Source organism: Neoarius graeffei, chromosome 11, assembly GCF_027579695.1.
Source record: "Neoarius graeffei isolate fNeoGra1 chromosome 11, fNeoGra1.pri, whole genome shotgun sequence".
Taxonomy (NCBI): domain Eukaryota; kingdom Metazoa; phylum Chordata; class Actinopteri; order Siluriformes; family Ariidae; genus Neoarius; species Neoarius graeffei.
Genome location: NC_083579.1, coordinates 45,385,124 through 45,631,653, shown reverse-complemented (window position 1 = coordinate 45,631,653; position 246,530 = coordinate 45,385,124). Strand labels below are relative to the sequence as shown.

Sequence of the window (246,530 nt, the reverse complement as noted above, 5' to 3'; positions counted from 1 at the left end):
TAAGCTGCCCATGCCACACGCACTAATGCAACCCCATACCATCAGAGATGTAGGCTTCTGAACTGAGCGCTGATAACAACTCGGGTCGTCCTTCTCCTCTTTAGTCCGAATGACACGGCGTCCCTGATTTCCATAAAGAACTTCAAATTTTGATTCGTCTGACCACAGAACAGTTTTCCACTTTGCCACAGTCCATTTTAAATGAGCCTTGGCCCAGAGAAGACGTCTGCGCTTCTGGATCATGTTTAGATACGGCTTCTTCTTTGAACTATAGAGTTTTAGCTGGCAACGGCGGATGGCACGCTGAATTGTGTTCACAGATAATGTTCTCTGGAAATATTCCTGAGCCCATTTTGTGATTTCCAATACAGAAGCATGCCTGTATGTGATGCAGTGCCGTCTAAGGGCCCGAAGATCACGGGCACCCAGTATGGTTTTCCGGCCTTGACTCTGACGCACAGAGATTCTTCCAGATTCTCTGAATCTTTTGATGATATTATGCACTGTAGATGATGATATGTTCAAACTCTTTGCAATTTTACACTGTTGAACTCCTTTCTGATATTGCTCCACTATTTGTCGGCGCAGAATTAGGGGGATTGGTGATCCTCTTCCCATCTTTACTTCTGAGAGCTGCTGCCACTCCAAGATGCTCTTTTTATACCCAGTCATGTTAATGACCTATTGCCAATTGACCTAATGAGTTGCAATTTGGTCCTCCAGCTGTTCCTTTTTTGTACCTTTAACTTTTCCAGCCTCTTATTGCCCCTGTCCCAACTTTTTTGAGATGTGTTGCTGTCATGAAATTTCAAATGAGCCAATATTTGGCATGAAATTTCAAAATGTCTCACTTTCGACATTTGATATGTTGTCTATGTTCTATTGTGAAAACAATATCAGTTTTTGAGATTTGTAAATTATTGCATTCCATTTTTATTTACAATTTGTACTTTGTCCCAACTTTTTTGGAATCGGGGTTGTAATTATATGTAAGGTGAGAGACATCTGGGACATTTCATTAGTCCCCCCCCAAGTCTATTCCTGAATATAGTGAGTAGAATAAATGACTCTGATATCTGTGAAAAGGCATTGGTGTGATCAGTTTTCTTTTAAGTAGTTATGTAACAGAACAACAGCTGGTTAGTAACACCTTCGTATGTGTAATAAATAACGTTAAGTTCAGTCTCACCGACTTAGATTAGTTGTATTTCATAGTTAACATTGTTTGTTTAACTGTGGCGTTTCTGGTGCTAGCAGCCTTAAGATGGAACAGTGAAAACCATTTTAAAAAATTATTTACACTTGAAAAATAGATGCAGTAGCTAAACTTCAGAGAAAAACAGGATCTTGCATAATTATTCACCTCCCCCTCCTTGAACATTTTTGCGTGGAGCTGTGTGGTGTCTGGGATGTCCTGTAAACATTTTCTCCCATCTGAAGCAGAGCATTTTTTAAGGATTTTCCACTAGGAGACCAACTGGTCTGGGCAATACAATCACAGGCCCCAGAGTCCATGCGGCTGCACCGCTGCGGCATATTCTGTGATGCAAAATGGTTCACCAATCACCATACAGACAAACACACTACAGTGACTACACAGCTATCAAGAGCAATTACCAAGCACAAATGTTATGTCAAAGACACTCAAAGTTACACAGTAATGACATCGGATTCTGACATCAGCCATCTCTGTAACCAAATTTTAGTTTTGTTTTTCTTAACCAACATGATCTTGTGTGTATATCTTATAACATAGATCTTCGTTTTCCTTGTTAAATGTATACTTACATGGTACTTGGTTAATTAATTGCAACTGATTGAACCAAATGATAAGACATAACTTGGTTTAAAATTTGGTCTCCCAGTGAAGCTGGTTTGGCATTGACTAGGAGACCAAATCTGGCCACTGGGAGACCATTTGATCTCCCAGTAACTATGTTAAAAAATGCTCCGAGAAGCGCGGATCTCTCCGACTCCTCCTCCAGCTCCTTCCAAGCTACCATTGACTTCTTGGTTGCATCTCTGACTAATCCCATCTTTACACTGACTTTCAAAGGACAATAAAGTTTGAGATACTTTTTCAGAACTTCATCCTTGGTCTTCATAACGGTGTTTGTTGAGGTATGTTCTGTAAAACTCTGGTGGATTTATACTGAGTAGGGCTGTGCGATGTCCCCTTAATTGGCATCGACGATGTTTACAGTGCAAACATCGTGATGGACGATCATATCGTGGGCGGGCGGGGGGGATTTTAATACCACGTTATTAAATATATTATTATTATTATGGGCGGCACGGTGGTGTAGTGGTTAGCGCTGTCGCCTCACAGCAAGAAGGTCCTGGGTTCGAGCCCCGTGGCCGGCGAGGGCCTTTCTGTGCGGAGTTTGCATGTTCTCCCCGTGTCCGCGTGGGTTTCCTCCGGGTGCTCCGGTTTCCCCCACAGTCCAAAGACATGCAGGTTAGGTTAACTGGTGACTCTAAATTGACCGTAGGTGTGAGTGTGAGTGTGAATGGTTGTCTGTGTCTATGTGTCAGCCCTGTGATGACCTGGCGACTTGTCCAGGGTGTACCCCGCCTTTCACCCGTAGTCAGCTGGGATAGGCTCCAGCTTGCCTGCGACCCTGTAGAACAGGATAAAGCGGCTAGAGATGATATGAGATTAGATTATTATTATTATTATTATTATTATTAAAAGTATTAGATACTCATCCGAGGCTTTGGCACGTAAAGAAAAAAAAGCGCTAGGTGATGTGGAATATTTGGCCTTGATAACGGATATGTGGTCCAGCTGCAACATGATGCCCTATATGTCAGCCACGGGCGCAGATAGAGGAGGGGACGGGGGGATTCGTCCCACCCAGATTTAAATTCACCTCGTTCGGTCCCCCCCACTTATAGGGAGGAAAAAACGTCTATGCTGTCTTATTTCTTTGCATAAGGCAAACCTCAGGGAAAAATCAAAAGACTAATTACCATTCGGTTTATTGAGGTGCACAGCAGTACATACATAGCTGCACCTGCGCAGACTGCACAGGTTGCGAGCTCGAGCTTGGTTGCTATGGTTACAAGTTTGACAGGCATATCGGGGACAGCGCCTCCTAGTTCAGGACCCCAACACGGCATGATGAAGGGTGCCAAAAGGCAGAAAACGATTGCATCGTTTTTTCAAAAAAAAAAAAACAACTGTAAGTAAACTGTGCCTTACTTTATCATATCACCTTGCAATTTTTTGATAGTCTGTTCAAAGTAATGTCGTAGTGAAAGTAAAATCGTACGGAGTAGAGATGCCTTTCTGGTCGCCTCCTTCTTTCGGTGGTAGCCTGTAGATACAGTGCTCAGAAGGCAGTTTTAATGTTTAATCTGGCGTTCCCTGCCATAATTTCAGCGAGCATATTGTTTCATAAGGAAACTTTGCGAAGAGTTGTTGACTGACTGCCGCTCATGCAACACACAGGCATAGTTACACTCTAAAAAATAATGGGGCCAGTACCGGTTCTTCAGGGCGATGCCATAGAAGAACCTTTTTCAGGGCTTCAAAGAACCGTTCATGCAACAGTTCTTTTAAAGAACCATTTAAACCATTTGTTTGAGCAGTGAAGACAGATTTGTGTAAACATAGCCTATGTGCATTGACCAGCAAATGGTAAGAGAATGCCAGGATCTGAAGAACCATTTCCAATGTGAAGAACCTTTCGCATAATGTAATGGTTCATCACAGAGTTTTGACTCTCCATGGAACCATCCAGAGATTTGAAGAACCACTGAAGCACCTTTATTTTTTAGAGTGTAGAAAGTCAGGATGCACTGGTTTACACTTTACACACACACACGTAGCCCAGCCTCTCGCTATGTTTAACAGTTGGAACTTAGCAGTTTTAAAACTAGTTTTGCAATTTCTGTGTGTGATGATAATGTGTAAACTTTGGATTTCCATAGGCTATGTTAAAATGTTATCATTGTCCTGGCTTGCAGGTAGTTCCTGGTGATGGCAGTGAGGGAGGTGAAATAACATGTATATACACTACCGTTCAAAAGTTTGGGGTCACCCAGACAATTTTGTGTTTTCCATGAAAAGTCACACTTTTATTTCCCACCATAAGTTGTAAAATGAATAGAAAATATAGTCAAGACATTTTTCTGGCCATTTTGAGCATTTAATCGACCCCACAAATGTGATGCTCCAGAAACTCAATCTGCTCAAAGGAAGGTCAGTTTTATAGCTTCTCTAAAGAGCTCAACTGTTTTCAGCTGTGCTAACATGATTGTACAAGGGTTTTCTAATCATCCATTAGCCTTCTGAGGCAATGAGCAAACACATTGTACCATTAGAACACTGGAGTGAGAGTTGCTGGAAATGGGCCTCTATACACCTATGGAGATATTGCACCAAAAACCAGACATTTGCAGCTAGAATAGTCATTTACCACATTAGCAATGTATAGAGTGGATTTCTGATTAGTTTAAAGTGATCTTCATTGAAAAGAACAGTGCTTTTCTTTCAAAAATAAGGACATTTCAAAGTGACCCCAAACTTTTGAACGGTAGTATATATATACACACACACACACATATATACACAAAATGGAATCATTTGCTGACAACTCAGTCCCCCCCCAGTTCAAAAATCCTATCTGCGCCCCTGATGTCAGCTACCGTACATTATGTGGACCGAGAGTGGGCAATGCAGTCCAAATGCCTGCAGACGAGTTTCATGCCAGAGACACATTCAGCGGACAATTTAGAAGACGCATTGCGCGACACTTGCCGAATGGAAAACAGAGGAGAAAAAGATCGCCTGCATAACAACGGGGCGAATATTGTCACAGCGTTCAGGCAATTGAAATGGCCGTGGTTAAGTTGTTTTGGGCACAATTTGAACCTGGCCATAACCAACTCGCTTGCGCAGCAGAGGGCCAGTACAGACCGAGCGTTTGGAGTTTGCCGAGCAGTCAACACTGCGTTTGCGCACAGCTGGCTTCGGAGAAATGAGCTGCGCAAAGCGCAGGTGGAAATGAACCTCCCCGAGCACTCACTGATCACGGCAAGATATTCATCTGCTCTAACAATGAAAGACTAGTATTCAAACTATGAGAAGAAACTACACTTAAGCTATTACTCATTGTTTATTTACACCATATCGATTGAAGATGCGTTTCGGCCTTTAGTGCGCACTTGAATGCGCTAATTTTTCCAATTTATTAGTGTTTGAATTATTGCACCAGCTTTTAAAATCATGATTTAATATTGTTTTTTTTTACTGTCTTTACATTTATCAGAATCACCTTCATTCTTCCCTTTGGTTTGACATTATGGCTTAGAGTGGACCATTTTGTGTCTGAAAGTAGGCCTATTTACCAGATTAAAGTTATTTGACTTCTGCCGAAGTCTGCGCTTCACTGCCGTTTGATAAGGTGCAATATTTCCCGACTGAAGTCGTTAATAGTGGCTATTTGTTTGAACAACATGACAAATTTTACATTAAAAGTATAGTGTAGGCTAAAAAATGAAGTCAAAATTTATTATTAGTAGCATACTGTATTTGTGTAATTCCATGTTATGTTCACTAGCACGTCCCTGCACCATAGCCTACGTGAACAAGCGGTAATAGGATATTACTTTATAATGATTTATATAATTATGTATTTATATATAATTATATGTTATATATTTATATATTAAACAAAACTAACTAACTAAACTAACAAAAAACTAACTTTTTAGGTTAAATAGGCCCAGATGATACCGTATATGCATGTTTATGACAGGAGGGGGCGTGGTATCACAATGGTGGCTCTCCATCGTGATGGATGACCACCATCGTCGATGGACGATGGCATCGTCTATCGGCACAGCCCTAATACTGAGCTCACATGACACTACTTGCACAGAGATGGACTCCATTCAACTAGTGCGACTTCTGATGGCTAATCAGTTTAGAGGATGCACAGCAAACAGGAGGTGAATACTTATGCAACTTTATTTACAAATAGTTTTGCAAACTATACAGATTTCTTACACTTCAGTATTATGGTTTATGTTGTGTAGATTTATGATTGTATAATCCCAATTAAATCCATTTCAGCTCCAGGTTGTTACATCACACCTCCTGGAAGTGCGAAGATTCAGCGACACTGATTTTATCCAAAACACAAAGCACGTCCAGCTAAGGAAATAACCACTGTCTATTTTGTATAGAGCTTTGCTTACTGAATTAAAATTTTTTTGACAATCGCTAATGTAAAGCTACTCTGTGGCTGGAATAACATGAGGAGACAAGAACTCTAATGAGCATTACACATTCCTCTGATTCAGTGAGCTGAACAACACTCGAGTCTTGGCTAGCGTTGTGTTTAATTTATTTATCATTTCATCGTTCCTTTACGAACAGCAGCATGATTGTCATTTTGTTGGTGGCGAGTTAGAAGCCAAAAATCATGTCTCAATTCATTATGGGATCTTTAGCTCCAAATTATTTGATGAATGATCATTTGAGTACGGATAAAGAAAAAGTGACATGTTTTAGGTTTAGATAAAAACTGCTCTACATGACGGAGATACCGTTGAGCAAGGCATCTAACCCCCTACAACTGCTCGTGCGCTGTAGCGTGGGTGCTCACTGCTTCGGGTACGTGCATGTCCATGTCCACCGGGTTAAACACAGAGCCTAATTTACCCTCGAAAACTAATAAAAATGTGCAACACCCACCAAAGGGGGGGGGGGGGGGGGACCAACCCCACACCCACCCACCCACCCACCCACCGCTTGGTTTCCATTTTCTTCTCCTTTAAAAGGACACACACAGTGAAGCCTATAATTTTCTATATCCTAAAATTTACGAAGGCCTTGTCTGTTTAGTGCTAATTTATGCTGAGCTTTGCCACGCACACTCAAATTCAAACTAGCATATGAACACGTAGCATATCACCTCGTTATAAATACTACGAGAGCACCTCATATTTTCTCAAGGCCGCGTTTGCTTGGTAAACAGTATTACATCCACATCTTACATAATAAAAACAGTATTACATCCACCTCTAATTCATTCTTTAATTCCTTTTGTCACAATAAAAATAACAACTAACAAAGACTTCATTTGGATTATATTATGTACAGATGCAAACAAAATAATCAGTTCAACTCCTTCACCTCAAAATTGGCTCTTGTTCCAACCCCAGGAATGCAGAAAAACATGGGCCTATTGCTCATTGACTTTTCTGAGGTACAGAAGTGACTACAAACTTATTAGCAGAAAATATGAGACAGATCAGTTGCTTAAGTTCATCATTATAATCAATCATAACCCCTCAGTAGGAGCATTAGTTGTTCAAAAAGTGCACAAGATCCACTGCCTGGAAGATCAGCAAATGCACACCAGTCCTTAAAACCTGTAGAGAGGAGGAGTGAAGAAATCTGACAGACAAGATGTTTCTTATTCCAGAGCATCATTCCTCATGCTCTTGTTGAATGTGTGGTTATGGTCCCTGAGGGGGTTTGTTGAGTGTGTCTTATTGTGTGTGCACTTTTGCACACCAGTCCATGTCACTGTAAGCAGGTCATGTACACATTTCTGTCATTCACGGTGCCTCACTCGGTAACCTTCATATCTCTGAACGCGAAAACTCACAAAGTCAACATTGCAGGCCTAACTAGATGTGCAGTAGACAAAGCCAACAATATTCTTGCATAAAAAATAAATAAAATATTCTCAAAAAGAAAAAAAAAAAGCATTAAAATTTACATCACAGCATTATGCCTAATTCACCAACTGCTTATAGAACTGGAGACTAACTCAGATCAGAACCTCAGTGTGGGAACAGGGCTCAGATATGTGAGGAACAGACAATAAATGGCACTCACAGTCTTCTGGCCGACACGGAGGCGGAGTATTATTCACATCAAGTGTAAATCTATGTGCCATAATGTTCGGTACAGCTATGTCTTTTCACCCATATTCTGAAATAAACATGTACCCTGGAGTACCAACCTCTTCACCATACTGGACGTCATGATGGTTTAGCTCAGCACCTTTAGACTTCATTTCTGTTTCTGATGATGCTCTAATGTGGTCATACACCCTTTGCAAATCCACACAGCTTTTCACAGAGCTCCTCGAGTGCTCTACTCAATTATTTTAATATAAAACATAGGGGGGGAAAGTAAGACATTATGCACAATTTAAAAAAATAAATAAGGAATCCCCCCCCAATGATCAAAAACTACGAACTGGGATTCATGGATGCGGATGTAATGCCATTTCAGCATTATTACATGCATCGTCTGATTTTATACCACAGCACTGTTCATTTCTCAAATCAGAATTTGTGGATGCGTTTTCTTTATAGCAGCTCCGACAGTAATGTCCAGCTGTAACATAAACGACACGTTTAGATCACTGCACTAGTTCTCATATATACTGTGACCGATTCTAGAGTAACGGCTCATACACACGGATCTGCATAATGGACGTTTCACGTAGTAATAAACGGAATTTAAAAAACAATAAAAGGGTCGTTATTTAACAAAGAAATTTGTATAGTGAAGTTTTCATTTGGAAGAATTGAAAAGGAGCGGATTCCACCCTTTCCCCAGAATCCAGTTCGGTTTTTTTTTTTTTTTTAAATCATGTGACCGCTATTCTGGTAGCTTTCTGTGCATTAAAACCTCTGCAAATTCACTGGTACTGATCCATTCAAAGTGTTTTCCATCCCAAACATTTTCTTCATCCATGCGTCTCGTGAAAGATTTGAACAGAACATGCCCGATATTTTCTTTCCTTCGTGACCATCCACAAGACGTCTGAAGCCCGTTCCGGTCAATTACAACAGAATAACCATATGAAAACGGAACGGCCCGGTCGAAAGAATTCCAAATGTAACTACTTTGGTAAAATATCTTCAAATTTCACGTTACAATTTATGATCTAGGCGGCACGGTGGTGTAGTGGTTAGCACTGTCGCCTCACAGCAAGAAGGTCCGGGTTCGAGCCCCGTGGCCGGCGAGGGCCTTTCTTTGCGGAGTTTGCATGTTCTCCCCGTGTCCGCGTGGGTTTCCTCCGGGTGCTCCGGTTTCCCCCACAGTCCAAAGACATGCAGGTTAGGTTAACTGGTGACTCTAAATTGACCGTAGGTGTGAATGTGAGTGTGGATGGTTGTCTGTGTCTATGTGTCAGCCCTGTGATGACCTGGCGACTTGTCCAGGGTGTACCCTGCCTTTCGCCCGTAGTCAGCTGGGATAGGCTCCAGCTTGCCTGCGACCTTGTCGAACAAGATAAAGCGGCTACAGATAATGAGATGAGAATTTACGATCTATGGCTTAAGATTGTTTTTGAAATATCTACAGATGTGAAAATGGCGAGGCGTTACTTTGCGCAGAGGCTTCTGGGAAGGGTGGCGCGCTCCTTTAAGTAACGTTTACAGAATGAGTCAAGCATCAGAGCTTTGTAACGGTCAGTGAATTTTGCGTCGCGGGAAAAGTTGCGTCGAACAAGTCTGCGCTTTCCTGTTTCACCGTGGGTTTTTTTCCTCATTATTAAATTCAAAAGAAAGAAAAAAGGAGGCTGATGAGGGAACGATTATAGTTGCTGAGTGAGAGCAGGAACTAATTTGTTTCACGGATGATCCGTGACATGTAATCAAACTACATCTGGATTTAAAAATAGTGCAAAAAAGTGTCATTCATTAATAAATTAAAACACCTTGGTACATGACTGTGGTGCGAGAGGAATCACTATGGAATGTGCCGTTGGACGAAAATAATCCTAGAACTGCACACCACATTGTGTTTTATCCCCTACTTCATTCCTTGTAATGTGATCGAGCGGATTTCATTCCGATTTAATGATCCCAATAATTGGAAAAATATTCTACACAAATACATCGTTTTGATTCATTTTTAAAAAGCAACCTGTAGCTGAGTGCTACAAACCTGTAACTGCCTTTCATCAGTGGTTGTCCTTGGAAGTCGACGGCTTTGCTGGGTCACAGCCTCCAGCTTGTTCCTCAGTGTCACACCCTACCAGTGTGTGATTAGCTTAACTTTAGCTTCATCCTTTACCAAATGCATAATGAAGCTTGACTATGCAGTATTACAGCAGCTGCGTGGAAGGAGCAGTTCTACATTTCAAAGAAAATGCCTGAGCAGGTATTGAGGCCCAAATACAAGCAGGGTAGAAGAGCCTGTAGAGAAAAACTTTCCATTAGTAGAAATCAAACATTTCCGTAATGGGTATCGAAACTGCAGTTTGAAAAGATCCACATTTGGAGGATTTTACAGTGGTGCGTTTTAAATATGGCTGTCAGGATCATCGTCTGCCCCTGAGAGACTGGATTACTGGATTAAACACAGCACAATGTTGCTTCAGAATAGAAAATGTTGTGCACCAGGGCCATGGAAAGAAAGTTACACGGAAAGAACGTCTCTGCTTTGGTGTCATGTTCTCACACTTGCTGCATGACATGATGGTAGAGCAAGCACAAGAGTGGTGGAAACAGAAAGTCATCCAACCAGAGTCAGATGTAGTAAAGCTAGCAGGATGGCTTTGTGCTTTCATGTGTAATCTTAAAAAAAATGTGTGAACATGACATTTCACAGACCACACCATGTTTATGTTACAACAAAAATCATACAATGGCTATAAAGAACCTGAATAAAACCAAGTAGTTTACATATTAAGTACAGTCTTTGAGGTTGTAACCTTAGCAAGTGACACTGTAAAGCTAGAACAGGACTCTCTCCAAGACTGTCCGAGACTCCCACAGTACAGAGAGTGGAGGAAGAGTTTCATATGGCTCTGATCACAGTCTCAGATTCAGGCTGCAGAACAATGCAAGGGGAGCAGCAGCAGTCCAAGAGGTATTTGGAAAAAAAAAAAAAAAAAGGAGGGGGGGAAAAAAAAAAAAGAAGGAAAAAAAAAATCAATACTTGTCCATGAGTGCGAGTCTGGTGTGTGTCTGGCTGAACTGAGGCTTCCTCAGCTTCACTGCCTCAGACATTCAGAAGACTGAAGAGGTGGATCGAGACTCTGGAAATTATTTTCCTTTCCAAGAGCAGCTCATCTCTCTGTTGTGGAGAGAACAGACAAGCACAGAGATCAAAAGCATGGCCCATAAATCAGACTAATATAAGGAAAAAGTGGAAGTTAGGAAGAATGTAGTCTCAGCTTCAGATGCTTTTCACATAAACAAGGTGTCTCATATCCTTGATTCACTTTTCTGGCAATTCGAGATACAGAATCTTGAACGTTACAATCCGATTAGCTATCCACACTCCAGTGAAGGGGCAGTTCTAGGCATAGGCAGCTAAGGTAGTTGGCTAGGGTGCAACATGCAGTGGGTGGGGGCGCCAACTGGGCACAACCCACCCCTTAAGACTACAAATAACACGCATTAATACTTATTACGAGTGAGATGATGAGAGACAGTGGGAGAATGCACCAGTTGACAGTTCACTGCACGTGTTGAAAATTTCTACTGGTCTGTTTGTACTTATGAAAAAAAACCCACAGCCATCATTGGTGCAGTTTAGAAGAAAGGAGACAAAAGTTCAGAGTTATGTTCTCCGATTTTAGTCATTTGAAACATAGTGCACCAAGTTAGCTAACTAGCCAAGCTAGAACTACACGAAGTACAGCCAAACGTAGCAGCTAAGCTTCCTAGCCGTTTTGCAGCTCCATCATTAAGGCTGTATTATTAATTCAGCATCAAATGTCATCACTAATCCATCATAAGTTTTGGAAAGTAGGCCAATTTGAGATGCTACATCATATCTGTACATTTTTTTTGGGGGGGGGGGGCAGTGTGAATTTTGTTTAGTTTATGCAAATGATGAGGAAAGTGTTCTCAAAGAACAATGAGGAACACTGGAGTCTGAGATTTAATTTTTGAAAAGGAAGACGTTAAAATGCACATTCTGGACCAATTTCATTTTTTTTTTTAATATGAAACTATGTCCCTTTACACACTCATCCAGAAGGGTAATTTTGCACAAGGCCATCTGTCTACAGCAGAAAAAAATAAAATAACAAAACACGTCTGGAAAAATCCCAAGGGAGTCTGGAGCCAGATTCGTGACGTTACCTGCGGAAGCGCCAGCAGGCTGCGAGAGCTTTGCACGGTTTCAGTGCACAGCCTGTGTAGACCAAGCACTCCCATTTCTCTCTCATTGTCCGGTCTTTTGGGAAACGATGAGTACTAATCCCATCAAGATTGGTGTTGCTACACCGTCCTACGATACATCTGTTAACCATTTTAATAATTACGCGATAACGTTAAAGAAATTTGCAGAAAACCACCAGGTCGTTTTCTCATAAACAAACCAGCACTGACGTAGGATTCAGAAGGAGGCGTCCCGCAGATGACGTCACGAAAATCAATGTTTGCCGGGAAATCCAAATGCCAAGTTTTTTCAGAGGCGGACCAATTCGCCTCAAATGGCTTGATTTCAACTGAATTTTTCTGGTATTGCGCAAGGTAAAAAAAATTTGCAGAGAATGCAGAATGTTACAGATATTTGACCAAAGTTTAATACAAAGTAGGAGAATTACATTGATCTCGCTCCTGAATTTACCCGTGATATGCACTTTAAGTAAATTTACTTTTTAAAAAGTGCCATTTTCACCTGGCTGAGATGAAGATATAAAGTCAGACATACACATTTATTATATCCACATTCACTGGATATGAGCAAATCACGTGCACTAACTACTTGGCTATCAACTTCTAGAACATGAGCAGAGAAAAACAAAAAATGACAAAAGCATTTTGCTGAACCAACTGAGGACGAAATAAAAACTCTAAACACAAAATATGGAATGAAAGTATTTGATGGTAAGAACGTGTCTATTTTTTCAACAACAAAAAAAAACACTCCATTTCTAAAAACCCAGTGAATGTGGATAGAATAAAAAAACAGTTATTCCACTCAATTTTGTTGCACATGGCTTATAGCCAACTCGGCGCTACGTGCCTCATTGGCCATCAGCTCATGTACAACTCGATTCCATGGAATAACTTATATATTCAACTCGGACAGTTATTCTTACCTTTCCATAGCCAAGGTCTCCTACATTTACACAGTTCATTCAGATAATCTCTTCACAATAGCTCCTTAATCGCCAAAGCAGGATGAGACACGGTGCATCTGCTACTCCTCTCCTTAAAAGTTGTCCCAACTCCATTTTGGCGCAGTCACAGTACACAAGACTAAGTACCCAGCTGAATTATTGAGGAGATCTCAGTTGCATCCCTTGGTAATTCCAGTGACATGAAATGCTAGCAGTTTATCTTGAAGTTCACGTCTTCTCTTCACGGACTTGTACTCTTTAATGGGGGCAAGGTCTCCTTTAAGGGTATTCCCCCCCTTCAGTCTCCAAAAATGACTCCAGGAATAAATCTGCAATTAATCGCTGTCCAGTATGGCCCTTATAATATACCACTGTTTCTCCTCAAGGGAAAAAACAATAGAAAATGTTCTTTAAAAAAAGGGGGGGGGGGGTTTCCTATTTGCTCTTAATGTATAAATAATAATATACACAACTCATTAAAACGAAGATAAACCTTTTCATACATGATCTTCTGATACAATGACTTGTGCTTCTAATAAAAGGGAAAGGGGAAAAACAAAAACTCTAAAAAGAAGCAGCAGAATTTTTGCAGGGGGATGCGCTGTGTTAAAGGAACGGCATGTCTTTTAAAAACTGTTCTCTATCTGCCCTTTGGAGAGGCCTCACCGCTGTTGGACAGAGGCTCTTCCAGCTCATCTTCCTCAAAGCCATGAAATGTAGAAGTGTCGCTCTCGGAGCTCGTACCAAACAGCTCCTCTGCTCCAGTGAAAGGCTTCTCCTCCTTCGCTTCATCAGGTCCACCTGACAAAATACATCACAATGTTCCATTCAACTGCTTATCGGACTTTATACAAGCAAAGCTTTCTGTTTTTGGTGCAATTATCAGATTGCTTTTAACATTTGTTAGCAATTATCCTAGCTACACAGCAGCGAAGACATCTTTAAAGGAACAGTCCACCGTACTTCCATAATGAAATATGCTCTTATCTGAATTGAGACGAGCTGCTCCGTACCTCTCCGAGCTTTGCGCGACCTCCCAGTCAGTCAGACGCAGTCAGACGCTCTGTCACTCCTGTTAGCAATGTAGCTAGGCTCAGCATGGCCAATGGTATTTTTTGGGGCTGTAGTTAGATGCGACCAAACTCTTCCGCGTTTTTCCTGTTTACATAGGTTTATATGACCAGTGATATGAAACAAGTTCAGTTACACAAATTAAAACGTGGCGATTTTCTATGCTATGGAAAGTCCGCACTATAATGACAGGCGTACTAACACCTTCTGCGCACTTCGGCAGCACATTGATATGGAGCTCAGATATCAATGCGCTGCCGAAGCGCGCAGAAGGTGTTAGTACGTCTGTCATTATAGTGCGGACTTTCCATAGCATAGAAAATCGCCACGTTTCAATTTGTGTAACTGAACTTGTTTCATGTCACTGGTCATATAAACCTATGTAAACAGGAAAAACGCGGAAGAGTTTGGTCGCATCTAACTACAGCCCCAAAAAATACCATTGGCCATACTGAGCCTAGCTACATTGCTAACAGGAGTGACCGCGCGTCTGACTGCGTCTGACTGACTGGGAGGTCGCGCAAAGCTCGGATAGGTACGGAGCAGCTCGTCTCAATTCAGATAAGAGCATATTTCATTATGGAAGTACGGTGGACTGTTCCTTTAAGGAGTATTAATGCAAGCAAACCAGCTGGATCCTGTTCATTTGAAGAAGATTTACACAAGCTGATCAGTACTAAAGTGCTGAAAATAAAGCCTAAGTGATAACACAAGAATGACAATATAACCAACACAATTTGATAGGTATACAGCAGGACAGGATGGTTGAGTGATTAAGTTTTTCCCCAGGCTTGTAGTACTCGAGTCCGACTCGTGCCCTAATTTTAAGGACTCGTGACTTGGCTTGGACTTGAGCGGTGATGACTCGGACTTGTAAATTGGAGACGAGGACTCTGATTTTTTTTTTTCTTTATTTTTTGTAACATGCCATTATAATTTGGCAGAAGATATTTATATCTACATTAATTTTTGTACTAATTTCGTGCAAGAGTGTCACACCTGCGCGTGCCAAGCGGACCCTCACGCGCGCACCGTAAACGACTCGCACCTGCACAAGATTAGGGCGCAATCAGCACGCCTACATAAAAACTGTGAACACACAATTTGCGAAGTATTGAGTCGCGTTGCTGACACATTACCAAACCTTCTTTCCTTGTTTGGTTTCCTGATCCCTGGTTTCCTGTTTCTCGTCTTTGATTCTGCCGAGTCTACGATAGCCTGTTTGTGCCTCGCTCGACCTATTGCCTGTTTCACCGTTTTACGATTTTGCCTGCCATTCTGGATTGTTTATCTGTCTTCACTTGTATTAATAAACACAGCTTCTGCACTTACATCTGTCTCCCAACCATCTCTGACAGAATACTTCGCACTCCCTGACAAAGAGGAGCACATTCACCTGGTCATACGTCATATTCAGGAACAGACTAACGTTAATGGCGCTAAAACAGCCACTGTCAAATGGCGCGGTTGGAGTCGACTCGAAATTTTCTTTAATGACTTGGACTTGAACACTGGGGACCCCAGACTGGACTCGGACTTGAGGTTTAGTGACTCAACTACAACACTGCATTTTCCAGATAGCTTGGGGTTTAATCGATTAGCCAGTAGGACAGGCGTCGTCATACTGATCATCCAGATGAATGCTGAATATAGACATGGTAATCTGTTCTGTTGGCTAATCAATCAGATGGTCTAAATGAGCTCAGTACTCAATCTGCTCCAAAATATTTTTTATATATATATATATATATATATATATATATATATATATATATATATGTGAGTGATTCCACGCTTATGGGTACTGAAATGGGAACATGAACTTATTCACCTAAAACCATTTCTTTTTTTACCATCAGGTCACAAAACATGTAATCTTTAATGAATGATATGTTAAAAGATAACTTTAATTTTCTGAGATGTAATAAAAACATATTTATATGCCAAAGTCAAGCCTATGAGTTCCAAAATGATGTCTGTTACATTACTTCTGTTACGATTGTCCATCTCGCGTCTGTTACAAATTAATTACAATCTAGCTCTATACCATGTTAATCTTACTGAAAGAATGTGTATGTTTATTCTACTACACATGTTTATTAATTATATTTGCTAAAACATCACCTTCCTATGTTTCAAAAAGTAATTCTATATTGTTAAAATTGAGAATATATACGTCCACAACACTTCTGTTACGTTCTGACTTTGGCATATAAATATGTTTTTATTACATCTCAGAAAATTAAAGTTATCTTTTAACATATCATTCATTAAAGATTACATGTTTTGTGACCTGATGGTAAAAAAAAGAAATGGTTTTAGGTGAGTTTTTAAAAATAAGTTCATGTCCCCATTTCAGTACCCATAAGCGTGGAATCACTCATATCTAAAAATTTTTATATATTTTTTTAAACGATTGAAACTGAGAAAATCAGCAACCCTGATGTGGTGAGGAATACTAATCACAAGATGCTTATTTCATTTTATTTAAAATGTCAAGTTCCACCATCTTTCTCCTACAGTAATGATATGTCACTAGGGTGCTTTTTTTCCGCCTAACAGACATTTCTACCAAAAAAAAAAAAAAGCATACGAATATTCATTTCTAGATGAGGAGGTGTGCAAAACCGGTCTATTTAAATATTCAAAATGAACTCATCTCATTTCATTATCTGTAGCCGCTTTATCCTGTTCTACAGGGTCGCAGGCAAGCTGGAGCCTATCCCAGCTGACTACGGGCGAAAGGCGGGGTACACCCTGGACAAGTCGCCAGGTCATCACAGGGCTGACACATAGACACAGACAACCATTCACACTCACATTCACACCTACGCTCAATTTAGAGTCACCAGTTAACCTAACCTGCATGTCTTTGGACTGTGGGGGAAACCGGAGCACCCAGAGGAAACCCACGCGGACACGGGGAGAACATGCAAACTCCACACAGAAAGGCCCTCGCCGGCCACGGGGCCCGAACCCGGACCCTTTTGCTGTGAGGAGACAGCGCTAACCACTACACCACCGTGCCGCCCTCAAAATGAACTAATTCTAGAAAATGATACCATTTAATAAACACACAGTACTTTGCAAAACTCTTAAACACCTTTTTTTTTTTTTTTTAGTCTAAGCTTTGTTATATACTTATTTGATGACTTCTACATTGTCAAGTCAGTCCAAAAACTTTTTAGATTTCCAAACAAGTAATTCTGTACTGGAAAACTAATGACACAGAGGAAAAAAAAAAGTTTGCATGTCAGTAAAGAAAGCAGCATATTATGCAAGAGACCACTTTTCAAAAAAAAAAAGTGTCCAGAAGAACTGTGGCTGGTTCTGTAAGATGCTCAGTAAAACCTACAGCTCATTTCCTTATCAAACTGCACCTCAGACTACTATTTTTTTTAAAGCAAAGCGTTGTCTTATACCAAATATTGACTTTTCATTTATTACTGTTTACTACTCTATAGTTTTTTTTTAATGTATAAATATTTAATTTCATTTTCTGAAGGCATCTTTGCACGTGCCCAAGACTTCGCACAGTATTGTGCAAAATACAACATGAGCATGATATGAAATGAAGCACGTGTGTGTACCACATCTACACTGTATCTAACAGCAGACGTGGAGAAGCACAAAAATACACGTTTAAAGCAGAAATACTTCAAGAACTGAGGAGATCTGGGATGGAAACTGAAGCACAAAGAAATCAGCCAAGTATCAAGACCGTACCTAAGAGAATGCACTTGGAGCATTTGTCATCTTTCAGTTTGGAGTCTGAATGTACTTGACAGACTTTGCAGAAATTGTTCAGCGTATGAGCTTCATCTGGACTCTTCTGATCTGAGAATAGGACACAGAACAGAGAGAGTAAGAAAAATAAGCACTGCTCAAATAACACCACCGTTACAACTAACGGTTAGATTTTCAGTTGTAATTGCTTAGACATGATTCCATTCATCTACAAGGATTCATTCATGTCTGGAAAGCAAAGTAAATTTCTTACGTTTGCGACTGTGAGGACGGTGATTGATGGCTGGAGACTGTGATGGCTCTGGGTCTCTGGCTTGAGGTCCCTCCTTATCTGCAATGTGGCTATGGCCATAGTGGTAGCTTAAGCCAGTGCGATTCCTGTAGCGTTTCCCACAGACTGAAAAATAAAGATGACTGATTAAGTAGGCGGCGCAATCACAAAATCCTTACAGCATGCAAAACCTGTGGGCGACTTTTAGAAAACTGAGACACTGACTCTCCTGTGGATGGTCCAAGTCTTGGTCTAACATACGAGTTGTTCGTAAAATATGCAAAAAATATGACTAAAACTGGCATATTAACAAGGAATACAGAAAGGCAATCTTTTCACTTCCTAATCCTATTTGAGTCCAAAGCAGACAAAAATCCATATACCTGAAGCTGCAGTTTTTGAGTTATGCTTTTGTTTGTATCTGTCTGAAACAGAGAAGACACAAAGCAAAAAGAGACAAAAAAAAAGAAAGAAAGAAAGAAAGAACAAACATAAGCAAGGGTTACTCAGAAAGGTGGCACAGTTAAGCCTGAGAACCTAATCTGCCTTCTGGGGTAACTGACAGGTAAAGTACATCCTGAGCAAAACCCTGCGAGTCCAGTTAAACAAACCAAAACTTGTTTTGCTGAAATTTTGTAAAGCAGACCGCAGGGCTCCAGTGCGCTTTTCAAATCACACAATGTGTTTTTAGAATTTTAGCAGTACAAGTTACTTACTTTCACAGATATATGGCTTATCTTGGTCATCATGGTCTGTCCTCCGGCGTCCTGAGCCTCGACCCTGCAAAGAGACAGGTAAATAACCTTCGCTCCATGCTTAGAACCTATCTGTGCAATGCATTTAAAGTCACGTCTGATTAAAGGCAGGGTCGGCAGTTTATTTTATTCTCTTTACATCCCAACAGCAATGACTCGAATCCTCGGACAATAAAAAGAAAAACCATCCATCTATGACAGTCGCGGGGCTGTAAAAAACCTGTCCAATCATTCCATTCGGTCCCAGTGAAAGTGACTGGATGGCCCACCTGCTTATGGTGTGAAACTCGAGTCTTCCACAAAACTAGGCAGACATATTGCAAAAGCTAGCGAGCTTGTTGATGGCTGTGAATATTTAAAGAAATAGCCATGTCTGTTGTTTACGTTCATTATGATAAATGTTCGGTGCTTTCTTGCATGCAAATGAGGTGTCCAGAAACTTTTGCCCATATAGTGGATATATGCCTAAAATGGCACTCCGTTAAGGGTTGTTTTACAATCAGGGTACAAAGTTTGTGTCACAGGGGTCCAAAATTCAAATTGATTCAAACTGGTTCTTGTACCAGTTTTTAAGTGAAGGACAAGTTAAAGAACAGATTTCAGGTAATTTTTTGACGCGTGTATGGTGGTTTTGTGTAATCTGCTATAGGATAAAGAAGATTAAGTGTAGCTTTAAGCAGGGCTGGGAGAAACAAATGAAGTGATTCTCGGAGAGGACTACTTTTTTTTGACAATTCAGAATCCACTACTTCCATAGTGCTTTTAAATATAAGGCTGTAAGCTTTGTGTTAGTTGTCTCTAATATTTATGTCCCAATATCTTGACCACATTTTAGGATGAAAATAATCATTTTAGATATGTTATTTTATATTGAAAAATTAGCTGTCTCAGAGAGGACTTTTTTTTGACACAATTACATACTAATTTGATCAGAATAGTCTGAAAACTTACCGGCATTCAACATTAAAACTTAACTATGTTTCCAATGATATGGAACCAAATATTTGTTTTATGGTATAAAGCAGACCTGGGCATTTTACGGCCCGCGGGCCGCATCCGGCCCTTTGGTTCATTCTGACCGGCCCGCGTAAGGTTAATTGGAAATTACAAAATAAACGTATTTTCTAATTTTACCTCATGCATGGACTGAATGTGCATTGCTTTTATTTTGAAGTTGTGTTCAACAAAAACGCAATGCGCGCGACATGAACATGACATGAAATCCCACGAAACCTAATCCCGCGATAACTACTTCCGTAATTTGTCCAGACCAACCACAAACTTGTACGTCATCCTTCAAACAGTCCAGCCAATCACATAGTGTGACATCACCAGCAGGCGCCGGAGCCCGAGCCGATCTGTAGATCTGATACCTACACCGAATGGACTGATGATCATCTGTCAGCTGTGCTTCGCATCTCCACCTCAGACATTCAACCTGACTTTGATGCACTCGTTAAAGACCAACAGAGACTAGATTTCTCTCACTGAACAAATAAAAAACACCAAATGAGGTGATTAGACTACAAATGTGGGCATCATTATTATAATATGATGTATCTTGCTTGATATTTGGAGTAGAAAGACAATATCGTGATGTCTTTATTGTGTTTTGGGGTGAATGTGACTGGAAAAAAAAAAAAAAAAGTACAAACGTTCACATTTTGTTAACCATTGTTTTGGGAAATTTGATTCAATAAATGACATTTTTTGTAAGGCAACCTCGTTTTTTCCCCATACTCTTACCAGTCTTAGCAGCTTGTAAAAACAATGTTATTTACTGCTTTATATAAAGAAATACAATTAATATTATGCAGAATTTAGTTCAGCCTTATGGTCCGGCCCTCCACAAAATTTTGTTTCTCATGTGGCCCCATGGAAAAAATAATTGCCCACCCCTGGTATAAAGAATGATTTAAGTGCAGCCCTTTTGGAGCTACCTTTGATCAAAAAAGCACTTTTTCTAAATGACACGAGTAATTTTGCTAAATATGACATATTGCCATACATTCACCAAAAATAACGTTAATCACCAAATTTTTTTTTGCATGGTAAATAGAGCTATTACAGGGCTACAATAAACAACCAAGTTTATTTAGTCAAGCCTTTTGATATTGAAGATAATAAGTGTTAAATGTGATTTTTAGCTTGCGTACCCTGATTGTAAAACAACCCTTAATTAAACTGGACACGTACAAATGTATTTGTAAATTGTTTATATGAGCATTTACACAAGAAGTTTGGTATTCATGAAAATCCTGTAAATTTGGGGGTGTTCAAATAGTGTATGTAAATTTACGTATAAGGCGACTAACTAATGTAAACCTCAACCTGATTGACTTCAAATCAGAGTTTGCATAGATTAATGCACTTTTCTATACAGAACATACTGTCCACTTTAAATTTCTTTTACAGCATTTAGCTGGGACACATTTCAAGCCTATTCTTAGCCCATGTTTACATTAGACCGTATCAGCGGATCATCAGATTAACGTTTTTAAAACGATTAGTGTGCATACAGCAACACCAATACACGATTTGCGTGCACACAGCAACGCCAATACACGGATACGCTCGGCTCCGCAGGCATCCTGCGCTCCAAATCACTCCGCCCTGAACAGCGAGTGCCCTCTGGAGGGTGCGCACTCCGGCCCTGCGCAGCTCACAGAGCGCGCGAGTGAAGCACACGAGCAGTGATTCGGGACTGAGCCGCTGTGTGTGTGATCCCAGCGCACATCACTTACCACTTGCAAGTGGAAGGATGGCAAGCCTAAAGACAATCATAACTACACAATGGGCAGTATTTGCATCAGTATTTGCAGTATTTTCATACTTTTATACTCTTGAATGAAAGGTGATACAAGGCGGAAGTCCGCGCCGTTTTTCAGCAGTCGCGTCACATGACCAACGCCAGCGAATCAGGAAGGTGGATGTCACAGTGACGTTGTCCAATGACGACGCCAGGTAGAGCTCAGCACAGCGTATCCGCGTATCTCAATGTTTACAGAGCACCAGAGCTGACACGATCTGGATTGAATACGTGGACGCTGGCGGATTCCCGTTTCCCGGCGGTTTAATGTAAACGGACAGTGCATCCGCGAAGAAAACGAGACAGATACAGTCTAATGTAAACTTGGCCTTAGTCTTGAGACTTACTCTATAAAATAAAGTGATAATTCATAGTAATGTGCTCAGTCAAACACCTTGGGTTTTTTCCCTTCCCCCCCTTAAAGCACTCCGAAATCTTCCAACACTGAACTCCATATTTCTCCAGAAATGTTTCAAGTCATAAATATCCCCATACATGCCCAAGCCAAGTCAACCACAGTGCTCGGTCCCATTCAGCTATATCGAGAGCCCTCACTTGCTATTTTGGATGTCGAAAGAGTGCAAATTTGATCCAAAAACATCAACCAGGCTGCAACGGAATTCAAGTTGTGTCTCTTATTCCCACTGCGGTCGTCAGGGATATTATCATAACAGATCGATAGAGGAGCTTCAGTGTACTGTGTATAGCAGCGTGTAGCCTTTTGGCTTCATGAATAAATCAGAAAGGAGTCACTCACTCTGCCTTTTCCCCGGTGTTTCCTTTTTGGTATGTCCACTTCAAAGTCTTCATCGTCATGGTAACCATCTTCGTTGGCGTCAGCCTCCAAAACTCTCTGTAATTGAAAATGAGGGGAGTCAGAGCAAAAGAGTGGGGGAGAGAAAGTGCAGGATAGGGAGTGAGACACATGGGATTTATATCAAACAAATAAGCAAATATGGATTGTATTTATTTTTAAGCAGGATATTCATAATGGTTTTATATGGAAGTGACTAGCTGATACATAGCACTACTTAATAAATCATGAAAGAGGTCAGCCATATACCACAGAGTAATCGACACTAAACACTTGCACACCATGGAACAACTGAGCTACAATACAATTGTTCCTCACATTTTTTTCCTCCCCATGCTGCCATTAGCTGGTGTGTTATTCAGCGAATAGCAATTTAAAGTGCATATCATGGGTAAATTCAGGAGCAAGATCAATGTAATTCTCCTATTTTATATTAAACTTTGGTCAAATATCTGTAACATTCTCTGCAATTTGTTTCCCTTGCGCAATACCAGAAAAATTCAGTTGAAATCAAGCCATTTGAGGCGAATTGGTCCGCCTCTGAAAAAACTTGGCAATTAGATTTCCCGGCAAACATTGATTTTCGTGACGTCATCTGCGGGACGCCTCCCTCTGAATCCTACATCAGCGCTGGTTTGTTTATGAGAAAACGACCTGGTGGTTTTCTGCAAATTTCTTCAACGTTATCACGCAATTATTAAAATGGTTAACAGATGTATCGTAGGAGGGTGTAGCAGCACCAATCTTGATGGGATTAGTACTCATTGTTTCCCAAAAGACCGGACAATGAGAGAGAAATGGGAGCGCTTGGTCTACACAGGCTGTGCACTGAAACTGTGCAAAGCTCTCGCAGCCTGCTGGCGCTTCCGCAGATAGCATCACGAATCTGGCTCCAGACTCCCTTGGGATTTTTCCAGACGCGTTTTTTTTTTTTCTGCTGTAGACAGATGGCCTTGTGCAAAATTACCCTTCTGGATGAGTGTGTAAAGGGATATACTTGCATATAAAAAAACAAAAATTGGTCCAGAATATGCACTTTAAGGCCAATTTATGCTGACAACCCAGTCCTCGCAGATGGCATCGCAGATAGCGTCTGCGTAGCCCCCCCTCCTTCGCAGACGCTCTGCGCGCACCTCCCAAAAATTGTGACCACCGCAGAAGCCTCGCAGACAGCGTCACAGACAAGAGGGCTCTGATTGGTCCACTCTACATCCGCTGTACACGCACTTCCGCTTCCCTACTTTCCCGGTTTGGTTTGTTTTCACGACCGCCATTTTTAAAAACACGAGCGAAGATAGATCAGCACGAAGAGTGGTTGATCGAGGAAATGAGGAAGTACGTACATCTATACGACTCCAGTTCTAGTCATTATAAGTAACCGGAGGATAAACACTCCACTAACCACACCCACCAACTACTCCTAGCGATTTCACGCCCCCTTGCGTTGTAGCGGTGAATAACATCGCGCACGCCTATTACTCCCCGCTCAATGATAAATTACAACTGTCTGCGAAAAGCTATCTGCGAAAGCCTTGTCGCAAGAGCATGCAGAGGCCCTTAAGCATCATCTCTAATAAAGATGGTGAAGTCAGCAGTGCTGCTTATAAAAAAGGATGGTGGTCGAGTGATTTTCACCATTGACATGTCAACAGTCCGGTGATTAACTCAGTAGGGAGGTGTTTGTAGAAAGAGTCAAAAGCAAAGAACTAAAAAGCTTCTTTCCCAGCAGGGAAAGAGAAAAAAAAAAGTAGTGAAAATGGTTCATCCTTCTCTACAGGGGTTGTTAGATATGGCGTCTAAAAGCAGCTGCTCACCTGAATCTCCAGCAGGTCCTCGTCTCTGGTGCTGTTCCTCTTGTCCAAGCTGTCCCCTCTCAGCAAAGCCTCCAGCGTAGTGCTTGGTGTAGGCAAAGTATCTTTAGCCGTCAGGCCGTTATCTATAAAAATGGAAACAACCATTTAGTGTGTACACACACACACACAAAAAAAAAAATAATAATAATAATAAAATAAATAAAATAAAAAAAGGGAAAGTGTCGAAATAGTCTCAGTCAACAAAAATGTTTGTAAAAAGTTGCTTGTCTGAAATGGTCCCATGTCCGCTATAGCAGAGCTCGGACAGTAGCCTGGAAAATTGCTGGTAATTATTTAAGCAATATCTGTCCGTCAAGCCACCACAAATAATACTGAACGTTTTCTTGAAAGCCAATAAAACCCTTTTTACTGTCAACAGCAAAACTCTCTTCTTTCAGTGAAAAGCAGTTTACATTTTTCCCTCCCTGGTTCTCATTAACTAATGTTCTTTCAAACATTTCTGCTGCAATTTTTACCAGATGCTGAATTGCATAACAGCAGCAGACTCCTGCTCATCCTTCTACACACATGTGCTCCCAGCCAGTGGGTCAAATTCTTTGACTAGGTGCAAATTAGTGCAAGCCACCCTAATTGTTTACGAAATCAATCACAAAAACATGGAGGTTTTTCAAACATCCAGCTGTGAGACAGACAGAGAGAGAGACAGAGAGCGCTTGATTTCACAGTTTGAAGATTAAACCAGCGCAAGTCATATGGGATAATGAGTGTCCCCTATAATTTACCTATATTTAGACCGTAGAGGTGAAGGCTTGAATCCATGGAAGTGTGTAACCTCCTCTTCTTTCTCCAGCATCGGGCAGGGTATGTATACATCTGGCCAGCTGCCAAACCTGAACACACAACCAACCACCACGAAACACACACAAGCAGGCAATAATTAAATAATTCCAGCTTACTGGTTTCAAATGACTTTTAGAAACCAGGCTGCCTTCCCTGTACAATAAACTGTACAAGATAGATAATGTTTTCTAGTGAGGCAAAAGACAAATACTTAGGCTACATCCACACGACAACGGCAACGAGATTTTATTAAACAACAAAAAAATAATAATATTGCGTCCACATGGGCAATGGATCAGTAAAATATCAGGTACATATGGCAACGCAACACTTGCTGAAAACGATGCAATACACATGCCACACCTCTACGTGCGCTGTAAGACGGTCCCATCGGAGACACCAGAACAATAGAAGAAGTAAGACGCATGCACATAAACCCCTTCTTCTATCCAGCATGAAGCACTCACAGGAACAAACACACAACAACAAGATGGCTGCGACTACGCGAGGAAATCGTGCCTTCTGTGTGTACAAATTAGTTTTATTAGTGTGCATAGTTTTATATAACTTAATTTTCTTATTGTGTGAACATTTTGAAAAGCATTTTTATATAACTTTTTATATTGTGTGTGAACATTTTGAAAAGCAGTCTTATCCAATAAAAAAAAAAAAAGAAATTCAAGAAATGGTTCAGTTACTTGTTTATTTAAAAGAAAAGCTGTATACAAAAGTGAATGCAATGCAGTGGTTCATACAAAACAGCGAGAGTGCTGCTTGTTCTAGTCATGTGGTTGTGACGTCATCGTAAACAAATCCGTTCTACTCATCCAGACGACTTCGCAATGGCGCCGTTGCCAGATTTTTCCACTCTAGAACCCGTTCTCAAAAAATATCGTTTTGGGGCACCCGAAACGCCGGTGCCATGTGGACGCCAGGCCGAAACGATAAACAATTTTATCAGATTCACCTGAATCCGTTGCCGCGTGGACAGGGCCCTAGGTTGGGGTAGGATGGGGTGGGGGGAACCATTTGGAATCGCCAGGATTTCTGATTTAATAACTCATTAAAAAAAACGTCTTCTGATCTTGACTTTATCCAAGTCATAATAATAGACAAAACACATTCTGCCCAATCTATTAAAAAAAAAATCGTACTTTCAATGTCCCTACTGAAAATACTGCTTAACCATTCAAAGTCCAGGCTGGAAAGGTATGTCAGCTATTGTATACAATAACTGCTAGAAATCCCTTCAACAGCAGTAACGTCCAACAAAGATTTTCCGTAACTGCTGATCAGACTTGCACAATGGTGAGGAAGAATTTTAGACCATTCCTCTCGACAAAACGGTTTCAGTTCATCAGTATTTCTGGCATGCCTTTCCTGAACACTCTTCAGGTCATTTCATTCATCTCAACGTCAGATCTCTCGCTTGGCCATTCCAAAACGCACGGTACACATTTTCAATAATGTTCTGTCATTTATGCATCTTCTAATTTCTATTAAGCTTGAAACGATGGACGACTTCTCTGACATTCTGCTACAAGTCTGCTGTCTTTCTTGATAAAATTTAGATTTATACTCCTATCGTTCCTTCAAAAGGGTGGCACATGATGTTCCTGCCTCACAGCTCCAGAGTCCAGTTCAAGGAATTTTAAAGGACATTCTCAAAGTAATTACTGCAGTAATCCTTGTTCACAAATTAGTCAACAAAGATATTTATTTCACTCATACAGATCACAGTTTTACAAAATGTGTAACTGCTCATGTTTCCCAACATATTACATGACTGAATTTGTGTTATAAGATGGTTTGCTACCTATCCAACAGACTGTCAGTTCTCCAAGAAGTGATCATGCCTCTTGTTTCAGTGGAGAAACGTCTTCAACATTATAACAGACTTAGGTGGGGTTTACATTAGACCGTATCAGCGGATCATCAGATTAACGTTTTTAAAACGATTAGCGTGCACACAGCAATGCCAATACACAGATACGCTCGGCTCCGCAGGCATCCTGCGCTCCAAATCACTCCGCCCTGAACAGCGAGTGCCCTCTGGAGGGTGCGCACTCCGGCCCTGCGCAGCTCACAGAGTGCGCGAGTGAAGCGCACAAGCAGTGATTCGGGACTGAGCCGCTGTGTGTGTGATCTCAGTGCATGTTGGGCATGCGCGTCACTTACCACTTGCAAGTGGAAGGATGGCAAGCCTAAAGGCAATCATAACTACACAATGGGCAGTATTTGCATCAGTATTTGCAGTATTTTCATACTTTTATACTCTTTAATGAAAGGTGATACAAGGCGGAAGTCCGCGCCGTTTTTCAGCAGTCGCATCACATGACCAACGCCAGCGAATCAGGAAGGTGGATGTCACAGTGACACTGTCCAATGATGACGCCAGCTAGAGCTCAGCACAGCGTATCCGCGTATTCTCAATGTTTACACAGCACCGGACCAGACACGATCTGGATTGAATACGTGGAACCTGGCGGATTCCCGTTTCCCGGCGTTTTAATGTAAACGGACAGTACATCCGCGAAGAAAACGAGACAGATACGATCTAATGTAAACTTGGCCTTACTATGTCAAGACATTCAGAACAATCTGGGGTAGGTTTCCCGATAACGTTGCCGTTTAGGGCTAAAGAGCGAGTTGAGAGAGGCTCTGAAGCAACGAACGTCATCTCCGTATGTGGTCTTCCCGAACTCACTCATCAGGAGGAGCCTGAAGAGCAACATTATGAAGAGCTTCTTTGCAATGCACGTCCTCGAGATAGGCATTAGTAGTTGCCAATTCTAATCGATGAGGTCACATGGTGTTCGTTTTTCCACCAAAACAACCCAGTGAAATTAAAAAAAAATTTTTTAAAAAGGGCTTAAAATGTGTTAATGTACTGTATCTTCATTAAGCATTACATATATAATGTGGCAATTAATAGTTGAAACTATTTTACATTTTGGGGCAATTTTTTTTTTATTCCAAGCATTTTTTTTTTATTAAATGAATAAATGTTCACACGAAAGAACGAGCAAATAATAAACTAAATAATTAAGTAAATGTGTTCCCCATGCCCGCTCATTTCACCGTTACTCAAACATACAGTCAGGATTATTAGTGCGCTCGTTCAAGCACACAGCAGCCAAAGGCGAGCACACTATTGTTCTTCCTAAGTTTACTTATTCTGCCTTATTCTGACACGTTTTTTGGATCTACTACTCCTCCTAGGGCATTCAAGATAGAGACACCGTTCCAACTCTGAGACGTCTGGCCTGAAGTGGTGTAGTGTGCTTGTATACAGCTTCTGGATCAACGCGCCCGTTCTCTTGTTCTTGTCATTTTTCTTTTGGTTTTTTCCCCATAGAGAATGAACAGGGTTCATGAATCGAATCATCCTACTCGGACACGCTCCATAGCAGATGCACCAAACCTCATGTGATACTTCAGGCCAACTCCCCCGACACATACATGCAATCGGTTCTGACCCGCACTCATATTTTTCCTTTCTTCTTGCTCATCCCTTTTTCCTCCATCGGCTTGCATTGATTTTTGGCCCCATTGAAAATGAATGGTGTTTCAAGAGAAAAACTTTCACTCTCCATCAATTTTTTTAACCAAGTGACCAAACTTCAAGAAACTTCACTTGATGCCTCAGGCCAAGTCCCTGCACAGATCCATCCCCTCATCTGAGACCTGCACTCGTCTTTTCCTTGGTTTTCACGCATCTCTTTTACCTCCATAGGCTTCCATTGATTTTTGGCCCCATTCAAATGAATGGAGTTTTGCTCAGTAACATTTCACCACACATCTGCCAAACTTCATACGGCACCTCAGGCCAAATCACCATCACACACAGGATATCGGTTCTGACCCGCACTCGTCTTTGTCTTGCCTTTCATCCGTCCATTTTTTCTCCATTTTGCCGCTAATCAATGGAAGCTTGACTGAGTCATTCCTCCCTTCCCCCATAGGTGATGATGCATTTGGCAATGATCTGCTCATTTGAGACTTTGACAGCAAATCAACTTCAACTCAATGGCCACTTTATTAGGAATACTTACACGCACACACGATAGCAATTAGCATATAAGCATTCACGTGTTACCATGCTAGCTGTTAGCATGTTACCCATCACGATATCATGCCTGCTGTTAGCTCGCGAGTTGTGAGCATGTTCACCATTAGCATGTTATCATAAGAGCTGTTGACGTTAGGATTAGCATGGTAGCATGCAGAGTTTGCATGTTTGCTGTTAGCGAGTTCGCCTGAGCATGTTAGCATGTCACCCTCAGGCCCTGTCCACACGGCAACAGATTCAGGTGAATCTGATAAAATTGTTTATCGTTTTGGCCTGGCGTCCACATGGCACCGGCGTTTTGGGTGCCCCAAAACGAAATCTTTTGAGAACGGGTTCCAGAGTGGAAAGATCTGGCAACGTTGCCGTTGCGAAGTCGTCTGGATGAGTAGAACGGATTTGTTTACGATGACGTCACAACCACATGACTGTCAGTGTTTCACGCCGGGTAGAAGTGTAACGAACTCGATGCGAGTTGTCAACAAATCCTATAACTTGGTTCATGAAACGCGCTTACAAAATATTTTCACTGTGAATATTTATTGTGTAATGGTGCAAAGTGAGAGAGAGAGAGAGAGAGAGAGAGAGAGAGAGAGAGAGAGTGTGAGTGTGAGAGAATAGCCCTTAGGGCAGAGTCAATCCCGCCAGCAAAAATAGGGAAAAAAAAGGAGCGATCTCACCTCTTCAGATGTTGGTTTAAGTTCTACAATACATTCCTCAAAAAGGGCGTAGAAGAATAAATTAATCCATCAACGTGTAGCATTCAATTTATTCCGGACCATTAAAGACGCTGCCTTCCGCGTAGAATCATACGTCATCCTCGCCGCCATATTGGATGGGGCAAAGCGGAGAATAAAAGATGCCTCATTCATGTGCTGCATTTAACTGTACCAACAGGTTTACGGTCCAAACGAGATCACATCCCAGATAGCAGAGGGACGTTGAAACGGCGCCGATTCTTGGTCAGAATGGTCGGTTTCCGTCGTAAGTCAGAAAATCAACGCTGAAACGGCGCCGTGAAACGTCGATTTCTCCGCCGTCGGAGAAGGTCGATTTATCACTGTTGAATCACCGTGGGTAAAGGTTGATCTGTCGACCGTCAGAGAAGGTCGAATATACGATGTTGAACCATCGTCACTTTTGCCGGCCAGTTTTCAACATTGGTAGGATGAGCAACTAATTGTTCAGAATATATCTGGCCCGTAGCCAGGGGGGATCGGAGGGTTCGTTCGATCCCCCCCCCGGACACACACGCCCCTCAAGATTACTCAAGATTTATTCATTTGTTCATGTCCGATGAATATACATTGATTCACATTTAAATTTACAATATCAAATCCAGACTAATCAAAAAAGAAAAGTAGACTAAGTGAGGACGAGTTAGGAAAACGGGTTCATTTCTCCTATGTTTATGTTTGCATGTTTTGTTCAGACTGCTTTACACCCCAATCCAGTGGGTGGCGGTAATGCCCCCATTAGACCCCTTTCACTGACGTCACCCGAAACCGGAAGTAAACAAACCCTGCGCCATATTGGAAGACCAACAAACTCGTGATTAGGGGGAAATAACGGCAGCGTGCGGTATGTGAACCCACGAGGCACTTGGTTCATCAAACAACCTACAATGGTAAACTTTTGTGCTGTGTTAGGGTTCTAACAAAGCTGATGGGAAAGGTGAAAAGAAGTCTTTCTACAGAATACCAGCTGCGATTGAGACACAAGCAAACCAAGGAGCTTTCTGCCAGGAGACAGAGAGAGGATTTAGCTGCTTTATGCAGAGCGGATCTGAATACTTCAAGTCTATTTTGTTACTGGTAAGTCACTAGGCTAGAGTGTTGTAGAACATTTTTTTAAACGTCTAAATTAGAAGATTTGAAGTGTGCTCGTGTATTTGGGGGGTACGGGAGTAGGGGGCCAGATGAAGTCCACCTTTGGGGAAAAAAGATCCCCCCCCTCCTGGCTATGGGCCTGAAATTGCCACTGTTTGTCTTATCCTGCTTACACATAGATACGAGTAAATGATACAAGTGATAATAAGTAAATGATAAAAAAAAGAACAAAAACCAGTTTACTTTCTTAACTCAGCAATGGATTTGACCTTCTATCTTTGAAAGTTTTTTTGCAAATAACTTAACATTTCCAAGATGATCATAAATTAATTCTAAGAAGATTGAAAGTGTTACAAAACCTGCATCTTATACCTAACTGGTGGGAATGGTGGTGTTACAACTTATCCTGGTGTTACTTTCATACCCGGTGTCTCATCTCTGTTGTATTGACTTTCATTTCAAGGCATGATATAAAAAAGGGCCAGTACGTATACGTAGCGATATGTCATTGGATGTCCCACGCTGTCCCATAATGCAGTGCGATTACCACTGCTGTTTACTGGATGTCATTTTCGTTATATACCTGGGTGCACGTGAAACTCCCACACCACTCGGTTGGATCGCGACTCTCTTGTGGATCGGCCTGCTGTTACGCTTGGACCATTGAAACAACATTGAGAAAAACACTGGACCACGCTACGTTTTCATTCATCCCTGGACATCTGGTACGTACCATTATTCAGTCACTATTAATAAAGGGAATTTCGAATGCAATTTCAAGCAGTTTAAGAAGTTATGATGAACTTCAGTCATATCACGCGTTGGAGAAATTTCCCTCAACTAGTATCCATTTGAAACAACAACAACAACGCAGATGCATTATTCAATCGAAAAACGAGTCGAAGTAGTTGTCTTGTTGGAGTGAAAACTTAGCGTTGGTGTGAAAACTTAGCGTTTAAATCGAGCATGTAGGCCTAGGTCGCATGTCGTTTTGAGCTGACCTGTTCTTTTGTGTAGCCTCATTATTGTCTCATTATTGTCTTCATGCTACATTTTATTCTATCAGGTGTCTACCTTAGCCCTTTGTGGAGGAACCGACGTAGGGGTCACAGTGAGGCGGATGCTGCGTAGCCTCCTGGTCAACAGCTTGGCCAGCCAATTTAACTGGGCTGGAAAGGGGGAAAAAACTGCGTTTAAGGACACCAAGATCCATGATGTCCTGTTTGGTAGGTTATGCATGTGCACAAAGCTGTAAAAGAGGGTAAAATAGTAAGCTGTCGCAAGTACTTGCACACTACTTCTAAACGTTCTTTGATAACTCCTTCACTAACTGTAACATTACGATTGTAACGACAACAACAAACATATTGTGAAAGATGCAAAGGATTAAGAAACTCACCAGGCGCCTTACTCAGAAAAAGCAGGTGTCCAAGTCCAGGGAGGCTGACTGAGTGACGAACGGCCCGGTAGTGGCATTTCTATTTCCGCTTTGTGTCAATGGGGAAATTAAATTTTTTTTTTTTTAAATCCCGTTTAAATGGTCACAAGATTCACATCTATGGTTTCTGATTTTTACATACATTTTCTGTACTAGTACCATTACTTGCCACCTACCACTAGAGTGTGACGTGCATAGTCTTAACAACTCAAACTTTAACAATTATCACCATGCAAAGTCTCAGTGTTGTTTTGTTCTTTTTCTTTCAGACGCTCTACAAAAGCAGCTGCCGGGGAGCACACACGCTACTTTTAGTGACGCAATCAAGAAGTGGCTTAAGTATGCGCCAGAGAGAGAGGGAGGGGTGAGGAGACGTGAGGTAGGGTGGCATTTAGAAACCCATAGCCTACTGCTGACTTTCTTTATCAATGCTGCATCAAATAAATTTTGGTTATGTTTTTCTGTTTCCATGTACAGGTGTCTGCGCCGCAGGAGAAATAGGCCACAATTATAAATTATAAATAAATCACAAAATGTTTCTAAGAACTTGTTCAAGTGTGTTCTGTTCCTTATAAATATGTTAAAAGTTATGCCTCATTAGATAGCTTGACAAACATTAGGAGAGGTGCATTGTTGCATGCATTTTTATATCCTGTTGTACATAAAACAGGACGGAGCCTACGCACATTGATATAAATTAAGTTTCACTTTCATGGTTGAAGTATGCATGTGTGTTTTCATCCTAGGCAAGAGCCCCGATGCTTTATTGTTAGCTAGTTTAATTTAGCCTGTTTTGCTTAATTTGTAGCCTTCCTGTTGTACATAAAACAGGAAGTAAAGTTGGATGAATCATCGCCGAAAATTAAACTATAAATCGACCGAAATCCGTAGTCGAATAAAGGGTGAAAGGGGGTCTATTCTCTGTCGGCCACCATCCACTTTTCAACGTCGTTTCAACGCAAACTCGTATGAGCAAAGCGGTGTTGAATCAACGCCGGTGATCCACGATGATTCGACGGCGTATGGTCGAAGAACATGCCGATGATTCCCCGTCGAATCAACGCCCTTTTGCTATCTGGGATGGGATTACCTTTCACAGGTGAGACTGGAAAAATACTTTTTATTGTATTTGGTCATTATAATGCAATTTTACGAACAGATTTTTCTGACTTTGTGGCTAATATGAAGTCTCGCGCATAACAGTTTATGCGCATGCGTCCTTACTTCTTCTATTGTTCTGGTGTCTCCGATGGGACCGTCTTACAGCGCACCTAGAGGTGTGGCATGTGTATTGCATCGTTTTCAGCAAGCGTTGCGTTGCCATATGGACCTGATATTTTACTGATCCGTTGCCCATGTGGACGCGATATTTTTTTTAATAACATCTCGTTGCCGTTGTCGTGTGGATGTAGCCTCAGTGTGTTAGCATGCTAAAAGTTAACATACTAGCCATTAGCATGTTAGCTGTTAACATGATAGCTGTCAACATATTAGCCTTAAAGTGTTAGAATTTTAACAAATAGCATGTTAATCATTAACGTTAGAATGCTAACTGTTAGTATGTTATCTATTAGCATGTTAACATTTACATGTGAACATGCTAGATTTTAGCATGTTAGTATGCTAACTGTTAGCATGTTAATATGCTAACTGTTAGCATGTTAGCTTTTAGCATGCTAGCATGATAGCTGTTCTGCTACAGCTCAGCAAGCGCACTCTGCATTTCCACAGAGAAAATGCAGTCTAGTTTCAACTGTTATCCACAATGCCAAGCTGGCAATGTTCTCCCTTGTGTGTGTGTGTGTGTGCGCGCGCGCACACGCAGAGAGAGAGAGAGAGAGAGAGAGGTTTTGATCTGTCTCTACCTAAGGAGGTTGAATTGAGATATAGAATATACACTCATGCAAAAACCACTCATGCGAACTGGGTAGGTTTCCCTAGAACGTTTATATAAAAGATAAATTCAACCTCCTTAGGTAGACAGATCAAAACCCCTCTCCACACACACAAAGTGTTACAGATGCAGAAATGTGTCTCATTTATGACACTAAATTAGATAAAATCGGCTAACCTAATGGAGTTAAATTTAATGACAATGTGGCGATATCAATGCGACATTCCGACATCCATACATAATTCCAGAACATATTGAAATATATTCATGTTTTACGTGTATTTACTTAATAATTAACTCAACGTACAAGAAAAATAATTGAACACTGGCAGCAGATTCAACACCAGTTTCCCCCGCTGACTGGGAGAGTCCCTCGGGGGCGTACGCGCATTCGACCGTGAGCGAGTCGCTCTTTGTTTTGAAGGAGTGATCCGGGTCTCTTGAAAATTCAGAGCAAACTAAAAGGACCACTTTGGCTACGATGTTGTTCGGGAAAACCACATTAGCTTGACGATGGATCTTAGGAGATACCGAGAGACACTCTTGGCCTTAAGAGGCTTTCAGGAAACCCACCCTTGGATGATTGAGGACCCCTTCACGGACATACAGGTCGAAAACAACTGTCCAAGACACAAGACTGAACATGCAAGGCCAAAAAGGAGATCCTATTTCTCATCCTGTTAAATCTCACCTGGTCCACGATGATGACGTTCCATCCAGATGTAGCAGTTGTTCTGGGCGACACCGGTTTGAGAATCGAGGAAGGGCAGGCGGACGCTGCGCTCGGCACACAGACGAGCATTATAGCTGCGACAGTGCTCGATGGCTTCTCTGTAAAACTGGTCACCCAGCCTGAAAGAACATAAAACATAACTGCAGTTTTATTTCTGGTGCGTTTTAGCTGTTCTACAAAGCCAACGCAGAATTCCATCTGTGTCGAGTACTGGATTCAAGTGCAACCAGCAAGTAACCTGCAATACTGAAACCAGTTACGAAAGGAAGGATTCATTATATGATTCAAAAACATAAGCCATCTGTTATGTTAATTTATTTTAATGAAAACCAGTTTTATAGCGGTACCAATTAGCCTTTAATCTAGTAAAATGAGATACTTGAGTAGTTTGCAATGCAAAACACTGCAGGAACAATGTATGAAAAGACAAGTACAAGCTGCCAACGTAGCATGAAAGGCAAAATAAGACCGTTGGGAAGACTGAAATTCAAAAAGACAAAAAACACCAAGTTTGTGGAATGCGATAATGAAAGACAGTCATGTTTAACATTCAGCTTGCGCCCTTGCTTACTGAGCTAATGGTTTCAACAGTAAATGTCATTACTGGAAATGAATATGAACCTCTGGAATAATGACCTCTTTAAAAGAGGATAATAGGAGTCAGCGTGTCCCAGTTAAGCTGCACACATTTGATTAGACCCACCGTCCCTGCCGTTAGAAACAAAACACGGACAGCATATTGGCGCAAATGTGGATCATTAGGATCCAAGCATAATGATCCCCAACTACAATTATGGTTAAGGATCTAATAATGTGAGTATTGGTATTTATGCAAGTACTAGTATTCAATAAACATTTTCATCATGAGTAACTGCTTTATTCTGGTCAGAGTCAAAGTAGGAATACACCACGGAGGGGCCATCAGCCATCAGACCATTGCAAGGCATCAAGCGCGTGCGCAAACACACACACACACACACACACACACTCTCTCTCTCTCACACATCCAGGCATCCATTGCCGCTTTTCCACTACAAACGCGGCTGAGTCGGGCCGAGTTGGGCTGAGTCGAGCTGAGCGGGGCTGTTGGAGTTGCATTTCGACTACAACCGCGCTGAACCGTGCTGGCTGGAAGTGGGTGGACACATTGGGTGGAGTTAGCGAAAGTGGGTGGATGTCAGGTGATGTCGTTAAGCAGCGCAAACAGTGACATCAGTGAGCTTTTAAGCGGTAGTCTCACGACCCGAATAGTAAACAATAAACATGGAGGACATGGAGTCGTTAGTGTTGCTGGTCTTGGTGCTGTGGCTTGTTGTCACCGACAACGCGGACAGATACTGGCAAGAGCGTATAGATGAGGCGAGGCGCATAAGGCTTCAGAAATTCTCGTAATTCGTAATTCTTCTTCTTCCGGGTTTACGGTGTTTACAGATCCCAGCGTGCTCGCAGGGCGTGTGTGGGCATGTGAGGACACTCCTCCTCACCAATCAGTGCACAGGGAAGTGTCTGCTCATGCCCCCAGCCTCACTCGGCTCGGTTTGGCTCGCTTCAGCCCCACTCCAAAACGGTGCGAGTTTTAGGGGCTAAGCAGGGCTGAAGCGAGCTGAGTCGTGCTGGTTTTTGGTAGTCGAAACGCGAGCCGTGTCGGGCTGAAGTGAGCTGAAAAAGGGTAGTGGAAAAGGGCCACATGTCAACCTTTGGTCAATCAAACCTGTATAACCAACCTCCAAAATCCGTATTTCCCTTATAAAATCCTTATAAGATGCAAATTAAAATAAATTTACCTAAAATTTGAATGATAATTAACAATGATATATCCAAGTTACTTTTTATTCAATATTAATAACAATAAACCTTCAGAAGGAATACAAAGCTCCAATGTTTGACAAAAACACAAAGCGTCACTCTAATGTTCTGAATTGTACTCCATGACAGCTTTTTTAGCGCTCTGCATGTCACAGCAAGTGTCTGTGTTGATCTTGCCGGAGTGCCCATTCAGAATCTTTTCAGTCGCTAGTGAAAGTCGCTCAGGTGGAAATACGCTTTTCAAACAAAATGTTACTTCCCGGTTGGCGGGATTCTCGCACTGCGGTGTGCGCATGATCAGAAGTGGAACGAAGTCTCGCTACCACAAGATAACGCGCGATTTCATAAGACTCTTTATTGGCTGTTTGTGCTTTCTGTGGTGTACAGTACGTTCGTAAATGTTATGCGCTCTTATCATCGTGGGAATTGATTATAGCTCTAAATAAATATTGAAGTTTTTTTTTAAAGAATCCGTATTTTATTTGTACGCCCGTATACTACGTTTATTGAATCAAATCCGTATAAAATACGGACAGTCCGTATAGGTTAACATGTATGTCCAGGGGAAAGTTAGAGTTGCCAAATCCACTTACTGACACGTTTTTAGGAGATGGGAGGAAACCGGAGAACTTGAAGGGAACCCATACAGACATGTGTAGAACACATGAAACTCCAGAAAGACAGTAACCCAAGCTCAGGATCGAAATCAGGGACGCAAGAGCTGTGAGGCTGCAATGCTACCTGGTTTCCATAAATGTGTTGGATATTAACTGACAACACAGATCTTGTACGTGAGAATAAGAAATTTTTCCAAAAACAAGCCACAAAAAACACCCTGAGGCTTATCAATTGCTAACCGGATGTCAGTATCAGATCATTACAGTTATTTCACTGATCTCTGCAAACAATGTCAGCATGCTGCAAAAATGCAAGCTTTACAACTCAGGAAACCATTTATTAGAAAAACTGTTGGGCATAAATTCTTGCTTTAGTTGCAAATTCACCAAATATCACAGTCAATTCCTGACCAAGTGAATTTTAGCCTAATGAGTCAGTTCAACTCCACACTGATTAATATGAAAACAAGGACAAGGGGGGGGGGGGGGAATATATATATGTACATACACACACACAATATATATATATATATATATATATATATATATATATATATATATATATATATATATATATATATATATATACATACATACACACATATATATATATATATATATACACACACACACATACATACACACATACATATATACACATACATACACACACACACACACACACACCTCAAAAAATTTGAATATTGTGAGAAAGTTCAATATTTTCCATCAGTTATTTAAGAAAGTGAAAATGTTATATATTATAGACTCATTACACATAAACCAAAATGTTTCAAGCATTTTTCTATTTTAATTTTAACATGTATGGCATACAGTACAAAAACCCATCTCAAAATATTAGAATATTTCATTTCGAGTTTGAGTAAAACAGTATGAACACCGTGTATCTCTCGGTCTAGTTCAGTACACACAACCACAATCATGGGGAAGACTGCTGACTTGACTGTTGTCCAGAAGATGGTCACTGATGCCCTCCACAAGGAGGGTAAGCCACAAAAGGTCATTGCTGAAAAGGGTGGCTGGAAAAGGTGCACAAGCAACAGGGATGGCCGCAGTTTTGAAAGGATTGTCAAGAAAAGTTGATTCAAGAACTTGGGAGAGCTTCACAAGGAGTGGACTGAGGCTGGTGTCAGTGTATCAAGACCCATCACGAACAGACATCTTCAAGAAAGGGGATACGACTTTCGCATTCCTAATATCAAGCTACTCCTGAGCCAGAGACAATGTCAGAAGAGTCTTATCTGGGCCAAGGAGAGAAAGAAATGGACTGTTGCTCAGTGGTCCAAAGTCCTCTTTTCAGATGAAAGTACATTTTGCATTTAATTTGGAAATCACGGTTCTAGAGTCTGGAGGAAGAGTGGAGAGGCACAGAATCCAAAGTGTTTGAAGCCCAGTGTGAAGTTTCCACAGTCTGTGATGATTTGGGGTGCCATGTCATCTGCTGGTGTTGGTCCACTGTATTTTATCAAGTCCAAAGTCAACACAGCCATCTACCAGGAGATTTTAGAGCACTTCATGCTTCCATCTGCTGACGAGCTTTTTGGAGATGCTGATTTCCTTTTCCAGCAGGACTTGGCACCTACCCACAGTGCCAAAACTACTACCAAATGGTTTGCTGACCATGATATGTTTGTTTGGCCAGCCAACTTGCCTGACCTGAACCCCATAGAGAACCTATGAGGTATTGTCAAGAGGAAGATGAGAAACACCCGACCCAAAAATACAGATACGCTGAAGGCCACTATCAAAGCAACCTGGGCTTCAATAACACCTCAGCAGTGCCACAGACTGATCACCTCCATGCCACACCACATTGATACAGTAATTCATGGTAAAGGAGCCCCAACCAAGTATTGAATGTATAAATTAATATACTTTTCAGAAGTTGGACATTTCTGTATTGTAAATCCTTTTTTTGATTGATCTTAGGGAATATTCTAATAATTTGAGATACTGGAGTTCTGATTTCCATGAGCTATAAGCCATAATCATCAAAATTCAAACAAAAAAGGCTTTAAATATTTCACTTTACATGTAATGAATATAGAATATATGAAAGTTTACCTTTTTGAATTAAATTATATGAAAAAAAAAAACTTTCATGGTATTCTAATATTTTTTGAGATGCAGTATATATATATATATATATATATATATATATATATATATATATATATATATATATATATATATATCTTGAAAGGAGAGTTCACCTGGTGTTTTGAGTTTGAATATCTCATAACTGTCTTCTGTGAAGGATTTTTTTTTCTTGCGTTTGCGTCATAAGCTTCTGGATGCCTTACTTTATTCATCCCGAATGAAATTATCTATCAGTCAATCAAAGCTGATGCAAGCATCCATGACCAGGAGTCCAAGAGGGGGCATAATAGGCCGTGCTGTCTGTGCGGGAAGGAGCAACAGCACAACACTAGTCAATCATGGAGCTCTGTGAGGTGACGGTTTTGTAAGTGGGCAGTTGACATCTCCATGCATGATCAACTGTGAGGCTGCATGAGCAGCAGTTTTCAGCAAAAAAAAAAAAAAAAAAAAAACCCCTCATACACTCACTCACACACACAGCAGTGTCTCACAGGAAGCATGTGTGAACACTCGCTCTACCTGGCTTGCAGATCTTGCATCTCTGCTGTCACAGAGACGAGATATGAACTGGTAATGACCAAACTGGGTGAAAAGTAAAGTGTTGCAAGGTGGTCACAGGTGCGAAGAACAGAAATATAACTTCATGTTATGTCAAGACACAAAACGGTACCAAGTAGACCGTAAAGACCTATTTATATCTTTCGAAGTTAAATTCTTGTGGCCATACATGGTTTAGCAGAGTCCATATGTGAACACACTATAGTGTTCAAATTATAAAACTTGACACTCAAGTCTTAATCATAAAACAGTAGATGACTTCACTTTGATACTACAGACTTAAAACTCAAAATAAAATCAAAAGATCCTTTCAACACACACACGACTATTATACTGCCGTGTATGAGTAATAATTTACAATCTCACTAACCGGTGTTGCCCAGGAGGAGGAGGAGAGTCTGGTTTTGAATCTGGTTTCTCTCGTGTCATTGCAGGGAGTTTTTCCTTTTCCATTGTTGCCTCTAGCTTGGCTTGTTCATTAGAGACCAATTTAAATCTACACTCACCGGCCACTTTATTAGGAACACCCATCCACCTGCTGTTTTATGCCGTTATCTAATCAGCCGACCCCTTGGCAGCAGCACAATGCGTGAACTCATGCAGATACAAATCAAGAGCTTCAGTTAATGTTCACTTCAAATATCAGAATGGGAAAAAGTGTGATCTCTGTGACTTTCACCGTGTGTGGCGTGGGTGCTGGTGCCAGATGGACTGGTTTGAGTATTTGAAACCTTTATTTTGAACGTGTGAACAGTAGAATCAAAGCAAAACCAACTAAAATAACCATAAATCATAGAAAAATTATATACACACACGCTTTATACTGTATATAAGGGTGCATCAAAAATGAAAAGTTCCTCCGATCATGATGCATTTTTGTTTTTATGTTCCTTTTGGTAAGAAAACACACTGGGTGAAATATTTTGACAAAATTCAAAAGTTTAATGGTGGCACCAGGAGCTCAAAGTTATAGAAAAAGCTGCTATTTTATGACAAAATTTCAATCACTTTTCATGAAACATTATGGCACCTTATAGAGTATACCAAATATCTTATACACATTTTAATACATATTCTAAATATATTATTAAGCACAGCACGGGCGATTGCTCTAAGACAACGAGGGAGGCTCAGCCTCCTCTAAAAATGACGAACATCATGTAGGATGAATTGCGCTAGGCTTATGTTATAGCCGACCTTATAACATTGCTATTTCAGATCCAGAATCATAGAAATATATGTGCTCAACCCACTACAGTGCGAAATCATTCCCTTATAAACTTTCCCCAGTTCGCCTAATGTGCACGCAAGTTTTTCCCCCTCGTGACAGCGCGATGCAGCCCAGCCTCAGTGCACTTCAATGGCATTTGGGAGCTCTGCGCTTTTCAATATCAAAATGGAAGACGATTATTGGACAAATACTGCGAAAACGCCCGCCCACGGACTCCCAGCCTCACAGTGGGAGGGACATGGCAAAGCTTTCCGCGAGGAGACTGGTGATTGGTGAAAGCGGACGGATATTTTCTTTGATTGACAGCTCGTTTCAACTATAGACAGGCAGCGGTGAATTTCAGTTCAGTCCCATGCAGATTCGCAAGTGCTGTGGTGTATTGTAAGAGATCAGCTTACATTTCGATTTCATTCATTACATACGGTTTCTACCAGCTTTAGTTTGTATATATTTTCATTGTAAATATAGTGTTGTCAAGTTTGCTATCTTAGTTCCAGAAATTTTGTTTATTTGAGTGACTGAACTTGAGGGGGCTAGTCAGCTAGCAAGAAAGCTGCGCACGGATGCCAAGCATTGCTGATTTAATTTTGGCGAAGCCATTTGCCAGTCTTCCGTTCGAGGAAAAAATAAAAATTAAAGAGCAGGGTAGACCAACGCCTCAAATTGACTTGGTGAAAAAGGTAGGGAATAATACTCATTCCTTTCAGCTCTCCTGGTACAAGAAAGTGAATTGGCTAACAGCAAGTGACCCACATCAACAACAGTAAATAGGCTACTTTAGTAGTATGTCATGGATGGACCAAAAATATAGAATCTATTTAAAATGTTTATGCTGAGTATATTATATTGGAATATATATTTCTCTGGATATGAATTAAACACAGCTACAATTTGGAAAACATTTTTAAACAAAAACACAGCCGAGAGCATTTCACACTACAGACCTGGATTAAAAGTGAAGGGTTATCAAAATTGTCAATAAAACATTTCTCAGTCAAAATAAGTAAAATATAGGGAAAGTGTCATTGAATGAAATGTGTGGCACCCAGCTCTATGTTTGGCTCCCCAAGGTCAGCGCTTGTGCCTATTCCAGAACACTCTGCTGTTACTGCTGAGGTTCCTGACAAAGAGCTGCTTTCAATAACGATCAATTTTTAAACATGCCACAATTTTAAAATATAAAATGTTAAAATATACCCCCCCCCAACACCACCATCATGTATATTGGACAGTAGGCTAATGGGCCAAAAGAACCTGTTATTTCACAGTTTGTGACGCTGCCAACAATCAGCCAGATCAGAGGCAAGAGTATGGGCAAAACTGATGTGTTTTTTCTTTTAAAATCTGGAAATATCATAACCGACCAGCCTCCCGTTTGAAAGACTACCAGCCGCCACTGAAGCACATTGAGTTTTAGCTGTTCATTGAATCATTGTTCAACTACTTTTAAACAATACAAATGTATTATGAATCACATTAATGCTTCTCAATCCCTTGCAAAGGTTCTTAACATGATCTCTGGCTCACAAGAAATCAATAAATGGAGTCCAACATTGTGATTCAAACCTTACGCGAAAACATAAAATAAGCGGTTTTTGGCAAAAAAAAAATGAACCTCATGGTGCCACCATTAGACTTTTGAATATGGTCAAAAAACTTTACAGGATGTCTTTATTGGTGAAAAGAAACCCAAACAAAAATGCATCAGATTTTATGAAAGTGAGGGCAACTGATGCACCCTAAAATTATTTATTTATATTTATATTTATATATATATATATATATATATATATATATATATATATATATATATATATATATATACACACACACACACAGTAGGAAGAAGTAAAAACTTATTAATTCCTACCCCCACTCTATTTCCATAATACTAAAAATGATACTAATAATAAAAATAACAAAACACCATGACATCAAAATATATATCAGTATAATAATAATAAAACCACATCAGTACTTCTCAGTATGATACTAATTGATCATAATAGTACAAATAACCAAAACAATTAATAATAATAAATAACAGAGCGGCAAGCCCCATCCTGAGAACATCCAGATTCCCCCTCAAGCCCCTTCCTCCCAGTATTTTGTAAAAATCATTTGTTTGTATTTGTTTTTAAACTGCTTGATGTTTGGACATTGTTTCAGCTCCACATTCAGTCTGTTCCTGTTTCTGAAATCGAGTATTTCACAAACTGCTGATCTCCTGGGGTTTTCACACACAGCAGTCTCTAGAGTTTACACAGAATGGTGCGAAAAACAAAAAACATCGAGTGAGCGACAGATCTGTTGGTGGAAACACCTTGTTGATAAGAGAGGTCAGAGGGAAATGGCCAGATTGGTTCGAGCTGCCAGGAAGGATATAGCAACTCATATAATCACTCTTTACAATCGTGGTGAGCAGAAAAGCATCTCAGCAAGCAACAGCAGAAGACCACATTGGGTTCCACTGCTGCAGCCAAGAACAGGAATCTTACAATCAAGAACAAGTTCCTATTAAAGTGGCCGGTGAGTACGTCTGGATTCTATAAAACTGCTTTGTGAAAATGTCCATTGTTAAAAAGATACTAAACTGCCCAAGTTCCATGCTAGCGTGGCTTTAATAAAGAAGTCTAGGAGTAAACGCTGTAGCTGTAGTCTTGTGAGACTTGAGCCATTCTCCTATCGAGTCACTCATCACTGACAACAGCATCATTTGTGGCGATATGGCTGGGGCTTTAAATAAACCTAATGTGTTATTATGTGGTATTAGCTCTATACTCTATGCTCTGTGCTAGAACAGTTGGCCTGAGAACACATCGCAAGTCCTTTTCTTATTGCTGGGTTTCAGTCACATGACTTTTCTTAGCGGTTTTATCGGAAGTGAAATAGCTGGTGGTCTAAACGGCTGCCGTAGCGCAAACAACTAGCGATAACTTATCAGAGTATGCTCGTAATCTAGAAGCCACTGCTCGCTTTAGATATATTCAGAAGATCGCTATGTGCAGTGGAATCGACCCCAACAGTCTGGGAAAGAAGGATTTGTCATACGATCTCGAAAACGACCCTTCAGTCGAGTTCCCCGACATCTCGAACTATCTGGTGTCGCAGACATCCTTCTACACCGCAAAACAGATGAACGTGTGGAAGAGTATAGAGGCTTACAACTTTTTTGTATGTGGCTGGGTAAAGGACCTCGCTATCAAGCCGCTGCCGAATGAATCCTGTATCGTTTTTGCCCGTGTAAGTATTTTTTTAAAGCTTTTCGTTTGCGTCTTTACAACGAAGCGCTGCAAGTTGAAGTGCAAACAAAATACTTTGCTTGATTCTCACTTGTGTTGGCTCTTAGCTCTCAGGTAAATCATTCACAAAGATCATCAGAAACCCCTTTAAAGACCTGGATCTTAGTTAAACAAGACGGAGAAGAAGTGATCATGGCGCTTTGTAACTGTAGAGCTGGGTAAGAATTTTTTCGTGACCTTTATGCATATGGACTTTGTGAGGAGTAAACAAAGAAACCGCTGGGGACTTTAGTGCTTCGCGACTTTAAAAAAAAAAAAAAAAAAGTTCCATAAAATAACAACACATAGCAAGAAAAGCACTTGGAAAACAGTAAGGATGTAGCTGAGAGGGAGACACAAACCTTTCACCAAGTGATCACCGCAAACTCGAGCAGGCTTCGACTCTGCTCCCTTCGATTTCAGTGAGAGGCTCAAAAGCCACCTTTCTCGTCGTCTTTTTGTGAAATCCTGTGTTCGTTCAGCCTTTATTAGTTCACGGGGAACCCTGAAGAAACTTTTAATCAGTTTCATCGATTCGAACAACCTAAAACACAAGCGTAAGGCATTTTTCATGCGAGTAATGCACCTTCTCCGTACACATGCTTTGTCAACTGAGCTTTGGTAGACCACCAGCTAAAAGTTTCGAATAATTAATGAGGCGGACGTGACGTCACGTGAAACCCAGCATCGCTTGTGGCGATACGGTTGGGGCTTTAAATAAACCTAATGAGTTAGTAGCTATGCTAGAACAGTAGGCCTGATCAAATAAGAAAAGGACTCGCAATGTGTTGTTTAAGTCTCCGTTCATGTTTCTCTTCAGCAGCACCGTCAAGAGGAGGAAGACTTCAAAGCAAAAAACGTTTTGCTGCTTCACTCCAAAACTCAGACAGCAGGCGGTTAAGGTTTGTATACGATACGAAATAGACCGGCGGCACGGTGGTGTAGTGGTTAGCACTGTCGCCTCGCAGCAAGAAGGTCCGGGTTTGAGCCCCGTGGCCGGCGAGGGCCTTTCTGTGCGGAGTTTGCATGTTCTCCCCATGTCCGCGTGGGTTTCCTCCGGGTGCTCCGGTTTCCCCCACAGTCCAAAGACATGCAGGTTAGGTTAACTGGTGACTCTAAATTGAGCGTAGGTGTGAATGTGAGTGTGAATGGTTGTCTGTGTCTATGTGTCAGCCCTGTGATGACCTGGCGACTTGTCCAGGGTGTACCCCGCCTTTCGCCCATAGTCAGCTGGGATAGGCTCCAGCTTGCCTGCGGCCCTGTAGAACAGGATAAAGCGGCTACAGATAATGAGATGAGACAAAATAGACGAAAAGGAAAACACGCATATTCCGAAAAACACCACAGTTTATTTTTGTTGACCTCGAAAATCTTGCAAAAACAAAATTACAGATGAAAACCCGTTTACAAATGCGGTCAACAACAAGACGATTAGCCCTGTAACAAAATGAAAATTTTCATTTCAGCAAATTTTAATTTTTTTTCATTTCCGTTTCCGGTTGAGAGTACGTCGTGCGCGTTATGGCTGCCGCTTCTCACCGAAGCTTCTTTATTTTATTTTATTTCTTTTTCCTGTGTGTTTGTGTAGTTTGATGTTTGAGTGTGATGTAGCTCCGGACCTAGTTTGGGTGTCGGTTCCCTCCAGGCCTTGGTTCGCCGTGGGCGATGCTTGCGCTCCCAGCTATGGACTGCAGTGAGCTCGTTGCTCATTTTACATCATGGTTGTCCAGCGCTCTGCGCTTTAACGCTTGGCGTGATGTTCCGAGCGATGTTGCTCGGTGGCGTCGCGGCGGCTGTGCAGGAGGTTTGGGACACACCAGCGCTCTGCGTGCCGGAGCTTCTGTGCTCGCTTTGTGGATCCCTGGTGTGGTGTTGAGCGATGTTGCTGACGGCGTCGCGGCGGCGGTGCTGGAGATGTGGGACTTGTTTTCGTGCGCCTTTTGGTGGGACTGTGGCTGCTACACCACGGGAATTACATCCTGACCCCTACTTGGTGGACTTTTTACTTTATTTATTTATTTTCCTTTGTTTATAATTGTAAAGTGTCCTTGGGTTTTTTGAAAGGCGCTATATAAATTTAACTTATTATTATTATTAAATTGTTGACAAATTATGAAGAACTGAATTGAGGAAAATTGAAAGTAAAAAAAAAAAAATACTTGCCAAAAATAAATAAATAAATAAATAAATATACAAAAAAAAGAAAATCACAAACCATGAACATAATAAAAACACTTCTGCTTGGACAGCTGTGCAGTTTTACTGCAAACAGCCCTCTCCTCCTCATCCTAAAGATGTTGAGAGGGCTGTGATCCAAGGACGGTATAAGCCACTGAACAAAAATATTCACCAGCATGTTACTGAAACAAAACGTCATGTACGGTGAACATTCATATGAAAAAAAAAAAACCACAAGGGTGTCTTGTACCATGGTGAACAATCATACCGAAATTGTCTATCTGGGCGTTGAAAGCTGCAGGCATACACGCAAGCGACAATAAAACAGAAAGAAAAAAAAAAAAAGTTGACATTCATCAGTGGATATTGGGACACGAACACATGCCAGAAACAACAGCCATCACTTCAGATCTCTTCCATCAGCATGGTCCAAAAGGCTCGATCTGATCAGGCAACTTTTCTCAGTCCTCAAGAGTATAGTTTTGATGCTCATACGCAGAGAACGGACACTTTCTTGTTCTTACCGTACCTCATGGGGTTTTAGCTCTTATAGTCCAACCAAGACAATTAAAGCTGCAGAAACCTGCAAGCTGAGTTACTAACAGGACTTCTGCAGAATTGCCTCCATCTAAAGAGAGAGTACATCAGGTCATTTTTACAGGCTTTGCCTTAAAGAACATGCCTAAAGGTGCAAAATACAGGGTAGATGCACTTTGCACTAGCAGTACGATTTCCAAAGCCTGAAGGGGAGCTCTAGGAAAGGCCATGGTGTGTGAAAGTTAATACGACCAATCGGTGGAAAGCCTGTTTCTATCAGTTAAAGACAAAATACCATTTATTTAACGATGATCTGGCATCAAATATCTGATACAAACAGCTCCTCTGAAAAGGCTTTTATTCACATATACTGTACTTTAATCACATAACTCACTCTTGTCGACACGGATTTACTTTAGCTCATCATCATATGTTGAACATTTCATGATGCAGCTCATTGCCTTTAAATTAGCGTTGCATTTCCTGTTCCAGGAGTCTCGGAGATCCAAACTCGCTGCAGCTATCGAGAACAAAATGGCACATGGGTCATTCCATGTCAATTCACACAAATGCCCAAAACCTCCCCAGTGACACCTCTTCAATTTGCCTTATTTTTATTTTCTTCGTGCCTCATGATGTCAAATGAAAGAATCCAAAATTTTAGCTTCCTAGCTCGAACGTTTTTTTGAGTTATGGCCCTTCAAAGTTTGGGTGCCACGCCCACTTTTGGGGTCTGGGAATTGCACACTTAATTTGCAAGCATTTTTGGAGGCCCATATTTTTTGTTCTAAGGGGGATATAGACCTGTAAATTGCTATATCTATGTATTCTGGCCCTGTCTATCTGATTCCATGTGCCCACATAGCCAACTAATGGCCTGAAGTAGGGCGTACCAAACGGTAATTTTGTCCTGAAGCCATATTTGGGGCCCTCCTGTAGCCCCACCAAACCTCTGAGTGCCCTGAAACTCTCTAAGTACACAGTAGAGTTCCCAAATATGATGATAAATCAGTTTAAACCCTATCAACACAAAAACTTTCCAAGATATGGACCCCTGAAATGTCAAAAAATGTCATAAAAAAAAAAGAATCCACTTTTAAGGGGTTAATATCTATAAAGTTAGTAAACTTGTGCTATTTTTAGGTGCAGAATCAGATAGACAGGGCCAGAATACATAGATATAGCAATTTACAGGTCTATATCCCCCTTAGAACAAAAGATATGAGCCTCCAAAAATGCTTGCAAATTAAGTGTGCAATTCCCGGACCCCAAAAGTGGGCGTGGCACCCAAACTTTGAAGGGCCAAAATTCAAAAACCGTTCCAGCTAGGAAGCTAAAATTTTGGATTCTTTCTTTTGACATCATAAGGCACTAATAAAATAAATATCAGGCAAATTGAAGAGGTGTCACTGGGGAGGGTGTGTGAATTGACATGGAATGACCCACATGCAAAACCGCTCGTTTAAAGCTAGACGGCCTTTCGGTTTCATAAAATCTGTGAAATTTAGTTCGCTCTGAAATTTGGTCATTGTGATGTGTTTTATTTCTACAGTATCTCAAAAACAGGCCATTCTGTGGCTGGGAAGTTATTTAATTTGAGATTCCCGAGCAAATAATGGGCATGAAATCGCTCACTTCGTGCAGTCAAGCAGACGGAGGAAGTCCGTGCACGCATGCGCAGGGTTACCTTCTTCATTTGGGTTTTACAGCAGCTGGCATCCACAGTATTGCATTACCACCATCTACAGGTTTACTTTGACCGTGCACTGACAGTTCCATCATTCTGTCGCTAAACGAACAGCTGATCGCCGATATTTATTAGTCTGGTCCTGCGTTTCCTTTCCTTCGCAACATAACGTCTCTTCTTCTCACTTTCCGTTACTGTAGTCGGTCTTTCATGTTTCATTCGCATCCTCCATTTTCCTCTCCGGTTTCAAATTTGTATCCCACAATGCCTTGCGTGAACGGGGAAAGCCCACCACGTGATGCATGACCTAGTACCTTGAATTGGGTCACGGCGAAGCAGGAAAAGACAGCGGAGAATTTAGGGCCACGTGGCACCAAATTCATTAATTGTTCTATTTTTAAACTAATAAAATTGGAAGGCTGTGATTCGAATTCGGTAGCTTTCGGTCCACTGAACAAAAATAATTGGGCGGCTGGGAAAATTATTTTTATGACCCACACTTGAAAAATCTGAAAGGGAGTCTAGCTTTAAATCTTGCGCAAAGTCGGCTGCGTAAACATGATCGGACATCCCCCGCATCCCACCATGAACTGGGAGCACGATTTATACGACTGCGATCACAAAATCCGTACTCGTTATTCAAGATCTTAGTTAATCAGAGTCAGCAGTGCTTGGGTGTATTGAGTGCTTCCTGCAAGGCAAGTTTATTTATATAGCGCATTTCATACACAGTGGCAGTTCAATGTGCTTTAGACAGGTAAAGGCAAAACAGTAAACAATAGAAAATAAAATTACATAAAATAAAGGGGGAAGAAGAGAGAAAAAAAAATAAGAAGAATTAAAGTGCCATTCCACCATTGATTTTTTTGGCATAAAATACAATATATTTTATGACAACATGACTAGACAGAGAAATTTTTTAGCTTCAAAATGATATATCAACCATAATTTTTTGACGACAAGTATATTAATTTTGCGACCAAAAAGTCACCTACCCTTTTAATTTCCACGCGGTAGTGAAACGTGATGTCATCGGCAGGTTCCCCTTCTTGTGTACCACGTCACGTGTAACGTGGCACAGATTATCAGCAATGGCGGATAGAACGCGATTGTCAGCTTCGGAAAAGAAGCGAAGGAAAATAGCAAGTGATGCCCAAAGGAGACGGTCGATGGTGAATATCGGCACAGCAATCGACAAGTGGAAATCGCGTTCTATCCACCATTGCTGATAATCTGTGCTGTACACAAGAAGGGGAACCTGCCGATGACATCACGTTTCACTACCGCGCGGAAATTAAAAGGGTAGGTGACTTTGGTCGCAAAATTAATATACTTGTCGTTGTCAAAAAATTATGTTTGATATATCATTTTGAAGCTAAAAGATTTCTCTGTCTAGTCATGTTGTCATAAAATATATTGTATTTTATGCCAAAGAATACATCCAATGGTGGAATGGCACTTTAAACAATAGTAGAAATAAAATAATAAAATGAAGTAAAAGTTCAGTAAAAAAAACAGCAGAATAAAATAGAATAAAAGTTAAGTAAAGTTTAAAACATGCAGAGACTGTAAAAGTTAAGTAAAGTTTAAAGCACGTAAAGATGATATTTATCAGAAAGCGTCTGAAAACAGCTTGGTCTTTAGTCTAGATTTGAAGCTGCCAACAGCAGGAGCATTTTTAATGTCCTCTGGCAGTTGGTTCCATAGCTGGACTGCATAGTAGCTAAAAGCTGCTTCACCACACTTTGTTTTAACAACAGGTTTTAACAGTAAATTTTGCTGCTGCGATCTGGTAGATCTGATTGGGTTAGGCCGCTGCAACATATCAGAGAGGTAATTGGGCCCTGTACCATTTAGAGATTTGTACACCAGCAGCAATGCTTTAAAGTCAATTCTGTAGCTTACTGGAAGCCAGTGAAGGGACCTTAGAATTGGAGTAATGTGCTCTGTTCTTTTTGTTTGTGTGAGAACCCTAGCCGCTGCATTTTGAACCAGCTGAAGTCGTTTGTTGGCAGGCCTGTGAAAAGGCCATTGCAGTAATCAACCCTACGAGAGATTTATACCTTGTCCACACTAGGGATTTTGTACCGATATGAAACTACTTTCGTACCACAACACCTGTCCACACTAGCAACTATTGACCCATCCCACGTGACGTCACGACAAATGCGGCTGCCATTTTGGACATGAACTACCAGTAGTCTACCACAGCCAACAACGAGGAACGATGGCGAAGCATCAAAAGGAATATAGCCATCAAAGAAAGTTTTTACTTTCAGCAAGACTTCCATCATGCCATTATATTGTTGTGCACCTGGATGTAGTAACCATCAACACACAAGGCAAGATTTATCATTTTATCGGATCCCGACAGATGCTGACCGACGGAGAAGATGGATGGTCTCTAAAATATTGGCAAAATGATGTTTATTGACATAGCAATCGTGTGTAACGGGAAGCATTTGCATATCCGAAGTGTTGTGTTTACATCAAAGATAAAATAAACCGATATGACAACGACTGCTGCTGCCAGGTTGGGGACACAAACTAGTAGAAAGGAAGTGTGCCAGCAGTGCCAACACACTTCCTTTGTGGTCGATTCTGCTTTAAGGTAAGATGCATTTAATTATTCGTCTGCTGTGGGTTTGGAATCGGTAGCCTGACCGATTCGTTCATGTTTGTGGTGCCATTTGTTTGTTGACGCGTGTTGAAATGGTTGTTGACATGATTTCCAGTGATGCTTTGGTGCTGCTGTGGATCAGATGTGTTGAGTAGCCTGACTGTTTTTTTTTTTCTTGCGTGTGGTATCATTGTTGACGCGAGGTTGTTTTTTGAACATGCCAATGCGGACACGATTTCCCCTGATGAGTTATGACTTCAGACGCGATGCGTGTGTGGAGTCCGTGTGATGTGCGCGTAAGAGAGGCTTCTCATGTGTTTGGAGATCCGCGCTCTGAGACAAGCGCAAGCACCCCCCTCCCCAAGGGAAAAAAAGGGACCCCCCGAAAATATCGGCATAGTTCGAACACTGGGTTGGAGAAAGTAATGGCAAATAGTGAGTGCACAAACCATAGAAGGTAAACTGTACACAGCGCCAGGGCAGTGTGATGGTATGTCTACTTTTAGATTGTGTTAGCTTATCAATGAACACACTCGTCACTCGACGAGTTTCACGTCTTTACGACGGATACTTAAATGTGTGTTAGGTATTATTGTTGCAGTCTAAGCAGTCATTGTAGCAGCTAGATGAGCGAGAACCGAAAGGGTCTGTGCCATAAACCGTTATTTCTTCATGTCCAAAATGGCGGTCGCGTTTACGAAGGTCACGTGAGTGGGAAGGGTCAATACCGGTACTGTAGCGGTATAACTGTATCGGTACGAAACCCACAAATGTATGGGTTTCGTACTGGTACGGTATCGGTACTGTAGCGCGTCGCTGTAGTGTGGACAGATGAAGCGGTTCTGTATCGATACAAACAATGCGCATGCGCAATGAACCATTCCTACGTCTTCCGGGTTATTCATACAATACAATACGCACGTGCTTTCCAGCTGTAAATAAAACGTCAAAATGGCTCAAAACGACCGTGGAGCTACATGGAGCAAAGAAAGGGGGGAGAAAGGGAGAGGGAGGACGAAAGGAGGAAGAGGGGAAAAGGGAGAGAAAGGGAGGGGAAGAGAAGGAAAGAGGGACAAGTGAGATTGGTTTTCTTTGTTTCTTTCTCAACTGCCTCGCGCGTTTTATACGATTCGACTGAATAAATGACCACCAGAAATACAGACTGTACATTGACGACAAAAAGCACACACGTTGTTTCATCCGCCATATTCTCGGAAGGAAGTTACTCGGTAACCACAGAAACATTTCGCGCACGCGCATTTCAACTTCCGTGAAAGAAAACCGCAAACATTTCTCGCTAGTGTGGACAGATGCACTAAACTGTACCGGTATACTTTGTATCGACACAGTTATACCACTATCGTACCGGTATAAGTGTGAACACAGCAGAAGGCATGAGTAAGTTTTTCCAGATCATTTTTTGACACAAGTCCTCTTAGTTTGGAAATGTTTTTAGGTGATAAAACGCCGATTTACTGATTGCTTTCATGTGACTGTCAAAGTTTAACTCGCTGTCAATGAAAACACCAAGCTTTTTAACCATATCTTTTGTTTTAATCCCCTTTGTGTCAAGAATAGTGGTAATCCTGAGTCTTTCATCTTTTTTCCCCCAAATAGAATTACTTCTGTTTTATCTGTGTTCAGCTGAAGAACATTTTGTGACATCCAGTTGTTGATTTGGTCGATACACCGGTAGAGACATTCAAGGGGGGCATAAGGCCAAAAAAAAAAAAAAAAAGTGTGTTTCCAGTAACATGAAATACTAAAATAAGGTCGGTAGGTAGGAAAAAGTTTTTTTTCTTAATTTTTTTTAATTTTGTTCGAAAAAATTAACACAAGTAAACATCTTACAAAATAGTATTATGGCACAGAATCCTTTAATATACCACACATCATAAAATAAAAGTGTTTTAAATCTTTAAACGAAAAAAAAAAAAAAAATGGCGAGAGTTCAAGTTATGATCTACGGAAGCGTATTGCTGCCACACTCAAAAAAAAATTGGCTTAGAATCAAGTAATTACGTGAAAAGATATTGTTAACAAAGTTATCACGTTTTTACAATATATTTATCATGTAATAACATAACGTGATAATTTCGTATCATGAAATTACATGATATTTCATGATATTTTCATGTAATAACGTGAAAACACCTTATCAAGAAATAACATGAAAATAACGTCCTAGGCTAGGCTACTTCCATTAAAAGCAGACGGCCTAGCCTAGCCTACTGTAGAACTTGGGTCGAGCAAAAACACCGAGCAAAAACATGGCTGAATCCTGAATGACTCCTATTTGTATAAATAGGGGACTACATAGGCAGCAAAACAGTTTTTTGGCCTAATCATTAGGTGACAGAGCAAAATAAATTTGGGCGTCATCTGCATAGCAGTGATACAAAATTGAGTTGTTCTTGATAATTTGTCCAAGTGGGAGCATATAAAGGTTGAATAGTAATGGTCCAAGGATCGACCCCTGGGGGACACCACAGGTCAAGGACATTGATGTTGAGGTACAATTTCCCATGGTAACAAAGAAGCTTCTAAGTATGATTTTAACCAATTGATAACTTTACCAGTCAACCCAACCCAGTGTTCAAGTCAGTGGCGGCTGGTAGTCTTTCAAACAGGGGAGGCTGGTCGGTTACGATATTTCCAGATTTTAAAAGAAAAAAGCACATCCATTTTGCCCATACTCTTGCCTCTGATCTGGCTGATTGTTGGCAGGGTCACAAACTGTGAAATAACAGGTTCTTTTGGCCCATTAGCCTACTGTCCAATATACATGATGGTGGTGTTGGGGGGGGGTGTATATTTTAACATTTTATATTTTAAAATTGTGGCATGTTGTTTAAAAATTGATCGTTATTGAAAGCAGCTCTTTGTCAGGAACCTCAGCAGTAACAGCAGAGTGTTCTGGAATAGGCACAAGCACTGACCTTGGGGAGCCAAACAGAGCTGGGTGCCACACATTTCATTCAATGACACTTTCCCTATATTTTACTTATTTTGACTGAGAAATGTTTTATTGACAATTCTGATAACCCTTCACTTTTAATCCAGGTCTGTAGTGTGAAATGCTCTCGGCTGTGTTTTTGTTTAAAAATGTTTTCCAAATTGTAGCTGTGTTTAATTCATATCCAGAGAAATATATATTCCAATATAATATACTCAGCATAAACACTTTAAATAGATTCTATATTTTTGGTCCATCCATGACATACTACTAAAGTAGCCTATTTACTGTTGCTGATGTGGGTCACTTGCTGTTAGCCAATTCACTTTCTCGTACCAGGAGAGCTGAAAGGAACGAGTATTATTCCCTACCTTTTTCACCAAGTCAATTTGAGGCGTTGGTCTACCCTGCTCTTTAATTTTTTCCTCGAAAGGAAGACTGGCAAATGGCTTCGCCAAAATTAAATCAGCAATGCTTGGCATCCATGCGCAGCTTTCCTGCTAGCTGACTAGCCCCCTCAAGTTCAAGTTCAGTCACTCAAACAAAATTTCTGGAACTAAGATAGCAAACTTGACAACACTATATTTACAATGAAAATATATACAAACTAAAAAAGCTGGTAGAAACCGTATGTAATGAATGAAATCGAAATGTAAGCTGATCTCTTACAATACGCCACAGCACTTGCGAATCCGCATGGGACTGAACTGAGATTCACCGCTGCCTGTCTATAGTTGAAACGAGCTGTCAATCAAAGAAAATATCCGGCCGCTTTCACCAATCACCAGTCTCCTCGCGGAAAGCTTTGCCATGTCCCTCCCATGTGAGGCTCGGAGTCCGTGGGCGGGCGTTTTCACAGTATTTGTCCAATAATCGTCTTGCATTTTGAGATTGAAAGCGCAGAGCTCCCAAATGCCACTGAAGTCCACTGAGGCTGGGAGTCCGTGGGCGGGCGTTTTCGCAGTATTTGTCCAATAATCATCTTGCATTTTGATATTGAAAGCGCATAGCTCCCAAATGCCATTGAAGTCCACTGAGGCTGGGCTGCATCGTGCTGTCAGGAGGGGGAAAAACTCACGCACACAAAGTTATAACGGAATGATTTCGCACTGTAGTGGGTTGAGCACATGTATTTCTCTGATTCTGGATCTGAAATAGCAATGTTATAAGGTCGGCTATAACATAAGCCTAGCGCAATTCATCCTACACGATGTTCGTCATTTTTAGAGGAGGCTGAGCCTCCCTCGTTGTCTTAGAGCAATCGCCCGTGGTTCAAGTCGATATAGCAGTATGTTGTGATCAACAGTATCAAAAGCTGCACTGAGGTCCAGTAACACCAGGACCGATTATGCATTCTCCTGCATTCCTCCCCACTCATCTTTAATTGAAAGTGCTGGAGCTTTTCCGAAACCGTGTTCACTTACTTGTGCAAAATGCTCCGATAGCAATACTGTGATGTAAGCCAAGCGTACAGTCACACCAATTTCATGATCAGTGATCAAAGCAAAGGAAAGCTAACTCTGCTCTATGAAAATATCAACAGGAAGTTCTACAATACAAGTAACCCAATAAAATATCTTCGAGCATCTCGCCAGTATAGAGAAGGGCCAAACTGAGCGGACAGAGCAACATCTGCGATGAGGAGTGCGAGGTGATGTGACTTACGCATACCAGCGTTTCCCACACACAGAATTTATTTAGGTGGGGCCGTCAAAGTAGAACTGGCGACCCATTTTAGTAAGCAAGTCTGAAGAATCAGAATGTTCTGTGAGTGATAGATAAATAATAAAAGCAATTTATTTTTTTCGCAGTCCAAATTCTGCGCTCTGATTCGCTGGTGAGCAGGTCCATATCCTGTGATACGGACCCCAGTTACAGACCTCTGGCGACTCGCTCATTCATAACAACAACAAACATTGTAGCAATTTGTGTCAACATTTATTTTCGCATTTCTCAGTATAACAGCATTAATTTTACAGCATGGATAGCGATAACGACAGTGTTCACAGTGAAAGAGAGTTTTACTACCCTGAGGAAGAAGAAATAAAATAACATTTCAGGAGAAAGCTAAAAACCTCTAACTTGCTAACGCCGAGCAAAAACATGGCTGAATCCTGAATGACTCCCATTTGTATAAATAGGGGACTATGCGGCAAAATGTAGTTTTTTCCTGCCATGGAAGCGCACTTGTATACCGAGGAGGAAGCAATTTGCATTACAGCCGTGAATGAGGATTCAAAATAGCATTAAATTTTACAGCATGGATAGCAATAACGACAGTGTTCACAGCGAAAGCGAGTTTTACTACCCTGAGGAAGACAAAATTAAAGAAAGCATTTCAGGAGAAAGCTAAAAACCTCTAACTTGCTAACGCAAGCAAAAACATGGCTGAATCCTGAATGACTCAAGTTTATATAAATAGGGGACTGCATAGGTGGCAAAATGTAGGGTTTTTTTTCCTGCCATGGAAGTGCACTTGTATACCGAGGAGGAAGCCATTTGCATTACAGCCGTGAATGAGGATTCAAAATGGCAGCTCGCCTCGGCTCGGTTTTCCCTTTCGGGTGCTCTCGTTTTCTGTTAGAATTTGGTAAAGAAAAAAATGATATTATTTACCAGCTTAAGGTCGGTCCGTATGCTGAAATACCATGACCTCGGCCTTGAATACTGACCTCGGCCCAGAGGGCCTCGCTCAGTACTTTCAAGACCTCGGTCACGGTATTTCACCATACGGACCTCCCAGCTGGTAAATAACATGGCATCGCTAAAAGGAGCTGTTGTGCTAGAATGATCGGCTAAATTCCCGACTAGATGAGTTTTCATGCTGTAGACATTCAGTATGCACATTACATGTTATTGTCAAAGCTACCATGATAACATGAAGTGACAGAATCCAGTCAGAGCATTCAGCTTTTTAATAGCGCTTTTTTTCCTAGTCTATTTAACTCCTTATTAAAAGGACATTAACGACCTGTGTACATTTAGTCAGTCAGTCAGTCAGTCAGTCAGTCAGTCAGTCAGTCAATGTTCGGGTCAGTAACAGAACTTAAAAGGCCTTTTTTTTTTTAAATCATCAGAAATTGCAGATATAAAATTTAAAAGCAAATTGTGTTTCTTTTCCTTCTTTGTAAATCAATGAAATCGCAAATTAAATAAAAATAAAATTAAAAAGAGAGTACATTTTTCCTGAAACCTGTCATCGTCGCTGAGATATAACATGTGAGATTCACTGAGCAGCGCGAGCAGAACAAATTCCAATCCGCGAGAGCAGAGCAGATTTTGGCACGATCTGAAGTCACACGGAGTTGACCGGTTTTGTGCCGGAAAGTAATGCTAGCGCTTTCCACTGGCTACGACAGGAAGTATATTTCCGACCTGGGGGAAAACACTGCGTAGGCAAAGGAAGCACCAACCGTTTACGAATGTCACATGTTCGAGCACTTCACTTCTGCGAGAACTGAGCACAGAGAAACACATGCGCTCTCTTTCACCATCGTCTAACACACTGGTTCCCAAACTTGGGGTCCTGCTTTATTTACAGATAGGGTCACGAGAAAAATCTCCTCTTTTGTTTCATTCAATTATTGTACAAATTAATATTCAAAAGATCAAAAGACGGGTTGCGTGTGCTAATATTTTGTTGCTGGGAGTCAGACAAGCCACGTTTAAATTAAATACATGCTATATTATTCATTCATTATTTAGCCTAAAAAAAAAGGGGGGAGGGGGAGGGGACAAATTTCCCCATCCATCTACCTCAGCTAACATAGCAATTGAGGTATTTCACCTGACGTCACAGGGTCACGTGACGCCCCGGTGTCCGCCATTTTGAAGGTCAAGCTAGCTAATGTCAACAACATAGTAGCTAGTATGTTACTGTAGCAATGTTTACGTTCAGTCATTTGGATGACTGTTAAAACCTTTCAGTCTCAAGTTTTTCCTTTACTGGATTTACTAGTTTACTGTAATTATGATCCGGCAGCTATTTACACCAGATCCAGTGTAAATAGCTGCCGGAGCACGCTCCGGCTTGCTCCCCCTCAAATTAAGCAGCGCGATCCGGCTTGCTCCCGGAGTGCTCTGGCCGAGGTTCCGGAGCGCGCTCCGGCTTGCTCCCCCTCAAATTAAGCAGCGCGCTCCGGCTTGCTCCCGGAGTGCTCCGGGAGCAAGCCGGAGCGCGCTGCTTAATTTGAGGGGGAGCAAGCCGGAGCGCGCTCCAGCAGCTATTTACACCGGATCCAGTGTAAATAGCTGCCGGATCATAATTACAGTAAACTAGTAAATACAGTAAAGGAAAAACTTGAGACTGAAAGGTTTTAACAGTCATCCAAATGACTGAACGTAAACATTGCTACAGTAACATACTAGCTACTATGTTGTTGACATTAGCTAGTGCTAACAGCTAGCTGCTAGTACACTGCTACAACACAGACACCGACCCTAATAATACAGTTCTTGGTCATTGCCTGGTAACAGCAAATTTATAACGGGCCATGTCTCAACAGACTAAGAAGTTATTTCAATGACATTTAATAACATTTTGTTTATCCTGAGGACTGAAAGTAAATGAAAATGTGAACAAACCTTAGCTGTAATAAGATGGCGACCACCGGCTCCAGGGACGACCCGCTGATGTAGGCATACTACCCAGCCTGACAAAATATTTGTAGGCATCCAAACTCTGATACGCTTTCAGATCAATACCTGTGTATGGCGATGGGTTTTTAACGACATAGTTGTTAATGACAGATCATATGGGCTGAAGTCAGGTAAAGACGAGGGCTTGGTGTACTTCCGTACGTCAGTGAACAATCCTGGTGGAAGCAGGTAAACGTCGTTCTCTAAGCCTGCTAACCTCAATTTTTGCAAATACCTCTCCCTCTGCTCACCCTGTAAATGCCCTACGTCGCTGGATAGTGAAGGTGTTTTCTGCATCTCGCTCCTTTTTCTTTTATGTTTTTCGTTTGTCGCCTTCCTCGCATTCAAACCGATTCGAGCCGTGACGTCCAAAATGGCAGCCTAACGATGCATCATATGACTTGGTCACGTGGGTGAAAAACCTTAATTGTGTCTCCAGTCACATACGTTTGTACTATTCTACACCTTTATTAAGTACCAACATGACCCAGCTTTCCTATCACAGTTAGTGTTTGAATTTTAAAAGCCTCTCATGGAGACGTCAAAGCTACCGAAAGGTCTGTTTTGCGTACTAGTCTTCTGGATTTTCTAGATTAGTAAACACTTCTGAATGCAAGGCCAAAGTTTCCAATTTGAGATTTAGACATCAATCACGTCAACAGCAGAGTTTAACGCCGCGGTGTATAAAATCGCCAAACCTTTTACGGTTCGACTTGGAAGCATGACGAACAGGAATGTTTGGCTTTGATGTGACATCTAGTGGATGTCGCTTTTAAATCTTCCAGATGTACACAAGATACTCCGGCATGGCGTGAAGAACAACGTCGCTCACATTAGCACGGCTTCTGCACACTCGGGAGAAAAAAAAAAAAACACTAAACAATACCATACAGCAAGTATAGACTAGGCTGCTTTGGGTGGAGACGCATCACACCGCTCTGGCCTGGATTACTTTCCGAGAACACACCACCGCTTCCTGCTAGACTGATAAGGACAAGGAAAGACGAGGAATAAACATGCTACGGATATAATAAACTATTCAAATGCTACAGGCCTGGATCATAAATTTGGATATCTTTTTTTTTTTAATAAATAAATGTAGGATGGTCATAGCTTGGGGTTGCAGGAATTTCATGAAACCCCGGTCTATAGTTTACTAGCAAGTCAAGGTGCAATTCACCGCACCTCGTGCTGTTTGTTAAAAGCTACGGATACTTATATACGTAGAAGGTACTTCGAGATGGATGCTCTCACTTTAGGTCAATGTATCTTTATTGAGTTTTTAAGATGTACAAGGTAATCAACATGAAGGATTGAATAAAAAACAGATGAGAAAAAACAAATAGACAAAAAAACGCAAAGAAAAAAAAAAGCCCACTGTATTTTACATAAAAAGAAAATTACTCAGAGTCCAGATTTATTGTCCACTGTTCCACGTGAATACACTGTATTTAAAGAAGAAAAAAAAAAAAGAATTAGGGGACTGCCATATTGCAGGAGACATGTCCATTGATACAAAATAATCCCAAAGTAATTTTACAGGATATAGACAGAGTGCATAATTAAGTATACAAAATGTGTTACGCATTATCTAGGTGCATTGTCAGCTGCTCAACATAGGAAATGAAGGGCTGCCATATAACATGAAACTTGTCCGTTGACCCATTCATTGTGTATCTAATCTTTTCTACCTTAAGGAAAAACATGACATCACAAATCCATCTACCAAATGATGGAGACTTATCATTTTTCCAATTCAAAAGAATGAGGCGCCGTGCTAGAAGTGAGGAGTAGGCAATACAATTTAACAGAGGCTTTTGGAGAGACAGATCTTCTGAGGGTACACCAAAAAGTCCAATAAAAGGGCATGGGTCAATATTTACACCTGAGATATTTGAATATGCTTCAAATATAGAGGCCCAGAATGAAGTAAGACTGGGGGATGCTCTCGCTTTAAAAAGTTCCTCGATAAAGTTGAAATTGTGTGGTCTGTATTTTAATCCAGATCTTCGACAACTTGTTTGAACAGAAAACCTAATAACCGCAAAGTGCTCAGTAACTTTTTTTCTTCTCACAGTCGTGTCTCAGCGACTTAAAATAGCTTGAGGATTAGACTGATGATTAATGGTGACGGTTAGCAGGGTTTTACATGCTGGTGTGTGTGTCACAGAAGTGCACGATGATAGACAGGTTACAGGAGCAGCAGTGGGAATGAACGTGGTGGCTGATTGGGAGGATGTTTGCTGGGAGTGTGTTCGTGTCAACCATTTATTGTGTCACATGTCAGAGTCCAATCTCTCCAAGCTGGAATTACATAAACTTAGTTTGCATGCTGAAGATGCGTGCGTGCTTGCGCTCACGCTCTCTCTCTCACACACACACACACCTTTTCCAACCACAAAACCAATAACTTCCCTTTAACGTTCACTGAACATTGATACTAAATCACCGAGTTGTCTTTTAAAAAAGATTTTACTAAGAAAACAAACAAAAAGGTTAGAATTCAGCCTGCTGATCTGGAGCTGAAGTCACTGACCGCAGAACAAAGTCAGTACCTAATCAGATCAGAAATTGACACGTTCTACTTCGACGCTGGCATCTTTCCCACCAGTGAATTGAGCCTGGGCTGTGAGACTCAGGCTGTCTCTTGAGACCATGCAGGTGCACTTTAGCATTTGAACAGGAAGTCACTTTATCTGCAGCACTGCATACTCAGAGTATCGCATTAAACGACTCCAAAAACACCTCACCAAAACACTAAAAGTTAGGAAAAAAAAAAAAAATCTGAAAAAGAATCCAAATCCTCATGCCAAGATGAGGACGGAGCATGAATTCCAGCGCATGCTGCAGACCACAGTGCACTCGAGCTAAACGGTGCAGCCAGTAATTGTGCTATGACTCAGCAGGGTGTTGAGGCAAAGTCCCTGGTTTCAAACTGACAGCACTAACTGCAGCTCCTGTTCTGAACAGCCTGCAGTTTGAAGACATGCCTCTAATGTTGGACTGAATTCTGTCTAAACACGTGCTGACGACACTGAGTGACTGACTGATACGACCAGCACTCGCATAAAAGCTAAGGTTCTGTGTGTCAGAAAAGCCGTTTGTGTCTCTACTACAGAGCGTTCGTCAGTTGAGGCTGGAAAATTAACCAAAACACACGCACACACACACACAATGGTACTGAGGCGCTTTTCTAACTGGGGCTGGTGTGAACAGAAAGGACGGTTAGATTACACAGGATAGAAAGTGATGCACACGGTTCCGCGTAGCCACAGACCTGAAAACCTTAGTGTGATGGTTTGCTCGAGTCTTTCCAGTAGCCCAAGCCTTTACGCTTTTCACTTCTGCGGTTATTTCTCAAATGTTACAACCACACATCTCACTTAAAAAAATGTGTGTGTGTCAAACCGGACATTCATGAACCAAAAGAGTCAGTGCGTTTACATGCACATCCAAATCGAGCTGCTGTCGGTAATCGAGCTAAGGGTCCCAGCAGGGGTGCCAGAGAAATCCAATCCTACATGCACACAAGGAAATCGAGCTATTGTGTGAGGTACATTGTGCACCTGAGCCACCGGTGGCGCTACACGCCCCATCGTGTTGGTACACTTCCGGTTGTCGTCATGAAGAAGAGCTATTCAAGAGTATAAACAAAGTTATCAGTTCCGTGTTCATAAGAAGAACGACGACGAGGACAGCAACATCGAGATATATATATATTCAACTCATGGCGGCACGGTGGTGTAGTAGTTAGCGCTGTCGCCTCACAGCAAGAAGGTCCGGGTTCGAGCCCCGTGGCCGACGAGGGCCTTTCTGTGCGGAGTTTGCATGTTCTCCCCGTGTCCGCGTGGGTTTCCTCCGGGTGCTCCGGTTTCCCCCACAGTCCAAAGACATGCAGGTTAGGTTAACTGGTGACTCTAAATTGACCGTAGGTGTGAATGTGAGTGTGAATGGTTGTCTGTGTCTATGTGTCAGCCCTGTGATGACCTGGCGACTTGTCCAGGGTGTACCCCGCCTTTCGCCCGTAGTCAGCTGGGATAGGCTCCAGCTTGCCTGCGACCCTGTAGAAGGATAAAGCGGCGAGAGATAATGAGAGGAGATATTCAACTCCTTAAGCTGAATGAGCATGAACTCTATCTCCTCATTGCTCCAGAAGTGCACGTTTCTACTACTGTTGTCATGTCGACCGAGGCTGTTGCGTTTCCCGCTTGTGGTCTCGTCACTCCCGGAAGGGGCAGTGCTGAAGTAAGTAGCTCGATAGGGTTTACATGCACTAAGTAGCTCGGCTACAATTGCTTAATCTAGGTCGCGTAGCTCAATTACGAGAAATCCAGTTCGGTTCGATTTCAGTCGAGCTACGGCAGAAATTCGATTTTCTCTACGTGCACGTAAACGCACTGACTGATGCCTGAGATATCTCATGCTCAGATTTGCTCTTGGTGCGTCCACTTGAACACCTCTCGAAACGCCACCACGGTGGAACTGAAAACCAGACAGACATCATCTACACACACACAGGCGAAATTCATGAACGTGACAATCGGAGCATTTGGAGATGACGGCCCATACGTAACTGCTTGTAAACTCATGAAGGTGCTTTTGTCTTGTGGAGGAGACCTTTGCATTACGCATGCTGAAGCCTTAATTCTATAAAACCTGGTATGAAGCATTCTACAGAGGTTAACAAGCTTACACAGTAAAACGGGACGAACTTCCAGCTTACGCAGGAGCCACTAAATGTGTAATGATAATTCTGTACAGATATTTTCAGAGACAGTGTAAAGCTGCGTTTTGAAAGCTTTATGTTCTAAACGCAACACGTCTGGTTTACTTTCATTTTATTAGCAAACATCACCATGCTGCACGTAGCGCATCAGAGAAATGTCTTCAAGTATCAGGACGCTGCTACCACTGGAAAAGACTCGATGCAAATCGTTCTCATTTCAGTAGAAACTCGCTTCTTTCACTCTCGCATGGTTCCACTTTGACGGCGAACAGGCGCCAAATCGCACATCTTTCTGGACCCTGTGGTTCCTGTTATCTTTATCAGGAGAAACGTTTACTCTGCAGTCCTGAGGTCACCTGATCTCTGCTCCACGGCTCTCGCGCGCTGCCCGGTTATAACTCGCATGTGGGAAATCTGTCTCGATTCCAACGGCATATGCATTTCAGCAGCACGCGTCTTCACTGAATTATGGCCTTTGAGATCCAAAGTCTCATCTCATTATCTCTATCATTATCTCTAGCCGCTTTATCCTTCTACAGGGTCGCAGGCAAGCTGGAGCCTATCCCAGCTGACTACGGGCGAAAGGCGGGGTACACCCTGGACAAGTCGCCAGGTCATCACAGGGCTGACACATAGACACAGACAACCATTCACACTCACATTCACACCTACGGTCAATTTAGAGTCGCCAGTTAACCTAACCTGCATGTCTTTGGACTGTGGGGGAAACCGGAGCACCCGGAGGAAACCCACGCGGACACGGGGAGAACATGCAAACTCCACACAGAAAGGCCCTCGCCGGCCATGGGGCTCGAACCCAGGACCTTCTTGCTGTGAGGCGATAGCGCTAACCACTACACCACCGTGCCGCCCGAGATCCAAAGCAACTGTAAATATTTTTAAAGGTGAATTAAAAGTTAAAAACGTCTATAAAATGGTAAATATAGTTCTAGGTAGTGCAACAGATGGATGAGTAGAAGGTTTCTCTTGAATAGATTGAAGGGGAAAAAAGCTACAAATACAAATGAACATTCATAGGCGAATATGGACTCGCTGGCTTGTAGCAGTAGTTAAAGTCGCGTTAGGAAAGGTAACGCGAGCGCGGCTCTAACAAGCCTCATTGAGCAAAAAAATCAGAATTTGAGCAGGTTAGATTTGCCCATCTTAACAGTTCACTTTCATAATTACAAGTGGTTTGTATCCAACTGTAATTGAACGCATCTGCATGCACACATGGATGCATTCCCTTCCCTCCCCGAATCGTCTGCATCACCACCACAAAAAAAAAACCTTGTTTGTGTGACAACTCATTAAAACTGATGCACTAGTAGCTAATGTATGCAGCACATCTTGTTCTGGAGGACAGCAAACTGCTCATCAGCTGTACGTGATCAGGGCGATTTTTTTTTTTTTTTAAAGAAAGAAAAAAGCCAGATGGCCATCTTTTGCTGGTTTCACAGCTATTATAGCTCTCCTACATTGTTTTGACGAAGACAGCGCTCAGCACATGCGTACCGGCAAAAAGCTACATGAATTCCATTCTGACCGATCTCATTCATGGCCATAAATCGGATGCGTGTCCGATCTAGGACCACATATGAAAGTGACTCAAATCTGATTTGAAGAGATCGAATTTCTGCATCCACACAGCCCTGAAAACATCAGACCTGTGTCACATTAAGGCAAAAATCAGACGAGAGTCACTTCAGCCTGGTAATGTGAATGGAGCCCAAGGGCCAATTTATGCTGACAACCCAGTCCTCGCAGACGGCGTCGCAGATGGCGTCTGCGTAGCCCCCCCCCGCTTCGCAGACGCTCTGCGCGCACCTCCCAAAATTTGTGACCACCGCAGAAGCCTCGCAGACAGCGTCGCAGACAAGAGGGCTCTGATTGGTCCACTCTACATCCGCTGTACACGCACTTCCGCTTCCCTACTTCCTCGGTTTGGTTTGTTTTCACGACCACCATTTTTAAAAACACGAGCGAAGATGGAGCAGCACGAAGAGCGGTTGATCGAGGAAGTACGTACATCTATACGACTCCAGTTCTAGTCATTATAAGGACAGCGGTGTTGAATGACCTGTTGCTCAGTAACCGGAAGATAAACACTCCACTAACCACACCCACCAACTACTCCTAGCGATTTCGCGACTTCGCGCCCCCTTGCGTTGTAGCGGTGAATAACATCGCACACGCCTATTACTCCCCGCTCAACAATAAATTACAACTGTCTGCGAAAAGCTATCTGCGAAAGCCTTGTCGCAAGAGCATGCAGAGGCCTTTACAGTAAGGTAGGTTCGACATTTGAATGATGCCCGCCCATGTTTATTGAAGCTCCGCCCCCAGGATCTACAATAGCCTGTAGAGAAATGTCTATAAAATGATTGATATGGGCAGCACGGTGGTGTAGTGGTTAGCACTGTCGCCTCACGGCAAGAAGGTTCTGGGTTCGAGTCCGGCCTTTCCATGTGGAGTTTGCATGTTGTCCGCGTGGGTTTCCTCCGGGTGCTCCGGTTTCCCCCACAGTCCAAAGACATGCAGGTTAGGTTAACTGGTGACTCTAAATTGACCGTAGGTGTGAATGTGAATGGTTGTCTGTGTCTATGTGTCAGCCCTGTGATGACCTGGCGACTTGTCCAGGGTGTACCCCGCCTTTCGCCCGTAGTCAGCTGGGATAGGCTCCAGCTTGCCTGCGACCCTGTAGAAGGATAAAGCGGCTAGAGATAATGAGATGAGATGATTCACAGGAGGCACATTCAAACCCAAAAACAAACACTCCGGATCAGAAGTCAGCTTTCCAGACGAGTTTTCTCAGTGACTTACTGTATATTATGGCAGAGGTCACAGCTTAATGGAGTTGCTTTTGTGTTCTCTATACCTCTGATGATATTTCTACAAGAATGGATTTAAAAAAAAAAAAAAAAAAGACGATGACTACCGCACCCTTTAAGTGAAAAGTGCTGATTGGATGTCAGTAATACCTTAGGTAGAAAAGATTTTTTCTTTTCCCTGAGGGAACCCTCCCAAAGGGATCAATCAAGTTTTATCTAGTCTAATCTATCTAAAAGGCAGGCAGACAAGCATTGCAGGTATGCATAAATGCTGTCATGCCACGGGTGCCAATTTAAATTTAGCTACTATCGTAAACAGTAGGCTAATAGATGATCAAAATTAAGTTGACCACAATAACAAGCCCACTCGTTTAATTAACCCCTGCCCACTTTTCTCCTTTACCTCAAACTTTGCTGCCCGAGTCTACTCTATGAGGAAGGAAGATGCACGCCTGTACACACGTACGGTACAGCGCAGACTGGAACGACACAGTGAAAGAGAAACACTCACTGTGCCTCTGCCTGGAATGTAACTGAGCCTCATTCTGGCCTATTGTTTGATTAAACCATTTACTGTTTGGTAACACCCTTTCTCAGAACAAGCTGAAGACGAACATACCTGAAGAGAGCTGCTGATTTAACTCAAGTAAACTCTTAGGGACGGGAGACGGGGCGTTCGTAGGCAAATCGGCTAGATGAGAAAAAGAAGCCGTCGTTGACCAAGAATAATCGGCCATTTATCCGCATCGCTGAAACAGCATCAGAATTGGATGAGGCACTTCTAAAATCAATTAAATGAAACATTCAATATGATACACAGGTAACAGACCACAACATAAAGAATAATGAAATAAAGTGGAAACAGCAGCGAATTCTAGCCAAACTCAATCCATTTAGCAACTTGATGCCAAAAAGCCATCCGGCACCCAGGAGCGAAAACACGTCTGATGAAGTCCAGACAGAACCAAGTAGATCAAACTCGAGTCCCAAATGGTTAAACTGACACAATTACACAAAAGAGCTGGCGGGCTCGGGAGAGTGCAACCTCATTATCTCTAGCCACTTTATCCTGTTCTACAGGGTCGCAGGCAAGCTGGAGTCTATCCCAGCTGACTACGGGCGAAAGGCGGGGTACACCCTGGACAAGTCGCCAGGTCATCACAGGGCTGACACATAGACACAGACAACCATTCACTCTCACATTCACACCTACGCTCAATTTAGGTGGGGTTTACATTAGACCGTATCAGCGGATCATCAGATTAACGTTTTTAAAAACGATTAGCGTGCACACAGCAACGCCAATACACGGATATGCTAATCACATGACTAATTCGGCACGCAAGTTGAAATGTGTCAGTGCGGCTCAGTGCTTCCTCCTCAGCGGCTGCGCTCCAAATCACTCCGCCCTGAACAGCGAGTGCCCTCTGGAGGGTGCGCACTTCAGCCCTGCGCAGCTCACAGAGCGCGCGAGTGTAGTGCACGAGCAGTGATTCGGGACTGAGCCGCTGTGCGCAAGTCACTCACCACTTGCAAGTGGAAGGATGGCAAGCCTAAAGACAATCATAACTACACAATGGGCAGTATTTGCATCAGTATTTGCAGTATTTTCATACTTTTATACTCTTTAATGAAAGGTGATACAAGGCGGAAGTCCGTGCCGTTTTTCAGCAGTCGCGTCACATGACCAACGCCAGCGAATCAGGAAGGTGGATGTCACAGTGACACTGTCCAATGAGACGCCAGCTAGAGCTCAGCACAGCGTATCCGCGTATTCTCAATGTTTACACAGCACCGGAGCTGACACGATCTGGATTGAATACGTGGACCCTGGCGGATTCCCGTTTCCCGGCGTTTTAATGTAAACGGACAGTGCATCCACGAAGAAAACGAGACAGATACGATCTAATGTAAACTTGGCTTTAGAGTCACCAGTTAACCTAACCTGCATGTCTTTGGACTGTGGGGGAAACCGGAGCACCCGGAGGAAACCCATGCGGACGCGGGGAGAACATGCAAACTCTGCACAGAAAGGCCCTCGCCGGCCTCGAACCCGGACCTTCTTGCTGTGAGGCGACAGCGCTAACCACTACGCCACCGTGCCGCCGAGAGTGCAACCAAATATTTTAATAAACCACGTTAAAAATAGAGAAATGTCTCTAAATGGTGGTGTTCACATTTATTTGGACCATATTGCCGTTCATGAATAAATAAAAAAAGTAAAAGACGGACAAATTAGATGCATTGCGATGCTCACTTGAACAATTCTGCCTTGTGGCACAAATGATCATAATCAGTCGTTTTGTTAGCTCATGTATAAATCTTTTTACACGCAAGATATCGGATGACAAAGTCAAGATCGTATGGGGAGTAAAAACATCATTGGATCTTAACATTTAAATGTGGATTTTTTTTTTTTTGCTGAAAACATTAAACATATATGCTAGGAACAGGAGATTCATATTCAAGGACAGCTGTAAATGAAAATCCTGGTTCATTATGATTGAGAAAAATGACAAACAAAAAGAGCAGAATGTAGGATTTGGAAATTATTTATTTAAAGCCCACACACACACAAAATCAAGATGCACCAAATTAATAAAGAATCTATTAGTCATTGCACTGTGGTAACCTGAATAAGAAAATAAAAAGTGTACGCTGACTGAAGATTCCCATTTTTAATGCACATAGTGCTTTCATCCAAACAACCGATTTATCTGTTACGTGATCAAGTTCCTTACTCCAGCGCTTCTCATCCTGCTGGTGGCGAGCTGCAACTCCCCAAACATTTTACAACCCCGTCCCTCTGGACTTGTCCTAAATCATACTACAGCCAGCTCCGTTTCTCAGCACAGGGGACGTGACTTCACTGGAAACCTCGTAGCTGTGTGTGATCTACTACTACTGTAAACATGTTACACCGTCACATCTGATTCCACTTCTAGCATGTTCACAACGGCGACGAAACGCGCAGAACACCGCGGCACTGCTACCCTGACTAACTAAACCCAAGCATCTACACTACCGTTCAAAGGTTTGGGGTCACCCAGACAATTTTGTGTTTTCCATGAAAAGTCACTTTTATTTCCCACCATAAGTTGTAAAATGAATAGAAAATATAGTCGAGACATTTTTCTGGCCATTTTGAGCATTTAATCGACCCCACAAATGTGATGCTCCAGAAACTCAATCTGCTCAAAGGAAGGTCAGTTTTATAGCTTCTCTAAAGAGCTCAACTGTTTTCAGCTGTGCTAACATGATTGTACAAGGGTTTTCTAATCATCCATTAGCCTTCTGAGGCAATGAGCAAACACATTGTACCATTAGAACACTGGAGTGAGAGTTGCTGGAAATGGGCCTCTATACACCTATGGAGATATTGCACCGAAAACCAGACATTTGCAGCTAGAATAGTCATTTACCACATTAGCAATGTATAGAGTGCATTTCTGATTAGTTTAAAGTGATCTTCATTGAAAAGAACAGTGCTTTTCTTTCAAAAATAAAGAAATTTCCAAGTGACCCCAAACTTTTGAACGGTAGTGTATCTACTTCCCTATATTTATTGAAGCAACACTGTACACTACAGCTACACTCGTTCATTGTTTTCCCTCAGCACACTGCCTTTCCTCACAGCCACACTCACTTTCAGCTTACTAAAAGACAATGTAGAACATTTTGTGAAAATATCGTCTTCAAACACACAAATTTTTCATATTTTTACCACCAGCTTGTGTGTTTGTTCAATTAATACTGTGAAACTGGGATAGTTTTAGGTTATTTTCACACTGAAAACAACAAACCATAACCACTAATTGATTTTCCAGGTTGTGCTTTAGTGTTTAAGTTTAATAGCCATATCCTTATATCCATCTTATAGTTCAACAGTGTATTTACTGGCACTGAACCAGGATTCATATACGATGTTTATTACACAATGAGAAACACATCGGGGTAGTTCGAAATACAGGACTGAGATAACAAGCTGGGATAGGTGAAGAAAAGCATTTCACCGTTCTTTAACGTAAACTTCACGAGGAAGAAGAACAAAAAATAAAGGCACTGATTGGATGTAAAAACAAGAGTGCTCGGAGAGCACAATATCCCCCACTGGCAACTATGCCATAAGTCTGGTAAAATGCAACTGAATTAAACGACATTGCAAAATGCGTATTACCAACATATAACAAAGAATTCTGTCAAGTTTTGTGAAATTCCTCCAAAAATTGTGAAAGGAGTTGATGTCAGAAAGTGAGCACCCTTCCCGGGATGGACGGACGGGCCAACAGACATCGCCATGACATAATCCCCCTTCAGGCCTTTCAGCCAGCAGGGGATTAAAAAATTATATTATATTTTTATATATATATATATATATATATATATATATATATATATATATATATATTTAGCCTGTGATTGGATAATTACTGCAGTGATTAATGTGTTTCAGCTGGTAGCAATTCTTTTAACCCTAACTGATGCAGTGAGTAGATTCTCCTCTCTTATACCATCATATCGGAAGGTGCATCCTGTGTTTCAGACGGGTCAAATTATCAGCCTGTATCAAGCAAAGAAAACAACTAAGGAAATTGCTGAAAATGACTGGAATGGAGTTAAAACCTGGAAGAATACTGGTGAACGGTCAACTTCACAAAAGAAACGCGGTGGGGGAAAAATAAATATTGAGCGAATATGATCGGAGATTACTTGAACGCTTGGCGAAATCAATTTGGGAAAAGAAGACACAGTCGAACTCATTGCTATGTGTCATAGTAACCCTAACTGATGCAGTGAGTAGATTCTCCCTTCTTATACCATCATATTGGAAGGTGTATCCTGCGTTTCAGACGGGCCAAATTACTGGCCTGTATCAAGTAAAGAAAACAACTAAGGAGATTGCTAAAAATGACTGAAATGGAGTTAAAACCTGGAAGGATACTGGTGAACGGTCAACTTCACAAAAGAAACATGGTGGTGGGGGAAATATTGACAGAATATGATCGGAGATTACTTGAATACTTGGCGAAATCAATTCATGAAAAGAAGACATAGTTGAACTCATTGCTATTGTCATAGTGACCCTAACTGATGCAGTGAGTAGATTCTCCTTTCTTATACCATCATATCGGAAGGTGCATCCTGTGTTTCAGACGGGTCAAATTATCGGCCTGTATCGAGCAAAGAAAACAACTAAGGAGATTGCTGAAAATGACTGGAATGGAGTTAAAACCTAGAAGGATACTGGTGAACAGTCAGCTTCACAAAAGAAACACGGCGGGGGAGATACTAACCGAATATGATCGGAGAGGACTTGAACGCTTGGCGAAATCAATTCGTGAAAAGAACACACAGTCAAACTCATGGCTGCGTGTCATCGTGAAACTAGGAGCATTTCCACATGCACAAGCTGAAGGATTGGGATTAAAACAGCTGTGTGGCCACTTGTTAGCGAGACTAATCAGGAGAAAAGGCTTCAATTTGCTAGGGAGCATAAAAGATTGGACTCTGGAGCAATGGAAAAAGGTCATGCGGTCTGATAAGTCCAGAGTGATGAGGCATCAGGGGAAGTGCAGAAAGTGATGAACTCATCATCAGACATAGTGGTCACTGTACAAGAAGCCTCTGGAGATGAGGGTCATGATCTGGAGTTGCTTCAGTCGATCAGTATACCGTGAAGTCAGCTGACTGCCTGAATGTACCGAGTGTTATTCCTATTTGTCCCTTGGCACAGACATATCCCAGGATAACAATCCCAGACTCAGCCGGAGTGTACAGCTGGGTCTCTGCCCTGCACTCAGCTTCGGCCCTTTATCGGAATGTAAACACTACAAACAAAGAGTACAACAACAGCACTGCAAACAAAAAGCCTGCTCTTTGTGAAGAAATAACACGAAGCACAACGTCGACTCCAAACTAGCCACCTAGTTAGCTTAGCAAGCTAGGAACTTCAATTTAATAGCGTGTTTGCAGTCTGAGCTTTTTATAGTGAGACACCGCATTAGAACACAAACTCAACCGAATATAAAAAACACCTCATTACCGCCATGACACCAGTTTTACTTCACACCTCAGTTCTACCCTGATTTCCCAGGAAAACTGCACTCCGGTCGCTCTTTAAAGCGAGCAAGCCACCACACGGTTGACCAGAAAGTGCTCGCCATTTCTCCAAACACAGCTTATTACAGAAATAAACCCTTTTATTTATATTAATCTAAAACAAACCGACTCGTGACGAAGAAAACAAACCGGAACCGTTCCCAATAAAACCGAGACGAAGTGTTGGACATTTCGGATCAGTACTGTTCCTGCTTTTCACACCAACTCGCAGCGCTTTTAAGAAATAATCCGCTACTTACGCGTTTAAAGGATTCTGAATGACAGCCGCCATTTTGCCCCACTGTAACGGAATAGCAGTGGAGGCAACGCAGATCTGACGGAGAAACCGAGAACAAACGGCCAATCAGAGAGCCGTGTGAGATTTCCAACCAATCATCTGGCGGCACCGGTGGATGAGGCGTGGTCTTTGTGTGTGAGCTGTCAGCCTGAGAACGCCCATGTTTGAAAGGTGTTTTAAAGGGATTTCCTTTGTGCACTGAAACAGGCCAGGAGTGTAAAGTTGATCTCCATGAAGCCCTCTTCAGGTCAGACAACATGACCGCATAAAACCTCTCACGACTACAAACTAAACTCCAGAAATATACATACAAACAGTTTGCCAAAGATTTAATATTTTCTTTTTTGTTGGTGTAGTTTATCCAGTCAACCTAAATGCTGAACTCAAATTGTTTTTATTCACTAGAATTTGCTTCTCCTTATCAAACACAAGCACTTCCTCAGGTAAATCATCCATCCATCCATCCATCCATTATCTGTAGCCGCGAGAGGCGGGGTACACCCTGGACAAGTCGCCAGGTCATCGCAGGGCTGACACATAAACACAGACAACCATTCACACTCATTCACATCTACGCTCAATTTAGAGTCACCAGTTAACCTAACCTGCATGTCTTTGGACTGTAGGGGAAACCGGAGCACCCGGAGGAAACCCACGCGGACACGGGGAGAACATGCAAACTCCACACAGAAAGGCCCTCGTCGGCCGCTGGGCTCGAACCCAGAACCTTCTTGCTGTGAGGCGACAGCGCTAACCACTACACCACCGTGCCGCCCCTCAGGTAAATCAATTGATTTGAATTCTGTTGATATTTATTTTACAAGCCAAGCACCCATGCATAATTATTATCCATCCATCATCTGTAGCTGCTTATTCTGTTCTACAGGGTCGCAGGCAAGCTGGAGCCTATCCCAGCTGACTATGGGTGAGAGGCGGGGTACACCCTGGACAAGTCGCCAGGTCATCACAGGGCTGACACACAGAGACAAACCACCATTCACACTCACATTCACGCCTACGGTCAATTTAGAGTCACCAGTTAACCTAACCTGCATGTCTTTGGACTGTAGGGGAAACCAGAGCACCCGGAGGAAACCCATGTGGACACGGGGAGAACATGCAAACTCCGCACAGAAAGGCCCTCGTCAGCCGCTGGGTTCGAACCCAGAACCTTCTTGCTGTGAGGCGACAGTGCTAACCACTACACCACCGTGCCGCCCCTCAGGTAAATCAATTGATTTGAATTCTGTTGATATTTATTTTACAAGCCAAGCATCCATGCATAATTATTATCCATCCATCATCTGTAGCTGCTTATTCTGTTCTACGGGGTCGCAGGCAAGCTGGAGCCTATCCCAGCTGACTACGGGCGAAAGGCGGGGTACACCCTGGACAAGTCGCCAAGTTATCGCAGGGCTGACACAGAGACACAGACAACCATTCACACTCATTCACACCTACGGTCAATTTAGAGTCACCAGTTAGCCTAACCTGCATGTCTTTGGACTGTGGGGGAAACCAGAGCACCCGGAGAAAACCCACACGGACACGGGGAGAACATGTAAACTCTGCACAGAAAGGCCCTCGCCGGCCACGGGGCTCGAACCTAGGATCTTCTTGCTGTGAGGCGACAGTGCTAACCACTACACCACTGTGCCGCCCCTCAGGTAAATCAATTGATTTGAATTCTGTTGATATTTATTTTACAAGCCAAGCAGTCATGCATAATTATTTATTATGAAATTATTCCCATACAGCACTGTGCAAAAGTCTCAGGCACCCTATTTTAGTGCAAACTTTGTCACAGTTCATGGCCCAAAGATGGCTGAGGTGACATCCTGATGGCTTCCTCCCCAAACAAACCTGCCATCTTAGCTAGACAAAGTCATTTGGCATCCTTTACCAGGGCACCTGTGCCTCTGGGTTTATCCTCTTGCTATGAAATTCTGACCTAGCAATCCAAAAAACACTTCTGAATGCAAGTGCATCAAATACACAGGCCAGGTATGCCTTCAAATGGAAACTTTTTGAATGGTGTGAGCCTCATTGGTTGGATCCAATGTGATGCCCGATTCCCAAGGTATTAACAAGTCTTCATGGACTCTTGGACTGTGACATGTTACCATCTACACCAAAGATCGACCATGAGTGTTGAATCTACCCTTTGTGCTGGAATCCATTAAGGATCCTTTTATGAGTCTTTGCCATGAGTATTTGAATACTGCCTGTTTTTTTTTTTTGCTTGTAATCACGTCATCAGAAAGCATGGGGAAGCTGCATGCTCGAGCAATAAGCTCACCTTGCATGCATTGGCAGATGACTCTTGGGGTTGACCTCAGAGGTTTTGTCCAAGGTCATAATCACCCCAATTTGTAAATCAATGAACTGATTTTGCAGTGTTCCATGAAGGCAAGCATGCAGTGTGTTAATTTTTGAACCTGGTACACATACTATTAGACCGAAAAGCAGCCGTTAGACTGTTCTGTTATGGAGGTAAGAGATTATGAATTGTGTATTCCCCAGAGACCGGCCTACGGGGTGGCGGTTGTCCATCATAGCCAACAGGTGGTCCAGAAGCCTGGCCACCACCATGCTCCCATGCCACTCTACATCGGTCTCATCCTCATGAGCATTATTATAGGTATGCTGGTGCAGGTAGACTATAGTGCTGTTGCCTGGACATCACTGTAGAATCTTCTTTAGGTTCTACATGATTAACATGAGCCCTTTGAGTGAAGTGAGTGTGGCAGTCATATCTGAACACTTTTCCCGCAAGTCCTGGGGTTGGTGCGGAACGGATAACTGGGCAGGTTCCTTGTCATTCGGAACCAGTGCAGATAGTGACTTCACTCTGCAACCTGGATGATAGGACAAATAATGAAGAGGGGGGAAATAAAGGACTGGTGTCAACTGTCTGGAAAGGCCAAGTAAGAGAAAAACAAATCGTACTCTGCTAAACTTCACCTGTCTTACAGTTTGACAGCGATCTGCAACAATAAAATGGACAGTAAATAATTCACTTTATACACTGACACCCTCTCCTACCCAAGTGAAATTAAGTACAGCGGTACTTGAAAGTTTGTGAATCCTTTAGAATTTTCTATAGTTCTGCATAAATATGACCTAAAACAATCAGATTTTCACATAAGTCCTAAAAGTAGAAAAAGAGAACCTAGTTAAACAAATGAGACAAAAATATTATACTTGGTCATTTATTGAGGAAAATAATCCAATATTATATATCTGTAATAATGTTTTATGGACGGATGAGACCAAAATAAAACTTTTTGGTTTAAATGAGAAGCGTTATGTTATGTTTGGAGAAAGGAAAACACTGCATTCCAGCATAAGAACCTTATCCCATCTGTGAAACATGGTGGTGGTAGTATCATGGTTTGGGCCCATTTTGCTGCATCTAGGCCAGGACGGCTTGCCATCATTGATGGAACAATGAATTCTGAATTATACCAGCAAATTCTAAAGGAAAATGTCAGGACATCTGTCCATGAACTGAATCTCAAGAGAAGGTGGGTCATGCAGCAGGACAACAACCCTAAGCACACAAGTTGTTCTACCAAAGAATGGTTAAAGAAGAATAAAGTTAATGTTTTGGAATGGCCAAGTCAAAGTCCTGACCTTAATCCAATCGAAATGTCGTGGAAGGACCTGAAGCGAGCAGTTCATGTGAGGAAACCCACCAACATCCCAGAGTTGAAGCTGTTCTGTACGGAGGAACGGGCTAAAATTCCTCCAGGCTGGTGTGCAGGACTGATCAACAGTTACCGGAAACATTTAGCTGCAGTTATTGCTGCACAAGGGGGTCACACCAGATACTGAAAGCAAAGGTTCACATACTTTTGCCACTCACAGATATGTAATATTGGGTCATTTTCCTCAATAAATAAATGACCAAGTATAATATTTTTGTCTCATTTGTTTAACTGGGTTCTCTTTATCTACTTTTAGGACGTGTGAAAATCTGATGATGTTTTAGATCATATTTATGCAGAAATATAGAAAATTCTAAAGGGTTCATGAACTTTCAAGCACCACTGTATAGCGTCAGGCACCTCATTTACACACGTAGAATGGTAGAACAGAACTGGTCCCTCGTCTGTGGTTAAGTAAGGAATAAGGATGCCAAAATAAATGAACAGATGCTGGTCTTCCAACAAAACGGAGACAGAAGAAAGGGTTTAAACAATATCAGTCCATTAGGACTGGCACTGGCGCCCTTTTACTGAGTGACTTACCATGTGCAGGTGCTACAGCTCCATATTTTACAGGAACCTCTGAGGAAAGGCGTATCTTTTTGGATCTCTCACACAGCAAGCTCACACATTCTTGTTCCCACGTACTTACCAGACCTGATAAACCCTACCTTCCTGGTTAATCCATGATAAAAGTAACACATTGCAAAATTTCAATGGAAATTTAACTGTTGCACAAAAGGAAATGAAATTTAATTTCAAGTCGACCTGAAACCATTGCAACTAGCTGTCTCATAGCGTTCTGGTATAAAGTGAAATTAAATATAATCCAACATCCAAATTGTTACACATTCAATTTTTTTTAACTGCAATTTGTTTATGGTATGGTGGCACAGTGATTTGCACTGTCGCCTGACAGCAAGAAGGTTCTAGGCTCGAACCTCATGACCGACTGAGGCCTTTCTATACGGAGGTTCACATGCTCTCCCCGTGCCTGTGTGGGTTTCCTCCAGGTGCTCCAGTTTCCTCCCAGTCCAAAGAGATGCAGATAATAATAATAATAATAATAATACATTTTATTTATAAGCATCTTTCAAGGTACCCAAGGACACTGAACAGTAAAAAACAAACAAAAGCAGAACAATAAAATAAAATAAGAAATCAATAATAACATTATTAAAAAATCAGAGAGAAAAGGCCACGCTAAAGAGATGTGTTTTAGCTGTTTTTTGAAAGAGGACAGTGTTGAACATTGGCGCAACGCTAGTGGCAGGGCATTCCACAGCTTAGGGCCATTTACACTGAAAGCCCTGTCACCCATAGAGCAGAGCCGAGAGTAAGGGACTGCTAATAGGTGGGCATCTGTGGAGCGAAGATTTAAAGGTAACTGATATGGAGTTAGGAGATTTGATAAATAGGGAGGGGCCAGGTTATGTAGGGATTTGTAAACAAGTAAGATCATTTTGTACTGGATGCGGTATTTGACTGGGAGCCAGTGCAGGTTGTATAGAATAGGAGTGATATGATCCCAGGGCCTGGTGTGAGTGAGTACCCTAGCGGCTGAGTTTTGGACATATTGCAGCCTATTTAGTCGCTTGGCTGGGATGCCATCGAGCAGGGCATTGCAGTAGTCCAGTCTTGAGGTGACAAAAGCATGTATAAGCGTTTCAGCTGCAGATGAAGTCAAGGAGGGACGGAGTTTGGAGAGACTTTTCAGGTGGAAAAAAAAGCTGTTTTAGTGATGCTTTTAATGTGTGAGTCAAAAGAGAGAGTAGAGTCCAGAATAACACCCAAATTTCTTACTTCAACAGTAGTGGAAGTGAAATAACCAGGAATAGATAGCTGTGAGTGCTCCAGTTTTTTCAAGATAGAAGGGGTGGAAATGAGGATGGCTTCTGTTTTGTCTTGATTTAATTTAAGAAAGTTCTGCACCATCCAGTTGTTAACTGCATTTAGACAGTTGACGAGATTGGACGGAGGGAGGGGGTAAGAGGGTTTGGTTTGAATATAAATTTGGGTGTCATCTGCATAACAGTGAAAGTTAAGCCCATAATGCTGTATTATGTGGCCAAGAGGAAGGATGGCTATCACAAATAATAAGGGTCCCAAGACAGAGCCCTGAGGGACACCATGAAGGAGGGGTGATTTAGGGGATCTAAAGTCTCCAATTGACACAAACTGTTCTCTCATGGTAAGATAAGATTTGAACCAGGCTAAAGAAGAACCAGTGATGCCAAGCAGAGTTTCTAAGCGGCTCAATAAAAGATTGTGACATACATTGTCAAAAGCTGCTGTAAGGTCGAGGAGAACAAGTATACTGACATGGCCAGTGTCAGCAGCTAACAGCAAATCATTGACGACCTTGACCAGGGCAGTCTCGGTGCTGTGCATGGCCCTAAACCCAGACTGAAACTTCTCCCAAAGATTATATCGAGTTAAATGCTCTTGGAGCTGATTGGCAACAATACGCTCTAGGACTTTTGCAATGAAGGGAAGATTGGAAATGGGGCGATAATTTTTAAGATCATCAATAGATCAGGTCAACTGGCTACTCCAAATCAGCCAGAAGTATGAATGGTTGTTCGTCTCTGTATCAGCCCTGTGATAGATTGGTGACTCGCCCAGTGTGTACCCCTCCCATCAGCTGGAATTGGCTCCAGCTCACCCACGACCCTGATGGATAAGCAGTATAGGTAATGGAGGCATGTTTTTGGCATAATCTAAATGGAAATACAAGTTTTACTCCATTACGCAACATGCCCAATAACCTGACAAACATTTAAAATGCCCAAAATATTTTTAATGGAATAAATGTCTTTACATGTGAAAGGTTAAGGGAAATATTACAACATGCTACTGCACGTCGGAGATAACAGTTTCCAACAGGAAAGAGGATCCAGTAATGTCTGCAGAGAGGAGGTCAGATTTCAGACAACAGAAAATAAGCTCTATCAGGAGAGCAATCCAAATACGGGGGAGAAACACACTAAGGGAAATGTGACAAATTTACCAAGCACAATAAAAACAATGATTAAACTCCATGAAAACATCTTGCTCTCTTTTCCGGTGCCATTGTTTATAATAAAGATTAAAAAAAAATAAAAATTAGGAGGTGTAAACCACATTTTGTAAATCATAGAAAATGCCACTTTGAGCTATTAATTACTCCTTTAATGAAGTTATTGTGGCATTTTCTCCAACAGATGGCAACATTTCACTTATCCACAAAAGAACAAAATTATTTACAAATCAGTTACACAGCACTCTGCAAAATCTCCCTTGCTTCTACATCTTAAAATGGTTTAATACATCTTAAAATGACTATCCAACAAATAAATACTTTTTTAAAAATAACTTTTCTATTTATGGGGCAATTGTACAAGAGGCTGTTAATTTATTTGTACACAATAAGATATAAATATTTACCTTATGGCACTAACCATCAGTAATACCTTGTCCTGCTTTATAACAAGTACTGTAGGTGATATACAGTAGGTCAAGTTACGCACAAGGCTGTAGATCACATTTGTATCGACCTTTCAAACGTTTCAAAGTGGTCAGTTCAAATAAGACGTGGACCTCGACGCATAATTGAGTATCACCAACCACAGGTACCTCGAAGATGAGCCGATCACCATCTTAACAGTGAAACCGGAGCAAGCAACACATCTGACCGCAGTCAGACTTCACTGCAAGTTTGGCTCTTAGCCAGAAAATAACTGAGGCGACTGTAGTCCTTTGCACATTAATACATCAATCTGAACATCATGTACATCAGTGGAACATCAAAAGCAGGACAGTACCCCTTCTCACAGCCATCAGTAATCAAACAAGTGTCAGTAAACCAGCCAATGGCCACCTACATAGCCAATCATTATGTGAATATATATCTAGTTTAAAATTTTGGTAATTGCCCAAAGTATAGTCCACTGTAACTGTATAGGAATGGCTTCTATAGTGTCTTTAATAAGCAACACTTTCGGTCCCCAAACATCTACTGCTATGGGGTAAATCCACCCGTCTCTTGACGTAAATATCGATTCTCACAGGCGTGAACTGCACAGCATAGCGGACCTGGTCATAGCTTGCTTTGCAATTTTTTCCTCTTTTATCGAATACGTGAATTAACGGTTTATATGCAGTGTTTCATTGCATTATAGAGAGCCAAAGAACAGTGAGGAAGTGAGCAATAAAACAAATTAATGACCCCCCCCAAAAAAAAAAAAAAAAAAGTGTTCTACACTACAGTAGTTCTCTCCTGATGTCAACAATTGAAATAGTTCAGTCAGGTCTGGCACTCAAAGGGGGGGGGCATGCACACCCACCCACCCAGATTTCCAGACAATAGAAACACATGCAGGGTTCTCATCATGACTAAAGAGTCACTGTGATGAATCATATTGCATTTTGGGTGGGGCAATATGGCACTGGAAGGTCAGTCAGTTCATGTCGATGGTGTTGAAAACCCACTCTGTGAATTTCTTCAGTTTGGCCGAGGCGTTTTGAGATTCCTCCAGTAGCCGCTGATTGTCTGCCCTCAGACTCTGAATCTGGGCCTGTAACGAGGCCTTCGCATCCTTCTCCTGGGGGAGAAATAGATTGAAAATTTGAGTCTTTGGAGAAGGAAATGATGAAAAGGCGTGTTTATTTGTAACGGGGTCCGTCTCAGAAACTGGTCTCTCATTTGGGACATTATGGTCAAAAAATAAATTTTCTAATTTTACTTTTTTTTTTTTTTGCATTTACCTAACACTCAATGTTTCTTTTGTCATGTTTAATAAGAATAAAGATAGTATCTTGCTTTATCTGGCCTCCACTGTGGAAATTTTTAATTACAATTCAAATGCTTTTGCAAAATTGATTTACATATACTGTAAAATAACTACATCATGAAGAATTAAAGCTCCTCCTTCACAGACGAGTGAAAGTATTGAATAAATTTCCTCTTTTTGATTGCTTGGGTTAAAAATGCCAAGTTATGATGACTGAATTGATTATTCACTTAAATATGAATAATATGATACATTTTGGGTATTTGATATGGCGAAATAGGACACAATGGAAAAATCAAGAACACACCGGAAAGATGAGAATAACGGCGCTGGTAAAAGAACAGTGACTGTACCGGCTGAAGGTCGCGCGGGTCTCTGCTGCGGCGCGCGAGCAACAGGACATCACTACCGCACCGGACAGAGCGCAAGGCAGGGGCGGGGCAAAATGACTGGCCGTAGATTCTATCAAAAGTTCGATCTAAATTGACCGTGGTTGCAAAATATTGGCCAAAAATACGCAAACACTACGAAATATGAAAGGAAGATGAAAAAGAAACATTCTACTGCCTTATACTGCAAGACTAAAACAAAATAAAACTGTTAAAACTCACCTTTTCAGTGATAACGTCCGAACAGATCACCCGCGTAACAGAAAGACCACAAATGGAAGCACGATCAACTTCTAACTGTTGGAGTGGAAAATTCCATTCTACACATGCAAATTGTTAATGTGTGTCCTTCCCCGCACACAAATAACACGCTACGGTAAAAAATAGACCACAACTCATTTTATAGCTCAGAAATTCATACAAGACCAGCTACCATTGTAACATATTCTGTAAGAAACATATTCTATACCTAACTTTCAGCTTTTGTTTTAAAAAACAAAATCGCAGATTTATAACTAAATGTTTATATGGTGTAGTGATTTTAAGTTACTACTTTTGGTGAGGTCGTGACCTTGACCCTGAGGCTTTCCGTTTAGATCAAAACACACGATCGTATTGGTTTTGGGTTTGCGGAAAATGGAGTTACGACGGTGATCAAATATTTTGCATGATGTTTTATTACGGTTATGATTATTCTGTGAGCGCACCAATCCTTAGGTGTATAAAGTTACAACTTAAAATACAATTAGTGATAACTGTAGACTTTTCAGTGGACTACAACCTTTTTAAGGGAATGCGATGGAGTCAACCATTTATCATGTCCCAGATCAAGCTGACATTTTTCCACAAATTTGCAGAATTTTTGCCAAATTCTGAATAGAGTATTCACATCAAAGGTTTAGTTTTATCTGTAGTATTTCTTTCATCATTTTATTTCAAATTAAAACCAACATCACCATTCAAAACCATATAGTTTATTGACTGTATATTTAGTGGGGTACCCCCACAGTACCCAGTTTCTGAGACCGACCCATCGCGCACAACTCAGATTTATAGCTGCCAAGAAAGCATACAGATGGGAAACGGAGGCTTTCACATTGTTTTTCATTTCATAACAAAACTCTGATATTTACTTAAATGAGTTAGTTACTGCTGAGAGGGAGAAAAAAAAAAATAAAACACCCACACACCAGACCATCTGCAGCTTTACACGCTATAATCCAGTTAACTTCTCTTTCGCTCACCTTTTTCAGATCCTCCTGCAGCAGCTTCACCATCGACTCCAGCTGGCTGACCTTCCCGATCAGACTGGCAGAACTCTCACTGAGCAGGAACACACAGACCACCGCCACAGGAACATGTTCAGGTTAGTTAAACACGTCATTTTGTTTGAAAAATACTCAACAAAAACAGCGTGATGTAATATTCCCCTCTGTGCAGCCCATGTACCACACCTTTTCAGGCAAAACCTTTGGTCCAAGTGCGGTCTGAATTTCAGTAAATGCTTAATTTGAGTTCTAAGGCCATAAGAGCACACACTAGGGACGCAGCGATACTGTTTAGAACGGAGTACGAGTATGACGTTTTTTGGTACTCGTTGATACGGATACAGAAATGATTAACCTACTTGGTATTAAGCAATCATGGAGGTCATGGAACGTTTTCTTTAGCTCCGTTTATTTTAGTTGCTGCGGTGTGGTGCTAGCGACGAACTCCTCGTGTTGAGATTTACGTTTAACACCTCATGCCGTTCATTCAGAATCTTTAAACAAGTGTGCAGAGAGATATCAGCGAGCGTTATTTAAAACCGAATGAACTGCACCACGGCCCCAAAATAAAGAGTAGACCTGAAGTATGTGTGGCTCAGTGCTCACAGAAATTGTTTTCTTCATGATAATTTCTCTACATGCTCACTTCACTGGTCCATACTTGCAAAATTCATGGCACCTTGTGCTCATTTTTAATAACCTTTATTAAAAGATACTGTTGAAACACCATAAGATGATGACAAAGTTATTCTATGCTGTAGTTTCCCCTTTTGATATGTTCACAGAGCACAGTTTGTGGTCCGCTTTTCTTTGACCGCCATTAAATAAGTCCAGATCACGGTCAATTTGTTAATTAGTGCAACAATGTACACACGGTTTACGTCGCACAGAATCACATGCTGGTATAGGAACATTTTTACACTTAAGAGTGCATGAGGAGCATGGTATTAAACTAGGGCTGCGTACCTAAACGTGACATCAGGTACAGAGGTTTAGGTACAGGTCCGGACCTGTACCTGAACAATGTGACAAATTCTTCTGAACTTCTTCAATAATGACAAACATTAAACTGTTGACAACTTGTCAGTATCTTTATGCAAAGAAAACCGAACACGGGGGTGTCATGGCTCAGGTGGATAAGGCGCCATACCATAAATCCAGGGACCCAATCCCTAACCCTAACCCTTTCCCAATCCCTCCCCGTCTCTCTCTCCCGCTCATTTCCTGTCTCTACACTGTCCTATCCAATAAAGGTGCAAAAAGCCCCCCAAAAAAAACCTTTAAAAAAAAAAAAGAAAAAAAAAACGAACATAACTAGGTTTCCTCCCTCACTTCTCAGTCACCCTATAGTTAACTTGGGACAAAAAGTCATAAGTTGTCTCACAGCGAGAAGTGACTACACTAGAGTACTACAGACTACGCGCAGTCCGCGACCTTTAACTTGCGCGACAAAATTACACAAAGCAACAAAGGCCGCCAATGCCAGCAAAGGGAAAATGGCTGACCTGCTTTTGAGTCTTTTTGACCAATCAGAACGCTGGATCAGCCAAGCTCTCGCAATGTCTCGTGAGACTGTAGCGAGAGGATCTCAAATCAAAGATGGCTCTGATTTCAAGTTTCAGCGCGGCATTTTACGTCTTTTCCAGTGCTAAATTTTCGTCTTTGTGGTAGGATTTACGCATCTTCAGTCACAAAATAAGCAGATACTTGGTGTAAATTTATATCGGTACAGTACCGGTACTTCATGATCCGGTATTTTGGACCTGTACCGAATCGATTTTCACGGTACAGTACCGGTACGCAGCCCTATATTAAACCTATACCCAATATCAACACTAGTATCAATGCATCCTGAGTACAGATGTTTGATAAAAGGCAGCAACACACCTGGATGAGACATGCTGCTGTAGGGAGGTCTGCAGTTCCGTCTTCTGTGAACCCGGGGTGTGTGCGTCTGACCTAGAAGTGGCATCTTTCACTGCAAAGAATGTTGCTCTTTGAACTAGACACAAATGGAAATAGAAAGAAGAAACTATCAGAGTGAGAGCGATAAAACGTCCGAGACTGTCAGTCTTTGAAGGAACACTCTGATTATTGCCAGAGTGAAAACAAAAACAAACAAACAAACAAACAAACAAACAAACCATGTCTTCTATGCAAAAGCAATTCTCTTCTCAGCAAGCCAACAAACTGAAGCAGCAGGGCCAGTTAAAGCCTAGGTCACAACCAGACGTACGATTTTTTTGGCCGTGCGATTTTTGGCGTTTCCCAAATCACTGCTTTTTTTTGTTCATGGAAAAAGACGCGCATTGACCGCAAGTTTGTCTTGCAACCTGAAAAAAAAACATAAGCGCCCGTAGTAGACCCCGAAGCCGTTTGTTTTCAGGATAATGGCTGGCTGATGAAATTATTGGCTGGCTAGCTGACTCAGCCAAAACCTTAATGGCTGCTGCAGCCACCAAAATGTTTATGGCTACAAATGGCTGATACTGGACGTCACTGTGTGGCATATATCCGGGCGAACGGATCAAACAAATGGGGGGAATAAATAGCAAATTACCACAGGTCCCCTGGTCTCTTACTTCATTGTAAATATAAATCTAGCAAGATTGTAGTTCAATGCTAATAAGAAGCTAATCTGGATTGTTCGAGGAAGGCATCTAGCTATCTACTCTCACTAGCAATGACCAGTGAAGGACTGGCAGCTATCTTACTATGATGAAAGTAGAGTGGTGGAGTACTTTTTTTTTAATCAATCAATCTCGAAGTATGTGAAACAAACAAACAAAAATACCTTTACACTTTCCCTCAGCAGCAGCAAAGAATGCAGCCATCTCGTCGATATCGGAGTCGATTGATGCTCTGGGTGGGTTCCCGGGTTCCCCAGTGTATCGTGGTAACGGTGTGAGGGGCGGGAAGCCAGACAGGTAGTCACAACGGCAAGCTTGTGGTGGCTCTCTGTGCTGTGATATCAGTTCTAAATCTCTACAGTGTATGCCTATACGTCTCTATTGTGTTACTACTAGTGTGTACAGTTGATCATGTTTGTGTCACTTTTCTTGTAGCTCATGATGTGGATAAACCCATTATTTGATGTACACAATTCTTAGTGGCTCAGCCAAATTTTATTAGATAGCGGCTCAAATTGGCTTACAAAATTATTGGCTGGCGGCGGCTCAAATTCTAAATGGCGGTTTTAGCGGCGCCTGGCGGCGGCTTCGGGGTCTAACCCGTAGAGTTTGTTTGACATGACAAAGAACCTCTGCGGCCGGTCTACGGCTCGAAAATCAGCACGTCACACGCGCGCCCTCCGTGCGTTTCTTGCGCTTTTTGCACGTAGACCGGCCGTAGGAGCACGTACGGCCGGTTGTGACCGAGGCTTAAGGCACACAATTACACAAACACTGAATGATGAAAGCTAAAAAAAATTTTTTAAAGACAAAGTAGGATCATTTTACTTGATAATGTGCATTTAAAAAAATAAGGACCAACCCTAGGCTGAACATGCTTACATATTTAAAAATCTCCTTAATGCCAGATCTTTATTACCTCAAATTTCAAATGTTAAATATACTCTATCATTTTATACTTTAGTATTCAAATAAACATTTCCAGACTTGTTTTGTCGTCGACTCTTTGAAACACATTTACATTGCTATAATTAAAGAAGTTTATAATCTCTAGAGCCCTCTGCTGTCTCTGAAATGAACTGCAAAGAGAGGGAGCATGGTGGCGGCGGTGAGAGATTTCGGCAGCTCTTCTCTAGCGAAACAGGGAGCCGATTTCAAAGCTGGTAAGGTCTGAAATAAAGAACCTAATGAGGACCTGTTATATGGGACCTCTTGCAAATCAGTTCAAGTGATCTTTGACCTAGGATAATTACATTATAGATGTATAAACAGTTTAAAAAAAAAAAAATTACAAATGGCACCTTTAAGCTTGGATTTTTGAACAAAATGGTTTTGAATACCTTCAAACGCTTTGGCTGCATCCACAAGGTCAGACCAGTCGAGCCCGCTGTCTGCGCTGGCATCAGGAAGGGGGATGAGGCCGGGGTCCTGCTGGGGCTTCCTGCATGGTGCAGCATCAAAAACACTGCTCTCTGTAAAAGTGAGGTCACCTGGGGAAACAGCACAAGCATCAGTGCTACTGTGGATCTAAGCCACACACACACACACACACACACACACACACCCCTATGGGTTACTCCATAACAAATCAACCGATTCTGCAGGAAGCATATTCTGAGGTATTGCCTGAAAGCTGTGCGGGGGTCTTAAACAATACATTTCTAAAATATTTTTTACCTTAAAAGAGTTTTGTATAGAGCATGATATTTGGCATAAACAAACTACCAGAGGTGGGTAAAAGTACCCAACTTAAGTAATGAAGTCAAAGTACAGCTCGCACTGGTCAAATGTTACTCCGATACAGGTGAAACTTGTCCAGTCAAATTTTTACTTAAGTACTTTAGTGCTTGCTTTTAAAAATACTTAAGTATTAAAAGTACATTTTCTGTCAACGCATTGTTGTATTATTGCCACAGCGCTTACAAAACCTAACACCGTTACCAAAGACAGAAATGTGGATTCACAAAATGAACGCATGCTGTGCATCATGGTGGTTTAACGTTAAGCTCGCTAGTCAGTGAAGCTCCACCTGACATGCTAGCAAACTCTCTTCAAACTCTAAATCATATTGGGTAGCTAACGCTACTAGAAAAGAAAGATTTCTACATTGCTTATTTGCCAAGATTATGCTAAAACATTTCTGAAAGGACTTCAGAAAAGTTAACGTTATTCATGTTAGCGTAACTCCGTTTTTACATGCTAACTAACAGCGTCCAAGTTAACTAGCTATGTGTTAACGTTAGCCGTAGACAAGGCTACGGCAACTTGGCGGGCAAATCCATAGAAAGTCATGTGACTAACCAGACTCCATAGCTATTGCAACGGTATCGCTCGCTCTAAAAGCACAGACAGCTTCGTTGCAAGCTTTCTCTTGGAATAAAACGTTTACATCCCTCAATGTGCTTCGCAGGTTGGACGGCGAGTTTTTGTCGGCCGTGATGTGGTTCGTTTTCAGCAAACAAAGCAAACATTTAAAACGAAACGAATCCTTTTAGAAAACTGAAACATGGGTTCTAGGTAAAGCCATGAGTGCGCGCATGCTCCAGAAGAACCGCCTCCTTCCGTTCCGCCATCACTGAACTTTATTTTATACAGTCTATGGACGTGACGTGACCCTAGTGATTACTGATCGGCTGTCTCAGTGTCACCTGCGAAAAAACCAAACACGTTTTAGAAAAGAAAAGGAAAAAAACATCCACTTTCAAAGCTGCTTCATAGTAACGAGGACAGTGATAGAAATGTAGTGGAGTAAAAAGTACGATATTTGTCTTTCAAATGTAGTGAAGTTCCCAAAAATAATAATACTCAAATAAAATACAAATACTCAAAAAGTGTACTCAAGTAAATATACTTCGTTACTGTCCACCTCTGCAAGCTACATATCAAATCCTTCAAAACGACACCATTAAAAATGTTCAATATATTTTATGCCGACATTGCATTCCAACCCCCCTGAATATCAGCCCAATTCACTTCAATTTCCTCGTTTCCAACAAGAGATCGTCTCTCGTATTTAAAGGTCCAGCTCACCCAGAGATTTGGCACCCTGCGTATAGGACGGTTGGTGCAGTGAGGCACTGCGGGCACTGGGTGAGCGCGGCATGGTGGAGTGACCGAACAGGCTGGCGCTCTGACGGGCTGCCGTGAACACCCTCTGCCCACTAAAGATGCTCTCATCAGAGAAGGTCCGCTGTAAGGAGCGGGGACTCTGTGTGGACAGTGAGAAGGGCTGGAAAAACAGAACTGCCAGTCAGAATGTGTCAAAAAAAAAAAAAAAAGCGCACGTGCACACTCATGCATTCGAGCATGAAAAATGTCACTTGTAAAATACACTGCATTAACAAAATTCAAATAAATTTAGCCTTAATGAAAGTATCAGAGTGCGGTACCTTAGTTTTGCTACAGCTAGGAGGAGGGCTGTCCAGAGTGATGAGTTTCTTTAGATCCTCCTCTACAGTGGATCTGGGAGTGGGCTGAGGGGACTGGCTCACCTTCATAGTGGCCCGTAGCTGAGGCTGCCCACTTATATACCCATCGCTCTGATGCCGCCTGAATTAGAAAGAACAGACACAAAGCCAAAAGCAACTTGATCGTATGCTCATTAAATGGTACATTTCATTCAATTTAGTTTATTTATATGGCGCTTTTTTACAACAGACATTGTCACAAAGCAGCTTTACAGAAATCCGGATACAGATTTAAATTTGCTCCTAATGAGCAAGTGGCAAGGAAAAGCTGCCTGAGAAGACATGAAGAAACCTAGAGAGGAACCAGACTCAAAAGGGAACCCATCCTTATCTGGGCAACACTAGACAGTGAGAATATAGCGAGTCATTACTCAACATTCATGCCCTTCACAATTCTGAAGCAGCCACAGAGCTCCTCGAACATCAGCTCCTAACTTAATTTCCACAGAGACGACTGAAGGCCCATTACTTACGTGGGCAGAAACAAATGACGCTCAGTCCAGCGGTTAATTCATCCATGCCAAACGAGCAAGCTGCTCATAATTACCGAATACTCTAAAGTATTTTATTCATGTTCATAAAATGTAGGCCATCCCATAATGCGATTTCACTGAGACTTAATAAGTTGACAGAATTCCAGACCAATCCACTGCATTATCGCCGAGCGATAATGATTCTTACCGTGCTGAAGAAACAGCTGAACAAAACGGGACCGTACTGCAGGTCCGACAAAATACCTTTAAGCCTCATTATGGACTAAAAGGCATCATAGGTATGTACAGCACTTAATATTCAGTAGGTACAGTACTGTAGCACTGAATATTTTACTTTACACCAACAGTATCAAGATGATTAAAAAATTTGAACACCTCCTCAGAGAATCCTGTATTTTCACACTTGTTACCCAAACGAAGGATCTTTGGTACTTCGTACTTTTCAGTGATTCACTTTTAATTTGCAGGATGTAAGATTTTCTACACTCTAGTAGAAAAAAAAAAATTGATTACAAGCTACTTACAGAAAAAAAAAAAAAAAAACATTTCACAACATGGGTTTGTGCTGCAGTCTTCTTTGCCACACAAATGTCCCATACCGTATTCCACTCACTAAACAGGCTAGGCAAGTTTGCAGTAACAATATTTGTGTATTGACGTTCTTAGAACGATAGTATTATGGACCAGGGGAGATAATTATCTGCGCAGTTATCGTTGTATTAGAGTTAAGGCCTCTGCATGCTCTTGCAACAAGGCTTTCGCAGATAGCTTTTCGCAGACAGTTGTAATTTATCATTGAGCGGGGAGTAATAGGCGTGCACGATGTTATTCACCGCCACAACGCAAGGGGGCGCGAAGTCGCTAGGAGTAGTTGGTGGGTGTGGTTAGTGGAGTGTTTATCCTCCGGTTACTTATAATGACTAGAACTAGAGTCGTATAGATGTACGTACTTCCTCACTTCCTCGATCAACCGCTCTTCGTGCTGCTCCATCTTCGCTCGTGTTTTTAAAAATGGCGGTCATGAAAACAAAACAAACCGGAAAAGTAGGGAAGCGGAAGTGCGTGTACAGCGGATGTAGAGTGGACCAATCACAGCCCTCTTGTCTGCGACGCTGTCTGCGAGGCTTCTGCGGTGGTCACAATTTTTGGGAGGTGCGCGCAGAGCGTCTGCGAAGGTGGGGGGTTACGCAGACACTGTCTGCGACACTATCTGCGAGGACTGCGTTGTCAGCATAAATTGGCCTTTAGCCCAATTAAGAGAGCGTTTGAGTAAAAACTGTCCATGTTAAGCCTTACCAGAAATTCGGGAGTGGGCTTCTGGACGTACTTTTTTCAGGCATGTTGACGCAAAAGGATGCATTGACGTATGATAACCCCCCCCCCCCCCAGATGATCCAGCTCTGACTTTCAAATACAGAATTTCCAGGGTAACTTACAGCAGCTCAAAAACATCCTGTTTTAGATTAGTTGTGTGGGCACTAGGATTGGGATTCCATGGAACCAAACAAGTTCTGACAACAGGTTGGCAGATATGGCTCTCTTGAAACAAAACAAGGCCACGTTAACTACGATGGGAATGTATTAGGAAAAGGCAGGGTGCTCTGGCATGTTCATGATCAGATATTCCTTGATCCTAGCCAGGTTGCTGTAATCACTTAGTTGTTTATGACTTTACAAATGGAACCAAAGAAGTAAGCCCACCTGTAAGCCAAGGCGATGACGTGCACCTGGTGAGCCAATCCCTGTTTAGACAGGGGAGCTCTTTGCATCTTCCCTGCAAGTCAGATAGCTGAACTGAGTGACAAATTCCCACCATCCAGTCCAAGAAGCAGCAAAGGACATGGGTAACAAAAGTAGATGATTTCTGTCCAAAAAGTCATACCTTCAAAATCACGTGGTGACTTCAAAGTCATCTGGGTCACCAACATATGCAAGGCAAATTAATCACCAAGGCTGTTATCCCAGTCTCTTTGTTGAAGAGATGAAAATTCCAGGACAAGGGCAGGATCCCACGGTGGGCTTTTCATGGAGCTTGACAGACAAAGGCAACAAGCTCCTGTCAGAAAGCAGGTGGCAAGTTTATGAGCCCCAGTAAAGACAGATGCTGTGACAAGATGCAATGGCTGCCACAAGCACCGTCAACATAGAAGGGGACTGTCTAGGACTGTATGAACTGGGCAGTGCACAGCTTTGCAAGCTCAGTAATGAAGAGCACAGTAAAGTGTGTGTGTGCGTGGGGGGGGGCTCAAGAGCATCAATGGAAGATGGAGCAACAAACAGAGGTGACTGCCATTCTGAGCAACAGAACAGTTTGCATCTAACTCATGGACAGCAATGGGCATGATAAATAAATAAGGCTAGCAAGCAAATGACAGAACCCAACTCAAGATAATAACAGAGTCAATTTGTTAACTACACACACTGCAGGCATAAAGAGTTGAGAGATGATCGGAGCCTACTGCAAGCTCTGGAGAACAGCTTACCTGTAGGTTTGACTGTTCATGAGCTCGACACGTCTATAGGCACTTTTGGACCAGAGGAATTTTCATAGTTCTTAGAACTATTGGAGGACGTTCCCCTTTTGTGCGTTTCCGCAGTGCAGGAACAGAGAACGATCATAGTTTTTAAAACACCGTGTTGAGGGACTTTTTAAAAAAAAATAATAATTTTTTAAAGCTCCTACTTCAGAGTAGGTACTCTCCCAGCACAATAGGAACCATGAGTAACAAGTGTATGATGACTGGTCCAGACACCAGTATACATTCATTGTTCGAACACAAGCTTCAAATGCAGCATGGTCAACCAACATTTTATTTAAAAAAAATTTTTTTTATATATATATATATATATATATATATATATATATATATATATATATATATATATATACGCGCAAAATGTTAGGCATGTAAACAGCCATAACAGTGTTAAACATTGGGGGGGGGGGGGGGGGGGGGGGGGGGAGTCCGGGACAACTGGACAGAACACTCAAGTCCAGGCTTTACTGGGCCAATACAGGGCTCGACATTAACTTTTAAGCCCACTTGCCCTGGGGGGAAGTGGGGGGTAAATTTCCACTTGCCCCCCAATATTACCACCTGTCCCCTATTTTGCAAGGACTTTTTTTTTTTAGGAAAACCAGAGAATTGTTGTGAATTGCAACACAAAATGAAGATCACACATTGAGTTGAAGTTTGGTTATTGATTAAGTTTATTATTAAGTTTGGTTATTGGTTACCTTTTACTTGTAAATGGACAATTTTATCCAAAATAGTTTTTCTTGCCTTAGTTGATTTATTTCCATTTCACATGCATGCAGTTGTTGTCAAGTTCAGTGTGTTTGTGTAGAACTCTCTCAGACTAAGGTTCATTACTCGATAATGTAGAAATCATAAAATAGAAATCTATAACAAAGTTTGTATGAAGAAAATAGGGTGCCAAGACTTTAACAGTACTGGTGTTTGAGAATATTTATATCGGGTTTTTTGTTAGATCATACACCTCTAGGTTAAAAAAAAACAAAAAAAAAACCCCTGCACTGCGTCATGACAGACAGGATAACGTTTGAGTTTAAAATTGTTTAGTGTGTAGGTTATGGGTGTTTTATATAGACCTGGCGACCTGTAATTGAATCAGCGCAGCCGGAATGTCATGACACAGCGTGGTTTTTTTTTTTTTAATAAACCTAGAGGTGGATGATATAACAAACCCCCCCCCCAAAAAAACCCCCACAATATATAAATATTTTGCACAGGACTGTGTTCCTCTGATAACAGAAACAGCTCCAGCTCTCTCCGCTCTTAATCTGTTCTGTTCTTTCAGGATTTATCGCGCATGTCACTCTTTGTTGAGTTTTTTTTTTTTATGCCCGAGTTGTTTGAAACCAATCTGGGTTCTCTGTGTCAAATTAGGAAGCAGCTTCACCTTTAAGAAAATTAAACACTTTCATGAAGGAGCTGACTCGAATGCGAGCAGAAGGGGGGGTGGGAGGGGGAAAAAAAAAAAGATTCTTACGCAAACTCTTCCATCCTCACTTCTGACTTTGTTTTTGTAAAATACATTTTAAATACAATTGTGAATTTCTCTGGAGTTTTCAGGCTGAGCTCCTCTCGTCGTATTCTTTAACCACTCATTTCCTCGTTGTTCTTGAAGCATTTGCTTCTATTTGTTAACATTTTTCTTGAAAGCGGGGAGACGGTAATGCCTTTTATCTATTTCTCTGTTTGAACAAGCAAAAAACAGCGCAAAAATTAACCATATTGAAGACAGATTAAGCCTTGCTTGCAGGAAAGACGGTGCCCGTCTGACCCCAGCTGTAATTATTATGTGATACGCGACATCATGCACAAGGGGTCTGTAAACAGTACGCGTACCATACTACAACAGCGGGGGTATATATAATCACTTGCAAAGCAGTAAATTAAACCAAGACTGAGCAAACAGCCAAGGCATAATGCCAGATATGTAGTGAGGGACACTTTTAGGAACTGAAATAAAAGATCAAAAAGCCTAATTTTTGTGGTGCGAGTTCGTTACATATGCTCATTCCAATTTGCCCGGTAGGGCATGTCAGGGACGTATCCCACTTGCCCGAATGCATGTTTTACTTGCCCCGGGCAATCGGGCAGTCCTTAATGTCGAGCCCTGCTATATACTATGGAGGAAATATGACATGATTTTGATGCATCCAAGCGAAATATAAAAATCTTAATTCAACTAAATATTTGTCCATGTGCTCATTCATTTTTTTTTAGCCATTACATAAGAGAATTCATTATAAAACAATCCATACCAACATGTTAGATAAGCATATTGTCAACTATTGTACCACAAATTCATTCTTTATAATCCAAAATAAATAATTTACTGTCAGCACAACACTTCCTGGTCTCCCCTATTCTACAGCGCAGTGGAATGATCCATTTCTACAGAAACATGCGACTGAAACAGGACAAAAGAAAGTGGACAAGTTTAAGACCAAGCTAATTTGCTTTTTCACAGGAAACACGAACACTGGTGGACAAGACGCACATTTGGCTGGTTCATGTCACCTCAACGTTCCTACTGGTGGTGCGAATGCAAATGGGGAAAAATAAAAAGCCCTCCAAAATATGTCGTTCTTGGGGGAAGCTCCCCTCAATAAGTCCCTAGAACTGTTTAGTCCGAAAGTGCCTTATGGGGTGAGAAAGGAACCAAAGGGCATATGATGAGCTTTATATAGAATACAGTAAATAATAATACAGTAAATAGCCCTATTCCACAACTGTAGTAATCCACATCAAGAACCGCTCAACTAAGTAAAGAGAAACGACATCCATCATTACTTTAAGACATTAAGTGTATTAATTAACAACCTTTAAATTAGGTGTGTCCAAACTTGTGACTGGTACTGAGGAAAAAAAAAAAAAAAGTCCTCCAAGTTAGGTGGCTAGCCAAAAGACGAACATGGAGGTGTCCACTTTGTGCCTCAAATGCACAAATGATGCTGTTCCACGTACCAACTTACTACTTCGGAGGTAAATCAAATACAACATAGCCCTACCAAAATGGCAGAACAATTCTATAAATGCACTGCGACATGACAGGAAATTCCGAGCCATATTCAGCAGCATTGTGGGCAATGAGGAGGCAAGATTGGTCAAACTTTTGGCAAGAGTAGGTGGGATTGGTCAGAATTCCATTGGGAATCTATTTTTGTGCAGCTTTTTCATTCCTTTACTCCATTTTTTAAATGCATTTAAAAAAAATAAACAACATTAAACAAACTTTTTTTTAAACCTAGAATCAAGTTTAAATGCATTACACTATCCATTACCCTTTTGTATTACGGTTCCTCTTTTTTGGTTTTTTTTTGAGCAAGCAAACAATGAGAAAAAGAAAAAGCAGTTAAACATCTAGCCACAAGATGGAAATGTCAAAGCTTGAGTTTAGCTTAGTCATCCAGGACTGTCTGCTTTCTCAGACTGGGATTCAGGGGGCTCCCAATCGAACACCTATACTACTTGTTTCGAAATTTTAAAAAATGCTGTTTACATCAAGTACAATTTTAAGCCTTGACATCACCAAGGTTTCAGCTGCTTTAGGTGGAGGTTACTAAGCGCATTTTGTGCGCGCAAAGCCAACAGCATGAACAAATGAAAGCTGTTGAAAAATCAGTCCGAGATGAGTCTTATTCACATGATTGCTTGAGCAGCCCTAAATCCACTGTCGGCTGCACATTTCTGACTGAAATGCATCTGATTCAACTCACAAGGTCAGGCCTTTCTGAGTCATCAGGAGTTACGGGGGAAAACACAGAAGTGTAGAGTGCCCTGTTTGTCCTGAACTTCAGTTTCACTCTATGCAAGTTTGGTAATTTTTTTTTTTTTTTTTAACCCAAGACTTACTTGCGACTGCTACCAAAATCCACCGAGTTGATGGTGCCCCCTGGTTTCTTCCAGCCAATCAGGTACTTGCTGGTGGCTCCCTGGCGGGGGTAGAAGCTCTTTGCTCCAGGAGAGAGGGATGGATGTGTGGGAGAGGAAGTGGAAGGGGCTGACTCCTCCTGAGCGGAGTTCGGTGGGCTGCCCGAGTGCACTGAACTCAGAGTGCTTTCAGACACAAAGAGAGTATAAAGAATCAATACTTTCCCTTTCTCTCCTTCTCTAAACCATGCACACAGCGAGCACAGTACTGAAAACTCCAATGTATCGGTGAAGCATGTTGCCCGATAGACATATGCTTTAATGCCGCAAACATAACTGAAGCAAAGATTAGTGGAAAAACTGCTCTGCCTTAAAGGTGAAACCATGCTCAGTAAAAGAGCTTTGTCTTCAGGGGGAAGGGGGAGATAAATAAATAAATAAATAAATCTTCATACGGCACAACAGCTAGAGGTCAAGACAGGTCAGGCTTTTTCAAAAGACAAGATTCTTGCGTGCCGCATTCCTGAGTGATATGTGCAGTCTTGCTTCTGTCAGACATGGAGCAAGCATGCGCATTTTGCTAAAAACAAGCTAGCGCTTGTTAAACATTTATTTAAAAAAAATCCCTACCACTCGAGAACTGCACAAGTCATGCTGAGTGATGCGTTAGACAGAGAGCAACTCTTTCAAAGTAAAAAATCCCCACTTAAGTAGTTCATAAAAGACTAAATCCGTACCGTGAAAGCTTATACCTACACTGCTTACAAGTTTTAACACTTAAATAAACAAATACAGCTCATCACTTTGTGCAGGTGTTATAATTGTCACATGAAGACTTTATACAAAGGACGTTAAACTAAGCCCTGGGTTTGTACTGCACCGAGGCTCTGTGTGAGCTTCAACTACGCTTGGGACATTTGAGATATTAACTGCTGTACGAGAACTGCGAAACACCCGCTTGCCATCTCTGATGGGGCTTGTGGATTATTTTGCTAGGACAGGACAACTCAAACGGATTTTATTCCCTCTTATACCACTCGTCGTCATGCTAGGAGAGAAACTGGAAACTTGTCCTGAAAACTTAGTTACACCTCAGTGTTAATACCTGAGACAAGGTTAAACAGACGTCTCCTTACAGGAACATTCACCATCGCAATGACTACACAAGTCAGCTCTGGTCCATTAATTCAACTGGTCGAGCATTCCAAGAAGGCCTGCATTTCCTATAATCGCACTGGACATATATCACTTCGCTCGTCTGCGTTCGGCGCATAAAATTACAGTTCGGAGCTCGAAACCGCTACCACTGTAGGAATTAGTGACATCAGTGCACATGGAAAATGACACTTTTCAGGAATTTTACTGGAAGCACTTTTAAAGGGAACGTGCACATCGAGAGCTAGCTAGCAAGCGTGACTTCTTCTGCATCCATTTCCGCTGACGGAGGAAAAAAAACCCCAGCATATTGTGTCCAAAATTTCCCTTACCCACTATTGATTTCTTGGTTATAGAATAGTTGTATAAAAGTAATACTGCACTCAAGAGCACGCTTATTCAGTATAACCGCGCTGCTGCACGTTCAATATTGCTTACAGCATACCTTTTATTATAACTGGATACTGGGACCATCATACAGTCCCTGCTAGAGGTCTGCGCGGGTCGGATTTTTCAGTCCCGCTCCCGCCCGCATTGTGCAGTCTCACTCCCGCCCGCGCCCACAAAGAATTATGATTTTCAGTCCCGCTCCCACCCACAAAGAATTATGATTTTCAGTCCCACCCCCGCCTGCCATATTTTGTCCCGCTCCCGCCCGCAAATCCCGCATGATGCAGACGTTCACGTTATTTCTCAGGAAAGTTCTTGTCTTGACACAGCGTGATGGTGCCCCGCCCCCTACTTTGAGTGGATTTGAGCATAAATATCTACAGCTCACGTTCGTTATTATTTACCTTGTTTCTGAATTCAGCACGTAGTGTCTAATAATAATAATAATAATAATAATAATAATAATAATTAGTGCTGTCAAGCGATTAAAATATTTAATAGCGAATCGCACATTTTTGTCACATGAGAAACCATTGTAATTCTCTGATCAGCATAAAAAAGTGAATGGGCTTGCTTTGTACCCATGTTTTTTTTATTTATTGCAAAGCAGAGCTAGCAAGAGAACCATGAGTGAACAACTCTAATCAGAGAGACAGGTTACACAGTAACAGTAGGCTTGACTCAATGCTATCCCAGAAATCCTTCCTGTAATATGCAAATTTGGCCGCCTCTGATTGGACAGCCAAATTTGCATATTACAGGAAGGATTTCTGGGATAGCATTGAGTCAAGCCTACCATCACTGTGTAACCTGTCTCTTTGATTAGAGTTGTAGACTAACTCAAGCAGTCCATCACTTCACTCAGGGTTCTCTTGCTAGCTGGGTGTGAACGGCGAGTCATTAGAGTGATCAAAGGATTTCCCGTTAGGGTGATCAATGGCAAATTTAAGATGCCATTCCTCACTCAATCTGGCAATCTGACTCTCTCTGCAAATTTAGGCATCTTAAAATGTTTTTATTAATGCCAAATAAAATATCCAGCACAAATTATATATGATAGACATAAATTAATAATTTATAAATTTTATTTATTTCAAACACGTTTTTAGTTAGCGTGACTGCAGCTTATCACCGCTCCCGCCCGCGCCGCATATGTACACTCCCGCTCGCGCCTGCATATGTGCACTTCCGGTCCCGCCCGCAATGAGCTTTCAAAATTTGTCCCGCGCCACACTGCTTTGCGGCGGGTCCCGCAAGTCCTGCGGGACTCCGGCGGGAGTGCAGGGCTCTAGTCCCTGTATTTGAGATGTTATTGTGGAATTGATGACATATTAGAAAGTGGTCATAAATATAAAAGTCTTTGCTTTGAATTACAGCCAGAGCGACTGTTGTGCTGATCTAGAAAACTTTAATCAACACCTTCTGACCAATTAAAAGGTCAGAATTCTAGACTTCAACAGCGCCGCGGTAAAAAGTAAACAAAAAACACCCACCAAAAATGTACAACATGGTTTCATAAAAGACATAAAACTATCAAGGTCTGAGCTCAGGATTATTACATGCACTAGCTGTTTAAGTGTCTGAAAGCATACCTGGAATAAGAGGCTGTATCACTGATAATATGAGAACTGGTGTCTGGAGGCAGAGGGCTTTTGGCCCGACTGTCAGCGAGATCTGTGTGAAGAGTCGCCTCTGAAGGTGCAGGGGAGACCTGCGGAGCCGGACAGGTGGAGGTAACCTCCCCCCAGTGAGCGGAGGCCTTTTCTTTAGGCTTAGAGCTGATGCTAACTGGACCAGAGTCAAAGTTCCTGTGCGCAGCTTCAACAGCGCCATTAGCAGAAGTTCCCTGGGGACAAGCGGTTATAAAGCCATTCAGCTCAGAGTCCAGCTTCGCACCATAATCTAACCACTTCTCATCACTATGGGTGGAGCTGGAGGCCTGACTGGACAGCGTGGTGCTGCTGGTTTGGCTGATGGACGTAGCGTCGCTCTACAGTGTGATGCAGAGACATCAGACTGATCAGTGTACAATCACATCCACTTCAACAATCAGTGAGACCAGACCTTAGACTCACCTTAGGGTTTGCGTTGGGATAGAGTGATGTGGTAAGATCTTTGTGGTGTTGATCAATACTCATCAGGACTGGCTTTACTTTTGTCAGGTCTAAATGACAAAGGGTGGCGTTAAAATGAAAAATATTTGCAGAAAAGATTAGGGTGTGTGTTGGTTCAGAGTACAAGCAAGCAAGCATTCTCACACAAGTGCATTTTGAACAACTGAGCATAGGTGTCACTTCACGGAATCCAGGGGCACATGTCGGCCAAAACGAATCTGAGAAAATCGCAAAAGAAGCATTTTTTTTTTTTTATTTGTGATTTTTGGTTTTTTTCCATAATGTGCAAGTTGAGATCTTGAAGAATGCAATCAGTATTTCAGATAATAGATTGTTTTGTTGGAAAAGCATACATTTTTTGTTGCAAATTGTCTCGTTTTTGTCAGGACTGTAGCCTGCTGGGGGGTGTGGGTAAATTACCATATGGGCCATTCACGTGACAATTTAAGTCTTTTGGGTTTTTTTTCCCCCCAATCAGCTGTATGATACGAGCTGAGCTCGTGGCTACTTAAGCTGCATACAGGCATGTAATTTCACTATGGAATGAATATGGAGCAAGCTAAACAGATCGCAGAGGAGCTGAAACACCGCGAAGCAAACAGACACATGGTAGTTACATCAGAGATAACCATTTCTAGCAAAAAAAAAAAAAAACCAACCAAAAGGAAGTGTTCTAGGACTACATATTCCATCGGAGGCATTGATGTGAGCAAGGCGACGTTTCTCTTTCTGATGGGGTAAGTTTATTAATCTAAGGCTGTGGGGTTATTTTTGCATGTAACGGAGTGTGTTGTGGTTTGGTTACATGAAACTAGCGTTGTGTTAGTTGTGTTACCATGCTATCTTTCTTACGGTGCGAGTAATTTTGTTATTTTTGCATGCAACGGAGAGTGTTGTGGTTTGGTTACATGAAACTAGCATTGTGTTCATTGTTATCATCGTGCGAGTCATTTTTCAACCACAAAATGTTAGTATACTTTAGGACTTATTTTTGTACTTCATAATTGTTTTGGGCATACTTTGCATGGAAGGAAAATTGACGTGGTGATCTTTGTTTACATGAAAGTAGCATCATGCTAGCTAGTAGGGGGTAGGGCTTTCCTTAATGTCATGCAAATGAGCACCATGATGTGCCCGCCCTACACCCAGAGTAGGGCCCTGTCCACACGGCAACGGATTCAGGTGAATCTGATAAAATTGTTTATCGTTTCGGCCTGGTGTCCACACGGCAACGGCGTTTCGGGTGCCCCACAACGATATTTTTTGAGAACGGGTTCCAGAGTGGAAAAATCTGGCAACGGCGCCGTTGCGAAGTCGTCTGGATGAGTAGAACGGATTTGTTTACGATGACGTCACAACCACATGACTAGAACAAGCAGCACTCTCGCTGTTTTGTATGAACCACTGCATTGCATTCACTTTTGTATACAGCTTTTCTTTTAAATAAACAAGTAACTGAACCATTTCTTGAATTTCTTTTTTTTTATTGGATAAGACTGCTTTTCAAAATGTTCACACACAATATAAAAAGTTATATAAATTATATAAAAATGCTTTTCAAAATGTTCACACACAATAAGAAAATTAATATAAAACTATGCACACTAATAAAACTAATTTGTACACACAGAAGGCACGATTTCCTCGCATAGTCGCAGCCATCTTCTTGTTGTTGTGTGTTTGTTCCTGAGAGTGCTTCACACCGGGTAGAAGAAGGGGTTTATGCGCATGCGTCCTACTTCTTCTATTGTTCTGGTGTCTCCGATGGGACCGTCTTACAGCGCACGTAGAGGTGTGGCATGTGTATTGCATCGTTTTCAGCAAGCGTTGCGTTGCCACATGTACCTGATATTTTACTGATCCGTTGCCCATGTGGACGCGATATTTTTTTTAATAAAATCTCGTTGCCGTTGTCGTGTGGATGTAGCCTAACTGAGAAGGAAAACTTTGAGGGTGATTTTCTCCCTTTCCTGTTTTAAGAGGTATGCACTTTCAAAAGGCCACACGTTCTTCAAATATTGTCAGATCTCCACATGGAAGGCATCATTGGAAAGATTAGAAACTGTACTTTCTGAATCTGTCAATAACTCAAAATGCCCCCGGGCCGACATGTGTCCCTGGATTTCGTGATCTGACAAGACAGTGTGTGTGTGGTGTGTCCCCCCCGTCCTCATCCATTAGCTTGAGGAAATTTTGTAACTTCAGGAAGGTTTCATCAGACAAAGTTTTTTTTCGTCTTGTTTACAGTGAAGGACAAAGTACATCTCAATCTCCGAGATCTTACTGTAACAGTATTGTTCGACACTCTTTATCTGAGCAGCCAGGAGTTTTATATCTGCTCATGGTTTTAAACAAAGCGTGGTCTACCTATAAAGTCAAAGTACACCGGCATAGATAAAGCTGAAACGCACCTGATAACTTCCCACTACCTGCAATAAAAACAGCTATTCTGAGTGTAAACTGAACAGTACTTCCCATTACCTGATGGTGTCCTACTGGCTCCTTCTCCCTCCACCACTCTGACCCAGCTGGGTGCAACCCACACACACTCTTTCACAATATGACGATCAGCAGTTAATGGTGAGCTGCGATTTGCATTAAACCTGGAGGACATTATGAGGAAAAGCAAACAGAATGAACACTAAGTAAACTTTAAGTGACTTAAAGCAAGGCCTCGTTATTGTGCAACTCATCAGAATCAGTGGGTGTTCATTTTCTGATTAATTCCATTTTAAAGGACCTTGTATGCAGACTGTACATTTGTTTTATTTTTAAAAAAATATGTATAAATTTGGTTTTCCCTACTCCAAGACCTTACAAAGTGTACAGAACATCAATATTGTGTTTTATATTCATATATGGACAAATGTTTTACTGGGAAATACGCAACTTGCATTTTCCATATGAACTACATCTGGGACACGGAGTAACATTTTCCAATATCCTAACTCAAGAGGGAATTGTTTTGATAAAGTTGGGTACTTTGTGTTTGTGAATGTGTCCATATAATAAAAAGAAAGAAATCACACGCTGACTTGAAGATATGAAGTTTATCATCTTCTCGTGTTGAAAAACTAGTATTTTTCATACGAAATACAACCCCGATTCCAAAAAAGTTGGGACAAAGTACACATTGTAAATAAAAACGGAATGCAATGATGTGGAAGTTTCAAAACTCCATATTTTATTCAGAATAGAACATAGATGACATATCAAATGTTTAAACTGAGAAAATGTATAATTTAAAGAGAAAAATTAGGTGATTTTAAATTTCATGACAACAACACATCTCAAAAAAGTTGGGACAAGGCCATGTTTCCCACTGTGAGACATCCCCTTTTCTCTTTACAACAGTCTGTAAACGTCTGGGGACTGAGGAGACAAGTTGCTCAAGTTTAGGGATAGGAATGTTAACCCATTCTTGTCTAATGTAGGATTCTAGTTGCTCAACTGTCTTAGGTCTTTTTTGTCGTATCTTCCGTTTTATGATGCGCCAAATGTTTTCTATGGGTGAAAGATCTGGACTGCAGGCTGGCCGGTTCAGTACCCAGACCCTTCTTCTACGCAGCCATGATGCTGTAATTGATGCAGTATGTGGTTTGGCATTGTCATGTTGGAAAATGCAAGGTCTTCCCTGAAAGAGACGTCGTCTGGATGGGAGCATATGTTGCTCTAGAACCTGGATATACCTTTCAGCATTGATGGTGTCTTTCCAGATGTATTAGCTGCCCATGCCACACGCACTAATGCAACCCCATACCATCAGAGATGCAGGCTTCTGAACTGAGCGCTGATAACAACTTGGGTCGTCCTTCTCCTCTTTAGTCCGAATGACACGGCGTCCCTGATTTCCATAAAAAACTTCAAATTTTGATTTGTCTGACCACAGAACAGTTTTCCACTTTGCCACAGTCCATTTTAAATGAGCCTTGGCCCAGAGAAGACGTCTGCGCTTCTGGATCATGTTTAGATACGGCTTCTTTTAACTATAGTGTTTTAGCTGGCAACGGCGGATGGCACGGTGAATTGTGTTCACAGATAATGTTCTCTGGAAATATTCTTGAGCCCATTTTGTGATTTCCAATACAGAAGCATGCCTGTATATGATGCAGTGCCGTCTAAGGGCCCGAAGATCACGGGCACCCAGTATGGTTTTCCGGCCTTGACTCTGACGCACAGAGATTCTTCCAGATTCTCTGAATCTTTTGATGATATTATGCACTGTAGATGAGGATATGTTCAAACTCTTTGCAATTTTACACTGTCGAACTCCTTTCTGATATTGCTCCACTATTTGTCGGCGCAGAATTAGGGGGATTGGTGATCCTCTTCCCATCTTTACTTCTGAGAGCCGCTGCCACTCCAAGATGCTCTTTTTATACCCAGTCATGTTAATGACCTATTGCCAATTGACCTAATGAGTTGCAATTTGGTCTTCCAGCTGTTCCTTTTTTGTACCTTTAACTTTTCCAGCCTCTTATTGCCCCTGTCCCAACTTTTTTGAGATGTGTTGCTGTCATGAAATTTCAAATGAGCCAATATTTGGCATGAAATTTCAAAATGTCTCACTTTCGACATTTGATGTTGTCTATGTTCTATTGTGAATACAATATCAGTTTGAGATTTGTAAATTATTGCATTCCGTTTTTATTTACAATTTGTACTTTGTCCCAACTTTTTTGGAATCGGGGTTGTACATGATGGATCTGAGGGAAATATTTCAATAACATTGGCTGGTGTTGAGTGGTATATCAGATATATTCCATCAAGCTAGCATGATACTGAACGAGTCGAAGACAAATTCAATATCATGCTAGCTGAATGGAATATATCTGATATACCACGAAAAAAAAAAAGCCAGCCAACACTATAATAAACACATTCCTTTCGTGTGTTCAACACATCTCTTTCAAAATTCTCTCAAAATCTTCCGTATTTAACGACGCAAACCTGGCGGCCATGTTTGTTTCCAAATTGTCTCAGTTGCTCGCTAGTGCGGAAGTTTTACATCTACGATGTGTGACGTCATGTTGTCTTGACAACCATGCAATATCGTAAACCATATTCGATGCCCATTCTCCACTGGGTAGAGTGATGCAATACACGTAGGATAAGCGAGATGCTAACAATATTGCATGCTATCAAATGAAATGAATGAAACCTGCTAGAAAGGAATAGAATACACGTTTTTATTCCTTCAAAAAAGTGTCCCATATGTATAATAAATGCCCAATATTTCATTCTGACCACATCACTCCCGGTGTTTTCCTGCTGACTAGACGCACACTGCCAAAACGAAAATTCTTTTGATTAACTTGCGTATTTTGTTGTGGATGTGTCCATATAATATAAAGATCACCACATGGTTGCACGAAGATATGAGGTTGATCATCTTGTGTTGAAAATATCTGCACTCGTTTGCTTCACTCATTCATGAATACGTTCACTCCATCTTCACATAACCACGCAATATCTATATAAAATGTAATATACAGGGTGTTTCAAAAAATATTTCACAATCTAATAACTTTGCCAATTCTCGTTCAGTTGACCTCAAAGTTTAACAGCATGTGTGGAAACAGGTCAAATTTTTATGTTCAAATGTTTCTCATATCATCTGTAGCCGCTTTATCCTGTTCTACAGGGTCGCGGGCAAGCTGGAGCCTATCCCAGCTGACTATGGGCGAAAGGCGGGGTACACCCTGGACAAGTCGCCAGGTCATCACAGGGCTGACACATAGACACAGACAACCATTCACACTCACATTCACACCTACGGTCAATTTAGAGTCACCAGTTAACCTAACCTGCATGTCTTTGGACTGTGGGGGAAACCGGAGCACCCGGAGGAAACCCACGCGGACACGGGGAGAACATGCAAACTCCACACAGAAAGGCCCTCGCCGGCCACGGGGCTCGAACCCGGACCTTCTTGCTGTGAGGCGACAGCGCTAACCACTACACCACCGTGCCACCCTGTTCAAATGTTTTTTGTTTTTTTTAAAAATCTTTTTAGGTATAGAAATGCCATTCACTAGAAAAGAAAATGCATTGTGCGTGTTACAGTACGCTCGAACACAGTCGAACAAGACTGTGCAGCGTGAATTTATGAGAGAATTCTCTAAAAATGTACCAACCGCAATGAAGATTTGGACACGGCGCAAAAAGTTCAAAGACGAAGGCTGTCTGCGTCTCAGGCGGCGTGCATAATGAAAATTTGTGAAATCGTTCATGGAATCCACATACCTTTGAATTTCTCATTCAAATGTTGACGAATAAATCTTATATTGCTCAACATTAAGCCTGTTCAGTTTCATTTGCCTAGACTATGTAGTTTCTGGGATATTTACATCTCAAATATCACATTTTTTTGAAACACCCTGCATATACACACATACACACACCCCATTACAAAAGGGAAATTCCAGGTCAAAAATTACATTCAGGCTTTAAAGTGACATTTTAGAACTCAAAACAAATCAAATTATTATATAATCTTGCTTTAATATAAAGCAATTATTCCCACTTTGTCTTATTTGATCAACAAACTGATTCACCAGGAAATGAATTGGCGTTATTTTTGTCCCTATACATGTACAAAAACGGTACATAACGTATGACAAAGTTGACTTTTTTTTTTAAAGGACTAGCATAGGATGATTAACACTCTTGCGTAGTTTGCCAATCCCTGAACTAGACGTTGGTTACAAAACATGAAAAGCAGGTTATCACATTACTCAACGCTTACAGGTCAGTCATCGCTTAATTAGGCTATGGTTTTAAAATAGCAACGACGGTCACAGTCTCATCGAAATCTAACTGATGCAGGGTAAATATAATGCAAGCCGTTTTCTAATCAAATCGTTTCTAAAATGACCTTTCATACTTGTTAAAATATGCTCGATGATTCAAAACAGCACGGAGTAACATGACTAGTTGGGGGGGGAGGAAAAAAAAAACAACACATACCAGTAACAATTAGATTGCATGTTTGGGAACGAACTGGCGTGGAATTATTTAAATCATTTGCATCACCTACCCATCTGGATTGGACTTCTGACGCCAGTGGGTGGAGCTGGAGTCACTTGAGAATGACTGATTGCTGGGGGAGTTGCGCGTGTGGGGAGAGCGCCCCATCACAATGGAGCAAGCCAGGGCGTAGTTATCGGAGCCTGGAGAATACCTGAGAGAGGAGAATCCGGTCAGCTTCACTACACACTATATTAGAGGAGGAAGTAACAGCACAATCAGTGAAACCTGCAAGTCAGCAGTCTTGACAAAATAAATAATGCGTTAGTTCGAGCAATAAAGCTCTTTAAAAGAGAAACCAGCAGAGTGCATTAACAGAGTTAAAAGCAGCATCAACAGCAATTTTGACCAACTTGCGCGCATGTTCACATACACGCTTTATCATGTAATGTCTAAAAGTCTAAGTGATGAGTGAATGCTTCCTCTGGGAACTAGATCGGTTCAATTCCATTTTATTTATATCGTGCTTTTAACAATGGACGTAGTCAAACATTTGTAGTTCAACTGGCCTACCTACCACCATCTGGGGGAGAAAATGATCAGATATTAAAGTGTTTCCTCAATTCACATAAAACTGATTTTTTTTTTTTAATTTTAAATCAGCTCACACCCATTTATTGCAATAAAGACACATGATTTTTATCATAAATATCAGATATTTGTGTGTGTGTGTGTGTGTGTGTGTGTGTGTGTGTATATATGGTATGTAGCATATATATATTTTTGCAATTATATTTATATAGATATTTATGAAGTGTATATTTTATATATATTTGTAATTAAATATTTATATAGATATTTATGAAGTGTATATATATGGAATGTAGTATATATTTAATTTTGTAATTAAATATTTATATAGATATTTATGAAGTGTATATATGGTATGTATTTTTATAGGTGTATTAATGTAGTTTGGATTTCGGGGTAGTTAAAAAGGGGTGGGAAATTTAAAAAAAAAAAAGAAAAAAGTACAACAGCATGTGTTTCCTCAATTCACATAAAACTGATTTATTTTTATTTTAATATCAGCTCACATCCATTTATTGCAATAAGACACGATTTTTATCATAAATATCAGATATTTATGAAGTGTATATATGGTATGTAGCATATATATATTTTTGTAATTATATATTTATATAGATATTTATGGTATATATATATAAATAAATATTTATACAGATATTTATGAAGTGTATATATGGTATGTAGCATATATATATTTTTGTAATTATATAGATATTCATGAAGTGTATATATGGTATGTATTTTTATAGGTGTATTAATGTAGTTTGGATGTCGGGGTAGTTAAAAAGGGGTGGGAAATTAAAAAAAAAAAAAATTGTACTTCTTCCCACCCCTTGTTCGAACAATGTGCGGTGTATTGTAATGTCTTAGCTCATGTTATTTTATTTATTCTTTTTTTTTGTCACTTTCTAGTTTTCTTTCTTTTGTATGTACAAATAGTTACATACATTTTTTTATACATGTTCGAAATAAAATAAATTCATTCATTCATTGGGTCAGATGCACACGTGACTATGAGAGAAGGCAAAGTGCAGTGGCTTTACGATAAAGCCCTAGTTGAAAGACTGAATGTAGCTCTACTAGCCAGACACATTTCAACCCTCAAAAGCAGGAGGTTGGAAACATTTCATTAAATTTACCCATTAGGATCTGAGCACTACCTTTTAGCGTTCAGTGGTCGGCCTTCGCTGGACACACTGCGAGGGAGGAGCGAACCACGTCTTGCGTAGTCCGAATTCTGCGTCTTGCTTAGTGTTACCCCTTGGCCTTGGTTGACATTTCGAGTCTGAGAAGTGCAGACCACAGTCTGTGGAGGAGCGGTGGGTCGAGGCCACTTCTCATTGCTATTGCGAAAGGGGAACTTGTACTCATAAGGCATGCCCTCCTTGTGGTTTTTGTAGTCCACTAGTGGCATGTGGTATATCTCCGAGCAACCTCTTCAGGGGGAAGGAAAAAAAAAGCAAACATTCATTCGCTCAGTAATTTAACCACCAGCCACAGTGCAGATAAATGAGGTTCTAACAACCACAAAACCGCGGTTAGGAAGTTGAGAAATTGTGACGACCCAGATAAATCCGAGGCAATGGCATCAAATATAAATCAAATATAGCCCTGAGGGCACAAATGATAAAGGTCATCCGTTCATTCATTTTTACAGGGTTTTTTATTTTATTTTGCAAGTTCATTCATGATTCTCAAATAAGCATCTCAACATCCCAGCATGCACAATACTGTTACCATGGCTGCATCAAAGCAATCTGGGCCATTCATCATTTATGAGATGAGATAAATGCGGCCCTATTTAGAACGCAATATCAGGCAGCTATCTTCTAAACCTGAAGGCAGCAATAATCTCCTGCAACCTCAATGAAAATATTATAACATTTAGCACTGTTCAACACAAAAATCACCTGCGGGGAGTGGAGTCCTCATGTGGAGGGATGATCACCACTCGGACCGTCACGGAGGTGCGCAGCAGGTCGATGATTTGCTCGTGCGACAGCGTTGCCACGGCCACCTTGCAGATCTCCACCAATCGGCTGCCCTGCCTCAACCCTGCCTGCCACGCGTAGCCGTAGGGCTCGACGTCGGCTACAACGCCCTCAAAATTCACATGGAACCCGAGCTGGCCCAGAGCGTTCCTCCTCAGAGTCATCTCCTTCGTCTGACTGCCCTTAGTCACTAGCTGAGGAATAAACAAACAAGATGCCAGCAAGTCAAAACTCTTGTAGGCAGGTATGAATTATTACAACAAGAGGACCAAATCTGAAACAGGATGTTCAAGAAGCGCATATGGCCGTTATGGTCTGGTGTCCACAAACCTTTGGCCATACGGTCTAGTTACAAGTGATAACTCCTACAGACCCTAAAACAAGCATAGCTGTAACCAGGAGTGCTGTACTTTTAAACAGGTCTGTGGGGAATTAAATGACACCAAAAAGCCACAAAGCTCCAGTGATGCAAGACTGATGGCACTTCTTGCTTTTACAAATCTTTTTAGTTTTCTCTCCCTTATATCCTGCTACAACTGCATGCAAATAGCACCATCACACTGCTTTGCACAACTGTTTTACCTGTATACTCAATGGACCCACTTTGCAATGGGCTACCTGCGTCACTCTCATGAAGCGCTCATGTTCGACATGGTCTTAGACTGGTCACATTATTTGCACTTTATGTAGCAAGTTGTGAACAGTCATGCCACAGTTTTGTACGTTGCACTACATGCATATATCAGCATAATACCAAATAAACAAACCCTTTACTTAAATACTAAAGTGCATCAAGTCTGAATTACTATAATCTTAAATTACAAAGGCTCACACTCACCTCCAAACGTCTGACGACCTCGCCAAAGTCCTCCGTGTTGTTATTGATGGATCGCAGCGAAACACTCTCTCCACGCTCATAGAAGATCTTCATGGAGGCGGGGCTTCCTAGCGACCAGCCAATCACATCTCTTGTGGAGCAGTTGAATGCCAAGGCTTTGATTTCCTGGTCCAGGATGATGATAAACTCGTTGGAGATGGCCAGCAGTCCTTCACGCTCCGCACCCATTGCCAGGTCCTCTAAATGCACTGCCCATGTGATGGCGCCCAGGCTGCGCAGCTCTGCCCCCGCGTAAGGGCGGATTTTCTCCTTTCTCTTATGTGCCAGAGAGATGAAAGGAAATTTTCCAGATGATTCCACCGGTGTACTGGTGACATGCCGCTCAGCCAGGTCACGCAGATACTCCTGACGTGTGCGTGTGGCCATGGCACCAAACTTGGACGATTTGTGAGCGGCGTTCTCAGCGTTGACAACTTTTGTCAGAAGGAACTCTCTGAACACAGTGGACTTGGGTAAAGTCACTTCTTTGGGGATTGGAGGTCCAAACGAGGGCACATCACTTGAGCGACTGACAGCCACACTGTGAGCAAAGCATCAAGACCGAAAACCCTGATCAATTTCTAAAGGGCATTCAATATAAACAACTGCTGCATTACTTTGTAAACATAAAAACTAGAAGGAAATATATATGAGATGTGAGATTTCATTTCTGCAAACGTGTGATGTGCTTGCTATAGGCGTTGCCCAAGTCCATGTTCCTCAAATGTTCAAAACAAGATCGACTGTGAGCTACTGCTCACTTGCGTATCCCCCCCGACTCTCGCTTATATCAGAATGCAAGCAATCGAAGGAATAGGACACTTATTATGAATGCTGACTTCAAGAAATAATTAGCTCTGAAACAAGTAAAAGAGCAGTGTCTCTCCCCAGATATTTCAAATAGCATCCTGGTAAACTGTCATTTTGAAATAGCATCAAAATCCACCCTAAATGTTTCAGAAATACATTCAGTTGGTAAACAGGAAGTCGATGTACGACAGACCTGAAAATGGTAAACACGGTATAGAACCCCAAGCTGAAGCTCGGTACCAAATATCAAGCAGTTGTGATTTGTAGTTGCTGAGAAAACTGTTACAAAAATTTTGTAAATCCACGCCTATAGGTCTCGTAAATACATTGTCAGTAAACAGGAAGTTGATGTGCGACAGGCCTGAAAACAGTAAACACGGTATAGAACCCCAAGCTGAAGCTCGGTACCAAATATCAAGCAGTTGAGTTTTGTAGTTGCTGAGAAAAAAAAAGTGTTACGAAAATTTTGTAAATCCATGTGATAGGTCTCGTAAATACATTCAGTTAGTAAACAGGAAGTTGATGTGCGACAGACCTGAAAACGGTATAGAACCCCAAACTGAAGCTTGGTACCAAATATCAAGCAGTTGTGATTTGTAGTCGCTGAGCAAAGTGTTGAAAATTTTGTAAATCCACACCTATAGGTTTCGTAAACACATTCAGTCAGTAAACAGGAAGTTGATGTACGACAGGCCTGAAAACGGTACACATGGTATAGAACCCCAAGCTGAAGCTCGGTACCAAATATCAAGCAGTTGTGATTTGTAGTTGCTGAGAAAAAAAAAAAAAAAGTGTTACGAAAATTTTGTAAATCCAAGTGATGGGTCTCGTAAATACATTCAGTTAGTAAACAGGAAGTTGATGTGCGACGGACCTGAAAATGGTATAGAACCCCAAGCTGAAGCTCGGTACCAAATATCAAGCAGTTGTGATTTGTAGTTGCTGAGAAAAAAAAAAAAGTGTTACGAAAATTTTGTAAATCCATGCGATAGGTCTCGTAAATACATTCAGTCGGTAAACAGGAAGTTGATGTACGACAGGCCTGAAAATGGTAAACATGGTATAGAACCCCAAGGTGAAGCTCGGTACCAAATATCAAGCAGTTGTGATTTGTAGTTGCTGAGAAAAAAAAAAAAAAAGTGTTACGAAAATTTTGTAAATCCATGCGATAGGTCTCGTAAATACATTCAGTCGGTAAACAGGAAGTTGATGTGCGACGGACCTGAAAACGGTATAGAACCCCAAGCTGAAGCTCGGTACCAAATATCAAGCAGTTGTGATTTGTAGTTGCTGAGGAAGAAAAAAAAAAAAAAAAAAAGTGTTGCAAAAATTTTGTAAATCCACGCCTATAGGTTTTGTAAACACATTCAGTCAGTAAACAGGAAGTTGATGTCGACAAACCTGAAAACGGTATAGAACCCCAAGCTGAAGCTCGGTACCAAGTGACTATGATTTGTGGTGGTGAGGTGTTCAAACAGACGGCGATACGGACAGAGGAAAACTAGTATTTCTCCCCCTTTGGAGTGGGGTTATAATTATTTCCTATAACATTTACCAAGTGCTTTGATGCAGAACATTTAAATATAGTCACAAGTCACTGCTGTACTGAAAATATGAAGGGGAAAATAAAAAAAAAAAAGGCGGTTCTTAAATTTATCCTACAAAATAGCAAAGCCTGAAACCACCACTAGAAAAAGAACAGTGGTTTGGCAGCACCTACTTCCAAACCCCCCCCACACACACACACACAAAAGAGCACTATTTAGTCAGGTTTCTTGCTTGGCATGCTTTGTAAAGGGACAAAAGAAGTAGGTCGAGTGGACTCTCCCTCGGGATAGCTGGAAAGTAGTACTAGGAAGGTCAAAGTGAGGTAAAAAGCAAAGAAAAATTCCATCATCATCAGGCAAAAAAAAAAAAAAATTTTCCTTTGGCTATTGTTCCTGCCAAGCCTTTATACATTCCTGCACAAAGAAGGGTGTGAACCTTCCAAAAGACAGTTTTTATTGGGTTACAAACTTCTGCTACTGCTTCACGATGCTGTAACTGACCACCACTGAATTCCTCCCCCCACACACACACCATCAGTAACAGGCTCCTATTTATCTGGAAACACAATGACTAGGTAGTGAGACAGTACAAAAACAAGGACGAACACAGATAATTCACTACAAGGACACCACAAATTGATGATTAAAAATGTTATACAGCAGTGGACCCAAAGTAAAACTTGAAAGACCCGGCTCATGGTCGCACCAAACTCGTTGCTAGACTAAAGAAAAAATAAAACTAGGTAGGTCACTTGGGCAAAAGTGTCCGTCTGGAAACGAGAATGGAAACACATGGAAATTAGTGTGCAAATAGGCGGATCTTCAAATTCATACCACGTGCTGAAGTTGCATGAAAAAAATCCAAACTGTTGAATTTAGAAACGTGAAAAAAAAATGGGTTAGCCAGGATTTCTGACTAAGGTAGATTCATAAATATTATTATAGAAAGAGCCAAGCTAAAAGGATTTCTAAGAGGATGCGTCGTTGTAAATGGATTTAATCTTCATTGCTACTGCTATATGGCTAGCTCACCTGCCAGGACTTTCAAGTTGCACTCATAGATGTTTATAATCTCCACAGCTAATGCTAAGCACCAAGATGAGAGAACCTGAAAAAAAAAAAAATTCAGAAAACCTGCTTGACCTACATTAACTCAAATGTTTGATGCTATTCGGCTCAAAGCTACATCAAGCAGACACCAGCACCCTGCAATATGCAGACACCTCTCCATTTGTGACCTAAATCAGTGTCTGGGGGTGGGGGGGGCAGAACACCTCACCTCACAACACCCCATGCTGCAATGTTACGATCAAAAGAGAAAATAAGGGTGTATTCAGACCAGGATAGTTCAATAGTTCACTTGCTTTGGTCCGAACCAAATGTTTTTTTTATTTTTTCATTTTGGTGCGGTTCGCTTTCACACTGTACATTTTAGTAAGCGGACCAAAATCTGTCAACAAAGCCACGCGCCCTGAGGTCGTCCAGCTATAGAGATCTTGCAGTCACGTGACCGGAAAGTACACAACCCCCATCTTGTCGGTCAAAAACACAGCTGAATACTGCTGCACTCGTGTACAGAATGGATCAATTTCAACCGACGGACTACACAGCTCATTTTTCTAATAAACAGATAACTAGATACATGTCTAAAATAAACGATCTACAGATTTGTGACCCTTATGGCTTACCGGACGGAGTTTTCACGACCGGATTTTGAACTGCCAGCGGAATACCCGGACGTGTATGATTACCTCATCAACTTTCCCTCGCTATTCAGTGGTGAAGCACTGCGTGCTTATAAATCTCTGGACAGTTTTCTTTACAGAAATTCAGGATTTGTCAGCGACTCAGATGTGGCATCTTGTAAACAAGAAAATAATACTCATTGGATGGGTAAGTCGCTTAAGTATTGAGTACAGCACTGACCAGCCGATTAAAGAATAGAATAAGGTAATTCCAAATCGTCCATGTTGTTTACATGGATCTGGCGTTGGAGAGGTAGAGGCTTGGCAGTGGAGGTTTGAGTGGCTGTTTTCTGAGCTTAGTCAATAGGCCGGCTCTGCCTGTAGCCTCGCTTTTGCTTTGGCTCCCGGCGCCGCCTCCTTCGCTTTGCTTCCAATAACAATCCACGGAGACCCCGCTGGTCTCGCCATCTCGTCCGGAATGTTATTTATTTATTTTTTTCTCGTCCGGAATGTTGTGCATGCGATGGAAATCGCTACAAACTGTCATTTTCTGCTGGAAACCAATGTCCAGTAAGTCCATACGGTTGTAGTGGATATTGAAGTCCGGTACAGACGAACAACACGCAAAAATACACACAAAAAACATGCACAGGTAGGGAGAGCTTGTAGCCGCAGCCGTTGTAGTAGAATTGTATATAGTAGGGTTTTCCAGAAGAAAAGGTAGAAGTAAAAGCAGAAGTAGAAACAGAAGTAGAAGGCGGAATATGGCGTTTGACCGACACGATGGCGTCCATCACAATCTGGATCGGCTGTGACGTCACATGCAAGTGCTCCATTGGTCAGAGACGACACGCGCACAAAGCATTAAAGTGCCATTCCACCATTGGATGTACTCTTTGGCATAAAATACAATATATTTTATGACAACATGACTAGACAGAAATCTTTTAGCTTCAAAATGATATATCAAACAATTTTTTGACTCAGTGGATACAATGCAATAAACTACTTTCACATTGCCCGTAATGCTTTGTGCCTTGGGGGGGGGGGGTAACCAAAATATAAACAAACATGCTGTCGCACACTGACCGTAATCTTTCGAATTTAAATCTCCCTTAAACCCTCAAAGAAGTGTCAAAACTAAACCAAAGCTTAAAGAAACCTGCAAAGCCTTTTCTGTGGACTTTGAGAAATCAAATCTGTTTAAAAAATAAATAAATAAATCCACCCGCTTGTAAGTATCGTATGGAATGCTTTGAACATCTCTACTTCGGGTGACAGAGCAGCCTTCTTCGTCTGTCATCACGGGTGTTCCAACAATTACTGACCTGCAGAAGAGCTGAGAAAGATCAAACACTGATCATAGAAGAACCCACAGCGAAATCATTTTTTTTGCTGGGTGCTGGTTACAACGAGAAAGCCGTAAGAAAATACAAAAAAACGCTTCGTGCATGGGAACACAAGCCAGGAATTCACTCAGTCAAGGTCAGTGCTGTAAACACAGCAGAACGGTCATTTAAATTGATTTTGATTTCCTTTACTTGGATTTTCCTATGCGACCAGATTTCAACAATCTTTGGGCTGTTAGAGGAAACTTAGAACTACAGGATCAAATACTCCATTCAATCTCCCTACAGAAACACTAAAAGGGGAAGGACATGTACACTACCGTTCAAAAGTTTGGGGTCACTTTGAAATGTCCTTATTTTTGAAAGAAAAGCACTGTTCTTTTCAATGAAGATCACTTTAAACTAATCAGAAATACACTATACCAGACCTGGGCATTTTACGGCCCGCGGGCCGCATCCGGCCCTTTGGTTCATTCTGACCGGGCCGCGTAAGGTTAATGAGAAATTACAAAATAAACGTATTTTCTAATTTTACCTCATGCATGGACTGAATGTGCATTGCTTTTATTTTGAAGTTGTGTTTAACAAAAACGCAATGCGCGCGACATGAACATGACATGAAATCCCACAAAACCTAATCCCGCGATAACTACTTCCGTAATTTGTCCAGACCAACCACAAACTTGTACGTCATCCTTCAAACAGTCCAGCCAATCACATAGTGTGACATCACCAGCAGGCGCCGGAGCCGATCTCTGGCAAAAAGCACCAAATGTGGGCATCATTATTATAATATGATGTATCTTGCTTGATATTTGGAGTAGAGAGACAATATTGTCATGTCTTTATTGTGTTTTGGGGTGAATGTGACTGGAAAAAAAAAAAAAGTACAAACGTTCACATTTTGTTAACCATTGTTTTGGGAAATTTGATTGAATAAATGACATTTTTTGTAAGGCAACCTCGTTTTTTCCAGACTCTTACCAGTCTTAGCAGCTTGTAAAAACAATGTTATTTATTGCTTTATATAAAGAAATACAATTAATATTATGCAGAATTTAGTTCAGCCTTTTGGTCCGGCCCTCCACAAAATTGTTTCTCATGTGGCCCCATGGAAAAAATAATTGCCCACCCCTGCTCTATACATTGCTAATGTGGTAAATGACTATTCTAGCTGCAAATGTGTGGTTTTTGGTGCAATATCTCCATAGGTGTATAGAGGCCCATTTCCAGCAACTCTCACTCCAGTGTTCTAATGGTACAATGTGTTTGCTCATTGCCTCAGAAGGCTAATGGATGATTAGAAAACCCTTGTACAATCATGTTAGCACAGCTGAAAACAGTTGAGCTCTTTAGAGAAGCTATAAAACTGACCTTCCTTTGAGCAGATTGAGTTTCTGGAGCGTCACATTTGTGGGGTCGATTAAATGCTCAAAATGGCCAGAAAAACGGCTCGACTATATTTTCTATTCATTTTACAACTTATGGTGGTAAATAAAAGTGTGACTTTTCATGGAAAAACACAAAATTGTCTGGGTGACCCCAAACCTTTGAACGGTAGTGTAAGCTTACTTACACTGCATCGTTTGCGCTTTGTTTTGGGAGTTTTTCCTCCAATAAAGTTGTCCTTTTCAGTTCTTTGACTTGTCCTGGTTTTTTGCACTTTTTATGACTAAAAACACAAAGACCAAGGGGTCGTAGGCTTCATGACTTGGATCATCAGACTTTACTCCACCACTGAAGTGTGCAGAACACAGTCGCGTGTTGTCTGTCGGTGTAAAATTGATGGCGAATTCTGTCTAACCACGCTTTGATGCTTAGCCTCCAAGTATTCTATAAAACTTAGAATCCGGAAAAGTTGTTTTTCCCCCCCATGTGAATTCGAAGAAAATAGCTGAGGTTATCTGACTTTGTAAACAAAATATAGCACCTGGTTACTGCGAGTTGGCCTAGCCTGTCCGCGTCTCGATCGGGAGTTCTACTCACGGTCAGGTCATACCAAAGACCATCATAAAAAACGGTACCTACTGCCATCAGGCAAGGCACGCCGCAATACAGATGCGAGTGAGGAGTCAAACTCTCGCGGTTACCAGAGGACTAGCCCCCCACTGTAACCCTAGCTATGTAATAGGCGAGAGGCTGAGGGCTATGGAAACGGAGATCACATGGCGTGGGAAGGGACTTTGACTTTTTTGACCCCCCCCCAAGGCACTATGGGTATGTGAAAGAGAATACAACAAGTGTGACCAGCTTTACTTCACACGTCAGCCATTTGAGACTTTTTACGCTCTTGAATGCATTCAGCTTGGAGATTTGGAGTCCTTTGCAGCCCAGTGAGAGAAGCTCAATCTTTTAAAGTGTCTCAGGTGTAGGTTCGGAGGGAGACAAGCGGAAGGACAACAATTACGGACACAAATGACTGTGGCTTCATTTAAAATACACCGGATTTCTTGCTGTGGGTTGGTCCATTTTGAAAACTGCGTTTAGAACTTTTGATTTCAAACTACTATAGTTTAAGTTCATAGGCACAGATTACAACACATTTTTATAATTCTAGCACATAGGGAAAGCTGTAGTGGTGCGTCGTATTATCGGTATACCAACATATCGCAGTGCAGCTTGGGGGGGGGGGGGGGGGGGGGGAAATAAAAATAAAAGATATGTATCGCCATACGATTTTGACATATCGGTTCAGTTGGGTTCACTCGGGAATCCTCGTAAGTTTCCGTAAATAGTTCGTCTAATCATGGAAACACTGAAGATATTTGATCAACCGCTTTCGTTTTTTCATTTCAATGTATAAATCTTGAATAATATAATAATTCGCTAGTGTATTTATTGGTTTTGAGATGATAAATAAATAGAAGGTTCCAGAATCCCTTGCTCAAATGCGAAAAATAGCTGCTTGGTCACGCTTTCAAAATGGCGGCCTCCGTTGGCACCGATGACTACAAGTTCAACATTGTGAAAAATCCTAAGGGAAAGGCTGCTGTTTGGCAGCACTTCGGCTTAATTATTCAGAAGGGTGAAAGCAGGAGTGAAGAAAACGTTGCTGGGTGCAAAACTTGTAAAGCTATAGTTAAGTGTAGTGGGGGAACAACTAATCTAACATTTGAGACACCATCATCCGAGTGTCTCGGCCGTTTCGTCGCGCAGCGCTGTTAATAGCAAAACCCCCATGGAATTACAACAGACGAGCACTCTACATATTTCACATTCTGCGCCAAAACAACAAACTATAAATAATGCGTTTTCTAGTACCAAGAAATACCAGAGTACATCTGAAAAAGCGCAACGAATCACTTCTAAAATAGCAAGATTCATCGTGAAAGACACGAGGCCATACAGCATGGTGGAATCCAAGGAGTTCAGGGAAATGCTGGCTGAATGTGAGCGCTGGTATCAAGTGCCATCGAGAAAAACTTTATCAGAGGTCATCATTCCCAAAATGTATTCCCAAGTTTACGAAGACGTTAAAAGCAGCTTACAACATGCTGAATTGGTAAGGAATTTGTTTTACTGCAAGCACAATCACAGTAACACATACATGCATAAATTACTTAGTTTATCTGATTTATTTTTTTGAATTAATTTGACTGTCAATAGGTAACTGGAATAAAACTTAAAACAAGTTGTGTTTTAAACAGCACAACATTGCATTTCATTATGTGGTAGAATATATAAATCATAATTAAAAAAAAAAAAAAAAATCAGTAACTTAAGTATGCTGAAGCCCAGTGTGAAGCTGACTTTATCTAGGGTAGGACATTATTGATGTCAGACAGACAGACAGAATCTTGTATCTGGCTGGAAGTGACGGCCTTTTACTTGCGTTTTTCCATTCTTTACAAAAAGCTGCCAGGCGTGTTGTGATTTTTTTTTTCCTCTATGCTCAAACATTACAGTGTTTGTCGAACATTATTTTTTTAATTATTCAAATTTGTGTAGATTGACTACATTGTAACTTCTTTTTACACGCAGGCTATTCAGCAAAGTACTAGTACATCTCATTATCTCTAGCCGCTTTATCCTGTTCTACAGGGTCGCAGGCAAGCTGGAGTCTATCCCAGCTGACTACGGGTGAAAGGCAGGGTACACCCTGGACAAGTCGCCAGGTCATCACAGGGCTGACACACAGACACAGACAACCATTCACACCCACATTCACACCTACGGTCAATTTAGAGTCACCAGTTAACCTAACCTGCATGTCTTTGGACTGTGGGGGAAACCAGAGCACCCAGAGGAAACCCACGCGGACACGGGGAGAACATGCAAACTCCGCACAGAAAGGCCCTCGCCGGCCACGGGGCTCGAACCCGGACCTTCTTGCTGTGAGGCGACAGCGCTAACCATTACACCACCGTGCCGCTGTACTAGTACATGTAATAGTTAAATAGTTAATAAATCACATTCGTTTAATAATGATTACATTTGTTTCCTTACATAATTGTTTTGCTTAAAGGGGAACAGAGGGCAATATATAGAGCAAATATAACAATAAAACACACATTAACGAACCTTATTCAAGACTTACAAAAGTTTTTTGTTCTAAGGTTGGAAAGTTATAGTGTTTTGAAAGTAGCTCGAGCAAACTATTTCCGCAGTTTGAACAGCCCGCCATGATATTAATTTCATCCAATCAGAATGCACGTTCATTTTCTCTGCGTAACACTCATGACGTATGTATGTGCCCAGTTGTGTTGGCTCATTGAGGTTGGGAATAGCACGTGTGAATCGGAAAGTAGGATGAATTGTAAGTGATCGGCTACACAATGCCACAGTGTGTTGCTTTCGGGTGTAGTAACAGGACCGATGGAAAGCATAACGATCCTCCAGACGTGTCTTTTCACTCGTTTCCGCTGAAAAACACCCAGCGAGTTCGAGCTTTCTTCTCTTCTTTCGTCATCACCGGAGTCGAGAGTACCTCTCCTAGGTTCAAACTGGTACCCTTCTAAGCCATAGCCTGCTTGCAGTGTGTCTTGCGGGATCGCTTCGTATGATTCAACAGAGCTGTCGCTTTCACTTGATGCGCCCGACGCCATGATTACACGCTTATCTCCTAGTGCAGTGACGTCACGGTCTTTTAAAAATGGCGACTCTTGTGCCGTTTAGCGTACTGACTATTATATTTACAATTACCAAGATATTTCGTTGTTTTCTAGTATATAAATTTGATAGAATACTTAATACGTTACTTTGTCACATCAGCAACTGTATATATTATATTTGGTACCCCTTTAAAGAAAAGAAATGCCATCCTTACACTAAAATATCATGATACGCATCACGATACACTGATCATGTATCGCAATACAAAAATTCTCATGATACCCAATCCCTAGAAATCTGCCACTTCTACTGTAACAAAAGTGTGCAGTATTATTGCTCACTGGACTCAAGGACTTGCTCACAAGTCTCTTACATTCCCAAAGTGCAGATTTTGAGGTGGAACTCAGGGTTAAGGGGACCATTTGGGACTCGTCTGAAGTCAGCTCTTGCCTTGAACGTGGATATCCATAGTGACAACCTATGGCAAATACTTCAATATCTTCTCTGCTGTCCATCTTATCTATTCAAAAGCCAATGACGCCAACATAGCTACATCAACCTATCAGGATGGCTAATAAATCTCTTAACTAAAATTGTATTAACGGATTACAAGACTGTAGAAATGTTAATAAAGTTGAATATAATGGTTAACAATACTACCTTGTTACCGAGTTATTGCTGTCAATATCACTTTCCTGAGAATTAGAGTACATTACAAACACTTGCACAACTGAAGAACTCCTTCCCAAAACATCCTTTTTGTTTAGAAAGTGTCCCCCCTACCTGGTTCTTTTCACTACCTAGCATATATAAAATATTAGTCGATCACCTTCATCCTACTCTGGGTTATGAGCGGTGCACGTCCACCAACACTGAAACGAAACCCAGACCACTGTGAAATTTCATTTCATCTATCAGAACAAATTCAACCAACATCCAACACTCATTTCTGGCAACTGTCTTCGACTACGTTATATTGGGTAAATTAATGACACGCCTTTAATTGCACAGCTCTCTGCAACCAAAACCTGTAATCCATTCACAACTGTTTGCAAAAGCAATTTAATGAAACAGATTTAGTTAAAAATCTCTCGTTGCAAGAGGTTCAGATTAACCACACCTTCGGTAAAGTCCAGTGATGAATCGGACGGACAAGCAATGCCTCGGAGACAGCCGTGTGCAGATTCAGGATTAAAGCCACGCCAAGGACAAGTGCACCAAGCAGCGCATCACATCACAAGGTAATTCTTCCTGCTGAAGTCATATTTACTAGAGCAAGCTTCCTGTTCGATTTCAACTTCCTATCAATCATTTCAAGAAAGAAAAATCAAGTGTCCGGAAGGGAAAAACGTGGTCGTCGTCACTGTTAGTTCTTCAGAAACCAATAATACTGAGACGATAATATCAAGAAAGCAAGAAAAAAAAAAAACTGAAAAAAATCACATTTAAAAAGGGCTCATGCCTTTAAGGATTCATTTCTCTCCATTTGGTCCTGTGGGGTGCCATGAAATCCAGATTGTCTTCTTCAAATACGTTCTTGGAAGATGATTAAAAATATATTATATATAGTCTCTCATCTAAATGTTGATAGGTCAAGCATATAGAATTGGACTGTCGGCCTTGAAAAAAAAATCCTATTAAGACAAACTACTGGATGTTCGAACAGCAAGTGTGTGCGGCGCTTGGGAGAGAAGGAAGCATTTTCAGTGAGTGGTGTATTTCAGCTGAAAAAAATCAGTGCATGTATGAGGGTGGGGGATGAAGGTTTGAGGAGAAGAGCACGTGCGCACGCACACACCCTTCAGACTCCTCAGGCAGTCAAAAGGAGATGTGTACACATGCATGTTCAAACCTTTTTGATTTTTAATAATGCCATCAAGACCTCATATCAACTTAAACGGTTTCATCTACAACATTAAGACAAAATATATAGGGGGGGGAAAAAAAAAAAACATTAAAAGGAGTGAAAACCGTAAAAACGCATTACAGGTCTGGGATCAGTGCCTCCATCACATTAGATAACAGTCCATGGAGCAGACCCGGAGTCAAACTTAAAATCAGAGCAGGCTGTACTACACACCACTTCGAGCTCATCTGAAACGGTCTTCATAGCTTAACTCATGATGACACACACACACACACACACCATGCAGAGTTTCACTAGGATTTGTATTGAAATCTATAATTCCCTAAAGACGGACACTTACAGTGCATATCACGGGTAAATTCAGGAGCAAGATCAATGTAATTCTCCTATTTTATATTAAACTTTGGTCAAATATCTAACATTCTACATTTTTTTTCATCATCTTGCACAACACCAGAAAAATTCAGTTGAAATCAAGCCGTTTGAGGCGAATTGGTCCGCCTCTGAAAAAACTTGGCATTTGGATTTCCCGGCAAACATTGATTTTCGTGACGTCACGTGCGGGACGCCTCCCTCTGAATCCGACGTCAGCGCTGGTTTGTTTATGAGAAAACGACCTGGTGGTTTTCTGCAAATTTCTTCAACGTTATCGCGTAATTATTAAAATGGCTAACAGCTGTATCGTAGGAGGGTGTAGCAACACCAATCTTGATGGGATTATGCTGCGTTCATGTGCTATGGGAAGATGATATTTTCCAGTTGGGAAGTGGTATTTACCAGTGTGTTGTGTTCACATGCTTTTGTTGTTGACAAATTAAAGATGGTGGACCAGATTCAGAATCAGGCCTGTTATTTGGCTAAAACAATTATAGATTGCGTTGTTCATCAGCTGCAGCAGGAATACGAGTTATCAAAAGTCAAAAGGTAAATAATGCTGAATATTTCCTGATCATGACAAGTAGAGATTTTCTTAACACAGTGAATGCCACGCAGTTTTTGGAAATTTGGCTGTAGCCACAATGAGAGTAGCCAGTATCTAGATCATTGTTGGCGTTCTTTGGACAGCCACAGAATATTTTGTATTAGGCTATAATATACATATTATAATATAATATACATAACATGACTCGTTTAAAAGGTGAGAGTCAGCTTTCCGTAGGTGAAAACCACTTCTTTCTTGGTTCATAAGCTAGTCTTGTACCGCTCGCCGCCATGTTGAAAAGGTTAAAGTTCATCTCATCTCGGCAACTCGTGTATCAAAATTTTCTACGAGTTGCCCAGTGGAAAATACCACAAGAGGGGGCGTTCATGTGTGCTTTCCATGTCGGCGTTTGGTATTTACCATAATTCCCATAGCACATGAACGCACCATTAGTACTCATCGTTTTCCAAAAGACCGGACAATGAGAGAGAAATGGGAGCGCTTGGTCTACACAGGCTGTGCACTGAAGCCGTGCAAAGCTCGCGCAGCCTGCTGGCGCTTCCGCAGGTGACGTCACGAATCTGGCTCCAGACTCCCTTGGGATTTTTCCAGAAGCGTTTTATTTTATTTTTTTCTGCTGTAGACAGATGGCCTTGTGCAAAATTACCCTTCTGGATGTGTGTGTAAAGGGACATACTTTCATATTAAAAATAAATAAATAAAAATTAAAAAGAAATTGGTCCAGAATATGCACTTTAAGTCAAATCAGAAACTATAAAGAGATTTGAATGCTGAATTGAAAGTAAATAACGTTATACTGACTTTGTCCAAGTGTTTGCCCTGAGGAAGAGCAAGCACAATAGCAAGCTGACTGCTCCTGGATATCACGCCACAGGCAGGATGTTCAAAAATAAGTGCCATCCTTATTTGTTGCTGTAGTCCACACAAACACAGGTAATTTTTTTTTTGTGTTGCCCACACCAGCATTTTCAGTCCATTTCCCTTCCCAAACTGAAAACATGAAAATGCTGGCCATGGACACTGCGTGTTGGACATTCCACCATTTTTACTTGTCTTAACATTGCGTACACACACACACGCACGCAGCCATTCACAGAATTAAAATACCCAATACAGAAAATGGCATCACAAAAAGTTTTTGCGATCTTCGAATTGTGGAGGAGATTACGTGACGATGACAAAATAGCCGCTTTCCACCAACATGAACCAGGTGCTAGTGCTAGAGAGCCACATCATTTCATCACTGTGTCTCTGCTTTAATCAGCCACTACCCCTGCTGCTAGCATCAACAGCTTGCTATGTTAGCACCGCTAGCCCCAAGCACAACAGCAGCGGACTACGTAGTCTTTTTATTCTTCGGATTAGTCAGACTAGACACTGCACTAACTCGTATTTTAAAAATTAGTGGTCAAAAGTTGTTTGTCTTGCAGGCCACAATAATCCCTTCCCGAGCCCCTAATAGAAGCAGTTCTTGGTTCTAGACCAAGAAAGTTGGTGTCATTCTGGAACCAATCTTCCTGGCTGAGAGCCAGCGCTTTGGCTGTCGAAATGCAAAGAAGCGGTGCAAGATTAGGTGTCACTCCAAACCAGCCCATGAACCACCTTGGTGGAAAGACAGGTAAAAAGATGCAATTCAGTGTTCATAAGTGACATTTTACTGCTGGCTTTTTTTTTTTTTTCAGCAGTTTACCGAAATACGTTTGGCATTCCCTGCAGTGATGATGCCCCCTCAGCAGAGCACAGAATAGAAAGAATGCTTACAACAATAGACCAAGAGGAGAGCCCTGGTCGCTTGTCACACAGACTGAAATACTTTCCTTTCCTTACAAAGAAGAGCCTGCTCTGACCTTTCCTTCACAGCACATCACTGTCTTTAGTGAAGATAAGGGACTTTCAGCACTGCACCATTTCCACATCACTGCCCTGTACAGTGACCGGCTTGACAGGCTCTCTAACACACTGGTATTCCACCACCACTTCCCTCATCTTGCTGAAGTTAACCTGAAAATGGTTCTCTCTGCACCACAAAAAAGCTCTCCACCAGCCTCCTGTAATCTCTTCCATTATATATGCACCCTACAAAGGTGCTTTTGTACCTTTCTAATCATTCAAGAACTTCTGCAGTTGGCATGAGCTGGTGTAGTCCTGAAAGCCCAATACAGAGTGTGAAGAGGAAGGGAGACCAGATGCTTCCATGGGATTCCCCAGTATTGCTCACCACCCCCTCCAACATGGTTCAGGGGCCTAACAAACTGGCCTGTTGGTCAATCCAAGATCCAGGAGACCAAGTCAGGATGGAACCTGAGCCTTCCAGTGGCCCCAGTTGTGTCCAAATGTGAGTAAGCTCAGAGCAACCGCCACAACTGTGTGCACCTGGTAGGGGTCTTGATGGTCCATTACCAAAGACAGTATATAATAGTATCGGCATGATGATCATGGTTCAATGAGGGATTTTGCAACCATTTTAGTGATGCTGTGGGAGGACTGGGGGAGTCAACTGCTCACCAGGATCCAGCACAAATTAAGTGCTGGCTAAAGGGGGGGGGAGGCAGAGGAGGAGGAGAACACCACCACATACTTCCACAGACATGGCTTCGCACAACATGGACATGCGCAAAAATTTCTCCAACGTGTACTTGATTTTCTGCTGTTGCGGACACATCTCGGCACACAAGCTGAACGCATGCACACTACGACTGTGTTTGTATTCACAAAGGGTTATGGTCAAAGCAGGTGAATAAAGTAAAACATTTATTTTGTACACTTAGTCATATTTAACATTTAATTGCATAGAGTTTATATTTTTGTACTGTATTTAATATTTATGTATACATTTCCTGTCACGACATTCATTGATGATGCAATTATTTTGACATGGTCCTGTCTTTTGTGTTACATCCTGTCATATAAGTCACTTCCTGTTTTGTAAGAAAAGTCTGTGAATGGAAGCGGTATTCTACAAGTGAGTTAGGGCCTCTGCATGCTCTTGCAACAAGGCTTTCGCAGACAGCTTTTCGCAGACAGTTGTAATTTATCGTTGAGCGGGGAGTAATAGGCGTGCGCGATGTTATTCACCGCTACAACGCAAGGGGGCGCGAAGTCGCGAAATCGCTAGGAGTAGTTGGTGGGTGTGGTTAGTGGAGTGTTTATCCTCCGGTTACTTATAACGACTAGAACTGGAGTCGTACAGATGTCCGTACTTCCTCACTTCCTCGATCAACCGCTCTTCGTGCTGCTCCATCTTCGCTCGTGTTTTTAAAAATGTCGGTCGTGAAAACAAACCAAACCGGGAAAGTAGGGAAGCGGAAGTGCGTGTACAGCGGATGTAGAGTGGACCAATCAGAGCCCTCTTGTCTGCGACGCTGTCTGCGAGGCTTCTGCGGTGGTCACAATTTTTGGGAGGTGCGCCCAGAGCGTCTGCGAAAGGGGGGGGGGGGGGGGGCTACGCAGACGCCATCTGCGACGCCATCTGCGAGGACTGAGTTGTCAACATAAATTGGCCTTTAGCCCACACGAGCTTACGAAGCGTTACGACTGTCACCTTTCTAAGTATCCAGACTAAAGTTGGAAGGTTTTAAGTCAAGACAACTGTAATATTAAGACGGGCGACCTCAACCAAGTCAGCGAACCCTTCCTTCGTCAACAAGCGGGAAAAGTGGTGTGTTATGTCTTTGTGGAATTATGATTTTGTTTACATCTTAAGACTTTTGTGTGAGAGTGTATATGATTTAGCCTATTGTTTTCTTTATGTGTTTCTTTAGCTCTACGGTGTTTACGGTGTCTACACGACGGTGTTGGTGTGCTTGTGTTTGTGCGTAATAAACATCAGTAAAACGGAACCTCGACTTTGCCTGTTGACGGCATAACGACTATTAAAAAGACCTGCAACAAAGCATGTGGTCTGAAAGTAGAAGAATCCTCCAAAACAAAAAGGTGAAAGCAAGAACATAACACATATGCAGCAGTTTGCAACAGAAGAAGAGCTACCACATTTACTGATGTTGGAAGAAGAGGAACAAGACGGGGGGGAATACAATCTTCTGTATTTTGCACTTTGACTACCCGGTAGAGGTCTGCGCGGGACAGAATTTTCAGTCCCGCTCCCACAAAGAATTATAATTTTTCAGTCCCACTCCCGCCCGCAAATCCCGCATGATGCAGACGTTCGCGTTATTTCTCACGAAAGTTCTTGTCATTGGCTTGGGGAATTAAACATGCTGAGCTTAGCTGAGCTCTCCACCGACCAATCCTTCACCTAGCGCACGTAGCGAGGGTGCGCGTTGTCAGGCGGCATGCGCAGCTAAGGCTTTACAGAGATACCCATTGTGAGCTTCACTAGAGGAGCTCTACTCTTCTGCCATGATCGGAGATCTCAAACACGGAAGAGCAGAAAGGAATCGGAAACGTACGCGAGATTAGACCACATCCGCAAATTTAGGCATCTTGAAATGTTTTTATTAATGCCAAATAAAATATCCAGCACAAATTATATATGATAGACAAATTAATAATTTATAAATTTAATTTTAAACACGTTTTTAGTTAGCGGGACTGCAGCTTAATCACCTCTCCCGCCCGCTCCCGCATTGTGCACTCCCCCTCCCGCCTGCAATGAGCTTTCAAAATTTGTCCCGCGCCGCACTGCTTTGCATCGGGTCCCACGGGACTCCCGCGGGAGTGCAGGGCTCTACTACCTGGTCACCATCTGAGGTTACTCCCACCTACTGGATGGGCATATTACTGCATGCCCAGTTTTGCACACGCACAATGCACTGATGTCTGCAGGGACACAAAATTTGGATGCTGCGCGGATGGTGCTGATGTTGAAACCTGCGTCATGCACACCATTCACAGACTGTTCACAGAAGTATACTTCCCCTTTCAGCTTGGGTTCCTCTTGCATGAACCACTTTGGTAGATTACCTGCTAAATTGGCCAACCACCAAAAATAGTGCTTCTTTAAATAATACTTATTTAAAAAACCAAACAAACAAAAAAAAGAACCCTTTGAGCTTGGGCCCAAAGGGTCGCCAGTTCAATTCCCAGGACCGGCCAGAAAAACGTGAGGCGAGTTGAGTGAATGAACAGCACTTTCCATTCCCTCTGTATCAAGGCTGAAGTGGCCTTGAGCAAGGCACCTAACCCCCAGCTGCTGTAGCACAGCTGCCCACTGCTCTGGGTATGTGTGTGTGCGCGCTCATGCACATGTTCACTGCTTCAGATGGGTTAAGGGCAGAGGAGGAATTTCGCTGTGCATGTGACAAATAAAGGCTTCTTCTTAGTGGCTAGAAATTATGTAAACGGTGCCTCTCAAAGCAAATCTGCCTCAAGTATCCATTTCTTAAGCCTAGGTCACAACTGGACGTATGATTTTTTGGCCGTGCGATTTTTGGCGTTTCCCAAATCGCTGCGTTTTTTTTTTTGTTCATGGAGAAAGATGCACATTGGCCGCAAGTTTGTTTTGCAACCTGAAAAAAACGTGAGTGCCCATAGAGTTTGTTTGACATGACAAAGAACCTCTGCGGCCGGTCTGCGGCCAGTCTACGGCTCTAAAATCAGCACGTCACACACGCGCCCTCCATGCGTTTCTTGTGTTTTTTGCACGTAGACCGGCCATAGGAGCACGTACGGCTGGTTGTGACCGAGGCTTACCATACAACCAAAGTTTACACTTCAAGTTTGTTTGACACCAGAGTAACACTTAACATGTCTGATTTTGCTAGGAAAATGTAGATCAAGCGTATTACACCTGCCTGTTTTTTGGGGGGGCCAGTACATGCATGCTCCACCATAAACGAACCTTTACCCCTTGGCTGGTTGTGTTGTTTACCTGTAGCAGGTGCTGTCGGAGCAAGGGTTGTGAACACGGACGATGATGAAGACATGCTGGAAATGTGAGCGGATGTTTTTGGGGGTGAAAGGATGAGCTCCTGGCTCCTGGAAAACGATGGTGACGATATCATTCCCAATGTGCCTTTTCCTCAGCAACTGCACAAAAGAGAGAAACATCAATAGTGGTACAGACAGGCCATGTATTAAATCATATGTAATGGAAGGTTCGGAAGCACTGTACTGTATCTTTTATACCCCTTTTCCACCAAATCAGTTCCAGGGCTGGTTCGGGGCCAGTGCTGGTGCTGGTTCACAACTCGTTCAACTTGCGAGCCAGCTGAGAACCAGTTTGCTTTTCCATAGCTCGCGGTGCTAAGGGAAGCCACGTCATTACGTCGCTGTATACGTCAATTACGTCGCTACGTTTGCATAAACCTTGGCGCGAATATCAAAGCAAAAACACGGAAGAAGCAGCAGCAGCAACAATATAATAATAAATGACTTCGCGTTTGTACAGCTGCTGCTTCTCATCGCTTAAAAATGGTGACCTTTCGCGGTCTTATTGTTGTTGGTCTTAACAACTCCGCCCCCCCCCACTGACGTAAGCGGTTCTTTCCTCTGGCCCAGCAGAGTTGGTGCTAGCCTGGAACCAGTTTTTCTGGCCCCAGAGCCAGTTCTTTGTCAGTGGAAACAGAAAACCCGGTTCCAAACTAAGCACTGGCCCCGAACCAGCCCTGGAACTGCTTTGGTGGAAAAGGGGCATCAGTCTCAGCATTACAGTAGCGTTCACAATTCTATAGCAACGACTGACTACATACTCAGTTTTGCGTTCTAATATCCAAATATCATCTGTACTCTAACCTACTGCTTATGACACCTCATCTGGTAATAATGGAAATATTTGAGGCAAAATTACTCTTACGCAAACAATTATAACTAAACCGACAGGTATCTTCAGACAAGTGTTGAACTGGTGACGCGAGCCCCAAAGCAAGATCATACATTTGAAAACTTGATGAAGGGCACACACTGTACGCAACAGGTAAAGAAGCATTGCTTAACCTGCTGTTTGTTGTTTGGCGTGTATGGCAGCATGGTTGTCACGTGAAACATGATCTCGTAGTCCTTGTATGCAGTGTATAGAGAGTGCGTCCCAGTGGAATCCGCTAGAAGACAAGACAAGAGGTAGCCGACCATTAACAGTTTTTTTTTTTTTTTAAATATCATTTAGTGATTAGCTCATACACAAGGACACTGAAAATCAATACAGAGAAAAGTATGTAGACATTGTAACACTAACAAACGACAAATTTCACATCACCGGTTTTTCCTCTTATAGGAATGCAGTGACTGCTACTATCGTCACTTCTGGGTGTGCATCGTTCAAATGGGGTTTTTTTTTCCCTTCTCTTCTGGTGAGAAACAGTAGTAACTATATATAGTTTCGAAGTAGTTAACAGAAATTATATACAGTGGGGCAAAAAAAATATTTAGTCAGCCACCAAGTGGAAGTTCTCCCACTTAAGATGAGAGAGGCCTGTAATTTTCATCATAGGTACACTTCAACTATGAGAGACAGAATGGGGGGAAAGAATCCAGGAAATTACATTGTAGGATTTTAATGAATTAATTGGTAAATTCATCGGTAAAATAAATATTTGGTCACCTACAAACAAGCAAGATTTCTGGCTCTCACAGACCTGTAACTTCTTTAAGAGGCTCCTCTGTCCTCCACTCGTTACCTGTATTAATGGCACCTGTTTGAACTCGTTATCAGTATAAAAGACACCTGTCCACAACCTCAAACAGTCACACTCCAAACTCCACTATGGCCAAGACCAAAGAGCTGTCAAAGGACACCAGAAACAAAACTGTAGACCTGCACCAGGCTGGGAAGACTGAATCTGCACAGCTTGGTGTGAAGAAATCAACTGTGGGAGCAATTATTAGAAAATGGAAGACATACAAGACCACTGATAATCTCCCTCGATCTGGGGCTCCACGCAAGATCTCACCCCGTGGGGTCAAAATGACCACAAAAATGGTGAGCAAAAATCCCAGAACCACACGGGGGGACCTAGTGAATGACCTGCAGAGAACTGGGACCGAAGTAACAAAGGCTACCATCAGTAACACACTACGCCGCCAGGGACTCAAATCCTGCAGTGCCAGACGTGTCCCCCTGCTTAAGCCAGTACATGTCCAGGCCCGTCTGAAGTTTGCTAGAGAGCATTTGGATGATCCAGAAGAGGATTGGGAGAATGTCATATGGTCAGATGAAACCAAAATAGAACTTTTTGGTAAAACTCAACTTGTCGTGTTTGGAGGAGAAAGAATGCCGAGTTGCATCCAAAGAACACCATACCTACTGTGAAGCATGGGGGTGGAAACATCATGCTTTGGGGCTGTTTTTCTGCAAAGGGACCAGGACGACTGATCCGTGTAAAGGAAAGAATGAATGGGGCCATGTATCGTGAGATTTTGAGTGAAAACCTCCTTCCATCAGCAAGGGCATTGAAGATGAAACGTGGCTGGGTCTTTCAGCATGACAATGATCCCAAACACACCGCCCGGGCAACGAAGGAGTGGCTTCGTAAGAAGCATTTCAAGGTCCTGGAGTGGCCTAGCCAGTCTCCAGATCTCAACCCCATAGAAAATCTTTGGAGGGAGTTGAAAGTCCGTGTTGCCCAGCGACAGCCCCAAAACATCACTGCTCTAAAGGAGATCTGCATGGAGGAATGGGCCAAAATACCAGCAACAGTGTGTGAAAACCTTGTGAAGACTTACAGAAAACGTTTGACCTCTGTCATTGCCAACAAAGGGTATATAACAAAGTATTGAGATGAACTTTTGTTATTGACCAAATACTTATTTTCCACCATAATTTGCAAATAAATTCTTTAAAAATCAGACAATGTGATTTTCTGGATATTTTTTTTCTCATTTTGTCTCTCATAGTTGAGGTATACCTATGATGAAAATTACAGGCCTCTCATCTTTTTAAGTGGGAGAATTTGCACAATTGGTGACTGACTAAATACTTTTTTGCCCCACTGTAGTCCCTTTATCAGTATGAAAATTGGCTGTTTGATTTACATGTTCTATATCAGGCTTTTCAGTCGCTTTGTTGGCAGATAAGCAAAGCAAGATAATCATACACTCACCAGGAAAAATCGGTTTCAAGCTTCATTTTACTTGTAATGTCTCAATACACATTTAAAAGAGAGGTTGTATACGGCAAAATATGATGTAACCGCCGTGAAGGTTTTCCTTCTTTTTTTGTGCATCAAACAGTGAAAGGGAGCTAACAGCAGGAAGGAACTTAAATTGAGAGTGGAGAACTGAGGAAATGTTGGCCCACACATGCCACTGGATTTGCCCGAGGAATCTTTCAAGCCATTCGGCTGGATGTGTCATTTTACCAGGTCATACCAAATTTGCATAGTTGAGGAAAAGCTCGATTCAAATGTCTCCTGTCTGTTTCTGGCCACAGTCACTGAAATCACAGTTCTGTCATGCATTTACAGAGAAAATGAAAGGTCATCGCCGTTTTGGCGTTTGCGACTGAATAATGTCGGGTAACAGACAATACATACAAAAAAAAAAAAAACCCCACACACACACTACAATTACACAGCCACATTTATGCTATGTGCAATACTAAGCATTTACAGCAACCAGCTTGAGCCTGCGATAAATGTAGCAATGCCCAGTAACTATTTTACAAAAACACCACATTCACCACAACATGCAGTATTTTGACACAAATATCCACCATGTATTATCTATACCTAATGGGACCGAAGAAGAAAAGAGAGAGGGGGAAAAAAAAAAAAAACCCTCCACCACACACAGCATTCACATTTAACACAAAAGAAATCTGCTTCTCAGCTGCCTTCTGAGATAAAAGGCTATTTCCCATGAGAAACTCAGATTATGAAGACGGCATTTCAAAGGATGAACACGGATATGTAATTAAATGCATGTTTGGAATTATCCATCATGTCTTGATTTTATTACAAGCACAAAAGATTCATTCAGGCAACTGGACCACGTGTACAAGTGGCTGTGGTATCCATCAGGATTATTTAAAGTCTTTTGGGAAAAAGGAATGAGAGAGAGAGAAAATACAGCTGCACAGAAAGAAAGAGTAAAAGGCTGAAGAAGAAAAGGCACGAAGAGGACAGGTCACTTAAAAAAAAAAAAGCTGAAGTGACGTGTGTGTGTGTGTGTGTGTGTGTGTGTGTGTGTGTCTGTGGACTAAAAATAGATATTTACTGAAGAAAACAAGATAATACATTCAGAACTTAAAAGAACCATTTTACGGACAAGTTAAAAAAATAAATCACAAATGCAAGTAAAAAAAAAAAAAAAATCTGTGAGAAGTTTCCAATTTGTGATAAAACTTCTAAAACTCCCCCCCCCCCATGATACCTTACTGAACACCTCTCTAAAGACCTTGCTCAATAACAGCATTGTCTGACATTAAAAGCAGAACACTTCAATAAAATGTGCTTCAAGGTCAAAGGAGCCCTACATGACTGACAAAATGGTCATAACTCAAGCTTAGGTAAACATTATATATAAAAAAATAAATAAAAAACAGAACGTCAAGGACATCGCTCATCTGGCCTGCCATCAAAACAACCATGACTACAGGAAAAATCAATAAAGGACTAAAATCAATAAAGGACTACATTTTGTTCCCCAAGAGAAGATGATCTACAATTCTAGTCAGAAGAAATTGTTAAGTTGACCTAACGACTAATTTGTTCGCAAAAAAGAGACAACACAATGGCCAAGTGTTGTGCAGAAGGTCTAGTTTTTTCAAACAAAACAATCAGATCTGAAATCCGTTGAGAACTGAGGGAGGAGACACGATTTAACTGAAAAAGTCGTAAACCAATTGCTTACAACAGGAAAGTCAACAAAAACGACCGAGTTCTGCTCCTCAAGGGAAGATCGACCCAAAACATCAATCAGAACTGAAATTGGATGAGAAACGAGGGAGGATACAATTCTAGTGAAAAGTCTGAAAACTCATTAAGTTGACCTAATTACTAATTTGTAAGCAAAAATTTGACAATACAATGACCAAGTGTGGTGCAGAATGACTAGTTCTTTCAAACAAAATCAGAACTGAAGTCCACTGAGAACTGAGAGGAGATATGATTTAACTGAAAATAAAAGTTGTAAACAAATGGTTTACAACAGGAAAATCAATAAACAAATGACCAAGTTTGGTTCAAGGGAAGATCGACCCAAAACATTGATCAGAACTGGAATTGGATGAGAAATGAGAGAGGAGATAAAATTATATAGTGAGAGGCCTGGAAAATTTGTTAATTTGGCCTAATTACGAGCTCGTTAGCAAAAAATTTGACAAAAAACCACAAAGTTTTGTTCAGTGTGATGAGTTCTTTCAAATAGAACAATCGGAACGGAAATATCTGGAGAACTGATGGAGGAGATACGATTTAACCGAATCGTGGATGATGGACGGACGCCACACCATAGCAATAGCTCATCGGCCTTATGGCCAGATGAGCTAATGATGTGGAAATAAAAAGATAGTCTGGTCCATCATCCTACAGAGACCATGTTGAGTTAAGGAGGCAGTTTAACAGTCAGTACGTTTACATGCACATCCAAATCGAGCTACTGTCGGTAATCGAGCTAAGGGTCCCAGCAGGGGTGCCAGAGAAATCCAATCCTACACGCACACAAGGAAATCAAGCTGTGTGAGGTACATTGTGCACCCGAGCCACAGGTGGCGCTACACGCCCCATCGTGTTGGTACACTTCCGGTTGTTGTCATGAAGAGCTATTCAAGAGTATAAACAAAGTTATCAGCAGTGTTGCCAGATACTGCTGACGTTTTTCAGCCCAAAACATGTTCAAATCCGCCAAAATGCACTTAAAACCGCCCAATCTGGCAACACTGGCAGTTCTGTGTTCACAAGTTCCATGCTCAAGCTGTTAGGCTTGCTCTAACAGACTGTATGGCTACAAACTGTCCTGTGCAGACCACTGTTTTGTAAGACAACTTATTTTGCACAATTGTATATTTTTCTAAAGTCCATTTTTTGCTTACAAAATTTTTTTTGCTTACAATTTAACTTGCGTCTTAATAAACACAAAAAAGTTCAATTGTTTTGTTTTTATTGACATTCTTCAGGTGTGTGTATATATATATATATATATATATATATATATATATATATATATATACACACACACACACTGACTTGTTTATGTACACAATTCACAGCTATGCAACAGCTGTACAGATGCATTTGGTGATACAGTAAGTGAGCTAAATTTTAACAGTGCAAACAATGCCACAAAAAGAAAAGATTCATGCCGTTGTCATGCCGACCGAGGCTGTTGTGTTTCCCGCTTGTGGTCTCGTCACTTCTGGAAGGGGCAGTGCTGAAGTAAGTAGCTCGAATACGTAGCTCGATAGGGTTTACATGCACTAAGCAGCTCGGCAGAAATCGCATAATCTAGGTCGTGTAGCTCGATTCCGAGAAATCAAGTTCGGTTCAATTTCAGCCGAATTAAGGTGTATACGTGGCATTTTGAACTTCGATTTCAGTCGAGCAACGGCAGAAATTCGATTCTCTCCATGTGCATGTAAATGCACTGACTGGTAAAAAGGTCAGTCTACAGTACCTAAAGCTCATTAAGGTTTCCGCACAAACCTTGTCATACATTTGTCAAGTTGGAGTAGAGTTGGAGAGTTCCTGCAGTTATTAACCAGTTTGACTGAATCTCAACTCAAAAACAAGTAGGCCTATTAATAGTCAGCTTGTATTGAAAAAACAAAAAAAAAAAGTTAAATTAAAAAATATTTAGAAATGAAAAAGGTTCAGGGATATATTAAAAAAAAAAAAAAAAAAAAAGCAGTATGCCTCAAAAGAATAGAGAAAATAAGCCTACTACATAACTGATACAACATATTTATAAAAAAAAAAAAAAAAAAAAAAAAAACCCCACCCCACTCCATTTAGTCCAGTATCAGAGAAACTAATCTTCCAGAACAAACCTGAGCAAGTTTAATACTTACTCTTTGTGTCCAGCTGAGCCCGATACTTGCCAAACCCTTTCAATCGCACTTTCTCTCCCAGGAGCTGCAGGAATTCTTCAAAGGCAGGACCAGCCATTTCGTTGTTATACATCTCCTCTTCTGTGCTCTGGCCTGCACGACAGTACATTACCCCCACCTTCACCTGGAAACTAAGCTGAGGAAGCAAAAGGCCCAGAAGAGAAGGAATAATAAGGACAAGCTAAAGGATGCAGCTGTGATGTAAATGCAGATGATCTTTATCAGATTAGCCTTGGTGAGCTCAGTCATCCAAGTATCAGAAAGAATGGTAACAGAGAACGCATGACCATTTGCCTTTTGGCCTACATACCCCCTGCTCATCCAATTTCATCAGCTGCTCTGTGACTTTTGGTGTGTTGAGGGCAAGCCGCAGACATGAGATGTCCAACTCTGGGAGCAGGTATTCCAGCACTTCTTTAAGGGGTAACCCTCGAGCAGTGCCATGTTTAGCAGTGGAAGGCACTGAATCTTCAAGTATAGAGCCACGCAAGGTGGTCAGCTAAACAAAGAGAAGTATAGTTTATGCCAGGATTATTGACCTGCTTGAAAAAAAAGATAACCCTATTCATGGGTAAATACAAGCAGGGCAGAAGGGTACATTTAGAGCACTGAGAATTTAAAAAAAAAACAAAAAAAAAACCCAACACACATTTCTATGGATGTAGTCCATTTACTGTTTACTATAAAATGCAAGTTAAAAGGTTTCCAAAAACACTGAATTGGCAATACACCATTTCTCCCTTCATGTAGCCTTTCCCGTGTGCTTGTGTGTTTGAATTAGTTATGCAACAGCATCGAGTGGCCTGTCAGGAGAGATAAATGCCTCCGAAAGGTTGTTTCAGACAATATAAGACAGCATGCCACAGAAGCTGTACTAGATACATTCTACGAGTCTTGTATCCAAGTCAATAAGCAGGAAAGCTTAACTAATTTTGTACCAAGTGTTGGGATATCCTTTCGAGGAAGTTTCTCTCCCCCACAATGCAGAACAAATTAGAAATAAACCAAAAGATACAGTATGTGAACAAAGGTTGGTTGTTTATTTTTGAGAGAGATAAGGGGTAAACTCACCTCACTGGTTCTGAATATTATTCGGTAGTTGTACTGCTGGCCATGGTCCTTGTGGTCTTCCAACTTCTCTCTCCTGATGCTCACTGCCACTGGGCCCAACACCTCGTCCATACCAAAGTAGTTCCAATGCTCTGCAAACAGAGGGCAATACACACTGGATGTGAGATTGGTGCTACTGTTCCAGAAGGCCCCTGCATCCCAAAGGAAATGCCTTACCTCTCAGGTAAAAGAACTTCCTGTAGTAATACGCTCCAAGGTCCACATGCTCAATGATGTACTGCTTGTCTCGATCACCAAGTAAGCTGGATGCATCTGTGTGTCCCTCTACAACAGCAATGCCTCCGTTGGTACAATGGTGGCTTAGTGTAGTTTCATCTCGTCCAAAAGCCCTGGAACTCCCAGTTCCCAGCTCACCTGCTACAGCAACCCCTACCTTATATCTAAAGTCACCTCCAGTTTCAGTACAGAAACAAGGACATTTCAGTACAAGTCCACTGCCCTCATCATCAGCTACGTCCAAAGTGGGACTATCCCGTGTGTTAAGTTCCTCCTGGCTGCCACCAGGAGAGCTGTATGGCAGGCTGTGCGTTGAAGATAAGGTGGATGTTGCTGAACCAGAAAAAGCAGAAGCAGCAGAGGCACCAGAAGTAGTGTTTTTGCATTTGGCTGCAGAGTTCTGTCTGCTCTGGATCACCTCATTCATGTTAAACAACATGCTCTGAACATCATAATGTGCAAAGCCTTTCTGGCAGACCCAGGGTTTTAAGGGAGGTTTGGAATCTTCAAGACGGTTGTCCTCCATATCAGAACCCACCCTGGGAGAATCCACATCCGTCCTCGCACTGCGAAGTTTCCTGAATATTGATTCACCCCCCGTCTCCGATTTGGACCTTCTCTTTGGAGGTTTGTCTCTTTCTCTCAGCTGAATAGGAGACTCATTTTTCAAGTCCTCTACAGCAGAGTCCAGCAGATCCTGCTCTTTGGTAGAGACAGTTAGAAGTTCTGCCAGTCTTTCAGGTGCTGGGCTGCGTTGGTCTTGCTTATCCCTGTCATAGCCCTTTAGCATCTCAAAGAAGCTGTTCCTTGAGACTTCAGAGGAGGAAACTGCATGCTGGTCAATGGAGGAAGTGCTGCCATACTCCCGGTGCAATGGAGACCACTTAGTCCCTGCAGTGCCCCAATCTTCCCCACTATCCCCGCTACCGTCAACTTCACTTAGGGTCATGTCACTATTACTACGTTGCCGGATGCGTTTAGTGTTACCACGAGAGGACCTTCTATGGTCGTCAACTTTGAGCAACTGCTCTTCCATGGAGCTTCCACAACTGGCTGAATTTATCTTGCTCTGGAGGGTCTTTTGGATGCTTTGCAGCATGAAAGAATCTTGAGGACAAATCAGAGCACCAAGTTTGGGCTGACTACCCGAGTTAGCTCCTGTGGGAGTCATCGTATCAGCATTTGGATTGGGTAGTCGCAAAGTTCCCCCATCTCTCCGAGGTGGCCAGTCAGCAACCCGAGCTCGGACTCCCATCTTCGGCACTCCAATCATGCCCCCTGTCTGGTAAGAGTTTTCTGGACGCAGAAGGGATACCCCTCCATTGGTCTGGCGTAACGGACGAGTGTAAAATTCTTCAGGGGCTTGAACTGTCCCTGCAGCAGGCCGCTCAGAGGGTGAGCGTTTCAGGCTCGTCATGGTGACGCCTCACCAACTGAGCATCTTAAGTCTGGAGCATTTTTGAGGATGGGGTTGTGGCACCTAGCTCCACTCTACTGAGACTATGTCCTTGTTCTTTGGTTTCCACAGACTATGGGCATCAGTGCAATATTTCTCAGGCCTGCATGGTGATCTTGTAAAACGGTCATGCCTCATTCACACCCCTGCAAGAAACAGACCAGGAGTTAGGAGTAGCAACAGCTGAGCGTCCTTGTATTTGGCATGAAGGGTATTTTTATGGCAAATAGGAGTGTAACAATATATTCTCATCATGATTCAATTCAGGATGCTGGCTGCACAATTTCAAATTAATTCTTGGAATATGTTGATCAAAATTGGAATGAAGGAAAAAAAAAAAACGTGCAAATGAAATGTACTACAGGTTGACCATATCTTAAAAAGATAAAATTAAAAATAATTCTCACCAAAATTTAGATTAAAAACAAAGTGTTTGACCTGGGGACTTTGAAAATTATTGAGTGAATGTGATCATGTGGTCAGCATGCTTTCTATACAGTTTAACTCTGTGGGTTGTTCAAATTGAGAAAATTAATAGAAAAACACTGACTTCCATGATGTGAATCACATTTTCATGATAGTCACATTTTTGCATTGCGATGCATCGTGTCACAATGTATTGTACCCCCAATGGCTTATGAATTTACATAAAGAAACCATTTTCATAGTGGCGAGCCCCATACTTGAGATGAATCAACCTGATTTTTGATGGATTTGATCGTACGCACGTACAAACAAATGTGTACCACCACAAGGAGCCCAACCATAAGTGCAAGGCAATGTCTCAAGCACTTGATGACCAAACAATTAAATTTGTATCTTTATTTAATTAAAATGGAGGCACGGTGGTGTAGTGGTTAGCGCTGTCGCCTCTCAGCAAGAAGGTCCGGGTTCGAGCCCCGTGGCCGGCGAGGGCCTTTCTGTGCAGAGTTTGCATGTTCTCCCCGTGTCTGCATGGGTTTCCTCCGGGTGCTCCGGTTTCCCCCACAGTCCAAAGACATGCAGGTTAGGTTAACTGGTGGCTCTAAATTGACCGTAGGTGTGAATGTGAGTGTGAATGGTTGTCTGTGTCTATGTGTCAGCCCTGTGATGACCTGGCGACTTGTCCAGGGTGTACCTCGCCTTTCGCCCGTAGTCAGCTGGGATAGGCTCCAGCTTGCCTGCGACCCTGTAGAACAGGATAAAGCGGCTACAGATAATGAGATGAGATTCATATAAAACTAGTTAACCCTCTGGAGTCTGAAGGTATTTTCAGGCTAGGGCTGGGCGGTATGACCCAAAATTCATATCACGGTATAAATTAAATCTCTTCATGGTAACGGTATATCGTGGTATAAATGTTGCGGTGCAAAACTTATAATGGAAGTGTTTCTGAATGGGTTTTGTAGTCCCTTAGCAAAGCTAAATTGATTTAAAACAACAACGATAATGTAATTTTTTGAGCATTTATTGTACAGAACAGAAGTAAGGATAGCGCCTCAGAAGTACAAAATTCTTACAAAAATAAAGTGGATATTGTAAACAGTACTTCAAGTAAGAGGTTTTCTATCAGGCAAATGGCAAAAACAGTGAAAAGGTTCTGTAATCCAAAATCGTGCAAAAAGATACCAAACATGAAATTGTCCACATCTTAAAGAACACAAAAAAATAAATAGATATTCTAATAACACTACTTCAAGTACACAGACAGAACAGGCTTTTCTTCTCTTGTGCAAAAACGGTCACTGAACATTTGGTTTCATATTTCAAATTACAATCAAGCTGCAAACACAAACACTGAACTTTGGTTGCCAACAATAAGGTTTTCTCCTCTAATCCAAAATAGTGCAAAAGTTACCAAACAAATTTTCCACATCTTAAAGAACACAAAAATACAAATTCTAAATAACACTTCAAGTACACAGAACAGACTTTTATTTTGTCTGTTGCGCAAAAGTGTCACTGACCGATTGAATACATTAAGAGAGAAAAACTTACAGTACACTTAGCATCTTTTCAGTAAAAAACAAAAAGCAGCACATTTCAAATTAAAATCACAAGCTGCAACACTGAACTTTCGTGTTTACTCCAGTTCACTTGCTTCCCAAGTTCCCATCCTCTTTTATAGGTTGTTAGCCAGAAACACGGGACCATGTCTTTGCACAAGCGTGTTGTGATTGGGGTTGACCGATAATTGGCCTCGCCGATATATCGGGCCGATATTCTGCATTTTTAGGGTTAATCGGTATCGGCCATAATTTCCACCGATATGCCGATAACATGCCTTTTTGCAGCCATTTCGTTCCTAAAGCGACTGTCATTGCACGTCCTTTCCTGCACTCGCCTCTCTGAGTTCAAGAACACGGTCCCGCCCACCACAACATCTGATTTGTTTGGCACAAGAGACAAAGCCAATCGACACATGTAGCTAAACGCTGTGAACTGTTTCAAGGCGGCCGTACGGGCACTCGGGCAGAAGCGGCACAATAAGGTATTAGGCAGAGACCCGTCCACCCGTAAATTTGACGGGCGATTGCCGATTTCAACGGGCAAGTATACACACAGACGGATACTGAAACGGACGATAATGCCGAAAATTTTCGCACATGAATACTCCCACATGTCATCCGATAAATCCAGTTATGTTCCGCCCACACACGGACTGGCCATCGGGAGTAGCGGGAGTTTTCCCGGTGGGCTGGTGGTTCAGCGTGGGCCGGCGGAGAAAAAAAAAAAAAAAACAGTTGCGCGCTGGCCTTTAATATGATAAGCAATGTTAACAGTTTCTTTAACAAACTGTTAACATTGCTTATTACAGTTGCGCGCTGGCCTTTAATATGATAAGCAATGTTAACAGTTTGTTAAAGAAACTGTTAACATTGCTTATCATATTAAAGGCCAGCGCGCAACTGTTTTTTTTTTCTCCGCTGGCCCACACTGAACCACCGGCCCACTGGGAAAACTCCCGCTACTCCCGATGGCCAGTCCGTGTGTGGTTCCGCCATCATTTACAAATCGTAAGAAACACAGTTTAATACGAAAAATACTGAAAACTTGAAATGAAAAATCAGAATATTTCATCGTTTCCGCCATTTTGGCCCGCACTGAATCTTGTAACATGCGGACTGAATAAATCGCGAATTCTGATTGGTCGAAAATTGCCAAACACCCTGCGTTGTAGTTTCCTCTTTCTTGGCGGGAGAACCGCATTTTTTTTTGCTGACTCACTCTTCTGGATCAAGATGAATCCCAACAAACGCCCCAAATTGAATGTGACAAAAACTGATTCGTTTTTCCACAAAAAGACAGAAAAGGTATGTGTGATACATTGATTAACAAGGGGGTTCATTGGGGTATGGTAAAATAGAATACTGTTGGGTTTTTTTTTTATTAAATACTGTAACTAGATCAAAAGATTATATACAATTCATTGTTGTTTATTTTCTTTTCACTTTTGTTACCAAATCAAACACCATACATACATCTGATACATTCAGGAGTGAAACTGAAAAAAATACAAAGTAAAAATATGCAATATTTCTGATCAAAAATTACACGCCATTTCACCCTGAAAATGTCCTAGAATGCAGGAAATGAAGTCTAAATTTCAAAAATTTTCTGGGGGGGCATGCCCCCAGACCCCCCTAGAGGGACTTCGCGCCTGCGGCGCTCGTCTTCGCACCTGCGGCGCTTATCAGGATTATATAAAATATTATTTTTGACTGGTAAATTTCTTTTTCTGCCTAATACCCTACGGCACAAGGGATACAGCCAATCAACACGCGTAGCTAAACGCTGTGAACTGTTTCAAGGTGGCCGTATGGGCACTCGGGCAGAAGCAGATCCCACTTCAAGGTAAGGACACGCTGCTTTTGCCGCAATAAGTCACAAACACACAAGTTACAAAAGCACAACATTATGTGTTTACATTCTTCATCTACTACTCGTTAAAATTGTCCATTTGCATCTGTGTAGCCAGGCAAACTTAGCTTACGAAAGGAAGCACTTGAATTAGCCTACAACCAACTAGTCTCGCTGAAACTACATGTAATGCTTCCTTCACTACAATATAATCCTCCTAAATTGGGAATATTAGGCTTGGGCATTAAAAGCATTAGAATGTAGATGGTTACTTGTCAAGTTGTTACATAATAGGGAGTGATAGCCTACTTTGTTTGATTTTACTTTTTAAAAAATGCTGCAGGCAGCTCCCTACACTTGATTTGTTATTTAAAAACTACTTGAAGTTGGTAAGTCTTACTTAGTTCTTAGTGTAAAAGAATCCAGAGTGTATTTTCATTTATTTTCCACTGAAAATGGTGAGCTGTAATATAGTAGGGAGTGATTTTTTTTTTTTACTGGTGAATATTTTATTATTTTATTTCTCATTTTATTCTAACTAATGTTTGACTTTATTGTACAAATGCTGCTGGCATCTCCCTGCACAAAATTTCATGTTCAATTTTACAATTAAACATACATTTCATGGATATGAAGGTCTGTCTCAGTGTGTGCTATGTTTAATTTCATGTGAATTATAATATTTACATTTATTGGTTGCACATATCGGTTATCGGCATCCCAATTCCATAATCGGTATCAGTCCTGAAAAAAACATATCGGTCGATCCCTAGTTGTGATGGCTCTTATGTCATTCCACCATGTGCTCTTTCTGTCATAAGGAGTACTCTTGGAAAAGGCTTGCGCAATGGAGGTCTGTTGTTGGGTCGCGGGGGGAAACTTTTCTTTCCTCCTGTGTTCGTAGACTGAGCCGGTGTTTGAGCCAAGCGCAGCCTCTGGCTCTCTGCATACTCGAGCACATTTTGATTTCAAATGGTGAAATAAACTGCTCGTGTTACCTTTGTTGGCTGTCACAATTACTCCACACACTTTGCAGAGGACATTTTTCTGCTCAACATCCGACTTTTAAACCCGAACCATGTCCAAATCACGGCTGTAGCACCGTTTTTTGTTTTTTTTTTGACTAGCTCCTCCTCCTCTACCGTTCCTGTGCTTGCGGCCATTTTCACACAGAGGCAGATGTGATGACGTCATCGATGGTATGATGGCAGAGCACAAATCTCTACCGTAGCCAAATTTATATCGTTTCTACCGTCATACCGTGTATACCGCGCAGCCCCATTTCAGGCACTCTAATGATTTTGTCATGCTCCGATTTTGTCGTCAATTTCAACAAACCTAAGCAGTATTTTCAAAGTCATATATGACCTTTTTGTATTCAGCACAAGTTCAGCTACAATAATATCTATGTAGTATGGATGTCATGATTCTACTTTTTAAAAGATTACAAATGAAGAGATTGTAAAAAGCAGTTTTAGAACTGTGTTGGAATGTGTGAAAAAACATGACCTTACGCATTGTGACAAACTGTTTTGGTCACTTGAGGTGATTCTCTTCAGTCTTAGAAATAGATCAAGCATAAAACTTAAATCTGCTCCATTGATTTGGACAATTAACTGGCCATCCAAAAAAAAAAAGTCTCATTGTTTTGGGATAAAGAGTTGGCAGTGGGAGGAGTATTCAATGAGAAGGGTAAAAATTTCCATTCCATTCCATGAGAAAAGAGTGAAAACCCCTCCCACTGCCAACTCTTAATCCCATCAGATCACGTCACAATGGGTAAGGTAATGTTTTTTCACACATTCCAACAGTTCTAAAACTTCTTTTTACAACAGCTTCATTTATCTGGTATTTGACTTTATTCAGTGTGTCTTGAAAATAACTTGTACAATTTTACTCAGTTCAGAGCCACAACCTACTGTTACTCTGTTACACAATTACTCTAATTTTGCTCCCACTCCAAATTTTACACTCTAAACTCAAAACAGAGTAAAATTAACTATTTTTGAGGAAAATACTCAACTTTGGAAAAACTGCTCAGTCATTTTTCTTGTGTATGCACTACAGCGCACGCATATCGACCAATCTGCTCATAATGAATAGAAGAAATATTTACACTTAAGTTGATCTTCAGCTGGATCTAGTCCAAAAAAAAAAAAAAAAAGGGGGGGGGCACCACTCGTCAGTGTCGCAGTTCTCAAGATTGAATTGGATCGCTGACCTGAAATCACCTGAAGCACATAAAATCCACGTGCCATCTTCCAACAAATTTTACGTCCAAATAGCCTAAACTTTTTTTTTTTGCAGTTCCCACTGCAAAAGAGAAACCAATCGAAACCGATCATCATGCCGTTACCATGTGAAGAGTCTTTTATGAATGCCTAAGTGCATGCTCAGTCACCGGTGTGACTGAGTAAGGTGACAAGTTATGTTTCATCTAATTTAGGTAATTTAAAAAGTATAATATTTGGCAGTGGGCACATAGGAAAGTATAAATTGTATCAATGTGTTTATCATGCTTGTATGATAAATATCTTAACTGTTTTTTTTTTTTTTTTTTTAAATCCAAATACATGACCTACTCATTCTAAACCTGTCAAGCTTCGCTGGCAAAGCTCTCAACCCCAAAGGGTTAAAACCGTTTTTAGTCCACTAGCTTGTTGGACAATTGACAGTTTGTCATGTAAGGGCAATAGATGGATGTAAGTGCAAGAAGAGGTTTATTGAAAGCACGCTAGCAAATAGATCCAAAACAGACAAAGGCAGAACAAAAAAAATAAATAAATAAAGGGGGGGAGGGGGATGATCAATCGAAATACAGACAGGATATCAGAGGTAATACAATACCCACAGTCCAAAAACACAAACAGGGTGAAAACCAGAAAAGCAATACAAAATACAAGGCTTTCACAAAGCCTGCGTGTTACTGAGAGTCCTTTATAATAAATGTATATTTAAAAAAAAAAAATGCACACGCTGTGATTGCACTCTAATCAGGAACAGGTGCATGCTAATTAGTCCTAAAGGCATGTGCATGCTTTGCACATAAGGAATAAATATATATTCATAACTGCGATGTCTCTCTCATTATTGGCATCACTGCTACAAGAAAATGCAGTAATTTATTGATGTGAAATACACAGCACAATTCAATGGTTCATATATAATTATTTACCAGCTTAAGGTCTGTCTGTATCGTGAAATACCATGACTGAAGTCTTGAAAATACCGACCGAGGCCTCTGGGCCAAGGTCAAGATATTTCACGATACAGACCGACCTTAAGCTGGTAAATAATATATTTATTTTTCTCTTTACCAAAATCTAACAGAAAATGAGCACGCCCGAAAGGGAAACCACATTTAGAACAAACCTGCTACAAGCTTGTTAAAACCCTGTTTGACGAGCTACATCAGCTCGGAATTTTCCAGAAGTAAAACTCGCTTTCACTCTGAACACTAGTTCTCTATCCATGCTGTAAAATTAAATGCCATTATACTGAGAAATGCAAAAATAAAGGTTGACAAAAAATTGCTACTACGTTGTTGTGAACGAGCAAGGTCACCAAAGGTCCGTAACCGGGGTCCGGATCATAGGATTCCGGACCGCTTGCGAGCCAATCAATCAGAGTGCACAATTTGATGGAAACTGGACCGTGGGAGGGAAAAAATAAAAATTTATCTATAATATTCTATTCAGGTTGATTTTGTGCCCTTGCAAATATTTTGCTCATACACTCAATCAGGAGCTCTGCTTTTAGGAAGTGCCTAAATATCTATTAGATATTGGCACATGCTTCATCAGTAAAATTAATGAAACTATGCTTTTCAAAACCCTACACCAGGGGTGATAGCGTTCCGGCGCCGCACCAGATTTCTGGCGTACCGCGGCGCCGGAAAAAAAAAAAAAAAATCTAGTTCGCCCATTATCCTGTGTCATTCTGAGATGCGCAGATAGACAGTAAAGGGAATTCGTTCCCTTTACTGTCTATCTGCGCATCTCAGAATGACACAGGATAATGGGCGAACTAGATTTTTTTTTTTTCCAGCGCCGCGGTACGCTGGAAATCCGGCGCGGCGCCGGAACGCTATCACCCCTGCCCTACACTCAAGAAGCTTTCACACTTTCAGTTCAAATAAATAAAGATGAAACTGGGATTTTCTGCTCAAACTACCAAGTCTCAGTTCTTCCACAGACTTTTTACAGAAGAGAATTTCATATCTTAGAGTTTAAGATACATCAAGCCACAGAACTCTGATGTAGCCCACTTAATAAAAACATGCAAAGAATATTTATGGTAGGTATTAATATCCTGGATTCAGCATTAACTGAAAGGACACAGATTCTACCAATCCTGAAAGTTCATACATGTCCAGCCATGAAATTCAAGAAAAGTTACTGACAGTCATATCGAATAAGGTGTTCCTTTTGTACCATTTTATCAGAAAAACTGAACACCTTTAGGGCACTATGAGAAGCAAGATAAAACAACCTTCTGTTTTAGATTACAGTAAACGTCTACAATTACTGCCCATGTGTATAACAAAGTACCAGTCAAAAGTTTGGAAACACCTTCAAATTCGATGTTATTTTTTTTCCTACATTGTAAATTAATACTCAAGTCATCCAGACTATGCAGCAACACGTAAGGAATCATTTAGTAAACTTTAAAATGGGGGCGGCACGGTGGTGTAGCGGTTAGTGCTGTCGCCTCACAGCAAGAAGGTCCGGGTTCGAGCCCCATAGCTGGCAAGGACCTTTCTGTGTGGAGTTTGCATGTTCTCCCCGTGTCCGCATGGGTTTCCTCCGGGTGCTCCAGTTTCCCCCACAGTCCAAAGACATGCAGGTTAGGTTAACTGGTGACTCTAAATTGACCGTAGGTGTGAATGTGAGTGTGAATGGTTGTCTGTGTCTATGTGCAGCCCTGTGATGACCTGGCGACTTGTCCAGGGTGTACCCCGCCTTTCACCCGTAGTCAGCTGGGATAGGCTCCAGCTTGCCTGCGACCCTGTAGAACAGGATAAAGCAGCTAGAGATGAGATGAACTTTAAAATGTTAATCAAACCAAAAGGTTTTAGATTTTAGATTCTTCAAAGTAGGCACCTTTTGCTTTGATTACAGCTTTGCACACTCTTGACATTCTCTCAATCAGCTTCATGAGGTAATCACTCGAAATGGTTTTCCAACAGTCTTGAAGGAGTTCCCAGAGGTGCTGAGCACTCGTTGGCTGCTTTGCCTTCACTGTACGGTCCAACTCATCCCAAACCATCTCAATTGGGTTTGGATCAGGTGATCGTGGAGGCCACGTCATCTGACGAAGCACTCCATCACCCTCTTTCTTGGCATGTCGCTGCAGAATGCTGTGGTAGCCATGCTGGTTAAGTGTGCCTTCGATTTTGAATAAATTGCCAACAGTGTCACCAGCAAAGCACCCCCATACCATCTCACTTCCTCCTCCATGCTTCACTGTGGGAACCACCCGCTCACCTTTTCTGCGTCTTACAAAGACACAGGGCTCGACATTAACGCTTGTCCGGGACAAGTGATACTTTACATCAGGCAAGTTCATCGTCTCAGTGACTTGTCCGATTGGACAAGTGCCAAAATACAACGATATTCGGGTTACATATCAAATTTATCAATTTATTCACATGATTTCCGAAGCATCTCACTAGACATATTTTGATGAATCACCGGATGTTTCTATTCGGAAAGAGCGATGTGCGCATGTGCAATATTCCACTTGCGAAACTGGCCAATACCGCTTCGTGCATTTGAGCTGAAAAGTAAACTGCCGTTTATGATTGGCTTTAATCGTGTCATACACGTGGATTTGTTGACATTTCTGTTGGCGGGATCATTATTCAACTGTATATTTACGTCGACTATGTGGTAATTTCCAAATCTTTGAATTGTTGGTGTTCATGATCTAGCCGAGCGTGTGTGCCGGGGTGTGCTGGGCTTGGAATGTGCGCCTGCATGCGTGTGGATTGACAGGGAGTGGAGGTGGGAGTGGGGAAAGTTATCTATGAAATACCAAGCTGTCAAATGGCTGCTAATTAGGTTACCGGCTGTATTAATTAACTAATTAGTAATGGGAGTTTAGGGATTTGAAACATAGGGCTCTATAATTTAGATATAATTATGGATTATTTGAAATTATTATCTTTTTTTGACCATTAAATACCATACAGGAGCCACACTGAATAATTAGACAACAATTAATCAGTGGAGGATATATATTCAAAGTTGATTTAAAAATGAACATATATAATTTAGCATTGTTATTTGTTTCTCTTGTCCAAACTAGTGATCTCATCAAGTCATAAATTTTATGATAATCTCATCTCATCTCATCATCTGTAGCCGCTTTATCCTGTTCTGCAGGGTCGCACCATGTCACTATGCTTTAATTCAATAAATCATTACTTTCCTTGTGAGCCATGTAATCCGAGTCTGGAAAATAGCAGGTTATCGATAACCTGTCTTGCTATGAATGTACAACTTCAGTCTTCAACTCTGGTCTCTTCTCAAGGATTCATGGCTGTATTTTTTTTTTTTTAAGCCTGGGCCCTATTTTCCCCATCTTTTTGGATCCAAATATTTACTAGGGACAAAAAAGGGACTGAAATCAGTCCAGCACAGAGTTAGAACGCTATAATCAACGACAGCAAAACTGCTATACAACGTAATCCTACCAAATAAACATGCGCATCAAGGTGAACCACATGGTCTTCACCACTGTAAAGAAACTAGAAAATGACTATAGAAAATGTTCCTACACTCATTGTTTTACCTTTCTCTTCTTCCGCTCTCGGACGCCGCACCCCATTCACTGCCTGTAGTCGATTATTGCACAGCAGCTGTTTTCTGATGTTTACAAAAGGAGGAGAAGTCCGGCAGAATTTGAGAAGTTGTCGTCCATTTCCAAAGCAATGCCCAAATATTTAACCGATTACGACAATATGAATGAATGTCTGACAACATGGAACGGATCCCTTTTGTAGACACCAGAAAATAGCATTTGTACAGTCAATTGCACAACAGCTTTTTCCATTTAAGGAGTGTGTTTTTACAGCATTTGAGCTGAACACACAACCACACACACTTGGTCTCCAATAAAATATGGATGTAGTTCTAAAGAACTCATAGGGCCATAGTGGACAGCATGCTAATCTGGAGCTCCTGTCTAGACTCCTGATCTCTGTTGGTCATGCAGATGAGTCAAAGGCCAGAAAGTCAAAAAGAGTACCAAGTCCCAAGTGAACTTAAAGGCATAATGAGAGGGAAATGCACAGAGTTGCTAGGCAACAAACACGACAGTGTGTTTCTTGTAGAGACTAAATTCCACGTTTGCAATTTTGATTTTCTGTAGTGCTGATTCCAGACCTACAGATATCCGTCCATCAGAAAACTTCTCGGGTTGTGTTCCTGCTTTGAAATTGAAATCATGGGAAGGTTTCCATTCTGTCTGCATTTAAAATATTGATTTATATCATTTACATTTCATACTGGCATAGAATTAATAAGTTAAATTATAATAATAAGTAGGCGGCACGGTGGTGTAGTGGTTAGCGCTGTCGCCTCACAGCAAGAAGGTCCTGGGTTTGAGCCCCGGGGCCGGCGAGGGCCTTTCTGTGTGGAGTTTGCATGTTCTCCCCGTGTCCGCGTGGGTTTCCTCCAGGTGCTCCGGTTTCCCCCACAGTCCAAAGACATGCAGGTTAGGTTAACTGGTGACTCTAAGGCTACGTTCACACTGCAGGCTTAAGTGACTCAAATCCGATCTTTTTGCCCATATGTGACCTGTATCCGATCTTTTATTGACAATATGAACGACACAGATCCGATTTTTTCAAATCCGACCCAGGCCGTTTGGATATGTGGTGCTAATTCCGATTCCTATCCACTCTTTTCATATGCGACTTCAGTCTGAACCGCCAGGTCGCATTCATCCGACTTGCACGTCATCAACAAGCCACAAATGTCACTATTCTGTGCTGAAGTAGGCGGCAGGTCTCTCAAAAAAAGTTACAACAACATGGCGCATAATCACGGGCGCAGATAGAGGGGGGGACGAGTCATATTTAAATTCACCTCGTTCGGTCCCCCCCACTTATAGGGAGGAAAAAACGTCTATGCTGTCTTTCTTTGCATAAGGCAAACCTCACGGAAAAATCAAAAGACTAATTACCATTCGGTTTATTGAGGTGCACAGCAGTGTATAGCCTACATATAGTTGCAACAACTCACATAAAACAAAACAAAGACTGATATTCGGTTGGTTGAGCTGCGCAGACTGCACAGGTTGCGAGCTCGAGCTTGGTTGCTATGGTTACTAACAACAAGTTTGACAGGCATATCGGGGTTGGGGTTGGTTTGCTGGCAGCTTTGTCCCCCCCAGTTTTTTGTCCCCCCCAGTTCAAAAAACGTATCTGCGCCCCTGCGCATGACATCAATGCGAGGGACGCTTCAGGCTGTGAAGGTTCTGAATCTTCTCAATGGAAGGACGCAGAGGTTCGGGAGCTGATTTCCAACTGGGGGGATGCAGCTATTCAAGCTAGATTGGATTACTTACTAAGTCATACCGCAACCGGGCAGTTTTACTTCCGTAAACACTGGCCATGCTCACTGCGTGTGACGTCGTCGTATCCTGCAATGCGCGTGCGGAACACTTTTAGGTCGCTTTTCGTTCATACTGAGGATCACATACAAGTCGCATATATTTGTTAATGTGAACGACCTCACAAAAAAATCGGATTTCACAAAAAAATCGGAATTGAGCATTAAGCCTTGCAGTGTGAACGTAGCGTAAATTGACCGTAGGTGTGAATGTGAGTGTGAATGGTTGTCTGTGTCTATGTGTCAGCCCTGTGATGACCTGGCGACTTGTCCAGGGTGTACCCCGCCTTTCGCCCGTAGTCAGCTGGGATAGGCTCCAGCTTGCCTGCGACCCTGTAGAACAGGATAAAGCGGCTACAGATAATGAAATGAGATGAGATAATAAGTTAAATTTATATAGCGCCTTTCAAAAAACCCAAGGACGCTTTACAATTATAAACAAGGAAAGAAAAAATAAACAAAAAAAATTATATATAAATAAAATAAAAAGTCCACCAAGTAGGGGTCAGGATGTAATTCCCGTGGTGTAGCAACCACAGTCCCACCAAAAGGCGCACGAAAACAAGTCCCACATCTCCAGCACCGCCGCCGCGACACCGTCAGCAACATCGCTCAACACCACACCATGGATCCACAAAGCGAGCACAGAAGCTCCGGCACGCAGAGCGCTGGTGTGTCCCAAACCTCCTGCACAGCCGCCACGACGCCACCGAGCAACAACGCCCGGAACATCACACCAAGCGTTAAAGCGCTGGACAACCACAATGTAAAATGAGCAACGAGCTCACTGCAGTCCACAGCTGGGAGCGCAGGCATCGCCCATGGCGAACCAAGGCCTGGAGGGAACCGACGCCCAAAATTGGGTCCGGTTGTGGCTACACCACAACCGGCGGACAAAACACTCAAACATCAAACTACACAAACACACAGGAAAAAAAAAAAATAGAAAAAGAAAATAAAGCTCTGGTGAGAAGCGGCAGCCAGAACGCGCACGACGTACTCTCAACCGGGGAAAAAAAAAATAGAATTGACATTCTTAGTCATATTTTTTTCGATATTCCTTCAGTGAGATCTGAATTTGGTAATACGGCTTTTAGTTATTGCATCCCTAGTACCATGAAATGGCTGGCAAACATCTGAAACTAGCGAAATTAATTCCATCATCGTTACACTCTAAGAACTGTTGCTTCAGTATGAATGTTCTGGTTTCTAATTGTATTTAATTGATAGAGTTCATTATTTTGTCCTGCGTTAGAACGTTGTTAGTGGTAACTTGCTCCGATTTCATAGCCAGAGCTAACATGAACAAGAGTGCTCTGAGAGCACAATATCCCCTGCTGGCAACTAGGCCACAACTCTGCTAAAATGCAACGGAGTTGAATGAAATTACAAGATGCGCATTACCGACATATAACAAGGAATCCTGTCAAGTTTCATGAAATTCTTCCCAAAATTGTGAGGAGTTGATTTCAGAAAGTGAGCACCCTTCCCGAGACAGATGGGCATCACCACGACATAATCCCCCTTTGGGGCTTTCAGACAGCGGGGGATAAAAATCATAAGGGAAGCTGATTTCAGAAAGCAAACACACCTTGATGAAATTGCCAAAAGTACAAGTTTGTTAACAATCAAGGGCATAACTCCAGTAAAATTTGCCCAAATTAAACAAAATTTCAATATGCATATAACGGTCATATAAAAAAGCCTTTTGCCAAGTTTGGTGAAATTCCTCCACAAATTGTGAGAGGAGCTGATTTCAGAAGAACGTACACGCTCATGACATTGTCAAAGTACAAGTTATTTAAATCAAGGGTCAAAACTCTGGTAAAATTTTCACAAACAAAATTAAATTGCAATATGCGTATTACCGTCATATAATAAGGCCTTTTGCCAAGCTTCGACAAATTCGTCCAAAAATTAAGGGAGGAGTTGATGTCAGAAGGCAAGCACGCGTTCACGAAATTGTGAAAGTACAAGGTTGTTAACCAAGGGCCACAACTCTGGTAAAATGCGACAGAATTGAACTAAATCTGCGTACTACCGAAATATAACGAAACGTCTTGTCAAGTTTCGTAAAATTTCTCCAAAAATTGTGAGCGGAGTTGATTTCAGAAAGGGGGAGGGGGGGACCCTTGTGAAATTGTCAAATTATAAAATTGTTAAAATCAAGAGCTGTAACTCTGGTAAAACATGATCCAATTTAATGAAATTGCAACAGACGCATTACTGACAAAGAATCCTGCCAAGTTTCGTAAAATTCCTCCAAAAATTGGGACAGAAATCAATTTCAGAAGGTGAGCACCCTTCCCAAGATGGACAGACCAACGGACAGAAATCGCCACGACATAATCCCTCTTCAGGCCTTTTGGACAACGGGGGATAAAAAGAGATTCTCTAAAATGTGGCTATCCTGGTTAAATAAAGATCAAATCAAATAAAATCAACTCATTTTACACTTGGTATTAAATATGCTAGGTGTGAATTTCAGAAGATTCTAATCCCAGCCTTTATTCAGTCAAATGCCAGTTTATGCAGCAAGCAAACAGAGACACAGCATGACAAGCAACACTTGATTTTTTCCTAGCCTGGCAAGCCAGACTAAATGTGAATATTTAGTCTGGCCTCGATCCGTAGACATTTCCGAAGGGTGTGGGAGGAACAAACCGCTGTCTTTCAAACTGTCTCTGTGCGTATAGGCCAACGATCTGACCAATCAGCGCAACAGTGACTGTGACGTAGTCAGAGCGACAGAAAGCAGTGGGGGAGGCCTTGAAATAAATAATTTTTCAAAATGCGTATTAATTAATAAAGAGGTTCTAGATATTAAGAAGTTTGGAGATAATGACCACAAGTTTGGAGTCTGTACCACATACACTCATTTTTTTTTCAAGTGTTTTTCAAGGGTTTGCTTAAACTGTTTTTGAGAGTTTTTATTTAGTGGTGTTTGGTGAAATAATTTCCCTTAAATTTAAAATAACGGGAAAATAAGAAACAATCAAAAAGTAATGTTTCAAAGCTGTTTATTAATTCTTCGTACTGCACAAACTAGCCCCATCCTTTTGGCTACGAGCGGAGCCAGCTGGTAGATCAGACTTTTGCCATAGCCGGTCGGCAAAACAGCGAAAACGTCCTTCTTGAAAAGGAATGAGCGGAGAGCCTCTTCCTGCTCATGTTTCAACGAAAACTCCAAGTCTAATTCTTCTAAAACTGATTCCAAAGCGGAGTCAAACGCGCGCTGTTCACTAGCTGTAGCCATCTTTCCTGCTGTGCTTTCTCCAGCGTCGCGCAGCTTTGTCGTCACTCCTGCAAAAGCCCGCCCAAAGAATCCAAACAAAAGCCTTGTGTCGTGATTGGCGGGCACGATTTGATGCCCGGGGTGTTTTTGTTGATATGGTGCGAGGCTAGACCCACTCGCAGGCAAAAAATATTTTTGGCCGCTAGGCGGGTGGGTCTAGTTTACTAGGCTAATTTTTTCCTCAAGTCTGTGCAAATTATAATGCGGCAAAATGACAAAACACAAAAGATTGGCTTGAATGCTTCCTCGGACCATGTCTATGACGTGTGCCCTGACGTTTCTTCAGATAAAATCTTTGAAAAACATAACCAGGGTCTCATTTTACCTTATCATATGCGACATCACAAACCTGTATAGACATTACAAAGCAAAAAAAAAAAAAAAGTTAGGAAATAGCAGAGCTCAAAGATCAATAGTGCCATGTTAGCATGGACAAGCAGCACATGGTTTCCTAGCATGAATGTACTGTTACTTCAGCTCAGCTTCTCTGCAACTGTCAAGACCAGGGACTAAAAAACATGGACGGCATGGCTCCATGTCCTTCTGTTCTATAGGAGCGGAGCCAAAATTCATCCACGTCAAATTTGATGCCAGAGTTTGCGCAGTAAAGACGAGTTGAAGTCAGGTACACCTACTCATGTGGTACACCTGTTCCCTTTTCTCATTATCGAGGTCCAGTGCATCACCAAGGTGGTCAATCACTTCATTCCCAAGTGCAGCTACACCTTCTGATTTAGTAGAATCTCATCTCATTATCTGTAGCTGCTTTATCCTTCTACAGGGTCGCAGGCAAGCTGGAGCCTATCCCAGCTGACTATGGGCGAAAGGCGGGGTACACCCTGGACAAGTCGCCAGGTCATCACAGGGCTGACACATAGACACAGACAACCATTCACACTCACATTCACACCTACGGTCAATTTAGAGTCACCAGTTAACCTAACCTGCATGTCTTTGGACTGTGGGGGAAACCGGAGCACCCGGAGGAAACCCACGCGGACAACATGCAAACTCCGCACAGAAAGGCCCTCGCCGGCCCCGGGGCTCGAACCCAGGACCTTCTTGCTGTGAGGCGACAGCGCTAACCACTACACCACCGTGCCGCCCCATTTAGTAGAATAACATTTTAAAAATAAACTTCTGGTGGCCCCAAAACGAGTGCAGATATCAGCACAGGGAAAACTAACTGTTCGGATGAGACACTGTAGATGGAAAGATCATTTAGACGAGAAAAGGGACATGGAAAATAGACTATTGTGTCAGTGAAACACATGGGTTGGCCGGCACTACACGTTATACTGCAGCCAGCCAGCAGGGGCGCTAGACCTGTGGCTGCGTCACTTTTTGGAGACGTTACACTGCTCTTCTTAGTCATTATTAATTACAAGGAACTTGCATACAAAAGCATACACCACCACACTATATAAATAAAATAAAAACAAAGGAATACTCCTTGCACTGACTTACCAGTCTTACCAGTAGAAAGCGTTGTGTTATTATAAGAAAATAAACCACACTGGGAGTGGTGCAATACAACCCAATGCAAAACGGAGGAGCCTGGTTCATGAATTTGCGTGCGCGTGAGCAAGCAGCAGAAATGCAAGTGGCAATGCTTTCATACTCGCCTGTGCATCTTACGTACATCTGAAAGATTTAAAAGTAACGTTCACCAAGATGCCACTTCGGTCTCGTATCATCCCTGTCTATCAGCGCTCCAACTCAAATTGGAAACTTTTAATCCATTTCATGCACAGCAATACAGGCGGACATGTTCTGTCGTCATTGTGATGGTCACGAGCTGCATCTCAAATAGAAAACTCTGACCTTACATTCAAAATTTTGGACTAATCTAGAAGATCCAAGACTGGTCCACAAAATAGTCATTTCAGTTGGTTTGAAGGCTGTGAAGGGGTGGGTGAGGGGTGACCGCCATTAACAGCAACGAAAATTTCAAATTCGCAACGAGTCACGTTACTGTATGCATTTAAAGTAGGAAGTTTTACATCCAATCACAGTAATGATGTTAATAAATCAGATAAATTTAGTGAAATCCCTGCAGTTGTGGTCTTGACAGGCTTTCGTCTAAACCGGGGAACAGGGGCGCTGCGCCCTCTTACTCTCGGCGTGCGCCCCCTTACCGAAATGCCGACTGAACCCCAAGTCACACTTAAAGCCTCTGCATGCTCTTGCGACAAGGCTTTCACAGATAGCTTTTCACAGACAGTTGTAATTTATCGTTGAGCGGGGAGTAATAGGCGTGCGCGATGTTATTCACCGCCACAACGCAAGGGGGCGCGAAGTTGCGAAATCGCTAGGAGTAGTTGTGGGTGTGGTTAGTGGAGTGTTTATCCTCCGGTTACTTATAATGACTAGAACTGGAGTCGTATAGATGTACGTACTTCCTCACTTCCTCGATCAACTGCTCTTCGTGCTGCTCCATCTTCGCTCGCGTTTTTAAAAATGGCGGTTGTGAAAAACAAAAACCTGAAAAGTAGGGAAGCGGAAGTGCGTGTACAGCGGATGTAGAGTGGACCAATCAGAGCCCTCGTCTGTGACGCTGTCTGCGAGGCTTCTGCGGTGGTCACAATTTTTGGGAGGTGTGCGCAGAGCATCTGCGAAGGTGGGGGGGCTACGCAGATGCTATCTGCGACACCGTCTGCAAGGACTGGGTTGTCAGCATAAATTGGCCTTTAGGCCATGCACGTATCAGGGCTTTTCAAAGTGTGGGGTGCGCCTCCCCTAGGGGGCACCAGAGTTCTTCGGGGGGGCGCAACGTGAGGAAAAATAAACCAGAATAAGTTACTATTGCAGACATTTAGCGAACTTCAGCTAGCCTTTGCCAGAGACAAAATGGATCGATTTTTAGTACCTAAAGCTACAGTGAGTGAGGAGACAGAGTCTGGGCCAAGCAAAAAAAGAAGGAAGTATGACCACGATTATTTAAAAAGTTTGGATTTTCATAGACTGGATCTGAAGATGCTCCACTGCCACAGTGTGTTGTCTGCCAAGAGGTGCTAGCTAACGATGCTATGAGATGTTTAAAATGTGTAAAACAAGATGTTTAAAAAAAAACAAACAAAAACAGATGTTTAAAAGGTGTAAAAAAGATGTTTTAATAAAGCTCATGTTTTACATGTGTAAAAAAAAAGTCTTCAAAAAGCACAGATGTTTAAAATGTGTAAAAGAAAAAGTGTACAACAACCTTTTTTTTTTAAAAATACGAATGGAACATTAAGTATAGCAACAACAAAAATTGTAAGAGGGGGGCGCTGTTGTTTATTTGCTCTCTGAGGGGGGGCTGACTCTCCCATACTCTGAAAAGCCCTGACTTATGCTACTGCACAACATGCAATCTTTCTCAAAACGATCTTTTCTCCATGAAAACATCCCAGCAACACCACGTGACAATGTGTCTGATCATCAAATACGTTATAATTACTCCAAAAATATTTCATTCATAGTAGATGCACCGCCAGACGGTGCAAAAACAATCCGAATTGGCGTTTTCCAGACTGAGGCGCCATGTTGTTTACTTGTCGCGGCTGCTCTCGTGAGATTTGACATGGGTTACATACAAGGTCAGCTGACTTGTAGAGCGAGATTTCTCGAGACTGAATGACCTTTCACGCACCGGCACGGGAGCTTTTGACAGAAGTAGTTCGCGAGTTGTTTTTGTTGACACTTGGGCATTTAAAGATGTCGTCCCGCGGCACGAAACGGAAGAAAGCCAAAGACTGTCCGGGGCAGAAGAAGATTACTTTTCTTTTTCAATGTTGACAATTTGTTACAATTTCCCTGTCAGATAGCCTCAGAATGTCCCACTGTAGCCTCAATTTTTCAAAGGCTTCGCACGGCGGAAGGGGGGGGGGGGGGGGGGGGGGGGGCAGACAACCGGCACCATCCCCCCCCGTCGCTTCATTCCCTCGCCATGGTGAGCGCCCTCATACTAAATTTTTCTAGAAAAAACCCTGGTCTTGACATAAAATCCCGAGTCCTCCACGTCAGTGGTCGATTCCGAGACTTTCAAAAAGTGGCCTTGAGACCGGTCTCGAGTACACCACCACCACCACCAGTTCTCACTAACCATCTAGAATAGTGCATAATGTGCAATTTGAGACACAATGCTAATTTGCTTAGCAGAGTTCAGTGGATGGTGAAATGTCCATTTTTACACTAGTGCAGGTCACCGTGATCGTGAAATGACTAAAATAACACTTGCCCTATTACATTAAACACTGTTTTTCCAAAGGTGATTCCCAGTAACCTTCATTTTCAATATATGAATTTACAAAATAAATGAAATGAAAAGCATCTCCCGCATGGTCACGTGATTTACAAATGGAGTCGCGACCCCTAATTTGAGAACCTCTGTATTACATGCTAGTTTTAGGTTACCATTTCTTTCTGACCCTGCTTGTTTAAAGAGCAGACTGTTCTTAATGAGTCAGAGAGTAACAGGGAAAGAAAGAGAGTGAGAGAGAGAGAGAGAGAGCGCGAGTACGAGAGACCAGTGTTATTCCCCAATGTGGACATTGGATTAAGCCTTGCTTGTGTCTGGATAGTGTATTTAACATCACAAACCTCACACTGTGAAAACATTACATGCCGAAATGAGGACACTGCGTTCTCCCAGCGCAAGCAAGAACGCATTAAGATCAGCTGTAATTTACTATTCAATTACAATGAACGGACTTGCTTTATCAAATAGATATCTGGAGGTTTAAAGGGGAACAGAGGGCAATATATAGAGTAAATATAACAATAAAACACACATTAACGAACCTTATTCAAGACTTACAAAAGTTTTTTGTTCTAAGGTTGGAAAGTTAGAGTGTTTTGAAAGTAGCTCGAGCAAACTATTTCCACAGTTTGAACAGCCCGCCATGATATTAATTTTATCCAATCAGAATGCACGTTCATTTTCTCTGCGTAACACTCATGACGTATGTATGTGCCCAGTTGGCTCATTGAGGTTGGGAATAGCACGTGTGAATCGGAAAGTAGGATGAATTGTAAGTGATCGGCTACACAAACTGGTACCAACTAGTACCCTTCTAAGCCATAGCCTGCTTGCAGTGTGTCTTGCGGGATCTCTTCGTATGATTCGACAGAGCTGTCGCTTTCACTTGATGCGTCCGACGCCATGATTACACGCTTCTCTCCTAGTGCAGTGGGTAGTGCTGACGTCACGGTCTTTTAAAAATGGCGACTCTTGTGCCGTTTAGCGTACCGACTATTATATTTACAATTACCAAGATATTTCGTTGTTTTCTAGTACATAAATTTGATAGAATACGTTACTTTGTCACATCAACTGTATGCATTATATTTGGTACCCCTTTAACAAGCGGAGAACAGACTTATTTTTCCCAATCAAACAATTATTGATCCCTCATTCCCCCCCTATCTAGTACACTAGTTTACTTTAGTGCACTTGTCCTCTTTCACAATAGACAGCAGTCTGCTTCACAAGAGAGTGTTTTAAATAACAAGGCCACTTAAAAAAAAAAAAAAAAAAACTCCGAATGTGTACTTTCGGAAATCTTTTGGCCCAGCTCCAGAGCTAGCTGTGAGAAAGTTTTTCAAAGCCTGTATGTCCCAGCCTTGACAACAGAGCGAGAGCCAACACTGCCGAAGGGTGAAACAGGATATTGACGAGTGAAGCTGTCCAGCGTCACCACAGGCTAGGATGTGAACATCATGTTTACACCCACGGTTAGTTAGCGCATGGCTGTTACACACAGACCACACACACAAGCAGATTGTGTGAATTTTACACAAGCATAAATTATACCTTACTGCCAAGAGAAGATTCCTTTTGCTTGGAGGAAGATTTCGCTCTCGTGTGTTACGTTCTGTCTCTCCCTTTTAGTTATACTGCCACAGCTAACGAGTCCTTACTTACACCGTCTCACAACGTGCACCCTTTCAAATCACTGTAGGATAAGAGCGTACCTAATTTAGTCCCTCGCTCTCCTTGTACTCCTCCTGCCGCCTGACGTGATGCCAAAGCCAGACGCTTTTTGTGTCCTGCCGGGACTCCTCTTGCCCTCCAGACCTTTTGGATTAATCCTGATGCTCGACTCTGGCCTGGAGCATTCCGTTCTTGTGTCTTGCCTTCTGCTGTTATGGAAGGTCATACAATGGATAACCTAAAGATTTTCACTTCCTCAAAAAAAAAAAAAAAACTCCCCCTGCTTCAGGAGAAAAATCTCACCTGGATATTGTACTTTTGTGCAATACTCAAACTATCCCGTGCTCATCCCAGCACTCCTTCACAATCACCTTAAACTGACCACCCTATATTCTTCTTTAGTATAAATACACAGGTGATTATAGGAAATCGCGCGTGCCGATTGGTCGAGAGACTCCGATTATTTCTCAATAAATCACCTTGACTCGGCAAAATGGCGGCTGATCGCTTCGTCACCGTAAGTGAGGAATTAGAAATTATGAAAGAAAATGCTGTTCCTAAAAGCACTAAAAGATACTATAAGGTTTTGTCTAAAACTATTCAAAGGCAAGGTGAAATTCTGATTTATTTTATCAAATTTCAAAAAAAGTATTTCATGCGAGTTGCACAGATAAATGACAAGTCTGTGCTCGTTACATTTGCATGCCGCTTTTGAAGATTGAGAAAAATATATACTTTTTTTTTTAAAATATCACCTGTGTATTTATACTGAAGCAATTATCCACCTCAGGCTCAGTGAATATTAGCGAATAATAAGTGAGACAAAGTCTAGGTTATTCTTCACCAATATTCACTTTGCCTTCAGCAAATAATTGTTAATCACTCTCTGCCGTCACCCAGAAAAGGAGGAGTTCCTCTCAGGCTACGTTTACATTACGTCGAATCAGCGGATCATCAGATTAACGTTCTTAAAACGATTCGCGTTTACACTAAAACCGTTAGCCGTGCACACAGCAACACCAATACGCGGATACGCTCGGCTCCGCAGGCATCCTGCGCTCCAAATCACTCCGCCCTGAACGGCGAGTGCCCTCTGGAGGGTGCGCACTCCGGCCCTGCGCAGCTCACAGAGCGCGCGAGTGAAGTGAACAAGCCACGATTCGGGACTGAGCCGCTGTGTGTGTGATCCCAGCGCAGATCACTTATTACTTGCAAGTGGAAGGATGGCAAGCCTAAAGACAATCATAACTACACAATGGGCAGTATTTGCATCAGTATTTGCAGTATTTTCATACTTTTATACTCTTTAATGAAAGGTGATACAAGGCGGAAGTCTGCGCCGTTTTTCAGCAGTCGCGTCACATGACCAACGCCAGCGAATCAGGAAGGTGGATGTCACAGTGACGTTGTCCAATGAGACGCCAGCAAGAGCTCAGCACAGCGTATCCGCGTATTCTCAATGTTTACACAGCACCGGAGCTGATACGATCTAGATTGAATACGTGGACGCTGGCGGATTCCCGTTTCCCCGCTTTTTCAGGGGGGTTAATGTAAACGGACAGTGCATCCGCGAAGAAAACGAGACAGATACGGTCTAGTGTAAACGTAGCCTCAGTGGTTCTTCCTCATGTCTCAGAGGGTCTTTTTGCGGTTGCATGTGGCTAGATCCAGAATTCTCCAAACCTGATTTCTGAAAAAGGTCTATTGTGCTTTTTTTTTATATATATATAAAAAAGGGGGGTTAGCACCATCACCTCACAGCAAGAACGTTCCGGGTTCGAACCCCACGTCCCAGCAGAGGCCTTTCTGTGTGGAGTAGGGATGTTAACCGATGACCGTTTGACCGAATCAACGTCAACCGGTTAATATATATTTTTTTGGTTGTCGGTTAAAAAAAAAAATATATATATATATATATATATATATATATATATATATATATATATATATATATATATATATATATATATAAAAATAAATAAGTGATTCCACGCTTATGGGTACTGAAATGGGGACATGAACTTATTTTTAAAAATTCACCTAAAACCATTTCTTTTTCTACCATCAGGTCACAAAACATGTAATCTTTAATGAATGATATGTTAAAAGATAACTTTAATTTTCTGAGATGTAATAAAAACATATTTATATGCCAAAATCAGAACGTAACAGAAGTGTTGTGGACATATATATTCTCAATTTTAACAATGTAGAATTACTTTTTGAAACATAGGAAGGTGATGTTTTAGCAAATATAATTAATAAACATGTGTAGTAGAATAAACATACACATTCTTTCAATAAGATTAACATGGTATATAGCTAGATTGTAATTAATTTGTAACAGACGCGAGATGGACAATCGTAACAGAAGTAATGTAACAGACATCATTTTGGAACTCATAGGCTTGACTTTGGCATATAAATATGTTTTTATTACATCTCAGAAAATTAAAGTTATCTTTTAACATATCATTCATTAAAGATTACATGTTTTGTGACCTGATGGTAAAAAAAGAAATGGTTTTAGGTGAATTTTTAAAAATAAGTTCATGTCCCCATTTCAGTACCCATAAGCGTGGAATCACTCATATATATATATATATATATATATATATATATATATATATATATATATATATCGTTTTGGAGCTTCCGATTTTGGAGGAGAACCTGGAATTCTGTGTTGTAAACGCTTGGGGCACGCCATGCGGTGTAAAGGCCAATTTATGCTGACAACGCAGTCCTCGCAGATGGCGTCTGCGTAGCCCCCCCTTCGCAGACGCTCTGCGCGCACCTCCCAAAAATTGTGACCACCACAGAAGCCTCGCAGACAGCGTCGCAGACGAGGGCTCCGATTGGTCCACTCTACATCCGCTGTACACGCACTTCCGCTTCCCTACTTTCCCGGTTTGGTTTGTTTTCACGACCGGCATTTTTAAAAACACGAGCGAAGATGAAGCAGCACGAAGAGCGGTTGATCGAGGAAGTGAGGAAGTACGTACATCTATACGACTCCAGTTCTAGTCATTATAAGTAACCGGAGGATAAACACTCCACTAACCACACCCACCAACTACTCCTAGCGATTTCGCGCCCCCTTGCGTTGTAGCGGTGAATAACATCGTGCACGCCTATTACTCCCTGCTCAACGATAAATTACAACTGTCTGCGAAAAGCTATCTGCGAAAGCCTTGTTGCAAGAGCATGCAGAGGCCCTTAGGACGACAGCTGACAAATCAGAAACACCCATTCAGTCATGTCCCGCCCTCCCGCCCCAGTTGAACACAGCTGCCACTCGGCGAAAGAAAAGTGATTTTCGGAGTGGGGCATTTTGTAGACCGCGGTGTTTTCTATTTCAACTTGTTTAAACCTGTTAACTTGTTAGCCTATGTATTTCCAAGAACAACTGTTTTTTGTGTGACCCTTGACAGAAGTTGACTGTATTTGTGAAAAATAAAAAAAGTATCAGGCTAGACTTTTTAGCTTACAAATTACTATTCTGTTGTTTTTTTTTAATTATTATTCGAAGGCACATGGAGTTTAGTCCTGCCTTGGCCAGTGCATTCTGAAAGTATGTTTCGGTCTGTAGCCAACAATGCATGTTATTGCAGATCATCTCTCTCCACACAAACTAAAGGCGCAGATGCCGACTTTTGGAGGGAAGGGGAGAGAATGAACTGACAGCGGTGTCTGGAGGGGGAGTGACAAACGCAGCTTTTATGTCTGTGAGCCAAGTCGGTGACGGCTTCAGAGCAACTTCAATACCATGCAGTAATGGCGTGTTGATATTGGTAACGGCGTTATAACGATTGTAGCTAATTAATTAGATTACCCGGCGTTATAACAGCCTTTATTTTAACGCCGTTATTCCCATCACTGAATGTTATGTACTTCTAGCACTTGACTTTATTTTCAACGCCATCATGGCCAACTGAAACTGTCTCTAAGCTGGAGCCATTTGTCCTCCGCTCCAATACAAACCCCTCGACAGCAGTGCCGCGTTTGACTAAACGTTTCGCGCTGTAGAAAAGGGTAATGTGAGTGGAGGGCAGCGACTGGGACTGAATGTCCGGATGCTCGTGGTTAGATTTAGAATAGATTCTAATAATTCCAATTCTAGAATTTTAAACTCATAGGTTAACCGACTTTAACCGGCTAATGAGGCTCGGTGGTCGGTCAAGATTTTTTTTAGTTTTCGCCATCCCTAGTGTGGAGTTTGCATGTTCCCCCTGTATCGGAGAGAGTGTATTCCGGGTGCTCCAGTTTTCCCCACAGTCCAAAGACATGCACATTAAATAAAATACCCAGCAACTGGGGCTGCACTAGCTAGTGCATCCTTCATGTCGGTCCCAAGCTTGGACAGATTGGTGAGGGTTGCATCAGGAAGGGCATCTGGTGTAAAACCTGTGCCAAATCAAATATGTGGATCAGGATGATCCACTGCGGCGACCCCAAATGGGAGCAGCTGAAAGAAGTGCTCCCCCCTTTTCCATTAAAAAAAAAAAAAAACCTTAAGTATTCAAGATAATGCCAAGATTCCTAAAATTTCAGAACAGTGGCGCTGATGCGTTTTGGCCTCCGAGCTGGGAAACTTTCTATTCTAATAATATCAGGATGTCAGTTGCTTCCTGTTTCTGTTAAATGGGACACTTCATGCTTTACACATGCAATTTTATTAATTGATCAAGAAGAGCAAGTAAACTTGTACTGAGCGCATGTTCAATACTGTTCTTCCGAACCAGCTATGGAAGAGAAGGTAATGAAGACATATTACATAATTTGTAAAGCTCTTGCTTCCTGCCTCTTGCATAAGTGCTGTAGCGTCCCGCAGGACACAATTTCAACCACAAAAGTGGAAAAGATTTAAAATTATTCATAAGGCAAAAGTACAGCTGTCTGAACAAACTAAACGTAGCGCCTCCTGGCCAGCACACACCCTCCTCAGGTAAAAGCAAACAAAGCCAGGGAGAAACGGAGTGGAATTCCGATGACACAGGAAGTTGAGTAAGAGGAGGAGGGGCTTGCAGGTCTTAATCTCAGTGACCTTGAGGAGTAGCGAGACTTATGACTGCCCTGTGATTTCTGTCTGCTCAAAACTAAACACACATCTGAGCAATTCCAGCGTTATGGACGTGACACTTGAACTCAAAATGGCAACAAATGACCCAGTGCATGTTTTATTGTCTCCCAGTATTTAAACAGGTGTTGTATATTTTAAGGCTGTACCATACTGGAGAAGTGATAGAACAAGAACAATTCCCATAGTACATCTAGGGCATGCCAGAAAATGCCAATAAAAGATGCGTTATGGATGTGACAGAAAAAAGTATCACTTTTCTTGGGTGACTGTACATTTTTATCAAACTCTGTGAAATCGTAAACCTAATGTCGAAATGGAGATATCCATTTGATAGAGGGGTCCAAGGTGAATATTAAAAAAATCTTTGTTTAAAATATTTTGTATTTCATGCAGAGTTTCGGAAGGAAAAGTCAGCGTTATGGATGTGACGAAATTCCGTTACGGATGTGACGCGTCTGAAATAGACATGGCGTATGTTTAGAAAATCAGCAATTTAACCACCATAACCCTTTGAAAAACTCTCTAAATATCAGCTAAAACTATCAAAGTTCTTAAATAATATTTAGGATGGCTATTGTTTTGCTGTTTTGTGGATTTTAGCATACATTTCTGTGGCTTGTGGCAATAATATAGAATTGTACATGATCAAAGTTGATTTTAGCTTGGGTTTTACATTATAAGAAAGAAAGACTGACAGTGACATTAGGTTGGTTACAAATTGGTTCAACTTTTAAAATACAGGCCTAAGTGATATCTCTGGGAGTGGTTTTGATGTATTACATGTTGCTTTATTTTTGCATGGTGAGGTTGACATTTACATGGAATTGCCCATCTGCAAGCAGCAATCGTTGGGGTCCAAGCACCACAAAGCTCTTTGGGTTTTGCTAAGGTCAATTGTCCAAACAAGTTATGGTGGTACTGACGGTATGATGTGCAACCAGTTACAGCATTTCCACGAGGACATACAGCCCTATGAGAGTTTTACTGATTTAGTTACATTTATTGCACAATTTAGAGAAAGCCATTACTGGCTCTCGTTACACATTTGGAATGGAAAAGTCAGCAGTGGCTTGTGAGCAATTACATTTTTTTGGTGAGGGAGGACGACCGCAATAACTAACATTCATTACTACTGAATGAGTTTTTCGATTTAGCCCTGCAGTAGGTCACTGAGTCAACAGCAGTCATCCAACTTGCAGTCCAGCAGCTTGTTTTGAATGGGTTTTTTTTCCTTCACATAATTTTTCAATACACAAGTAGAATGTGTTTCTTGTTACCATTGTCACAGTGCATCACAGTTGTGCTACGAATACAATTTAGGGCCAATGCTTATTTAAAAAAAGATTGAGAATAAATGTCAATATTAGATATGAGCAGAGGTGGGCAGTAATGATGTACATTTACTTGAGTACTGTACTTAAGTACACTGATACCCCTTTTCCACCAAATCAGTTCCAGGGCTGGTTCGGGGCCAGTGCTGGTGCTGGTTCACAACTCGTTCAACTTGCGAGCCAGCTGAGAACCAGTTTGCTTTTCCATAGCTCGCGGTGCTAAGCAGAGCCACGTCATTACGTCACTGTATACGTCATTACGTTGCTACGTTTACATAAACCTTGGCGCGAATATCAAAGCAAAAACACCACGGAAGAAGCAGCAGCAGCAACAACGGATGACTTCGCGTTTGTACAGCTGCTGCTTCTCGTCGCTTAAAAATGGCGATCTTTCACGGTCTTGTTGTTGGTCTTAACAACTCCGGCCCCCCGCTGACATAAGCGGTTCTTTCCTCTGGCCCAGCAGAGAGTTGGTGCTAGCCTGGAACCAGTTTTTCTGGCCCCAGAGCCAGTTCTTTGTCAGTGGAAACAGAAAACCCGGTTCCAAACTAAGCACTGGCCCCGAACCAGCCTTGGAACTGCTTTGGTGGAAAAGGGGAATCAGTATCTGTATTTTGCTCGAATTTTTTTTTTTGGAAACTTATGACTAACTTCACTACATTTGAAAGACAAATATCGTACTTTTTACTCCACTACGTTTCTAAGGTCCTCATTACTCATTACTATGAAGCAGCTTTGAAAGTGGATTCCCCCCCCCCCCCCTTTTCTAAAACAAGATTTTTTTCTTCCCCCCGCAGGTGACACCGAGACTACGTTCAGACTGCAACCTGAAACGACCCATATCCGATTTGTTGTGAAATCCAATTTTTTTGTTAGGCCGTTCACATTACCAATTATATGAGACTTGTATGCGATCTCCAATATGAACGGAAAACGACCCGAAAATGTCCCGCATGCGCAAATTGACACGTAATATAAGCACATCTATGTAATACGTAAACAAAAAAAAGCGCACTCTTCAAGTTTGCAAGTAAAGCATGGAGATGAGGCGAGACCTGGCGATGTGGTTTTTGTGGCGGCGGCAGAACTCGCACAATAATCTGATTAATGTGGGCAGCAGACTAATGAGACCGAAGGTGTCAAATTACTGGAAATTTCCAGAACAATCTTATAATCTTGTAATACAGGATGATTTAACATCCAGGTCCCTACCAAATCCACCATTAGCTTCAGTGCTTAATTTGTAAAGTGGGAGGTCCCGGAGCGCAGAGGATGACTGGCTCCGGTGCAAAAAAAAAAAAAAGAAGGGGGGGGGGGGGGGCACTTCTGGGCATGTATTGTAATAACACTGCAAATTAAGTTCATCTGCGAAAAACCCCGCTCACACTCTGCACTTGAGATAGGGACAGTGTTGATCGCGGCCAAGAGGCCCTTCAGTTCATCTGGGATGAATTCTCCATTACTTTCCCTGAATGCCCTGATGACATGTTGTGGGTCATTGATGCAAAACTGCTGGCAGAGCGCTTCCAATTATTTTTCCCCGAACAGTGCGTCTTCCTCCCACGGAAGTGTGCACCCTCCTTTTCCGTAATATACAAACAGATATTTTGTGGATGTCGTTTCATGAGAGAAATCACCAACAAGACAGATATCAGAATCAGACATTAACACTAAATAAACTTGCATTTATTTATTTAATTATTTGTTTTTTAATTTTGTTACATAGTCAAGAGAGGTGGCAGATCACCGGATCCAGTGTAAATAGCTGCCGGAGCCAACGTCCGAGGTTCCAGAGTGCGCTCCGGCTTGCTCCCCCTCAAATTAAGCCCTGATTAGCTTGATCAATTTTATAAAAAAAGTATTTAAATTCTGAAAACTGTACAAATGTTTTCCACCAAAGAGGCGGGATTAGCCAATGCAGAATAGTGACGTTTGTCTCTTGTTGATGACGTGTACGTCGCATGAATGCGACCTGTCCGGTCAGACTGCAGTCGCATGTGAAAATAACGGATATGCATCGGAATTAGGACCACATATCCAAGCAGCCTGGGTCGCATGTGAAGAAATCGGATCTGTGTTGTTCAGATTGTCAATAACAAATCGGATACAGGTCGCATATGGGCAAAAAAAAAAAAAAAACGGACATGGGTCGTTTCAGGGTGCAGTCTGAACGTAGTCTGAGACAGCCGATCAGTAATCACTAGGGTCACGTCACGTCCACAGACTGTATAAAACCAAGCTCAATGATTTCTCAGCAGCTTTATTTAACACGATCAGTTGATGGCGGAACAGAAGGAGGCAGTTCTTCTGGAGCATGCACGCACTCATGGCTTTATCTAGAACCCATGTTTCAGTTTTCTAAAAGGATTAAAGAGTCATTTCATTTTAAAGGTTTGTTTTGTTTGCCGAAAACGAACCACATCACAGCCTACAAAAGCTCGCCACCCAACCTGCAAGAGCATATTGAGGTATATAAACGTTTTATTCCAAGAGAAAGCTTGCAGTGAAGTTGTCTGTGCTTTTAGAGCGAGCGATAACATTGCAATAGCTATGCAATCTGGTTAGTCACATGACTTTCTATGGATTTGCCCGCAGAGTTGCCGTAGCCTTGTCCACGGCTAACGATAACACACAGCTAGTTAACTTGGACACAGTTAGTTAGCATGTAAAAACTGAGTTATGAGAACATTAATAACGTTAACGTATCTAAAGTCCTTTCAGAAATGTGTTTTAGCATAATCTTGCCAAATAAACAGACTGTAGAAATCTGTGTTTAAAGGTGTTTGTTCTACAGGTTCTACAAGTGAGGTCGGTAAATCTAGTCGGTTGATTCAGAGGCATTAGGTTTTGTAAGCGTTGTGGCAATAATACAACGCGGTGAAGAAAATGTACTTTTAATACTTAAGTATTTTTAAAAGCAAGTACTTCAGTACTTTAACTTAAGTAAACATTTGACTGGACAACTTTCACTTGTATCGGAGTAACATTTGACCAGTGGGATCTGTACTTAAGTAATGAAGTTGGGTACTTTGTCCACCTCTGGATATGAGAAACGTGTGCCAGTATTTTGAGAACAATCATAATACTATGACAAAATGGTACTCCCCCCCCCGGGGCAACATCGTGGTGTAGTGGTTAGCACTGTTGCTTCACAGCAAGAAGGCTCCAGGTTCGAACCTCATGGCCGACAGGGGCCTTTCTGTGTCGAGTTTTGCATGTTCTCCCCATGTCTGTGTGGGTTTCCTCCAGGTGATCCACCCCCCCCCAGTTTAAAGACATGCAGATTAGGTAAAATACCCAGCCACTGGAGTTGCACAAACCAGCGTATACTTAGTGCCAGTCCCAAGCCTGGATAGACTGGGGAGGGTTGAATCAGGAAGGGTATCCAGTGTAAAACCAATGCCAAATCAAATATGCAGAACAGATCTGCTGTGGCGACCCCTAACAGGAGCAGCCGGGAAGAAAAAGAAAAAACTAGATGATAGAACTCGACGCCAATGGCGTCGATGGGGATGCCTCTGCCTGGTAGACTACACGCCTTAAGTTGTGATTTGGGGATGGACGTTTGACCTCACAGTAATCTTGACCCGGTGAAATTACTTGCAGTAGCCATGGAGATAGTGTTCACAAGGTTTTCGGACAGACATTTGACCTCACAGTGACCTTGACCTTAGACCTTTTGATCTCAAAATCTAATCAGTTTATCTTTGTCCCCAAATACACAAATGGTGAAAGTTTGGTGAAATTCCTTTCATTAGCCTCTGAGATATCACGTTCACAAGGTTTCGGGACACACGCACGCACGGACAGACAGACAACCTGAAAACATAATGCCTCCTGCACCTTACGGTGGCGGAGGCATAAAAATAAGGCACATAGAGCAACGTTGTGTTACAATGAAGGATGGTGACAATTTGGTAAAGGTATCACCGGCAGGAGTTGGGTTCAGTTATCCTTCAACAACAGAGTCCATTTCCTCCATGATTGTGTGGCTCTTTCTTCCAAATAAAATATTTAAAAACTAACCTACTCCTCAACCTCTCTCCTTTTAACACAAACTCCATTCTGTCACAATTTTGTCCTTCATTTCAGAATATTGTGACTTTTCTCTTAATATCAGGAAAGACAGTATTATGGCTAGTCTATAAATTATGCAAAAGAGAGACATTTCCACAAAGAAAAGAAAGAAAGCACAACTTTATTCATCACACACTTGTGAAACTCCTCTCTGCGTTTAACCCATCTGAAGCAGTGAACACACACACGTGAACAATGAGCACACACACCCAGAGCAGTGGGCAGCCATGCTAACAGCGCCCAGGGAGCAGTTGGGAGTTAGGTGGCTCGCTCAAGTACACCTCAGCCCCAAGGCCGTCCCATATTAACCTAACCTGCATGTCTTTGGGGAAACCGGAGCACCTGCAGGGCTCTACACTAACTTTTTTTTTTTCAGGAGCACACATGCTCCCAAGTTAAAAATTTTAGGAGCACGGGGGGGGGGGGGGGGGGGGGGGGGGGGGGCACAAGCAGGTTTTCATTTTAAAGGTTTATTGCAGCGCAAACCTTAGACACACCAACACATAAAACGCAAAATTCAATTGAGAATGAATGAATGAACGAACAAACAAATGAATAACGAACAACTGAATGAATGAACGAACAAACAGTAGCTAAACAGAGAGCAGAGCTCAGCAGAGCTAACAACATCATCAAGGACAGCTCCCACCCTGGCTCTGAGTTCTTTGACTTGCTGCCCTCAGGCAGGCGTTACAGGTGCATCAAAGCAAGGACCAACAGACTCACAGTTTTTTTCCCCACAGGCCATAACCACCTTGATCAATTAGCCTTTTTCACATTACGTCACTTGCAGGGGAACTCATATCCGTTTTCAGCCTTTTGAATGGAAGAGGTAGTATACGGCGGCAACATATGTTAACAAAACTGTGTCATTTACAGATAAGACTGATAATAATATTGCGCATTGTTGTTTATCATTACGTATTGTTAGCGACCATTCCAGTCACCTATCTGCCTTGTTTTGGAGAGGAAGTTTACTGACTTTCTATGGTTGCTACTTGTTAGCCAGCAGATTAGCATGCCGCCTCTTCTTCCATTCAAAAGGCTGAAAACGGATATGAGGTTCTTCTGCAAGTGACGTAATGTGAAAAAGGCCAATTACATGCACTGACTGATGCCACTTCTGGCAGGTGCAACAATGCACCAACAAGGACCTAAAAGGACAATATTCTCACACTTACCTGATACAGTGCAATACTTATTACAGTGCAACCTCACAGAGCAACTTTTTAGTTTTTATAGTTTTTGTATATTTTATATTTATATTTCTACACTTTTACATCCATACCCAATACAATGCAATACCAAATACAGTGCAATATCCTGAGTTTTGTAGCTGAACTGAGTTTCTATAACTAATGTGCAATTAACATCTGCAACTCAACACGCCCAGTTGTATACATACATTCTTTGTTTTTCTGCTGTGTTGTGACATGCACCATTTGTATATACTGTATATTATTTGTTTTTTCTGCTGTGCTGCATGTTCCCATCTAAATGTTTGCACTGGGGTGTGTGCTTTCCATCTCATTATGTAATTTTACCGCACCTTCTCCCGTCATTCTAGCTTTCTTCACTACACTTTCTTCCTCGTTCGTTCTTTTATTCTTGTTTCCACCATCATTGCTTTAAAAAAAAAAAAGCCGTTTTTCTCTGCATAGCGAATATATTTCTCAGCTCGGTCCGAACCAGCTCTCAGTCATCTCTCAGTTGAATGATCTGATGAATCCCTAAAAAGCACTTTTCCCACCTAATGCCACACCCACAACATACAACCGTGGGAAAGAGGGGCAATCACAGAAAGATGAGTAGAAAACGGGAAATGTTACGGGGGATATTTATTGCGATAGTAGGCTATTGTAGCGTCAGCACAAAAGCACCAGACTCAACTTTAACTGAAAAAGTGTTATTCAGTAGCCTAAACTTATTCAAGCTACAGACAGAGAAGAATAAAAATGCTGAAATCTCATGTCCTGGTAAAACGCACTAGCATGGCAGAAGAGCAAAAAAAAAAAAAAAAAAAAAGTACTTTTTTACTCCCCCCCCCCCCCCGGCTACGGTGGGAACCACCGCAGTGCAAGACAGAGGCAATGCACGCAACTACAGACAGGGAGCAAGAACACACAACACTGAACACACAAACAATACATGCAGTTACTCGTAACACTATATTAGGTAGGCTATCCAGCGCTGGATTTACATACTTTGCAGTTTAATGTTTGATACGTTTTAGAATGTTAAACTCGTCGCGTCTGTGCTCAGTGCTTTCCTAAATTGTCGGCCGCAAGAAGCCCTCGCACGAATGCACGTGTTTTTTTTTCGTCGTTCGCATGCCAAAAAATTCGCTCACAAATGCGAGTGAAATGTGTGCACTGTAGAGCCCTGAGCACCCGGAGGAAACCCACGCAGACACGGGGAGAACATGCAAACTCCACACAGAAAGGCCCTCGCCGGCCACTGAGCTCAAACCCAGAACCTTCTTGCTGTGAGGCGACCGTGCTAACCACTTATACCACCGTGCCGCCCCATACGTATATGTATTCCCCCCACCCCACCCCCAATACTGCAGTTATTACCCATTTAGATTGACTAATACAGTATATGATCCAGTTGTTGGGCCAAACTAGAGGATAACGAGAGGAACATTTTGAGGCCAATTTGCCCCGGCCAACCAGGCCTCCGGATTTTAAGCTATTCCAGGCCAGTCCAGATTAAAACTGAATATTAAACAATATTTAGGACTTAATACCTGAATGTGGCGGCACGGTGGTGTAGTGGTTAGCGCTGTCGCCTCACAGCAAGAAGGTCCTGGGTTTGAGCTCCGTGGCCGGCGAGGGCCTTTCTGTGCGGAGTTTGCACGTTCTCCCCGTGTCCGCGTGGGTTTCCTCCGGGTGCTCTGGTTTCCCCCACAGTCCAAAGACATGCAGGTTAGGTTAACTGGTGACTCTAAATTGACCGTAGGTGTGAATGTGAGTGTGAATGGTTGTCTGTGTCTATGTGTCAGCCCTGTGATGACCTGGCGACTTGTCCAGGGTGTACCCCGCCTTTCACCCGTAGTCAGCTGGGATAGGCTCCAGCTTGCCTGCGACCCTGTAGAACAGGATAAAGCGGCTACAGATAATGAGATGAGATGAGATACCTGAATGTCTCGCGTGAAAACGAGTGTCTCATTTTGTGACTAATATTACAACACTGGAAGACACAAGCTTTTCATGAGCAATTCTGCAAGACCCCAGTTTCCAAAAGTGGGGATCACGGGACATGCTCTCCCCCCTTCTGGGTAAATCTTACCGGTACATCAAGGATTTGATGACTGAAAAGCAATGTAGGATTTAAAAAAAAAAAAAAAGGGGGGGGGGGGGGGGGGAAGAAAAAGAGGAAAAAAACCCACACACACACACACACAAAGTGAAATCTGGTCATTATATCTGGTGTTTCTCGTAAGATCAACCTTGGTTCAGATTACTCAACCTTGTGTGGAATGGGTCAAGTTCCTTCTGACAAATGTGTGTGTTTTGACTGAAAAGCAGCGTTACTTAGCCACAACTGCTGGTATGGTATGCACGAACCTCCCAGCTTTGCCATACGTCTCCCATTGTGGAATAATGCCCTTTCATCTGACTAAGTGTGTGACTGGTACACGTTATCTGAGACACACCTGTGTGAATTTTGGAACTGGTCACTCCTGGCAGGGTTTCAGGGAAAGCGGCAGTGTGTGTGTGTGTGGTGGGGGGGAGAAAAAAAAAAAAAAAAAAATCAGCCACCACCATCAGCAGATGCAGTGCCAAGTGGGAAGCTAGTAAGAGACTGAAGATTGCAGCAATTTTTCGTCTCCTGTTATTCTCCTGCTGCGCTGATGCCTTTAGTCTTCACACATGATTCACACGAGTGGTTCAGCTCCTCTGTTTTTACACACCACACAGCTGGAATAAAACTGCTTCTGTAGTTAAAACCTCTCGGAGAGGACCACTTCACAGTACGTCCTTTTTAAGTTTATACTGCTTTATATGGGATTTTATGGGCTGTTTCACAATCATGGTTGTCTTTTTGAAGAACACCAACTAACTCCTGCAACGAGGTCCAGTATATACACGCCCTGGAGTTTCTTATACCTTATTCTCCAGGGGCACACCAGCCCGAGCTACGGTACAGCAGTAACGTCTTTTATGTGTTTCTAAGAGTCAGAAACAGGTTCAGTCTTGATCTTGTGGTCATTTCCTTTAATTCTACCTTGTTACATTTTACTGGTTTTTACTTTTTTTTTAAGCATTAACTAGGTTTTACTTCGGGACGTGTACAGTACTTTCATTCACAGTAGAAAAATATCTAAGTGGAAGTTACTTCTTTTGTAAACTAAGTGCCTCCGACAGGCTCCTTTGTCCGTCAAAAATGTCCTCTTGGGGAAAACGCTCACCATATGAGGAGGTTGGAAATGATTTACGAAAATATTTGTCCCTTTTGAAGCAGAACGCTCTGTTGCGCAGTATATTAAAAAACAGGACTTGAACCAGATGCAGCGGAGCTTCACATGTGGTTGAAATGTGCATCTGTCGAAAAGTGTCCTCTCCGGAAAACCACAAGGATTTTCACCACTTCAGTTACCACCATGTACAAACAAACATCGCTGCACAGTACTTGAACATTTATACATCAGTTTCTTGCTTTGTATCCCCTTAGCCTTGTGGGCTAGAAGTGGGTCAATTTTAGAAAACGCACTACGCCGTCTTCTCACCAAAATAACATGCCCAGTATACGACCTGTAGCTCTGAAACTCTGCGCGGTTCATTTCCAGCTCACAAAAGGTCATTTTTGGCAGCAGAAGAACACAAAAATCTGAGATTTGATCTTTGGACTATTGTGGACCTGAAAAGTATACCCTGATTGTCAAACAACCCAAATGCGTTTCTCTCTATACGTGTGGTTCATCACTTGAGTACTACAAGCCTGTGTAAGCAGTACCAAGTACGACTTGTGCCCTAATTTTAAGGACTTGTGACTCGACTTGAGCACTGATGACTCCGACTTGGACTCATGCATTAAGACTCATAAATCGGAGATGGACTCGGTTTTTTTTCCTTTATTTTTTGTAACATGCCATAATAATGGATATTTTAATTGTCCAACTTGACATTAGCTATCGTCAGTTACTATAACCTAGAAACCATCATCAATTGTCACAAGCCTACCTGGTAATAGAACACTGGGGAACACAATTTTTGTTGAGTTAGGTCTGAGCTGTTTTTAACTAATTTTTGGGTGCGGAATCCAAAACCGATCTCAGTTTCTCTCTATCACGTCACGTTTTTGAACTATAGGATCCCTGTTTTCTTAAAAAGCATGAAAAATACTGTACTAACAGATATGTGCTTGTTTTATAAAATTTTACAAATATTGACATACAATGAAATATGAAAGAAACAGGCATGACTGCAATGTTTATCCTTTGTAAAAACATAAGTGTTATGGCTACTGTAATTATAATTGTGTGCAAGAAGAAAAAAACCTTTATCCATCACATGAACACTTCAAGCACAGTGAAATTCATCCTCTGCATTTAACCCATCTGAAGCAGTGAACACACACACACTCCGAGCAGTGGGCAGTTACACCAGAGCGCCCGGGGAGCAGTCAGGGGTCAGGTACCTTGCTCAAGGGCACCTCAGCCCAAGGCCGCCTCACGTTAACCTAACTGCATGTCTTTGGACTGTGGGGGAAACCGGAGCACCCGGAGGAAACCCACGCAGACACGGGGAGAACATGCAAACTCCACACAGAAAGGCCCTCGCCAGCCACTGGGTTCGAACCTGGAACCTTCTTGCTGTGAGGCGACAGCGCTAACCACTACACCACCGTGCCACCTGTGCAAGTAGTTAAGGTAAAAATTTACATTTATAGCTCTTTCTGGAGTGCTCAACTTGAGGACTATCGTGTTTGATGCTCCAACAACAGTCAGCCATCATATGTACATCCCATCTACCCTGATAACGTTCTTCCATAACCTTCAAATAGTCTTACTACAGTGGAATTTTGCTTATCTGGAGGGTAAGCTGTGGAGAAAAAACTTGACGTCTCATATCATCTCTAGCCGCTTTATCCTGTTCTACAGGGTTGCAGGCAAGCTGGAGCCTATCCCAGCTGACTACGGGCGAAAGGTGGGGTACACCCTGGACAAGTCGCCAGGTCATCGCAGGGCTGACACATAGACACAGACAACCATTCACACTCACATTCACACCTACGGTCAATTTAGAGTCACCAGTTAACCTAACCTGCATGTCTTTGGACTGTGGGGGAAACCGGAGCACCCGGAGGAAACCCACGCGGACACGGGGAGAACATGCAAACTCCGCACAGAAAGACCCTCGCCGGCCACGGGGCTCGAACCCGGACCTTCTTGCTATGAGGTGACAGCACTAACCACTACACCACCGTGCCACCAAAACTTGACGTGCTGGGGGGGGGGGGGGGGGGGGGGGGGGGACTGCAATTTTGGAATCAGCATACCAATTTTAGTTTTAATCAGCATAAAAATCTAACTCCACAGAAAATTTTTTCTAATTGTTCCCCAGTGTATCTGGCATCTCTCTACACACACACACAAAAAAAAAAAAAAAAAAAAAAACACGCACCACCCCACTGATTGTTTTTCCAGATACAGGGCTTGGATGCGTTAATAATGAGCGTTAATCCTTGTTGCTAAAAACACAGTGACCTCCAGCCAACTCTTAGCTGATAAGCTCTTAATAATCCTGCTCCAACTTGTTTAACCTTCAACCTTTTAGTTGTACCCCGGTTCCTGTCTCGTTCACCTTCTGCCCCTCAAGAACCTTCTCAGCTTCCGGTTTTCCTGCATAGCATGCAGAAAAGTCATAAGAACAAACACGTACACGAGACTGTAATTAAGCATCAGACCGCGTGGAAGGTGCGAGTGGGTGCGTTCATGCCTATACAGAATATAAATGCTCAAAATATCTGGCGAGATTGCAGATGTCAGCAGTTTAACTTCTGTTCTTGCCCACAAGGCAGCCATCAATCTCATATGATGACTGCCAAGCCGATGAGTAAACCAGCAGACACACAGTCAGCGTGACTAATTTCCCCTTTTGTGTCCTGACAGACAAAGTTGTGTTTGTTTTTTTTAAATAAAAGTAACACACAATGCAACAATGACCACTGTGTGACAAAAACAGTCCTCCTAATAAACCGCCAAACTAAAATGTGACACTTTTTCCACAGATTATTTTGAAACAGTGATTGGACAGACGTAAGCGAGGAGTTTGTTTTGGCTTTAACGAAAAAGGCCAGGTGATGGTTTGAGATAAGCGGACCTGAGTCAGAAGGTTGTGTAAATGGTATGTCAGAGCAGAGTGGTGTTTAACACCCATAAGCTTTCAGTGACCAAAAAGCCACGACTTCAGCACAAAAACACTGCGACCTGATTCGAAAGAAGCAACACTAAAAGAACGCAGAAGGCCACAGCAGCCTGGTCTGATAAGTAAGGAGTAAAACATGACACGGCATGCACAAGATAGTGTGATGGACAATTACTGGCATCACCACAAAGCTGATTATTTTTCAAATAAACAGTGTGCCCTGGAGTGAAGGGTTTTCTTCACTCCAACACTGCCAAAGATGATCATTTTATGAACAAGTTAAGCTTTTTAACAATTTATACTTGCATTTTGTGTTGTGGAACATGCAGGAGATAAATTTCCAGTTATCACTCCGTCGTTTTCTCACCAGCCTGTCGTCTTCATGTTAACCAGAATGCTCGCCTGTGACTCTCCTGCACGTTTTAAATTACAGCCAGCACTACTGTCAGAGCTGCTATTATGTAATTAATAATAACACACTCCCGACCATGCGGCTCAACAAAAATAACACACACCGGGGGGTGTGATTCAGCACAACGCACAGCGGAGTGCCGCTACCCCCCCGAAGGGCATTACTTCTGTATAACCGCATGGTCTGGAGCAAGTTTGCTTTAATACCTTACAATTTACCAACAAGTACAAATATTTAACTTATAAATTAATGGTTCAGTCCTCGGGGGGGGGGAATCTCCCAGCCTTATTTACCCAATGGGCGAGCAGCACCCAAAACATACTTGCCCAAAAAAACAATTCAACTTGCCCTGAGCTTTATTTTATTTTGGAGACGACAGAATGCAGTAGATTTTTTTTTTCAAACAAGTGATGCAGCATAATTATCATAAATCCACAAAACCATAACACCTGTATTTTTTCGTGGTCTGGTTTCCATCAAATCCTGCACTCTGATTGGCTGGCGAGTGGGTCCGTATCCTACGGTACCGACCCCGGTTACGGACCTCTGGCGACTCGCTCGTTCACAACAATAAACATGGTAGGAATTTGTGTCAACATTTATTTTCGCATTTCTCAGGAGAATAGCATTAATTTTACAGCATGGATAGCGATAACGACAGTGTTCACAGCGAAAGTGAGTTTTACTACCCTGAGGAAGAAGAAATAAAAGAAAAAAAAAAAACATTTCAGGAGAAAGCTAAAAACCTCTAACTTGCTAACGCCGAGCAAAAACATGGCTAAATCCTGAATGACTCAAGTTTATATAAATAGGGGACTACATAAGTGGCAAAATGTAGTTTTTTTTTTCTGCCATGGAAGTGCACTTGTATAGCGAGGAGGAAGCCATCTGCACTACAGCCGTGAATGAGGATTCAAAAATGGCGGCTCGCCTCGGCTTGGGTTTCCCTTTCGGGCGCTCTCGTTTTCTATTAGAATTTGGTAAAGAAAAAATATATATATATTATTTACCAGCTTAAGGTCGGTCCGTATGGTGAAATACTGTGACCTCGGCCTTGAATACTGACCTCGGCCCAGAGGGCCTCGCTCAGTACTTTCAAGACCTCGGTCACGGTATTTCACCATACGGACCTCCCAGCTGGTAAATAACATGTATATGCAGACACAATCAGAAAGAAAAGTTCTAGTAGCAGAGGAACGAATAATTTAGGGTATATTAAAGCTGTGGAGAGTTTTGAATGAGTATAATAATAATAATAATAATAATAATAAATACTGGAGGAGCTTTGTTTCCGTTATCAAAGGAACACAGTCCTGTGCAAAATCTCACCATGGAACCAGAGTGTAGAAATGAACCTACAGTCTGAGATAGTTCTACACAAACACTGAACTTTACAACTATAAATCGACTCGGGCAGGAAAAACTATTTTGGATAAAATTGTTGTCAGTTACACACTTATCAACCTGTGTGACTCAGCTGTGCCTTTGAATCGAGAATTAATGAAAAGGGAACTGAACATTAACCGTTTATTGAAATTATTAAATACAAGAATGATTATAGTTAATATATAACTACAGCTACAACTGGAATGTGCCGATTCTGTTAGTGTTTGTAATTATTGTACCATCTACTATTAGATAAAATTAAAATAAAAAAATCTTACAATATTGTTTGAAAGTCCAGAGCAATACACTTACTTTACAAAAAATAACACTTCAGATGTATATTTTTAAACAATAATAAGCATCACTGTATAAATGATAGCGTGCAGATAGCTGTGTGACGAAATGTCCTTGGGGTTGCTGAGACATGGACGGGTGGGAATAAGATCTAGCCCACAGTTCAAGTCAAAGCCCTTTGAGAGTAAATGCTTTGGCTTTCACAACATTCTGTTCCCAAAAGCTGAGGTCAGGGGAAAATAAATAAATAAATAAATAAAAGTTTACACAAAAGGTTCTCTTGCTTTTTTTTTTTTTTTAAACTGTTCTTCTGTGTCGGGACTTTTCAGGAAAAAGAAATTATATTCCAGCATGTAGCTAATGCTAACATTAGGCCACAAATCTGCACCATCACTCCAGTCATTTCAAGGAATTTTGCACGGATCATAACCGCTAATAAACTAATTTCTGCGTACATCCATCCTTCGCTTCTTTCTGACTAAGATTATCCAAGTAATCCGGTAGTAGAGGTTTTTTAGCTGTAGTTTTCTTCGGACAATGGCAACAGACGCCGGACATCTCCGCTTGACTTCGGTATGTGAACAGCCAATCAGTGGGTCCCATGTGTGTTTAAAATTTTTATGGTCACGATTTACAACCAATGGGAGACATCCTTTGTCAGCTGTCCACCACTCACAGGCTCCCGTGCCACAATTGCGGTATGTTGATAAATATTTCAAAAATAAAAGTGACACCATTACAAAATATATGTAACCATCAAAAGCAATTAAAAATATAATTTAAACCCCCCCCCCCCCAGGTTTATTTTATTTACACGCACACACGTACGTTAGAGGTAAGAAACATTATTCAGTGATATCGTTTATTATAAACTCAATCATGATATAAAAGTTCCAAGTTTGACACCTGCCTGCACCAACCGTGCTGCTGGCACACGATGTTCATGACCCTCATCGCCCTTCGCCAACTGGTATAAATTACATCATTATGTGGACCCCTCTGAGCAGAGCTTTTCCAGTATACTCGAACACACGCATACTTTGACGAATTATAACCAAAAACAAGGAAATCTGAATGTTTCCTCAAATATATATAATTTTGTACTTTTATATATTGCGTTGATGAATAAAAGTTTAATGCGTTTCCCGTGATGAGCTACTTTAGACTGGTTCCCTGCTCCCTTAGTGCAGAGTGAGCATACAGTCAATGTCTCAGACACTTGTTAGGATTAAATTTTATACAGGAACCAGTCCAGGAAAACAAGATTTTCAATAGACACAGGTGAAGTCTGTTTTGACAAGGAGTCAGATGTCACGATGCGCAATTCACTTGGCATAATTATTGAAATGCGCTACTGCCAGACTGACAGTTCAAACCTGCATCACAGAGCGGTTGCCTGTGTTGCCAACGCTAACTTTTGTCAGCCGATTACCGAAATTTTACTCGTCCTTGCACATACTTTAGTCGCCTCAGACGATCGGACATGCAGTTTCTCGAGCATTGTGGTTTATACATTTTAACAGTATAGTTAAGATTAAATGTTGAGGACCATTTGAGAGACATTAGGTCCTGTTCTCACCTACTTTAGGACCATGGTGAACAGCCATTCTCTCCCCATCTCCACTTTCTCAAGGTGGGGGAATGCATTGTCATTTTACCGAGAAACTGAAAAGCATAAATTCCTCCACCTTGAAAACTTTGCAAAACACCATGATTGTTACATAGTGCTTACAGCCGAGAGTCCTTCCATAAATATTAAATGAATGCCTCCCATCAAAACACAAACGATTATACAGTTTTACTTTGTTAAACAAAAATGGATGGATTTTAAAAATGCATTATGTTGAGTGTCTGCTGTACAATCCTGTGTATAGTATAAAATACCATAGCGTAGTATATACTAGAGCAGGGCTTTTCAAAGTGTGGGGCGCGCCAGAGTTCTTCGGGGGGGGGGGGGGGGGGGGGGGGGGCAACGTGAGGAAAAATAAACCAGAATAAGTTACTATTGCGGACATTTAGCGAACTTCAGCTAGCCTTTGCCAGAGACAAAATGGATAGATTTTTAGTACCTAAAGTACAGTGAGTGAGGAGACAGAGTCTGGGCCAAGCAAAAAAAAAAACAGACCCGCCAAGATGTTGCTATTTGCAACTTCAACCAATCCCCGCGAATTCAGGGCGGTGCTGCAATTATATCCAATCACCGCAACCTTCCCGCAAATTTGACCAATCGTTGGCGTCGTCTTGAGGTGACGTCGACAAACTACCTTCCGCCTTACTTCCATGTATACGTTCAAGAGAAGCAGCATGCGCGCAGTGTTGCCAGATTGGGCGGTTTCAAGTGCATTTTGGCGGGTTTTGAACATATTTTGGACTGGAAACCGTCAGCAGTATCTGGCAACACTGCATGTGTGAGTCAGTGTTTATGTAGGCTTAAATTCTGTTACTGAAAGTGTGTTGTGTTTACAGTGAAGGACTGTGTGCACTTTATTTTTTTACTTAATACAAGAAATTAATGGATGCCAACATTTTTGCCAAAATGGCATTTTATTTTCCATTGTTTAGGCAGCTTCAGCATCATACTGTGAGATTGTTCAAATTGTTTTTCTTCTATGAAGCCTGAGCCATTTATTTTATTAGTTTATAATTGTTTAATTTAGTCTTCAGGAGAGACTGCCTGCACACAGTACTAGTATTAATAGGTTTTTTTTTTCTTACATGAAAGCTGAGGCATTTATATTATATTTTAAGGTAACTTCATGTTGTGCTGTGAGGTTCTCTGCACTTTAACTTTTGAACCAACAGGTGCATTTGGATAAGTAAAGCCTATTTTTCTGCATTTTTGTCGTCCTGGTAATCTTTTATATTGGTAAAGTTGTTTATAGGACCATTTCCCAGTGTCTGGTTTTTTTTAATCAATAGTTTTTCAGTAATAACTTAATATTTAACATATCACTCAATTTTAATCACAAAAAGAGAAAATCGCAACAATTTCTCGCAACTTTCACTTCCTCCCGCAATGTAATCGCAACAAAAACCTAAAAAACACCGCAACTTTCATTGCAATTTTTTGGAAAACCCCCCGCAACAGACATTTTAGCCTGCAACAATCACAAAAAAGGCCCGCAGAATACTGGGGGGACTGAAAAAAGAAGGAAGTATGACCACGATTATTTAAAGTTTGGATTTTCATGGACTGGATCTGAAGATGCTCCACTGCCACAGTGTGTTGTCTGCCAAGAGGTGCTAGCTAACGATGCTATGAGATGTTTAAAATGTGTAAAACAAGATGTTTTAAAAAGCACAGATGTTTAAAATGTGAAAAAGAAAAAAAATAAATAGGTACAACAACCATTTTTTAAAAATACAAATGGAACATCAAGTATAGCAACAACAAAAATTGTAAGAGGGGGCGCTGTTGTTTATTTGCTCTCCGAGGGGGGGGGGGGGGCTGACTCTCCCACACTTTGAAAACCCCTGTACTAGAGGAACAGTAACATTAGAATGAGTATTAATATAAAACTCTCATTCATGTCCGAGTTGTGCCGTTATACAAAATTACTACACAGCTTTACTGAAGAACGGATTCTGATTGATCAAGGCATTCTACCGTCTTCTTTATGGATAACAGATGCTGCTATGGACCACATCATTAGCAAATGCAACAAGAGTGCTGAGAGCACAATATGGAGCTGGCAACTGTGCCATAACTCTGGTAAAATGCGACTGAATTAAACGAAATTGTAATAGGCGCATTACCAACATATCACAAAGAATCCTGCCAAGTTTTGTGAAACTCCTCCAAAAATTGCGAGAGGTGTTGATTTCAGAAGGTCAGGACTTTTCCCTGGACAGACTGACATCGCCACGACATGATCCCCCTTCAGGCCTTCAGGCCAGCGGGGGATAAAATCGTGAGGGAAGTTGATTTCAGAAAGCAAGCACACCTTGATGAAATTGCCAAAGTACAAGTTTGTTAATAATCAAGGGCATAACACTGGTAAAATCTGCCCAAATTAAACAAAATTTCATGATGCATATAACTCTCATATAACAAAGCCTTTTGCCAAGTTTGCAGAAAGTCCTCCACAAATGGATTTCAGAAGAACGTACACCCTCATGAAATTGTCAAAGTTACTTAAAATCAAGGTTCAAAACTCTGGAAAAAATTTTCACAAACGCAATTAAATTGCAATGGGTGTATTACCGTCATAACAAGGCCAAGCTTCGAGAAATTCGTCCAAAAATCGAGAGAGGAGTTGACGTCAGAAGGCAAGCACACCTTCATGAAATTGTGAAAGTACAAGGGTGTGAATGAAGGGCCACAACTCCGGTAAAATACCACTGAACTGAACAAAATAATAAATGTACTACCGACATACAACAATGCCTTTTGCCAAGTTTGGTGAAATTCCTCCAAAAATTGAGGAGTTGATTTCAGAAGGAAAAAACACTCATGAAATTGTCAAAGTATAAATTTTGTTAATCAAGGGCTGTAACTCTGGTAAAATGAGACCCAATTTAACGAAATTACAATATGCGTATTCCCGGCATATAACAAAGAATCTTGCCAAGTTTCATGAAATTCCTCCAAAAATTGAGAGAGAAGTTGATTTCAGAAGGTGAGCACCCTTCCCCGGATGGACAGACATCGCCAAGACAATCCCCTTTCGGGCCTTTCGGCCAGCAGAGGATAATAAAACCATTTCTCATCTCATTATCTCTAGCCGCTTTATCCTGTTCTACAGGGTCGCAGGCAAGCTGGAGTCTATCCCAGCTGACTACGGGCGAAAGGCGGGGTACACCCTGGACAAGTCGCCAGGTCATCACAGGGCTGACACATAGACACAGACAACCATTCACACCTACGCTCAATTTAGAGTCACCGGTTAACCTAACCTGCATGTCTTTGGACTGTGGGGGAAACCGGAGCACCCGGAGGAAACCCACGCGGACACGGGGAGAACATGCAAACTCCGCACAGAAAGGCCCTCGCCGGCCACGGGGCTCGAACCCAGGACCTTCTTGCTGTGAGGCGACAGCGCTAACCACTACACCACCGTGCCGCCAAAAACCATTTTTAATGAAGCAAATTTTTTTAAACCAATGTCTCAAATTACTGATTTCTTTAGCAAGCACCAGTGTAATAAGTGGGATAAATGGTCCCTTATATAATGAACACCTTCCGAGTAACCTGACTGGAGAGCTCACCAGCTGTGTTATAAATGGTTTTAACTCGAAGTGGCAACAGTTTTTCACCGATTCACTGCATAGAAGCCGTATCATCAATGAGGGGGTCCTGGTTTACTGGTCTGGTTCTGAGAGTCTGTCTTTATGGAAGGGAGTCCGGGATTATCACCAAGAAGCTTGAAAACCAGATCAACTCCTTCCAAACCTCATGCTTGGAGCAAAGAACGAAGACCACGTGTCCAGTGAAGAAGCTTACAAGTGAACAGCGTCAAAGTCTCTGTCGTCATCATCACTGATAGTCAACTACGCTTCCTTGGCCATTCCTTACGGAGACTCGCAAAAGATCTGCTATCAAACGGCCCTTTTCCACTACCCTTTTTCAGCTCACTTCAGCGCGACATGGCTCGCGTTTCGACTACCTCAGAGCAGCACGACTCAGCTCGCTTCAGCCCTACTCAGCTCCCAAAACTTGCATGGTTTTGGAGTGGGGCTGAAGCGAGCCAAACCGAGCCGAGTGGGGCTAGGGGCGTGAGCAGACACTCCCCTGTGCGCTGATTGGTGAGGAGGAGTGTCCTCACACGCCCACACACGCCCCGCGAGCACGCTGGGATCTGTAAACACCGCAAACCCGGAAGAAGAAGAATTATGAATTACGAGAATTTCTGAAGCCTTATGCGCCTCGCCTCATCTATACGCTCTTGCCAGTATCTGTTGGCGTTGTCGGTGACAACAAGCCACAGCACCAAGACCAGCAACACTAACGACTCCATGTCCTCCATGTTTACTGTTTACTATCCGGGTCGTGAGACTACCGCTTAAAAGATCACTGATGTCACGGTTTGCGCCGCCTAACGACATCACGTGACGTCCACCCACTTTCGCTAACTCCACCCAATGTGTCCACCCACTTCCAGCCAGCACGGTTCAGCGCGGTTGGAGTTGCATTTCGACCACAACAGCCCCACTCAGCACCGCACGGGTCAGCCCAACTCAGCCGCGTTGGTAGTGGAAAAGCGGCAAAAGTATGCTTTATACTCTCCAACTCACGGGACCACATCAAGAGGAAGACCAAAAGGTGCAATTCAACAAGTGCAAATCTCAACTGCTGTGTCATGAACATGAGGAGCTCAGAAGAGATCAAGAATGCTGCCCAAGATCGTGTTGGTTGGAGACGACTCACCAAGGCTGCTTGCCGTCATTCGCCCCAAGAATGACGCAACCGACAGAGAGGTCTAACATAATAAGCCATAATAACTAAGAGAGCAGACAGTCAGGACCTTTCCTCCCTCACGGAGAATCCAATTACTACTGACGGATTTACACATTGTCTTATTTGGAAAGGCTTTCAGACACAATCACGGCACGTTAGACAAAGGACAGTTAAGATTACAGAGGCCAAGGAGGTGAGACTGGACACTTGATCTGACTTGAAAACAATTCGATCTTCCAGAACTCAAGATTTAAGCCTTGCTCTTGCCCTTGTTTACAAGAGAGAATATTTTAGCACCTATAACAAAAGCATTTAGCTTACCTGCATTGGTACATTAACCCTGTATGCACAGCATATTATAGATTTTAATTTCATATGCTTAGTGATACCTCGATAGATTCCCCGTCTTCACGTCTTTCTGAGGATTATTACTGTAGCAAGTCCTGGCTAAAAATTAACCATCATATCAGTGTTAAAAGAAATCCAGATTATTCTGCCCCTACTCGCACCTCTATGTGGTTTCCCCAGGACGGCTGGTGAAAAGATACAACACAAACATGTACGGGCGTGTTTTCCTTGAGAAGAGGGAGGAGAAGAAGAAAAAAAAAAAAAAGCAGCCGCGCACACTGCTCCGAGCTGGGAAGTGTGTCTCGTTTCTCTTCTCTTAAGCCCCATTACACTTGTCTGGTTAGAGAGAAGCCTGCCAAGCGCTAACTATTTTCAGACACAGCTGGGTTCGGGAACGGGACCGAGACGGGAAAGCATGCGTCGTTTAGCTCGGCTGCGGTTCTGGCTTAAACCACACTGTGCATTTCTTTCCCAAAGCCAGCACCATTGAGCTTATTACCTGCATGGCCCTTTATCAAATCAACAGGGATTGAAAGAACGCATGTTGTTTGTGATCGAAACCTTATCTGTTTGAACTCGAAGGTTTTAACAGGAGTAAAGCGAGACGAAACGGCGTAGAGTTGTGCGTTCGGGTCGGTGAAATCGAACACGTCCTAAACACCTGCTTACCTCCTTTCTGAACTCTGCTGTTAAGTAATCACTTGAGGGGTGTTCACACACGGCAACTTTAACTCCGGTGTAGCACCGGGGCTGCCCCGGTAGAGCGTTCACACGGTACAAAGTTATACCGGTGCAGCCCCTGAAAGCTGCTTAAACCGGTGCAAATCTAACCCTGCTCGGGAGGTGATTTAAGAAATTTACTCCGGAGTAAATGCTAGTTTGCGGGGCAGCACCGATATAAAATGGGACGTCTGAACGCTACAGGGGTAGACTCGCTACGCGTGAGGAGAGTTGATTACATACGCGCATTGCATAATTTGCATCCTGGTATTTTGCGCTTCCGAAATGGCGAATATCAACAACAGAACTGCGTGTCTTCCAGTGTTGCCAGATTGGGCGGTTTTAAGTGCATCTTGGTGGATTTGAACATATTTTGGGCTGGAAAATGTCAGCAGTATCTGGCAACACTGGTGTCTTCATCCACGTTGTTTTCCCGGTGCTTGGTGATGCCAGGACAACCGGGAAAAGGAAGTACATTTTCACGCATGCGCATATTTCATTTCCGCATTATTACTATCGTATAGCACGGTCGCAAAAACTGCCGTGTGAACGCAAGTGGGGCTGCACCGGTGCTAACACGCTTCTCTCTAGTAAGCAGGTTTGTGACGTGTGAACGCTCCACAAAATTTACACCGGTGTAAGATATATCGCAACAAAATACACCGGTGCAGCATCGATGCAAATATGTGCCGTGTGAACACCCCTATGGAGATGCAGGTCATACAGGACTCCAGGAGCATGTGCTGCTCTTAGTCACTCAGTATGCTGCCAAATCAATGGAGAAACACGCCTTTTCCTGTTAATTCACCATATTTACTAAGCAAGCCTTCAGGGCACAGACACAGCACTAGACACACACACACACACACACAAGCGAACATGGGAAACAATTAAGTCAATTCTGACGCATGATTCCACTAAATCCAACAAAGTGTTTTATGAACGCAGAAGAAATGTGATCTGGGAGACTGTTTGCATTGTTCATATCCATTTCCTTCCGTGCAGTACTCTAAAGAGGGGGTTTAAAAAGCAGCTCGCATTGCTCTACTGGCCTCCCCACACACACACACAAAGCTTCACCGTTCCCAGCAGCACAACAGGAAGCAAAGTCATAGGCATTATTGAAAAAAAAACAAACAAAAAAAGCCAAATTAATCAGTGGCCACTGAGCAATGCCAGGGCACGCTACAGAAGGGCACATTGACTTGCAAATTCATTCTGCCATACTCCTGCCTTTTCCGGAAAGGCAAAAATGCTGAGTCCGTTTTATATGTAATCACGTCAAACAGCTGCACGTTAACTGTTGCTCCAAAAGTGCCTTTTAAAAGGGACACGTTAGGAAAAGCTGCTTTTTTCAGTGCTTGTGCACTAGGGCTGTAATGATACGCGTATCGAAATCGCGATACGCAGAGCCACGATCCGTATCGCGATACAAGAAGGCAGAATCGTGGTACACCCTTTCAAACTTCTCCTCAGCCCAAAAACAGAGGCGCTTCCAAACTTCAATTTATGAATACTTTACTTTTTATTTAAATTACATTTTAAACTTACTTAAATTACTTTTATTTTTTTATATCTATTAAGTCGTTTTTTCGCCGACCTGGGACAATCTTCTGCGAGTCATGCAACGTCCACACTCGCCACTGGCAGAGCATTCATTTCTTTTAAGCGGTCGCCATTCTGGTTGCGACGCGGGGAGCGAATCTGTAAACAAGCAGCTCATTGGCTGGCTAGGTGTGCCACAAGCCAATCACAATCACTTGACCAGAAAGGCATGCAGTGTTGCCAGATTGGGCAGGTTTAGGTGCTTTTTGGCTGGTTTTGAACATATTTTGGGGTGGAAAACGTTAGCAATATCTGGCAACACTGAAGGCATGTCTGCTTGGGCGGAAGCCTTCTGCGGCAGTTACATTTTGACACGCGAGCAATGTTTCACCATAAAAATTCCGTAATTTCCATCGGTTTTCCGCGATCACAGAAAATCATTGGCCCTATGAGAGTGAGACAGTGAGAGAGCCACCCCCCCCAAAAAAAATCTTAACGGATTTACACGATTTGGAAAAATGACTTTTTCAGAACCGAAAAAAACAGAGCTTCCGGCTCAACAGTATTATTTTGAGAAATAAAACAATCTTTGGAGATACATTTGTTCATTTTTGCATACATATTACTCATTCTCTGCAGTGGTCTGAATTATTTGTTATTAGTTAATGTAAGTAAAATGTTAATAAGTCAAATTTACTACTTTAAAAAAAACATTTAAAAAAAAATCGTGGGCGTATCGAATCATGGGTCAAAAATCGCGATACGAATCGAATCGTGAGTTGGGTGTATCGTTACAGCCCTATTGTACACATATATTTGGGTATCTGGTGTACCTACCAGCCCACAAACTCTGCAAATAGACAGTCAGTCTCTTTTGTGCCACCAATTTCAGAAAACACGAGCCATTTAGTTTTGGCTCCCCTTTCTACGTCACAAGGGGAGCTCGTTAAAATTATTCCGCCCCCTCAGGGCTTCAGAACTGCCTTTGTGAATGAATATCCATGAGGAAAGGACTACCTGATTGGATGGTGTAAAAGGAGGTGGGATGAGCAGTGGCTCATTATCATTTAAAGGAACAGGTGCTCAAATCAGCCGTGTTCAACAGAGCTGTTTAAACAGCATGAGAGTGCTGTGGCGTTTTGACCAAAGTATGTCACAGACATGTTAAGGCTACATCCACACGACGACGGCAATGAGATTTTATTTGAAAAAAAAAAAATCGTGTCCACATGGGCAACGGATCAGTAAAATATCAGGTACATATGGCAACGCAACGCTTGCTGAAAACGATGCAATACACATGCCACACCTCTAGGGGCACTGTAAGACGGTCCCATCGGAGACACCAGAACAATAGAAGTAGACACATGCACATAAACCCCTTCTTCTACCCGGTGTGAAGCACTGTCAGGAACAAACACACAAGATGGCTGCGACTACGCGAGGAAATCGTGCCTTCTGCGTGTACAAATTAGTTTTATTAGTGTGCATAGTTTTATATAACTTAATTTTCTTATTGTGTGTGAACATTTTGAAAAGCATTTTTATATAATTTAGATAACTTTTTATATTGTGTGAACATTTTGAAAAGCAGTCTTATCCAATAAAAAAAAAAGAAATTCAAGAAATGGTTCAGTTACTTGTTTATTTAAAAGAAAAGCTGTATACAAAAGTGAATGCAATGCAGTGGTTCATACAAAACAGCGAGAGTGCTGCTTGTTCTAGTCATGTGGTTGTGACGTCATCGTAAACAAATCCGTTCTACTCATCCAGACGACTTCGCAACGGCGCCGTTGCCAGATTTTTCCACTCTGGAGCCCGTTCTCCAGGGCTCGAAACTAACGGTGTCCTGACTTCCCGGGGACCATAAAAAATGTCATCGGGACACAAAATTATATCTGGGACAATCCCGGGACAATGGAAAAAAATAGATCTAGAAAAAAAGTTCTACATTAATATTATTTACAAAGCCGTAAACCATACGTAGACATTCACCTAATTTGTCAATTTTAATTTTAAAACGTTAACAGCGAAAAATACATAGTAGCTACACTTTGGATGCACCTGCATCCGTAGGCTACAGAGCAGCGCATTCTGTTCTAGAATCTTCGGCCGGAGTCCGCATTATATGGACTTGGAATGGAATTGCTACCGCACACGCTGCGCCGACTCTTGCCAGAACAAAAATGCTGAAGTGGTTGAAGCGGACCGACCGCGGGGAAGAAACTGAAAGCCCAGACATAACGTCTCCGGGACCTTCAGGATCCAAAGTGTCATCGCCTGGTCTGCAGGCAACGCGAGCAACTGAATGAACTGAATGAACACTGTTAGACACGTTATAAAACACAACAGGAATGATGTGGATGATATTGACGGAAGATACCGTTCAACAGAATAAGTGAGTTTTCTTGGTGTCTTTCTAGTTCAGAAAGTTTAGTCAGTCAGCAGCACAGCTAGGCTCGGACCTGGCACTATGCTGATGTTGCTAACATTTGCACCCGGCAGCGAAAGTTCATAAAAATGGATAACGGTAATGGATAACGGAAAGTTCATAAAAATGGATAACGGTAATGGTGAAAATTATAAGTTGGCCTTATAAGTGCCAACAGATATTGAAGGTATAAGTAGATGAAATGAACATAAAAGGGGTCTTATTTTCAGCTAAAGTGTACTGCAGATGTAGGGAGTTGAAACATTTTCTGAATGAGCCAGTTGGCCCCTTTAAATAAACGGGTATCTATTCATACAGTGAGATCGCCAAAGTTTAATAAACTGAAAATGCAATAACTAATTTTGAAGTAGATGATGTATAGGACATGTGTCGCTTGTGTCTTGTGACTTATTGTAAAAATGATATAAAGGGTTCAAAATCGCATAGTTACAAATATAATAGTAACTTCATATCATAATATTAACCACTGGTTATTTCAGAGAGGAAAAAAAAAAAAAAAATGGGGACACTATTGCTTCCATTCGGGACAATACAACACAGAATTCGGGACCACTGGGGGACACAAAGAAAAAAAGTTAATTTCGAGCCCTGCCGTTCTCAAAAAATATTGTTGTGGGGCACCCAAAACGCCGGTGCCGTGTGGACGCCAGGCCGAAACGATAAACAATTTTATCAGATTCACCTGAATCCGTTGCTGTGTGGACAGGGCCTAAAGGCCTCTGCATGCTCGTGCGACAAGGCTTTCGCAGATAGCTTTTCGCAGACAGTTGTAATTTATCGTTGAGCGGGGAGTATAGGCGTGCGCAATGTTATTCACCGGCACAACGCAAGGGAGCACGAAGTCGCTAGGAGTAGTTGGTGGGTGTGGTTAGTGGAGTGTTTATCCTCCGGTTACTTATAATGACTAGAACTTTTTTTTTTTTATAATGACTAGAACTGGAGTCGTATAGATGTACGTACTTCCTCAATCAACCGCTCTTCATGCTGCTCCATCTTCGCTCATGTTTTTAAAAATGCCGGTCGTGAAAACAAACCAAACCGGGAAAGTAGGGAAGCGGAAGTGCGTGTACAGCGGATGTAGAGTGGACCAATCAGAGCCCTCTTGTCTGCGGCTCTGTCTGCGAGGCTTCTGCAGTGGTCACAATTTTTGGGAGGTGCGCGCAGAGCGTCTGCGAAGGTGGGGGGGCTACGCAGACACCGTCTGCGACACCATCTGCGAGGACTGGGTTGTCAGCATAAATTGGCCTTAAGACCCCAGGGAGCTGTGTCAACTTGTGGAAAAGAGGTAGAATGTGTCTCATTTAAAATAAAGAGCAAAAGGCAATTAAAATTTCGTTCATTAGCCTTGTTCTCCTGGAACATCATTCACTGTATGAATCATCGAGTACTCTGTAGCTCCATTTATTTACTCTAAATAAGGATGCTGCTCCGAAAACAAAATCGCGAAAAGAAAGATGGGGATTTTCAGCTATGCCAGCCGACATGAAGGACTAGAGAAAGTCATCATCCAAGGAAAAGCACCTGGAAAGGAAACGAAGAGGCAGACCCCCACAAACATGGCAACAAGACATTAGGTGGACACAAAAAAAGCCTGGCGGAGGCATCAAGGATGGCAGAAGATCGTAGAGTGGGGTGCTTTCAAAAAGACCACAGCAGCTCATTTACGAGCCATAAATAAGAAATAGAACACGACAGAGCGTGCGGTTATATGAAATAACGTGATGCTGCCTGAGCCAGAGTGGATTATGCAATATGACAGCAGTTACAATTTTTAGTTTTTGAATCAACATTTCCTGCTTTTTAACTGTTTCTATAGTTCGTGAATTGAGACAAGTCGGGCCCTGTTCACACCTGGTACTAGCATCTGTCTCATGTGACTCCCTCCCCATCAAAGTGGGACAGCCAAAATGCATAGCCGTTTACACCTGGCATTGTAGAAGGACCACCTCGAGTGAGGACATGTGACCAGATTTCATCCATCATTTCTGCTAAAGGAAGGCTGCCGCACACATTTATCATCTCCGTAATTGTTTTCAGGCAGAAATATCCCATGAATCCTTTATGTGCATGAACAAACCGTTTCAAATGTTTCGATCATATGGTCTACTAATGAAACTTCTAATGGCCCTTTTCCACTACCCTTTTTCAGCTCACTTCAGCCTGACACGGCTCGCGTTTCGACTATCTAAGAACAGCACGACTCAGCTCGCTTCAGCCCTGCTCAGCCCCCAAAACTTGCACGGTTTTGGAGTAGGGCTGAAGCGAGCCAAACCGAGCCAAGTGGGGCTAGGGGCGTGAGCAGACACTCCCCTGTGCACTGATTGGTGAGGAGGAGTGTCCTCACACGCCCACACACGCCCCGCGAGCACGCTGGGATCTGTAAACACCGTAAACCTGGAAGAAGGAGAATTATGAATTACGAGAATTATGAAGCCTTATGCGCCTCGCCTCATCTATACGCTCTTGCCAGTATCTGTTGGCGTTGTCGGCGACAACAAGCCACAGCACCAAGACCAGCAACACTAACGACTCCATGTCCTCCATGTTTATTGTTTACTATCCGGGTCGTGAGACTACCGCTTAAAAGATCACTGATGTCACTGTTTGCGCTGCTTAACGACATCACGTGACGTCCACCCACTTTCGCTAACTCCACCCAATGTGTCCACCCACTTCCAGCCAGCACGGTTCAGCGTGGTTGTAGTTGAAATGCAACTCCAACAGCCCCGCTCAGCTCAACTCAGCACGGCATGGCTCAGCCCAACTCAGCCGCGTTGGTAGTGGAAAAGCGGCATAAGTGGGAGATCGACGACGGAACTCATTACACAACTTCACCGAAGCCCAGATCCTGTTATTTCTTAAATGTATAAAATCTCAGTAGCTATTATTCTGTGGTAGTGAAAGAAGGTTGACTTAACCCCCCCACACACACACCCCCGAGAAACAGTGCTGGGCTTTAAATGGACACGTAAACTTCAATTGCCTTGCAGTACACTTGTGCCGCTTTTCCACTACAAACGCGGCTGAGTCGGGCTGAGCCGTGCCGTGCTGAGTTGGGCTGAGTCGAGCTGAGTGGGGCTGTTGGAGTTGCATTTCGACTACAACCGCGCTGAACCGTGCTGGCTGGAAGTGGGTGGACACATTGGGTGGAGTTAGCGAAAGTGGGTGGACGTCACGTGATGTCGTTAGGCGGCGCAAACAGTGACATCAGTGATCTTTTAAGCGGTAGTCTCACGACCCGGATAGTAAACAATAAACATGGAGGACATGGAGTCGTTAGTGTTGCTGGTCTTGGTGCTGTGGCTTGTTGTCACCGACAACGCGGACAGATACTGGCAAGAGCGTATAGATGAGGCGAGGCGCATAAGGCTTCAGAAATTCTCGTAATTCATAATTATTCTCCTTCCGGGTTTGCGGTGTTTACAGATCCCAGCGCGCTCGCGGGGCGTGTGTGGGCATGTGAGGACACTCCTCCTCACCAATCAGTGCACAGGGGAGTGTCTGCTCACGCACCCAGCCTCACTCGGCTCGCTTTGGCTCGCTTCAGCCCCACTCCAAAACGGTGCGAGTTTTAGGGGCTAAGCAGGGCTGAAACGAGCTGAGTCGTGCTGGTTTTTGGTAGTCGAAACGTGAGCCGTGTCGGGCTGAAGTGAGCTGAAAAAGGGTAGTGGAAAAGGGCCATTGGACTGGATCCTCCCAGTCATACAGGTGCTTTAAAATTAAAAAAAAAAAAAAAAAAAAACACCACACGTCACATAAGCGAGTGTAATATACCCAACTACTAAAAAACATTTTGGCCCAACATTTGCGCTACCCAATACAAACCAAATCCTCAGCACTGCTACAGCAGAGGAAAAAAAAAAAAAAAAATCCTGCTAAGGGTAATATCTCACTGGGCTGCGACAGCCCGCAACTCATTGGAGACAACAACTGCGATAAAATATGCGAATTAGCAACAATTTTTCACTTGGAATCACACTGAATTGATGTTTGCAAGTTTTACCGCAAATGTGTCTCCATCTAGTCGCAGCCTGGCTTTCCCTCGGCAGGCAGGGAAGTAGAGGAAGCATCACGGAAACTGACTTGAGAAAGCTTTGCGACACCAGCGACGCATTTGCGGCCACAGAGAAATTTTGTCGCACGAATTTTTGGAAGATGCTCAAAATTTCAGCGACGAAGGAGTGACACACTGCAACTCACGCGAGGAAATTGAGAAGCCCCGCGAATGTTTCAAGACACTTTTGAAACTCTCTTGCAAATGACGTTCGCAATTTGTCGCAACCCAGTGAGATACTGGCTTAAGGCCAGCCTTAAAAAAAAAAAAATCCATCTCCTGTCCACCGGGTGAGCAAAAAAATTCAGTCGGGAGGGAGGGATTTTTTTTTTTTTTATGGATGGATAAGAAATCGCAATGCTGTGTTTGCTTTTTCTTTCAGTACTTTTTTATTACAAAAGCAGACACATTTAATAAAATGACAGTTTAATCAACTGAAACTTGTACAAAAACTAAGTTAGCATTTTAAATGCTGACTGCAACATTTGCAAAACTTTTACAAAGGTACTTAAAATGTCCGACACACGGACTTTTTGTAGCTCTAAATCGAGCGTTAGGCCTAGTTCGGATGAAATTACACTATTAAAATGATCACTGAATGATTTGTTTTTCTGAATCTTTACTATTTTGTTGTTCGCTAGAATACCATTTTGCGATTTCACACTTAAGCAAAGGTTTGAAAACTCTGGAGCTCCTTCCTTCATGGTGGCTGCCATTTTTTTTGTGCCGCATGGCGCATGCGCAGAGCTGATTCAATTCTATATTCTGCACGGAACGCAGGGCTTTCCACAAGCACCGGCTGCCGGCCATACAGCCGACTACACAATTAGGTCCAGCCGGCTACTTTAATGACTTATTTTTGTAGCCCACAGGCTCTAAATATTAATTTTCGATTTTAATAAAATTAAATGTTTATCTAACGGACTGACAATGTCAAACTGAACCGCACTCATTTAAGTTGTGATTCGCGCTGTTTGTACTGATAACAACCACAAATTCCCCGCAGACTCGATCAAGGGAGAGTAACTCATCCGCGGCCCCGACATGGTGTGCGCGCGCACTCGGCGGAGGCAGTAGTGCGTCGGGGCCGTCGGAGGGAACAGAAGCAGAGATGACGCTTATTTTGTCTCCGGTAAACCAGTCTTCTCTCGTTCAATTACGTGCTGGCATCAAAAGACACCGTTGGTTGTAAATGAACCTAAACTGAGTGGTTGGAGTGTATTTTCATACACAAATGGAGAAATGTTCGCTGAGTGTGTAATTGTGTAGCCCCACTGCAGACCGCTGTCGTTGTTAATTCATAGCATGCTCAGTTGCGTGAATGTGTCATGCACCGAAAATAAGAGATTTACAAGCCAGGAACGCCTCATGATGCAATACGCAAGAAAAGAAAGAAGATTTACTGCCATTTTACTTTGTATTTGAGTAAAGTGAATAAATAAATGGTCTGTGGAAAATACATTTAATCCTGGGAACTGCGTGCACAGGAGTTTATGTTGTGTTCAACCCCCCCGGCTACTTATTTGTCATGGCTGGCTAGTAGGAGCCTTAGTGGAAAGCCCTGGGAATGCGTAAATGTCAAGTTCGATTTTAGATTTACAAACCCGAAAAAAATGTCAAAAAACCTGGGAGCGTCGTGGCTCAGGTGGATAAGGAGCCACACCATAAATCCGGGACCCGGGTTCGATTCCGACCCGAGGTCATTTCACGATCCCTCCCCGTCTCTCTCTCTCTCCCGCTCGTTTCCTGTCTCTACACTGTCCTATCCAATAAAGGTGAAAAAAAGGCCAAAAAAATCTCTTTTAAAAAAAAAAAAAGTAAAAAAAACAGCGTTAAAAAAAAAAAATTTTCAACCGCACAAACAGCACTCACCCGGCCGGTGGACCGGAAACAGAACATGTTTTAATAATGGCCTAATAATCCGACTAGTAACAAAGAAAAGCCATTCTTGTGACCTATTAAATGACAAACCCTTCAAAGTCAGTCTGAAAGAAAGAGGATGTATCTGATGAAACGAGGTGTATGAGCCATTAAACAGAAAAATAATTTGCATAATAAACCGCTGATTATTTTCACACCCGGAAATGCAAAGTATGGCAGTGTAAGGAATCCAAAAAAAAAAAAAAAACACACATTTTAGAAGACTTACAAACTCTAAAAGCTGAAAGGTCTCTGGGACAGCTATCAAAGCTGAATTCAGAAGATAGTACAGCATCATTTGAAGAAATTCATCAAGAATAGGAGTATACCCAGAGAATGACAACACTTAAAGGTGACGTATTAAACCCCTTTTCCACAAGCTGACACAGCTCCCTGAGGTCTTAATTAAATTATCTGTGACATGTCGTGGTTGAAGTATTACAAGGATAAAACTACCGTATTTTCTGGACTATAGAGCGCACCTGTATATAAGCCGCATCCGCTCTATTTTTAAAAAAAAATTAAAAAAAAGATATACAAGCCGCACCGGGCTATAAGCCGCAGATATCCATGTTGAAAAATTAGATATTTACTGCATGTACAGAACGATTTTGTACTGTAAATGTACATGTATGTACCTGAACAGATTCTTTCCAAACAGTGCCTTTTAACACGGCAGCAACTTTGCTGATTAAAACGGAACAGAACCAAGAGAAAATAACCGGTATTTATTTACCTTCATTTCTCCTGTGTTTGAAACCACAAGTCACTTTAATCATCTTGGCTGGATTTGAAAATAATTACCAGTTAGTAATTTGTCATGCGTGTTCTATCTGCTAAAGATCTGCTAATTCTTCTTTGCATTGATTTTTCGTCTCTTATTTTTGATTCTACTTCCGGTTAGAGCGCCCCTAGTGGTGGAAGAAAAATCCACAGAATAGCCGCACCTTTGTATAAGCCGCATGGTTCAAAACCTAGGAAAAAAGTAGCGGCTTATAGTCCAGAAAATACGGTAAACAGTACGAGTGTGCTGTGGTAACAGCCCTGTTCAACACGGCTGATTTGAGCGTCTGTTCCTTTAAATGATAATGTGCAGCTGCTCATCCCACCCCCCTCTTACAGCAGCCAATCAGGCAGCACTTTCCTCATGAATGTTCATTCGCAACCGCAGCTCTCAAGCCATGAGTGGAGATACTCAGATGAGGGGCGGGATCATTCTAATGAGCGCCACTTGTGACATAGGAAGGGGAGCCAAAACTGATGAAGCACGTTTTCTGAAATGGGCAGAAAAAGAAACGGACTTGTCTTACTGCAGAGTTTGCGGGTTGGTAGGCTCTCCAGAGACCCAAATAACGAGCACAAGCACTGAAAAAGCGACTTTCATAACATCCCTTTTAACACGAAAGATGAGTAAAGGCTATAGATCTGCTTTACCGAGAGGTAACGTGTACACTTTGTTATTTTTCAACAACTAAGGCATCGTCGATGAAATTCAGACCAATACCGAATAGTGAAAAAAGCTTGACTGGGACCAGAAGTTTTTCTTCTTGCTGTTTGTTCAATAAAGAACTCTGGAGGACCTTTTGCTGAGACAGATAATTTGAAACTAGAAGCGGCGCTGGTCCGATCCCCAGTATCGGTATGGGACCAATACCAGCCAAAAAAAAAAATTGGGTCAGACATCAGGGGAAAAATAAAAAGTTTAGGCATAAAATCCTGTAACACACAGCTTGGAATTGGAAGTGAAATTTATTTTGAGGACTGGAAATGTTGAAATATAAAGAAACTAAACTGTTTTTTCTGTCGTTGGGAATATTACATTTAGACCATTATATTTGATTAGATTAGATTCAACTCGATTGTCATTGCACGTCACAAGTACAAGGCAACGAAATGCAGATTGCATCTAACCAGAAGTGCATAGCAATAAATAACAAGTGTCTCATCTCATCTCATTATCTGTAGCCGCTTTATCCTGTTCTACAGGGTCGCAGGCAAGCTGGAGCCTATCCCAGCTGACTACGGGCGAAAGGCGGGGTACACCCTGGACAAGTCGCCAGGTCATCACAGGGCTGACACATAGACACAGACAACCATTCACACTCACATTCACACCTACGGTCAATTTAGAGTCACCAGTTAACCTAACCTGCATGTCTTTGGACTGTGGGGGAAACCGGAGCACCCGGAGGAAACCCACGCGGACACGGGGAGAACATGCAAACTCCACACAGAAAGGCCCTCGCCGGCCCCGGGGCTCGAACCCGGACCTTCTTGCTGTGAGGCGACAGCGCTAACCACTACACCACCGTGCCGCCCAATAACAAGTGTAATATACATAAATATAAATGTACAGAAATTACAGGGTATGGAATGGTATAATTATATGACAGACATTTACAGTATGTACAAATGTGCGATATGTACTATAATGCAACGGTATGATAAATATTTGCAGTATATACACAAAATGCAGTATGAATAAACAATAGTACAAATAATGGATAGTGCAGTGATAGTAATAGTGCGGTGAAACAGCTTGGGGGGGGGGGGGGGGGGGGGGTCCAGAACCTGGTGGTTCTGGTCCGAAGGCTCCTGTAGTGCCTTCCAGAGGGCAGGAAAGTGAACAGTTTGTATGCTGGGTGGCAGGAGTCTTTTACCCCTTTTCCACCAAATCAGTTCCAGGGCTGGTTCACAACTCGTTCAACTTGCGAGCCAGCTGACAACCAGTTTGCTTTTCCATAGCTCGCGGTGCTAAGGGAAGCCACGTCATTACGTTGCTGTATACGTCAGTTACATCGCTACGTTTGCATAAACCTTGGCGCGAACATCGAAGCAAAAACAACACGGAAGAAGCAGCAGCAACAATAATAATGATGGATGACTTCGCGTTTGTACAGCTGCTGCTTCTCGTCGCTTAAAAATGGTGATCTTTCGCGGTCTTGTTATTGTTCTTGGTCTTAACAACGCCGCCCCCCCCGCTGACGTAAGCGGTTCTTTCCTCTGGCCCAGCAGAGAGTTGGTGCTAGCCTGGAACCGGTTTTTCTGGCCCCGGAGCCAGTTCTTTGTCAGTGGAAACAGAAAACCCGGTTCCAAACCAAGCACTGGCCCCGAACCAGCCCTGGAACTGCTTTGGTGGAAAAGGGGCATTTGTTGATCTTCATGGCTCTCCTGATAACGCAACTAATTTCTGTGGTAAAGCGTTCAACTGTAATTAAGCTTAAAAATAGCATTTAAAAGAAATTTCGGATTTCAGATGATCGACGTCAGCTGACACTCGATGTTTCAGGATCGGAAAAGAAAACAAACACCAGACCAACCAACGCACCGATAGGACTTGCACGCGCCACATATCTTAGGGTAATGCTGACACTGAACACGGCTCCTTGCGTGCTTCAGGGCTGATGGCATGCAAGTCACCTTCACACCTGTTCGCTGAGGCGGAGTGAAACCGATACTTTCGGTTTGTTTTTACACTGCACATAAAATACACGAACCCAAAAAGGGGGGGCAAAAGAAAGAAAGAAAAAACCACACCCCCACTGGCTTCAGGGCATGCATGGCTGTAGACGGTAAATAGAAAAAGATAAACAAACCTTTCGCAAGCAGACGCACACAAAAGGAAAATAGAAGGGGGGAAAAAATAAAATAAAAAATCACCACAAAAACCACAAAACCGGTGCTAAATAAATAATCGGATAATTAAAGGGGAACAGAGGGCAATATATAGAGTAAATATAACAATAAAACACACATTAACGAACCTTATTCAAGACTTACAAAAGTTTTTTGCTCTAAGGTTGGAAAGTTATAGTGTTTTGAAAGTAGCTCGAGCAAACTATTTCCGCAGTTTGAACAGCCCGCCATGATATTAATTTTATCCAATCAGAATGCACGTTCATTTTCTCTGCGTAACACTCATGACGTATGTATGTGCCCAGTTGTGTTGGCTCATTGAGGTTGGGAATAGCACGTGTGAAATACCCGTTTCTGCCTCTTGCGACGATTTCGCAAGTCCACGGGTGGCGCCTATCTCATTGCAGCAAATAAATTCTGCCGGACTCGTGAGCAACTCCATGTTACATTTTCCGCACGAGCACCACGCCGTGTCACCTGCACGCAGACGCTCTGCCCCACGCTCGCCACGCCCATGGTCAGCATCAGTCTCATCCTCGCCGTCATCCGAGCTTTCTTCTCTTATTTCATCACCGGAGTCGAGAGTACCTCTCCTAGGTTCAAACTGGTACCCTTCTAAGCCATAGCCTGCTTGCAGTGTGTCTTGCGGGATCTCTTCGTATGATTCGACAGAGCTGTCGCTTTCACTTGATGCGCCCAACGCAATGATTACACGCTTATCTCCTCTATTTCGGAGAGTTCCGCTAGTGCAGTGGGTAGCACTGACATCACGGTCTTTTAAAAATGGCGACTCTTGTGCGGTTTAGCGTAGAAAGTATTATATTTACAATTACCAAGATATTTCGTTGTTTTCTAGTATATAAATTTGATAGAATACTTAAGAATACGTTACTTTGTCACATCAGCAACTGTATACATTATATTTGGTACCCTTTTAAACGATCGGCTAGTTTAAAAACACTGTACTGTGTGCGTCACATCCGGCGTTTATTTTCTCTAAATATCCAGAACTCCGATGCTCAGTTTCTCAGTGCTGCAGCTTTAAAAGTACTTAAAGTAGAGGAGAGTGAAGGGACTGTGGAACAATTGGTTTTCCTGGATTTTTCTTCCATATATGCAGGACAGATGTGTTCTGTCCTGAAGCGAGAGGAAACTTCAATCAGTATGCAGAGCAGGTGCCGAGCGGAGAGTATTAAATGCAAGTCATGCTCTGCACACAGGAAGAATATCCAGCTGTGATCTCTTTACCACAAAGCACCAGGCTCGGAGTTAAACATTCGCTATGTAACGCGACGCAATACTACAAGGAAGGTGTCGAACAGCTTGCTGTTGTGCATCTACATTTGTTATATGCAACGATGGAGCAACAAAAACGATCCATGAAGCAGAAACACGTACAGCATCCTTCACCACACCGTGCTGTCGGAATCACTCATTTACTGTAAATCACAACAACTTCAAAATGACTGGGTGACCTGGCCCTGAAAAAAGGCGAACAGCAAAGTCCCTTCTCACACCACGTGGCGCATGGGGCGGCGCCGATCCCCGTTTCCGTAGCACTCTGCCTCTTGCCTATTACACAGCTAGGGTTACAGTGGGGCGCTAGTCCTCTGGCGACCGCGAGAGTTTGACCCCCCGCTCGCATCTGTATTGCGGCGTGCCTTGCCTGACGGCAGTAGGTACCATTTTTATGACGGTCTTTGGTATGACCCGACCGTGAGTAGAACTCACGATCTCCTGATCGAGAGGCGGACACGCTACCACTAGGCCACTCGCGGTACTGTTCTTCCATACTTAGGTTTATTACATGATGGATGTGATGAGATACTGGTATACTGGAATAAAGTCGTCTAAATTAGTTGTAGTGTTTAGTATAAATACAGACGGTAACGTCTCAGAGCACATCATTTCCAGGTTCAGTGTGCCCTTTGAAATACGACATTTTTAAGATTACTTTTATTTAAACATACTGGGTGCAATAACAGAAAACTATATTTCTACATGACTGATAAAACGACTGAAGGCCCGGAGGGATCCTTAATTATTTTAGGACTTTCCCCAAACAAACAAACCAAAACCTGGACCACTGCTGCAGTGCGTTATAGCTGGAATTGAACATCAACCTCTTAAGTTGTAAACACGCTCCCTGATATACAGTACCAGTCACAATTACATACACACATCATTCACAGGTTTTTTTTTTAAAACTATTTTCTATGCCGTAGAACAATACTGAAGACACCAAGACTGAAATCCATCCGTGTTGTTTACCAGCTGGGAGGTCCGCATCGTGAAATACCGTGACCGAGGTCTTGAAAGTACTGAGCGAGGCCCTCTGGGCCGAGGTCAGTATTCAAGGCCGAGGTCACGGTATTTCACCATACAGACCGACCTTAAGCTGGTAAATATTTATTTTTTTCTTTACCAAATTCTAACAGAAAACGAGAGCGCCCGAAAGGGAAAACCGAGACGAGCCGCAATTTTGAATCCTCATTCACGGCTGTAATGCAAATGGCTTCCTCCTCGGTATACAAGTGCACTTCCATGGCAGGAAAAAAAAACTACATTTTGCCACCTATGTAGTCCCCTATTTATACAAATACGAGTCATTCAGGATTCAGCCATGTTTTTGCTCGGCATTAGCAAGTCAGAGGTTTTTAGCTTTCTCCTGAAATGTTATGTTTTATTTCTTCTTCCTCAGGGTAGTAAAACTCACTTTTGCTGTGAACTAGGGATGGTGAAAACTTAAAAAAAAAAAAAAAAAATCTTGACCGACCACCAAGCCTCATTAGCCGGTTAAAGTCGGTTAACCTAAGCGTTTAAACAGGGATGCAAACAGCACACCTTTTCCACGGCTGAATCGTGCAGATCCGATTTTTTTTTTTTAGGGGGGCGTTAGAGTGTCTGAATAATTTCATCAGAGTAAATTCTGTATTAAAATTACTAAATAAGCAAATGCTGTTACAGTCCATGAAACATAGGAAGTATGAAGAAAACAGCAAATCAGAAAGCTGCGCACATTTTCGCAGAAGCTACGCAAACGTGCGCAGCTTTCTGATTTACTGTTTTCTTCTCATACTTCCTATGTTTCATGGACTGTAACAGCATTTGCTTATTTAGTAATTTTAATACAGAATTTACTCTGATGAAATTATTCAGACACTCCAACGCCCCCCTAAAAAAAAAAAAACGGATCTGCACGATTCAGCCGTGAAAAAGGCGCGCCGTTTGCATCCCTGTTTAAAATTCTAGAATTGGAATTATTAGAATCTATTCTAAATCTAACCGCGAGCATCTGCACATTCAGTCCCAGTCGCTGCCCTCCACTCACATTACCTTTTCTACAGCGCGAAACATTTAGGCCAAGTTTACATTAGACCGTATCCGTCTCGTTTTCTTTGCGGACGCTCTGTCCGTTTACATTAAAACGCCTGGAAACGCCGGGAAACGGGAATCCGCCAGGGTCCACGTATTCAATCCAGATCGTGTCAGCTCCGGTGCTGTGTAAACATTGAGAATACGCGGATACGCTGTGCTGAGCTCTAGCTGGCGTCTCATTGGACAACGTCACTGTGACATCCACCTTCCTGATTCGCTGGCGTTGGTCATGTGACGCGACTACTGAAAAATGGCGCTGACTTCCGCCTTGTATCACCTTTCATTAAAGAGTATAAAAGTATGAAAATACTGCAAATACTGATGCAAATACTGCCCATTGTGTAGTTATGATTGTCTTTAGGCTTGCCATCCTTCCACTTGCAAGTGGTAAGTGACGCACATGCCCGATATGCACTGAGATCACACACACAGCGGCTCAGTCCCGAATCACTGCTCGTGCGCTTCACTCGCGCACTCTGTGAGCTGCGCAGGGCCGGAGTGCGCACCCTCCAGAGGGCACTCGCTGTTCAGGGCGGAGTGATTTGGAACGCAGGATGCCTGCGGAGCCGAGCTTATCCGTGTATTGGCGTTGCTGTGTGCACGCGAATCGTTTTAAAAACGTTAATCTGATGATCCACTGATACGGTCTAATGTAAACCCCACCTTAGTCAAACGCCGCACTGATGTCGAGGGGTTTGTATCGGAGCGGAGGACAAATGGCTCCAGCTTAGAGACAGTTTCAGTTGGCCATGATGGCGTTGAAAATAAAGTCAAGTGCTAGAAGTACATAACATTCAGTGATGGGAATAACGGCGTTAAAATAAAGGCTGTTATAACGCCGGGTAATCTAATTAATTAGCTACAATCGTTATAACGCCGTTACCAATATCAACACGCCGTAACTGCATGGTATTGAAGTTGCTCTGAAGCCGTCACCGACTTGGCTCACAGACATAAAAGCTGTGTTTGTCGCTCCCCCTCCAGACACCGCTGTCAGTTCATTCTCTCCCCTTCCCTCCAAAAGTCGGCATCTGCGCCTTTAGTTTGTGTGGAGAGATATGATCTGCAATAACATGCATTGTTGGCTACAGACCGAAACTTTCAGAATGCACTGGCCAAGGCAGGACTAAACTCCATGTGCCTTCGAATAATAATTAAAAAAAAACCAGAATAGTAATTTGTAAGCTAAAAAGCCTGTGTCTACACTTTTCTTTCGCCGAGTGGCAGCTGTCTTCAACTGGGGCAGGAGGGCGGGACATGACTGAATGGGTGTTTCTGATTTGTCAGCTGTTGTCCTTACACCGCATGGCGTGCCCCAAGCGTTTACAACACAGAATTCCAGGTTCTCCGCTCCAAAATTGGCAGCTTCAAAACGACTGTTTTTTTTTTTTTTTAACCGACAACCAAAAAAAAAATAAAAAATTAACCGGTTGACGTTGATTCGGTCAACCATCGGTCAAACGGTCATCAGTTAACATCCCTACTGTGAAGACTGTCGTTATCGCTATCCATGCTGTAAAATTAATGCTATTCTCCTGAGAAATGCAAAAATAAATGTTGACAAAAATTGCTACCATGTTGTTTGTTGTTGTGAATGAGCGAGTCGCCAGAGGTCCGTAACCGGGGCCCGTACTGTAGGATACGGACCCGCTCGCCAGCCAATCAGAGCACGGGATTTGATGGAAACCGCACTGCGAAAAAAATAAATGGAATTATGTTTTAACGTTTTAGATTCTTCAGCGTAGCCAGCGTTTACCGTGACGACGCTTCACACACTACTGGCATCATCTTAACCAGCTTCATGAGGTCGTCACCTGGAATGCTTTTCAATTAACAGGCAAAAGTTAATTAGTGCAATTTCTTAGCCTTCTTAATGCGCTTGAGATCAAACAGTAAATAAAGAATAAAAACACAGTAAATAGCTCTATTCCACAACTGTAGTAATCCATATTATTAGCCTGGCTAACGCGACTGCAAAGCTCTCCGAGCTATTGGTCTGGCCAAGACATTAAGTCCAACCGTTTCCCAGAGCCCGTGGTTGACCCGCCTCCCTGAAATGCCTCAGTTTGCTACTGGTCGAAGCCAGAAAAGGCTGTGACGAAGCTTAAACCAATCGCATCACTCTTTCCTCTGATGTATGCGACGCGACGGGGCTAACTGGTAGATTAAACTCTTTCCGAAGCCGGTCGGGAGCAAGGCGAAAACGGCCTTCCTTTCAATAAATACCTCCAGGGCTGCTCTTTGCTCCGTTTTCAATGAGAACTTCCCGTTGAATGCTTTCAATACAGCATCTATGCGTAATAGACGCGGAAGCGTGAATGAAGCGCTTCCGGCATAGATTCTGTAAACAATCTATGGCTTCCGGTCGCAGTTCTACTACGTCAGTGCCTTGAACACGCCTCGACCCAGGGCCGTTGGAGATGCTCAAAGTTGATTGGTTCCCGATTTTTCGGGAGCTTGGAAGAGCTGTAGATAGCTTGCCTGGCCAGACTACGCTCGCAACAGGCCCTCGTGTTGCGTCACGCTTAGGATGGGCGGGCCCAGGCTACCATATTATGTCAAGAGCCGCTCAATTAAGGAAACAGAAACGACATCCATCATTAAGACATGGTGTCTTTTTTTAATTAATACAAATAAATACATACAACTGAATTAGAAGGTGTCCAAACTTTTGACTGGGACCGTACCAAAAACTAGCGTGCGATATTGTGCTGGTGTCCTAACCAGAAGTTTTCCAGAACGTTCTTCCCAGAGTTCACACGTGACTGAATGGAAATCTAATAATGAGGCAAAAAGTCAACAACTAATTTTGTACACTACGATCTTTAACAAGGCACCATTAGCTCATAAGTGGGTCAGTCCATGAAATGATGTTACTTTTCATTGGTCCGGGTTTACATAAATCATTTCATCTTGAATTTCCATGATTTAAAGAAATATTTAGCAGATTATCCATAAATATTGTTTGAAGAAATAAAATAAATTTAAAAAATGAAGTTTTCTTTTGAAATAAAGAAATGTGAAACATTTTCTTCCCCTGTGACTGGACACGGACGACACGTTTTTTTGTGACATGGAATATTTGCTGACTTTGAGCTTAAATAAACCTTCATTACTTTCTGAGAATTTCAATAAAATTAGTTTCATGGTACTTGCAATTTAGTTTTACACTCGCATAATAAAGTTAAGAAGGTTCTATAAACTATTTAGCTTCGAATTCATCCACTAAAAATAGGTTGTGAACGTAACATTGTGGTGTCCTACCGTGTTACGTTAGAAACCAGGCTTATAAAAAAAAAATGATAAAACGAGTTGAAATCATGATTGATGTTTTTAATATAAAGAAGAATATACTATAAAACAATGTAGGTAGAAAGAAATTTAAACAAATGGCAATAAAAGAAATTATCGATGTTTGTTTTTTCTCACATCCTAACTTAGCGTCCACTCACTTCCTGGTTCGTTCACAACCTGCGAGACCTATTTACTCAATCTAGGTCAGCTGAACTGACGCGAGAGAACTTCTCGCGGGATCTCACACACCACAACACGTGCTCTAGAGAAGTGCAGATACAAGTGTGACTAAGTAAAGTCATGAATTCAATAATCTCATTTACCCCGTATAGGATGAAACTGTTTCCTGTTAATGACTTATTGTTCAAATCTTCGAGATTTTATGAAGTTTGTGAAATAGTGGTATTTCATATTTTCAGTGTTTATGATGTTGAACTAATATTTCTAATGAATTCTTATTCAGTGTTAAAAGTAAGCAAATAAAAGCAAAAAATTGATTTTATCAATATTTTTCCTTTATTTTTAAAAGCTTGTTCATGCCCTTGTTACATTAGCAACCGGGTAAATATTTATGGATTTTATCATACATTGTAGAGCAGGACTTCTCTTAACAACTGTTATATTTTCTTATATGGTCAATGCTTCATGGAAATAAAAGTTGTTTTCAGTTGTAAATTGTTTTAAGTGACTCCCTCTAGGTCACATTTTGCTAACCCCATTTCATGGACTGACCCAAATGTCCTGCAGAAAGTTACCTTTTTTTAATATAAATATTTTTATCAGATTTTACAAGTAAGGCGAGAGAGAAACGGCATTTCGATTCTCCTACATGTCCTGGATATATAGTGAATTGACAAAAATCTTTGAATCTTGCAGAGTTCATCAGCATCACGTGGACTTGGTCGTGGTGGTTTCGAGAATGAATAGTTCGTGATACTGCTGTAGTATTGGTCATAAAGGAAAAAAATAAAATAAAATCCTCCCAGAATGACTTGTATGTGAATCCTCAAGCATGCGCAAGATTTCTTCTGGAATAAAATTCTGAGCTGGCGTTTTTTTTAGTTGAAACTGGTTTCATTGACACGTTGGTGTACTACGCGACATCCTTCTGCTCAGACTTTCATTCCAACACCACTGCATTCCGGGACTCTGAATCCAACATTTGCTCTCTGCATTACTTCAGTGTTGGATTTCCCACTGATAACACTCAATGCTGTTCAACGATGCTGAAGTGAAAAAAAAAAAAGTTCAGACTACTCGCAGGAATAAAGACAATCTGGGATCAATCTACAAATCAACCAACACGTATCACAAACATCTTAATACTGAACAAATATTTGCCAAAGGCGAAGCGAATATTGCTGAATAATAGCCGAGGGCAGATATTTACTGAGCCCAAGGCAGGCAACTGTTTTAAAGGATATGGGACATGAAACATGAATGCACGCTATATCAGTTTCTTTCCATTAAAAATATGAAATAATTGCATCAACAAATACAAAATTATCTATTAAATTCAGCAAAATCGTTATATTCGTGATGATTATATGGCATTTCTGCTTGAGCTCCGATATGCATATTTTACAACCGGAAGAGCCGCCGTCACGTGATCATACGTCACAAAAACTTTCGGGCACAGCACAAGCGGGTAGATGAATATGGAGAAGTGTGAATCGCGATGATGACGAATGCGACAAAATAGTTTTTGTGTCTTGGATGACAAGAAAATTGTTTCGTTTTTAGAGTGTTTAACGTACATTGAACATCATGGTGTATTGCGACCTCCCAGTCAGTCAGACGCGCTGTTGCTCCTGTTAGCAATGTAGCTAGGCTCAGCATGGCCAATGGTATTTTTTGGGGCTGTAGTTAGATGCGACCAAACTCTTCCACGTTTTTCCTGTTTACATAGGTTTATATGACCAGTGACATGAAACAAAGTTCAGTTACACAAATTGAAACGTGGCGATTTTCTATGCTATGGCAAGTCCGCACTATAATGACAGGCGTACTAACACCTTCTGCGCGCTTCGACAGCACATTGATACCTTCACTCAGTTGTACCATTATTTTTTTTTAGACAGGGCAGACGGACCAGGGCATTCGCCCGCCTGGCCGTGCCCGACGAGGAGCGCTCTCGGCTGGCTTGGGAGGCAGACGGCAGCCCCTCCTGGAAGTGTGGTTTTACCATGGGCCTCATGCGATAAGGATTAGTATTATAATTTTGGGTGTATCAATTATTGATTATCATAATTCTGACTCGTTTCGCCATTTTGAATGTTTTCATCTCGGACTCTGGAAGCATTGTATCTCAATCAATCTCGAAAAATATCAGCAAAAAAAAAAAAACTAGCTTGCAATGGACTTTAGCTAGATCTATGATGAACTTTCAATGTATGATACAAAAATAATACTTCTTTCAACAGATCATTAGCCTTTGAGCAGAATTGTTTTTAACTTACCAGGAAGTGTTATCGAGCCGACCGCTTTCAGTTTCATGGGGACTGAATGAACCCTCACTCTCAGAATCATCTGACCCGTCAGAGTAAAGACAAGATCTATGTTCATGTGAATTTCCAGCTATCGGTTTGAATTGATAGGGTCTAACTTCACATCTCTGTGAAACATCGGGAATGTCACTGTCGATGGTGTCCATTACGGTAACCTGTTTACATTAGATTCCCAAGCGCTGGCTCCTTGGAAAGTTTTTGTGATGTCACGGGTCACGTGACCGCTTAGCTAATTAACGAATCATTGTTTTACCCTGATGTATAAAAAAGTTGAATAATGTGATGATTTTCACATTTTTGACGCCCTGCAGTGATTTAGATGGCATTTCTTATGTCCTTTATACATAATTATGCCCAGAAAAAAATCCATGTCCCATATCCTTTAAGCCTAGGTCACAACCGGACGTACGATTTTTTGGCCGTGTGATTTTTGGCGTTTCCCAAATCGCTGCGGTTTTTTTTTGTTCGTGGAGAAAGACGCACGTTGGCCGTAAGTTTGTCTTGCAACCTGAAAAAAATGTAAGCGCCCGTAGAGTTTGTTTGACATGACAAAGAACCTCTGCGGCCGGTCTGCGGCTTGAAAATCAGCACGTCACACGTGCATCCTCCGTGTGTTTCTTGCGTTTTTTGCACGTAGACCGGACGTAGGAGCACGTACGGCCGGTTGTGACCGAGGCTTTAGTACAATTACACAGGCGATTATTTAAAAGTAAGTTGTATTTAAAAAAAAAAAATTTCAAACTTCAAAAGCGGCATGTAAACGTAATAACGACGTGTCACAGACTGTCACTTATCTATGTGACTCACATAAAATACTCACATCATCTGTAGCCGCTTTATCCTTCTACAGGGTCGCAGGCAAGCTGGAGCCTATCCCAGCTGACTACGGGCGAAAGGCGGGGTACACCCTGGACAAGTCGCCACGTCATCACAGGGCTGACACATAGACACAGACAACCATTCACACTCACATTCACACCTACGGTCAAATTAGAGTCACCAGTTAACCTAACCTGCATGTCTTTGGACTGTGGGGGAAACCGGAGCACCCGGAGGAAACCCACGCGGACACGGGGAGAACATGCAAACTCCGCACAGAAAGGCCCTCGCCGGCCACGGGGCTCGAACCCGGACCTTCTTGCTGTGAGGCGACAGCACTAACCACTACACCACCATGCCGCCCACATAAAATATTTTGTTTTGAAATCTTTAAAATAAATCATGATTCCACCTTACTTTTGAATAGTTTTAGTCCCAACTTCGTAGCATCTTTAGTGCTTTTAGGAGCAGCATTTTCTTTCATAATTAGTAATTCTTCCTCACTTACGGTGACGAAGCAATTGACCGCCGTTTCGCCGAGTCACTCGAGGCGGTTATCAAGAAATAGTCTGAATTTCTCGACCAATCAGTGCGTGCTATTTCCTATAATCACCTCTGTGTTGATACTAAAAATATTTAATGTGTTCCAGGTGGAGGCTTCCTTGTGTGAGCGCGTGACCTGAAATGTCACAAGTTTAAAATCCCATGACTGCCAGAGAAACACTGCTGGGATTCTTGGACTGGATTCTGCCATGATACTAAATGGGCAATACACTCAGAAATAAATCACTTGTCTTCATCACTGACGTGGTACCATCAAGGGTACATCTTTCACACCTTTAGTAGGAGTCTGTTACACCGGGATCAGACTGCATAAATTCATCCCGACACCAGCAACATGATGTTGACGTGGCCGACAAAATTTCCAGCGCAGGGCCTGAGCATGAACACTGGGAACAATGAATGGGCTTTGTAATCGGAGAGCAGCAATGTGGCATCCAGGACACCCTGACGAAAAACCTAGCACGTCAGAATTGCTGGTATTTTCACGCCTAGTTTAACAACTCCGACGACGGACAATTTCTTGACCCTCCTTCCCTGTCTACGCCCAAGAACGTGAACGATGACCGGTCAGGGTCAAACTTGCAGTGCTGCCAGTCTCCCAACCAAGACATGGCAAGAATTTATGGCACTAATCTGACACGGTGACCATCATAAAAGACAAAAATATCATGTAGTCTGATCCTGGCATCACTTCTGAAAGAGCGAGTTGTGTCCCTGTAATGATCTGTTCGAATACAGCTTTAAATGTGGTCCAATTAGTACTTTAAACATATTATATTTACATTTCCAGATGAACAAGATGTACAGTACTGTGCAAAAAGTCTGAGGCACCCTATTTTTTTCATACAATCTTCGTTATAGATTTCCATTTTATGACTTCTACAATATCGAGTCAGTACAAAAACATCTGCGTTCCAAGCGTTCGTTTTCCAGCACAAAATTAAATGCTACAAGCTTTTTTTTTTTTTTGTATCTGAGCAGCATATTACATAAGAGAGCACTTTTCAGATTAAAAAAAGAAAACATAATAAAGGCTGCTGGGTTTTGGTGCAAAATGAAGAAGCGAGTGTGGCAGTCAAAGCGTCCAGAAGAACTGTGGCTGGTTCTGTAAGATGCTCAGTAAAACCTACAGCTCATTTCCTTATCAAACTGCACTCACTGTACCTGAGACTTTTTTTTTTTAAAGCAAAGGGTCGTCTTATACCAAATATTGACTTGCATTTATTATGGCTTACTGCTGTTTATAGTCTTAGAGTGGCAGCTACAATTATCGACAGTCCATAATTAAGACACCTTTTCAGATTTACCAATAAAAAAAAAAAAATCAATTTTATAAAAAGGTGAGTTTCAGTTACAACAGTTATTATTGGTTAATTAAATCAATCGGAAGACCCGCCTCACCCTTTGGTCTTGCCTGATGACAGCTCGTTACCCGATATGGAATTTTTTTTTCACCACAATCAGCAATTTGAGGAAAACCCAGACGTCATCATCGCAGGTGAGCATGGTGGAAAGATCATGGACATGTTTTTACTGATCAGATTCACCAATATTTCATGATCTCCTTGTTTCTTACTCTTTCATTTGACAGTCGCCATTTTGTATCTAAACGTGCGTTTGAGAAGTCACGTGAGGTGTCGATAATAGTGATCACTTTCACCGGTGTCCACCATTATCGACACCCTGTGGAATTAAGTGACATTTACAACTGTTATGGATCGATCTTTGTGTAACATTGTTGAAGTAGATGAAGTACTTTAAAAAATAATAATAAAAATTAAAAAAAGTGCTGTGATTTATAATTTTTTTTCCCTGATTCATAACAGAATGGAATGTTTAGTGTATTTGGAATCGGATTGCAATAAATAGTAGACCAGAATTTAATTCCTAGCATGTAAAGAATTACATGCTTGAAATATTCAGATTTTTCTATTCAGAAATTTTTTTTTATTTGCAGTTTGTTGTAAAGATCTACCACATATTACAATAATCAGTAAACATTTTATAGTTTGGTTCGAGGAACGATATGCGACCTTTGACCAGGAATTTAATGCGGTTACAATGTCAATCGCCTGTTGACATTTATTGGTAAACTATAAAACTAGAAATTAACAACAACGAATGATTAACAAAATGTGATCTACAAAAATGCTTAGAAAGTGGAACTAAAAGATTGACAGGTTAAACACAGCTCATTTGCTTACAAACATCAGAATTATTTCCTCATTTACATAAGCACCATCAATATATTTATATTATATAATACATATAAAACAAATTTAAAAAAAAACACATACCCTTTTTTTTAAATCAATCATCTGGATGTCGATAATTGTGGAACACTATCGATAACTGTAGACAAAGGTGTCGATAATCGTGGAACGGTGTCACATGATCCGATACACGACGTAATCACGAATCAACTTTTTTCCCCCCAGTGGAAGTCTGAGTAACTATTCATGCGCAATTTACGTATTGAGTCTTTTCTACTTTTGCAACGGCCAAAAGATCATTCAGCTGTCGATAATCGTCGCCGCCGGTTGAGTATTTAACGCTGAAACATTTGATTTTATTATTTTTAAGCCATTTTTGGTCTACAGCATTTCTTGACACGTGCCTAAGACTTCTGCACAATACTGTACATCTACACTAAAAGGTAGAAGAGATGGACCCTAGCGACAAGAAAAAAAGAAAGAAAAGCACAACTTTATTCATCTCACACACTTGTGAAATTTCCTCTCTGCATTTAACCCATCTGAAGCAGTGAACACACATGTGAACAATGAGCGCGCACGCATACCCAGAGCAGTGGGCAGCCATGCTAACAGCGCCCGGGGAGCAGTCGGGAGTTAAGGCCTCTGCATGCTCTTGCGACAAGGCTTTCGCAGATAGCTTTTCGCAGACAGTTGTAATTTATCGTTGAGCGAGGAGTAATAGGCGTGCGCGATGTTATTCACCGCCACAAAGCAAGGGGGCACGAAGTCGCTAGGAGTAGTTGGTGGGTGTGGTTAGTGGAGTGTTTATCCTCCAGTTACTTATAATGACTAGAACTGGAGTCGTAGAGATGTACGTACTTCCTCACTTCCTCGATCAACCGCTCTTCGTGCTGCTCCATCTTCGCTTGTGTTTTTAAAAATGCCGATCGTGAAAACAAAAAACGGGGAAAGTAGGGAAGCGGAAGTGCGTGTACAGCGGATGTAGAGTGGACCAATCAGAGCCCTCTTGTCTGCAAGGCTTCTGCGGTGGTCACAATTTTTGGGAGGTGCGCGCAGAGCGTCTGCAAAGGTGGGGGGGGCCTACGCACATGCTATCTGCGACACCGTCTGCGAGGACTGGGTTGTCAGCATAAATTGGCCTTTAGAGGCCTCACTCAAGGGCACCAAGGTCATCCTGTATTAACCGTTTAAAAGTTTGGGGTCACTTTGAAATGTCCTTATTTTTGAAAGAAAAGCACTGTTCTTTTCAGAGAAGATCACTTTAAACTAATCAGAAATCCACTCTATACATTGCTAATGTGGTAAATGACTATTCTAGCTGCAAATGTCTGGTTTTTGGTGCAATATCTCCATAGGTGTATAGAGGCCCATTTCCAGCAACTCTCACTCCAGTGTTCTAATGGTACAATGTGTTTGCTCATTGCCTCAGAAGGCTAATGGATGATTAGAAAACCCTTGTGCAATCATGTTAGCACAGCTGAAAACAGTTGAGCTCTTTAGAGAAGCTATAAAACTGACCTTCCTTTGAGCAGATTGAGTTTCTGGAGCATCACATTTGTGGGGTTGATTAAATGCTCAAAATGGCCAGAAAAACGTCTCGACTATATTTTCTATTCATTTTACAACTTATGGTGGTAAATAAAAGTGTGACTTTTCATGGAAAACACAAAATCGTCTGGGTGACCCCAAACTTTTGAACGGTAGTGTAATGCCGCTTTTCCACTACCAACGCGGCTGAGTCATGCCGTGCTGAGTCAGGCTGAGTCAAGCTGAGTGGGGCTGTTGGAGTTGCATTTCGACTACAACCGCGCTGAACCGTGCTGGCTGGAAGTGGGTGGACACATTGGGTGGAGTTAGCGAAAGTGGGTGGACGTCACGTGATGTCATTAGGCGGCGCAAACAGTGACATCAGTGAGCTTTTAAGCGGTAGTCTCACAACCCGGATAGTAAACAATAAACATGGAGGACATGGAGTCGTTAGTGTTGCTGGTCTTGGTGCTGTGGCTTGTTGTCACCGACAACGCCAACAGATACTGGCAAGAGCGTATAGATGAGGCGAGGCGCATAAGGCTTCAGAAACTCTCGTAATTCGTAATTCTTCTTCTTCCGGGTTTATGGTGTTTACAGATCCCAGCATGCTCGCGGGGCGTGTGTGGACACTCCTCCTCACCAATCAGTGCACAGGGGAGTGTCTGCTCACACCCTGAGCCCCACTCGCTTCGGCTCGCTTCAGCCCTACTCCAAAACTGTGCGAGTTTTGGGTGCTAAGCAGGGCTGAAGCGAGCCGAGTCGTGCTGCTCTAAGGTCGGGCTGAAGTGAGCTGAAAAAGGGTAGTGGAAAAGGGCCATAACCTAACCTGCATGTCTTTGGACTGTGGGGGAAACCGGAGCACCCGGAGGAAACCCACGCGGACACGGGGAGAACATGCAAACTCCGCACAGAAAGGCCCTCACCGGCTGCTGGGTTTGAACCCAGAACCTTCTTGCTGTGAGGCGACAGTGCTAACCAATACACCACATATAAAGTCCCCCCACACACACACCTCATGAGTAAACTAACAAACAATGAATTTCCAGTCCAGAAACATGGCTGGTGTTGGGGGAAGTGAAGAGGATTCAAAAGGCCCTGCTTTAATATAAAGGAGCACAAGGGTACGCTTGGTAATTACAATCATCTAGAAAAGTCAAAAATTATGAAAATCAATTAATTAAGCAGAAATCACTGGTTCCTTTGCTTGACAAAATAGACAGAAATAGCTCGAGTTCAACCAGGTGTCAGGGATCAGTAACCATGGTATTGGTATTAATCCACAAAGTCATTAACTCCTACAAGACAGAAAGAAAATGATGAACGGGGTGATAAAGCGTCCCTGGGTCACTCACTCTTCTGGACCACAGCAGCCTGGCTTTAACGCCTAATTTACAAAGTAAACAGTGATTATACTGCAGCTCCTCCAGAGCACAGAACAGGGCTGGAGTGTCTGAAGGACAGAGATCACCACCAGGCCATCAGGGTTAGGAACACAAAGCAGGGAATATTTAAAAAGAGAAGAAAAACCCTGCTGTACCACAAATCTCTCAGAGTAAACACAAACCAGTCTCTCTGGTGTGTTTGGGGGTTTTAAACTGGGCCCCAGTTTGGAGAAACAAAAGGTTTGAACACCAGCCTTTTGTAGACAAAACAATTTGGGGGAGAAAGAACGAAAAAGTTTGGTTAAACACTTCTTATTCTTATAATAATTAGAATATTATTATTTTCCAGGTGTGTGTAAAAGCAGGCAGACCGCAGTGATGGGTGAAGCTAACAACAAGCGGATTTGATAGAAAGAAAAGAAAGAAAAGAATGATGCAGCTGGAGCGACGTTCAAACACGGTGAGTGAACCAAAAACAAACATTTATTTATTCAGAGCAAAATTAAACCCCAAACCCAGTCCTGTCGGGTGGAAAGGAAAAGCCATATCCGCATCCCTGTGTTTAAAGTGCTGCTGCTGCTTTACTCACCTCCCTCTCTCTCTCTCGCTCTCTCTCCAACAACAGCTGCCCTGCATGAGAGAAATACTAAACAGCACTTCCTCTCCGCTCCGAAACACAGCCGCACACCGCCGTCCTCACCCAAACCCATCGACTGACTGCTGCTCCACCGCATTCACACACAAACACCGCGTTTTGCTCGCTGTACAAGTGAAAAGTTTGCTCCGAAGTTGCCACTCGGTCCAGCTGCACCGTGCAGCTCGTTACTGAGGCATTATGAGATCACCGCGCGGTGCCCGGTCCCGCCCCCTATCCGAGTATCGCGAGAAGTGCTCCGAGAACAGGATTACACCGGAAACTGAATGGATTTTATTAATTTATTTTAATTTTTTTTAAGATTAGACAATACAACAAAACAGTAAGAACAAGTAAAAGACAAAATGACAGACATTCCAAAGGCATAAATAAAAAAATATATATTAAAAAAAACAGTGGTGATAAGATACACTATATTGCCAATATACACACTACCGTTCAAAAGTTTGGGGTCACCCAGACAATTTTGTGTTTTCCATGAAAAGTCACACTTTTATTTACCACCATAAGTTGTAAAATGAATAGAAAATATAGTCGAGACGTTTTTCTGGCCATTTTGAGCATTTCAGCCCCACAAATGTGATGCTCCAGAAACTCAATCTGCTCAAAGGAAGGTCAGTTTTATAGCTTCTCTAAAGAGCTCAACTGTTTTCAGCTGTGCTAACATGATTGTACAAGGGTTTTCTAATCATCCATTAGCCTTCTGAGGCAATGAGCAAACACATTGTGCACATCCTGGTGCCCTGTGTCTGGTCGGAGTTTTATCGCACCCGGCGGCGGCCATATTGGAAGTCAAACGTCGCTGTCGTTGCTCAGCGAAGCAAAATGCCGAATACGTGTGTTATTCAGTGCATTTACATGCACATAGAGAAAATCGAATTTCTGCCGTAGCTCGTCTGAAATCGAAGCTCTAAATGGCATGTAAACACCTTAGCTAGGCTGAAATTGAATCGAACTTGATTTCTCGCAATCGAGCTACACGACCTAGATTATGCGATAGTGCATGTCAACCCTATCGACCTACGCAGTCCAGCTACTTACTTCAGCACTGCCCCTTCCGGAAGTGACGAGTGACGAGACCACAAGCGGGAAACACAACAGCCTCGGTCGGAAAAAAAAAAAAACAGCTTAGGTCGGCATGACACTTCAGCTTAGCCGCCCACTTTATTAGGAACACTTCTGTTCATACATACAAAACTACAAACACTTCTTAGAGTTTAGAGTTTATTTTATTTTTAAAAGGGACAGTGCACAAATTAAACATTATCCTTGCGGTAAGGACAGATGTCTGTCCCAGGTTATAGCAGTACATGCTAATTTCCGCCTGTAGTCCCTTCGTTTATACTCTTGAATAACTCTTCTTCATGACGACAACCGGAAGTGTACCAACACGATGGGGCGTGTAGTGCCACCTGTGGCTCGGGTGCACAATGCACCTCATAACAATAGCTCGATTTAAACACTGTGCATGTAGGATTGGATTTCTCTGGCACCCTGCTGGGCCCCTTTGCTCGATTACTGACAGTAGCTCGATTTGGATGTGCATGTAAACGTAGTGACTGGCTGTAGTAACCGAGGGGAAAAGGGTGGCAAAAGCTTCCACAGACTCCCTAAAGTCGTGACAAACCCGGGAATTGCAGCACAGGAGAAAAGCGAGCGGAGGAGACGACAGTGGTTGGCTGCCATTAACCGATCAAATTTAGGACAACTTGACTGTATCCGGATTTGTTCTGATCACTTTGTGACAGGTAGGTTAAATTGTCTTGAACTTCATAGTTACTAAAATAAATGTGGTACAAACTATTATCTTTTCTATGTACTTTCAGCAATGATTAATGGATATATTTGTCACATTAGGTAGCTTATGTCTACTGCAGTGCATTGTTGCATCAAATGGCATTTAAGATCTAGGCCTAGTAATGTTTATGTACACATGCTGTTAGTACAAGTTACATACTAGGCCTACATTTTATTCACTGACTAAAATAATTGATAATAATGCGGCAACAAGCTGGGGTCAGCTTTCCATTCCTTCTCACTAACAGTGTATGGATCTACATTCCCAATGAAACGTACCTTCTCAGCATAACGCTCCCGTGCCTGCTCATCCAAACTTTCACAGTAGTGCTCCATCACTTCAGATGTCTAAATTCTTTAAAAATCAAAGCTTCTAAGCCCTCTAACGCGGAAACGAATCGGTGAATGTGTACTCTATGATGTGTCTATGATGTGTACTCTATGCGCGCTCTGGAGCGAGTGACTTCCAAGATGGCCGCGCCGACCGCTTACAGTAATGCTTTTATGGCTGAGGACTACAGTTGTCTTGCTAACTTTAGGACTGCAGTTATCATGAACAGTTTTGCACTCAAGTTTCCATCAATGAAGAGTTTATAACATCAACGAAACTGTCCTCATGTTAAAGTGCCATTCCACCATTGGATGTATTCTTTGGCATAAAATACAATATATTTTGACAACATATATAAATGATATCACTAGATAGAGAAACCTTTTAGCTTCAAAATGATATATCAAACATAATTTTTTGACAACGACAAGTATATTAATTTTGCGACCAAAGTCACCTACCCTTTTAATTTCCGCGCGTGATGTCATCGGCAGGTTCCCCTTCTTGTGTACCACGTGATGTGGCACATATTATCAGCAATGGCGGATAGAACGCGATAAAAATAATACCAATAAATCTAGCTAACTGAAAGATTAACTCAATTTTTCGCAATTTTTTTGGCCCCCATATACGAGGAGAAATGACTCTCTCACTTTGGGGGTTTCCTGGTCTAAAAATAGACCGACACGTGGTACACAAGAAGGGGAACCTGCCGATGACATCACGTTTCACTACCACGCGGAAATTAAAAGGGTAGGTGACTTTGGTCGCAAAATTAATATACTTGTCGTTGTCAAAAAATTATGTTTGATATATCATTTTGAAGCTAAAAGATTTCTCTGTCTAGTCATGTTGTCATAAAATATATTGTATTTTATGCCAAAGAATACATCCAATGGTGGAATGGCACTTTAAAACTGTTAATATTATAGTCAGGCTGTCTGTTGTTGCCCAAATGAGGATGGGTTCCCTTTTGAGTCTGGTTCCTCTCGAGGTTTCTTCCTCATGTCGTCTGAGGGAGTTTTTCCTTGCCACCGTCGCCACAGGCTTGCTCATTGGGGATAGATTAGGGATAAATTAGCTCATGTTTTAAGTCGTTCAAATTCTGTAAAGCTGCTTTGCGACAATGTTTATTGTTAAAAGCGCTATACAAATAAACTTGACTTGACATTGTACCATTAGAACACTGGAGTGATAGTTGCTGGAAATGGGCCTCTATACACCTATGTAGGTAAAGTAAAAGTAACTTTATTGCTCTCCCGAGGGAGAAATTTAGCTTAGAGTCAGAGAACATTGCTGCATCAAGAAAGGGACACAAATACACATCTAATTAACTCAAAGAACATATGTGCAATCCGGCATTTTTGCTCCAGGTGAACTGGGCAAATTAAAAATCCTAACTTTGATACATACAAACAATTCAAACAAGTACCATTAATACATTCATACATACATACATACATACATACATACAAACATACCTACCTAACATCCACTCAAATAATATCCATCCATACATACCTATCCATACATCCAATCAATAACATCTATACATTCTTAGATATCTCACAAAAATTAATACCATTCCTACAGTCATATATAAATTACATTCATACATTTCCATACATGTACAAAAGAACCATAGTTCTAAATAACCTGTGCAAAATAGCCAAAGAAAGATAACACATTCTAGTCTTCCATCTATGCATACCTACACCATCCATTTATTAGCCCACATACATTCACCTCTGATCATTCAGAAACTTAATTGAAAGAGGGATGAATGAATGTTTATACCTGTTATGTTTACATAAAGGGACACTATATCTCCTCCCTGAGTGTAAAAGTATATATTCAGAATAAAGCACATGGGAACTGTCAGATAAAATACCTTTAGCTTGACTAATTACTGATTGCTCAAAAAGCTCCTGCGGATTCAGAGGAGCGGGAGTTCCCACGATCTTACCTGCTGTCTTAACCAAACTAAAAATCTGAGCCTTCGACTTTACTGTTAGATTTCCAAACAAACTGGAAATACCATAACGGAGAATTAATTCTATTGTTGCTCTGAAGAAAATCAACATGATATTTTTACAGACACCAAACAGACAAAGTCTATGCAAAAAATGGAGGCGCTGGTGAACTCTGGCACATACGCTAGACACCTGTGTTTTTGCACCAAAAAACAGACATTTAATAGAATTTAGCTAGAATAGTCATTTACCACATTAGCAATGTATAGAGTGTATTTCTGATTAGTTTAAAGTGCTCTTCATTGAAAAGAACAGTGCTTTTCTTTCAAAAATAAGGACATTTCAAAGCGACCCCAAACTTTTGAACGGTCGTGTAATTGTACCAAGTCTCAGCTGATGTTGTTTGATCAGAAACATCTTGAAGTCAAACCCAACATAACTTTAGCTAATTCAGTCTTAGATTATGTTAATCGATATAAATATCTTGGTCATATCATTGATAGTCATCTTAATGATGAAGAGGATATGAAAAGTAAACAGAGAGCTTTATACGGTCGAGGTAATTTACTTGCTAGAAAATTTTACTTTTGTTCAAATGCTGTTAAGGTCAAGTTATTCTCATCATATTGTAACGACATTTACTTATGTACTCTGTGGGTAAATTATCGTGTTAATTACAGAAATATTGTATGTGTTGCCTTCAATAATGTCCTTAGGGGCCTACTGAATTATAACCGCAGAAGCAGTGCTAGTCAGATGTTTGTTAGTAATGGCATTAAGTCTTATCAGGAATTACTAAGAACTGTTGTCTATAGTCTTAAAAAACGGCTTGAATATTCTGAGAACTTTTTTTGTTCATAGCATCATTCATTCTGATATTTGTCACGAGTCAAAATTAGTCACAAAATAGAAAAACCTGTTGTATGCTGGTCATCGTATGTCTTAACTATTCTGCTGTGATTTTTATACTGTTTTTTTTATTACAGATGCTAGTTAATGGCCTATCATGGTGCAATTCATGTGTTCTGTTTTTATTTCTATTTTACTGATTTTATATATATTTTATGCAATTTTATACATTTTATAATATTATGGACTGTACGGGGGCAGCATGGTGGTGTAGTGGTTAGCGCTGTCGCCTCACAGCAAGAAGGTCCTGGGTTCGAGCCCCGTGGCTGGCGAGGGCCTTTCTGTGCAGAGTTTGCATGTTCTCCCCGTGTCCGCGTGGGTTTCCTCCGGGTGCTCCGGTTTCCCCCACAGTCCAAAGACATGCAGGTTAGGTTAACTGGTGACTCTAAATTGAGCGTAGGTGTGAATGTGAGTGTGAATGGTTGTCTGTGTCTGTGTGTCAGCCCTGTGATGACCTGGCGACTTGTCCAGGGTGTACCCCGCCTTTCGCCCGTAGTCAGCTGGGATAGGCTCCAGCTTGCCTGCGACCCTGTAGAACAGGATAAAGCGGCTAGAGATGATGAGATGGACTGTACGTTGTCTGCATGTCTGAGATAAATAAATAAAATAAATAAAAGTATTTGCTCACCCATCCAAATTATCGGAATCGGGTGTTCCAATCACTTCCATGGCCACAGGTGTATAAAATCAAGCACCTAGACATGCAGACTGTTTTTACAGTTTGGAGCTGGCCCCTTCATCTTCTGACATGACTGTGCATAAAGCAAGGTCCATAAAGACATGGATGAACTTGACTGGCCTGCACAGAGTCCTGACCTCAACCGGATAGAACACCTTTGGGATGAGTTAGAGCGGAGACTGAGAGCCAGGCCTTCTCGTCCAACATCAGTGTGTGACCTCACAAATGCACTTCTGGAAGAATGGTCAAAAATTCCCATAAACACACTCCTAAACCTTGTGGACAGCCTTCCTAGAAGAGTTGAAGCTGTTCTAGCTGCAAAGGGTGGACCGACGTCATATTGAACCCTATGGATTAGGAATGGGATGTCACTTAAGCTCATATGTGAGTCAAGGCAGGTGAGTGAATACTTTTGGCAATATAGTGTGAATAAAATAATAAATAGAAATAAGTTTAAAGAAAGAAAAGGAGATATAAAACAGGGCAAATTGAAATGACAGATAATTTCACTTAATATAATTTGAATAAAATTGAATAGCTGATAAGCACTTAACCCAGCAGCCGGCGAGGGCCTTTCTGTGCGGAGTTTGCATGTTCTCCCTGTGTCTGTGCGGAGTTTGCATGTTCTCCCTGTGTCTGTGCAGAGTTTGCATGTTCTCCCTGTGTCTGTGCAGAGTTTGCATGTTCTCCCTGTGTCTGTGCAGAGTTTGCATGTTCTCCCTGTGTCTGTGCAGAGTTTGCATGTTCTCCCTGTGTCTGTGCAGAGTTTGCATGTTCTCCCTGTGTCTGTGCAGAGTTTGCATGTTCTCCCTGTGTCTGTGCAGAGTTTGCATGTTCTCCCTGTGTCTGTGCAGAGTTTGCATGTTCTCCCTGTGTCTGTGCAGAGTTTGCATGTTCTCCCTGTGTCTGTGCGGAGTTTGCATGTTCTCCCTGTGTCTGTGCGGAGTTTGCATGTTCTCCCTGTGTCTGTGCGGAGTTTGCATGTTCTCCCTGTGTCTGTGCGGAGTTTGCATGTTCTCCCTGTGTCTGTGCAGAGTTTGCATGTTCTCCCTGTGTCTGTGCAGAGTTTGCATGTTCTCCCTGTGTCTGTGCAGAGTTTGCATGTTCTCCCTGTGTCTGTGCAGAGTTTGCATGTTCTCCCTGTGTCTGTGCAGAGTTTGCATGTTCTCCCTGTGTCTGTGCAGAGTTTGCATGTTCTCCCTGTGTCTGTGCAGAGTTTGCATGTTCTCCCTGTGTCTGTGCAGAGTTTGCATGTTCTCCCTGTGTCTGTGCAGAGTTTGCATGTTCTCCCTGTGTCTGTGCGGAGTTTGCATGTTCTCCCTGTGTCTGTGCGGAGTTTGCATGTTCTCCCTGTGTCTGTGCGGAGTTTGCATGTTCTCCCTGTGTCTGTGCGGAGTTTGCATGTTCTCCCTGTGTCTGTGCGGAGTTTGCATGTTCTCCCTGTGTCTGTGCGGAGTTTGCATGTTCTCCCTGTGTCTGTGCGGAGTTTGCATGTTCTCCCTGTGTCTGTGCGGAGTTTGCATGTTCTCCCTGTGTCTGTGCGGAGTTTGCATGTTCTCCCTGTGTCTGTGCGGAGTTTGCATGTTCTCCCTGTGTCTGTGCAGAGTTTGCATGTTCTCCCTGTGTCTGTGCAGAGTTTGCATGTTCTCCCTGTGTCTGTGCAGAGTTTGCATGTTCTCCCTGTGTCTGTGCAGAGTTTGCATGTTCTCCCTGTGTCTGTGCGGGTTTTCTCCGGGTGCTCCGGTTTCCCCCACAGTCCAAAGACATGCAGGTTAGGTTAACGTGGGGCGGCCTTGGGCTGAGGTGCCCTTGAGCAAGGTGCTGAACCCCTGACTGCTGCCCGGGCACTTTGGTGTGGCTGCCCACTGCTCTGGGCGTGTGTGTGTGCACTGCTTCAGATGGGTTAAATGCAGAGGATGAATTTCACTGTGCTTGAAGTGTGTATGTGACGAATAAAGGTTTCTTCTGTTTTTTTTTTTGTTTTTTTTAAAGCGCTTTTTGTTGGATTCGATATGTGACAGAGACTCAAAATACATTTTTAATTCAATTAAAAATAATGGGAATGAGGGGGTTGCCTTGGACATCTTGACTTTTTATATATGGAATTTACGTAGTAATATAAAGAGATGAATTATGTTAAATCTATTATTGTACGAGAAAGTGCCAAAAATAATGATTTTTCTCATCAAAGTGATACTTGATCGTAGTTTTAGCGAAAAGAGAATTTCCCAAATCTTTCCAAAAGGTGATACAAAATGGGCATTTATAAAATAAATGGATAATACTTTATCTTCTTTACAAAAGGTACAGCTGTCATCGATATCAGAAAACCTGGAGATATATGCATTAGTAGGATAGATGTTATGTAATAGTTTAAGATGTAATTCTCTGATCTTGTTAGAAATTAAAATTTGAAATAGAACAAGCCAAGCTCTACTCCAGTTTATAACTGAATGGATCAATGGATGAGAAAGCTGAGCTGACGTAGTGTAACTTGAATACTCATTACACTACCTGCAGTGAAATAAGATAAGATGAGAAGTCTTTATTGTCATTGTCACTTTTTCAAAAGGTACAATGAAATTGAAGGTGCTCATGAGTTATAGAAAAAATAAAAACAAAAAGTATAAAAATAGTAAAAGTATACAGAATTGCACTGGTAAAATAGTATAAAACAGAATTGTATTATTAGTTCTATATGTACACAGATTTGCACTGAGAAGAATAAATACACACACACACACACACACACACACACACACAGTTAGGTCCATAAATATTTGGACAGAGACAACATTTTTCTCATTTTGGTTCTGTACATTACCACAATGAATTTTGAACAAAACAATTCAGATGCAGTTGAAGTTCAGACTTTCAGCTTTAATTCAGTGGGTTGAACAAAATGATTGCATAAAAATGTGAGGAACTAAAGCATTTTTTAAACACAATCCCTTCATTTCAGCGGCTCAAAAGTAATTGGACAAATTAAATAATTGTAAATAAAATGTTCATTTCTAATACTTGGTTGAAAACCCTTTGTTGGCAATGACTGCCTGAAGTCTTGAACTCATGGACATCACCAGACGCTGTGTTTCCTCCTTTTTAATGCTCTGCCAGGCCTTTACTGCAGCGGTTTTCAGTTGCTGTTTGTTTGTGGGCCTTTCTGTCTGAAGTTTAGTCTTTATCAAGTGAAATGCATGCTCAATTGGGTTGAGATCAGGTGACCGACTTGGCCATTCAAGAATATTCCACTTCTTTGCTTTAATAAACTCCTGGGTTGCTTTGGCTTTATGTTTTGGGTCATTGTCCATCTGTATTATGAAACACCGACCAATCAGTTTGGCTGGATTTGAGCACACAGTATGTCTCTGAATACCTCAGAATTCATCCAGCTGCTTCTGTCCGGTGTCACATCAATAAACACTAGTGACCCAGTGCCACTGGCAGCCATGCATGCCCAAGCCATCACACTGCCTCCGCCGTGTTTTACAGATGATGTGGTATGCTTTGGATCATGAGCTGTACCACACCTTTGCCATACTTTGTTTCCATCATTCTGGTAGAGGTTGATCTTGGTTTCATCTGTCCAAAGAATGTTCTTCCAGAACTGTGCTGGCTTTTTTAGATGTTTTTTAGCAAAGTCCAATCTAGCCTTTTTATTCTAGGAGGCTAGAATTCTTCACTTGCACCATGCAGTGAACCCTCTGTATTTACTTTCATGCAGTCTTCTCTTTATGGTAGATTTGGATATTGATACGCCTACCTCCTGGAGTGTGTTGTTCACTTGGTTGGCTGTTGTGAAGGGGTTTCTCTTCACCATGGAAATTATTCTGCGATCATCCACCACTGTTGTCGTCTGTGGGTGTCCAGGTCTTTTTGCATTGATGAGTTCACCAGTGCTTTCTTTCTTTCTTTCTTTCTTTCTTTCTTTCTTTCTCAGGATGTACCAAACTGTAGATTTTGCCACTCCTAATATTGTAGCAATTTCTCGGATGGGTTTTTTCTGTTTTCGCAGCTTAAGGATGGCTTGTTTCATCTGCATGGAGAGCTCCTTTGACCGCATGTTTTCTTCACAGCCAAATCTTCCAAATGCAAGCACCACACCTCAAATCAACTCCAGGCCTTTTATCTACTTAATTGAGAATGACATAATGAAGGAATTGCCCACACCTGCCCATGAAATAGCCTTTGAGTCAACTGTCCAATTACTTTTGGTCCCCTTAAAAACAGGGTGGCACATGTTAAGGAGCTGAAACTCCTAAACCCTTCATCCAATTTTAATGTGGATACCCTCAAATGAAAGCTGAAAGTCTGGACTTTATGTCCATGTCCATTATATAACTATAACCTGAATATGTTTCAGTAAACAGGTAAAAAAACAAAATTTGTCAGTGTCCAAATATATATGGACCTAACTGTACGTACGTACGTACATACATGCATATATGGGGCGGCACGGTGGTGTAGTGGTTAGCGCTGTCGCCTCACAGCAAGAAGGTCCTGGGTTCGAGCCCCGTGGCCGGCGAGGGCCTTTCTGTGTGGAGTTTGCATGTTCTCCCCGTGTCCGCGTGGGTTTCCTCCGGGTGCTCCGGTTTCCCCCACAGTCCAAAGACATGCAGGTTAGGTTACCCGGTGACTCTAAATTGACCGTAGGTGTGAATGTGAGTGTGAATGGTTGTCTGTATGTCAGCCTTGTGATGACCTGGCGACTTGTCCAGGGTGTACCCCGCCTTTCGCCCGTAGTCAGCTGGGATAGGCTCCAGTTTGCCTGCGACCCTGTAGAACAGGATAAAATGGCTAGAGATAATGAGATGAGATGAGATATACACAAATTGCACATTGGGGATAGGGCCAAGAATAGTTCTATTGTACATTTGAGTTTAAAGCCATGATTGCTTTGGGATAGAAACTGTTTTTCAGGCAGTTTGTCCTGGTTTTCATTGCTCTGTATCTCTTGCCTGATGGCAAAAGCTGGAAGAGACAATGACTGGGGTCTGTGCCAGGTCTACGATCATAAAATCGTAGACCTGGCACAGGATTTAAGAAATAAAGAGTTAAATATTAACTTCTATTCTGACAATAATATCATTCTCCAGAGATTTGCTGTCCACAGATTCATACAAGAACAAGAAGCCTTTATTTATCACACATACAGTCAAATAGAGTGAAATTCCTCCTCTGAATTTAACCCACACACAAGTGAGCAATGAGCACACACATACATGTACCCTGAGCAGCTTTCCTACAGTGCCCTACAGAGCAGTCGGGGGTTAGGTGCCTTGCTCGTGGGCACTTCAGCCCAACCTTCAGGCCATGGCTGCCCCATGTTAACATGTTAACCTAACCGCATGTCTTTGGACTCTGGGGGAAACCGGAGCACCCAGAGGAAACCCACACAGACATGAGAAGAACATGCAAACTCCGCACAGAAAGCCCTTCACCAGCCGCTGGGCTCGAACCCAGGACCTTCTTGCTGTGAGGCGACAATGCTAACCACTACACCACCGTGCCGCCCCCATACAAGAACAAGAATCTTTTATTTATCACACATACACTCAAGTACAGTGAAATTCCTCCTCTGAATTTAACCCACACCCAAGTGAGCAGTGAGGACACGCACACATACTGTATACCCCGAGCAGTGGGCAGCTATACTACAGTGCCCGGGGAGCAGTTAGGGGTGAGGTGCCTTGCTCAAGGGCACTTCAGTCCAACCTTCAGGCCATGGCTGCCCCATGTTAACATGTTAACCTGACCGCATGTCTTTGGACTGTGTGGGGAAACCAGAACACCCGGAGGAAACCCACACAGACACGGGGAGAACATGCAAACTCCACACAGAAAGGCCTCAGTCAGACACTGGGCTCAAACCCAGAACCTTCCTGCTGTGAGGCGACAGTGCTTACCACTACACAACCATGCCACCTTGCCGCCCAGTCATGTCTCGGTGCTGTTTATTTAGTGCTGTATAAGACCCAGTCTAAAATAAGTGACTATGATTTTATGTGAGGGCGGCACGGTGGTGTAGTGGTTAGCGCTGTCGCCTCACAGCAAGAAGGTTCTGGGTTCGAGCCCCGTGGCCGACGAGGGCCTTTCTGTGCGGAGTTTGCATGTTCTCCCCGTGTCCGCGTGGGTTTCCTCCGGGTGCTCCGGTTTCCCCCACAGTCCAAAGACATGCAGGTTAGGTTAACTGGTGACTCTAAATTGACCGTAGGTGTGAATGTGAGTGTGAATGGTTGTCTGTGTCTATGTGCAGCCCTGTGATGACCTGGCGACTTGTCCAGGGTGTACCCCGCCTTTCGCCCGTAGTCAGCTGGGATAGGCTCCAGCTTGCCTGCGACCCTGTAGAACAGGATAAAGTGGCTACAGATAATGGATGGGTGGATTTTATGTGAATCACAAGTAGAAAATGCCAGGATTCTGGATTGTTTCATGATGATTTAAATGTCTATGAGTTTTTCTAATGTTATACACTCACTGACTGACCTCTTTATGATTAACCATGCATTTATCCAAGTAGTGGTGAGTACAAGGCTGTCCTTTTTAGTTATGCTGTCATAGTTAGTTTTGCCAGAGCCCCTGCTTGCACTCAGCGTAAAATGTATACTGTTCTTAATCATTAGGTGACAACAGGCATATCTAACAACCTGTGTCCCCCCCCCCCCCCCCCCCATATCTTCCCTCTGTCTGTCTCTCTCGGTCAAGGTACATGTTGATCCTGAGACACCAGTGATGCTGACTACTTCTGCTCCTCAGACCTGCATGATCCATCCTGGTGCCCTACTTCTGGCTGGAGTTTCATCACATTGCTCCTGTGGAGGACGGCCCCATGTGGATACTCGAAAGTCGCACTTATGGTTTTGCTGTGAACTTTAGGATTGCAGTTGTCATGAACAGTTTTGAACTCAAGTCTCCATTAATGAACAGTTGATGATAACTTCAACAAAATAGACTTCATGTTAAAACTATAATGAATTTCCTGGTTACACAATTGTATTTTGTGACTCTATAGGACACAGTTACAGAAGCAAGTTATGTATAATCATGCTATCTGTTATCTTCCAAACAAGGATGGGTTCCCTTTTGAGTCTGGTTCCTCTCGAGGTTTCTTCCTCATGTCGTCTGAGGGAGATTTTCCTTGCCACCATCGCCACAGGCTTGCTCATCGGGGATAAATTAGGGATAAAATTAGCTCATTTTTAAAGTATTTAATTTTCTGTAAAGCTGCTTTGCGACAGTGTCAGTTGTTAAAAGCGCTATGCAAATAAACTTGACTTGACTAGAAGGGCAATGGGGTGGTGCAGTGGTGATCACTGTCGCCTCATACCAACAGGTTCTGAGTTCAAACCTGCCAGTCAACTGAGGAGTTTCTGGGCATGCATTCTTGTCATGGGTTCCCTCTGGGTGTACTGGTTTCCTTCCACAGTCCAGACATACCAACTGTCTACTCTAAACTGATGTGAATGCCAGTATATCTCTGTGTTAGCCCTGTGATAGATTGGTGAGCTATCTGGGGTGTACCTGTCCTCAACATCTGTTCTTGGCTGACAGGAGTGAAGCCTAATATGATCATCTGCTGTTTTAGCTCATCCACTTCAGTTTGACGTGTTGCGCATTTTGAGATGCTTTTCTGCTCACCACTGTTGTAAAGAGTAGTTATTTGAGTTAGCCATAGTTACCAAGCATATTTGTCATCCTAAACCAGACTAGCCATTGTCTGGTTTGTTGTCAGTCACTATGTTTACATGCACATAGAGAGAATCGAATTTCTGCCGTTGCTCGACTGAAATCGAAGTTCAAAATGCCATGTATACACCTTAATTCAGCTGAAATTGAACCGAACTTGATTTCTCGGAATCGAGCTACACGACCTAGTTTATGCGATTTCTGCCGAGCTACTTTGTGCATGTATACCCTATCGAGCTAGTTGTCGAGCTACTTCCGGGAGTGACGAGACCACAAGCGGGAAACACAACAGCCTCGGTCGGCATGACAACAGTAGTAGCGAGCAGCAGAAGAGGTCAGGAGGAACAAACGGAGAAGAGAAAATGGCGATGTAGAGCTCTCTGAAGTGTGGGTGGAGCACAGAGGACGGCAGGACAAAGCTTCTGGTACTAATAGGCTTTTTATTGTCAGACTTTTCAGTTTAACAGCCTACTTTTATTCTTGAGAGAAAAACACACACGTGCGCACGCTGTGTTCTAGTCCCGGGATGAGCTGTCCCCTCTGCTCTCCCTCTGCCTCCTTAAATAGGGCGCGGTTACTGGGAAGACACACAAACACAGGTTAATTACCGTCAGGTGAAGTGATTCTGCCACTCACCTTCCCTGGCTCCGCCCTTCTGTCACAGACCGGCGCTTGACCACGCCCCCACTGCCACAGGCAAGCAGAAACGTGCACTTCTGGAGCAATGAGGAGACAGAGTTCATGCTCATTCAGCTTAAGGAGTTGAATATATTAAAATTCATGGACAGGAGAAAAACGCGCAATGGAGAACACGGAACTGATAACTTTGTTTACACTCTTGAATAGCTCTTCTTCATGACGACAACCGGAAGTGTACCAACACGATGGGGCGTGTTGCGCCACCTGTGGCTCGGGTGCACAATGCACCTCACACAATAGCCCGATTTCAGTTGTGTGCATGTAGGATTGGATTTCTCTGGCACCCTGCTGGGACCTTCAGCTCGATTACCGACAGCAGCTCCATTTGGATGTGCATGTAAACGTAGTCAGGGTCGTTTGGTGCAGGTGTTCCTAAATGCCCAATGAGTGCATGTACTCATGGTTGGATAATCATTGGTATGTCCATCCATCAATTAGCTGTAGCTGCTTATCCTGTTCTACAGGGTCACAGGCAAGCTGGAGCCTATCCCAGCTGACTATGGGCGAGAGGCGGGGTACAGAGGCGGGCGCCAGGTCATCGCAGGGCTGACACAGAGACAAACAACCATTCACACCTACGGTCAATTTAGAGCCACCAATTAGCCTAACCTGCATGTCTTTGGACTGTGGGGGAAACCGGAGCACCCGGCGGAAACCCACGCAGAAACGGGGAGAACATGCAAACTCCGCACAGAAGGGCCCTCGCTGGCCACTGGGCTCCAACCCAGGACCTTCTTGCTGTGAGGCGACAGTGCTAACCACTACACCACTGTGCCACCCATTGGTATGTCTAATCCGAGAAATTCAAATTATAGGCAAAATTCATACAAAGCAGTCACTTGAAACTAATTCTGCAACCTGAACCAGATTCGAACATCACACACTGCCTCACCATCACTTCAAATATCCTGACAGCTCCAACCATTTGTACTTAACATCACGAACATCATAGCCAAGATGATCATATTACCAATTTAAAATATCCTGTCTGCACTGGCTTAATATTTTAATAGAACACTTGACGTTAGAAAAACTTTCAGTGGCTATTAGAAACAGAAGCAAATCATATATAAAGTGGTCTAGACCTTTTCCTGACATACTTGAGGTCTGATTACTCTTAATAAGAATCACGTCAGAAATTATTTTATAACATATTTCTTGAAGGACACAGGATCTTTCCATTGCAACCCCCTGTTAAATTTTATCCCGTCTCAGTGTTTCCTTCCATCACACCGTCCTGTATTATGACATTCTTTATCATCGTGTACCAGCCCAATCCTGACAGTACTTACTTGGCACTGTGTTTAATGTCTTTACAAGTAAAATAAATTAATTTTAAAAAATGAGGACCAGTACTGATTAAAATGGAGATCAAGATGTCTGAGTGAACAGATTTTTCATTTTTACTTTGCCATTTTAGAGCTGTGCACACAGTAGATATTAACATGAGTCCTATAATGATGACCTGGATTAAATGAATCACATATTGTTGAGAACATTAGTAGTGGGAGGCATTTTCCTCCAGATTTCCATTCAGAATCGGGTTTGGCTGTTGTGTCAGAGCAAAGAAATGTCATTTGTCATGTGTTCTTCTACTGCAGGTTTTTCTAAACCCACCCAAATGTCTTTCCCATAAACACTGGAAAATTCATGTGAATGAAACTGTGTTGTGTGTATTATAGACAGACCTGGTGTTCAACAAGGCACTCATTTTGGTATTCGATTACACTGATAAACTGTACTCCAGAACAAGATTAAAATGGAGTGAAGTCCATTAACTATAGGGAACGGTCTTGATAGGGTCAGTCAGCTGACCGTGTTACTGTATATAGAATTACAGGCATGGTTTCTTTATGGATTTTCTTCTGTAGAAATCATTAGTTCTTATAGTGATATTAGTATTTAATGTTATGGTAGAGCTCAAAAGTTGCAAAGGAATAAAAAATAATAATAAAAAATGGCGGGCGGCACAGTGGTGTAGTGGTTAGCGCTGTCGCCTCACAGCAAGAAGGTCCGGGTTCGAGCCCCGTGGCCGACGAGGGCCTTTCTGTGTGGAGTTTGCATGTTCTCCCCGTGTCCGGGTGGGTTTCCCCCACAGTCCAAAGACATGCAGGTTAGGTTAACTGGTGACTCTAAATTGACCGTAGGTGTGAATGTGAGTGTGAATGGTTGTCTGTGTCTCTGTGTCAGCCCTGTGATGACCTGGCGACTTGTCCAGGGTGTACCCCACCTTTCGCCCGTAGTCAGCTGGGATAGGCTCCAGCTTGCCTGCGACCCTGTAGGACAGGATAAAGCGGCTAGAGATGATGAGATGAGAATAAAAAATGGCGCATTTAATCATTCAGGCAATGGGGGCAGGTTAAAGAAGCGGTCTTGGGCCCAAAGGGTTGCCAGTTGGATTCCCGGGACAGGAAAAATGTGAGGGGAGTTGAGTAAATGAACATCACTTTCCACTCCCTCTGTATCATGGCTGAAGTGCCCTTGAGCAAGGCACCTAACCCCCAACTGCTCCCCGGGCGCCGTAGCATAGCTGCCCACTGCTCTGGGTATGTGCGTGTGCTCATTGCTCACTTATGTGTGTTCACTGCTTCAGATGGGTTAAAGGCAGAGGAGGAATTTCACTGTGCTTGAGTCTGTGCTTGAGTGTAGGTGTGATAAATAAAGGCTTCTTGTTCTTGTCTGTCTTGTTCTTATTTAAATTTCTCTCTTCTCATCTCATCATCTCTAGCCGCTTTATCCTGTTCTACAGGGTCGCAGGCAAGCTGGAGCCTATCCCAGCTGACTACGGGCGAAAGGCGGGGTACACCCTGGACAAGTCGCCAGGTCATCACAGGGCTGACACATAGACACAGACAACCATTCACACTCACATTCACACCTACGGTCAATTTAGAGTCACCAGTTAACCTAACCTGCATGTCTTTGGACTGTGGGGGAAACCGGAGCACCCGGAGGAAACCCACGCGGACACGGGGAGAACATGCAAACTCCACACAGAAAGGCCCTCGCCAGCCACAGGGCTCGAACCCGGACCTTCTTGCTGTGAGGCGACAGCGCTAACCACTACACCACCGTGCCGCCCCTATTTAAATTTATGAAAATGCTATATGATGAGGTATAGCCTACAAAATGGAAAGACGGTCCTAATATCTTGGTTATGTGTCACTTTAATGAAAAAAAAAGATGTTCAGTAAATGATCAAAAAACAAACATGATTTTTGCACACGCACATTATTAGAATTGCATAAATCCTTGTTTTTTTGTTCTGTACTAAATTAATTCATCTAAATATGCTGCTGAAACCCAAAGTGTAGATTTCACTGGGTTAAATTTACTGTCATTTTGCAATTGTTGACAAAACTGGGGGGAGCGATATTTACTTGAACCATTTGCATACTAGAGCAGAGGCATGGTTGTTGAACTCTGAGTCTGTGAGTTCACAAGCTTTTAAACTGGCTTAAATTTCGAGCGTTATGGATGGGTCGCTTTCAATATTTCTCGTTTTTGTGCCAGCTTTAAGGCCCAAGATCACTGTATTATGAAATGTTTTGAAAAATCATGCCTTTTAGTAAAATTTTTCTTGGTTCACCTTCTTCGTGTTTCTCAGGCGTATGGTGTTCACATGCGGCACGTTGATGTTCAGGAAGGGTGGAGTGTGGGGTTTTGTGAGGTTGCGTTTTTATGAGGCTGGGGGGGGGGGGTTTTGGGGGGGGGTCGGGTTTGGGTGTGGGTTCTGGTTTGAGTAAAATGTACTTATAAAACAAGAAAGTTGCTAATTAAATTTACTGAATAATCCTTGAGGCTGTGTAAACCTTACTTGAAACATGCTTAGTTAAATTTGGGATGGCATAGTGGTTGGCGGTGGCACGGTGGTGTAGTGGTTAGCGCTGTTGCCTCACAGCAAGAAGGTCCTGGGTTCGAGCCCCGTGGCCGGCGAGGGCCTTTCTGTGCGGAGTTTGCATGTTCTCCCCGTGTCCGCGTGGGTTTCCTCCGGGTGCTCCGGTTTCCCCCACAGTCCAAAGACATGCAGGTTAGGTTAACTGGTGACTCTAAATTGACCGTAGGTGTGAATGTGAGTGTGAATGGTTGTCTGTGTCTATGTGTCAGCCCTGTGATGACCTGGCGACTTGTCCAGGGTGTACCCCGCCTTTCGCCCGTAGTCAGCTGGGATAGGCTCCAGCTTGCCTGCGGCCCTGTAGAACAGGATAAAGCAGCTATAGATAATGGATGGATGGAGGTCGACACTGTCGCCTCACAGCAAGGTGGTTCCAGAATCGAATCTCACAGCCGACAAGGCCCTTTCCGTATGAAGTTTGTATGTTCTCTCTATGTCTGTGTGGGTTTCCTCCAGGTGCTCTGGTTTCCCCGATAGTCCAAAGACAAGCTTCGGTTAGGTTAACTCTAAATTGCCCGTGTGTGAATGGTTGAGAAGAGAAAAGCTCTATAATAATCCAGAAGAAGGCAACAGGAAACCACTACTGTAATTCTTCCCAAGGAACTTCGATAGCTGGAGCGGTCAGAGTGGCTCAGTCACTGCTGTGACATGGCAAATAGATTTTTTTAGTTACATTTACTAAGATTTTTGTGTGTGAGGAAATTATTACCACACTTTCCTTGACTAAATTTCACTCCAATGTTTTTTTCCCCCTCCATTAGTGAAAATATGTATTGAAAGTAAAGAACTTATTAGCTTTGGTCAGTGCTGCCACAAGAGGGAAACAGGAAATGAGATCTACATCCAATTTAAACAATTCGTACTAGTGATACTAGTGAAGACGAGCAGTTATGAAGTACCAGTTAGAAATCTTCAGCAATACTACCACCTAATGGTCAGGCTAAGCCAAGAAAACCCTCAGTTATTTGTGTTCTACGGAAGTTATTTGTCGTTACTGAATAAAGAACCAAAATGTTTGGGAGTTAGACTGATATATATATATATAATACTTCACATCACATGCCTAAAATGTAGCATGTTCTTAACCACATTAGACTCTTCTACATGTGACGAGACACATTACAAGTTTGACATTTTTTTTTTATTAAAGAATTCCTTTCAGTACATCTCTGTCAGCATCCTCTACATGTCTTTTTTTATATTTACACCACCTCAGTTAATACTCCCTACGTTAGTTTAGAGCATCAACTTCATTAAGTAAAATAAGAAAAATGTAGAGGAGGAGGGCACAGTGGTACCTACAATAAAATTAAATACATTCTGAGGCGCCGGTCTTTAGTTTTTGGTCAGCCTCAATAACCTCTGAATGTCAGGTTCTATGTTAATGGTCTCAAAGTTCTTGCTGTATCTCTTGAACGGCTCGCCTTCTGGGCCAATCAGGAACTTCTCGAAATTCCATGAGATATCAGTTCTGCTGATGGGACTCCACACTAAGAACTTGGGGTCCTGAATAAGAGAGACTGGATCATCGTCGGGGTAAGGAAGTTTGTCTTTCAGGTAGGCGAAGACGGGATGTGTGTTAGCCCCGTTCACGTCGCACTTCTCAAAAATGGTGAACGAAGGCTCGTACCCTCCACCTGGTCGTACATGTTTCAGGGAGTTCAGGATCTCTCCGTTTCTGCAGTTTTCCTGGAGAAAGATGAGATATAATCATACAAACAAAAAACACATGCTATGATCACACGCATGATTCTGCGATGCTTCTACTCCGAATCGTGTCCGGTGACGAAAAGATGAAGCTGCTTCATACACACTCAGAAATAAAAGATACCAAGTGTATTTTCCTTGTCACTTGGGTGGTACCATCATGCAAAAGTCTTTTGCATCTTTAATTAGTTTTTAGAGAAACGGTTACAGGTATAGCAGTGGTCTTTAAGGGACCACCAAAGACTACTTTAAGACTTGATGGTACCACATCGGCGACAATGAAAAGAATAGCTTAGTCACTTTACTTCTCAGAGAGTATGTAGAAACTTCATTAATTCCTTCTACCAGCACTATACATTGGCATCAGTAGTCAGTCGTATTAGTACAATGTTTGCCATGATTTAAAGCACCACCCATTTGCATTCTTGAAACGTTTGGTTCCATGTCTAACTGCACACATCTGATCCAATCCAAGAGTACTGGAGTTGGGTTAAAACTGGGTTCTGCAGGACGTTGGCTCTCTAGATACAAGGGTGTTCTTTAGTTTAAAGGAAATTCCTAAAGCCTAATACACCATACTCGCTTCATCTTGGTTATTTAAACGGAGCTGAAACTGCATTGTGCCCGAGCTGTCCAGTCACACTGATACGACATATCAAAACCAATTGTGAATACATACTGAATTGCTTGTCCCACTAACCTGGTAGCCAAACTGATTACAGGGGAAGGCCAGGACCACCAGCCGGTGCGGGTACCTGCTCTGGAGCTGGCTGAGCTGGCTGTAGTCCCGGGTGGTGGTGCCTCATAGTGATGCCACATTCTCGATAAGCACCACTCGGCCTCGGTAGACATTAAAATCGATCGATTCCCCTTCCAGCGTGGTAGCACGCAGGTCATAAAACGTCTTGGCTATGAAAGTCATGGTCCGCGTTTGGTGTCCACCTGATGCGTGTCTGCTTCCTAACTGACATGCAAGTCATCCTGGGTGCCCGGTTTCAGTTATAAAGCCTGGGTGTCAAATGACTTGGAGGGAAGTTGATATGCAAGTGATACATCTATGTGGTGAAAAGACCAAAGTAGGCCATCTCAGGTTATAATCTATCATCTAAACCTGCACCAGTTTTTATACACGTTCAGACAGCCCTGTTTATGGAATAAATTACGAAAAACAAACAATTTTGGTCTCCAAGATGTTTTCCAAAAACAAGAGGGAAAATAGGGTAGAAAATATACAGGGAATTAACTACAATTCAACAAGCAATTACTGACGCACACTAGACAGTTCTCAGTTGTTCTAGTGTTCTGTTTACATGGACAGGGATTTCCTAAATCCTGTTTTCCCATGGTGAAAAAGGAAGTTATATGGTTTTCTATACAGCAGACTGTAATAAACTCTCAGTGGCTTTGGAGACTGAATCTACTTCTGAGCCATTAAACATTCAGCAAGTCATTGCCTACGTTCTCACCTCATTAAAAATATATAACTGTTCAATCTAATCGCCTTCAGTGGAACGTGGCCCGAATTCTGATTCTGTTACGTGGAATCTGTAATTCAGTGGCGCTCCTAATCTGCCAGAGAGCTAAGCTTCCTAAAACCTACACAAAATCCAGTTTAATCGAATGTGTGTCTGACAACAAACTGGTCAACGGGGCAGTATGGTCTGAGGGAATGTTCGTAAAACGGTCTTAATAGGAACGGGTAGTGATTACACGGTCAGAAATAGGGGTACAGCAGGAGTCCATTTCTGTCCCCCAAGGTACAATCTACACTAATGTACCCCCTAGGGTTTATTATTGGACCTCAAGGTAACTACGCATTCCTTTTTAGGGACAAAAAGGTACAGTTAGGTCCATATATATTTGGACACTCACACAAATTTTGTTTTTTTACCTGTTTACTGAAACATATTCAAGTTATAGTTATATAATGGACATGGACATAAAGTCCAGACTTTCAGCTTTCATTTGAGGGTATCCACATTAAAATTGGATGAAGGGTTTAGGAGTTTCAGCTCCTTAACATGTGCCACCCTGTTTTTAAAGGGACCAAAAGTAATTGGACAGTTGACTCAAAGGCTATTTCATGGGCAGGTGTGGGCAATTCCTTCGTTATGTCATTCTCAATTAAGCAGATAAAAGGCCTGGAGTTGATTTGAGGTGTGGTGCTTGCATTTGGAAGATTTTGCTGTGAAGAAAACATGCAGTCAAAGGAGCTCTCCATGCAGATGAAACAAGCCATCCTTAAGCTGCGAAAACAGAAAAAACCCATCTGAGAAATTGCTACAATATTAGGAGTGGCAAAATCTACAGTTTGGTGAACTCATCAATGCAAAAAGACCTGGATGCCCACAGACGACAACAGTGGTGGATGATCGCAGAATAATTTCCATGGTGAAGAGAAACCCCTTCACAGCAGCCAACCAAGTGAACAACACTCTCCAGGAGGGAGGTGTATCAATATCCAAATCTACCATAAAGAGAAGACTGCATGAAAGTAAATACAGAGGGTTCACTGCACGGTGCAAGCCACTCATAAGCCTCAAGAATAAAAAGGCTAGATTGGACTTTGCTAAAAACATCTAAAAAAGCCAGCACAGTTCTGGAAGAACATTCTTTGGACAGATGAAACCAAGATCAACCTCGACCAGAATGATGGAAAGAAAAAGTATGGCGAAGGCGTGGTACAGCTCATGATCCAAAGCATACCACATCATCTGTAAAACACGGCGGAGGCAGTGTGATGGCTTGGGCATGTATGGCTGCCAGTGGCACTGGGTCACTAGTGTTTATTGATGATGTGACACAGGACAGAAGCAGCCGGATGAATTCTGAGGTATTCGGAGACATACTGTGTGCTCAAATGCAGCCAAACTGATTGGTCGGTGTTTCATAATACAGATGGACAATGACCCAAAACATAAAGCCAAAGCAACCCTGGAGTTTATTAAAGCAAAGAAGTGGAATATTCTTGAATGGCCAAGTCAGTCACCTGATCTCAACCCAATTGAGCATGCATTTCACTTGTTAAAGACTAAACTTCAGACAGAAAGGCCCACAAACAAACAGCAACTGAAAACCGCTGCAGTAAAGGCCTGGCAGAGCATTAAAAAGGAGGAAACACAGCGTCTGGTGATGTCCATGAGTTCAAGAGTTCAGGCAGTCATTGCCAACAAAGGGTTTTCAACCAAGTATTAGAAATGAACATTTTATTTACAATTATTTAATTTGTCCAATTACTTTTGAGCCGCTGAAATGAAGGGATTGTGTTTAAAAAATGCTTTAGTTCCTCACATTTTTATGCAATCATTTTGTTCAACCCACTGAATTAAAGCTGAAAGTCTGAACTTCAACTGCATCTGAATTGTTTTGTTCAAAATTCATTGTGGTAATGTACAGAACCAAAATGAGAAAAATGTTGCCGCTGTCCAAATATTTATGGACCTAACTGTACATATAATATTCCCAAGGAGTATATAAAAACGTACAAATAAGTACCTTAGAAGAGGGTACTGCCTCACTGACAAGCCATGGTACCCCTAAAGGTATAATAATGTACTTTATTTTCTGAGAGTGTATGATCATAATGCACATTTATTTTAGAGAATACTAATATTGCATACATAGCTCAAGATCACGTACAAATGTTTACAAAATAAATAGGGTTTTTTAGTAGATGTACTGATGCGACATCATGTATAGCGTCTTTTCAGTTTTTACAATAATAGTGGAAATAAATTAGTTTTAATAATTTTAATGCCAAACCAAATATCTATCAGAGGTAAGCACCACAATGAGGTCAGCACACACCCATTATCTAATTCCGTGATTAGTACGGGTGGGATGGAGCCCTTTTCGCCTGGCCAGACGACACTCAGTTCACTGGAACAGTGGTCAAATGCATCACGAGTTCTTAATCTACGTCACGTTCAGCTTGCCCATGTTTACGTCACAAGCCGAACTCTAAAATGGCAAAATTAGAACACAGCAACAATTTGATGCATTTTATCTGAACAACTGGCCACAGTGATAAACAAATAAATGATTCATAGACGACTGCCCCCTAGTGAGACACAACTAGAAGTGCATTTTCTTGCATCTCGAATCAAGCACTGAGACAATGCATAGATTACACAGACGTAGTAATGAGACAGATTAGAAAGTGTTCCAAAAATACAAGGGCTTTGTTGAAATGGTATTCATAAATGTCTTACTGACATCAATAGCAGCTGAAAAAAAATGCTTTAACACTTCCTTAACACGAGCAGATGGAACGTTCATGCTCCTGCTTTGTTTCAGTAGTGCTGAGGTCATCGTCGTTGGATGGCAGCGTGCTATCCGGGTCCTTCCTGTTGGCTTCCAGCACCAGCTCAGTCATCCGAATGAATGCCTGAGAAGCACAAAGAGTAATACTAACCCCGAGTTAATTCAATTACGGCGGCTCCATAATAATATTCACACATCTCTGTTCCAAGAAGCGTTTTAGAAGATTAGACATCAAAACAACCAAGCAACTCGCCTCACTGACGTTGTAGTTGGTAAAGGCGCTCGTCTCCAAGAAATCCATACCATAAATCTTCGCAAGCTTGTCGAAAGAAAACAGCGTGTTACATTACACCTAGTCTTTTTTTTTTTAAGGCAAACAGAATGCCATCCTTCCACAAAAATGCATTTCCCTTCCATTAACAGAAGCCACATTCTCATGTTAACAGAAGTCAAACCTGACTAGCAAATTAAAGTAGCTCTTTTACACTCGTTATTAATAGTGCAATTGCTGTATGCTCACTTTGAAGGAGAAACACCATTGTATAAATTTCATGATGCAAAAGCACTTTTACCCCATATGCCTGCAAATAATGTTAACATAACATGACATTCATTCATCTTCAGAAACCTGCTTTATCCTGGTCAGGGTAGCTGTGGCTCTGGAGCCTGTCGCAGGGCCAGTGGATAGGACACCACACCCACCGACACCCGTACACACCGAGGATCAGTTTGGAACAGCCAATTACTGATGTTTTTGGGAAGTAGAAAGAAACTGGAGAACCCTTGAGGAAATCCACACTGACAAATTTGACAGTAACCTGAATTCAGAGGTGGACAAAGTACCCAACTTCATTACTTAAGTCAAAGTACAGATCCCGCTGGTCAAATGTTACTCCGATACAAGTGAAAGTTGGACAGTCAAAATTTTACTTAAGTACTTGATTTTAAAAATACTCAAGTACTAAAAGAACATTTCCTGTCAACGCATTGTTGTATTATTGCCACAGCGCTTACAAAACCTAACGCTGTTACCAAAGACAGAAATGTGATTTCACAAAATGAACGCATGCTGTGCCATCATGGTGGTTTAACGTTAAGCTCGCTAGTCAGTGAAGCTCCACCTGACACGGTAGCAAACTTTTCAAACTCGAAATCATATTGGGTAGCTAACGCTACTAGAAAAGAAAGATTTCTACATTGTTTATTTGGCAAGATTATGCTAAAACATTTCTGAAAGGACTTCAGAGAAGTTAACGTCATTCATCTTAGCGTAACTCCGTTTTTACATGCTAGCTAACAGCGTCCAAGTTAACTAGTTATGTGTTAACGTTAGCTGTGGACAAAGCTACAGCAAGTTGGCGGGCAAATCCATAGAAAGTCATTTGACTAACCAGACTGCATAGCTACGTTTGCAACGTTATCGCTCGCTCTAAAAGCACAGACAACTTCGTTGCAAGCTTTCTCTTGGAATAAAACGTTTACATCCATCAATATGCTTCCGTAGGTTGGACGGCGAGTTTTTGTAGGCCGTGATGTGGTTCGTTTTAGGTAAACAAAGCAAACATTTAAAACGAAACGAATCTTTAATCCTTTTAGAAAACTGAAACATGGGTTCTAGGTAAAGCCATGAGTGCGTGCATGCTCCAGAAGAACCGCCTCCTTCCGTTCCGCGATCAACTGATTGTCTTAAATAATGCTGCTGAGAAATCATTGAACTTGATTTTATAAAGTCTATGGACGCGACGTGACCCTAGTGATTACTGATCGGCTGTTTCAGCGTCACCTGCGAAAAAACCAAACACGTTTTAGAAAAGAAAAGAAAAAAAAAAAACATCCACTTTCAAAGCTGCTTCATAGTAACGAGTAATGAGGACCTTGATAGAAATGTAGTGGAGTAAAAAGTACGATGTTTGTCTTTCAAATGTAGTGAAGTTAAAGTCATAAGTTTCCAAAAAAAAAACATACTCAAGTAAAGTACAGATACTCAGAAAGGGTACTTAAGTACAGTACTCAAGTAAATGTACTTGGTTACTGTCCACCTCTGGCTGAATTCAGGACTGAATCAAAGACCCTGGAGCTGTGTCACAGTGAATTTTATTCCAAGTGTAAGATGTAGAGGAAACGGGCTGCGTTACCAGCCAGGCCACTGGTCAATAACCTGTTCTTGGTCATATGGCTTGTAGAACAAAAACGCAGCTGGTACCTTCTTCCCCTGTTCTGTGGTCACTTGTCTTTGATACTCCTCATCATGTTTATTCCCAATGAGAATCTTCTGCACTGTGTGTGGTGCATACTACAGACCAACAACGACAAAAAACAAACCCTGCAAAGCTGGCATTGACATTTAGATCAGATAATCAACCTGGTAGAACAGAATCTGAGCACTTGGGGAAAAGTCTCCTTACCTCATCAACATCACTAACCCACTTCATTATATGTTGGAAAGAAAGAGAGCTGGTAATGTCATATATAAGGAAAATTCCCTAGGAAAGGAAAAAGATTTTGAACCTGCATGTCCAATGAACTCAAACTTTGAAACCACAGTCATCTTGGCTACATTTAGCTTCAGGTCCCCAACTATAATGAAGGGGTCAGAGCCACAGGCAAGCACATAATCCATACCTGTGCTCGTCTGTAATATTGCTTTGTAATAGTTTGGTACCTCTCCTGTCCAGCTGTGTCCCTGTAGAAGACAGATATGCTAGAAATGTGACGCTTCAATGACTTAATTTGTGACTTTGTATAAAGCTAAAATATCTACAATGGTGCTTGAAAGTTTGTGAACCCTTTACAATTTTCTACATTTCTGCATAAATATGACCTAAAACATCATCAGATTTTCACACAAGTCCTAAAAGTAGATAAAGAGAACCCAGTTAAACAAATGAGACAAAAATATTATACTTGCTCATTTATTTATTGAGGAAAATGATCCAATATTACATATCTGTGAGTGGCAAAAGTATGTGAACCTCTGCTTTCAGTATCTGGTGTGACCCCCTTGTGCAGCAATAACTGCAACTAAACATTTCCGGTAACTGTTGATCAGTCCTGCACACCGGCTTGGAGGAATTTTAGCCCATTGCTCCGTACAGAACAGCTTCAACTCTGGGATGCTGGTGGGTTTCCTCACATGAACTGCTCGCGTCAGGTCCTTCCACAACATTTTGATTGGATTAAGGTCAGGACTTTGACTTGGCCATTCCAAAACATTAACTTTTATTCTTCTTTAACCATTCTTTGATAGAACAACTTGTGTGCTTAGTGTCGTTGTCTTGCTGCATGACCCACCTTCTCTTGAGATTCAGTTCATGGACAGATGTCCTGACATTTTCCTTTAGAATTCGCTGGTATAATTCAGAATTCATTGTTCGATCAATGATGGCAAGCCGTCCTGGCCCAGATGCAGCAAAACAGGCCCAAACCATGATACTACCACCACCATGTTTGACAGATGGGATAAGGTTCTTATGCGGGAATGCAGGGTTTTCCTTTCTCCAAACAGAACGCTTCTCATTTAAACCAAAAAGTTCTATTTTGGTCTCATCCGTCCACAAAACATTTTTCCAATAGCCTTCTGGCTTGTCCACGTGATCTTTAGCAAACTGCAGACGAGCAGCAATGTTCTTTTTGGAGAGCAGTGGGTTTCTCCTTGCAGCCCTGCCATGCACACCATTGTTGTTCAGTGTTCTCCTGATGGTGGACTCATGAACAGTAGCCAATGTGAGAGAGGCCTTCAGTTGCTTAGAAGTTACCCTGGGGTCCTTTGTGACCTCGCCGACTATCACACGCCTTGCTCTTGGAGTGATCTTTGTTGGTCAACCACTCCTGGGGAGGGTAACAATGGTCTTGAATTTCCTCCATTTGTACACAATCTGTCTGACTGTGGATTGGTGGAGTCCTCTTTAGAGATGGTTTTGTAACCTTTTCCAGCCTGATGAGCATCAACAACGCTTTTTCTGAGATCCTCACAACTCTCCTTTGTTCGTGCCATGATACACTTCC

The 246,530-nt window shown here is 42.1% G+C and overlaps 4 protein-coding genes across 12 annotated transcripts in view; all 4 read right to left on the bottom strand.

Annotated features, from left to right (window-relative positions):
• Nucleotides 1–7,034: 7,034 nt before the first annotated feature.
• On the bottom strand, nt 7,035–73,340 carry LOC132894330 (zinc finger protein DPF3-like). 4 transcript variants are annotated; one of them, XR_009655640.1, is made up of 11 exons: nt 73,292–73,340; nt 35,104–35,264; nt 25,125–25,232; nt 24,343–24,464; nt 22,472–22,567; nt 18,867–18,930; nt 18,534–18,575; nt 18,133–18,276; nt 17,859–17,969; nt 13,041–13,862; nt 7,035–11,059 (listed from the first exon to the last, which is right to left on the bottom strand). XR_009655640.1 is itself a non-coding variant. In XM_060934007.1 (11 exons), the coding sequence occupies exons 1-11, from the start codon at nt 72,295–72,297 to the stop codon at nt 11,052–11,054; spliced, it is 1,062 nt and encodes a 353-aa protein (XP_060789990.1). In that variant the 5' UTR covers nt 72,298–72,837; the 3' UTR covers nt 7,035–11,051. The 4 variants fall into 4 exon arrangements, 1 of the variants encoding a protein (XP_060789990.1); XR_009655639.1 differs by lacking the exon at nt 73,292–73,340 and adding an exon at nt 72,227–72,837; XM_060934007.1 differs by lacking the exon at nt 73,292–73,340 and adding an exon at nt 72,227–72,837 and having other exon boundaries at nt 13,728–13,862.
• Nucleotides 73,341–79,817: 6,477 nt separating this feature from the next.
• Nucleotides 79,818–218,767, bottom strand: LOC132894329 (signal-induced proliferation-associated 1-like protein 1). Of its 5 annotated transcripts, none has more exons than XM_060934002.1 (21): nt 218,521–218,767; nt 138,031–139,692; nt 137,815–137,945; nt 137,054–137,242; nt 136,705–136,879; nt 130,698–130,801; nt 129,634–129,791; nt 110,512–111,091; nt 109,593–109,867; nt 108,843–109,118; nt 107,162–107,305; nt 102,604–102,725; nt 100,084–100,172; nt 99,601–99,998; nt 96,446–96,649; nt 89,488–89,647; nt 89,129–89,327; nt 87,439–87,588; nt 85,356–85,470; nt 83,445–83,523; nt 79,818–81,622 (listed from the first exon to the last, which is right to left on the bottom strand). In XM_060934002.1, exons 2-21 carry the CDS (start codon nt 139,505–139,507, stop codon nt 81,479–81,481), a joined length of 5,169 nt encoding a protein of 1,722 aa, XP_060789985.1. In that variant the 5' UTR covers nt 139,508–139,692; nt 218,521–218,767; the 3' UTR covers nt 79,818–81,478. The 5 variants fall into 5 exon arrangements, with proteins under 5 accessions (XP_060789985.1, XP_060789988.1, XP_060789986.1 ...); XM_060934005.1 differs by having other exon boundaries at nt 89,129–89,306; XM_060934003.1 differs by lacking the exon at nt 218,521–218,767 and adding an exon at nt 187,956–187,983.
• Nucleotides 218,768–237,674: 18,907 nt separating this feature from the next.
• Nucleotides 237,675–240,294, bottom strand: LOC132893857 (glutathione peroxidase 2-like). The gene is made up of 2 exons (XM_060933016.1): nt 238,963–240,294; nt 237,675–238,244 (listed from the first exon to the last, which is right to left on the bottom strand). The coding sequence occupies exons 1-2, from the start codon at nt 239,182–239,184 to the stop codon at nt 237,891–237,893; spliced, it is 576 nt and encodes a 191-aa protein (XP_060788999.1). The 5' UTR covers nt 239,185–240,294; the 3' UTR covers nt 237,675–237,890.
• A 189-nt stretch (nt 240,295–240,483) lies between these two features.
• LOC132893856 (ras-related protein Rab-15-like) overlaps nt 240,484–246,530 on the bottom strand; it is a 12,954-nt gene continuing 6,907 nt past the window's right edge. The window contains exons 3-7 of one of the 2 annotated variants that reach the window (XM_060933014.1): nt 245,148–245,208; nt 244,931–245,008; nt 244,729–244,818; nt 242,779–242,844; nt 240,484–242,649 (exon numbers count right to left, since the gene is read on the bottom strand). In XM_060933014.1, the coding sequence (XP_060788997.1) occupies nt 242,515–242,649; nt 242,779–242,844; nt 244,729–244,818; nt 244,931–245,008; nt 245,148–245,208 (430 nt within the window). In that variant the 3' untranslated portion in view covers nt 240,484–242,514. The remainder of the gene's footprint in view (nt 242,650–242,778; nt 242,845–244,728; nt 244,819–244,930; nt 245,009–245,147; nt 245,209–246,530) is intronic. The other variant, XM_060933015.1, reaches the window with a different exon arrangement.

Excerpts from the sequence above, each read along its gene's own strand:
- LOC132894329 (XM_060934002.1), bottom strand. The coding sequence starts at position 139,507 with ATGACGAGCCTGAAACGCTCACCCTCTGAGCGGCCTGCTGCAGGGACA. Across the intron at positions 137,243-137,814 it reads TAATATTCAGAACCAGTGAG|CTGACCACCTTGCGTGGCTC; the intron begins GTGAGTTTACCC and ends CTCTTTGTTTAG. Across the intron at positions 107,306-108,842 it reads CGACCACTGAACGCTAAAAG|GTATTCTCCAGGCTCCGATA; the intron begins GTAGTGCTCAGA and ends CTCCTCTCTCAG.
- LOC132894330 (XM_060934007.1), bottom strand. The coding sequence starts at position 72,297 with ATGAGTTTGACTGTGTGTTCTTTTCACGAATTGATTTCGCCAAGCGTT. Across the intron at positions 25,233-35,103 it reads ACGTCATCATCGTGGACCAG|GTTTGGCAGCTGGCCAGATG; the intron begins GTGAGATTTAAC and ends TTGTGTGTTCAG. Across the intron at positions 22,568-24,342 it reads AGGACCTGCTGGAGATTCAG|AGAGTTTTGGAGGCTGACGC; the intron begins GTGAGCAGCTGC and ends TTTCAATTACAG.